Raw genomic sequence first — 226,768 nt, 5'->3', positions numbered from 1 at the left:
TTGGTAATATCCTCATGCTTGTGTTAATTTATAGTTCTGATGACTTTACTTTTATACTAAAATGTGTTGTACAGATTACATATACTTTAGGAATGTCCAAACTTATGGCCGATACACTATATTTTATTTTTTATTTAACCTTTATTTAACCAGGTTAATATAAAATGTTGATATACAGATATACAGATGTTTTCTGTAGGTCATTCCAAGTCGAAGGTGCAACAAACATGAAAGCCTTTTTGAACAACTCTGTCTGGGCTTGAGTTACATTCAACGAATTAATTTTCTGGGACCGTACTAGATTCTGTATATGAAGCTTAAAAGAAAGGTGATCATCAATTAAAAATCCTAAATAAGATGAAACTACCTCTGTTTTACCCTGATCAGTAACAATATTCAGGTCTAACTCAGTTTGAAAAGAACATTACTTTGGTCTTCTCTGCATTAAGTACAAGCTTTAATTGATAAAGCTGTGCTTGCACTCTATCGAAAGCAGTTTGCAAGCATTCATACGCCTTCCTAAAGGTAGCTGCACGACAATAAATAACCGTATCATCTGCATAAAAATGGAAAAATGCATGTTGGACATTTTAAGTGAATAAAAGTGGCCCCAAAATGGAGCCCTGTGGGACCCCTTTACAGATTGATACATATTTTGACGTTAGGCCATCAACTTGCGTAGCTTGAGTCCTATCAGCGAGGTAGTTGATAAACAAGCCTACAGAGTGTTGAGACATACCTATACTGCTCAGTCTCTGAACTAGTATGCTATGGTCAACAGTGTAAAATTCTTTGGACAGATCAATGAACAGAGACACACAGTGTTTCTTATCATCAAGTGCTTTGATTATATCATTAATTACTTTTATAGCAGCAGTGGTAGTGCTGTGTTTTTTCCTGAAACCAGATTGATGCTTTGATGAAATTGACTGAGCATTTAAATACTCTTTCACTTGTTCACTAACCAAAGACTCCAACACTTTGGCCAATGCTGAAAGTTTGGAAATGGGTCTGTAATTATTAGGCAAGGTAGGGTCACCTCCTTTCAAAAGTGGTAAAACATAAGCAGACTTGGGAATTTTGTTTGTGACCAGTGAAAGATTAAAAAGACGAGTCAGAGGTTCAGCTAGTACATAGGTTCTAAGTCATCGGGGCCAGCAAGTTTTCGAGGATTCAATTGTGTCAGGGCTTTAAGAACATCAGCAACAGAGAAGGAGCTAAAACTGAAAGTTTTGTCAGCAGTAATAAATGTGTCATTTACAGGCTCTGACACTATAGGGGCAACAGAATCAAACAAGAAACCAGATGATAAAAAAATTAACATTTCTACTTTGTCAGATAAAGACATAAGATATAGAGATATAGATTCTTAACTAGAGAAAACAGAAAACCTGTTGGTTTAGTCAATGCAGATAATGACTTAATAGTTTTCCAGAATTTTTGTTGAGTCATTTAGATTCTCTGTGATTCCAGATAAGTAAAATTCAGCTTTAGCTTTTCTGAAAAGTGAAGTGAATCTGTTTCACAACCATCTGAAAACAAACCAGTCAGCATCTGGTGTCCCACCCATTAATTCTAAATTTACGAATAGGTGCATGTCTGTTAAGTCAGGTTAAGTCTAATTCCACATCATCAATCAAGGCAATTCTACACCAGTCAAAATAAAATAAATCATATAAAAAACCCTGCTCAACAAACATTTTCATATTTCGGCACCTTAATATCTCTAACAGCAGCAATCACACAGTGATCACTCACATCATTGGTAAAAACACCTACTGCAGAGTGCTTAAAAGGGGCATTGGTCAGGATTAAATCAATGAGTGATGATTTCTCCGGACATTAAAGGAGCTGTATGTAAGAAATGTATTTCAATTAATCATAAAATGGCCCTGATATGTCACTAGAGATTAAGAAATCATGTTTATTTCAAATACTTATATCACTGACAACAGTAGTACAGCCAGGATATTGTCTTTTAAAAAGTGAAGTTGCAGCCCTCAACTGATGTTGATGTTGTCATCTTGTGTTTTGGCCTGAAGCGCCACCCTCCACCTATCTACCAATCACAAAGTCAGTAGTGTTTCAGCATCCGGGTTGCCATCTCTGCTCTAGTTACCACAGCTGCAGCTCCTTGTAGCAGCCTACGTTCCTGCTGGATCCGACCTGCAGCATATCTGGCATACATGCTCTATACAGTAATTTGAAAGTGATTGCGGTACCAGTTTTGGCCACAATCTTACATACGGCTCCTTTAAGGATTTGGTAGAGTAGGAGTGTTAATTAATTGAGTCAAATTTAAGTTGACACACTGCTCTTTAAAAGCATCTGATGTCAGCCTTAGCCAGTCTAAGTTTAGATCACCAACAACAGTAGTGTCATTACAAATAACTTGACTTAACAAATTTGATAGTGTAGTAGATGAAGAGTCATTTGATGCAGACAGAGTTCTATAACAACCAACCAACCTGAAATCAAATTGTTTACACACCGATTTTGAGAGCACTAAACTAGAGTTGAATTTGCATTTGATATAAATAGCAACACCTCCCCCTCTTTTTGGGCAATCTGAACGATACACATTATAACCATCGATGCCAATATCTTTATCAAGGACAGATTTAGTCAGCCTGGTTTCAGATAAAACAACAATGTCAGCATCAGTTGACCTGACCCATAAATGAATCATATCCAATTTGGACATTAAACTCCGAACATTGAGGTGAATAATACCCAGGCCAGACCTTGATTTAAAATCTTCAGGTGTATCACATAGCTTAAGGCTATCAGGGCCCGGATTACGCTGAACATTTCCAGAGATTAGTAATAAAATAATAACAAGGAGTCTGGACTTAAAGTGCCAGATCTAGAATTTAATGATATAAAAAAAGCTGGAAGTGAGTCTGCAGAAACAATAAACCAATCCCTCCAAATGGAGAGGCAGTGAAGGTGGAGTAGATTTGTAGCCTTATGAACAACAGAAATGAGTGACCAGTGACCAATATATGACCAGATTTCTTACAATTCTTTTATAACCAAACCTAACTGGATTGACACACACATTTCAACTATATTCTTCAACTTTACAGTGTATTTGAACTATGCCAGGTTTGTCTTATGAAGTGTAGGTTATGAAGATGTAATGATCACATAGAGCAGGTAAAGTGACCAGTAGAGGGTGATGTGTGTTAATGGGGATTTTGTGAAAGGGCTGATTCTACATTAAAGGAGTTCACAGTCACACATCTGTGCATGTCATTTTTGTGTGATACCTCCTACATGAAGTCAATGCATATATGACTAAATGAGGAAACAGATATGAGCACAGACATTCAGCTGAGTTGGTCACAGACCAAACGAGGTGTTTATCATTATGTGCTGACTGCAGAGGAAGTCTCTAAACCTTCATGTAAGTACGTCAATGACACTTAAAAATATTTTCTTAGATTTTTATATTTCACATTTTGTATTGATTGTAACATTTACCTTACTGGAAATTGGTTGACTTTAAGTTCAGTGTATATATATATGTAATTCTTCAGGGTATTTTTAGATAATAAGGTGTGTATATATATACACACACACACACGCCTTATCACCTAAAAATACCCTGAACATTTTTCTCTCTTGCTATTGATGTGGTTTCAGATAATAATAATGCATGCAGTATTATCATAGATAAGTTTTATATAATATAAATAGATCTTATTTCACATTTTGTATTGATTGTAACATTTACCTTACTGAATATTGGTTGACTTTAAGTTCAGTGTAGATATATATGTAATTCTTCAGGGTATTTTTAGATAATAAGGTGTGTATATACACACACACACACACCTTATCACCTAAAAATACCCTGAACATTTTTCTCTCTTACTATTGATGTGGTTTCAGATAATAATAATGCATGCAGTATTATCATAGATAAGTTTTATATAATATACATAAATCTTTTAATTTCAAAGAAATATTTTAGAAATATGTTTCAATGAAATATGTTATGTTTTAAAAACCATTTACCCACACTGTGTCACTTCCTGTAGTTCTTGAGAAAATAATATTGCTGATTGTGACTAACACCTGACTGTGATACTTATTCTGACTTTTGCCGTTCTGCAAACAGCAGATCAGTCAAGTATAGACGTGCAACATGTCGAATCACTCAGTGGAGGGGATTTACCTCAGCACTCATGAGGAGAACATCCTGTTCGCAACCTTCTACATTGTCATCTTCATCCTCTCAGTCCCGAGCAATGCCTTGGCACTTTGGGTGTTCTGCCACAACAACACCAACAACACCCCATCCAAAGAGTTTCTGAAGCACCTGGCTATAGCGGACATGTCTTACGTCCTGGTGCTCCCCATGCGAGTGATCTACCACATGTCAGACGGTCACTGGCCTCTCGGTGAAGGGTCCTGTCGCGTGGTGGGTTTCCTGTTCTTCGTCAACCTCTACTGCAGCATGTACTTTATGACCTGCATCAGTGTAGACCGTCTGTTGGCATGCGTCTTACCATGCAAAACTCAGAATCTGAGAAAGGCCAAGAATGCCAAAGTGGTCTGTGCGGTCTTGTGGGTCATGGTGACCATTTCCATGGTGCCTGTCCTGTTCTCCAAAAAAGAAGTGATTAGACAATGGCAGAATGTTACAGTGTGCGAACAGCTGTACATAGAGAAGTCCACTAATCCCACCGGCGCGGTGGTGTCCACTGCTGTTGCATTCATGATACCTCTGGTCACCCTGAGTGTCTCTTACATTCTCATATTTTGCAAAGTCAAACAAATGACTTTTCAAGAAAGGACGCCCACTCAGCGCAAGGCAATGAGAATGATCGTACTTACAGTGGTTAACTTCTTGATTGCATTTGTGCCCTATCACATCCACCGATTTTTCTTTATCATACGGCATGAGGAAATGTCAAGGTCAGAATCCGAAAGACAAATGCTGCATTTGGGAAATCGCATCACCTCAGCTTTAACATGCATGAGTGGCGTGTTGGATCCTGTCATGTACTTCTTTCTGGCTAGAAATTACCAAGAAACCCTTCTGCAGCTCTGTGGTAGAAACCTCAACGAGGAGCAATCCACCGTATGATCAGACGAGAAAGGCCATGGTGTCTGTTAACTTGAAGTGAAAGCAGAAGTATAAAAGTATGTCTGATAATGATTGAGGTTCATGACTACATTCATTCAGAAACCTATTACTTGTACATCAAATGTGGAACTCGCATTTCCAGATTTCAAGATGACAAAATCTCATATAACATGATTGTAATTGTAAAACACATGACAATGTGATTATTTAACTTATTTTAGCATTTTCATTTATCAATATTTAATTTATCATATATCATTTTTGTATATGCCACTTTTAGATGTTCAAGATCTGAATAAAATATTCTTTCAAAATCTTACATCTTTCAATGTCCTCACAAACATATTTCAAACACCATTGTTGCATATTGTTTGGTTCTTTGAGGTCATTATTATTTTTTATTTTATTTGAATTTTAAAATGTAACTGTTTTATTTGAATTGCATTGCATGGTTGATTGTTCTGTGTACATTTTCACTATTTTATTTCCCATTTGGAAAGGAATAACCAAAAAGTAAAATATGGCTTGTTTTTCCCCACTTAAAAAAAAAAAAAAAAAAATGGCTCGATTTCCTGGCTTTAATATTTAAAATGCAGGTCACAAAGCCATAAAACTTGCCTGAATTGTGCATATCTTTTGACTGAACTTTGTGGGATACATAAGTGAGCTGTTGCCATTGGATATTTAGAAACTTGGAAACGTATGGTTTTATAAAAATACAGCTGCTTCTAAGCTAATGCTTTAGCTATGACAGAAATGTTTTGTTGTAAAGAACGTGAAAATCTCTTCAAGTAATTTTAAGTCAAGTCAAGTCACCTTCATTTATATAGCGCTTTTAACAATATAGATTGTTTCAAAGCAGCTTTACAGTGAAAATAGGAAATTAAAGTAACAGAGATCGTTTTGGCTTTACAGCAGCTCTAGAATAAAGTTATTGTCGAGCTAAATGATTAATTCACTTCCGTTGCAAAGATCATTAGTCATTAACTTAGAGGCCGCTTACAAGACACCATTCTTACAGAAAACCCTTAATGCGCTCCGGCCCGCTCATTTGCATGACAACAGTATTTGGTGGCTCGAGAACGCAAACCTTGAAATAGGTTTCAAGGTGCAAGCGTTGAAACATTTTGAAAAACGTTATCATCTCCGCGTAAACTTCAAAAACGCGAATCTGTGAAAACGCTGAAATACATATTACATGTTCAATCTATATACAGGGTTCTCAAGTTTTATCAAAAGCTTGGAGTGAGATCACATGCAGTTGGGGGAGGAGCCATAATGGAGCCACGCCCCCATCTGTCCCCGCCCCCCAATTTTACCCAAATTAACCAGCACAAATTGAAATTATAACAATTGGTAAATCTGATAAATGACAGAGCAATTCATCACATCAAATATACTCTTTAATGTTATATTTCAAAACTACAAATAAGTTATACAAAAATTACAAAAATATAACAAATTTCTCCAAACAGTTTTTGAAAAACAAATCTTTTTGCATTTTGAATGTGTCTAGTCGAAATGGTATAATGATTTATTGTGTGGTGGAACATTGTGAACAAATTACATATTAGAGTATTATTAAGGTGTGTGTGTGTGTGTTTGTGTGTGTACACAAGAGTACACACTCCAGCTTATGAAATGTGTTTTGTGTTGCAAGTGTTTGAAAAATACAAATGCAATGCCAATGATAAATGTATGTTTTGACAGGATATAAAATATTACCCAGTGCACTCTGCTTTAATACATGTAGCCTTAATGTAACTAGAAAGATTAATACAGTATAATATATAATTTAAAATAAAATAAATACATTTAAATTTATTTAAAATAAAATGAAGAAATACATCTTCATTCCTTCCCATACCCACTAACATTTCCCCTTAGTTTCAGATAACGTAAGCTAGCCAAACTGAGCCAAAGCTTCTGGCCTGGTTGCAGAGTAGTTGTAGAGTTTTTGACTGCATCAATAATAATGTATACGATGGGTTATATTATATATTAAATGTTCTAGCCTAAAAATGTTAGACGAGCTTTCTTCCAACTTACCTTCTCCATCATTCACGAGTGTTCGCGCGATGTTGTTGGTTACCTAGTAACGAACGTACGGCGGCCGAGAATGTTCCGTCAACTTCCGTGTGCTCGCGCATCTGTGTTGCCTATTAACGAACGCAATCTGGCCGAAATACGTGCTGGCGGCAGAAAACTTAACTTTGTGTGCCCGCGCCTCGTATACAACGTTATATAAGCTTGCAGGACAACTTGGTTGACATTGCCTTTTTAGCGTGAGAAATACACGGTGTGGCGTGTGAGCGTGTGAACTGGTTGAATTGCGTGTGTCTCACGGCCAATGCGTGAGACTTGAGAACCATAGGCGCATAGTTTTTCTTTAAAAAGTGACATCGCCAACTACTGGTTTGGCAGCATAATACAGCGTTTTTAATTGTTTTTGTAGATCTGTGTGAACAGGGATCGTTTTGACTACGTTATTGTCTGTACGCAAAAGACGCAAAAGAAAAACTTTTCAGCTTTTAGTACATTGTTGCTGTGTTGATATTGGCGGATACCGGAATCCACTGCCGTTTCAATATATCCTTTGAGTGGTTGATAATCGAGTTATTACGATTTGAATGACTTCTTCAAGCTTATGAGGTTTACATGTTTGTGAGAGAAGCACCAAACACCTGAAATATATATATATACTCTTCTAGCTGACCATGAGGGCCTGTGACTACTGACTATTCAAGCATTTACTGTACTTTTCATCTTCGGTCACTAGAGAATAATGACGAATATTGCCTGAATCTCTTACTGAGAGAAAGTATATCTAATCAGTATGTTTTGGGAAAGTTTCCTGGTCAGAGCTCCTCCAAATCCAACCTTGAAGAAGCTGTGTATCTGTGTATCACTGTGTGTGTACTCTTGGGAACTGACATTCATAAGATGAACAACAGGCATGCAGGGGAAGTGAAATAACCATCTGTCATCCAAAAAATCAATAGAAATATTCTTCTGACGAACAACCATATGTGGAAATGTAAGTTTATTAATGATTGAATGAATGAATGAATGAGGCATTTATATAGCGCTTTCATATGTACTAGCCTACTGTACACCCAAAGCGCTTTACAATCATATCAGGGGATCTCTCCTCAACCACCACCAGTGTGCAGCATCCATTGATGCAACAGCAGCCACAGTACAACTGCGCCAGTGCGCTCACAACACACCAGCTATAGGTGGAGAGGAGAGAGAGTGATAGAGCCAATTCAATGGATTTATCTGAAAGGGCTGATTCTACATTAAAGGAGTTCACACATCTGTGCATGTCATTTTTGTGTGATACCTCCTACATGAAGTCAATGCATATATGACTAAATGACTAAATATCAGAATCATTAATCATTAACCTTAGTGACTAAAGTATAATTGCTGTGGTTTTGTGAATGTACGGCAGAGCGGCCTACGAACTCCTTGCTGAGTGTTGAAGCTGACTTCTGCTGATGAAACTGTAATCTATTATTCAGTAAAATGTTCTACAATTGACTGCATATATTGACTCCTGGTCTTCATTCATCATATCTGGTCCTTGGGTCTTTAACTGAAAAATACCCTACAGTGTAAATATACCCTTAGATATTTGAGTGACTAATAATCAACATTTAACATGTTAAATTTTTTTTTTTTTATGTTATCCGTGTTATATTTAATCTGCGGTGCTGCAAAAATGTGAACTTTTATTAAGATCCGTTTGGCTGATAACTTAAATGCATTATTATGCAAGAATATGAGGAGAGTTCTCCGCATGAAAAATCCACTACTGGCAGATCAACGTGCTTTTCTCTCTAATGCGGTAGGAAATTTATTTAAATGAAAAGTTGATTGACAGGGTGACAGGATGCATGTAAAGAGAGTAAATACATAATTTTATGACTTGATAGGCCTATGTCCCAAAGCTTTCCTCTGTTCGAAATCACATACTCCCTTGAGTAGGTACTTATTTTGAATATACCACTAAAAAGTATTTTCTATTTATGAGTATGTGTAGTGATGTAATCCGGACGTACTACATTCACCATGCTGCCCTGTCATTATCATGTGACCTATCAGCATCAGTTGTGTTGCTTCACTGCAATTCACAAATCCTCTACCGTGGCCTCATAAGTAAAGTATCCAAACATGCACTTCAGAATATCTCAGAATGAAGTAGGTATTTTTTGCCTTCTCTTTTATGATTACTGTGAATTCAGACATACTTTAGTCACATACTGTTTTTCACCTTCTTTATAGTAGGGAAGTATGCGATTTCAGATGCTGCCTCTTGGTAAAGCGTAAAGTCATGAGTCGAAAGCACATGAAAGCCACCACATTGTCGTTAATATGAGTGGATATAAATTTTTCTTTAAGCCCCGATGTTTACGTGTTGGGGGCGTCTAGAAATATGGCAGAATACAACAATACTTAAAGGTATTTAGCAGTGATATGGTCAGGCTTTTTTATTTTGTTGTATACGAAAATTTGAAATTATGACTTCTTTTGTGGTTATTTCTATGATTAATCTGTTCAAACATCAATCCATTTATGAATGTTCTTTTTGTCTATTGTATCTTATGATATCATCTATTCATTGTTCATACTCATATATTCTATTCAGACCAGACCTTTCATTCACATCCGCTCTGAAAATGTGCATGTCTAAATTCTGCTGTCACTTCTCTAAATTTTTAGACATGTGTCTTTGCATAGTATGGTATCTGGTCTGTGGTTTAACTTGGAATTAAAGTACAGAAAGTAGGAAGTCCACACATGGTAAAAATACTTATTTCAATTTTTCTGCCTATAGTGTTAAAACCACAATGTTTAGCTACGCTTAAAGAATAAAGTATCAAGAGGCCAGAGCTCATTCTATAAGATCCTTAGCCTACGCATGGCTGCCAACTCTCACGCATTGACCGTGAGACACTTTTCACACGCTCTCACGCCACACATCCATTTTCTCACGCACAGAAAAATTACGAAGCAAAGAGGACACGGAGACCGACAGACAAGACAGAGCAGGTTACTTATGATATATAAAAAATCTAAGCTCTCAGATTCTGTCAATTTTATTACGAAATTCAAACAATAAATAGCCTGCCGTTTTGGCGCTTGTAATGTGACGTGACAGATCCCTAGCGGCACGTGAACCGATCATCTAGTAAATAAACACGAATGAACAATTTTGAAAGATACAGTCGCCTACAATTTATCGAAATGTATATTCCTCATACATAGTATCGATCAATCAGCGTTTTTCAACCGCGCAAAGAGGTCAATAAAACAGCTGGAGAACAATTATGTTTTAATTAAAATTAAAAGTTATTTGCAAACCTTTAAGGAGAAATTTAGTGTGATATAGCGATTTCTGAAACCTGGATCAGTGAAGAAAAATACATGTTGGATGGTTTAGATGGATATCAAATGTTTGTTCAGAATAGGTACAATAAAAGGGGAGGTGGTGTTGCATTACTTGTAAGGTCTAATTTAAAATGTAAAGTTATTGTTAATATGACATTTTCTATTGATAATTTGATGGAATGTTTATCTGTTGAAATTGAGGGCAATAGATCTAAAAATATGTCAATTAGTTATGTTTATCGGACTCCAGGTTCCTGTATAGATAAGTTCAGTAAGATAATCAGAGATGCTTGAGAAGCATAATGAAAAGTTTACCTTTGTTTGTGGAGATTTCAATATTGACTTATTAAAATCTAATGAGCATACTAAAACATCAGAATTTGTTAATACTATGTTTAGTTTGGGTTTTTATCCATTAATATTGAAACCAACACGAATAACTAAAGATAGATTGATAATATTTTTATAAACAAATCTAATGTGAAAACTAAAAGTGGACTTCTAGTAACAGATATTACTGATCATTTACCTGTGTTTACTGTGTTGGACATGTTGAATGAGTTACATTTAAGAATGGGACAACAAAATTTAAATTTAGTTAGATTAAAATTATCTGGAGCTATGGAAGCTATGAAAATAGAATTATTAAATCAAAATTGGCAAAATGTTTATGTTGAAGATGATTCATGTAATGCATTTTTGGAAATATTTACCCAAATTTATGATAATCATTGTCCTTTGAAAAAATGTAAACAGAAACAAAAAAATAGGCTGTTACCTTGGATGACAAAGAGTTTAGAAAAGTCATGTAAAAAGAAGAATAAGCTCTACATGGATTTTATTAAGTGTCCAGCCAAGGGAAAAGAGGAACAGTATAAAAAATATAAAAACAAACTAATATCAGTACTAAAAAAGCAAAAAAAGGATTACTACGACCAGCTATTGCAAATGTACAGACATGATATAAAGGGTACTTGGAGGATTATTAATAATGTAATGAAAAATCATAAAGACAGAGATTTTCCATTGTGTTTCAAACATAATAACACAACATTAGAAAATAAAGAGGCTATTGTTGATGCCTTTAACCAGTATTTTGTTAATATTGGTCCAAATTTGGCTAATGAGCTACCAAAGTGTAATAAGGAATATATTAGTCCTACATTTGATAATATTAACTCAATGTTTCTTGGAGGAGTATGTGATAGTGATGTCTTAGAAGTAGTAAGTAAGTTTAAAAATAAAAAGTCTACTGATTGCAATAATATTGATATGGCTTTTATTAAAGAAGTCATCCATTGTATTATTAAACCTTTCACCTATATTTGTAATAGATCTTTTTTATCTGGAACTTTTCCTGATAAAATGAAAATAGCAAAGGTGTTTCCAGTTTATAAAGGTGGCGATAAGCAAACACTAACTATATCACTGTTACCTCAGTTTTCAAAAATACTTGAAAAATTGTTATAAACAGATTGGACTCCTTTCTAAATAAATATGATGTACTAAGTGAGCACCAATATGGATTTAAGAACAACTGCTCTACATCCTTAGCTGTGATGGAGCTTGTTGAACATGTTGCAGCTGCAGTTGACCAAAAACTCAATACAGTCGGTGTGTTTATTGATCTGCGTAAAGCATTTGACACTATTGACCATGCTTTATTGTTGAAAAAATGTGAACAATGTTAGTCCAGGCAAAGCAGCGTTTTACGACAGACTAATTGTAAAAGAATTTTTTTTCAGCATAGATCTTTTCTATGAGGTGTCCAGAACAACATACTAAAAGTCCTAAGAAATCCTAGTTGAGGAAATATGTTAAATTCTCATCAATCAGAGATGTGTACCAATAAGGCCAGGCAACAATACACCCCAATGGGGCTATTTTTTTCCTTTACTCTTATCAAAATGAAACTTTACACAATGAAACTACCCATGGAAAGTAACATTTTTTGTATTACAAGTTTCTTTGAAAATTAATTTTAATATGCAAATGAGCTATAGACTAATCGAATATGCCCAAAATACACCCAAATAGGCTTATTTTTTTTCTTTACTCCTAACACAATAAAACTTTACATAGTAAAAGTATACATGAAAAGTAACTTTTTTTGTATTACAAGTTTCTTTTGAAATGAATTAGAATATGCACATGAGGGCCACACCTATTGAATGTCCTAATTTGCATAGGCAGAAACACCATTCATATGTATGACAAATACATCGGCCCAATCTTCATCCAATCATCCTACTGCCAGTGGGTGATGGCAATGCTGCTTTTAGACTGGCCTCTAACCTGAAAACTGCCTGGCTTGGTAGCGCCTGCCAGGGGTATAACCCCCGGCGGTATAGTCTTCAGGGTCACGGAGGCACACAAGCCTCTCCACCACGACAAGGTAGCAACAACAGGGGAGGTTTCTTTCTGGTGTTTTTTTTTTTAACAACCTCTTCTTCAGCTGTGATCGTGTACAGCCCGTTTAAACACTTCATAGACTTTTGAAACTGCATTGATTTGGACTTAAAAACGATGGTAACCAATGAAGTCCATTGTTAGAAGAAAAATCCAGAAATGTTTTCCTCAAAAAAACATAATTTCTCTCCCACTGAGGAAATAAAGACATGGATATTTTGGACGGCATTGGGGTGCGTAAATTATTAGGAAATTTTCATTTTGGGGTGAACTAATCCTTTAAATTTATCATGTTTATGCATAGGTTAACTTACTGAATGGACATGAATGTGTTAGTTATTTGGCCCCTGTTTTTTCTACTTGTGACTTTATGGTATCTTGGCCATACAGTAAGTCAATTAGGCCTAGCGTTGAGCTCATTTGCACATTTAAAATAGATTTTTCAAAGAAACTTGTAAAACAAAAATGTTACTTTTCATGTATACTTTCACTGTGTGAGGTTTGATTGTGATAGGAGTAAAGGAAAAATTAAGTCCATTAGGGTGTATTCTGGACATATTCGATTAGTATATTGCTCATTTGCATATTCAAAGTCATTTTCAAAGAAACTTCTAATGCAAAATGCTTTACTTTTCATGTATACTTTTACTATGTTAAGTTTTATTGTTTTAGGAGTAAAGGAAAAAACTAAGCCTATGCAGGTGTATTTAGCCTATATTCGATTAGTCTATAGCTCATTTGCATATTAAAATTCATTTTCAAAGAAACTTGTAATACAAAAAAATTTTACTTTTCATGGGTACTTTCATTGTGTAAAGTTTCATTTTGATTGGAGTAAAGGAAAAAAATAGCCCCATTGGGGTGTATTGTTGCCTGGCCTTATTGGTACACATCTCTGATTGATGAGAATTTAACATATTTCCTCAACTTAGGACTTTTAGTATGTTGTTCTGGACACCTCATAGAAAAGATCTATGCTGAAAAAAATTCTTTTACAATTAATTCTATTTTTGGCTGGACTATATGGTTTGCGAGGGGTCACACATCAAAGAGTTATTTAAGTAATAGATCTCAGTATGTACAAATTAATAATACACAGTCTGATTTAGAAACAGTAACATGCGGCCTTCCTCAAGGTTCAGTTTTGGGACCAAAATGATTGATTCTTTATTTAAATGACATCTTTACAGTATCTACAATGTTGAAATTTATAATGTTCGCTGATGACACAAATATTATTTGCTCTGGAAAAAATATGGATGAATTATTGCAACTGGTAGAAAAATAATTAATTGTGTTAAAGAAGTGGTTTGATATAATAAGCTATCTTTAAATGAAAATAAAACAAAATTTATGATATTTTCTGGTAATAGGACTTATAGCAATGCTAAATTACACCTAAATGGAGTTGAAATTGAAAGAGTCTATGAAACAAAATTTGTAGGTGTGATCTTAGACAATAAACTTAGTTGGAAACCACATATTGAATACATTAGAAGGTAGCAAAATCCGTAGGAATATTGTATAAAACAAAAGATCTAATAAATAAAATAGGTTTGAGAATTATATATTCCTCCTTAGTAATGCCTTATTTGTCATATTGTTCAAAAATATGGGGAAATGCAAATATAACTAATATAGCTATATTAATTAAGTTACAAAAAAGAGCTATTAGAATTATTAAAGAGTAGGATATCGTGAACCAACTAACAAACTATTTATTCATAGTAATACCTTAAAATTTACAGATATCGTATATTTATAAAATATTGGAAATAATGTATAGAGCACTTAATAAAAGTCTTCCATCTGGTATTCAGAAATTATTTAAGTTAAGAGAGGGTAGATATAACTTAAGAGGCCTGTTTATGTTTGAATGTGGAAAAGAAAGAATTAATGTAAAATCTAGATGTGTATCAGTTATGGGTGTGAAATTATGGAATTTACTAGAAGATGATTTGAAATTATGTACTTCTCTGTTTAGCTTTAAAAAAAAATTAAAAAGAAAATTGTTAATGATTATTCAGTTAGTATGTACATTTTGTTAATATTATGTTAAAAAAAATGTATGTGCAGTATTGTATTGTATGTATTGTATAATTATGTATACTGTTATTTTTTTTATATATATAATTTATAATGCTGATTCGTCAGGTATGTGGTTAAATAGGGTAGGCAAATATAAGCCTTGGCTTCAGCCTACTCCTTTTTTTTTTTTGGTTATTTCATTGTTACATTTACCAAAAAAAAACAAAAAAATATCAAATCATAAATCGAGCAGACCCTCTCCTTTTTTTTAATAGCGTTTAGCTTATCACAGCTCGGCCAGAGCCGTTGAACTTGAGCTTGGCTGTCGTTGGCTGCGTCCGAAAACTGATAAATGCTGCCTTCGGAGGAAGGAAGGCATCAAGGCACACCCGACTGCAATGTTAGCTTCACTTCCTGTCTCCTGAGATTCCTTCATTTGATACATTTTTGGAGGCAGCATAGATGTATCCTTCGCTGCTTTTGATATCCCACAATCCTGTACTTTCCATTCTGTGACAGAAGTTGCGGCTGACCATCAGTTTGTGTGTAAAAGTAAATTTTTGACGTTCTCCACTTACGATGTCATTTCTAGCGAGAACTTATTATTGTAGTCATTAAATATTCTCTTAGTTTTCACCAAAGCTCGATCTATTTTGCTGTGATCACTAAACTGTTACGCTGCCTCAGAAGTCTGTCTAAAAAGACAAAAAACTTAAATTTTGATTTCAGGGGGAGTCTTGTTTAAACACTTAAAAGGGCAACGTATCCCCTGAGATACAAACATTTACAGACAGATTATGAGAAATGTAAAAATTTAATTCATAAATATCGTCAGAATTTTTCTCCTTCAAGTGCGAAGATCATCTCCTCACTGACTCTGAAGAAGACAAGATAAGAAGCCTTTCTACTCATTGTCAAATCAAGCCCCAGCAGTGGATGATCAAGAGCTTCTCCCCTGCAGCTATCCGACGATAATCTCAGAGCAATAAAAGCAAGGTTGTTTCTCAAACAGAAGGCTGCATCCTTCCAAGTCTGCATGTGTCCTTAGTTCAATCCTTCCTAGTCGGTGTCCTCCTCAGCAATTAACCGCTAGAATGAGACGCTACGTCACACATGTTCCTGCCCCCATGGTCACAGCACAAAAATACTATTAAAACTAAATTCTGGAAAAATACTTTGTATTACAAATCTTTATATTAACTGGCTTTTTATTAATGCAATACAGTGAATGACAGCCGTCTGTGGTCTCTTAGTGGCTAACATTATTGTCAGTTTAGTGTTAGCGATTAATTTACAGCAAAACAAATGATAACATCTATGCATTCATGTCTGAAAATATTATTTTTGTCTTACATTTCATAATAAACTCAGACAAGCTCAGTACCGACTCGATGCATCCTTCAAAACAGGCCAAATGAAGGACGTGAAACAAAGGCTGCCAGAGATACCGCTTTGCTTGTTGTGCAAAAAGAGGATACTCTTCTGCATGCATCTTCCACCAGATTAGTGGGTTTTCAGAGAGTAGGACAGGTTTCACTTCCTTGTACCTTGCTACTTCCTCTTTTACCTTTTCAGTCACAGTTTTCTTTGATGCTGGGGCTGCTGCTTTGTAGACTGGTCCAAGGAGATCCATCAGTACAGATGTCTTTGGCTTCTTGCATATCCCACATCATCAGGAAGAACCAAGGAGTTGTCATTCTGCTGAACAGGCACACTGAAACAATGAAACAATTACAAATTAAATGTAAAATATAATAATAAATATAGCTGCAAGCAGCAATACAGCGCCCAAGCCCTCCAATGGTTCCCTGGGTTTAAAGATGACCCACACAGCTGTGATATATAATATATAATATAAATGATAAATCACGTTTGAGATTTGTGCTGGCTACTGTATACAGGCCACTAGGGCACCATACAGACTTTATCAAAGAATTTGCGGACTTTCTATCAGAATTAATATTGACTGCAGATAAAGTACTAATTGTTGGTGATTTTAATATACACATCGATAATGAAAAAGATGCATTGGGATTGGCATTTAAAGACATTGAAAATTCAATTGGAGTTAGACAACACGTGTCAGGACCTACCTTATCGTCGTAATCATACTCTAGATCTAATATTATCACACGGAATAGATGTGGATGCCGTTGAAATTCTGCAGCAGAGCGATGACATCTCAGATCATTATCTAGTCTCGTGTAATTTGCATTTAGCCAAGGCTGCAAAGCCGACTCCATGTTTCAAATATGTGAGACCTATCACTTCTGCTACTAAAGATTGCTTTATTAATAATCTTCCTAATCAGTTTCATCATCTCAGCATCTCAGATAGCTTAGAAGAACTAGATATTACAACAGAAACTCTCTCTTTAACTCTCTCTTTTCCAGCACTTTAGACACAGTTGCTCCGTTGCGCTTAAAGAAGATTAAAGAAAATAGTCCAACGCCGTGGTACAATGAGCACACTCGGGCCCTTAAGAGAGCAGCCAGAAAAATGGAGCGCAACTGGAAGAAAACAAAACTAGAGGTATTTCGCATTTCATGGAAGGAGAGCTCAATTACTTACAGAGAGGCTTTAAAAGCTGCTAGATCTGCTTATTTTTCAACCCTATTAGAAGAAAATAAACATAATCCTAGGTATTTATTTGAAACGGTGGCTAAACTAACGAAAAATAAAGCTTCAAGCACCGAAGTTTCCAAGCAACACAGCAGTAATGACTTTATGAACTTCTTCACTTATAAGATTGATAATATCAGGGACAAAATTATAACTATGCAACCGTCTACTACAGTATCGCATCAGGCAGTGTATTGTAGTCTCCCTGAGGAAAAATTTGATTCATTCGTTGCTATAGGAGAGGAAGAATTTACTAAACTCATTAAATCATCTAAATCGACAACATGTATGTTAGACCCTATACCGACTAAGCTACTGAAAGAAATACTTCCAGAGGTCATAGATCCTCTTCTTAATATCATTAATTCATCTTTGTCTCTAGGATACGTACCAAAAAACTTTAAGCTGGCTATGATTAAACCGCTTGTTAAAAAAAACGCAACTTGATCCTTCAGAATTAGTCAATTACAGGCCGATCTCGAATCTACCTTTTCTGTCAAAGATATTAGAAAAGGCAGTATCCTCACAACTGTGTTCCTTTCTTGAAAGAAATGATATCTGCGAGGATTTCCAGTCCGGATTTAGACCGTACCATAGTACCGAAACAGCTCTCGTTAGAGTCACAAATGATTTGCTCTTATCATCCGATCGTGGTTGTATCTCTCTATTAGTGTTACTCGATCTTAGCGCTGCATTTGACACCATCGACCACAACGTTCTTTTAAATAGATTAGAACATTATGTTGGCATTACGGGAAATGCACTAGCATGGTTTAAATCATACTTATCTGACCGTTATCAGTTTGTAGCAGTAAATGATGAGATGTCTCATCGATCACAAGTTCAGTATGGAGTACCACAAGGCTCAGTACTAGGACCGCTGCTGTTCACTCTGTACATGCTACCCTTAGGAGATATCATTAGGAAACATGGCATTAGCTTTCACTGTTATGCCGATGATACTCAGCTCTATATTTCTTCAAAACCTAACGAAACTTATCAATTCACAAAATTAACGGAATGCATAGCGGATATAAAATATTGGATGACTTGTAATTTCCTACTTCTAAATTCTGAAAAAACAGAGTTTCTAATTATTGGACAAAAAACTTCCTCACGTAATAACCTAGAATACTGTCTAACACTTGATGGCTGCTCTGTTAAGTCTTCGTCGTCGGTTAGGAACCTGGGTGTGCTCTTTGATACCAATCTTTCATTTGAAAGTCACGTGTCTAGTATCTGTAAAACTGCATTTTTCCATCTTAAAAATATATCTAAATTACGTCATATGCTCTCATTGACAAATGCGGAACAATTAGTTCATGCGTTCATGACATCAAGGCTAGATTATTGTAATGCTCTACTAGGTGGTTGCCCTGCACGCTTAATAAACAAACTACAGCTGGTTCAAAACGCAGCAGCTCGAGTTCTTACCAGAACCAGGAAGTATGACCATATTAGCCCGGTTCTGTCAAAACTGCATTGGCTCCCTATTAAACATTGCATAAATTTTAAAATATTGCTGATTACTTACAAAGCACTGAATGGTTTAGCTCCGCAGTACTTGAGCGAGCTCTTAACGCATTATAGTCCGTCACGTCTATTACGATCTCAAAATTCCGGCCAGTTGATTATACCTAGAATATCAAAGTCGACTGCTGGCGGTAGATCCTTTTCCTATTTAGCACCAAAACTCTGGAACAGTCTTCCTACCATTGTCCGGGAAGCAGACACACTCTGTCAGTTCAAAGCCAGATTAAAGACACATCTCTTTGACCTAGCTTTCACATAATACATTATAGACTTCTATAATTTAATGTTATGCTGCATAGATTAGGTCAGCCGGAACCGGGAACACTTCCCAAAAATCCTGATGTACTCGTTACATCATGAGAAGAATGGCATCTACGCTAATTTTAGTGTCTGTGTTTATCCCAAGGTTTTTCCTGCAGCCTGCCGGATCCAGGCTGTATCCAGATCTGACGAAGGACCTTCACCTGGACCGATGACAACGCAGTGCTGAAGTGCCAACTAGTCTCTCCCTATGGAGGATCCCACTACCACTCTACAGATAAGGCGTTGTCGGGAAAATTCGTCTCGCGGTCCTACCCCAAAGCAACAAATAAAATAAAATTCCTTATCAAAATTTATAAGGAAAGACAAGTATTTTGTTTAGGCTTGGCTTGTAGGGAATTCCAAACCTGCGTATATTCAAACGCACATAAGAACCCATTCTAAATGCGCATGTGAACGCCATCAGCGTTTCTCACAGGTTCGCGTTTAAAGTCTGTGTAGAGAGAATGGTGTCGTCTTAGCGGCCCCTAATTTAATAACAAATGATCATTGCGACGGAACCAAATCAATTAAAACTAACTTTAGATGGAAATAACTTAACTCTGCTGTAAAGCCGAAACAATCTCTGTTACCTTAAATTATACGCTTATCTCTGTAAAGCTGCTTTGAGACAATCTACATTGTTAAAAGCGCTATATAAATGAAGATGACACAGGATTCGAACCCACGACCGGAATGGTTCGGGACTCGTGACATGTGGATTAGCAACTTGCACCACTCAGAGGACATGAATTACACAGCTGCTGAGGATGCTAATGTAGCTTATGGTTATCTTGATAGCTGAAGAGCCACATTAGAAAGAATGGCATCTGGTTAGCATGCTAACCAATTATTATGCTAAGCTAACTAGCATAAGGCAACAAACGTAGGCTAGGTCAACTTTGGAGATGAATATCTCGGGAACGGTAGCGAATATCAAAAATCTAGTCAGTCATTTCTGTGCGGCTTGGTCCAATGATCATCTGAGCAAACTTTGGGCAAAATTGAGCAAGATTTGAAGGAGGAGTAGCGAAAAAACTGTTTACCATTTGCTTCAATATGGCGGACAGTCACATTGTTAGAAAATGACAAATGAGATATTGTCGGAATTGGCATAAGCCAAGGAACATAATGACATAAAGCAATCAAATTTTGAACAATGTTTTCAAAAGTTATAAGCATTTTTGCAAAATACCTTATACCTCTGGAACACTAGGTGGCGCTGTGTTCAAACTTCTCAGGTACCTTCAGGACATGGTGTTGATCATCCCTACCAATTTTTGTGCTGATATGTCAAATACTTTATAAGATATTGCAATTTATGACAAAAATCAAAATGGCGGACAAGTGGTTCTTCCAATCCTGGCAAATCAGTATCCACGGATTCGGCATGACTCAAGGAATCCATAGATACCAAATTTATGATTTTCTGACAAACTGTTCAAAAGTTATTGGCTAAAATAGCCATTTTAAAAATCTCATGGCCCGTAGGTGGCGCTGTTCCCAACTTTGGCATGGACCCTCTGATCATGCTTCTGATGACGTGAATCAATTTTCGTTTCGATTGATCAAACTTTGGCCAAGATACAGCCTCTGAACCAATTTTGGGTCGACCTCGTTAACTTTGCGACATCATAACTTTTTTTTTTTTCCAGTATAGCAAAAAATTCTGTTCAGTTATTTCTGTGCGGCTCAGTCCAAAGATCATTTGAGCAAATGTTTGGACAAAATTGGACCAATTTTGAAGGAGGAGTAACGAAAAAACGGAATACTGTATTTTTCAAAATGGCTACTACTGTAATGGGCGGAGTCTTAATGTAAGATATTGCTTCTGCAGTGTTTCCTTTAGGATTTTTTTTAGTAGTGGGGGCAGGTCTGTCCGAACATCCCCCCCCCCCCCCCCCACACTGAATTGACACTTCGCTGCAACACAAACAAATATATTTATTCACACATAATGAGGCAGATTTTCAGTTGCGATTGAACTGTAACCTTAAAAAACCAAAACCTTAAGTACAAGTTGGCAGCTTGCATTTAATTTTTCGTGTTTTTTGGAAAAATAACTCCAAGGCTCGGTTATAGGGGAATTCGGAAAAAGGTGGCCCATTGATGCTGAGTGGCATACATGCTGCTAAATGGTCCCCCTGTAGCCTGTTCATAGCTATAAAAAAGCAGGGACAAAAAGTAGCATTAAAAAGTTTATTTTAACTAATAGTCTTATTTTCTACTATCTACAATTGAATAGGCTACCATTCAGTTGTAAATGCTGTAGTTTATTAAGGCTAAATCTTGCTAACCATATAGGCTGTACTAAAGGGGGTAAGCACACCTTACGTTCTTATTTTAAGGTGTTCTGTAATTTTTTTAAACACTTTACAATATGGTTTGATTTAACATTAGTTTATTACTAACATGAACCATGAGCAATACATGTTACTGAATGTATTCATCTTTATTAATCTTGATAAAAATACAGCTGTTTATTGTTTGTTCATGTTAGTTCACAGTGCATTAACTAAATGTTAACAAATACAACTTTTGATTTCAATAATGTAGGCTATTAAATGTTGAGGTGAACATTAGCAAAGATTAATACATTCTGTAGAAGTGCAGTTTATTAAAAGTTAATGTTAACTAATGTAGTTATAACTAGAGTTTAATAAATGGAACCTTATTGTAAAGTGTTACCGATCTGTTATACACCGATTCACACGTCTCGTGAGTAGGGCTGGGCGATATGGACCAAAAGTCATATCCCGATATATTTAGGCTGAATATCGATATACGATATATATCGCGATATTTGTTTCCCTTTACTTAACATGAATTGTAAGAATATGACTAATAGTAAAGACTAGTAGCCTACTAATAAATAAACATTAGGCCTATGCTAAATATATTAAATAGCAGTCCCAAACTAGTTTTTGTTAATACAATGTTGGTATGAGCCACTACAGTCATTTAAAAATATAAAAAAATAACACAAAGAAAAATAGTGGCATTTTGGGGTTAATATGGAAACGACAGTTGCCATGGTGAATACACAATATTAACAATAACTGTTAATGAAACATGGAAACTGCTCCTGGTGAATAGAATGAAAATCATACCTGCATTACTTTTATTTCGTGTAATTTACAACGTAACGGCGTTGCATGCTCGTAGTTTCTTTTGCACTTGATCAGTGAGGCAATACACAGCGCGCGCTCCGAGCACAGGATAACGGCTGACAGGACAAGAAAGTCAGTTTTTCTGAGGTGAAAGACTTTATTTCAGCGTACACTTATGTCACTGCCTGGTAGTTCCTATTGTGCTGGGTTTTCTGAAGTAGCCTAGTCATGATTCGCCTCTCGTAACGTAACATGCTCTAAACACGCACGCAAAGTGGAAAAGGAGGAGCGGAGATGCGGGGAGCAGAGCGCAAATTTGAACTATATCGATATGCGATATGGTCTAATTTCATATCGCATTTAAAAATGTATCAATATATTTTTTATATCGATATATCGCCCAGCCCTACTCGTGAGTTCAGTGTTGGAAAGATCAGTCGTTTAACCATTCATTAAAACATGGAACCTTGCTTCGCAAAGAGAGTGCTCGCGCGCACGCGACCAGCTCTCTCTCTCTCGTTCTTTTAAACATGCGCCCAGCTGTCACAAGCGCAGCAGTTTCTACATTACACACCGGTCAAATAAGACTTTGGCGGGACAAAAATTCGCTTTGGCGGCCGCCAAAAAAAAATCTTCGATCGGGTCAGTTGCACAAGTGCGCCTAAATATCTTTTCATGGTCGCACACAGACATATTTAGGCGCAAATGCGAGTGAAATGGTCGCACTGTAGAGCCCTAACGTTACCGTGGCGGCAAAATTTTTGCCGTGGCGGGCCGCCATTAACTAATCAACATAGAGGAAACACTGTTCTGATCAGCATGATGAGATGAATCAGGTGTACTAAGTTTCATTTTTCTAGATCAAAGGGTTCAAAATTAGAACCCTTTGATCTAAAGTGTTGCTGATTGCATTAAATTGATTGTTTTAATCTATATATGGTTGTAAATGTATTTAATGTTTGTAATCTATATTTATTCTACATAGGATCTATAAATCAACACTAATAATAACAAAAATCGGTAAACATACCTAAACTTTAGGTTGTCATGTATAGTGGATTGATTATTGTGGAGTCACTTGGTGCAATTCTCATCTCCTGTAACAGCTGTGCATGCAGAGGACAAATGACTGAAAAATTTGGTGAGCTCTCCTCATGGCTGGTGTGGCAGATTTCATGGGATTCAGAGCCTTCACTACATCTTCTGCTGCCGTGCAGGGTTCTTTCTCACTTCGGCGAACCTCAGGTGAGAGCAGTACTGTGGATATGGCTGGCTGCTGTTCCAGGAACCGCTCTAGCATCTCCAGTGCACTGTTCCACCGAGTTACAATGTCTGTCTTCAGCATATGAGAGATCCAGTAGCTTTTGTTTGACTTTCAAAGTATGGCTGTCGATGCTGCTTCGATGAAAAAAGGTAGTAATTCGTTTGACTTTGCCAAGCAATTGGGTCACTTTTGGGAGTTTGAGTGCTGCTTGAGACGCAAAGTTCAGCATATATGCGTAGCAACTGACATGAAGCCACACGGACCATATAAGAAGCATTGTCGTAACCAGAGCCAGTTCTTTCTGGGTAATGTCCCAATATTGCGATGTTACTTGCTGTGTGGATGGTGTGGACAGCCCGGGTTTGCCAAAACATGCAACACAAGTGTCCAGTCATTTGCGATATAGTGACATACGATTCAGTCGCCCTGGATGTTCAACTGTCACAGGTAAGGGCAACTCTTTCTGCCAACTGGAGAGACGCTGCGACTTTGACCTTAACCTCTGAATACTTTTTTGGTATTGTCATTTCACTGAGGTACTTGCATGTTACCACTAAGCAGTGTGGTTCCAAAACATTAATAAGAATTTGAAAGCCCTCACTCTCAACAACGCTGTAGGGGCGTAAATCCTTGCAAATCAGCATTACTATGGCGTCTGCTATTTTCTTAGCGAGAGGTGAATCAGACTGTAATTTGCAGGCAAATGCAACATCTAGCCATTGCTGACCAAAATCACAAAAATGAAATAGCTTGTCAGCATGTCGTCTGGTAAGGTGGATTTGTAGGTTTGTTGTGTTGTTGCAGAATCTCAGCTCTTGCGGGCACAACTTGCAAACAGCAGTGGTTTTGTCAACCTCATCTTTACCGCCACTGCTTTTGAACATGAAATACTTCCACACATCAGACTTTAACTTCGCCGGCACTGGCTTCAATTGGCTACCGTGACCTTCCACCATGACCTGTCTTTTTTTGTTTTGTTTTAAGTGGAACAACTCTAAAGATGGAGATATCTTCAGGATGAGAGACCAAGTACAGATAATATTCACATCCTCTCAAGTAAAGCACGCACATTAAGAATCGTCTCCGGGGGAGAGGAATGATCACAATCTCTGAGGCTAGGGCACCTTTTACCAGCTGCTTTTACACCCCTTAATGGCCTATTTTTTCTGGCTGGTGCTCAGCTGTGAATGTTGACCCTCTGTCTTGTGAGATTGCTTCTATTCTCTCATTCCTACAGGAGCTGTTATATGGCGGATACACCCTGTCCACGCTCAAGGAATACACTGCAGCTATCATGACATACCACGCTCCTATAGTTAGCCAGAGTCGGTTGGAAAACACGACCTGGTGGTCAGATTTCTCAGGAGGCTAAACCATCCTCGCCTCAACATGGTTCCTTAGACCTGTCTATTGTCCTGAGGTCACTTTGTGGTGCTCCGTTTGGGCCGCTCACGATGTCCGACCTTCGCCCTCTTTCACTAAAGACCGCACTTCTGCTGGCTCTGCCATCGGTCAAGCAAGTTGGTGATCTGCAGGCTCTTTCACTGGACGCTTCCTGCCTTGAGTTTAGGCCATTGACAGTAAAGTCATCATTAGGCTCAGGTGAGGCTATGTGCCCAAGGTGTTTTCCACTCAGAGCACAAGTCATTTCACTATCTGCTCTCCCTTCTGCTAAAGGGTGAGCAGAAGCTTAACCCACTTTGCCCGGATCGGGTCCTTAGGGTGTACATCGAGCGCTCTAGCCAGTTCAGACAGTCAGAGCAGGTGTTTGTGTGCTTCGGCGGCCACTCAAAGGGGCTCTCACAAAGCAGAGACTATTTCACTGGATAGAGGACGCAACAGAATAGCTTGCAAGTCCTTGGACTTGCAGTGCCCTATTGGGATGAGGGCCCAATCCACCAAGGAAATGGCCTCCTCTTTGGCTAGGTCTAGACGAATGTCCATTGGTGATATCGGTGCAGCGGCCAGTTGGTCCTCGACGTCCACCTTTGCCAGGTTCTATAACCTAGACATCCCTGCTCTTCAGGCACGGATTTTGTCTGCCTAGTCGGTTCTCTAAGTAGCATTATGATCCATGGGCTCTGGTCCCCATCTCTTGTAGCCTGCGTCCCAAGGCATTGTCCTCAAGCATTCCCCATAAGTGTCAGAAACTGACGCAATGCATTGTGAACCGTATCGAAAGGGAATGTTTTGGTTACTAACGTAACTTTGGTTCCCTGAGATAACGCAAATTAGCATTGCTTGGCCTGCCATGCTACGGCGCCTATGCGCAAGTTGACGCTGCCGCTCCTCAGTTGAAAAATTTGGACGAAAATGGCTTACAGCACGACTTAAATAGGCAGTCGGCCCCGTCCGTTTTGGCGAGCTGAAAAGCCATTTGTCTGTGCAGGTGCACAGACGTGAACCAAGGTTACGTTTTGTAACTGGAACGCCTCCCACTACAGGTGGCCATGTTGTTTTACGTGAGCTAAACAAAGAATGTATGAACAAAATCACAAGATGTAAATATTCACAACAAACACACTTTCAAAATGAAACCTACACTTTCACTGCCTCTCCCAAAAACCTCTCAAATGTTTGTATCCCCCAGGATACAAAAATCTTTTTAGGGTTAAGGACTTGTTTATTGTTCCTCTGTTCATTACTATTAAAAACTGATTATTAGCAGGGTTGCACATAACTGGTGCTCAGGTGCGCATGCATGGTAAAAATGAACGATGCGCACCAGAAAACGTGGAGAGAGGCACTTTTGAGTACCAACATTTTTGGGGACAGGGACATGGACATGTTTATCTACTGGAGTAGGATATTTCTTCATCTTTGGTAAGATAGCAATCATGATTAGTGCAGCACGATACAACATTTTAGCAATGATATCGCGATGTGTGCATCTGCGATAGTCACATCGAAGGATGTGCAATGTCAAGTATAGGCAGAGGTGTAAAGTCCAGGTTCAGAAAGTAAAAGTCCTCCTCAGTATTTTGTTCCAATCACCTGGATTTGCTAGGAGATCTGCTTGCTGAGTTCATGGGTGGAATAAACATATGGCAGGACTTTTACTTTCTGACCCCTGGACTTTACACCTCTGAGTATAGGGATCTTAGTTGATTGGTTCTGGTTTGGAACGCACGTGATTCACAGATTAATTGCAAAGTTTACCCATCACAGAGTGAAAGTTTATCATTTGCATTTGTTTTTAAGTCCTGTCAGTTTAAACATCAAGCACAAGAACAAGACTGGAACTTGCGTGCTGTTTTAAAGCACGTGAATGCCGAATTCAGGCCTCTTTCTCTTCTTTTGAGCTTAAATGTACAAGTGCATGCAAAATTAAGTCAAAATGCCTGTCTTGGCGAGAATCATCGTAAACACATTTGGTTATGTGTTGTAAACAATTGAGAAAGAAAACGTGTATCATTGGATCTGTGCATTCGTCTTAAAGTGACACACCAGCCTAATATACCTGCAGCTGTTTGTTAACACCAACGTTAATCAAACAACAAAAGAGGAGGAGAAAATCACGTTTGTAGCTTTAACAAAGATAAACTGTAATAATTAATTACATTAATTATATTTAATTTATACAGTGAAAACTATACAGTCTTATTTTACATTTGGTAATTCAATGTCTGTACCTGAATACAGTTAGACTTACCTGAAAAACATGAAGCACTACTTCATGTGATGATGACAGCATCTCCAGGTGCTCCCTTGAGAATCAGACCAAAAAAGTTATGTGCACCCCTTATTATTACTTACAAATTAATTTAACCATTCATTGTTTTATTGTTTTTTGTTCTTTACTTTTAAATAAGATAATTTTGATTCATAACTTCTCCGTCTGACTTGATCACAATGCATCATATTTACAACTAACCTAATTGCCTGCACAAAATATGATAGCATTGCAATAACAATGTGTAACGATAAAGCTTACAATGGCTTCATAAATGAATTAAAAAGATTAAAAAGCAGAACACACGTATTCTTTGTTGTTCATTTTCTAGAAGTATAGTGTTAAAAAACTTGCTGCATTTTTGTGAAGAATGTACACCAACTAACTCCAACGAAAGTGACTTGAACTCACCTGACGTCGTAAACACGACTTCCCACATCGTAAATACGACCTTCCCAGGAAGAACTGAACGCACCATATGTCTACTCTTCAGCTACACACGCAAAAGTTTGTAGTTTTTATTCACACGAGGCTTAGGCTACTTGGTCACCGTGATTTTGCCAAGACAGACATGTTCCTGGATCAACATATTTTGTTGATCCTGGAATAACATTCCTGCCCCAAAATTTAGTCCTAACCCTAAACCTAAACCTAACCCTACCCAAACTTTTCCCTAAAATCAGAGGGAAATGATAGGTGAATAACACTGATGTTGAAGCACCTCACCCTGGTTTTAAGCCTAAACTTGACATCAACTGTAAACTTGTTCCTCAAATCTGATTGGTTGATTGGAAAGTTGTTCCAGGATCAACAAAGATGTTGATCCAGGAACATGTGGTACTTGGTGAAATCACGTTCACCAGGCTGACTTAACGAAAACACTTCGGATTAACTTTTTGGTCACACTGTGGACCCGTAGAAGAAGGCGTGCCTAGTAACGCGGTTGTCAGGAAGACAGTGGGAATAAAACGTGTGCATCGGTATGATTTGTTTACCTTTATGCCTGATATGCCAGCAGAGTTTATGAACACGTTACTTGTCGATATATATTTCGGGTCTTAAGATCGATATCAGTTTTTTCCAGGTTTATCGTCCCTTCATCGTCTCGGTTGGGTGGAGATTTTTTCTTCACTCTGTCGTCTCTAGGATGACCACAGGATTGAAGACCGCAGTTTTAAGGTGATGCTTAAGCTTTATTACTTTAAATATGCAATTATAAAAAAATATGCAGTCAATAAAAGTGTTTGTTTTTGATGACAGTGTAAGGAAAAGTAGAAATCTGCGTGTTAACCTGTCCCGTTGGGATATTCACATCGTAAGATATTGTCTGTTTGCATAACTTCGCCACAACGTCACATAAATGTTTCCATCTTATTATAATCTTTATAAATTATAAAACACACCATAAGTATGTAGCCTATAATGACTTATAGGCTAGAAGTGTGGTTTAGCCTAGGTGTCTTTTTGGAGCCACTGTACTTTGAAAATATTTCCATTACGTTAATTTGGTAAAAGAACAACTATGGACTTTTGCTATGACAGCAAAAGAGTTTTAAAAATGAATGCATAGTGCATTAACCATAGACCAAACATATCCAGTTGCTGTAAATATGATATTTACCCCCAGTTTCGCAGACAAGGCCTAAACCCAGTCCCAGACTAAAATGCATGTTTGAGATGTATTAACTGAAAGCAACTTGCACTGTATCTTAAAATATGTCAGTGTCATTGAAGCTACTTAAATGCCCTTATTATTGAACTAAGGCCCAATCCTGGCTTAATCTAAGCCCTGTCTGTGAAACCGTGCCATGATATCTCCTTAAATAAAACAAAACAAAACCCAGTCATCCCTGCTGCTCTACTCTTTTGGTATACAGTTTCGAAATTATACTTAAAGTTAACAATTAAAAGTGTTTCCTTTTTCAAACAGAAGCAGCAATGCACATTCTGGAAGAGTGATCTAGCTGACTGACGTCTCATCGTTTGCTATGGGTACGGCGTCCTCTCTGGTGAGCCCCGGTGAGGTGATTGAGGATGCGTACGGTGGTGAGGGAGGAGAGGCATGCGAGATACCAGTGGAGGTGAAGCCAAAAGCACGTCTGCTGCGGAGCTCCTTCCGCCGCGGGCCTCGTGTCATCGGCGCCAGCTTCAAATCCACCGGATCGGTGGAACTGGAGTATGCAGCGGAGTATGAGCGCCTCAGGAAAGAATACGAGATCTTCAGGGTCAGCAAGAACAATGAGATCGCCTCCATGCAGAAGAAGGAAGCCAAGCTGGATGAGGAGAACAAGAGGCTGCGTGCTGAGCTGCAGGTTTGAGAGAGAATAGATAATCTGACCTTTTTATGTGGGTCAGTGGCAAGTAAAAGTGGTGGCCGAAGAAATAAAGAAAAATCATTTAAAAATCTAGTTTAAAACAAATGGCAAATTCTTGGACGTGCCGTTTCAATTAATTTTTCTATTCATTCACTGTTTCTATTCGTTTTTTAATATGGCTTTGCAAAACTTTCACACCATCTTCAAGAAAAAATGAATTTCTTGAAATTGAATGGCTTTGAAAATGTAACTATCGAATAAAAATGTATTAACGTTACATTTCCCTACACTATGCATGTGAGTGTACACAGCTTAATCTTTATTTACAACTAGGTTTATATATTCTATAAAACATATTTTTCAAGGTAAAATTTATATGGAATTTATAAAGGTGCGTATACAGCTCTGGTTAAAGTTAAGAGACCACTGCAAAGTTGTCAGTTTCTCTGGATTTACTATTTATGCTTGTGTTTGAGTAAAAGGAACATTTTTGGTTTATTCTATGAAATACTGACAAAATTTCTTCCAAATTTCAAGTAAAAACATTGCCATTTACAGCATTTATTTGCAGAAGATGACAACTGGTCATACTAACATAAATATAACATGTTTTCAGACCTTGAATAAATAAGACAAGTTTATATGCATTTTTTAAACAATTTAATAACCTTAAATTTATTATAAAAAGGTAAAAACATATTTTATTTAATTTTTATTTAATATTTTATTAAGCAGATTTCTGCATGTTGGTTGCACCACATGACTTTGATTTGGTGGACAAAAGTTTTTAAAATATGAAAAAGCAGTGAAGCAGTTTTGTTTTTTCTAATGAATAATTATAACAGATTATGCCAAAATCACTTTTTTTTTCTTTTTTTTTTTTTTTCAAGAATTTAATTCTTTTAATAATATTTTCCCCTTCATTTTGATATCATTTTCTGGTTGTCAGGCTCTTCAGAAGACTTACCAGAAGATTCTTCGAGAGAAGGAAAGTGCCCTGGAGGCAAAGTATCAAGCCATGGAGAGAGCTGCCACTTTTGAGCACGACAGAGACAAGGTCAAACGACAGTTTAAGGTGTGACTCATTCTCTTCTCTCTTACACAGGACGTTTGTACCTTGCACAGTTCTAAATCTGCTCTTTCCTTTTGTTTAGTCTTATCTCTTTAGCCTATAGCTGCTCTAGTTTCAGTCTTCAGTTTTTGACATTTCAGGATTCCCCCATTCAGATAGATAGGACTTGGTCTTGGATGCCCAAAAACAGACTTTCCTTGAAAGGGACTTTTGATTCTTTACCTTACCTTTCCTTCATCTTCATCTCTGCCCTAAATCGCCCGGCAGATATTTAGGGAGACTAAAGAAAAGGAAATTCAGGATTTGCTGCGGGCGAAACGAGATCTGGAGTCAAAACTTCAACAGCTGCAGGCTCAAGGCATTCAGATTTATGATCCAGCAGACTCGGATTCAGACGACAACCACACCACTGTCACTAGTAAGAGTGTGACTGATAACTTAAGTTTCACAAAGGAAACTATATTTTTACACTTTCTGAATAAAATTATGATGAGTCAAGTAGATTTATTGCACTGACAACACTTTTCTTTTGAAAGAGGAAGTTGACTAGGTTATCATATTTTTTTTTATATATTTTTTTTTGAAAAATATCTATCTGTCCATCCATCAATCTCTTTATTAATTAAAAAAGTACAACTTTTCTACTGTACCGCTAAATATCTTTAAGCATAATTTCACAAAACTCTAGAATTGGAGCTTTATTGCAAAACCTAAGTTTTAAATCGAACCATCCAAGCTTTTATTGCAGTGCTATACTCTGTGTGCAGCCGCAGGAACTCAGTGTGAGGACTGGAGTGGTGGTGTGTTGGGCAGCGAGCCGTCTATGGGCAGTATGATGCAGTTACAGCAGACACACAGAGGTCCGGAGTTTGCCCACAGTCTCATCGACGTGGAGGGGCCGTTTGCCAATGTCAGCAGAGGTGAGTTTGCACCTGTGTTTGTGTTTAAGTGTGCTTGTGTATGGGTTGATGTTCGTGCCTGTGTGTTTCAGATGATTGGGATGCAGCCGTGGCTAGTCTGCTGCAGGTTTCTCCTCACGTCTCTCAGGCTCTGTGGAGTAACACAGTCCGCTGCTACCTCATATACACACAGGAGACCAAAGCAGAACTGCAGACCTTTATACAGGTACACGTGCTCCGATAACACCTCTTATTTAAATACACTCATCCTCACGTTTTAGCTGCATCTATTTGTCTCTCTCTTTCAGAATCATTCTTTGAGGCTGCAGAGGTTTTGCGAGGGTTTGGGTCATTTCTGCCTGAACGTGTCATTTCCTGAGGAGAAGGCCGCTCTATATGCTGCTGAACGCAGGCAGGAGATCGAGAGGAGCTCTGTGTGTGTGCTGCTACTCAAGTCTTCAGTATCCAGGTGACACTCTGGGCCCTATCATACACACGGCCCAATGCAGCACTAGGCACGATGCAAGTGTTTTTTTGCTAGTTTCAGCCCGACGCAGTTATTTTAATGTCTTGCTCCACGTTGTTTAAATAGCAAATGCATTTGCGTCTATTTGTGCACCCATGGGCGTGCTGGTCTGTAAATGAGGTGTGTTCTGGCGCATTGTTGGCGCATTGCTATTTTGAGGCAACTGAAATAGACTGCACCATTGACCAACAAAAACTTGGTCTAAAGTCAATGGTGCAGTATATATATTTTTTTGGTTATTTAAAGGACACATTAGTAACATGAGCCTATAGCAGGGGTGGGCAAACTTTTTGGCTCAAGGGCCACACTGGGTTTTAAAATTTGACAGAGGGCCGGCCCAGTAGCAGATTATGAAGCACGATCTTATGAAAGTGCGTACCTATACCACTAATTTTATTTCTAGTGCCATTTATATGCCAAAAATGTTTTTTTTTTTTTGCGTGCATATGCTACGCACTGTAAACCCCTTGGTTAGGTTTAGGGGTGCGGAGTGCGTGCCTATTACACGCCATAAAGTGCGTATCATATGCACGTGAAAACTGCATATCATAAGCACTACAAATACAATTCGTGGTATTCGCACTTTTATGAGATCGGGCTGAGCAAACCTACATTTATGTTGTGGCAATGTCTGCGCAAAATTCAACAACTGAGAGACGATATTCTGACAATACATTTTTATCCCCCATTTAGCATGTTATGTATTGATGTTAATTTTTAATTAGTCAGATATTAGATAATTATAGCCTATACTTTTTAAATATTGTTTATCCTTATTATTATTTAATGGGCCTAACAGTAAATCAGAAACAAAACACCTGCAAGTGTACACTTAGAAGAGTAAAAATGACAGGTTACGCTAATTTAACTTTATTAAAACTGCATGGCAATTTGCACTTCCAAAAGTCATACATTTGTGGAAAAAAACTAAATAAATGAATATACAAATTTATTTTAAGAATAATAAAATAAAACATAAAAGCAAAGGCAGATCAGAACATTTAATGAAAAAAAGGAAAGGAAAAGGAAAAACTAAACAGGTGTGCAAGCAGTTACCAAAAATGTTTTTCTCTGTGAATTTCCAAAAAAGGAAAAAACATTAACGTGCAACAAGTCTATGCGCTTAAGTCGCTGTCTGTTTGGTTTCCATGGTGACGCGTCATTGCTTGTTACGTGACGCACCGCAGCCACAACAGCGCTGAATGAATGATGATCTGCTTTTATGTAATTTTTCCTTTTTTACATTTGTTAGCTATGGCATGCAATATCTGATATTACGATTGTCATATATATGCAACGCAATATATATATATATAACGCAAAGTATTGCAAGAAAAAAGGCAAAATTAATTTGATCTTAAGACAATTTTTTAAATACTCAGCGGGCCGGATTAAACAGCCTAACGGGCCGTAGTTTGCCCACCCCTGGCCTATAGGCAGGTGCACAACGCGCGTACACTGTGCTTATTACACACACACTCTGCTCATTAAACACACAGGGCGCAGCAGCACACAAACTAACCAAATATTAAAAATAAAAGGATTACAATGTAAAAGATTAATTTTGTGTACATAAAGATATGGTGGAATCCGACTTGTGCCGGAGATAGTCTGCTTGCGCACTTTAACCTCGAGCACGAGCAGATTCGTTTCCTCTCTGGATAAACCGGCATTGAGTTCCGTCTTTCCGCATGCAAATTGCGCCATGTAAATAGCAATCCGCCATGTCGCGAGTGCAACTGGCTTTTAAAGGGAATGGGAGCTGAGATTGGTTTATTGCACGTTACGTCATCCTCATTTATATATTTATATGGTTACGCCCAAAACACACCCATTACTCATTAAGAGAATAGGTACAACAATTTAGACCATGCGCCGGGCGCACCGACCATTTTTCCCCTCGTTAAACTAGCAAAAGTGGATTCGGACACACCCTAAGTGCACTTGCGCCGTGCGCTTGTGCTTAGATCGTTAAAATAAAAATCTGTCTTACACTTTTTATGTTATCGTTGACATGAATCTCATGTAACTGTTATGCTGTTTTAGTTGTGTTGTAGAGGATGTGGAGGAGGCGTTTGTGAAGACACCAGACTCTCGTCCTCTCTTGCTGTATTTGCGAACGGGTGACAGAAAAGGAGAAAAGGAGGAGGTGTCCACCCTCAGTCCAGCCACTAGAGACCTGCTGGAGAGAGTTAACAAAGCTGACAAAAGTGCCAAACTCAAGGTTGAGTCAAATGAGCTTAAAATTGCAATTTCTCTTGAAAGTTTTAGAAGTTTTAAGGACAATTCACACTGCACTCACACTGGAGCAGACCAGCTTTGTGATGCTAAGATTTTACCCTCATAAGCTTTTAAGGAAAAAAGAGTACTGAAGTAAAGCACAGTAAGAGTGTAAAGTTGTTTTTTTATTTATTTTTTATGATACAGTATAACACTACTTTCCTGAAGTAGTAGTAACAATAGAATTATCTTTTGGTATTTTAAGTCATTTAGATTTTATTTAGAACTTATTTATCTATAAACTTCTCTATTTCATTATCACACGCGCTGCCTGGCCAAAAAAAGTCACTGTTTGGATTTAAAAAGGCAAATGCTTAAGAGTCTATGAGATATATATATCTATATATATAGACAAGCTTGGTCAAATTGAATATTGATAAGAAAATTTCAGATGGCACTTAGAGGCTTTTGCATCTGAAGTCTTCATACATATATATATTTTATTTTATTTTTTTAGATTGATAGATTAGATTTTGTTTAGATTAGCAAGTCCACACTGCTACTAAAATCTGTTTTGTATCTAACATATACTGGCAACCACCATAATAACATTGGTGGTAAAGAGAAAGCCACACAATACATTTTCACAAGTTGATGAAAATACAAAGATACTGAAGGTGCACACAGTGGCATGCACTCAAATACAAAACACCATCATGGTAACACACATGAGTCTAAAATAATGCTATAACTATTAATTTAACAACATAAGATGTAACATAAACCCCTAATGTACATAACTGATAACAAAAATCTAAGAAGAAACATAATTATTAAAATGAAAAACCATCAAATGTGGTGTCGTAAATAACAAGATGATTTGTTCTTTTTTACTTCCAAAAATGGATATAAGATATTGAGGTGTGCAGTTCACTTTTATTAATTGTTTTTGACGAATTAATTATTCTTTGCTGTGTGTTTTCTGCAGGTAGTGGATCATGCAGGGTCTGTAGAGGAAGGAGCTGATCTTATCTTCTCTCAACTTGAAAGAATTATCAAACAGGTACACACACACACTTACACACAGGAACAACAAGTGGGTCTTGTGGTTAACAATATGTTGAAACTTCGTAAGTACTCACATAAAGTGATAATGCACTATAAATATGTCAACTTAAACTGTTAACTTAAAACTTGGTAAATATTAGGCAACACAGATGTTGGGTTAAACTTATAGCGTTTTACTCATTGCTTATCAGTGTCAGCCAAAATGCTGGGATCATTTTACCTCATAAATGTTTATTATATTACAAATATTTGATATACTGTATGATAATAATATACAGTGAACTTGAATATGTTTTTAGGCCTACACACAATTACAATAGGAGCAGCCTCATTGCACTGGTAAGTGAAAATGACTGCTCACAGTCTGGTTTGGCATTGAAAAACAGGTAGTGGGTAACTTTGAGGTTCTATATCATTTCTACAATATAAAATTGACCCAGCCACCAACACAACAGCTAAGTTATAAAAACCACTTTGAAAATAACCCAACATTGCATAAAAATATAAACATTGTTTAGAGTGTGGTTCACTATTTGAGGGTCTGAAAGAGGAACTTGTGTTCCTTGTAAGATTGCCTGATTTTCAACAAAGATACATTTTTTACAAGATTCTCTCTCTGTCTTCAGGAGTTGTTGGGATTGGAGTTAGAGGAGAGTGGGGCGGAGGAGGAGAGGGAAGAGGAAGACTCTGGTGATGTGCTGTGGGATCTTCATGATGAGCAGGAACAGATCGAGGCATTCCAGCAGGCCTGCAGCGCTGCTGCAAAATACAGCTTCCAGAAGGCATGGCCTCTATCATTTTATTTATTGATCATTATTGACTGAGTTTACATGCACCCTCATAATGCGATTATAATATAATTTTGGTAATATTGTGATTAAACTGTACCTCAAGCAAACATAATACTTTAATCAAATTGAAGTAATTAAGCTCATAATCATATTAAAATATGTGGCATATTTTGATTATAATCACAATAAACAGGCATGTAAACACTGTAATCGAATCGATTCCATTCTGACCAAAGTGTACATGAGTTTGTGACTTTTGTTTTGTGACGTGGTCATGCGCAGATTCGTAAACATAAAGAACACTGAAACTATATAGAACAAGACATGATTGTGACAATGTTATGTTCCGTTTAGTTTCATTCTCATGGATTTTCTTGTCACCGTTTTGCTTGAGTTCTAGTTTATAGTTTGTTTCCATCCTTTCTGATTAGTTCTCACCTGATTACCTGTTTCTTTGATTACCATCCTCTGTGTACAGTATTTAAGCCCTTAGTTCTTTAAGTTCAGTGGTTCCCAACCTTTTTCAACTCACAGCTCACACAACCAAACACATGTTTCCGCGGCCCACTGCAAATATTTTAACTAACCCCGCTATTTGTGTCGGGTCAGTGACTGAGCACTCAGAAGCAAAGATTGACCGTCTTTATTGAATAAACTAGCAGTGAACAGATGTAGATAACTGGTCACCAAGCCTCGATAGACTCGGGCTGGCGCTGCTCAGGAAAATGGGAAAATCAGATCCAGGCTGAGGTTGGCAGCGGGTAGACCGTCAGTGGAGCAATCAGTCAGACAGAACAGGCAGAGCAGGGTCAAGACGAGCAGAGTAATAGAAATATTGATATACTTGCACTGCAGTCCACCTGCTTCTTCTCAAGCAGGGAGATAACTCCCTCGAGGATCACAAGAGGGATATCTGGGATCAGACGTTTCTCACTATCCCGACTGGTCAAGGGCACGCCTGCCCATGGAAGGTCCTCAAGGAAGCTCCACCGCAAATGTGGAGTGGGTGCTGGTTCAGTGTGAATCCCCATAGACTGTCTGGCTCGCTGATGTGGACTACGCCCCATTCTGGACCTAGAGCTCAGCCAGCTGAACTCTACTGGTTCAGCCCGGTCCCAAGTCGTCTTCGTCTCTGCTGGTTCAGCCCGGTCCCAATGTTACACTTAAAGACACACTTCAGAAGTTAATCAATCACCCATTTATTCATGTACACCATATTTCACTCTACATCGTTCGTGCTCAACCAACAACAACCGCACTTCCGGGAACTTCATAATAAGAGTCCCCTTTTTCCTTTCGGTAAACAGTCATGTGTAATCTTAAACAATATTCAGCACAGAGGTATACATGTGCATGAACATTTTTTTTTTCATGTCTTAAACTTAACACCAAGGTGTCTTTGTCTCTGCTGGTTCAACCCAGTCCCAAGTCATCTTTGTCTCTGCTTGTTCAGCCCGGTCCCAAGTCGTCTTTGTCTCTGATGGTACAACCCATTCCCACGTCTTCTTCGTCACTATTGGCTCTGCCTATCTCCAAGTCGCCTTTATCAACATTGGTTCTGTCTAGCTCCAAGTCTCCTTTGTTGAAGATAGTCCTGCCTCGCCAACCAGTTCCTTGGCCTCGCCTCTACTGTCTCCCTTCAGCCCCTTGGCTCCTTCAGTGGTTCTTCCCTGCTGCTCAGATTAAGGTTTGAAACCTCAAACCGTCAGCTCCGCCTTGGTTTGAGGATCCGTCAGCTCCACCTTGAGCCTCTGAGCTGACCCTCGGCTCCACTGTGGTCTGTTATCCCTCAGCCTCCGCCTTGGCCCTCCAGACCTTCCAATGTCACCCTGGTACTCCACTCATTACAGCTTCACCTATGTCGATCAGGCTCCTGACTGAATCTTGGCTTCTCCCTCAATCGGCTCTGCCGTGGGCTTTTGTCCTGGCTCTGCTGCAGGTCATCCTCTGGCTCCTCCCTCAATCGCATCCTACCTGGCTCCTCCCTCCATTGTCATCGCCTTGATGTTTCCCTCTGTCAGCCCCTACTTGGTTACATCTGTCTCTGGTTCCACATACTCCTCTGGAACCCCCTCCATCTCGCTTCCTCCGTGTATAATTTTTGGATTTACACATGCTTCCTGTGAGAAAAGGTATCACATATTTTTGAGTGCTGAAGAAACTGAGTTTAGGCTGACAACATTGCACGACATGCATTTAATACAGTTTACTGATGGTCAAAAACATTGTAATGGAGTCATTTTAGGTCATCACCGGAAAAAATCCAATACGTCCATAAAAATGTGTTTTGCATTTAACATAAGTATATTAAAACAGTGGCCAGTAACACACCTACTGTATGTGAGTTCATCGTTTGTGCTGTGCATTGGAAAATGTCAATAATGTTGTTAAAAACAACCAGAATTCTTAGTGGATAATCAGTATAATGAAAATTGCATGTAAACGGGAGGTTTGCTCATGTCATGTAAACATCTTACTGCGTCCTTACTCTGATTAATGGAAATAATCACATTATCGGTCCATATATATAATTGAGTTATTGATAAAGTATTTTACAGTTTTTCTCAGTCGCTTTGGTGCATTTCTCACATCACTATTTACATTTGCACAACAGTTAGTTCAACCTCCACAACATTTAGTCATTTGTGCACATCATAGTAGCAGTTTCTCATTCCTTCCAACAAATTGCAAATGCTTTTGGACATGCATCAATTGCTTTCATACAACTCTCTGCTGTTTTATAACATTATCATTTGCTTATGTCATGTCAGTCAAAATGAACTATACTTGTGAATGCTGAATAGTCATTCCATATAAAACTAATAGTCCTCATTTCATTGCTTGAGTCATTACATACAAAAATGTTGAACTAGCTGTCAAAATCTGTCATTTAAAAAAAAAAAAAAAAAAAGAAATCCTGAAAAAGTCTCCTAAATTGAACAATTTGCAATTGAGCAAGAGATGATATTCACTGTGATGTAGATTACTGTAAATTATGTGACCAGACAGAGAGGAACGTCTGGATGTGCATGAATGATTACAGCACTATGTATGAGGAGTTTATGTTTGTTGTAAATAATGGTGTATTTTTTCTTTTGCACAATGCTGTGAACAAATTAGAATTGCAAAGAGCATATGCAGTAAAAATGTGAAACATACATATATTCAGTGTCTTGTACTCAGTTACCTCACTAAATACAGTAATGTGTAACTTTACTGTATTTTTCAAATGGCTGTGCAAATAGTATATAGTGCTGTCTTGAGCATTTCAGGTAGTGTCACCAAGATCTGACTTTTATCAATGGAAAACATTTACAGAGTAAACTGTCATAATGAAAACACTACTAAGCCATTTGACTATCTTGTTCATAAACGATGGTGTCAGGACTTTTTATTTTGATGACACTGACACTTTCATTGACATAAATACTTGCTTTTGAGGAATGGGCTATCCATTTTGAGCAAGTGACACGCTTTTGCAGGTTATCAACTAGGTTTTGCAGTTTGTACTATTTGTTTTGAGAACTGCATTAACTGTTGTGCAAATGTAAATAGTGTTATGAGAAATGCACCAAAGCGACTGAGAAAAACTGTAACTAATGAGTAGACATTAAGAAAAAATCTGTGAAAATTTGATGAAAGCTGAAAGTGCTACACTCATATTGATGGGTAAAAGTATTATTAGAGCAACTGAATGTTAAATAAACTGTGCACAAATGGCAGGAAATGTGCAATTCTGTGTGAGTTGAATGCTATATTGGTTCTTTTCACAGTATGTCGACAGACTCAATGACATGGTAGCCGCCCCTCCTCCCACTCCACCGCTGCTGGTGTCTGGTGCACCCGGATCGGGCAAATCTCTTTTGCTGGCTAATTGGTTATTTCATCTTAATTCTAAATATTAGGTATTATTGCACAATTATTTCTGTATGTCAATTATCACACAATAAACAATTTGTCATTTCTATGCAGGATAGAGTTACAGCAGAAACACTCTCCCAATACCCTCATTCTTTATCACTTCACGGGACGTCCGCTTTCTACCAGCACAGACCCTGTGCTCATCATTAAACGCCTCACAGTGAAGGTGAGATCCAGACACACACACGTTTCACTCTGTTAGGCTCTTTAAACTGTAAAAGAACAGAGGCGTTGGTGGTTGATTTACAACATTCTCACTGTACATTTGTAAACCCTGGGTTAACGCTCTTATATGTATACAAGCTTGTCTATCTGTGAAAATATTGCCATGTAAAATGTTCTGTTAATCTTAAAAAATGTCCCACAGGGGCTGAAACTATGCACATTACAATTACACTACCGCTCAGCTAGTGCAGTCTCTTGTGCTCAACAAGGCTGCATTTATTTGATAAAAAAAAAAAACTGAAAAAGTTAAATATTATTAAATATTATTAGTTATAGTTTAATAACTGTTTTCTATTTTAATATATTTTCAATATAATTTATTACTGTGACAAAGCTGAATTTTCAGCAGCCATTGCTCTAAGTCTTCAGTGTCACATGATCTTCCAGAAATCATTTTAATATGCTGATTTGGTGCTCAAGAAGTATCGCTTATTATTATCAATGTTAAAAACCATGATACATTTTTTTCATGATTCTTTAATGAATAGAAGGTTAAAACTAAAAGCATTTATTTGAAATAAAAATCTTTTGTAATATTATAAATGTCTATGAGAAAACAGAAGTTAAAGGAACACTCCACCGTTTTTTGAAATAGGGCTTATTCACCTTCTTTCCTACATTTAGATAGGTGGGCAAATGCATTTTTGTCTCAGTGCATGCATTGTTTTAGTTTGACAGGGTCAGCGCTAGCTTAGCTTAGCTTAGCATAATGAATGGAATCCTTTGTTGCCAGCTAGCATGTCCTGAGTAAAAGTGATATAAAAAAAACCCCACCTAATTACTACTTGTGGCCTGCGTATTCACAACAAGTACAAATAGCAATGCAGATTAACACTAGGCGATTTCCTATGCAGATATTGACTTGGGACTATATTAGGGGGAAGCACAGGCGAAGCACTGCTACTTGGGCGCAGAGATATCACGCCCAAGTAGCAGTGCTTCGCCTGTGCTTCCCCCTTATATAGTCCCTAATATAGAAGTCAATATCTGCCTAGGAAACCGCCTAGTGTTAATCTGCATGGCTATTTGTACTTGTTGTGAATGCGCAGGCCACAAGTAGTAATTAGGTGGTGTTGTTTTTTTAATTATATCACTTTTACTCAGGACATGCTAGCTGGCAACAAAGGATTCCATTCATTATGCTAAGCTAAGCTAGCGCCGACCCTGTCAAACTAAAACAATGCATGCACTGAGACAAAAATGCATTTGCCCACCTATCTAAATGTAGGAAAGAAGGTGAATAAGCCCTATTTCAAAAAACGGTGGAGTGTTCCTTGAAGAAAGCATCTGATCATAGCAAAGTGTTTATGTTTGCACAAGCTCTGCAATTTGTTAGATGGGAAGGTGTAAATAACCACAAGATCCATCCAGTCATGCAAGGAATTCAGAAGAATGAATGGAAGATCAGGAAGCGATGAAATATCTTGATGAAATATTCTTGAAATATACTTGCAGCCCTGTCACAACCTGAAGCCCTGAGAAATCATCATTGTATGCAGAAAGAGGAAGTCTAACATTTAATAAGGTTAACCTGTTTTCGTTGGTGGTGGTTTAGTCTCCTGTAAAGGGTTTGGTTTTAGTGTAGAGGTGAATGTTACATAAAGGGTTTATAGGCACACAATTTAAGCCAAGTTAACTGAACCTAAAACTTTCCTCTGAACCACTTTTTCCACCTATATGATCCCTGTAGCTGCTCCAGCATTTCTGGTCTATCTCCGGCCTCTCGATGGACCCTTCTAAGATCCTCGAGGAGTTCCCACGCTGGCTAGAGAGACTTTCCGCACGCCACCATGGAAACATTATAATCATCATTGACTCCATTGACCAAATACAGGTAACGCTTCCTTACATTAACTTCCTCATTGAGCTGTGGTGTGATCATGTTTAGAGATCTCTGCTACTAAAGAAACACAACTAAACACCTACATGAGTTCAAATTGATTGATTTTACACTGTCACTTTGTCATAACAGTTTACATAATGCTAAAATTGCTTAAATAGATAGATAGATTAATTGATCTTGATCTTATCTATCTGATCTATTTATCTATATATCTAATCTTATTCCCTCCTATTTTTACATTTACATTTGTTAAATTTTTTTAGTTATTGTTTTTTATACTGTACATTATAATGTTGCCTAAATTCACTTTAGCGTTTAAAATGATTTATTTCGTTTTTAGTGATAAATTAGCCATTTATCAGTTGTTGACCATAGCATAAAAATAATTATCTGCATATCGTTATCTGCCCAGATTTTAATATCTAATAATGTTCTTCAGCATGATTCAGTTTGTCATTTTTGCATTTCCCAGAATGCCGAGCGACACATGAAGTGGCTGATCGATCCTCTTCCTGCTAATGTGAGAGTTCTGGTGTCAGTTAATGTGGAGACCTGCCCACAGGCATGGAGGTCTGTGATGCACAAACACGCATAACTAATTTGATTTCAGATATTATGAATGTATACAATAATATACACAGGTAGATAATCACCAAACATACAAAACTATTTAGATTGTGGCCCACACTGCACCTGGACCCACTCAATCCTAGAGAGGTGAAGAGTGTCATCAGCACAGAGTGTGTGAACACCGATCTCAAGCTCACCAAAGATCAGGTAAACATTAATGTCAGCCTGTGTTCGTCTGTGTTTATGTATGTGGCGTTTGAGTATCTGTCTTTACTCCTGTCAAACAGGAAAAAAAGTTGGAGAGACACTGTCGTTCAGCTGGAACATGCAATGCACTCTATATCTCTCTACTGGCCAGACTTATTACACAGTAAGTAGATGTGTGATTGAGTGAATGTCTACTTAAAATATATTTCTTGTTTGGTATTTGTATTTATGGCTCTTTGTGTGCGTGCAGTTCTCTTTATGTATATCAGTTTTTGCATATCTATATAAGTCAGAGTATTTATGGAGTGGTGCGGGAATGAAAAAATAAAGATTTACGTTTAATCTGTCAGCTCCAGATCCTCCTGGACGTTGGACATGACTCTACAACAGTGCGTGTTGTGTCAAGACACAGTATCGCTATACAGACTGGGCCTGAAGTTGGTGCTAGACTCACTCAGCACAGATCAGGAAAAAAACATCATGAAAGAGGTGACCTGAAGCAGAGAATCACTCAAAAACCACTTCAGTGCACAAGTTTTCTGTTCTTAATTTGTATTTCTCCTCATGCAGTTATTGTGCCTGGTATGTGCCAGTCACAACGGCATCAGTGAATCAGAGGCTTTGGAGCTGTTCCCAGACCTCAGTTTTCCCGCTCTCACCTCACTTCTCTACAATCTGGAGAGACTCCTCATCATTACTTACGCCTGTGGACTCATTCGCTTTCAGCACCCACAGGTGTGTGTGTCTCTGACTCTGACCTGACTGTACAAAAATGTCCTTTTTGGGAAAATTTCAGTGTGTGTGAAACTAAATATGGTGCTGTGATCTTTCTTGGGTGAAGAGCTCACTTTCACATCCCATTGACGGAGAAATAACTGAAACAGAAGTAAATTAAAGTGAAACTGCAAGTTCAACCGTGTATCATTTCCAGGCTTGTGAAGCGGTCAACCAAGAGTTTCTGGATGGGGGCAAATGCTGTGGATCCTACAGAGAGAAAATCATCCAGTTCTTTAGTCAACAGCTGGAGTAAGAACATCTCTTACCCCCGCTTTCACAGACAAGGCTTAATCCCAGACTAAAACGCATGTTTGAGCTGTTTTAACTGAAAGCAACTTGCACTGACATATCTCAAATTCATCATTGTATTGTCTCAAGATGCACACCAGTAATGTTTTTTTCTAAGACACATTTATAAAAGCTATTTTATGACCTAACTGAACAAAGGCTTAATCCTGGCTTAATCTAAACCCTGTCTGTGAAACCAGGCCTTATGTGTATTGCAGGGATGTGATTTTTTTTTTTTTTTTTTTTTTTTTTTTTTATAAATGGTACCATTTTTATTTACAAGTGAGCAACCTTAAGTGTTTACAATGTATCAGAGCGTTTTGCTTCATAATATTATTGTACTATAATAATAATAATAATAATACAATAATTATTGCATTTTTATTTTACAGTACAATAGTATTATTGTAAAATTTGTAAAAAAAAATAAAAATAATTATATCATTATAATCGTTGTTGTTTGATATTGTTATTGTCGTTATTATAGTATATAGTCATGTTGAATGGGGGTAAGAAGGTTTTCTGACCTAAGTTGATCACATGCCTGATATTGTCTTGGAACAAAGCATTTATCTAAAAATAGCTGCCATGTTAAATTGTTTTGTCGAATATTTTTTGACGGTTCAGGCAAGACCGAGTGACGTGGAGGGTGGCTGATGAGTTGCCATGGTTACTTCAGCAGCAGGAGGATCGAAGTAAACTCCAGATGAGTCTGCTTAACCTGTTCGTGTCCCAAAACCTTTACAAGAGGTGCATTCTCATGTTCCTGCTCTGTATTTTCTTCTGTATGTCTCTAAATGTGTCTGAAATAACATCTGTCTGATGTGTGTTCTTAGGGGTCATTTCTCAGAGCTGCTGGCGTACTGGCAGTTTGTTGGTAAGGATAAGAGCTCGATGGCGACGGAGTATTTCGACTCATTGAAGGAGTTTGAGAAGACATGTGAGAGTGAGCAGAGCATGAGCCGACTGGCCAACCTGTACGAGACGCTGGGCCGTTTCCTCAAAGACCTGGGACTGCTCAGCCAGGTGATGCAGACAAAAAGACTGATGGTCATCTGTATTTAATTGTAAAGCGTGTATAAATGATGTGAATGTGTTGTTTCAAGGCGGTGGCCCCCTTGCAGCGCTCCTTAGAGATCCGTGAGACGGCTCTGGACCCGGACCACCCAAGTGTGGCTCAGTCCCTGCACCAGCTGGCAGGGGTTTACGTCCACTGGAGGAAATTTGGAAACGCAGAGCAGTTCTACAAACAAGCTATGGAGATTTGTGAAAACGCTTATGGCCCCGAACACAGCACCGTCGCTAGAGAACTAGACTCGCTCTCGCTCCTCTACCAGAAACAAAACAAGTACACAACTTTTTTCTTGTAGGAGTAGTAAGCGATTTCTGAAAATCATAATTGAACACTGTTGATATTTGAAATCAATCCAAACAAACGCACCCCTCCCTTCATTGCTCCGCCCCCAAAATGCACAAACATGCAATGCAAGTGTGGATGTCGCTTTATCATAGCCGAAGCGAAGCGAAATAAAGCTTCGCAAAAATTAAAGCGAAGATGCGAACGACAAGAAGCAACAAAAAATTTACATACAGTACACAAGAGTTCATTGTTATTCATTTTATGCAGCACAGCAGCTGCAGAGATGACACTCAAAAAACCAGTGTTACTCTCATAAGGAACAGAAACAAAGCAACCTCTGCATCTGTTTTCAGGCCTTTCCGCTTGGGTCTCTCCGGGGCTGAAAAGCTTTTCTAACATTAACACAGGTCCTAAAGCTCTTGCCTGATCATAGCCCTTCTTTTTCCAGTGATATTCCTCTGACCATTTCTCTTTTGTAATGTCTCTAAGGCATCTCTCTTTCTACAGTCTTTCTTCAATCTCCCTGTTCTCACTCTCTCTCCTCCCCCATCATGAGTGTATACGCCCCCTACTGCTGATTGGCTACAAGTATGTTTTGGTGCTCCGTCTGATCTACTTTCAACAGCGTTTCTCAGAAATCGCTTACTGCACATTTCATTTCATACTCTGGTATGCATATATATATATATATATATATATATATATATATATATATATATATTACAGACGCTTTGTTCCTAAATCTAGCGAGCTGCCTCTGTCTATGTAGGGAACCATTTTTGAGGCAGCACCCTGTCCGAAATGGGTGACTAAACTGAAACCCTTTACATAGCCAGCAAATAAATTCAAGAACCATGTAAAGCTAGTAAATGTGGACATATCAGGACATTTTTTAATTTTGATTTACAGGCCTGGAAATCTTACAAATAGCTCATATAAATTGTTTTAGTATGTCAAATATTTCATAAACTAGAAATTGTTCTTTGTATATTCTATATTTATAGATAACTGGAAAAGTCATGAAAATTCATTGGTCAAAAGTTGCTAAGATTACAAATTGATAGTCATTTTATAAGATTTTTTTAATGTTTTTGAAAGAAGTCTCTTATGCTCGCCAAGGGCAAAACATTAGTAAAACAGCAATATTGTTAAGTATTACATTTTAAAATGACTAATTTCTATTTTAATATATGTTAAAATTCTCAAATGATCCATCTGAAATCATTCTAAAACATTTGAAACAGTTTTCCTTCTTAATATTTTTGTGTAAAATATTTTGTGTGATGCTTTTTCTTCAGAATTCTGATGAATAGAAAAATCAAGAGAACGGCAATTATTTGAAATAGTTTTTTTTTTTAACATTATGAATATTTTAATGTCACTTTTGATCAATTGAATGCGTCATTGCTGAACAAAAGTATTAATTTCTTTATAAAACAAAATCTTACTGACCCCAAACAGTACATTTTAAAATGTTCTTTAATTTCCTTGCAGTGCATTCTGGGATTGTCTTAAATGCACATTTGACACATGATGCTGCAATCAGTTTTAGCTAAAATAAGGCATTTTAAAGGCAGAATAATTTTACAACATGACAATCTTTTCTGTAAAAAAAAGTAGGCAGCTCTCCATGGTTTGGAATGGATTCCTTTAGACCCTTTGTTCATGAATAAGTAAAACATTGGGTTCAATACATTATATTAACATCATATACATTATACAAAACAAATTCTGTTTAAATTTGATCTAGATATGAGCAGGCTGAGAAGTTGAGAAAGAGATCAGTCAAGATCAGACAGAAGACTGCACGACAGAAGGGCCACATGGTGAGTAATAGCCAGATTTGGTCCTACTCAATGAGTGTGAATTCAGAGAAGTGAAAAACATGTAATTGTCATTCTTATACTGTAATTGTGTGTGTTCTCTCTAGTTTGGTTTCACTCTTTTGAAGCGACGGGCACTGCAGTTGGAGGAACTGACTCTTGGCAAAGACTCAGCAGATTGTGCCAAGACTCTAAATGAGCTTGGAGTGCTTTATTACCTACAGAACAACCTGGAGTGAGTAAATCTTTATATTTTAAGATCTGGGATTTTGCAGTTATTTTTTCCAGTCATGGAAAATAAGAAAAATATCTAAATGCCCTGTAAAATAACTATTTGTCTTGGAAAATATTTTAGTGTTATAAAATGTTTCACTAAAACTATTTGTACACACTTTAGTGTTCACGTTACCAAAATTTCAGTAGCCATTACAAATATCAGTAAAATGCAACTATTCTTGATACAAATTGATTATATATCAATTATATATAGATTAGATTTGAATATCTCCAAAAAATTCTGAACCTCAATGGGATTTTTTGTATCAAGGCAGTGTTCAAAGGTCAAAAAACCATACCCACAAGACCAGTTACTTATTGTATTTCTCGCAAATAACAGATTGGTCCGAATGGCTTACAACCCTTGTTCATTTATATCTGAGTGCAAATTATTCTCAAGCAATGACCCCTGGTCTTTTGGTTGACCATCAGGCCCGGGGTGGGTAATCGGGAGAATCGGGAGAATTCCCGGTGGGCCGCTTCACTTTTGGGCCGGTCGAGGAATTTTTTTTCTCTTTTTTTTTTCACATTTGTCACGTTAGTTACATCAGGCTACACACGTTCCGCATTCCGACACCGCAGCGCACAGCCTCTGCATGGGTTGTACCATGTGAGGGAGTTCTCCCCTCCCCTCCTATAGAGTTGGTTGGGTCCATAGCCCGTCTTTTCCAAAACGTTTTCTCAGGTAGGCTACAGCGGCACCGCCTACCGATAGCCGGCCCTACCACAAAGGTACGCGTCAGGGAGGATGGATGGGAGGAAGAGGCCAGGAGTTATGGAAGCTTGTTTCCGCCACAGAATAAAACATTTTAAAAGATAATTCTGACTTTACAACACGCAATTGCGACTTTATTTCATGCAATTCTGACTTTATATCTCACAATTCTGAGAAATAAAGTCAGAATTGCGAGATATAAAGTCAGAATTGCGAGATATAAAGTCAGAATTGCGAGATATAAAGTCAGAATTGCATGAAATAAAGTCCCAAATGCGTGTTATAAAGTCAGAATTGCATGAAATAAAGTCGCAATTGCTTCTTATAAAGTCTAAGTGAATTATTATTTAACCTTTACATTATTTGTTGAACCATGGTATTTATACAAACTACACAATAGTAAGAGCTGAACTGTTGCTTCATTTATCCAATTTGGAAAAAGTGCTAATTTGGAATTCCACCATGGAAAAAGTCTTGGGCCTGAAACTCCCGGGCTGAAAAGTGGCCCCACTCCGGCCCTGTTGACCATTATCCTCACCTGAAAACCAATTGTAGGACATTGCCATTTTGATTGTTCTTCAAAGAAGATTGTTCACAAAAAGCTCTTTGTACAAAGCACAGTTGCAGTGTAGAACTCACAAAAGCTTTGCACACGTCATCTGATCACGGAATCATCACCGCAGTGACATCATAGCATGACATACCATTCTCTGAGTATTAGGAGGTCATGTGAGTTTCTTTACTCAACACCAAAATGCTCTGATATTAATAATATAGCCTAATACATAATAAATTATCACTCAATTCAGTCTCTGGTGAAGAGATAATAATATAATGTCAAGTAGATCAGTGAGGCTAAAAAGAGGAGCACTAAAACTTTAGTATTGCACTTGTTTGGCACATAAATGTGCCTTGAAGAGAGTTGAAAAGAAGCGTCCTTTTCTGGAAAGGCTTGAGTTTTATTAAATGAGTTTGTAAACCAATAGTAGTTTATTTACAATATGCATTTCCCATTTGCAGTCATATAATAGGCATTTTAACATATTGTTTTTTTTATAACCCAGCGCCGCAAAGATGTTCTTGACCCGATCCCTGGAGATGCGTCAGCGCGTGCTGGGGCCGGATCACCCCGACTGTGCCCAGTCTCTGAACAACCTGGCCTCGCTCCACAGCGAAAGAAAGGAGTATGAGAATGCAGAGGAGCTGTACGAAAAAGCACTAGACATCCGCAAACGAGCGCTCGCCCCAGATCACCCATCTCTCGCCTATACCCTCAAACACTTAGCAATGCTCTACAAACGCAGGGTGAGAAACCACAGGAAAGACAACACACACACCAGCTCTGCAGAACATGTAGCAATCAAGTGGCGATTATGCATTGATTATTATTGCAATGTTTTGTTTTTTTAATATTGTTAATGAATTCCTGACCCTTTTTAATTGGCTGCGTGTGTGTGTGTGTTTGTGCGTGTATGATAGGGGAAGCTGGAAAAGGCAGTTCCTCTGTATGAACTAGCTCTTGAGATCAGAGAGAAGAGCTTCGGGCCCAAACACCCCAGTGTGGCCACCGCTTTGGTTAACCTTGCCGTGCTCTACTGCCAACTAGTGAGAATACATCTCAGATTTCAGCAACCCGTTGATTTGTAAAACTAAGTATCTGGTCTTACTCTGTTATTTGATGATGTGACTCATGGGATGTGTGTTTATGTTGCAGAAGCAGCACAGTGATGCACTGCCTTTGTATGAGCACGCTCTAAAGGTATATGAGGACAGTCTTGGCCGACTGCACCCGCGTGTCGGAGAGACTCTGAAAAACCTGGCTGTACTAAGGTTAGCCATATTTTATTAGCTCAGCTGTGCCAATTCATGGCACAATCATTTTAATTCAATTCAATTTGGGTTTATTTGTATAATGCTTTTTACAATGCATATTGTTTCAAAGCAGCTTTACAGAAAATGCTTTTTTCAGTATAGTTTTATAGAAGTATTCTGTCATCAGACAGATGAACGAATCAAAATAATGTCGAAATGTCAGTAATCCACAGCTATAAATAGTCAAATATGGAGTGCCTCAAGGGTCTGTATTAGGCCCCCTGCTGTTTTCATTATGTTGTCCCTTGGAAATATTGTTTTATATTTTATTTTGTTGTAAATAATATATTTTAATGTAAATAATAGAGGAAAAGTCTTATCTAAACCATATCCATCATGACTTGGACCAGTAAGTGACAACATCCAGAACACCTTAGTGTCCGCAGTACTTGAGTGAGCTCTTAACGCATTATAGTCCTTCACGTCTATTGCGATCTCAAAATTCCGGCCAGTTGATAATACCTAGAATATCCAAATCGACTGCTGGCGGTAGATCTTTCTTCTATTTAGCACAAAAACTTTGGAACAGTCTTCCTACCATTGTCCGGGAAGCAGACACACTCTGTCAGTTCAAAGCTAGATTAAAGACACATCTCTTTGACCTAGCTTTCACATAATACATTATAGACTTCTATAATTCAATGTTAGGCTGCATAGATTAGGTCAGCTGGAACCGGGAACACCTCCCATGAATCCTGATGTACTCGTTACATCATGAGAAGAATGGCATCTACGCTAATTTTAGTGTCTTTGTTTATCCCGAGGTTTTCCTGCAGCCTGCCGGATCCAGGCCATATCCAGATCTGATGAAGGACCTTCGCCTGGACCTGATGTCAACGCAGTGCTGAAGTGCCAACTAGTCTCTCCCTATGGAGGATCCCTTTACCACTCTACAGATAAAGCGTTGTCGGGAAACTCGATTCGCGTACCTACCCCGAATTGATCAAATAAAATAAAATTCTGTATCAAAAATAATAAGGAAACGCCAGTACTTTGTTTAGGCTTGGTTTGTAGGGAATTCCAAACCTGCGTACATGTATTTAAACGCACATAACTATAGAACCAATTCTTAATGCGCATGTGAACGCCATCAGCGTTTCTCACAGGTTCGCGTTTAAAGTCTGTGTAGAGAGAATGGTGTCGTCTTAGCGGCCCCTAATTTAATAACAAATGATCGTTGCGTCGGAAGCGAATCAATCAAAACTAACTTTAGCTGGAATATAACTTTATTAAAGAACTGCTATAAAGCCAAAACAATCTCTGTTACCTTAAATTATACGTTTCTCTCTGTAAAGCTGCTTTGAAACAATCTACATTGTTAAAAGCGCTATATAAATGAAGATGACTTGACTTGACCTTAGTAACAGCACCATTGCAACCACTCTCTTTTTCAGCTATGAAGAGGGAGATTTCGAGAAAGCTGCTGAACTATACAAGCGAGCAATGGAAATAAAGGAGGCAGAGCCGTCTCTGGTTTGTGGTAAGGCCCCCTCACATCACTCATCCAGCGGCGACACCTTGAGCCTGCGAAGCCCTGCCCTTCCTCACACCTCAAGGTGACACCTGAACGGGACCCCTCAACACTTAACTACGGTGTACCTCTATTAATGAATCCATATCGGCTACACTTATGTTCAGGCCTGTGCTTGAATGCCTCAAGCATGTGAAGTCTACATGGAACAATCAAATATGCATTGGGATCCAACACCGTTCCAATTCCTACTGTAATTTACAGCATAAATCATCAGAGTTTCAAATGTATCGCTCACTGCCACTGGGTGCTCTTTCGTCAAAAAGGCAAAACCTAAGAAAGTAAGCGTTTTATACTTGTGATTTTCCTGTTGTATGTGCATCACATACAACACACCCTGTTGAAAGCGATATGTTACTGTTGTGCAATGACTGTGTTAACACATCACTCTATCACATCAGCATACCAGTGACATTTCAAGTGCACTGCTGTTACGCAATGAGGTGTTGAAAAATAGAGTTCAGTGAAATCATCATGAACAGAATGGTGTTTTTTATGGAATGCTACCTCAGAGTAAAAAAAAAAAGGGCAACTGAAAGTTTTGAATTTTAAAATAAAAACATTTAGGAGATATAAAGTCAAGTTAGATGTGAAGTCGCAATTGCGAGAAAAAGCATCACAATTACAGTAAGACAGATGAAGACGCAATTAGGAAAAATTGCATTGCAATTACGGGATGTGAAGTCGCAAATGCCAGAAAAGTCACAGTAATAAAAAAAATGAAGCCGTAGATACAAAATGTGAATGTGTGAGGTGAAAAAATAGCCAATTCCAATATTTCTTCTCTTAGACAGCAACAGGCATCCATAGTTATTGATTGTTCATGCAATGCAAAAATATAATTTATATTTTCTCGCTGTATGTGCTAGATACACAATTTTTTCAATTATCACTGACTATTATAACTTTATGCAGCAGTTGCTTGCAGATTCAAGCAAAACTGAAGTGAAGCAGAATGAAAGTTTCACAGTCTCAACTCCTTCCTCTGGCCTATGACCTGCTTCCTGCAGGGAAATTCTTCACCTTAACCTTAAAAATTGAGAACAGTTGTAAAGTGCAAAGCATTATTCACAGTATTACAAAAGGACAACTGTCATACATAGCCATAGAAGACTAACAGCGTTAGATTATCTTTCAGGTATTCATTAAAATTATCTGATTTTATTATATTTAATATCTTATTTATTATAAAGGTCTCACCCATTTGAGCAACACCACAGAGCACGGCATGTGAAATAATGTTTCTTGTAATGCAGTGCCAGTGGTTTATTTTATACAATGACTGTTCAGCTGAAAAGTGCATCTACATACGTATGATATTATGGCCTATATATTGATATATTATTTAGAAATGGTACTGTTTTTTGTGTGCTTTTTTTAATTCTGCAGATTGTCTCTAATGTGAAATACTTTGTATTGTATTGTAATTGCATGTGCCAAGTTTTGATGGCCAGACCTGTTTACATAGGAGGGATATATGAATGAATGAATACAAATATAAAAGATTGTATGGATGCAAAATCATGGTAGATATACTGTACCAAACTCCAATTTCTCAGTGTCTGCAAATGCTTAAAATGCAATTATTTAAACACTATTTGGAAAGGTGCTAAAGCAGATTCAGTCTACTAATGTGCCTCATTTTGTAGCAAAATCATCTTGTAATTGTTGAATTCTGGGACAAAATGCTAATTATAGAATAGTTTAATCTTCCATAATGTCTTGAATTACATTATATTGTATTGTATTAGATGTGTGCAAGTGCGTAAGTGTTGTTTTTTAACTTCACTGCCAAAAGGTGTTTTATACCCAAATTCTTCTAATGCACATGATCCATGCACAAAAGAATATTATTGTGTATTGAACCAATAAATGTATAATTGAATGAAAATAACAGTTGAAGAGTTTCACAGATTTCACAATCATTGCTAAGGCTCCATGACATGTATCTTCTAGTTGAAATGCAGCAAAAGCAGAATAGAATGTAACAATAAATTTATTTTCTTTTGCATTATAACAATATCATACCATTCAATACAGCAGTCAGAATCAGGCCGATGATAAATTGTCTGAAAACATTTGCGTGATGTTCTTTATAATATCTGGGTGGGTGTCTACAAGCACGTACAGTTTTAGAGATGGCACGATTATATTTAGATGTGTGGCTGAAGTTATATCCATTTCCTCCACAGTTGTTAACGTAGGCATTACAATTAGTTCTGTTAACCATTGCCAACTCTGAAACACTGCACAAACAAAAGATTAACAATGATGGCAATTCAGTATTAAGACTTTCAGTCGAAGTAAACCTGTAAACATCTTGAGTGTTACAGGTTGTTTTGCAAAAACAATAAAAAACTAAATCCAAACTGATTTAGTATGAGACCTCAGATGTTACATGTTTACAAGTACAAAATAATAATGAGTTTGATTTTGAGAGATGTCGGTTCCGTGTTCCTTACATATTTTTCATCTGAGCCATCAGCTCCTCTAAACTCTGTTCTGTTTCCTCCACAGTCTCCCCTGATTCTCCATCCTGGCAAAGAGAAAGAACACATGGAATATTACATGTAAACTAGAAAATAGAGAATCATGCTCACAAAGTCTGCATTTATTTGATCAAAAATACAGTAAAAACAGTAATATTGTGAATAATATTACAATTTAAAAGAACAATTCACTATTTTAATATAACTTAAAATGAAATTTATTCATGTGATGCAAAGCTGAATTTTACTCCAGTCATTAGTGTCACATGACCCTTCAGAAATCATTCTAATATGCTGATTTGCTGCTCAAGAAACATTTCTTATTATTATCAATGATGAAAACAGTTGTGCTGCTTAATATTTTTGTGGAAAGCATGAATACATAGATCAATTTAATGCATCTTTGCTGATTTTTTTTTTTTTTTAAATGTACTGACTCAGCTTTCAAACTGAGTCACAAATTTTCATTATTGATCTGGCCTAAAACATTATTTGCATTTATCTTAATTCATTTTTTAGTTTTTTTTTTTTTTTTAATACAGGAAAAATCCTGAAAAACAAAAGAGTTATTATATTTCAGTGGGTCGTACTTTCTTAGGTATGGTGTAGGCTACATGAATGCCTTCTGGTAGATCTGGTACCGGTCCTGATGCGTCCTGAAGCTCCGCCTCTGACACCTCTGATACCAACTCAATGCCTGTCAGAAAACATATTGGTTCAAGATTACTAACGTTAACACATTCATGTTTTATGATTGAGGAATCTTCTGTGTTTTGCGTGTTGTGTGTGATGCCAACCCCATTCATTGTCCTCATGAACCACTTCCTCTTCTTCCTCCACCACTTCCTGCTTTGGCCGTTCTGCTTCTTTTCTCTGGAAAATAAGCAATGAATAACCATTGATAGACTGCTGATATTGATATTTTACTGTTTTTTGCCCCAGTATGCATTTATTTACATAACTTATTCTATAACTTGCATAGAAACGTTAATATTTTGGAACTGTGTAACTACTCAGCAGTCAGAATCAGGCCAATGATAAATTGTCAGAAATTTTAAAATAAAATTCTACATACAAATTAATGAACACCCTTGAAGTTCAAAAATAAAGAATTCAATGATGTTGTGGTTTAATAATATTTATTTATTAATCAATAAATCACACTTTGACTTGACTATCAAGGTGCAAAAATAAGTCAGGAATACACTACATTTGAACAGATTTGAAAACACTAGGCATCATACACTTGCCAACTTTGTAAATAGTTACAGAGGAAAAACTGGGCATCATACACTTAACGACTGAGGATCATTCACTACTAGACTTTCACGTCGTTTAGAACACAAACATGTGGCTTGTTGCTAGGGGATGCGTCACAAATGAAAACGTGTTCTAAAATCAGCTCTATCAAACATGTTTGATATCATCCGACTGGATGGAATCATAGTCTGAAGTTAGAAAAAAATCAGGAGTATGTGGCCATCATACACTATGCGATTTTATATTAAATCTGTCAACTCAAATCTGCAGACTGGCTCTGACTTTCAGCAACTAGCATCAACAAAAATTTGGGCAAAAGTTGTATAGTGTATTTCAGCAGTAACATAAAAATTGTGTTTATGTTTGCATTTGTAGAAGTGTCACCTTGTACTCTTCCTGTTGTCGTCTGCAGTACGCGTCATCACACTGTGGGTTGGCCTTCATTGCCATGCTTGGGAAGAAATCCTGCATGGCATTATAGCCCAGGTAATAACTCACTGTCCCAAACCCCAACAGATACCTACAATACAGACAAAGTCATTCCAGGCCTTGTGTTTTAAAGTCCTTAGGAACCGTACTGACAGGGCAGGACCTCTAAGGACTTGAAACGACCGTGGGCTAAAGGGTTTGGCTGGGTGGTTTGCATGGTTCATTTAACCCCTGCTAGGACAAAAAATGGCTATATTTTGCCATCTAATGGCATTTATGTGATACTACAGCATTTACTACACATGAAGTAATGGCAATAACTAGTAACTAAACTGAAATAGGATACACCAGTTAGGCCTGTGCTAAACGGTATAATTTTAAGAATTTTAAATGGATGTTTAATGAACTTTTTTCAATATTAAAAATAGATTTTTTTTTGTACGTCTGCATGTTTTTTCAGTATCATATTTGATACATTATGCTTTTATGGCTCATATAGTATGATATTGAAGAATATTGAACTCATTTGCCAAAAATAAGCAATTTGGTGGAGTTGCTGATATTTATATGGCTAAAAATTAAGATGAAATTCTGATTGAAATTCTAATTTAAATCAATGAGATCTTTATAACAGTACATCAGACTACTTAATATAAAATGTCACTCTTATCTCCTAATAATCTTAGTAAGATTATATTTAAATGCTTAGTAAAGCCTTGTAATTTTTATTGTGAGGGGCAAAATGTATAATGTAATGCAATACAATGATGATTGAGAGATGTACAAATAAACATTCCTCAAAAGCCTAAGGTATCATATTTGATACATTTTAAAATGATTTATGGATAATCAAGTAAACCTAAGTTGTTTCGGTCCGGTAAATGTTCATCTTGAAATATTATCAATGTAAAAGTCCTTCTTTCTTTTACTTTCACAGCAACAAGACATGTACCACAACCTGAAAGGGGACGTTTTTATAATTATGCTAAAAGGCCTTTTACATGCTGAGAAGTATAAACTATTAATCAGACGACGTAGCAGATTGTGTAAGTTTTGATCATGTTGATTAATTGAGAGACCTTAAACTTAAGGTCACACTTTAGATAAGGGTCCAATTGTCACTATTTACTAACTATTAATATGAATTTTGCCTCAAACTCCTAATTACTGCTTTTTAATAGTTAGTAAGGTAGTTGTTAAGTTTAGGTATTGGGTAGGATCAAGGGATGTAGAATATGGTCATGCAGAATATGAGTTTTATGAGTACTAATAAACAGCCAATATCCTAGTTTTATGCATGCTAATGAGCAACTAGTTAATAGTGAGAATTGGACCCTAAACTAAAGTGTTACCAAAATTGCATATCAAATTTAATACAGTAGGCTTTATAGGGTTCAAATTAGTGTGGTTAGGCCTGTGTTGAATTCCTTAGGATTGTGATGAGGTCTTACTTCAAGACATTCTGCACAAGGAGCCCGGCGACCACTCCCATTGTGGTGGGCAGGCTGGCGGCACACACCCCGTCCTTCTTCAACGTCTTCTCATCGATATTTGCAGCCACGACGAGGGGAGGTGCACACTGACACACAGACAGAACTGCATCAGACCACTGTTAACTTTCCCACCCATTTGATTTGACAGAATTAACCAATGTTTAGAGGGTACAACCATACAGTATGAGATGGTTTTTAAGATCATTCATTCATGATTCAATTCATATTCAAGGCACATAGGGCCAGATTTATGAAACAGGGCAAATTACCATGAGAGCGCAATCCCATAAAAGTGCAGATGGTAAGTTCTGCTGGTGATTTACTGACAATGAACACGTTAAAGAACAGATAATTTACATAATGACAATTCAGTCTATCAAGAGCAGCATAGGGTCGCAAACAAGCAGAGAAGATGATAATATGGAGTGTATGATCTACTCGCAACACAGGAGCAAAGTGGCTTAAAGGGTTAGTTCATCCAGAAATGAAAATTCTGTCTTTATTACTCACCCTAATGTCGTTCCAAACCTGTGAGACTTTCATTCATCTTCAGAACACAAATGAAGATCTTGTTGCTGAAATCTGAGAGCTTTCTGTCCCTCTATTGACAGCTTCGCAACTACCACTTTGAAGCTTCAAAAGTTCATAAAGAGATCGTAAAACTAATCCATATGAATTGAACGGTTTAGTCCAAATTTTCAGAAGAGACTCAATCGCTTTATCTGATGAACAGATTTAATTTAGGATTTTATTCACATTTAAACATTGATCAGCGAACATAAACAGAAGCTCAACCGAACCTACTTGACGTGTGTGAATGAACCTCATTGGTTCTTGCGTAAGCTCAAACGTGTTGCGTAACACATGCGAATGAACCTCACTGGGTCTTGAGGAAGCTTAGATGTGCTGCATAACACATGAGAATAAACCTCGTTGGTTCTTGCAGAAGCTCAAACGTGCTGCGTAATACAAGAATGAACCTCATTGGTTCTTGCAGAAGCTCAAACGTGCTGCGTAATACAAGAATGAACCTCATTGGTTCTTGCAGAAGCTCAAACGTGCTGCGTAATACAAGAATGAACCTCACTGGTTCTTGCAGAAGCTCAAACGTGCTGCGTAACACGAGAATGAACCTCATTGGTTCTTGCTGAAGCTCAAACGTGCTGCGTAATACAAGAATGAACCTCATTGGTTCTTGCTGAAGCTCAAACGTGCTGCGTAACACGAGAATGAACCTCATTGGTTCTTGCTGAAGCTCAAACGTGCTGCGTAACACGAGAATGAACCTCATTGGTTCTTGCTGAAGCTCAAACGTGCTGCGTAACACGAGAATGAACCTCATTGGTTCTTGCAGAAGCTCAAACGTGCTGCATAACAAGAATGAACCTCATTGGTTCTTGAGGAAGCTCAAACGTGCTGCGTAATACAAGAATGAACCTCATTGGTTCTTGCTGAAGCTCAAACGTGCTGCGTAACACGAGAATGAACCTCATTGGTTCTTGCTGAAGCTCAAACGTGCTGCATAACACGAGAATGAACCTCATTGGTTCTTGAGGAAGCTCAAACGTGCTGCATAACAAGAATGAACCTCATTGGTTCTTGAGGAAGCTCAAACGTGCTGCGTAATACAAGAATGAACCTCATTGGTTCTTGCTGAAGCTCAAACGTGCTGCGTAATACAAGAATGAACCTCATTGGTTCTTGCTGAAGCTCAAACGTGCTGCGTAACACGAGAATGAACCTCATTGGTTCTTGAGGAAGCTCAAACGTGCTGCATAACAAGAATGAACCTCATTGGTTCTTGAGGAAGCTCAAACGTGCTGCGTAATACAAGAATGAACCTCATTGGTTCTTGCTGAAGCTCAAACGTGCTGCGTAATACAAGAATGAACCTCATTGGTTCTTGCTGAAGCTCAAACGTGCTGCGTAACACGAGAATGAACCTCATTGGTTCTTGCTGAAGCTCAAACGTGCTGCGTAATACAAGAATGAACCTCATTGGTTCTTGAGGAAGCTCAAACGTGCTGCGTAACACGAGAATGAACCTCATTGGTTCTTGCTGAAGCTCAAACGTGCTGCATAACAAGAATGAACCTCATTGGTTCTTGCAGAAGCTCAAACGTGCTGCGTAATACAAGAATGAACCTCATTGGTTCTTGCTGAAGCTCAAACGTGCTGCGTAACACGAGAATGAACCTCACTGGTTCATGCAGAAGCTCAAACGTGCTGCATAACAAGAATGAACCTCATTGGTTCTTGCTGAAGCTCAAACGTGCTGCGTAATACAAGAATGAACCTCATTGGTTCTTGCTGAAGCTCAAACATGCTGCGTAACACGAGAATGAACCTCATTGGTTCTTGCTGAAGCTCAAACGTGCTGCGTAACACGAGAATGAACCTCATTGGTTCTTGAGGAAGCTCAAACGTGCTGTGTAACACGAGAATGAACCTCATTGGTTCTTGCTGAAGCTTAAACGTGCTGCGTAACCTGAGAATGAACCTCACTGGTTCTTGAGGAAGCTCAAACGTGCTGTGTAACACGAGAATGAACCTCATTGGTTCTTGAGGAAGCTCAAACGTGCTGTGTAACACGAGAATGAACCTCATTGGTTCTTGCTGAAGCTCAAACATGCTGCGTAACATGAGAATGAACCTCACTGGTTCTTGAGGAAGCTCAAACGTGCTGTGTAACACGAGAATGAACCTCATTGGTTCTTGCTGAAGCTCAAACATGCTGCATAACACAAGAATGAACCTCATTGGTTCTTGCAGAAGCTCAAACATGCTGTGTAACACGAGAATGAACCTCATTGGTTCTTGCTGAAGTTCAAACGTGCTGCGTAACACGAGAATGAACCTCATTGGTTCTTGAGGAAGCTCAAACGTGCTGCGTAACACGAGAATGAACCTCATTGGTTCTTGAGGAAGCTCAAACGTGCTGCGTAAGTCAAGTCAAGTCAACTTTATTTATATAGCGCTTTTCACAATACAGATTGTATCAAAGCAGCTTCACAGTATTAAATAAAATAGTACATCAGTGTTTGTTTCTGGTGTAAAACATCCACGTTTGGTAATGCAGATCAATAGCACTGGTGAATCGATTAATCAATTTAAGTATCCCCAACTGAGCAAGCCAAAGGCAACAGTGGCAAGGAACCGAAAAACTCCATCAGGTGACCTAATGCAGAAAAAAAAAAAACCTTGGGAGAACCCAGGCTCAGTCGGGGGCCAGTTCTCCTCTGGCGTTTATGAAGTAGAGCCTGGTTTTAACTGTAAGATTAAAATATTATATGAATGCCTGGCTGAAGAGATGCGTCTTTAATCTAGTTTTAAACTGGGAGAGCGAATCTGAGCAACGAACAGTATCAGGAAGGCTATTCCAGAGTTTTGGTGCTAAATGTGAAAATGCTCTCCCTCCTTTGGTGGATCTGGATATCCTAGGTATGACCAGAAGCCTCGAATTTAGTGATCTTAAAGAGCGCGATGGATTATAGGGCGATAGAAGATCCGTTAAATAAACCGGAGCTAAGCCGTTTAGGGCTTTATAAGTCAGTAGCAATACCTTGTAATTAATACGGAACTTTATAGGTAACCAATGTAGTGATGATAAAATTGGTGTTATATGGTCAAACTTTCTTGATCTTGTAAGAACTCTAGCGGCGGCATTTTGGACTAACTGTAGCTTGTTTATTGAGGATGCAGGACAACCAGCTAATAAAGCATTACAGTAATCTAGTCTCGAGGTCATGAATGCATGAACTAGCTTTTCTGCATCAGAAACAGATAGCATATTACGTAGCTTAGCAATGTTTCTAAGGTGAAAAAAGGCTGTTTTTGTAACATATGAAATATGATTTTCAAAAGACAAGTTACAATCTAATATAACACCCAGGTCTTTTACTGTAGAGGATAAAGTAACAGGACACCCTACTATGTTAAAGTTGTATTGTAAGAGGTTTTGTGGGCGGTTTTTTGAACCGATAAGTATTACCTCTGTCTTATCTGGATTTAATAAAAGAAAATTGTGCGTCATCCAATCTTTTATATCTTTAACACACTCTGTCAATTTGGATAATTTAGCGTTTTCATCCGGCCGTGATGAAATATATAGTTGAGTGTCATCAGCATAACAATGGAAACTAATTCCATGTTTCCTTATAATATTTCCAAGTGGCAGCATATATATTGAGAATAATAGAGGGCCTAACACAGATCCTTGCGGCACTCCATAGTTTACTGGAGTTATGATCGATTTTTCTCCGTTTAAATAGACAAAATGGTAGCGGTCAGATAGGTATGATCTGAACCAGCTTAATGCTTGTCCTTGAACACCGGTATAGTTTTGTAGCCGATCTAAGAGTATTGTGTGATCTATAGTATCGAACGCAGCACTAAGATCAAGTAAAACTAGTATTGAGATACAGCCTTGGTCAGAAGCTAAGAGTAAATCATTTGTGATTTTAACGAGCGCAGTTTCAGTGCTATGATGCGGCCTGAACCCAGACTGAAACTTTTCATAGGTGTCATTTTCTTGCAAGAAAGAGCCCAGTTGGGCAGACACAACTTTTTCTAATATTTTGGACATAAAAGGAAGATTTGAAATGGGTCTATAATTTGCTAGGTTATTTGGGTCTAATTGTGGTTTCTTAATGAGAGGTTTTATAACTGCCAATTTAAATGTTCTTGGAACATGACCTAAAGATAAAGACGAGTTAATAATATTGAGGAGAGGCTCTTCCACTATAGGTAACACTTCTTTCAATAGTTTAGTTGGTATGGGATCTAATAAACATGTTGTTGTTTTAGAGGAAATGATAAGTTTATTTAACTCTTTTTGTTCTATAGTTGTAAAGCACTGTAATTGTTCTTGCGGGGTGATAATCGAGGCTGAATTATAAGGCGCGATTGAAGATTGAACGTTTACAATTGTGGATCTGATGTTTTCTATTTTCTCAGTGAAAAAATTCATGAAATCATTACTACTAAACTGTAACGGAATATTTTGTTCAGGTGACGCTTGTTTATTTGTTAGTCTAGCCACGGTGTTAAATAAGAACCTAGGATTGTTTTGGTTATTTTCTATTAGTTTGCGGAGATGCTCAGCCCTGGCCGCTTTTAGGGCCTTTTTATAGCGTGACGTACTGTCTTTCCAAGCGATTCTAAAAACCTCTAAATTAGTTTGTTTCCATTTACGCTCTAAATTACGGGAATTAATTTACGTAACACAAGAATGAACACTGCGTAACACAAGAATGAACCTCATTGGTTCTTGCTGAAGCTCAAACATGCTGCGTAACACGAGAATGAACCTCATTGGTTCTTGCAGAAGCTCAAACGTGCTGCATAACACGAGAATGAACCTCATTGGTTCTTGAGGAAGCTCAAACGTGCTGCGTAACACGAGAATGAACCTCATTGGTTCTTGCTGAAGCTCAAACATGCTGCGTAACACGAGAATGAACCTCATTGGTTCTTGCTGAAGCTCAAACGTGCTGCGTAACACGAGAATGAACCTCATTGGTTCTTGCAGAAGCTCAAACGTGCTGCATAACACGAGAATGAACCTCATTGGTTCTTGAGGAAGCTCAAACGTGCAGCGTAACACGAGAATGAACCTCATTGGTTCTTGAGGAAGCTCAAACGTGCTGTGTAACACGAGAATGAACCTCATTGGTTCTTGCTGAAGCTCAAACATGCTGCGTAACACGAGAATGAACCTCATTGGTTCTTGCTGAAGCTCAAACGTGCTGCGTAACACGAGAATGAACCTCATTGGTTCTTGCAGAAGCTCAAACGTGCTGCATAACACGAGAATGAACCTCATTGGTTCTTGAGGAAGCTCAAACGTGCTGCGTAACACGAGAATGAACCTCATTGGTTCTTGCAGAAGCTCAAACGTGCTGCATAACATGAGAATGAACCTCATTGGTTCTTGCAGAAGCTCAAACGTGCTGCGTAACACGAGAATGAACCTCACTGGTTCTTGAGGAAGCTCAAACGTGCTGCGTAACACGAGAATGAACCTCATTGGTTCTTGCAGAAGCTCAAACGTGCTGCATAACATGAGAATGAACCTCATTGGTTCTTGCAGAAGCTCAAACGTGCTGCATAACACAAGAATGAACCTCATTGGTTCTTGAGGAAGCTCAAACGTGCTGCGTAACACGAGAATGAACCTCATTGGTTCTTGCTAAAGTTCAAACATGCTGCGTAACACGAGAATGAACCTCATTGGTTCTTGCTGAAGCTCAAACGTGCTGCATAACACGAGAATGAACCTCATTGGTTCTTGAGGAAGCTCAAACGTGCTGCGTAACACGAGAATGAACCTCATTGGTTCTTGAGGAAGCTCAAACGTGCTGCGTAACCTGAGAATGAACCTCATTGGTTCTTGCTGAAGCTCAAACGTGCTGCGTAACACAAGAATGAACCTCATTGGTTCTTGCTGAAGCTCAAACGTGCTGCGTAACGAGAATGAACCTCATTGGTTCTTGCTGAAGCTCAAACGTGCTGCGTAACACGAGAATGAACCTCATTGGTTCTTGCTGAAGCTCAAACGTGCTGCGTAACACGAGAATGAACCTCATTGGTTCTTGAGGAAGCTCAAACGTGCTGCGTAACACAAGAATGAACCTCATTGGTTCTTGCTGAAGCTCAAACATGCTGCGTAACACGAGAATGAACCTCATTGGTTCTTGCAGAAGCTCAAACGTGCTGCATAACACGAGAATGAACCTCATTGGTTCTTGCAGAAGCTCAAACGTGCTGCATAACACGAGAATGAACCTCATTGGTTCTTGAGGAAGCTCAAACGTGCTGCGTAACACGAGAATGAACCTCATTGGTTCTTGCTGAAGCTCAAACATGCTGCGTAACACGAGAATGAACCTCATTGGTTCTTGCTGAAGCTCAAACGTGCTGCATAACACGAGAATGAACCTCATTGGTTCTTGAGGAAGCTCAAACGTGCTGCGTAACCTGAGAATGAACCTCATTGGTTCTTGAGGAAGCTCAAACGTGCTGCGTAACCTGAGAATGAACCTCATTGGTTCTTGCTGAAGCTCAAACGTGCTGCGTAACACGAGAATGAACCTCATTGGTTCTTGCAGAAGCTCAAACGTGCTGCATAACACGAGAATGAACCTCATTGGTTCTTGCAGAAGCTCAAACGTGCTGCATAACACGAGAATGAACCTCATTGGTTCTTGAGGAAGCTCAAACGTGCTGCGTAACACGAGAATGAACCTCATTGGTTCTTGCTGAAGCTCAAACGTGCTGCGTAACACGAGAATGAACCTCATTGGTTCTTGCTGAAGCTCAAACGTGCTGCGTAACACGAGAATGAACCTCATTGGTTCTTGCTGAAGCTCAAACGTGCTGCGTAACACGAGAATGAACCTCATTGGTTCTTGAGGAAGCTCAAACGTGCTGCGTAACACAAGAATGAACCTCATTGGTTCTTGCTGAAGCTCAAACGTGCTGCGTAACACGAGAATGAACCTCATTGGTTCTTGCTGAAGCTCAAACGTGCTGTGTAACACGAGAATGAACCTCATTGGTTCTTGCTGAAGCTCAAACGTGCTGCGTAACACGAGAATGAACCTCATTGGTTCTTGCAGAAGCTCAAACGTGCTGTGTAACACGAGAATGAACCTCATTGGTTCTTGCTGAAGCTCAAACGTGCTGCGTAACACGAGAATGAACCTCATTGGTTCTTGCTGAAGCTCAAACATGCTGCGTAACACGAGAATGAACCTCATTGGTTCTTGCTGAAGCTCAAACGTGCTGTGTAACACGAGAATGAACCTCATTGGTTCTTGCTGAAGCTCAAACATGCTGCGTAACACGAGAATGAACCTCATTGGTTCTTGCTAAAGCTCAAACGTGCTGTGTAACACGAGAATGAACCTCATTGGTTCTTGCTGAAGCTCAAACATGCTGCGTAACACGAGAATGAACCTCATTGGTTCTTGCAGAAGCTCAAACGTGCTGTGTAACACGAGAATGAACCTCACTGGTTCTTGAGGAAGCTCAAACGTGCTGTGTAACACGAGAATGAACCTCATTGGTTCTTGCTGAAGCTCAAACGTGCTGTGTAACACGAGAATGAACCTCATTGTTCTCGCACGTCAAGCGAACCTGCTTGAGCTTTCATTTACCATATTTGATGTGTGAGTTGAAGAATGTTTATATGTGAATAAAAGCCTAAATTCAATCTGTTCATCATATAAAGCAATCATGTCTTAGTTTTACGATCCCTTTATGAACTTTTTGAAGCGTCAAAGTTTCAGTTGCGTAGCTGTTTATGGGGGGACAGAAACATCTTCATTTGTGTTTCAAAGATGAACAAAAGTCTTATGTGTTTGGAATGTAATTAACGGTGAGAGTAATTAATGACAGAATATACATTTTTGGATGAACTATTCCTTTAAGACAAAAATAATGGTGCAAATACCCATAAATTGACAAGCATAAACCTTAGTCAATCGCATTGCGTGATTCATTTAAATACACTCCTCCCATAAATTTTGGGTCAGAAAGGGAAACTCCTACAAATGCATACGCCATAAGGTCAGCCGCAAGTGTCCACGCATTTTCAGCACTAATTACTAATCACTGCATGTCTTCAGTAAATCTTGACAGTAGTTTTTTAACACCAAGAGGGTTTGCGCTGATGCAAGCTGTTAGTAAATCTGGCCCATTATTTGTTATTTTGGGTGTGAGTGTTTATCATACAGCAAAACAAGCCGTTTCTCCAGGGATAATGAGCTGGATGTGTCCAGAAACTGCGTTCTCACTGACGCCTGACTCCATCCAGGTCTGACCCAACTCATTACATGCCTATGAGAGAGAGAAGCAAACTTAATTGCTGATCATTTGTAGTGTAGTGTAATTGCTGATTTGTAGTGGCTAAATGGCTATAATATATATATATATATATACAGTGAGGAAAATAAGTATTTGAACACCCTGCTATTTTGCAAGTTCTCCCACTTAGAAATCATGGAGGGGTCTGAAATTGTCATCGTAGGTGCATGTCCACTGTGAGAGACATAATAAAAAAAAAAAAAAATCCAGAAATCACAATATATGATTTTTTTAACTATTTATTTGTATGATACAGCTGCAAATAAGTATTTGAACACCTGAGAAAATCAATGTTAATATTTGGTACAGTAGCCTTTGTTTGCAATTACAGAGGTCAAACGTTTCCTGTAGTTTTTCACCAGGTTTGCACACACTGCAGGAGGGATTTTGGCCCACTCCTCCACACAGATCTTCTCTAGATCAGTCAGGTTTCTGGGCTGTCGCTGAGAAACACGGAGTTTGAGCTCCCTCCAAAGATTCTCTATTGGGTTTTAGGTCTGGAGACTGGCTAGGCCACGCCAGAACCTTGATATGCTTCTTACAGAGCCACTCCTTGGTTATCCTGGCTGTGTGCTTCGGGTCATTGTCATGTTGGAAGACCCAGCCTCGACCCACCTGCAATGCTCTAACTGAGGGAAGGAGGTTGTTCCCCAAAATCTCGCAATACATGGCCCCGGTCATCCTCTCCTTAATACAGTGCAGTCGCCCTGTCCCATGTGCAGAAAAACACCCCCAAAGCATGATGCTACCACCCCCATGCTTCACAGTAGGGATGGTGTTCTTGGGATGGTACTCCTCATTCTTCTTCCTCCAAACACGTTTAGTGGAATTATGACCAAAAAGTTCTATTTTGGTCTCATCTGTCCACATGACTTGCTCCCATGACTCCTCTGGATCATCCAAATGGTCATTGGCAAACTTAAGACGGGCCTTGACATGTGCTGGTTTAAGCAGGGGAACCTTCCGTGCCATGCATGATTTCAAACCATGACGTATTAGTGTATTACCAACAGTAACCTTGGAAACGGTGGTCCCAGCTCTTTTCAGGTCATTGACCAGCTCCTCCCGTGTAGTTCTGGGCTGATTTCTCACCTTTCTTAGGATCATTGAGACCCCACGAGGTGAGATCTTGCATGGAGCCCCAGTCCGAGGGAGATTGACAGTCATGTTTAGCTTCTTCCATTTTCTAATGATTGCTCCAACAGTGGACCTTTTTTTTTTTTTCCCGTAGCCCTTTCCAGCCTTGTGTAGGTGTACAATTTTGTCTCTAGTGTCTTTGGACAGCTCTTTGGTCTTGGCCATGTTAGTAGTTGGATTCTTACTGATTGTATGGGGTGGACAGGTGTCTTTATGCAGCTAACGACCTCAAACAGGTGCATCTAATTTAGGATAATAAATGGAGTGGAGGTGGACATTTTAAAGGCAGACTAACAGGTCTTTGAGGGTCAGAATTCTAGCTGATAGACAGGTGTTCAAATACTTATTTGCAGCTGTATCATACAAATAAATAGTTAAAAAATCATATATTGTTATTTCTGAATTTTTTTTTTAGATTATGTCTCTCACAGTGGACATGCACCTACGATGACAATTTCAGACCCCTCCATGATTTCCAAGTGGGAGAACTTGCAAAATAGCAGGGTGTTCAAATACTTATTTTCCTCACTGTATATATATATATATATATATATATATATATATATATATATATATATATATATATATACATATATATATATACATATATATATATACATATATATATACATATATATATATACATATATATATAGAGAGTTTCATATTTTCACAAATTTGCACAAAAAAAAAAGATATAAACAACAAATATAGTTCTTTCAATAGCTAAACGTAGTTTAATGCAAAGAACTCACTGTGTTAATGGCCATCCGAGCCTCAAAGTTATCAACACAACTGAGGACCAAATCTACAGGCTTCCCCTCCTCAAGACCTCCGTGACTGAAAACACAACACCAAGACTATTACAACCAAATCGAAATGAAGGAGAAAACTTTGAGGCAGTAAAAAAAATAATCACCTAATGCGTTCCATGAAATGCGTGAAGTTGTCCATTGTGGTGATGTTGTAATTGTGGGTCTCAAAAGCAACATCTGGATTAATGTTCCTGTGCAGGAAAACACAGTGTTATAATGAGAAATAAAATACATTAAAATGTTGGCAAATTCATCAATGACCCCTCAAATCATAACTTCCAACTTCCAATTTATACAACAACTTTATAGTTGAGGTAGATTTTCATTAATAATAAAATAATACTGTGTGTGTGTGTGTGTGTGTGTGTGTGTGTGTGTGTGTGTGTGTGCGCATGTGTGTATTATTTTTTAGGGGATAAATTTAAACCTGACAAAACCTCCCAAAACCACATAATTAAATAAATAAAGTTTTGTTTTTTTCTATTAGGGTGTAGGATATAGTATTTGTAACTAACTGTAAATAAAAACAATGTCCCAATTAGACAGCTCAGTAAACGTGTGTGTGTGTGTGTGTGTGTGTGTGTGTGTGTGTGTGTGTGTGTGTGTGTGTGTGTGTGTGTGTGTGTGTGTGTGCTATTTAAAAGACAGGGATTGGTAAGATTCAGTCTTGTATGCTCGTATAATTGGAGCAGAAATACAATGAAACAGTAGTTATATTGTGGAAATTTATAAAATAAAAAATAAAAAATAAAAAATGTTTTCTAGTTGAATATATTTTAAATGTAATTTATTCCTGTGATGGCAAAGCTGAATTTTCATCATCATTACTCCAGTCTTCAGTGTCACATGATCCTTCAGAAATCGTTCTAATATCCTGATTTAATGTTCAAGAAACATTTCTTATTATTATCAATGTTGAAAACAGTTATTTATTATTTATTAATATTTTTGTGGAAATGGTGATGCATTTTTTTCAGGATTTGAAATAGAAATTTATATATGAAAATGTATATATAAAATGCCCTTCAATGCAGTGTACCGTTGAATGTGTTTATGTGTAGCTGAAAGGGATAGTTCAGCCAAAAATGAATTATTGAAGAAGATATTTTGAAGAATTTTGGTAACCAGACAGTTAAAGGCAGGGTAGGTAGGATTTTTCTAAAAGAAAAAAACATTCCAAATTTGTTTAAACTGTCTTTATATACCAATACATAATTAAAATGTACTCTGAAAAAGAGAGTATAAAAATCGAGTGTCTGTAGACCTCTCACGACTGTTGTAAACACAGCTCATTATTTCCATTCATTCCACCCCCTCCCTTCTGGGCTGCTTCCAAAGCCACGCCCCCAAAACACATGAACGCGCGACGCCAAACGCTCAGGCTCAGCTGGAAGACGCATTTATTTACCTGAGACGAGTGGAGAGGAAGGAGCGCAGTGCATGCAGTGACATCATGTCAGAATCACATGTAATAAAATACCTAACTTTATAACTATAAATATAAACAAATAAGATTTATTTTAGTACTCACTATCAAGCTAGCATATCGATACTGGTAAAGTTTAAAATATACTTTGTTTGATTCGGTAACAAGCTATATAGGCTATAGGTAACGAGCTATATTTATAAGGCAAAGCTAAAAACAGGTTGCATTGATACGCGTTTTTCCATTACCATCAGTTACACTGTGATGAAGGTGAATTTCATGTAAGATTCATAACATATACGGTTTTTGCGAGTTTCCATGATGAAAACATTGTTGACTCTAATGAGGACTACACTCCGGAGACAAGTACCGCTTCGTCGGTTCGAGGACAGGTCCGGGTCGAGGGCGAAACAGAGGAGGTCGTTCAAGAGTGCGGGCAACCAGGGTCCGAGGAAGTAGTTTTTGCCTTGTTTGCCTTCGCTGACTGCATATGCAGGTGCTTTGAATTTTGAATGCTCTTTCTCTGCCATAATTTTACTCTTCGTAGGTTCCGCGCCTCTCAAATCAAACGGGTGCGCGCGCATATGGGCAGATCTAGCAACAGGGGTGGTAGCCATGGTTGCGAGAGTGAGTGACAGTCGCCCAAACCAATCAATTGTTTCGTCCCGAATGGAAATAATGAGCTGTGTTTATTGCAGATTAAAAGGTCTACAGTCACTCGATTTTTATACTCTCTTTTTCAGAGCACTTACATTTTAATTATGTATTGGTATATAAAGACAGTTTAAACAAATTTGAAAAAAAGTTTTTTATAAAAATCCTACCTACCCTACCTTTAATGGTAGCCATTGACATACATAGTATTACTGCTATGGAAGTCAATGGGTGCCATCAACTGTCTGGTTGCCAACATTCTTCAAATTATCTTCTTTTGTGTTCAACAGAAGAAAGAAACTCAAACAGGTTTGGAACAAATTAAAGTAGTTCACTTTCAAATGAAAATTAGCCCATGATTTACTCACCCTGAAGCCATCCTAGGTGTATATGACTTATTATAAGCCATCCTAGGTGTATATGACACCCATTAAGGGTGAGTAAATGATGACAGAATTTTCATTTTGTGTGAACTCTCCCTTTAAGATAAATTGCCCCTTTACCTAAGAGTGTGTTCTGCAGCCTGAACTTTACTGAGTCCTGCCTGATGTGGCTGGAAGAAGAGGCGGTTCATGTTGGCCAGCTCCACCTTATCATAGTCAAACAGCAGCAACTGCAGGGGAAGAAATCACAGACACAGCAGAAAGAGGCATGACAGTCTGTTACTGCAGAGCCGAGCCATGTCTCCAGGGGTTATGCTATTGGCTTCCCTCCTGTGTTCCACACTAAACACCACAGGAATACAAGGCTTGAGAGGAATGCACCATTTTTAATTGAACAACATTAGGGGTGCACCACGCTACAGACTGGCCAATCAGTGCATCTCTACATTTGATGTATGCCTCCTAATGTCACATGACACTACATATATTAAATCTAAATATTGAGGAATGATGATAAAGGTGCTTTACCTTACCAATGCCACATCTGGTGAGCATTTCTGCAGTGACACTCCCCACCCCTCCAACTCCCACTACTGCCACACTATACGAGCGGATTCTCTGAGAATGACAGCAGGTGAATAGTTGTCATCTGAACAAGAAGTCAACACTATAAAAGTCTCATAAAAGAGTAAATACGCATGTTTACCTCATAGTCTTGTACTATGCCCATCCTTTTGAGTGCCATCAGGCGACTGTAAGACATTTAATGAATGTGAAAATTGCACCGGTAAGCCTTCCATCCATATGTCAGTCAATAAACACAGCAGGATCAAAATGCTCACCTGTATGGATTTGAGTCTACAACTTCAGAGCTCATTTTATCAATCTTTGGTCTGAGATGATGTTCAGCATCACTTTGCTTCTGTTTGGATTTAATAAGTTCATTTTCTAACTCACGGATTCGCAGCCTCAGTTCCTCGACGGTGGTCATTTCTTCTGTAAAGACCCTCTATTCCAATAACCACGGGTTGATGTGATCCGATGAGAGCACAAAGCACATAAACGATTAAAATTACTACTTAATGTACACGTCTGCACTGTTATAAATCAGCTGGCGAAGAGTGTCTCTCGATATTGAGTCCGGAGTGAAACGCAAAGTTCACAGGAACGGAAGTTCCACCAGTTAATGATTCCCACGAATCGGTTCGTCTGAACAGATCTTTTAAATAAACTTGATCAGAAACCTGCGTGGGATAATGTACGCCACATTTAAACTCATGGGGCTGTTTATTACGTTTAGTTCGATACTTTTTTCCCAGGTAAGTGGAGACATAAGTCACAAATATATTGCCATTTGGAAACCTAATGTACATTTCACAAGTGAATTTTTGAGCCGACTCAATCAATTCATTAAAAAGATCCGATTAAGAAGAACAACTCTTACGAATCGGACGTCGTAACTATGGTAACAGCAGTCTCGCGAGCGAGAAAAAAAGGCTGTTCTTTGTATTTAGGAAATGATTGCAGGATTATTCCAACTATATAGAGTAAAACGAACTTGATTATAAAAAAGTTATCTCATTGATTTCTGATATTACGAACCTCCAGTCCGGTGGGTGGCGGTCATAAATTTTAATACTTCTCCTGTCCATACCAAAGAAACAGAAGTGAAGCGGAAGTTGTTTTCAGAGCTAGTGGCGCGAATGACTGGAATACGGCTTTCTCTAAATGAAATACACACAGATTAGTTAATCATTTATTCAGTTGTCTTATACAATAGTTATTTTTATGGGTGCAGTTGCAGAAATGATAATCAAAAATTAAGTTGAAATGAGATCAAAGTCTTTTAGAAATTAGTTTTAATCCTCTGCTCTGTCTCGCGGTAAGTCTTCGTTTGTTATTATAAATTATTGTTTTATTTTAATAACTTAAAAATAAATAAATTACTTGGTTTTTAGAGCTGTGCGATAGTATGACTCGGTTTGATTTGTGTTGTTTGGCCATAACTTATGTATTATGAGGAGATTATCAAAACAACCTGCCATGAGAAGCTGATTGTTCATTGTTATTATCATAAGTAACATCTGTTTTTTGTTTGATTTTGGTATTGATTTCCTATTTAACTTATTACATTACAGACTAGCAGATGTTTACATGTGTCTTGATGACAGTATTAAGTCCTTGTGCATTTGTTTTCCTTCCACCTAATTTAGATTATATGCCACCATGTCAAAAGGCAACAGGGATGTATATATTGTGAAATTTGTTGAGCGCAATGGACAGAAGACTGATCTGGCTCTGCAGGCCTATAAGGTGATAAATGTGAAATTCTTCATAATAGCTATCATTAAATGCCCCCTGGGTTAATATAATGTATAGGCCTTTTATTCATACGGTCATATGCTTGTCTTCAGGCAATAGTGGAGCTTCAGTCAGAGAAGTATGTGCAGACGGTGGACGAGGAAGCCGCACTAGAGCTGGACCACAATGACAAATCCCTGTTTGTGTTCAGTGATTTCACCAGCAATTCCTTTGACCACTGCAGGAGGGTGAGGATTCACTTTCAACAGTGCACAGCATCTGCTTTTTGCAGTGTGTTTTCAGTGCATCGCTAATCTCTGTATTGACCAAGATGCTTAAAGGAACACTCCGACTTTTTGGGACTTTAGCTTATTCACAGTATCCCCCAGAGTTAGATAAGTCCATACATACCTTTTTCATTTCTATGCGTTCTGCAAGTGTTATTTGACGCACCCACCGCTAGCCTAGCTTAGCACAAAGACTGGATGTAAATGGATAAGGTAGCATACTAATCCCAATAAGTGACAAAATAATGCAAACATTTTCCTATTTACATGTTGTGATCTGTATAGTCACAGCGTGTACAAATAACAAGGCTGTATGAGACAGAGACCATTTTAATCGTATAAATACAGGTAACTATATTCTCACTAGGCGTAGGAGCACAGCTACTTGGGCGGAGTGGCTACTTGGGCGGAGTGATTAGCGCAGCACACGAGACGCCCTGTTGATGGTTCCGTAACCAAAACAAACGTGACTAACTAGCTAGTAGCGAACGTGACTCGTGATCATGGCTGACTTTGAGGAATTGTCAGAGGAATTTTACTGGGTATCAAACCAAGATCCAGAACCATATAGTTTTGAGCCAGAATACACAGACGAGGAAGTTACAAACTTTGGAAGCTGTAAGACAAGATACAGCGAACACCCATGATTGTAAACTATAAATTTACTATCTAGTAATTGCTGACTCTATTACTCCAACTCTGAGCGAACTCTCTGCTCCTCACCACAGGGCGTCTCCTGTGCTGCGCTAATCACGCCGCCCAAGTAGCTGTGCTCCTACGCCTAGTGAGAATATAGTTCCCAGTATTTATACGATTAAAAAAGGTCTCTGTCTCATATAGCCTTGTTATTTGTACACGCTGTGACTACACAGATCACAACATGTAAATAGGAAAATGTTTGCATTATTTTGTCACTTATTGGGATTAGTATGCTACCTTATCCATTTACATCCAGTCTTTGTGCTAAGCTAGGCTAGCGGTGGGTGCGTCAAATAACACTTACAGAACGCACAGAAATGAAAAAGGTATGTATGGACTTATCTAACTCTGGGGGATACTGTGAATAAGCTAAAGTCCCAAAAAGTCGGAGTGTTCCTTTAAAATGATGTAGAGCTTCAGTTGTAAAACCTGAACTCTTGTGTTCTGTCCATTTATGTTTCCCTAATTGTCCCCGTATTATTATAAATGTTGATAGTCTTCTAAAACTCTGAATGTTTTTTGATTTTTGCAGCTGGGATGCAGGATCGTGAGTCCTCTGGTAGTGTTGTTCTGTCTGCAGAAGCAGAGATGTGTTCCCAAAGCAGAGCAGCCTGTGTACAACATGGCAATGGCTGATGTCACTATCTCCTGCACCAATCTCGACAAAGAGGCACGGGTACGGAGAAAATATTTATGATTAATGCTAAAATATAATTATTTTTTGTCCACCTTTGCTTACATTAGCTGTAAACTGGGATTGAAATGGCGATACACTTATATGTGCAGTTCTGCATGACAAATAAGCAGCGTTTTTGTTGTTCTTGTAGAGTGAAGTGATGGATCTTGTCCAGCTGATGGGTGGACGGGTTTACCGTGATCTCAACGTGTCTGTTACTCACCTGGTGGCAGGTGAAGTGGGGAGTAAGAAATACCTGGTGGCCGCAAGCCTCGGGAAGCCCATACTATTGCCCAGCTGGGTGAAAGCTTGCTGGGAAAAGTCTCAGGATAGGTAACTCATTAACTTCTACACGGTCAAATTAGTTATTTAAAGTCACTATGAAATCAACATTGATAATTGTTATGTTTTTATCAGAGTATTGCAGTGTTTTTTGTTTTTTTTTATAAATGGTGTATCCATGCAAATAATGTTTTTTTTATTCACATGCCCTCGTAATCTTTAATTAAACTATCCCCTCACAAAATTCCCCCTTGCATTGACAGCTCTTCTCTGATGAATGTGTACCAGGCAAGAGCCGGACAATAAGCAAATCCAATCAATTCTCAATGTTCAAAATCAAGTACCTCCTCGTTTAATAAAATGTTTCAAAATGGATATGTCAGAGTTCGGAAGAAAAGACGATCACAATTTTAATTTCATGCTGACTTGTGATAGTCTAATATAATATAAACAAGTAATAAAAACTCAGTGAGTGTTTTAGCGCAATTTTCTCACCTCATGGGATCACAACACTAAGAGATAGTAAATCTTTTCCTGGATTTTTTTTGTGCGTTCTCGAGATTAGACCTTCCTTAACATAATACCGAAAACCCGAAGTCTTTAGGTGGTCTTGTTGAGGAGTAGATAGAAGTGCAAGATTGGTGCGCACAGAACAGAAATCATGAGTTTACAAGCGCAATTTTGTCCGGTGGAAAATTGCGCTTAAAATATAGCCGAGTCGAGTGAAACAGCTTCTCGAACAAGAAAAAATGTAGGACAGACTTGGTCCATCAGAAATTGATTGGACCGTTGTTGTTTGCTATTGCTGCAATTTCATGTGAGTGACAGGTTGTCTTGCCCTCCCGCCGAAAAATAGAGAGGAAATATTCAAGTTATTTTGATTAAAGATTACGAGGGCACATGCATTTTTATCATTTATAATAAATACAATTTTCCGATAAAAACAATTTGAATTGGCAATTTTGATTTCATGGTGACTTTTAAAGGGATTGTTCACCCAAAAAGTAAAATTCTGTCATCATTTACTCGCCCTCAAGTTGTTCCAAACCTTTATGAATTTCTTTCTTCTGTTGAACACGAAATAAGATATTTTAAAGAAAATGGGTAACCAAACAGTTCATGGACACCATTGACTTCCATAGTATGGGAAAAAAATACAATGGCAGTCAATGGGGTCCATCAACAGTTTGGTTTCTGACCTTCTTCAAAATATCTTCTTTTGTGTTCAGAAAAAAAAATTCATACAGGTTTGGAACAACTTGAGGTTAAGTAAATTATGACAGAATTTTACTTTTTGGGTGACCTTTAAGGTTTAAAAACATATCTCCCCCCCCCCCCCCCAGTGTTTTCCATCACTCTGAGCTGAATACAGAAGACTATCGGTGTCCAGTTCTGAAAGGCTGTACAGTGTGTGTGACGGGACTCTCTACTGTGGAGCGTAAAGAGGTTCAAAGGTTGTGCAGTCAGAATGGGGGAAGCTACACGGGGCAGCTCAAGATGAATGAGTGCACTCACCTCATTGTCAATGAACCCACAGGTGACCCCACAATCTCTGACCCCATCACATTGTTTTGGGTTACAGTCTTAGCATGTACTTCACTTCAATTTGTGTGTTGCATTTCAGGTCAGAAATATGAGTTTGCTCGTAAATGGAACGTATACTGTGTGTCCCTGCACTGGCTGTTTGACAGCATCGAGAAGGGCTTCTGTCAGGATGAGAGCAGGTATGCCATGGAGCGTGGAGAGAAGAAGAGAACCGAGGAGAAGGCGGGCAGACCCAACACTTCCACTCCTACAGGAGCCAGCAGGAGTAAAGAGGGTGCGGAGTAAAACACTTTACTTATGGTTTAAGAATTTTATTTTATTATAGGGGGGATAATTTATATTTATGTTCAGCAAGGATGCATTAAATTGATCAAAAGTGACAGTAAAGACATTAATTAAAGTACTAAACATTTCTATTTTAAATAAATGCTGTTCTTTTGAACTTTATTCATCAAAGAATCCTGAAAAAAAGTATCACGGTTTCCACAAAAATATGAAAGCAGCACCACCGTTTTCAACATAGATAATAATAAGAACTGTTTATTGAGCAACAAATCAGCATATTACACTGATTTCTGAAGGATCATGTGACACTGAAGACTGGAGAAATGATGCTGAAAATTCAGCTTTGACATCATAGGAATAAATTACATTTTAAAATATATTCAAAATAGGAAACTATTATGTGTAAATGTAATAATATTTCACAAATTACTGTTTTAACTATATTTTTTATCAAATAAATGCAGCCTTGTTGAGCATAAGAGACTTCTTTCAAAACCATTAAAAATATCTTACAGACCCTGAACTTTTGAAAGCTAGTATGTAAGTTGACAATGGTTATAATTTTTATTTATTTCATAAAACATAAAAAACATCACCTGAATAAATCAATTTTCTTACTAATTCCTATGTCATTCATTTTGATTCATTGAATTTACTTTGTATTTTTTTTTGTGCAGAAGGTCCCTCACTTCTGGGATTGAGTCATATATCCAATACCAGCATGAATGTAAATGAAACGGCCCTCACCACTGCAGGAATCAGCCACTTAGAGACTCCTGATTCGGTCGACTCATTTGACATCACTGTCTGTCGAGTAGATGACCTATTGGATGGCTGTAAGGTTAGTTTTACTCAAATATGAGTGTTTCCTGTATTTTTATATGTCACACATTTAGGACATTGTTTAGATTAAAAATCTAAATTAAATTATTTTGCATTTGTGTGAATTTAAATGTTGAATCTGAAATTTAAAAGCGAAACATTTCTTCCTGTAGTTGTACCTGTGTGGACTTTCCGGAAAGAAACTGGAGAAACTGAGGCGGATGGTGAACTCTGCTGGAGGTCTGCGCTTTAACCAGCCCAGCCAGGAGCTCACGCACATAGTGATGGGAGAACCGGACCAGAGGGTCAAAGTCTTCCTTGACAAAGCCACTCACAGGTCAGTCAAAATCTAAGTTGGGGTGCAACTAGGCATTGTTTTATTTTATCTAGTTTTTAATTGCTTTTAGGGCTGTCAATCGATTAAAATTTTTAATCGCGATTAATCGCATGATTGTCATGAGTTAACTCGCGATTAATCACATTTAATCGCACGTTTTTTTATTTGTTCTAAATGTTCCTTAAATTAATACTTTTCAAGTTTGTAATACTCTAATCAACGTGGGCATGGATAAATAGATGCTTTATGCAAATGTATGTTTATTATTGAAACCATAGTCAATATAGAGCATAAGGAGGAGACATGTTTCAAAGGTCATAGATGTTTTTCAAAGAACTTGTTCATGTCTATTAGACATGTAGAAAGAACAAAAAAAATGCCAGGTTACCATTACTTCTCTTTCTTTGCACTGAGCAATTTACTAACACAAACGTGTTTAGATTTTTGCATGACAGGGGCAGCTCTTCTAAAAATGCTAAATGTAGGCTACATTAATTATTTATTATTACATTGTAGTTTGTCTCTCTCTGTGCCCATTTTGATGAAGCAAAATTCTCAATAAAAATGTTTTCATTGGTATATTTTACTGTTTCTGTTGTCAACGGAATGGATTTGAAAAGGTGACTGAAACGCGACCCATTAAGACATAACCAGCTCTTCCTTCTAAGATGTTAAGTTAATCTGCACAAAAATTCTGATAATCGAGCCGTCGTCTGGTGAAATCAAATACACATAAGATAAAGACAATATCTATGCTCTGATTTCGGCTATACTTGTAAAATTAGAGAAGCAACATAATATCTGTGAATTAAAGAGCTGCTCCTCCGCGCGAGACGCAGAGAGAGAGAGAGAGAGAGAGAGAGAGCGCGCGCGTGCTGGGAGAGCAGTACCGGCGGTACCGGGAGATTCTCAGAAACTAAATAAGGTTTGGGCGCTTTGTTGAAGGGAAAAAAAATCGCTAAAGGGGTCTGCAATGTCGCTAAGTTAGCAACACTGTGTATCTCCATTTCTCCAACTAGGGGTTGGGCCACGGGTCAAACAGAAAAGACGCGCTGCGTTAATCGCGCGTTAAAAAAATTAGTGCCGTTAATATGATTTTGCGTTAACGCGTTATTAACGCGCTAACTTTGACAGCCCTAATTGCTTTATAAGTCTTTATAGGCCCACCTAACAAAGTTTAGGGTTCAGGACAGGTTGCTATAAAGGACCGATATACTTCAAGCGAAATCGAAGAATGAACTGGTGTGACTTTATTGAAAAAAATCAGGCCAAAACTAGTTTGTTTGGAGTTCGAAACCGCTATCCAAAGAGAATTTTCTGGAAAAGTTTACCATGGCTGGTAAACGCCTTCAAATCACCTTTGGTCCGTGGCGATTACGTAATAGTTAGGTGCGCATGGGTGTATATAGCTGAAAAGCTATTTCGAACTTCTTTTTGCATCTACCTCGCCGTGAGTGTATTGGGGCCTTTATGAGGACTTTAGAGGGAGAACTAGTTGTTGAATATGCAAGTTTCATAGCACATGTCATTCAGATTGACTCTTTCTATCTTCCTAAATTGCCATCCTTAGCCAGAATAAGGTGCAATTATGGGATTCAAATATGGTTCTCAGAGATATTCTTCTCCATAGACCCCATATAGTGACCGTGCAGTGGCTGCTGGACAGTTTCTCCCATGGTACTCTGCTCCCAGAGGATGGCTACTTCCACCCCTCCTTCCTGCCCCCTGCCCCAGCCGCTGTTGATATGCCTGCTGCTCAGAAAGCTGCTCCCCGTGCCTCCAGACCCTCTGTGGCTCCCCCTCCTGCCCCTAGTCCAGCCCGTCAAGCCAGAGCAGAAGAAGACCTGCTCTCGCAGTACATGGAGACTGACCAGACTGTTGGTGAGTTGATAAATGTTTCATTCCTCCTCTGTCTACTCCTGTCTGTCTTCCTCATTCTTCCCTGACTGTCTTTAATGTAGTGGAGCTGCCTCAGGCCACTAATAGTACCAGGAGTCGGCATAGCGTTTTGCTTCCAGAGCCTCCAGCTGCAGGGAAGGACTCAACCTTGGTCGAAACCTCAGAGGGTGGCCTGTTTTCAGGGAAGCGCTTCATCTTGGTTGGTTTTGGAGCTGAGGCTGAAGCCCAGCTCTCAGAGCTAGTCATGGAAAACGCTGGGAAGATTTTGGTGGGCCGCTCGAGAGCAGTGGCGCATTACGCCATCGTGCCACTGCTGGGCTGTGACGTGGAGGCCACAGTAGATGAGGTCGTAACAGATACCTGGCTGGTAAGAAAAACACAGTTTATGCACAGACAGACAAGATACCTTTTGTAATTTGTGTCATTTTCTACTACTGACCTGTTTGTGTGTTTGTGTTCAGGCCATGTGTTTGGAGCAGCAGTGTGTGTTACCGTTAGCCTCTCATCCTCTATTCACTCCAGTGACAGTGAGAGAGGGCTTCTCTCCTCTCAAAGACTGTGTGCTGTCCGTCAGTCAGTTTACTGGAGCTGAGAGAGACTCTCTCATTCAGCTCGCCAAACACCTGGGAGCAAGGTGAGACCTTTTCACTGCTAACTGAGATCTGCTGCTCACCTTCAAGGCAGTTTCAAGTTCATAACAAAACTTCACAAGCCTGAAGTACACACAACTTCCTTCATTGTGAGATGGACATGGTCATTAAGGATTAAGGATTCATCATACTAATTAAAAGTGACAACTTTTTGAATCATTTTAATTGTCAAACTACACTGAAATGTAGGGCTGAACCATTAATCGGAAAAAACAATCTGAATCGCAAAATGGCTAGGTGCGATTATCAAATTTTAAAGCTTATCATTTGATTTAAAAAAATGTTTAGCAAGTTTCAGAAGGGAGCATGGCGTTGTGTTCATTACACGTGAGCAGCTCATCATCTGATGTTTTCAGTGTCACAGAGCTCCTCTGTTTGCAGTAAATGCAATCAGCGTGAGTTTGGGTTGCTTATAACCTGCATTTAACAGCGCAGTGTGTGCCATCCGAACGCACAGAGTAACTTCATAACATCAACACACTCAAAGGTATTTAGTATGCTTGTTTTGATGAAGTAAAACAGTGCTGCGATATCCCACAATTTTAGTTTATCAGATAAAGTGACCTATATGAGTAGTAATTGAGCACTTGTTGCTGTTTTATTAGAATAAAATAAAATAAAATAATATAAATTTAACTGATCAAACGTAAGTGTAACAAAGTTCATGTTCAGGGAAGAGGGAGTTCGGATGTCAAACGTCACTTTAAGCATAAAATAAACAACAAAATGAAAGGAGCGGCACTAGCGGCCAACTGGCATATAGGCAATAATAATACAGCAAAGTAAAATGACCCAGGCTCTCGGCACCGCCCTGCTTCATACCACAATAACGTTAATACAACTTTAATGCATTAGCTCAGCCATGAACATGATTTCTGTCATGAGTCCTGTCAGATTACTGTCCATTGGCTGTGGAGGAAGACAACAACTCCCATGATTCCACATTCATTCACGGCATCAAGCTATGCCTTAGTTATTGTTTTGGGGAAAAAAAAAAAGACGTCTAGAGGCGAAACTTGCATACTGTGCCTTTAATGTTTGAAACGTTGTAATTTTTCATTTGTACTTTGTTACATTTCTTAAACTCTCAAGTGTCTGTTATTTAACAGTGAAAATTGTATTGTTACAAAAGTAATATTTCTCTTTTTTTTTTATGTGTGACTAGGTCTGGCCAAATTGTGCTACAGTACAAAAAAGCATTTTTTTAGTATTCAGATTTGCTGAATTCCTTATAATTCTCAGATATAATCTAATGTTTTCTTATTTCTCTCCCCTACACTTGTATCTGCAGTGCTCAGGATTACTTTGTGCGGACCGCTAATCAAAGGAAGGGAATGCTTGCCAGCACTCATCTGGTACTCCAGACACCTGAGGGCACCAAGTACCAGGCAGCCCAGAAATGGGGTCTCCCTGCAGTCACGATCCGCTGGGTTTTGGAGTCTGCCAGAACAGGGAAGCGTGCCGATGAGGGGCGATACCTAGTTTCCCTGCCACCCTCTCCAGGTTAGTTAGAGGAAGAATCATATCTGATGATCTCAAGTGTTTTCAGCAATTATATGTTGTTACTATATTTGTGAGCTCTCTTTAATAAACATTTTGTGATTGATTTCCTTTTTTTTAATTGAATATACTCAGATAAAGAACGAAAGATCCACACCTGCTTGTGTTTTCTTAACGAATTATTATTTTATAATCATGCAACTAAGCACATATAGATCAAGATCAAATGTTTTGGCAATCAACCTTCTTCAGTAATTCATATAATGTTACTGTCCCCAATAATCTTTAAAAGAGTGCGAGTCCAATGATCACCAGGTGGAGACTCTCATCACAGGTGCTTCTCATCCCAAGAGTTTACAACCTAAATCAACAAATCACAATTAAATTAATCCATACAAACAAGTCAACACTAAAAAACAACCAGCCAAAACATTTACAAAACGTTCAACATACACAACAACCACAAAATATTCAACACATCAATCACAGCATATACAAATCATTAATTTAAAACCTTCAACATCTAAAATGACAAAGCATATACTTAAAAAATCTTCAATTCAGAATAAAAGTAGAGAATGATCAAACACATCAGGCCAAAAGCAGTTCATAAATCCATATCGCCATCCACTTTCACTGAACAAAAAAATCTGATTGCAATCTTGGTACAGCATGATAAGAAAAAATAATACAAACAACAACTAAATTCTAATTAAAGAAAACAAGAGAGGTCAAAGTCTTCATTAAGACCTAGAGGAGGCATGCTGTTTAATCGATACATCGAGCAAGCTTCTCGTAAGTTGTGTTTTTTTTGTGTGTGTGTTTGTTACTTTTTCAATATCTATACAAGTTAAATCCTTAATTTCATGATAATGGTTGTGAAAATGTCTAGCAATTGGCAAATTAACATCACATCACAGATTTATATTCACTAATACGGGTTTTTAATGGACTAATAGTTTTTCCAATGTAAATTAGTGTACAAGGGCATTTTAAAATGTATATCACATTCGATTTTTTTTTTCCTCACGTGACTGATGTTCTGTTTTCGTCATGGCCGTGTGAACAGCACAGACCACATGGAATCCGATCTTTTCGATTCCGATTTGTGCCACTTCCATATGTGGTACTAAATCTGATACAGGTCAGATGTATTGCAGTGCGACCTCAGTCTGAACAATCATAACGGAATTCATGCGACTTTTACAAATCTCTAGATCAACATTCTTCACAATTCTGCACTCAATGGAGTCACTTCAAAGATTTTACATATCCAAAGTTATCAAGACAGTTGCGAAAGGTAGTCAGTGGAAGGACAGTAATCTGTCAGAACCCATAAGTATTCTAGTGACAGTCCTATATACAAGCAAAACATGAGGGCTTGTATCATAAATGTTTAAAAACTCTGTTCTCCTTTTTCACATCCTCCTCTGTTTTTTTCTATTGCCTGCACTTAAATTTGCTGGTTTCTACGGCAGATCACACAATAAATAAACTTGTAATCACTTACTTTTAATGTCCTTTGTGTTTAGTTCCATATGAAAGTGTGCTACGTGGCATCTTTTTATCGTTCTTTTGTGCATGAGCAAGACCATGATGTTTTCGCACTGGAATCTGATATTGGCCACATTTAAAGCAACAATATGAACAGCTATACAAAAATATCGGAATTGAGCACTAAGAGACTCACTTTTATAACCTTCTGAATGTTTTTTATTCATGTATTTTATAACCAACCTTCACAATGTAGCCATATAAATGTATAACGATATAATATAAATAGTCTTATGTTACTGGATCTTTTATGAATGAATAAAGGAAAATCTTTAAAAATATTCCCTAAAGGGGGATCGGTTGAAAGAATATTCCAATTTTTTTTTTTTTTTTTTGATGCCCTTAATTAGATAAGACTGTTTATTAAAAATTAACAGTCATTTGATGTGAACTTGATTAAATAATTGTTTAAATAAATGTAAATTATTTAGCCTGATTGTACACTGATTGAAGCCAAATGATTGAGTGCAGTGATTTATCTTTTCTGATGTGAAAATAGTCAGATTCATCAATTTCTATACATTAAATTAAAAAAATGTCATACACCATCATGAAATGGTCACTTAAACATTATATTATTACTTTCCTCTTTGCGATTTCCCATAGAGAGAAGTGAAGACAGTTTTGTTGGAGCATCTCAGAAAGACCCGCCTCCTCTGCGCCTCCTGCAACGCTCCCCAGAGTTACCCCTACTGGGCCCACAAAACAGCGCTGCCATCACCCCTCTGGACACGACTCGCTTTCAGAGCCGCACTGTCCGTTCAGCAGTCAGGAAGTTGAGAGAAGGAGAGGAGGAGCAGGCGGAGGTGTCAACCCCAGGACAAGAGGATGCCAAAGGAGCCCTGCAAAAAGACTCCTCCCTCCAACTAGACACTCCCTCTCGCTTCCTGAGCAGAGACAGACTCTTCGGACCCTCATTTAACACTAAGGTCAGCTGCAATTTCAAGTTCAGAAAACATCTTTCGCTTTGTTTAGGGTTAAAATGTTGTTAATAGTCTGATATGAAAAGGTACAATAGCTAAACCAGCCTGCTTGATTATAAGGGTCAGTGAGGAGTGGATGATTAAATAAAACTAAATGACAATTGTAATTTTGTTTGTACGTCTGTGTTGCAGGATGTGTTTGACCATTTGCAGACTCCTGGTAATAACCCACATCAAGGTCAAGGGGCGGAGACTCCTCTGTCAGAGGTCATCGAGAGGAACCTTAACGCTGCAGTTGCCAACAGTAACCGCAGTCATGTCACAAACCTCGCAGCCATGACTGCCAGTCCACAACTGGGAAAAGAGCCTGAACCTGAGGTACACACTCATACTGACATATACACTCGCTACGTTTATCTGAATACAGGTATTTACAGGTATGTGTGTTCTGCAGGTGGAGCAGAAAACTGCAGCTCCTCTCAGGGGGGTGGTGGTGTGTGTGAGCAAGAAATTAAGCAAGAAACAGAGTGAGCTCAATGCAGTGGCCGCCTCTCTTGGTGCAGACTTCAGGTATGTAACAAATCGAAATATCTGACTCTCAGTGAATCAAATTAACATTACATAAATCTAAAACAGTGCCAGCTGAGATGTTGGTAAGGCATGTTTTAGGGTGAAGGGGTGGAGTCTAATGCCATGCTGTCTATTTTAGGTGGTCGTGTGACGACTCTGTCACTCATTTCATCTACCAGGGGAAAGTTGGAGACAACAGTAAAGAATACAGAGCTGTCAAAGAGAGAGGACTGCATATAGTGTCACAACACTGGCTACAGGCTGTACGTACATGCAGATACTTCTAAATGCATATTGCGCAAAACAAAGTGTCTATAAATACATTAAGGATGCACCAATTCTGGCCGATACTGATGACTAGATAATAATTTTTATGTTATGGCTAAAAAAAACTAGTGTCAAAACATTATATTGTACAGTATGAAAAGTGCAGTTTCATTTTGAGATCTGCTAAAGATTACAATTAAGTGTTATGAAACTAGTATTGTTTTTAAAGATTAACTTTGAGTGTTAGATGATGGCAAAGATAATCAAAATGTGAAAATTGGGGAAATGAGCATACATGACACGAAGGACAAACAAAATGCATAAATCTTGTTTATTTTGGTTTCTTACCAAAAAAGCTAGACTAGTGGTAGGATCTAGCTTTAATAACATGATCACTTATGGTGTGCAATATGACCAAAATCTTAGAAGCAAACCACATCAAAACTAATACTTCCCTAATATGTTAAAAGTTCTTAAGTAATCAGTCAGTATTAAAATAAGAACAAAGAATCAAATGCCAATTGAACAAATAAACACAACATAACACAGAATACAAAAACAGCAGTGGGTATATTAGGTTGCTTTCACTTTAAGACATACAGTAATGTGTAGATTTAATACTGACACATCCTGAACTGTTTTTTCCCCCAAGCTGTTTGTTCACTTAAGATATAACCTCCAAAACGGACATTTTCACATAATTGTGTGTATTTGACCGGTCAAGCGAATAAGCCTAGAAAGAGAACACAAGTCGGTACTCGCGTGCTGACAGGCGGCAAGCTCACGCACAGAAATCCTTGTAAAAATAATGCATTACAACTTTAAATTGGGGATAATTCATTTAGATAATTATTATTAATTAATTTTTGCGATTATTTTACTGTGAAATGGCGAATTATCTAGGATTGTATTAAAAAAAATTGACATTTTGTTGATTTTGCATTTTATTCAGCAATTGTGGAATTGCGAAAATCTGGAGTGACTAAAGCATTGTGAAAAGTTTGAGATTTCATTGCTCATCCTATTTTCAGTGTGCAGATGAGCAGAAGCATGTGTCGGAGTCGCTCTACCCTTTCACGTTCAACCCCAAAATGAGCCTTACCATGAGTCAGATGGCAGATTGCACTCAGAGGTCACCTCCCCCTACCACCCCCCGCACCAGACTTAGGGCGTTCACTGAGAGTGAGGAGACCGGGGTGAGGAATAATAACTGCATTACCATACTATTCAATCCATGCATATTATTAAGCTTATCAAGCATTTGTTTTATTAAAACAATGTTGTTGTTTTTCAAGCTTGGCCCTAATGATGACATAACGGACATCTCGACTCCTCAGCGAGTCAGTGTGGGAGAGCCTGAGAAAGATCAAACCCTCAGCAATGAGAGAAAAAGTGAGTCATCTTTAAAGATGTGTCTGATTTATGTTATCTCTATCAGTTTTGTCTCAATTCACAGCTTTTTTTTCTCTCCTTTTTTCTTATCCCTCCCTTAGATATTACAGAAGCGCTGGAGATGAGAGAGAATCTTCAAAGGCAGCTTCAGGAGATCATGTCTGCCACTAAACTGGCCAGCGGTCGTCGAGGCTCCTCGCGGTTGGCCAGAACAGGCTCAGGGGGGCAGGGCTCACCCCACACCCCGGACAGCCTGGGGCGAATGGGTAGAAGGAGCCGGAATTTAGAGGCCATACGGTATAAAAGCAAGACTACCCAGAGTACTCTCTCTGATCCCATCGGTGTCTCAAAGCTTGTAGCATCTAAGAGAATACAGCAGAGTTTTCAGGTGTTCACTAGGGAATGTAGACACAGGACATGTTCTTGCTACTGTTTTTTGCTGCATCCTGTTCACCTGCATCAGATGCTGGGCATCAGCAAGGCTCACTTTTTGCTTTGAGAAGTTGCGTTTTTAAGATTGCATGTTATAGGATTGTGTTTTTGGCAGGATGTCACGTCAAGTGGATGTGGACCTGAACACAGAGCCGTCTCAGAGTGAGCAGATCGTGTGGGATGATCCCACAGCACGAGAGGAGAGGGCAAAACTGGCCGATAACCTGCAGTGGCCCGGAAGCCCCTCCCAGCACTCCGAACCTCTAGCCCTCGTCCCGCTGCCCCCCTCTGACCACACGGCCAATGGCAGGGACTCCATGACTGACTCTGAACTGGTGGAAATGGGTATGCAAGGTTTTGCATTTGAAAAAAGTGTTCAAAAGTTAGAAGTTGGTAAGATTTTTTTATGTTTTTGAAGTCTCTTATGTTCACCAAGGCTGAATTTATTTGATAAAAATATTGTGAAATATTACAATTTAAAACGACTGTCTATTTTAGTATATTTTAAAATGTAAATTATTCCTGTGATGGCAAAGCTGAATTTTCAGCATCATTACTCCAGTTTTCAGTGTCACATGATCCTTCAGCAATCATTCTAATATGCTGATTTGGTAGAAAGAAACATTTTCATATTATTATTATCAGTGTTGAAAACGGTTATACTCCTTAATATTTTGTGGAAATCATGATGCGTTTTTTCAGGATACTTTGATGAATAGGAAGTTCAAAAGGAAGTTCAAAATACAGAACTTTTATTATAACATTATTAATGTCTTTACCATCACTTTTGATGAATGTGTCCTTGCTGAAAAACAGTATTATTATTATTAATAATACTGACGTACTGTTTTGAACAGTAGAGTGTGTGAGGAAGTGAAAGTACAATACAAATGTTAATGATTCAACTCTTCTGATCCTTTCTAGCCGCATTTGAAGTCATTGACGCGCAACTGAAGCCAAAGGTGACCCCGCCTCGAGTCGTCACGCTACAAAACCCTGAAACACCTGAAGCTCCTAGTATTGCTTTCCCCATTTCTAAAACTGCAGCCGCTCCCCTTCCACCGGTACACATACACCTATCCATGGACAGCAGTTCTAATTCTTTTTATTTAAATCTGATCTAACTCAATCTGTTCTCACCAGATTGAAGATGAGGACGAGGTGAAGAAGGATCCTCCACGATTCCTGCTGTCTTCATTGAATCCACAGGAACGCATTGACTACAGCCATCTCATAGAGGAGCTAGGTCAGTACACAATACCACTTAGTGTTTCCTGTTTCTTCCACTGGGTGACTTCATATTGTCTCTCAGTTTACCTCACTGCATTGTATGTAATTTAGGGATGTGTAAACAACCATTTTAAATCTTCTAGTCAGCCTGCTTGGTCTTAGGGTGCTTTCACACTGGCAGTTTAGTTCAAAACAGGGCACGGCTCACATGAAAAATTGGTTGTGTGATAGCGGTCATGAGTACCGAACCCGAGACTACCTGTAGGAGGTGTTCTGAGCTCGGTTGCACTGGAGTTGTGTCGTGATTCGCGTGGATGTTAAAGCGACTCGGGTGCTCACTTGTTCAGAAAGAAAATTAACCTGTGCATGCATTTTGGCCAATGACAATGTCAATAGTTCAAAAAAGGGGATTACAGTGATGATGATTTACTTTGGAAGTGAGTGTGCAGTGCAATCGGAGCGGCTAATGAATGGCTAATTACTAAAAAAACACAATATATTGACCCACGTCCTGTTTTCTATCACACGCAGTGCACATTTGTGATGATGTAAGATGAATGCAAATGCACCAGGGTTTGATAGAATCAAGTTGAGTGTGAAACTTGACCAATGCTGTGAGGGGAGCCGGGAACAATCGGACTTGGACTGTAGCAAACATGCCCAGTGTGAAAGCACCCTTAGGGACCCTCAAAACAAGTCACCTTTATTTATATAGTGCTTTATACAATACAGATTGTTTCAAAGCAGCTTTACAGTGACAAACAGGAAACCAATGATTCAATGGTGCCGAACAGAAGCAGCTCTAAAAAGACAATAGTAAACAGTCATTATTCAGCTGAAGTCAGTTCAGTGTTGATTCAGCTCAGTTCATCAATTATGGAATGAGTTCAATTCATCTATAAAGCAGCTCTGGAGAAAACAGTGATGTCATCATTCAGCTCAGTTCAGTTCTCGTCCAATAGTGTCAGTGCATTTAAGTCAATAATATTGTTGAATATTACCCTATGTATAATTGGGCTGTTGTCAGGTTCCGATCAGACCACGTCTTTGGGAGCTTTTAAACTATGTTTGGCAGAGCATAATGGAATGGGACAGAACGCAGGGGTCCTATGATGTTTTCAAAGTTTGACAGGTTTTTTTTGTTTATTTATTGTCAAAATGTGGCATTTGTGGCTGGAAGACGGTACAAGACAGTGTAATGGCCAAAGACATTCATCTCAATTTGAAATGTTTTTTTTAAGAGCATTTTACCATGAAAACTCTAAAAACTAATTACAACAGCATGCTAATTATAGAACTGTCCCAAAGATAAAAAGCAGAAAACGAAAATTCATACTTAATGTTAATATTTTATCCAGTAAATTAATTCATTGAACATTTATGTTACAGAATATTTCTATTTCAAATAAATGCTACTCTTTTGAACTTTATATTCATCAAATGGTCAAAATTCCGAACAAAGATTGTTTCACAGTTTCCACAAAATGAATAAGCACAACAACTGTTTTCAACATTGTTAAAAAAAAAATCTTCTTGAACACATTAGATCAGCATATTAGACTGATTTCTGAAGGATCATGTGACTCAAGACTGGAGTAATGATGCTGAAAATTCAGCTTTGCCATCACAGGAATAAATTACATTTTAAAATATAATAAAATAGAAAACTGTTATTTTAAATGATAATAATATTTCACAATTTTACTGTTTTACTGTATTATAAATGCAGCCTTGGTGAGCATATGAGGCGTCTGTTTACAAAACATGATTACTATGGCTTTTTTATATATTAAAAAAGCAAAAAACAACCTCCCGACTAGTTGGTTGATGGACAGTCCAATTGTTGTATTCTATCCCTAATTGAATTTCTGTTATTTGATGCGTCTTGTATGCGTTTCATGCGCAGGTGGTGTTGTGCTGGAGAAGCAGAGTTTTGACCCCAGCTGCACTCACGTGGTTGTGGGTTATCCTCTGCGCAATGAGAAGTATCTGGCCGCCATGGCAGCGGGCAAGTGGATCCTTCACCGCTCATACCTGGAGGCCTGCCGTGCAGAAGGACACTTCATAAAGGTGTGTGTCTGCGTTTGTGTTCCATGTCTTTCACTCATGATCTCAGATGATTGTTCATGTCCTCTGTGTGTGTTAGGAGGAGCAGTATGAGTGGGGCAGCAGCTCTATACTGGACGCTCTGCCGTCCATCAACTCTCAGCAGAAGAGACTGGCACTGGCAGCCATGCGATGGAGGAAGACTCTACATGGCGGCTCAAACAAGGAGGTACACTTATATACATGTGTATGGATGAACCTCAAGTACATGGTGCAGTGCCTGATGCTGTTGATGTGCAGGGAGCTTTTGGCGGCTGGACTGTAATGCTGAATATTGACCAGGCCAGAGATGCGGGATTCAGACGGCTGCTGCAGTCTGGCGGAGCCAAGGTCTGTTGTCTTTTATCAAATTGTCTCTTTTGATTCCAGATTTAAAATATTGGTTTTATCTGACCTTATGGGCAGTCGTTGCTATTTCCCCCCTCTGTATTGTTTCTTTGTCCTGTGTTAACCCTCTTTTTTTCTGTATAGGTGTTACCAGACCCTTCTCCCTCGCTGTTTCAAGGGACCACACACCTGTTTGTGGATTTTAGTCGGTTAAAACCGGGTGATTTCAGAGTGGACATCAGTGAGGCTGCAGCTCAGGGGGTCAAATGCCTAAAACCAGAGTATATTGCTGATTACCTCATGCAGGTGAGAGGATGATTCATAATAAAAAATATTGATTACACTTTATTTTAAGGTGTCATTGTTACTGAGTAATTATATATTTAAGTACTGAGTAATATTAAGCAACTACATGTACTTACTATAGGGTTAGGATGAGGGTTAGTTGCATGTAATTATGCATAATTTACTGTTATTTCTATGGTAACATAGGTAACAAGGACACTGTAAAATAAAGGTGTTACCAGAGAGTTTACCCAAAAAATTATAATTTTGTCATCATTTACTCAACCTCAAGTTGTTCCAAGCCTGTATGAGTTTCTTTCTTCTGTTGAACACAAAATATATTTTAAAGAATGTTGCTAACCAGAAAGTTGACGGCACCCATTGACATCTATAGTATTTTTTTCCTACTATGGAAGTCAATGGATGCCGTCTACTCTTTTGTTAGCAACATTCTTCAAAATATATTTTGTGTTCTACAGAAGAAACTAACACCTTTTATTTTACAGTAATATTGTTTTTATATCTATTATGATATTACAATTACCAAATTAAAACAAACAAAATAAGAAATGACTATTGTAGCATTTCACAAAAATCTGTAAAAAAAAAAAAAAGTTACTTTTATTTTGCAGTACAACTGTAGAATTTCAATACTAATATATATCATTTATATTCATCACAAACTTCATTTTCAGAAGTTAAACCACTGAGCTTCTCTTTAGTTTCAAGTTTGTGAAGACTGTTGGCCCATGTTGCCTTTACAAATGTATTTTATAAGTGACCCTAACTCGGGCATGAGCGATTTCGGTTTTATTTCGATTAATCATGCAGGCCTATTACACCTGACATTTAATGTACCAGAAGCAATAATGTGGAAATTTTATCACAGTAATTGCTTCTTCTGTTCAGCTCTGAAATGGTTGTTGATGCAAAAAGTTGTATGACTTAATAACTTTGCCCTTTTAATGTTTTTTCATTTTTTTTCAGGAGCCATCTCCTTCAATGGAGGCTTACTATCTTCCTGGTGCAGCTGCAGAAGATCTAGAGAAGGTTCAAGATACATCTTCACGCAAACGGAAAGCATCCGGCGACATGTCCACATTAAAGAAGAGTCGTGTGAGATGAAACCGTCCTATTTCATGCTCAAACGTAATGTGTATTTAATATGTATTTAATTCATTTTATTCATATTACATTGTAAGAATAAGAATGTCTGTTGTGTCAATAAAAAATAAAATCATAATGTAATGGGTTTTTTCAAAGATTTCACCAGAAATCCAATTTAAACAGAATTTCACAGCTTGCATTTTTTTTATGCTAAACTGACTCTGATGTACTACCACTTTCTGCCCTGCAGAGGGAGCAATCTTCACATAATTTGACATTGATCAATTTAGCCGTATATGTTGTGCCTATTACAGAAAAATGTTTACACGCCCTCAAATGCATGGACTAGTACTATATAAATATAGTTAGAAAGTTGCCAATTATCTGGCAGCCAAAAATATATGATAAGACATGATGTACAGGTGGACTAATTGGACAGTAAAAAAATTAAAATGCTGTATGTTCTCAAATCACTATGATGTCTCATATAATACAGTCTGTTGCATGTAATTCTGTTTTAAAAGTGATTTGTAATTCAGTTTATCACTTATGTTCAGTGAATTACATTAGTAATTACATTTACTCACGATGTTGCTTACAGTTCGTGTTTGACCCCTGGTGTAACGCTTTCTTACGAAAGACTTCGGGAATCTTCTGTGTCCACAGCAACCGTTCTGTTACTAATGGCAACAAGTGCAGTTTTTTTTGTTTTTTTTTTAATGGTGCTGTCATTGAACCAATTCATATAGTTATTTCTTGATCAGATACTTATTACTTTATTGATCTTTCAGTTATCTTCCCAACAATAGTGTTAATAATATATATATTTTTAATAATACAATTTTTTTAACCAACCATTTTTAGTGCCACTTCTTCCTACATTAAGCTCATTTTAATGTGTTTAAACCCACTACTAGTCTTTATACCCTGTAAGTAATAGATTACTTATTATTTTTTTACATTGAAGTTTGTGTGGAATCTCATGATGTCTGTCAAAAAACACATTCACTTAATGCCATAACTGGATTTGCTTGAGAAGTCTGGTGGCCTATATGGGCATGTAAATGATTTACCCTGGTCATGGCTAAGCCTGCCACCAGCCGATTACTGAGACCGGGGGGTTTAACCACAGTCTCAAAGCCATCGGATTACGAAGTTGGATCCCCCATTTGTCACAGAGGGTGGTGATAGGGTAGGGGGAAGGGGAAAGGGCTGTTCTGAATGCCTGTTCGTCTTCTGAACACATATCTGCTATCACCTTTTATGTCACTGCACTGCACATGTTTCTGCCTTTGTGTTTCTTGCTTCAGTCCTGAATGAGTAATTAAATGTGCAGTAAATTACTTCTTTCTTTCTTTTTTTCCCGCCCAAGCTCTGTAACTGCTGGTGCAGATAAGACCTCTTTGCTCCTTACCTGTCTACATGACTGATATTGGGACCAGTGACTCTATCTGATAGCAATGCCATTTTGCTGTGGTAATAAGAGGAAACGTAGCATGTTGTGAGGCCTATGACCAATGCAGGCCATGGAAAATGGCCATATTTCCGTAAGATATGAACAGGGATTATGCCACTGAAGTGGAACAGAATGTCCCTTTGTTCCTGTCTAAAATCAGGACACAGTTGTCTATTGTTGCTCAAGACAATGTAATTTTTTTTTTTTTACGCTTTCAATACAAGGGCAAATAGGAAAGGGAGTTTACAGAATTTAGTTTGAAATTAATTAATTTTTTTTTTTTTTTCTGTCATTTTGGTCAATCGGTTCATTTGAACGCTTTGGACCCAGTTCAAACCCACGATTCAGTGATTCATTTACTTATCGTGTTTCCTGACATTGTGGCATGACACGCATTGCTTTTATTATTATAATTTTTTCTATAAGGTTATATTAATAAGGTTGTGTGTATTGTAATTCCATAATTCAGTTTTATGCAGCCATGAATGAGCTCATAAAATATCAAGTAATTTAATGTAGCCTGGCCTTATTGGCATTTACATTTGCTGCCTTCCGTAGCACAGAAAACAAAACAGAAAAAAAAGATTTTTTTTTTAGCATGTTTGAATAATATTTAATAAAAAGCTGATATTTATCAAATAGGTCTTATGATTCTTGGTTCGACGAGTCGTAGCCTACTCGAGTAACCGCTCGGACGATTCACTCCGATTTATGAACCTATCGAACACGAAAGGCTATCATTATAGATCTATATTATAGAGCCCAAAGCTGTCAAGGAGATAGTTGTCAATTTTACTATTTCACTGACATCTGTCGGGTAGTAAGGACATTTTATGCGTTGTATAAATCCATAAATATCACGCAGGGCAGCCTCCCAGACAGCAACCTAATGTCGGCCCAGATCCGGGCCACATCTAGAGCGTACATGGAATCCACATCCACGAGGACCAGATGTGGACCGGATCTAGCCCAACACTGTTGCTGTCTGGTGGTTCACCTATTTGAATTTTCTTTTCCTATTTATACGTTTCTCTTTAGCTACTAATTTCTAATACATCCTATTTCTATTCCCTGATTTGTACTTAAGTTGGTGTGGTCCTCAGGGCGGACCTGTCATCCTATAGCAGGTTAGCCTAATTCAAGTTAAACCACTGGAGAAACAATAACCCTCTCAGCCCAGTTTCCCAGATGCCCGCTTGCTGGTGCAGCAATATGTGCTCATTGTTATTCTGTGGCCGTATACAGTCTACGGAACAGTTTTGGAGCCGGGGTGACCGACACGCACCATCATTAGTCTGAGATCACTCAACTCCACCTGCTGCTTGGTTTCTGATGACCAGTCTATGATCTAAGCAAGCTATCCTATGTTTTTGGGGAGGTGGGCGGTGTTGGACTGGATTCAGATATCTGCTGGAGGGAAGCAGGAGAGGGGCTGACCGCTCCGCTCATGTGACAGTCTGATACCGTGCGGGAAGCATGTGCGCGTTGCGCGTTTCACTTGGACCGGTGACGCGGAGGCTTTGATGAGCCGGTTCGGCTAGAAGGAGGAGGTTTCGGACTAGTCTCCATATAGGTAGACATAAACTCCTTATTCGTTATTCTGCTGTCATTCCATGTATTTTCTTTGCGTACATTATGACAACGTTACGCATTGGTAGCTTACTCGATTTTGGAGCCTCTAAGATGAATGAAAGCTCTTAAAATCAATTGGGAATATTGCATTTATTTATTTATTTATTCATTTGATGATGATGATGATGATGATTTGTGGGTTCTCCTCATTCGGCTTTAGGCTACACTCCCATGAAAGATGTTGTTAATGTTCTTGCTTGGTTAACTGATGTGATTTCTAGAGTCATAGGGATGAGAATCATACGGAATCGATTCTGGTTCCCTAACAGTTCCATGAACGATTCTTTCGTATTTTGGAGGTAGAAATATGTGGGGGGAGGAAATGGAAATCTTATGGGATTTTTGACATCAGAAGTCTCTAATGATGGAATAATTAAAAATTTCAGCATAAAACGATCGGTAGCCTATTGATTAGTTTACAAAAAAAAAAAAACAAACGAAAAATAACTTTTTCTTTTTCTTTTAATGCAATTATTTAAAATAGGCCCTAACGATTATTTAAATAAAATACTAAACAAATTTAATTTTATAATAACAAAACTCAAAATGTGTAGCCTACAACTAGCCTACGTTAAAGGTGCTCTAAGTGATGCAACGCGTTTTTTAGGCCAAAACATTTTTTGTCACATACAGCAAACATCTCCTCACTATCAACTAGCTGTCTGTCCCCTGAACACACTGTAAAAAAACGCGGTCTCTCTAGACACCACAGGCTCCACAAACGGCAACAAAAACAAACTGGGCTCACCCGCACCACGAAACATAATAAACAGAGTTCCAGCCAATAACCGACAAGAAGTATTGGAGGGTGGGGTTTGGGGAGTTAGTGCGCGTGCACGTGAAGGGGGTGTGGAGGAGAGAGAACAGAGAAGCATGAAGAGGGAAGTTTGAATTATGGCGACAGCCGCGACACACGACCAAAGAGACGATGTTCCGATGAACAAATTGCAAAGAAGAGGGACAAGGATAAGGAACGCGTGAAGTCCCGAATTTACATCGGAAAAACCTTCAAAAGGTGGCGAGAACTCCGCCGGCAGAAGGGCTTCCAGTCCGACATTCAGTTGCTGTTTTTGCAGAACAGGTAAATCCGTTTTTCTTTCTAAACTGACGTTCATGTTCGTCAAACCAACACAAGGATGTAATTAGCTAGAACTAAGCAGTCAGCGTTAACTTTGGTGAATACAACATGTATGTTTCTAGCAGCTAGCGATCGATCTCTATTGTAAATGAACAAGCAAATTCACAGTAGGGCGACAATTTGTGTGAATGATTGTTTTCACCCACTGTTTGTTATGAATTTGAATGTTCATTTATAGGCTATTAACAACTTTGACTAAATTTGTTTACGCCGCCGCCGTTGTTTATGCTCACTGAAACGCGAAGCTAACGTTATCTTGCTATTATTGCGTCCTTGTATGGGAGCTATAGTTATAACCTCAGGTGGTGAAACAATTTTAAGATAATGTTTCTCTTTTTCTGCTTTCTGTTCTGCAATATATAAATGCATTTATCTAACTTGGTGACATTACACATTGAATGAAGTATCAGTAAAACTTAACTTTGTTTGTAGTGACTATTTTGACTTTCCTTTACGTCGGAAGGAAGGGAGGGGAGGAAGGAGGAGACGGGATGAGGAGGAGGGAGGGTCTAGCTAGCCTCCGTTTTGTTTGACAACAATTCGAATGTCAACAAGAAGTAACGTCTCCCTGGATCGCTTAGAGCACCTTTAACCAAAAGTTTCTCACAAATTTCACAAGCCTTAAAGGGATAGTTCATGCAAAAATGTTGTCATCACGACACTTACTCTCAAGTTGTTTCTTTCTTCTGTTGAACAAAAAAAGAAGATAGGCTATTTTCAAGAATGTTGGTAGGCTTCTACGGCTGACTAGAAATTAATGTATGGTTACTGACATTCTTTAAAATATCTTCTTTTAATTTAAACAGACGAGAGAAACTTATATAGGTTTGGAACAACATGATGGTGAGTAAATGATGACAAAATTTTATTTTTTGGGGGGGGGGGGGGAGCTATCCTTTTAAGTAGGCTAGGCTTCAGCTCTCCGACGGATTCATAAATGTAATTTCTTTACTGAAAAGAACCGGCTCATAACAGGTATTCGTTCCGAATCATTCGAATTGGACTATTGCTTTTTTCAAAACACTAAAAAGTTCCGACTCAAGAGATTCATTCATTTGAAATTCGGACTACAGTGGCGCTGTGCTGTTCAGTAGCGATGTGCTGAACAGAAGTGTAGGAAACACTGTCAGACTATTTTAGTTCGGTTTTCTGTCCGCAAAACGGACCCGAACGTCACGAGAATCAATTTGTTCCGTTAATTTCTAAATAGAACTGAACAACAATCGATCCCTAACCTTAGTCATAGAGTAACGGCTTGCTAATCATAGTCTCTCTCTCTCTCTCTCTCTCTCTCTCTCTCTCTCTCTCTCTCTCTCTCTCTCTCTCTCTCTCGACACACACACTCACACACACACACTGGGGGTATCAGCCTTTATTTATTGTGAGCTGCCGCTGAAGGAGAGTTAGGGAAGCTTTACGGTATCACCACCCGTGAAAGATCATTGTGTGTTTCATAGTCAGGAGGATTCTGAGGATATAACGCAGATAAACATGTTATTCTACAGGCGTATTTGATCGTTTTCCATCATATTCTTATAAGGTAAGAGACATTAGAGCTTTTCTCACCCTTCCTTTGCCTTAGTAACTCACATGGCTGCACCTGCTCATAGATTGTGATAGATGTAGCCTAGAGATAAATGGTCCCTTAATGACAAACTTACTTAATGTATTGTTTGGATAAATTACTAAAGGAAGCAAGCATTCATTCTCTGCCATTCATTTAATCAACATATATATCGGATATGCTTGTCACTTCAGCCATTTTGCTATCAGTCAAACATCTTCATTTCAGCATCCTCTTCTTTCTTTGTTTCATTTTGTTGGCATGCAAAAGTCCATTTTGGAATCTCAAGTGGTTTAGGATCATAACTAAATGTGTTCATTTGATAGATGCTTTTATCCTAAATAATTTAGATTCAAGATAGAGTATAAATCTTATAGGCCTACTATTTGTTTTCTCCCTGGGAATTCAACCTATTACCTCGGGGCTTTGACTACGTATTACAGGAACGTCTGTAGAAAGGCTAAAGAACAGAGTGAATGTTTCCTTTACCCTGGGGCTCATTCATTAATATTCAGTTCTAAATAATGAGGCAACTCTCTTAAAGCTTGAGGCCGTTAGAAGGGGTCCTCTCCATAAAGATGCTCCATTTGTGTGTGTGTGTGTGTTGCCGTCCCACAGAACAGTAAATGTTTTGAAGTGCAGGGTCATTAAAAGTTGGTCGCCAGAGAGCATTGTGAAAGGAATGTTAGTCAAAGTCCTTAACAGAACACCCCCAACTATATGCTTTGTTCTCCGGGACAATACCTCGCTGGTTTGTCCAATAGGGAGGTAGAGGGAGGGAGTCGGGTCTTGGGTCAAGTGGCAAGACACTGACATATGTAGCTGACAACTTGTTCAGGAAGGTTTCACCTGATACGAGGCTGCAAAGCAGTGAGTGTTTTGTGAAAAGTGGAGGAGGAACTTTGATTCATTGGGGGCAAAGGACATCACCCTTTCCCCTCCGTTGGTTAACTTGCTTCACGGCAGCGTCTTTATCTATGTTCGTTTTTCTCTAAACATGGCATTCTTTAAAAATGACCTAAGTGTCTGTAAAAAACAGAGTCGTGTTTATTTTCATTTAGTTTGCATGGAAAAAAATACCCCCCCCCCCCCCAGTTTTTTTTTTTTCACATTTAAAAAAAAAGTCACAATATTTTATTTCTGTTTTTACTGTATTTTTTTATTAAATAACTGCAGCCTTTATGAGCATAAGCTACTTTTTTCAAAAATACTTACCAATTTCAAACTTTTGAACGGTAAATTATAATATATTTGTTTAAATAGATTTAAATATTATATATTTGTATATTTTTCAAAGTAGCCATTTTAATCTCTTGTTTTTGGGTGTGATTATGGATGATCCTTCATTGTCCTCGTGAATCGAGGTCATTTCAGAGTGGCAGTAACCAGACCAGGACAACAACGTATCAACTGTCCTGTGGTGTCACCTCTGGCCACACCAAACATCACTCATGTGTCAATGGGACGCATATCATCATAGCAACCAGGCTTCCTGCAATCTAATAGAGTTACAGAATAGGAAAACATCCCATATCAATTAAAAACAATCAACATCTGGAAAAAATTCAGGGTCAAGCAGGAAGCCTTATCAAAGACTATACAGAAAGAAAGGCCAATATTTCCATTCTGTTTTCTCTCCGTCTTTCAACCATTTCCAGTCTCAATTACAATCCCATATGACCCAGGAGAGAATGGTACAGCCTGGTATGCAATGTGTCTCATGCCTAAATACTCTAGATCTTGAGGACAGTGAATGAACTCCGCACTTCCATGCTCATAAAACCCAGTAGACAGGAAAAACCCGACACACGGGCGCAACGGAAGAAAAACAACGTGTTCTTTTCCTGAATACTGACATGCACTCCTTTAAATGCCACCCTACATTAGCAGTTTTAGAAATGAGTTTCTTCTAAGGATATTTCTGAGCTTCAGTAAATGAGGTTATACAGGGGCAGTTGAGATGTCCCTCACTGTCTGATAGGACATTTCCTCCCATTTCCTGTAAGACACTGATGATTCTATCAGCCTGAGCTCCTTCCCATATAGAAATTCGGTTTCGGTCAGTCGAGCTGAACATTATCAGGAATAACAAACAGAAGGAGAAAGAAAAGTTCAGTTCAGTTTTTTTTTTTTTTTAAGTTCACCCAAAATGTAAAATTCTGTTATCATTTCAGTATAGGCTACTTTTAAAAAGATGATGTAAATCATACACTTTTAAAGAATATACTTAAGAGCTAACTGAATGTATTGTTTTCGACACTTCATCATTGCATGTTAATTGAGATTAAATGAGAATGTATTATGATTTAAATTAAATACAATTAGCTGATCTTTAGAGTGTTTTTGCCCCACTTACTGTAAGTAGGTGTTAAGTAAATTTTTATTTGTAATTTCATTATTTATACTGCCAAATGTACTGACAAGCATTTATGGTAAACTAAAATATACTTAAATGTCATTTCTGTTGATAAATTTGAACACTTGTAATTACAGATTTGTAATGATGATGTTGAACTTTAATACATTTTAAATATATTAACTTTAAATATGATATTGAATAACAGACTGCAGTTAAAGGGATACTCCACTTTTTTTGGAAATAGGCTCATTTTATAACTCCCCCAGAGTTAAACCGTTGAGTTTTACTGTTTTCGAATCCATTCAGCCGAACTTCGGGTCTGGCGGTACCACTTTTAGCATAGCTTAGCATAGATCATTGAATCGGACAGGACCATTAGCATCTCTCTCAAAAAAATGACCAAAGAGTTTCAATATTTTTCCTATTTAAAACTTGACTCTTCTGTAGTTACATCGTGCACTAAGACCGACGGAAAATGAAAAGTTGCGATTTTCTAGGCTGATATGGCTAGGAACTATACTCTCATTCCTGCGAAATAATAAAGAAACTTTTCTGCCGTACCATGAGTCCAGCAGGCGTAATGATGTGACGCAGCGCCTGAAAATAGGTCTAATAGGTTAGACAAACTTAATCCTGGTCATGTTGGAAGTTACCGAGCTGGGGACTATTTTCAGGCACTGCGTCATATAATTACGCCTGCTGCACTCATGGTACGGCAGCAAAGTTTCTTGATTATTACGCAGGAATGAGAGTATAGTTCCTAGCCATATCAGCCTAGAAAATTGCAATTTTTCATTTTCCGTCGGTTTTAGTACACGATGTAACTACAGAAGAGTCAAGTTTTAAATAGGAAAAATATCGAAACTCTTTTGTCATTTTTGTTGAGAGAGATGCTAATGGTCCTGTCCGATTCAATGATCTATGCTAAGCTATGCTAAAAGTGGTACCGCCAGACCTGGAGTTCGGCTGAATGGATTAGAAAACGGTAAAACTCAACTGTTTAACTCTGGGGGAGGTGTAAAATGAGCCTATTTCCAAAAAAAGTGGAGCATCCCTTTAAAATTATAATAAAGTACTTTATATGTTCTTTAGTATGTTAACAACAAATCAAAATAAGTTTGTTTCTTGAAGTGTGACAAAAGATTATTAAAACATTAATTTAAAATATACTTTAAAGTAAAACTTTTATTTTTACATAACAAAGTGAACTTTTTAAAGTGATGAATTCATCTTTAAGTACACTTAAGTGGTCTTTTATTTCATTAATATAATATATTGTATTATATATTATATGCAAGAGCTTAAAAAAATGATTACACTACAAGTGCACATACAATTTTTCACAAGTGTTTGTTCACCCTCATGTCTTCCGAGTTGTAGTTCTGTATAACTTTTTTTTGTGGAACAGAAAAGAAAACTTCTCGGTTACGTATGTAACCCTCGTTCCCTGAGTTGGGAACGGAGACGTTACGTCAGTGACTGACGAAATTGAGGGTTTCGCTTAGAAGCCCCCAATTTCGTCCAATTTCGTCAGTCACTGACGTAACTCTTACGAAAGGGAATGTTAGAATGTCCAAGCAGCTCTTTCCTTATAACGAAAGTAAATGTTAACCAAGTCTACAAGCAATATTTTTAGTGAATAACGATTTGAATTTCAGTCTGTCTCTCAGACAAAGCTTCACAAAGTTTCACAAGACTTTAAATACAGCACAGATGTAAAGTGGGCTACTTTTATCAGCTTTTGGTCCTTTTGGGAGCTTGGAAGCCATGGCTCCCATCTACTTTCATCATAAAGAAGAGCAGCTTGGACATTCTGCTAAACTTATGACTTTGTGTTCCACAGAAGAAAGAAAGTCATAAAGATTTGAAACAACATGAGGGTGAGTAAAGGATGTCAAAACTTATATTTCTGGGTAAACAATTAATTTAACCTAATTTGTGATAGTGTCTTGAACCGCTGTGCACCTTTAGCATCTCGGGTGAGTTTGATACACTGAAATATTGAACATGCTGTTTAGCATGCACAAAGTACTAGTACTGCCCTGTCTACTTGAATTTCTTGATGCATCGACATAGCAGGTGTCTTAAATTACCCAAAGGGCAATGCTGATAGTGACAACAGGTCTTCCCATGTCCCTGTTGCAAGGAAGGGCAGCGGGCGACAGGACAGCCATTACAACGATTAGAGAGTGCGCTAGGGATGGATGAGGAAGATAAGAGGGAAAGAGAGATGAGGGGAGGACTGATGGAGCGTGAAGTGTGTGTAGGGGGAATTCCTGGAATTCCATGACCGCCACCACTCTTCCTGATCCTGATAAGACACACATCCGCACACACTCATACATTTTCACGTTTGTAATTCTACTAAGATGCCGAAGAAGCCGACCCTATAGAATGTACTGGATTGGCTCTTTTATACAGTCTTGTAGCTTCTGTGTGGCTTCATAGCAAGGGTTTTATCAGTTGATGGCTTCAGGCTGTCAGAGTGAGTTTCTTGGCTTGCCTCTGATCAAAGGTCTTCAGCTTTATTTGGCACTGCTGCTTATTCCAGACCGAACAGTCACTTCAAACAAGGATTTCATAATATAATAATGAGCATGGATGGTGGTTCTATTCATCAGTATGAAATGTACTCAATGCAATAATGTTTGTAGCGGTTCCAAAAAGTATTTGGGCGCATAAAATGTATGAATATCAACTAAATATCAAACTAAGGTGACACTTTATTTTAAGATGACAAAGTTACATGTCACATGTAGTTACTATAGAAATAGTAAGTTATGCAAATTTACAAGCAAATAACCCTAACCCTATAGTAAGTACATGTAGTTAAGTAATATTACTCAGTTCATAATTGTGTAACTACACTGTAACAACATCACCTTAAAATAAAGTGTAACCCAACATTTAACAAAATACGTTTTTTGTTTGTTTGTTCAAAATAGAGATTAAATGGATCTGGTTGTTAGTAGAACAATGTGAACTTGAGGGCATCTCATTTTATAAATCCACAAACTCTAATGCTATTTGCTATTTTTGCTATTTTGTATCTAATGCAACAACATTCATACATTTTTAATTGTGACTTGGCTGCCCAAAATGTCTAAATACCTTTTTTAGAGCCACTAAATAAAGATAGCTGCAAAATGATCATTTCCAATGTCCAATTCAAATGCATTCATAAATATAGTCATATGGAACAGTGTCTGGAACATTTTCAGCATGCTTTTTGGCATTATAGTGGATGCATTTTTTATGACCTGGCTATGATATGCAGTCTTGAGGATGTTCAGCGTAGACTACTTGACAAAATCCACCCTGAAGGGTTTCTTAAGTCTTGATCCCCAGGATTGGCTCTGTTGAGTTTTCTTGCACCCTCACCTAATTTAAGATGATAAAATCCCTCTTAAGGAGATGTAATGCTCTGAAGGAGAGTTCAGTTCACTTATGAAACCTTTAGATTCTCCCCTAATATATCATACAACAAATGCTCCTTAAACATCTCCTTCAAAGTGCTGAAATATGAATTCATTAAACATTAAACTTCATAAAACCCATTAAACTCAATGTAATGTGCATTTTAATAGCAACAAATGAAACCAGACGAATTGATTGATTTTTAAATATTAAAAGAGAATAATCAAAAGATATAGACGGTTAGAGAGAAACGCACAACTCTTTACCCAGAATCCTTTAGCGTTTTAGCTATGTGGGCCAGATGAACAATGCTAATAGGATTTACTTTGACTGGACGGAGGGGCGACGGACGAGAGAGATTGGGAAGGGGGGAAGGCATCCCGCCTTTACCCCCTGTTGCATACTAGCCCACCCAGAGCAGTCATGTGATGCTGGCAGGTGTCTGGCACTGACTAGGCCATTAGTGACCAAACCCAGCAACTTCCACCCAAGCTGCAGGATTATATGGACTTAATGATAAACAGGCCCCCTTGCTAACAAGCCACCTTTGAAATTGCAATTGCCTTACTTAGAAATTGTCTTGTTGCTACTGAGCTTGACGAAACCTCAATGTTGTCATAGTCAGCATGGCAATAACAGCAAGAATAGGCCTTATTCAGAGCAGCGCCATGACAGGTATGAAAGCGAGGCTGTGAGGGATAGACTTGCTGTGTTTTCAATGGCATCCGCTGTAGAAAGCTGTATAAAGCTCCTAGATCACTTTAAGTTTCCACAGCTCATATTGCCTGGAGATTTTGTCTACTGAAATTTCTCGGAAAGATATTTTTGCAGCGTTTCGTCTGCAGAACAATCCAAAAAAACAATAACAGTACAACCCACTGAAGAGATGTATGACTATCCCTCACAGCCTCGCTTTCATTCACGATAAAAATCAAAGATGGCGCTGCTGTGAATAAGGTCTATTGGTCGTTTTGCAGATTTTGGTTATTTGTAATGGTTGCGAAGATTTCTTGTGAAGTATATCAGTGATGTTGATGTTCACTAAAATGGTTTTTCTTCATGGCTGAATCTCACAAAATGTCCAAGCCATATTTCGCTCCAAAATCAAAAGAAATAAATATAAATGAAAGAGTTAATGAAATAATAAATTGTTTTTATATGAAGAAAATTGTGCAATGTGACATTATTTTCAAGCACATATCCCCCTAAAAAAAAATAAAAAATATGACCATGATGTATAATGTTCAATTAACATTTTTTTTTTTTTTTTTTGATTTTTGGAATTGATTTAGGACACAGATTTATTCTTGAGTCTTGTTGAGTTCCATAAAATGCGATTGCATAAAAATGTTTTGTACCAAAAGCGAAATCTTTAAAAGCCAAAATTATATGTGGGCCCCTTCCCTGGGGAGTATAATAGAACCTTTTTCATTTTGAGTTGATTATGTCATTTTCAGCTGTGAGCTCCTTTTGTGATACAGAGTGCCTTGGATATGTTCTTACTGTTAGGACTCCACCTACACTTCACAAATGATATTTTAATCATATTCCCTGCTGAGGTTTTAGCAAAGAATCATTCCTTTCAATACAGTAATACAGTTAAGTCATTATAAATGACTAACATGGTGTAAAAAAACAAACAGTCTCTTTAGATTCTTTAAACAGATCCTCTCTTACGAGCTTTGTATTAAGACTTTATCAACTCTAACTTGATCACTAACTTAAGCCTATTAAGACAAAATGTCATTAAATTGGACGCGCACATTAAGTACTTTAAGAAAATGACAAACTCCATCTCTGCGAATTATGCTTCCTCCAAATAACAAGCTTCATAGATCATATTAGACTTTTTGATCATTTTGTCTTGTTAAACCTAGTTGAATGTCAAAGACGGAAAAGCTAATAGTCGTGATGTACCTCTGATTAAATTAATCTCATCTGTCGAGCAGTGGGGGGTTTGCTTATACAGAAATGCTCTGCTACATCAAGCCAGATTAATGTGATCTTATGTTATTATGTCAATGTATAAAGGGGTGGTTAATTATGATTTCACTTTTTTAAGTTTAGTTCGTGTGTAATGTTGCTGTTTGAGCATAAACAACATCTGCAAAGTTACGATGCTCAAAGTTCAAAGCAAAGGGAGATATTTTCTTTTAAAGAAATCACTTTTTAAGGACTACAACAAACGGCTGGTAGGGACTACACGACATTCCTCCCGGGTTAGTGACATCACCAACCCTAAAATTTACATAAACCCCGCCCCTGGAACACGATTTATAGATTATCAAGACAGAATATGCTAATCATTGACTAGAGGATAACTACACATAAGCTACATAAATTCATCAGCTAACCATTCAGAGATGTTGTCTACTTGTTGTCACTTCTTCTTGAGTCACTCCATCATTGTCTGACTCCGGTTTGAACATAAAAGGCTAAAAGGTTTTGAAATTTTCAGTGCATGTCTATGTGAGGTAAAAGGACACAAGCTGTTGAAGCTCCGCCCTCTGTGCCGGAAGCAGCGGCTCATTTGCATTTAAAGGGACAGACACAAAAACTGTGCGTTTTTGCACACCCTCAAAAAGTGACAACTTTAACATGCTGTATAAAAATATCTGTAGGGTATTTTGAGCTAAAACTTCACATACACACTCTGGGGACATCTTGTGAAAAGGGGATTATACCACCCCTTTAATTAGTCTCGTAGAGTGAGATATACATATTTAACGATCAGCATCAAATGTAAATATGTCAAGTGACCAAGCGCAGTTTGTTTTCTTTTTACGTGATATTTAAGGGTGATTAAATTAGATCACATAAATGTCGGACATGGACATGAACATCTTGATCTTGTGAATGTTTGTTTTATCAAGCAGACAGGAAGGAAAAGACTAGTAAAGAGACTGAATCCTGCTAAGGTTTCAGGTAAATAGTCTGGACAAGGTTCAAATTACAGGTCATCACAGGTCTCCTTTCAAGCTGTCTTCCTGCTTTTGTGTTTTTAAATCTCTTTTCTTTGTGCCACAAAGGCTTTGTCGTTTTAAACAGGGTGAAGGGTCAGATCTTTCTGACATTTGCCAAATACCATAACGAAGTCTAAATTTGTTTTTGTGCTGCCTGGTGCATCTTAATTATGTTTAAGCCTTTCAGAATGTAACATCAGGTAGGTGACCTCAATCAATGTTTCTCTTATATAATAAATCACATGCAATTTTTGTTTAATAGTACATGACCTATAAAACTCATATCCAGACACACTCATTTTAGTAAAGGCGTTGTTTTTATTCGAACAGTCTACAATAAATCTGTGGTTTTGTCTCAGTGCAGGTATTTTTGTCTTGAGATTTAGTTTTGACACCTTTAGGTTTGTGTCTCAAAATCTCGTATAGTGCAATAACACTGCAGACTGTGATTTATTCCTTATCTGACTCCTGCAGTAAATGAGAGCTTGCTGGAGATAAAAGCTTTATGTTTTATGCCGGTGTGCTTGTGTGTGTTTTTTTTTTTTTAGTTTGTGCAAAGAGAAGATCTAATCAATTCATACAACCTCTCTGCAACCTCTCTGACTTGTGGCTTATTTTTTAGTCATGTCAAAAGCATATGTCGTTGTTGTTTATGTCTGAGATCTAAGTGAAGGCTCTGTTTTGTGTGCTCATCCACTATTATTCTTCTATTCTTGTCATAAGTGGTGCTTGCCAAGACATCACTATTACTTTTGCGCATACTATGGGTTTAGTCCTCAATATAAAATTGTAATGTGTTACTCATTCTGCTCCAAATGAGCATCTGACATGAATAATACTTCAGTATTATCATAAAAAGTATATGACGCCCTAGGATGAGAATGCGTTGCTATTTTACTGTTTAAGCGCAATAAGCAGTCAAAAAGATATTTAATTTAGTACTGAGAGGCAGCTTTATGTGGGCTCACTTTGGGTGTGAGCACAAAATCTGCGAGAATGAGTAAAATAATGGACAATATGTAACCCCTCTCACCCCCCGCTCCGTGTGGGTCTCGAACCTGGGTCTCCGGCATGAGAGTCAGGCGCTCTAACAAGGAGGCTAAAGACTGCAGGCTGCGGTTTACTCGCACAGCAACTACTAGCTGGCCTCCGTTACAAATACGCACAATGCCGAAATTCAAGCCATTTAACACCAACAATATTCATCCGGAGCAAATGAAACGAGTGAGGGGAGGCGGGTTTGTGTGTCACTCGCTGTCAGAGAGAGATGAGAGAGCGAGAAAGCACAGCTGGTATTGTGTATCTATTCTGTGGAAAATTAGTATTGGAAGCGTTTCAGATATTTCAGAATCGATATGTATCAAAATATCAATATTTTTGACAACACTACATTGCATTTAGTTTATTATTTCAGATGCATTTTTAAAAAACTACAATTGAAAACTGTAAATATTATATATAAAATTCAGTAGTGACTGCGTTACACGCCACTGCTGAAATGAACCCGCATTTGGTGGGTGTTAATGTCAAGCCTTGGAGGGGTGTGTAATTAAAGTCTTTTTTGAATGATTGAACATGCCAGAAAATGGCTAAACATGCTAAAACCCACTCAGAACACCTTAGCAACACTCTAGCACCCACAATAGCTTGGTACTTCCGTTTTAGGCTGGCTTTATTAAGTGTCTTGCGCAATGGCACCATGGTGATAGTTGATGAATCAACACTTGAAAGGATTTGAACCTACAACCTTTCAGTAACCAGCCCAGATTTTTGCTAGGTTACACAACCCTGTTTTCCCCCTAAAAGCTTTTACTTTTACTCTATAACTTTTTTTCTTTTTTTCTTTGCTTGTTCTCTTTTCCTTTCTTCTCACAGTTTTTTATTCCATTTGTGAGGATGCAGGTCCATGATTATGGGTGTATGCATCTAAGAAAGCCTTCTATTTAACGGATGTGGTAAACCTGGCTGGTAATGTGAGATGACATTAATATTGAATAAGACAGAAAGAGGAACGTCAGGTGAGAAAATGAATTTCCATATCCAGGGCTGCTGACTATAATAAATAACACTTCCACACCGGAATTGGGGAACTGTGTACATTCATGTGTGAGCAGATCTGTCTGTACTAACTGCATCACCATGGATGCAGTGAAACACTTATGATGTGCTTTAAACAGTGCTGGATTTCCAGTGGTTTGAAATACAGCTGTTTCGATTCAGTACACACATGGATTTTGTCACAGAGTGATACATCAAAATCTGGAGGTATGACATACAGTGACATAGATGACTGCATTCATATGTGCTAAACTATTTGTCACCTACAGTGATGTCTCATTGTAAAGCTTTGGTTGGGAAGACACATCGATTCACACTGATTCATGACAGGCACACAAATCTCTGATGTTTTTTTCACCGTTTCACGACCTTAAACAAGTATGCAACTAATGATTTCTGAGCCTTTGGCTCCATGTTCAAAGATCCTGTTTGAAATGCCTTTGAAAATGTCATATAAATATGAGTTTAGGCTACATTTCTCTTGTTACGTTCCCATCAGTTCATACATTTCAAGATGTCAGGCGTTTTGGAGCTCAGCCTGTGCTAATGCCTCAGCTCTTCTGAACGGTGAGTACCCGAAAGAAAAGAGATGACTTAGCATTTCCTTTTGGTTTGGGAAGAGTCATAAAACAGCTTAAAACATTTGCAGAATTTGCCTTGTCAGTGCCAACCCACTGCAGATAAGGGACTCAATAAGAGCCACAAACTGCTGAATCGATGTTTATTTTAGGTGAAATTGAGATAGTTGTTGCTAAATGTGCTGAATTTGATTTTAAAGACATTTTCGATTCAAGTTTGCATTTAGTTATGAGCTCTCTGTCTGTATCTCTCAAAGCCATTTCTGTATTTGTCCGTGATAAAGCTCTCAACAACTTTAGCTAGTCAAATAAATGTAAATTTAAGGCTGGATTTTTTTAATAAACTTTAAAAGTCTAAAATGTCTTACATTTTAATTCCTGTAGCCGCACAAGTAACTGAAAAAGAAGAAGGAAAATGTATATGAGACTTAAGAAAAGAATGACAAAAAATGAATATGGCTGCCTGGCCATGACTGTTTGTAACTTACTTGAAAATGAAGCACATAAGACTACGGGTAGATATACTGAGAAATTGGATGGGATGTGATACATCGGTTATAAAAGACAGACAGAGAGAAGAGAAGTGAGGTGCCTACAAATTCAGTACCAGTCTGGAATGAGGACGGACTCTCTTGGGTAAAGCTTTTGACATTTAACTAGACCAGCCATAAACAGAGCAGAGCAAAGCCATTGACATTCATTCTGTCTGGCTGGAGTTTTTCTCTGGCTGATTTCATTCTGCTTGTACTTTTTGCCTACTCTTTTATGAGTACTGTGAATTCGGACATACTTCTTTTGTCACATGATTTTTTTTTTTCACCTATTGTAGGGAAGTAGTATCCAATTTCAGATGCAGCCTTAATTTCCAAACTGTCTCTATATATAACAACTAGATAAAACTAAACAAGCTTTTAGCGCTACTGACTAGACATTTAATTTTGAAAGTGTTGTGAAACATGCAAGACGCAATGTAATGTAATTTGGCAGAAATGTTGCCACAGGCACATTTTTCCAGTGAGCCAGGGTTGGTTTTATATATTTTAGAAATGTACATGTTTATACATATTTGTATTTATTACACAACTCTCTGGAATACTTGATTCTGATTGGTCTATCGCAGCATTTTGAAATTAAGTAATTTGTATAATGGCCAATTAAACCATTGTCACACCAGATTTCATGACTTTAATTTCTCTTCACAGCCTTTTTTATTACATTACTGTTATATATGTAACACTTTATTGTGATGGTCCCTTTTGAACATTCTGTTGACTATAAGTAACTTTGCAACTACATGTCAACTAACTCTCATTAGAGTATTAGTAGACTGTCTGCTTAATATCTGCTAACTCTTTATTGTGATGCTCTCCCAACAGACATTCTACTGACTATAAGTAACTTGGCAACTACGTCAACTTATTCTAACCCTACCAGTCTACCAGGCTAATACTCTACTAACACTATAATGAGAGTTAGTAGACATGTAGGGTCAACGTTCCTTGTAGTCAACAACAGAATGTGTTAAAAGGACCATCAAAAATAAAGTGAAACCTCTCTCTCTCTCTCTCTCTCTCTCTCTCTCTCTCTCTCTCTCTCTCTCTCTCTCTCTCTCTCTCTCTCTCTCTCTCTCTCTCTCTCTCTCTCTCTCTCTCTCTCTCTCTCTCTCTCTCTCTCTCTCTCTCTCTCTCTCTCTTTCTCCTCTCTCTCTCTCTCTCTCTCTCTCTCTCTCTCTATATATATATATATATATACACATATAAACTACGGTTGAATGCTTGAATCTGATTGGTTGATTGGTTCCAGGCAGGTCTAGGCTGCATTGCATGTCCATATCGCTTCGCCAAATGATTTCTGTTATTTCAAAGGTCCTTTACAGTCTACAACAGCAAAATAACCAAAACCCACATCAACAATGACCAAGCAAATAAATATAGTAAACAATAATATAAAAACAACAAATTATTTCCGTTTTTTGTAACAAAATTACGTTTTATTGTGTACAGAAAGCACATTACTCTTTCTCCCGCTCTCTCTCCCACTCAAACGCACACACATACAGTACTAACAATCTCTTTTACCTTAAATTATACGTTTATCTCTGTAAAGCTGCTTTGAAACAATCTACATTGTTAAAAGCGCTATATAAATGAAGATGACTTGACTTGACTTGACTTGACAGACACACACTCACTCACACAGAAACGTGTGTATATGTGTATATAGAGTCAAATAATTCAGGCAATTATAATAGCCAACTATCTCATGAGGCTATTAAGTGTCTTTAGCCTGATGCTGCATTGTTGATGTTATAATCCCTGTGGCTTCAGCACTGTTAGTATCTTTGGTTAGCTATTAATAAACTGAATCTATGGTGTGATCACAGATGAGCTAAAGCTACGTTAGCATTAGCTCTGTCACTGTTTACCTATTCATTAATTCAGCTGTGACTGATGAGGGCTTGCCAGAGCCCTCCATCTTTTGTGTAATTAAACTTCTGTCTTCGTTAAAGCATGTATGAATACACATGGAAATACATAAACATAGCACCTCCCCCACCATACATTTTGGCTATAGAGCATCCCCGGTGACCGGCTAGCATCGAATAATTAACGACCTGAGCGGTCGTGTTGATTGCTTCATTATTCGTGCGGTAAGCATCTGGTGGAGGTGCCAGATTGATGTGGTGGATTTGACATTAATCTACGCTAAAGCTGTTTAATAACAGCAGTCGGGACTGAAGACACAAATCAGAGCCCACACAGTCTTTAAAGTGTTGCTTTGTTTTAGGACCCAGATGTGATGTCATAATGAGGGTTTGGGCCCTGGGTTTTAATTGTTGTTGGGTGTTTTTGCATTATTTAGCCAAATTACAAAGGATTATAGGATCATTAAGGGTTCACTTTGGGGTTTTAAGGGATAACAGACACTACGCTCATGATTTATGTTTTGTTAAGATTGGCAATTTGTGTTATGTTGGGGTTAATGTTGTTAACCAGCAAGGATTGCAACAAACAAAACTGAAAGTTATTCTTTTGAAAAGAGTGCACTGACTGAACCTTTATCTGTTAATTAGAATCCCTGAGCTGCAGCTCTGAGGAAGTTTCAGTTAATTACTGAATCTGTTTTTTAATTTAACTTCATTTGACTTCAAATCTGAAATTAACTAATTTGCTTTGCATTCAACAACGTCTTCTGCTGTTGGAACCTCAATTTAATATAGTTGAGAAATGTCTCACTACTTCTTTGCAGTCAATCACAAACCATTCCTTCTGGCTATTGTTAAAATATTCTCATTCATGTTAATCATTGCAGAATATAATATTTGTGGAGGAAACACATGGGCTGCCTGATAGACATGTGTTGGGTTTGGTCTTTAGACATCACAATTTAATAATATAACATTCAAAAGTTTGGGGGCAGTAGGATTAGGCCTATACCTAAAAATTTGAATTGATATTTCATTATTCCGAAAGATGAATTAAATTGATAAAAAGTGACAGTATGTAACAGTGTTACAAAATATTTATATTTCAAATAAATGTTGTTCTTTTGGATTTTCTATTCATCAAATAATCTCGAAAAAAGTAGGCCTATTACACTTTCCACAGAAATATTAAGCAGTGCAACTGTTTTCAACAGTGATAATAATAAGAAATGCACCAAATAGCATAATAGAATGATTTCTAAAGGTTCATGTTTTAATGTATTTTTGATCAAATTCTTCAAAAATATTTTGCACAAATTATCCTTTAGATAACCAGCTTTGCTCATTTATGTCTGACCCTCAAAAATGATTTAAACCCCTTTCTAAATACTCTGTTATAGCCGACTAAATAACACAAAGAACAGTTGCAAAGCTGAAACTCCACACGGATCCGACCTTAGCTTTAATCATCCCTCTGACAACAACTGTTCATAAACCTCTTAGAAGCAGAGTTATCAGTCTCTATATACACATACACTCAGTAATAAGCACTGATATGAATCACATGTGCCCTTTTATTACGTCTCGCAGGAGTAAATTTTACCCCAACCCCAGAGGACCTGATTCAGCAGCTGCTGTGGCTGTAGTGTCCAGTGCTGTTATCTAATAAAGTTGCTCAGCCAGCTCTACATTGAAATGTCATGGCCATAATGTATCTTCAACTGTTTGTACAGGGAAAGGTCATGGCTGGCGTCAAGGACAGTGACACACACTCATATATTGCGATGTTTTACAGTATTGAATTTTGCTTTGGGTTACATGAAGATAGAATTATAGATGATAGAGCAAAATGCATTTGGTTTTCTAATCTTTCGACAGCTTTCTCCTCTACAGTACTCTTTTACCTTTCTCTAGCCTGTTTGTTTTATCGATCTTCAGTGGTTATTCCTCAGTTCCCCCCTCTCTTTTTCAGCACATTTTTCTGCAGCTGCGTCCTTCGTCTCCTTAGCGTAGAGTGTTAGGAAGCCCCTCACAATGCACGAAATACACCACAACACATCCTTCCTTCTGCAGCCTCCGTTCCTGCCATTGTCAGCGTGTCAAGAGTGTGCGTCAAGAGGTAAAATTAGCAAGCTGTAATGATTGCGGCCTTTCCTGCGATACACTCGCTTGGAACTTCTCCGTCTGTTCTTGAGTGATACTGTTGCTCTGAAGATTCAGAAGTACTTATTGGCAAATTGGGTAACACTTTATTTTACAGTGGCATTGTTATACATTTTCCAGTAGTAACAGTAAATGGGAGCCCTGACCCTTTAGTAAGTGCATATTTTGAATTAGTATTACTTATTTGTGTAATTACACTGTAATTACTGTCATTTTTTGTAATAAATTTTTTGTAAAAACAATAATACTTTAAAACTCTTCTCTCTTCATGTGATTAGTAGCAATGACTGATTTGTGGATTGCTCTTTTGAGGGTACGTTTACAATTTCGAAAAATTCTTTCCTTTGCATTGTTCGCGTATAGACGACACCAGTGTCAAAAACGATCCCGTTCACACAGATCCGTGAAAATGATTAAAAACGCTGTATTATGCTGCCAGGCCAGTAGTTGGCGATGTCACTTTGTAAAGAAACACTATACACGCCTATAGACTGAACGCGTAATACGCATAACGTCACAGTTTTCACAAATTCGCATTTTTGTAGTTTATAAGACGATAACATTATGGTTTTCAAAACTTTCACTTTGAATCCCATTTTCAAAAGTTTGCATTTTCAGGCCCCCAAAATGTTGTTGTCTTATAAATAAATGGCCAGAGCGCATAGAATTTTTCCGTTTTCAGTTGAAAATGGTGTTGTGTAAATGCCCCCTGAGTTTGATTTTTGTCACAACTGGGAATTAAAAGTCCAAAAAAATTGTTTTATGATACTTTTATAGTGCTTTTGTGCCCTTTTTGAGGCTGGACTTCAGTACTCATTCATTGAAATTTCATGGACTACAGCAACCTGTTCAACATTCAAAATGTCTTCTTTTATAGAAAGAACATTGTTCAGGTTTGGAATTTGAGAGCGAGTAAATGATGACAAAATGTTATCTTTGTGTGGACTATTTCTTTGAGATCTTTTGTGTTTTGTATTCATAATGGATTAAAACCAGTCAGCAACTTACTTGGATCAGTAGAGGTTTTCTTTACACATTCTTTTCATTCTTTCTTGTCATGTCACGATTGGTGGCCTCTTCACAGCTCGGGTGAATTATTTTTCTCCAATTCTTTACATATAATAATGGAAACATTAATATTAATGTACACAAAATTAAAGCATCCACTGATGTAAAAACCTGGCAGGGGTACAGTAAACTATTAAAAACTGTCAAGCCTCAACAACGTATTAAATACACACATATTTAAACATTTATTTGAATGTAATTTTATTAAAGCTGATAATACTGTATTTCTTGTTCTTAAATAGTTTGAAAATGTGAAATAATGTAGCAATGACACATTTTCCTTTTATCAAAACAACAACAAAAAACACATGTACATTTGTATTTGAACTAACTTCGGACATACTATATCCGCCATGTTTTTACTGTCACGTGACCTACCAGCATCAGTTGCGTTGCGTCACTTCCATTCATAAATCCTCTCCCTTGGCCCCATGGGATTGTAAAGTATCCATCGAATGCACACTTCAGAATCTCGCCGGAAGTAGTAGGTTATCCGGGTACTTTTCGCCTACTGTTTTTCGAATACTATGAATTCAGACACTACTCTGTTGGCATACTGTTTTTTTTCACATACGATGTAGTAGAGAAGTATTCGATTTCGGACACAGTGATGGATCCATTTTGCCATTATGAACGTTGCCATAAAAACCAATGATGAGAATGTGAACAGTTCTTCCCTTAATTATAATTCAGACAAGTTGAGAGACATTATTTGGTGTCTCTTATTTGCAAAGCGCTAGCTGATTGTATATATTTATTAATTCTTTTTTATTCGTTTTTACAGTATAAAGTGGGCCATTTTTATTGAATCTAACATACAATTATGTTTCAGCTGATATTCTGTTTTTGTTCCATGGCTAAAGAGATTATGTAAGTAAATATTGGATAAAGATTATATTAAGTCATTAGTAAAAGAAGCCAAATTATAAAAAACAGCTAATTTCAGGAAAGGAAATAGTATCTTTCACTGGGTTGGAAACCAATGGTGGACACTATTTCTTAAAGCCATAGAAATGTAGTTGCCAGTGTTCAAATGATTCCTTCTTAACTGTTCTCATCCAGAAACAAACACATTTTTCCCTTCCCTTCTTCCCTTCAGTTTCTTTAATAGTCCGAAATCGGCTCCTGGACTAACATATTTCATCCCGCTGGGGACAAGATATCATTGATAATCTGCTGCATATATTTATATGCCCTAAGAGCAACACCAAATGCTTTCAGTTTTTCTATTTATGGCTCATTATCATAAAATGTGAATCATTCATAAGAGGGGGTAAACTCGCATAATCAGATTCACCCTTGGGATTTTAACCCTTTAAATGTCTGTTATTGGGGTGGGCTTGTAAACGGCAACGGATCATTAAGGGTTTATTGCAATCTGTAGGACCAATTAACCTTTTTTTGACAGAGGACAGCAATACCAGACACATGCTTTCCCTGGAGACATTTATGATCAGACATTTGTCTAGTAAACAGTAATGTTCAGCCAAATGTTGAAATGCTTACTTTAGCTTTTCCACAGGACTAAAAATCTATGTATTTCATTTTATACATAATCAGGTAAAATAAGTGGGTTTAATTAAAGAGTGCTAATTGCAATTGCTCAAGTGGACCATTTTGCCAATTAAAGTACATTTTTGAGTGGTCTGGTTCATGTAAATCTCGCCACCACAAGGGATGGTTGCCAGGTTGTTGCTATGTGGTTGATAAGGTGTTCTGAGTGGGTCTTAACACATTAAGTTGTTGCTAGTGTGTTCTGGGTGGTTTCTAGGGTGTTATGGGTGGTTTGAAGGTGGTTGCTAGTAGGGGTTGAACAACTTCAGATTTTAAGTCGACATTTATGTGATTGAAGTCGAGTTAACTTAGATTAGTCTCTGATGATGTCATTAATGAACAAATAAGCCTGAACCTCGAGCTGAGACTCGAACGCGGGTTGCCTTGTGCACAGCTATGGCATATGACAGTGCTACCCACATATTTCTCCTGCATAACAGCTTATTTTTATCAGTTCTTTAACTTCTTTTGTCTTTGGGTTGTTAAACTTCTCATATATTTCTGCTTGTTCTAAATCAGATACAGATAATGTAGCACAGTAAAGATTACATTTATATGAATGCATTAGTGATAGAGCGATTGCATGTGAATTCATTGCACCTGCGTCTCTTTAATAATAGTGAAGCTATGGGTTTTAGTTACTAAAAAAATATATGCTAGAACTTTTCAGTTTCAAAGCTATTTCATTAATAAATCACAGGACAGTGTTGACAATACATTTCTGCGCTACTGAATGTTTCTATGTGCGCGCGATCTCCACGTGATATGCAAGCTACTGTGTGTGTGTTTGTTACAATGCAGCAGCGTATTAGTTTTGAACGGCGATTAACTTATGTGTACAATAAGCTGTTCAAAAAGTGCATTTACCCGATGAGCATCCAAATGGTGTAATCAAACATATCTTGTGGAGAGCTCTCGAAGTATGCAGTTATAAGTGTAAAAGTGGACTTCACAGATTTATTATCCTGTTGCGCCCTCTATAGGCCATGAACAGCGACTAGTCAATGTCAGGCTTAAAGCGTCATGGCAGAGCATTAAAGTCGACTAGTCTGTGTGAAACCCCTCGTTGCTAGGGTGTTCTGGGTGGTTGCTTGGTGTTTTTGGTTTCTAGGTAGTTGCGAGGGTGTTTCCTGTGTTTTCTAGGTGGTTGTTACAGGGTATTCTGGGTTGTTGTTTGCATGTTCTGGTTGGTTACTAGGTGGTTACATGATTTTCTAGGTGGTTGTTATAGGGTATTTTCGGTTGTTGCTAGGGTGTTTTGGGTGGTTTCTAGGTGGTTGCTCAGGTGTTAACTGGCCCAAGTCAAACTAATCTTTCCTATTCTGTTCTTAGACTTGGCTTGGATCTACAGGGTCTTTTCACATATTTGAAACTTTAATATTAGATCTTTTTAATGATGTATAGTTTGTCAAGGTAATTACATTACATGTAACTGTAATTTTGAGCTAAATAAACAAAGAACGCTTCAGTGTGCCGGCATCATCGTGAAGGTTAACAGGTTAAGCAAGAACCCTTACTTTGATTTCACAGTAAATGATGTAAATGAACACCTCTTTTCATTAAGCTGGATGATTTGAGGTATCACTCAAGTCCCTGTCACAAGCATAGGACAAGTCATGTGGTGAAGTTTAATATTTAGTGTCAGGGATTTGAAAACCCCAACTGTGCAGTAGAAAGAGGGGGGCTTACCATGGTAAATCATAATAAACCAAAAAATGCTAACTAAACATGCCTGGCATTGTGTTTGTGTATATTTGACTATCTGGCAGGTAGAAGTGCGCTCAGAGGGATGTTTCTCTGTGTTGCTGTGTTGCTTGCTGCGACGTGGGAGGACTAATATGTTGACAGCTCCCCTGCTGTTAGCTTCAGAGTGCTGTGTCAGGCCACCACATCAGACATCACCACGCTGTTTATCTCCATTTACCCAGAATGCCATGGAACCTAGCTTCTGTGTGTATCTGGGGCTGCGAGTACATCTGCTTTGGTCTAACAGCCAATTGTGACAGAGCTCAGGCCAGATGCTGAACTATTATTGGATGAACCTCCTTGCTGAATTGTGCCTCACACTTCTAGGGACGCTGGTGCTGATTTTCAATTTGGATTTAGTTCTGTGTTTGCTCAGCTCAATTAGACGGTGTAATTGTAAAATATATCCGTACAACACAAGGAATGGCATATGCAGAGTATGTGTTTTTGTTTGTGATAGAAATACCTCCAGTTCTTTAATGTTGTTTCTGACCTTCGGTGTGAATCACAATTAAAACTGCGGCTGTCAATTTAACACATGCATTTAGTGTGATTCATAAGTCCTAGTTGAAACCAAAGAGCTATGAAAGTTGTTTAAGACAGTCAATCAGTCGGTAGACAGAAAAACAGTAAATGCCGTCTAGCAGTGCCAATTCCCATTGGGATCCTGTGATAGACAGAGGAAAAAGTGGGCAAAGTGTGACAGCCGTCTTTGTTGTGAAAGGATGTCTGCACTGAATTTCAGTCTGCAAGAAAGTCTTATTTAATCCAATCTACTGTACCAACTCAGTAGACCATCAAGAGTATCTGTATCAAAGTTTATTTGTGCCTATAGTTTTGACAGTGTTGTTCATATTGACTCATTATTATTAGTATTAATACGTATATATTGTTTTACACAAATCGTTTAAAATCTAACGTTAGATTCTTTTGAGATCACAACCTTCATGATGGTCTCAGAGGGAATATCTTATGTTATGTTTAATTCCAGGATCATCATTATAGTGTAGGTTGTTTGTCATTTATTACTTTTGGGTCTTCTTCATTCTTCAGAGAAGGTATAAAGCTGAGGATTTTGATTATTTTGATAAAAGGCAACAGCAATTCAAGAGGGAGTGGTGGATAAGCACTACAAAAACATCATGTTGAAAGTGAGAAAGTTTTTAAAAAACTGTTTTGAGAAGCTTTGAGAGCACACATCAAGTCCCAAGAGGCGATTTATGGATGCTCAATTCAGCAGATATCAACAAAATATGCCTCAGGCATCAGGCTAGAGTGCAATATTTATTATAGCAAAAAGCCCAAAATGGATATCCAGCCACCAATGTCAAATTGCAAACAAGACAATGATCCTAGCAGAGCACTATTGAACATGTGCTGATTTAACAAACATCACAAACAGGTCAAAGGCCCTCATGAGTGTTAGTGAGCTTTAGTTACAGTACTCAATAATCAATGTGACGCATTGGTTAAGCATGCCATTCAGGGCCACAACTAGCAGATATACGGTGGCCGAGAGAGCTCAACGCGTTGCAACTGAAGAAAACACATGCAAATAGAAAAAGCCCGCAAATTATTAAAACATCTTTATCAGTTTCACAACACATGTGTGCTCCAAATTCTCACAACACAACCAAGTACAGAAACGCACTGCAAAAGTTCACAACACAACCAAATACAGAAACGCGGGGGACCCCAATAAGTGACGAACCCGGCTGGGACGTCCTTACAGCTCAAAGTCTGCTTAATTTTTTTTTTTTTTTGCAAAACATATAGAGATGACATGTTTATGACATACAACTTTGTGTACAATATACTAAATGTATTAACAATATGTTCAATGTCATCAGAATACTAAGGAGAAAAGAACAAAGAGCTGAAAACTCAAATAAATAAATAAATAAGATAGGGGAAAAGAACATGAGGGAAAGATGTTAATCTATACATCAGTTACATTGTACAAAGGTTGTCATGTTATGTTTAAATACGTTTCATAAGAAATGTTAGGTAATGCATGGTCCAAAGATGAGATGGCAAGTTTTAAAGTTGAGACACTCACACACAGATATATAACGCATATTTAAAAAACTTTTTTGTATGAAAGGTATATTTATTTTGGACAGTTATGATGTTAACAGCAATAATAAGATATTTCTGGTAATAACAGCTATTCAGTTGATGGACACCGTGCTGCGTTGTCATGGGAACATCCTAGGTGAAAATAATGAGGAAATTACGTTGTTTTTCTTTGCTCTCTTCATCAAGTGCGTTCCAAACGGTGCCATGCTCACTCCAAATTCCCCACTTCAAGGGCTTTGCCGTCTGCCCTTCGAAGGGAGTAGGGCATAGGGATGCTCACGAGCAATAAGCATGTCCCAGCCGGGTTCGTCACTTATTGGGGTCACCTGGAAACATTTTCATTGTGGTCTGTGCTATTTGCTGCGCGTTTCTGTATTTGGTTGTGTTTGAACTTTTGCAGCGCGTTTCTGTACTTGGTTGTGTTGTGAACTTTTGCAACACGGTTCTGTATTTGGTTGTGTTGTGAGTATTTGGAGCACACGTGTGTTGTGAAACTGATGAAGATGTTTTCTTAATTTGCGGGTGTTTTTCTATTTGCATGTGTTTTCTTCAGTTGCAGCGCATTGAGCTCTCTCGGCCACCGTACAGATACATTTGTGTAGGATTAAGAAAGAACAAAGACATTTGCTTTTCTGTTCCAACCCCTTCTTTCTTACCAAAAAATTCCTAAAAGCACAAGATGTGCTAATAGTAATGAAGGCCTTCTTGGATGAGTTCTTGGATCAACATATTTTTAATAAAATTTAGTCCTAATCGTATTCCTACCCCTAAACCTAATCCTACCCGTATCTTTTCCCTAAAATCAGATGGAAGTGATAGGTGAATAACACTTATGTTGAAGCACTTAACCCTGGTTGTAAGTCTAAACTTTACAGAAACTGTAAACTTGTCCCTCAAATCTCATTGATTGATTGGAATATTGTTCCAGGATCAACAATGATGTGTATCCAGGAACATGTTGTACTTTGTGAAATCTATGTATGTTCTATGTAGGCATTTTAAGGGCGAGTTGTAAGGGTAGCGCCACGGGGGAGTACTGGCCCGACAGTGGAAACACAGCTTGATTTTGGCCTTGCGGCTCGAAGTACGAGGCTATTGGCCCCACCCGGCACATTGTTAGCCCTGGTGCACACTGGCCAAACAGTTGAAAACAGTGTGACGTGTGTACATCTGGGGTATGCTAAATGTAACCTTTAGAATGTGGGGAAAGCTGTAATCTGCTGATTGGTCAGTTTGAATATCTTACATTTGGGTTTTAGTCACATGGTCAAGCAAGGTATAAAAGAAGATTATAACTATTGCTCTGGCTCTGTTTCTTTACCTATCCTTCTTAGGGGTGTTTTACTCTTTTTCTCTATCTGAGCTCTGCCTTCTCCCTTTCCTTTCTCTACACTTTCTACATTCTCTCTCTCTCTCTCTCTCTCTCTCTCTCTCTCTCTCTCTCTCTCTCTCTCTCTCTCTCTCTCTCTCTCTCTCTCTCTCTCTCTCTCTCTCTCTCTCTCTCTCTCTCTCATTCAGTATTAAAGTGCTATCTTTGCAATACAATATAGTCAGACCATAGCAATGCTCTCCCACATATTTTGCTAATTCTAACTGTGCTTATTTCCGTCGTTGGTAAGTAGCAGTGGGTGGTAATAGACAAGAAATATACAGTTTTACGCTATCATGCTGACAATGTTTCTTTAGGCATTCAGCAATCCTGCAGCCTGAACCACTGTAGGGAAACCACCCTTACATGTGTAAGAACAACTAGATTATAGATTCATAATTCCGTGTATAATATAATAGTAGAATACATAACATGTTGAAAGACTTTTTTGATAGAACACTGGCTAATTTCCTTGTCTTGGATTGTAACTTCTGGGCTTGGGATGCATTTGTTCTGTTTAAATGTGGTCATAAACATACTACAAATAGGAATTGATCTATTGAGTTCTCTGCACCCAAAACACTGACCACAGATCGATCTCAGTAGAGCTAAACAAGACAGAATCTACACAGCCTTATGGATTTCTTAGTTTATATCTTGATCTTTTACACGTTCTGGTCTTAACTATATTCTTTTACCTAGAAGAAGATGTGATTTCTCAGAGGTTGTTCATTAAGTTCTAAGATAAGTTATAGAAGCAAAAAAGACTAGAGCTATACAATTATTGTACAGAATAACATTGACGATTTGGTCTTGGAAAATTTGATAAGAAAGACTTTAATTAACTTCTGATTGCAGACTTTGATATCGTAGCAAATCTAAGCACTTTTTGTAACATTGTTGAGATCTCAGAACCTCTACTGTATATGAGACGCGTGAGCTTACTAGGGTTTGAGAAACACAAGCTGGTGACAAAAATGTTGCTCTCCATTTTATTGTTTAGGAGAAACTGAAATATTAAAGGGCTCTCATTTGTGATGTTTCTTTCCTTTGAGTACTTTCTCTTTTCAGCATACAAATTAGTATTTGAATAGTTGCATCTTGGGTATTTAAATGAGATTCTGCAAGTTTTGACACAGAGGACTGGAAAACCGCTCTGCATTGTAAACGATTTTCCTCTGTCCCACTTGGGGTGTTTGGTTCATCTTTCCAAAGCATCCCTTTATCTTATCTTCCTTTATTGTACTTGTTTATTTTTAATGTGCCCATGGGCTCTTTAGAGGCTTCTATAAGAAACCCCTTTTGCGATTAAAGTGGATCATGAATAACACCACTGTTAGCCACTCTGTAGATTTTACAAGAAGTCTCTCATATGATCCAAAGGGACTTTCCATACAGTATGTATTTATTGGTGGTATTTTTATATAATAATTCAAGTATTATGCCTAGAAGGATGATAAATGGATGGTGCAAAATCTTTTGTTAGTGTAACACATTCAGATGACTACTACATTTTGTCTTTTTCTTTCTTAAAGGGATAGTTCACTAAAAATGTTTTAATATTCTGTCATCATTTACTCACCCTCATGTTGCTCCAAACCCATAAGGCTTTCGTTCACCTTCGAAAAGCAAATCAAGATATTTGAATGAAATCTGAAAAATTTCTGTCCCTCCATTGACAGTCCACACAACTACCAATTTGTCATTTCAAAAAGTTAATGAAGAGATCGTAAAACTAATCCATATGAATAGAGCGATTTTGTCCAAAAATCGATTTAGTCAGAAATCTCTCAGATTTCATTACAAATATCTTAATTTGTGTTTCGAAGATGAATGAAATTCTTACAGGTTTGGAACAACATGAGGGTGAGTAATTCAGTTTTTTTTTTTTTTCATTTTTGGGTGAACTATCCCAATCACATTAGCAAAATTTCAACTGAATTTTGTGGGCAAAAAGGTCTACTGTCTAATTTCAATTGCATTGAACACAGTGAATGTGCATGACCAACTTTAACCTGTTAAAATTTGCATTGGAGAAATCCTTTGCCCTCACATGACATTCCTGATCATGTGGATTCCAACTGAAATGACTGGATTTCGGCTGTGAAAATTTATTTGAATAACTATACATTTACTGTTTATTTTGCATTTGACTGCACTTTTAGCTATGGATAATGAGCCTGAAAAGCATGTCTGTGCCCAGTTATGGTGATAATCTGTGCACCCTCTATACTGTACACGCATTAAACACAAGCATAGTCCTATATGCATGGCCGCTCATGATGAAAGAGGGAGGATGTCTGTAGTTTCCTCTCATTTATTGTACCTTTACTCCTACATTACTCCAGACTACTAGACCCTTTACCTATGATCTCAATTGAGGAATGTGCAGAATGTGTCAGTATGTTCGTTGTGTTTGTATTTTAATCATGGTTGTTTCCCGTTGGTTCTGCTTTATGGTTTTTGCCCAGCACTGAGCCAAAAGCAACTACGGTCTCTGAAATTAATTTGATGGTCACTTGGTGGCACTTGGTAGTTTTGTGGCTTGTTTCTTTTAATCAGATAATAAAATAATTGATATTGACAATTGATATAAATATATAAACTATTTGGTTCTTGTTCTTAAAGGTTTGACTGTACATGAATTGCTCCAAGATAATTCATATTTATAAAAAAAATCAAATTGGCACTCAACATAAAAAAAAAAGAAGTAAAATTGTATCGTCGACCAATATAGGTTTGTCAATGGCTCGTATCTAAAGAGCAGGGTGGCTGATATAATATAGAAATTTATATGATAAAATTTAATGATAGAAAATGATGCACTTGTTTGTTTGTTTTTTCATCTAAGATTGTTTCGAAATCTACAATAAGACTGGAACCTGGTTTTCCTTTCCTACAGTTACAGCAACTTGTGCAGCAAGATAATGCGAAATGTCAGTCCAAAGTTAACATATGCTAGAAGAGGTTTAGATGTTGTATGTGATAGGTGGCACATGAGAATTCACCAAATTGCCGTCTTAATATCCAGACTCAGTTTCACAGTTGCCCTGTCAGATACAGCCACTCACCAGCTCATCTTGTAAAAGGCTATGTAGAGTAGGTGACAGTCTGTCAGTGTGTATCCTCTCACACCGTCAGCCTCTCACTGAATCTGTTTATGGCTACATCCACTGAGTCTCTCTACTGCTCACACCATACTCCATTACAGCTAGAGCGTAAAAAATCCCAACAAATGCTAACTGAAATAAGTTTGTTCAAAGACTATAGATAGATATAGAAAGACGGTTCACTCCTACTTCTTATGAATGGGAGAAACTGCAATGCGCAATATGGTGAAATACGTCCCGCCTCCTAAATAAAAGAGCCAATCGCTGATCGGTAAAGTCACTGCAGCTGTCGTTAGAAGCTCTGGTTCCGATAAAAGCTTAGGACTGGAAATGCATATTGGCTGGTCTAGCCTAAAAGAAATGTTTTTTTTAACGCTATTTGACCATAAAAAAACTTATAATTTATGGGGCAGTTCATGTCAAATTTTGTTGCTGATTTGAAATATGTTATTTAATTTTGAGTTTGGCAAGCAGTTTTTGAGATTTCAGGATTGCCCCATTCAGATAGATAGGACTTGGGCTTGGATGACCGAAACAGCTGCCCGGAGGCGTTGCAAATATGGCCGCCGAGTGAACAGACATTTCTTGAAAGGGACTTTGGTTTGTTCAATGTGTGTCTGTGTAGAATGGCACATGTAGTTATGTACATTAAAGTTGTTACATACTGGAAGTAACAACAGATCTTTTCTTCTATATTGTGACGTAGCCTTTGAGTGTAACGGATTATCAGAAAAGAAAAATCTGTCCATCATTGCACTCAAAAATTAATACAAGCTTGCAGTTTAAATAAACAATATGTTGTCAGAGAGAAGTCTGTTTCATTGGAAGATTGAGTTGACATTTTTATAAAATATATATATATATATTTAAAGATTAATTTAATTTAATTAACACAAGCATAACAGTTTCTGCAATTAAATGAATGGGTTCTGCCATTCTGCAATCAAATGTTATGTAAAATAAATATTTTAGATATTAACCAGTAATCTGGTTAATCTGTATGGATTGGGAATAATTTTCTCAAAGACCAAGTAATGCTAATTTTGAATACAGTCCACCATAAATATGACATAAATATAACATAAACAAGGATTTAAAGTTGCTCGCTTGTGCGTGTCCAGTGACAGCTGAACTCTCAAATCCGTATCCAATTCACACGGCTCGGATCCTTCGCATGGATGAACCGTCACACACAGAATACACATTTTATAAAGGCTATGCACACACACAACAAGAACTAACAGCTGGATTTGCAGAAGTTTGCAAGATTTTAGGCATTGAGTGTTTCTTAAGGCCAATTCACACCACACAGACAAACACCAACAAACGAGTTGGCCGTTGGATTTAGAATTTTATGAAAAATAACTGTCATGTTCACACTGCCCCAACAAACACACTGTAAAAAATTTGCTGTAGTTTTGCAGCTGTTTGCCAGTAACTTACTGTAGATTTAAATTTATGTTATTTACTGGCAACAGTTTGTTCAAAGTTAAATGAACATTAAACATTAACAAGTCTTTGTCTTTAAAGAATAAAATTATAAAATAACAATCTAATGCAAAGCATTCTGGGAACCAGAAATCTTCATCAACCTTTTTCTGTTTTTTTCCTTCAGATTTTGGTTCCCAGAATGCTTTGCATGAGGATGTTATTTTAGTTTTATTCTGTAAAGATAAAGACTTGTTAATGTTTAATGTTCATTTAATTTTGAACAAATTGTTGCCAGTAAATAACATCAATTTAAATCTACAGTAAGTTACTGGCAAGTAGCTGCCAGTAATACTGTAATTTCTACAGATTTTTCTAACAGTGCACTGACAAACGCTGATTGAACATGTTCATTCGGGTGAAAACAAACACCAACCAACACCAACAGACGCCGAAAGGGGTAACACACTGATCTGACAAAACCCAACAAATGTGTTTGTTGGCATATCTGTCTGTGCAGTGTGAATTGGCCTTTAGATATTCAAAGGCTTGTTTAAAATGCAGATTTGCTGAATGCATACAATATTAATGAAGTATAGCATGTGCCTTTCAATTATTAGTCAGAACTTTTAAACAAAGAATTAATGATGGGAAATGGGAGTTCACGTGTGTCTGCGCTGGGTTCTCAGCATTGCCAAAATAAAAGTCCGACCAACAACACTGAGGTGAAAAACTTGTTAGCCAATGGCGATAATTAAAAATGACAAATATTGGCCTTGGTGATATATCGGTTTTGTAATATAATATATTACGGTTATGTAATTATGCATAATTTACAGTTACTACTACAATAATTACATGTAACACGTGTAACAAGGACACCTGTAACAAAGTGTTACCGAATTTTCTATTAAACATTTTTTTTATTTGACTCTATTCTTTATATAAGTGTAGTATTTTGAGTGAATGTTTTGCCATTTGAAACTCATTCGACCCATTTCCCTCTTAGTGAAGCGTCTGAGCTGATTCACCCACACATTATCAAACCCACGAGTTCTCTGAGAATCAATGACTTTTGTGTTAATCTTTGATGGCACATCCATCATCTACACACACACTCATTCATACACCTACACATGTACCTTTTTATGTGCCATGCATCGTGACACACAGCTCAAACCCTCCATTTCTGAGCAGTTTCTAATGCCTCCATTCTAATACCTTGAATTTTTGATGCAAATTATTTACCCAAGAGCTCTCATCTTGCTAATAATAGCGGATTCAATATTCCTGACCTAGGCTAGATGGTTAGTTGTTTACATTTGTCGAGCAACAGAGCTGATGTCTGAACACAGCTATGTGTAGATTGCTTAGATGTCCGTTTTAGTTTTAGCACCAATATTAAAATTTTGGGTGATACTGATACGTGTTATGGACGACAATTATTCTATTATTCTTTATAAATTTGTCTAAATTAATGAATAATAGCACGCTAAATACTAAAATGAATCATTCAAATGTTAATGAATTTAGGCATCACAACATAATAATGTACAGTATAAAAATGTATTTTAATTTAAAGACATTTCAATTTTGTTATTTTGTTCTACAAGATTAACCTTGAGCATACAATTAAATATCAAATACTGGGCTGATAAAAAAAAAAAAAAAAAAAAATATATATATATATATATATATATATATATATATATATATATATATATATATATATATATATATTGACAGATAATTGATAAGGTACAGATAATTTGTGCATCTCTATAATTTTACTGTTTTAAGTTTGTTTTGAACTGTTTAAAAGCTGTTTGCGCCAGTAGAGAATTTTTTTAATTTGTCAAATATTTACTTCACTAAATTATTCAAAAGCTAAAAATCCTTATTTAAATAATATATCAAACTTGTTTATTAAAACATTTTTAAATACATTTTCTTTTAATAAAATCCCCCACAATGATCAAAGACCTTCATGAGCATTTAAAAAAATGAAGTTTTGCAAGCTACGATAATATGATAAATACTTTTTTTCTTAAAGTGAAATCTCTGGCAAAAACAACTATTGCAATATATTGTGATATAAAATGATTCATTTAGTAATACCGCCCCCACCCAGCTAGATTGAAAGTTTGTTTTTCAAAAGTGAACTGACATTGCTAAGACAACATCTTTTACGATTCATTTAGCGCTTAATCGCTGAGCTAAATGCGCTGTTGTGCTGTGTGTCTTATGAAGGGACATCATTTTAAGAGGCCCTTTGGCTTTTTTGGTGTTAGAGACTCTGACGGGTTTTGTCGCCTTCCTCGTGGGAGACGTGAAAGGCATGCTGGGAAGGTAATGCACTTTTAATGGGCTGGTGCAGAGCCCTGCAGCTGTGACGGCCCATGTCTGATTGATTACACGTCTCCCGGGGGCCGGCGGAGTGACGCAGCAGCTGCAATTCATCGCTGAACAACCAGTCGTGATTCAGCAGAACCCCGCACTGGTATCCAGGCAGTGCTGCTCATAGGGGAGGTGTTATTGTCTAGCCTTGTGATTCATTTTTACATAGATTATTTTTTCTATCATAGATAATTTTTAATCTCGGGACATGGATAGGAACATGGCGCTTTTATTGAATCAGGTAGTGAACACTGATGATGATTTTCTGATCATTTGTGGTGTCGGACCTGATACTCATGAAACATCAATACTGTATATATACAATATTACTGGGTTTACTGTATTTATTACTGTATGTGATCAAATAAATGCTGCCTTGGAGAGACTTTTTTTAATTAAAAAATCGTATTGACCCCTTTTGTTTTGAATGGTATGTACTGTATATATTATTCTGTTTTTGCACTAAAATTTTTCTGTTTAATTACCATTTACCACTTGTTGGCTGCTGTTGTATATTTAATTGTTCATGCTCATTTCCACTATTTTAACATTTAAATTATCTTTGCTGGCATCTAACACTCATTTAATGTTAATTTGTACTAATAATTTAAAATAACTGCTAAATGTAACATTGTGCAAATTTAAAAATGAATGTCCATTTTTCATTCTTCACATTGTAGTGTTCTGAAAAGTTTTTTTTTTTTTTTTTTTGATTAACTTATCATATCTGTGTCACGGGTTGGTTCCACACAGAAGCAAGTAGAGGATTTATTTGCAGCAGTCTTTATTAAAATAATATGGGGCCGTTTACACAACACCGTTTTTCAACTAAAAACGGAAAACTTTTTATGCATTTTGGCCGTTTATTTACACAACCGCTTTTGAAAACTATACCGTTATCGTCTCTGTGTAAACTACAGAGAAACTGTGAAGTCATGCATATTACGTGTTCAGTCTACAGGCACGTAGTGTTTCTTTACAAAGTGACATTGCCAACTACTGGCCTGGCAGCATAATACAGTGTTTTTAATCATTTTTGCGCATCCGAGTGAACACACGTACATCTGCAAGATACCTGTTAAAGATCACCTCATCTGGAAAGCCTCTGCTGCTTACTAACATCTGATAGACGTCTTTAAGATGTAAGTTTTACATACACTCTAAATCATAAACATCTTAAAGGCATTTTCTAAACGTCAATCTGACTGGAAACGTCCTTTAGACGTATTGCAGATGAGCAACCAATCTATATTAGTATAATATTAGTAAACACGCACATCGAAAAAACGTCTATGAGATGTACAGGGCGGGGATCTGACAATGTTGCCGTCCGTACGTGAAAAACAGAATCAGCCCTTTTAAGGGTTGTTAATGATCTTTTTTTAATTACAGATGTAGGTAATCATGCAGCATTAATTTTATTGGATTTGTCAGCAGCCTTCGACACCATTGATCACCGGATTCTTCTGACTCGTTTAAAGCAGTTTGTTGGTATTCAGGGGACTGTCCTAAATTGGTTTGCCTCTTATTTGGACTGTAGATCCTTTTTAGTGAAGGTTGGTAACAACTACTCTGCACCGTCACCTATTTGCTGTGGGGTCCCACAAGGGTCCATCTTAGGTCCCACTTTGTTTTCACTGTATATGCTCCCGCTGGGAATGATTTTTAAGAAGTATGGCATCTCTTACCATCTGTATGCAGATGACACTCAAGTCTATGTGCCTTTGAGATCCGGTGGTAAGGATTCAAATGCCATTCTCCTTAAATGTCTGGAGGAAGTAAAGCTGTGGATGGCTGAAAATCTCGTCCAACTGAACGAAAACAAAACAGAAATTATCATTTTTGGTCGCACAGCTGATAGCCAAATGTTAATCGATCAATTGGGCCTATGGAAGGGATACTTGCAGGATCAAGTAAAGAATTTGGGAGTCATTTTTGATTCTTCCTTAATTTTTGATCGACAGATAAAGACAGTAGTACGCAATTGCTTCTTTTATTTAAGAGCAATAGCAAAACTGAAACCAATTCTCTCAGCCAGCGACTTGGAAAAAGTTGTTCACGCATATTTTTTCACGTCTAGATTACTGTAGTGCACTGTATGTTGGAACCAGTCAAACGCACATTACCCGCCTGCAGCTAGTACAAAATGCTGCTGCAAGGCTGTTGATGAATGCTGGGAAAACAGACCATGTTACTCCCCTTCTATCTGTGTTAGGTTGGCTACCAATACAATTTAGGATACAGTATAAGATCCTGATATATGTTTTTAAAGCACTACACGGAATGGCGCCAGAATACTTGGCTGAGCTCATCAAGCCCTATAGCGCAGGTGCAAGACTAAGATCAGTAAACAAGTTTCTCTTAACGATTCCCCGTACACGTCTTAAAACGAAAGGTGATCGTGCTTTCGCTGTTGCTGGACCTAGATTGTGGAACAATCTACCATTGGACGTTAGATCTTCCTTGAATCTTAATGTTTTTAAGGGTCGTTTAAAACTGTATCTGTATTCTCTGGCTTTTTAGCACTTTGTACATGGATGTTGTATGTCTTTTTCCTGTCCTGTTGATTTTATTGCAATGTACAGCACCTTGGAACTACGGTGGTAGTCTGTAAGGTGCTATATAAATAAATAAACGAACGAACGAACGAACGAAAAACGCAAAGGAAAAACGTTTCTGTTTTTACTACATCGTTGTCAGGTAGACGTACCCTCAATAAAACAAAAACAAAACACTCTGAGGGAACAAAGCAAACAGGAAAAGATGAAACTAAAATTCCATAAAACATAATACACACTGACAATCTTCCAAAACTTTAATATCAGTGAAACATATATAATTATTTTATTTTATTTCTTTATTTTTACGGAAAAAAAGAGTATGAAAAGATCAAGTAAAATAATTTTCATTCATAATATGAGCCTTTTAAAGAATATGAAGATTTTGCCTCCTTTTTCATGACCTTTACTGACACAAGAGCTAGGGTGTAGGAGCTGTGTAATCTTTGACGCCTCTCGCGGTTCAAACAAACAGGGCTGGGCAACTGCGTTCGTCATTACGTTGTGTGTCAGGTAAAGGGTCACTCTTTCACCGTAAATCGTTGCATAGGCCGTCTGCCGGAAGCTAGTTATTTTAGTCGATACAGTTTTAAATATGGATATTTTCCTTACACGAACGCATCGCTTCACTTCAGAATTAAGCCCCTTTATTAAGCCCCGCAGAGCCGTGAATCATGAATAGATGCACTTTGATGGACTTCCAAAGACATACACCCATTCACTCCCATTATAAAGCTTGGAAGAGCCAGGACATTTTTTTTTATATAACTCCGATTGTATTCGTATGAAAGAAGAATATCACATACACCTAGGATGGCTTCAGGGTGAGTAAATCATGGGCTAATTTTCATTTTTGGGTGAACTATCCCTTTGACACACAGGAAGACATCTTGACATGAAATGCCAGACATCTGTCTGGATATGAGAGGTCACTGCTGTGTTATCAGCGATACTGGGGCTTGTGTGGCATTCCACATGCTTTTGCTACCATGATGAGACTCTCAAACACACAGAAACACATGTGCAGCGGCTAATCAGTGCTGCATGCTAATCACCATCAGAGAAGCAAACATCAAAACTAACACACCAAAGGACTAATTCTCCCTCGTCAGACCTGCTTCTAAACCTCTTTGAATACATTAAACCCCATTCCCAAACTTTTAACTCCTTCCTTTTAAAAGTATCGGATTTAACAGAATGTTTTTAATCAGATTTTGCTCAGTTCGATTAGCTAGAAGCATTAGCATTCACATACTTGGGTAAAGTAGGCTATGTGCTAAACTGGTATATTTAGCCTTTATACACTATTTCAATTAAGTTTCAAACAGGTTCTAATATAAATCTTTAACAGACAAAAAAATATATATATATATATTTGGTAGTGCATATAATATGCAAATAGCATTTTCAGGAGCTCAGATAAAACTGGATTGCTCCTCTTTCTTCTCTTAAAGTAGCAACACATGTCAAACAATCTTATCTTAGACTTACAAGACCTTGTTAGCTTCTGCAGAAGCCCAGAGGAAATTATGTCATGTAATACATAGTGAATGTGAGAGTGGCCCAGGTTTAATTGGATTAATGAGTCCTTGTAAACGAATTAGTGAGTGAGTGCAGTCAATATTCAAAGTCAATCACCTTGACTATAGTGAACAAGATACCATGAGAGACTCACTCTGACCTCACAGAGAACAAGCACATAATTGAGTTTGCAAATGCTCTCATGACTTCATGTACTGTGTTGTGTAAATTAGTCAACATGAAATCATACTTGGCCCTCTTTATATTCTCAATTATGTCATACACATAATTCACTGGTGCATGTTATTATAAAGAAAATTATTTATTGGAAATGTAATAACTTTTTTGCCCCTAAAACAACTTTGCTTTTTTTTACTGTTGCAAAGGCAAGGAAATATAACATTAACTTCTTTCAACATCTAATTTTCCTGATTCAATTAAATCAGCATCGATAAGGATTAATTGTAGTGAATGCTGTATCATGTTGTCTTTAAAGACCTAATTTGTAGCAAATTATGTTTTTACATTTACATTTATGCATTTGGCAGATACTTATATCCAAATATATTGCATTGAAGGTACATGTTTCATCAGTCCTGGTAATCGAACATGTGACGTTGGTTTTACTCGTGCCATGCTCTACTGTTCTACTGCTCTACTGGTGTCGGTTACATTGATGCTATAAGTTGGCATGAAGTGATGAATTTTTGTTACTCATTTTTTTGTTTCGATTAATTAATGCACAGAATATTCCACTTACCTGTATATGTTTCACCTCGCCAGATTGAGTTATGAAAAAAAGCTTATGTATGTTCAAGTGTTCGTGTTTCCAGTAAGTTGGGGTTTTAGTTAGTTATTTGATGCTACAAAAACGGGGTGTAACATCATGATTGTGTTTGTGATTGAGTCTGCGAGAGCGGGAGTATGGCCTGGATCTTGATGCCACGGCTCCATCTGGATTACTGTTGCCCAGACTCATTTCTGGGATATTTTGGCTTCATTTTTCATTAGCGGCTATTTCTATGAGCCACTCTACGTAAGCTGTCCGCCATAATGGGACGGTCAAATATAAAAGTACAGATAATGTTTTAAAATGTAATAAAGGAGAGCAGGGCACAACCTAACACTTTTTGACTTTCTCAGTTTGTGTAAATTCACTTGGGGTTCAGTGAATACATTTTTTCCCACAATCATTTTCCACGTCTAGTACAATTATGTTTCATTCATGTGGGGTACAAGACCAACTAAAATATTTTTGTCAATAAAATACAATTATTAACTTCTTCATATAAAATAATGGCATTTTTTAATAACCCGGCTACTGTCTTCTGGTTAGATCAGCATTAAAGAACTATCTCAACTGTTAAATAGCAGATATAAGATTAAAATAATATCAGATTTTTCTCGCTTTAAATAAACACAAAAAACAGAGATCAAAAATTAACTAAAGAAATAAAATAATTTCTCTATATTGTGTTGATTTGACAACATTACACTAAGTTTCATAATGCTGGCATGTGTGGAAAGTTTTAAACCATGTGTGTTACAACTACTTCAGCGTTAGTTTGTGTCCTGCTCACCATTATTTTTGCAGCAAATGCGGTTTCACAAACCTCTATTCAAGCTTCAAAACTGATGAGTTACCCTGAAGCAAACGTGACAATTTCTCCGCCTTTGGGAGTCTAACTGTGAAATACAGACAAACATAAAGGCAGAAGCTTTCTTAATCCTGTCGGGAGCGATCTGAGGGGATCCATTGACAGCTTTTATTTCACGACACCATCTCAGCTGACCTTGGCTCATCTCAAAGCCCTTGTCCTTCCAGACAGACAATTTAGAGGTGCTGTCTCAAAAACTGACCCGGGACGTCTGCAAACCGTCATCATTAACGTAAACCAAACATCGCCTTGGGAAAGCAAGGGCTGTTTTTTCAGTCTGTTGGCTCAAGGGCTTAAAGCACACGTGGCTAATATCTCCATGTCAAGTTTGATTTTCTCTGTATTGTTCTCACAGTTGTGACGAGATTTGAATATCATTTTCAGTTCAGGTTGCCATGGTGACTGAAGCAGGGTCTCTGTATGTGCCAGTTGCCATGCAGTGGTTTGTTAGAAAAGAAGTACAAATGCCACTGCATGCTGTCTAACAGCGAGTTGTACCTCCTATTTTCAGGCTTTACTCGTTTTGTGGCCTCACAATTTGTCTTGTACTTGTAGTTTTTACTCTATTGACCTCGCCTCTGTTGTCTGAGAAAATGTGCTTGCGTCTGTTTCCCTCCTGGCGCAGGTGAGCATGACTCACAAATGGACTTACTTCCTACACAAACTCACACACACGGTTGCTTTTACTGAATGTGTCGTGAATCACAGACATTCTCACAGGTGCCGTGATGACGTTGCAGTGACTACTGCACACACACATAAAAGCGGTGTGTTCACTGATTGAGACATCATGATCTGTATTGATTGAGAAGTCAGAAAGCTCAGCGGTTGAATTTTCTCGACTGGCTGTGTTGAACAATAATGAGATGAAGATTACGGGAACAGGTTTATAACCTCTCGCCTGTTGAACAGGCTGCAGACATAATGAACCAAATGGAAATTATTTGCGAAAAATATTCATTAACCGATTGTCGAAATCAAGTCTTATAATAGATAATAATTGAATTACATTGAGAAGTGAGGCAGTTTGATATGATAAATAATAAGAGCTGGTGGTGAGCTGATCGTTCAGGTAAGTGTGTGTGTGTGTGTGTGTGTGTGTGTGTGTGTGTGTGTGTGTGTGTGTGAGAGAGAGAGAGAGAGAGAGAGTTTTTTTGTGTGTGTGAATAAGGCATATTCTTTAAAGAGCAAATTAAAGGTATAGTTCACCCAAAATGAAAATTCTGTAATCATTTTCTCACCCTGAATGAATTTTTGGTAGCACTTTATTTTACAGTCCTGTTCCTCATGTACATACTATGTACTTATTATAGTTAGTACAATAACTGGGTGATAACTAGGTAATAACCCTGAATCTACACCTAAACTTATCCTTAACCTATGTTTTTACCTTATATATTAACCAGTACTTTCTTAGGTAAGAAGACTGTAAGTACATGTAAGTGCACATTCTGTAAAATAAAGTGAAATCTGAAAAATCTGAATTTTTCTTTTTCTGCTGAACACAAAAGATATTTTGAACAATGTCGGAAGAGAAACAGTTGATGAGCCCTATTGTCTTCCATAGTATGGAGAAAAAAAAAATCCTATGGAAGTCAATGGGGCCCATCAACTGATTGGTTACCCACATTCTTCAGAATATCTTCTTTTGTATTCAACAGAAGAAAGAAATTCATACATGTTTGGAATAACTTGAGTGTGAGTAAATGATGACAGAATTTTCATTTTTGTTGAACTATCCCTTTAAGTATATTCTTTTAGCTTGTATTTTTCCATAATACGTAGGCTACTCACAGGACAGTCCAAGTATGCTGAAGCACATCGTTATTTTACCACACAGAAAGGTGTCAACTGTTTAATGAATTCAACCCTTTTGCTATGATGTGTTTTGTTTACAAAAATAATTGATTTTTTTTTTTTAGGAAAACATTTTAGCCATCTTTTAAAATCCTGTGAATCTATTTGAGCCTTGTATTAGGCAGAAGTGTTGTATTAGAGCTGTTTTACTTAGCTGCTCACTTTGTGATATAAATTTAGATTTACTTAGACTTGTAGCCTTCAAAATCAGTGCTGTTTGGTTAAATAGCATTGATCAAAAGCTATTTAGATGTGGTTTGGTTTCTACTTGAGAAAAGGCTGGATTTGATCCCATGCTTATGAAAGACAGACAGCTCTTAATGAAAAGATTATGAAAAGGGATCAATGATGCGCTGTATCATGGTCAATGTGGTTGAGTTGGTGAGACGTTTAGATTAGCATGTGATTCAGACTTCCTCTCACCCAAGGGGGCTTAAATCTCATTTCAGATACTTTATCGACTCAATTTCTTGTGCGGTGGGATGAGGTTCAGTCGCAGTACCCCAAGGACAAGATGAGAGAGTGACAATTTTGACACCTTGACAATCACACACACAAAAGCACACACACACACACACACACACATTCATAGGCGCTTATCTCTTGAGAGAAAATGTGTCCGTGTCCATTTGCATTTAGCACTGTGACAGTTTCCTGACACTGAAAGTGTCGGCTCATGTCAAATGCCTGAACAATGGGGAATAACTCTGGAATTTTAATGACAGGTCAAATAAATTTCAGCTTGTGCTAGTTATTATTTTCAGAGCTAAACCATTTATGCTATTTTGTCTTTCATTGTTTGGACAAACAGATACTCACCAAATTATTGTTTGAGCTAATGTTGCTCTTTTGGGCTGGTTGCCTCACATGTAATAATTACAACCCTTTTTAACGATAGCAAAGTTCATTATGTCCTTTAAGTTCATTAAAAGTTCAGGAATGCACTGGCATGATAATCAGATTATGATTAATTCCCGTCTATCCTTTGTCCTGCAGAGAACCATGAGCACTGTGGAGGAGGAGCCGGACCACATGATACCATGAAGAGAAGCCTGCAGGTCCTGCCCCACCAGCTGCTGAGTAAGTCTCACGTTAATAAAGCCTTTTAATACTGATAAGCCATTTATAGTGTTTTTAAAAACTCTGTTCCTTCATGGTGGTTGATAAAGGACCCTAATGTCCCATACTGTATGTGGAATACTCATATAAATCTAGAGTTAATTTCAAAATATATTTATTGACATTTTGTGCAGAGACAACAACTTGTATATAAAAATGAGGTAAACCACAGTTCAGTATTTTTCCCTCACTCCCAACCCCCATTTCCTCCACCCCTAGTATCCCAAGGACAACCACCCAACAAATACAAGTGCAAATAACCATGAAAACAATACTATATATAAATATAGCTGCAAGCAGCAATTATCGGGGCCAAGCGCAAGAAGACGATAAGAGATGGCAACATTGCTGGGAGTGTCAGACCAAAAAATCATATATACAGTAACTAAGATGATTTAATGGTTTATCACTTTCAACCAATAGGTGGCACAGTTACGAAATCGATGTGATGTGGTCAGAGTTAAGTGACAATGACACATACAAAGTTTGGTGTCAATGTGTCAAGACATTGCAGATATAAAGCCTGAATAGTCATTTTGGCATCATGCCTCAAATTTGCTGCTGTGGTATACAAAAACAATTTCGTCTATCGAAATGATACGGTCTGGAGATGATATGATTCGATTTTGGTGAAAATCGGAGGAACGGTCTAGGAGAAATTCGAAAAAATACCAAAATTGGTATCTATGTTTTCGGCATGACCCAAGGAATCTATTAAGACCAGTTTCATTACAAATAAAAAAAAATTCAAAAGTTATTAGCATTTTTGGAAACTTAATTATAACTTTTGACCAAAAGGTGACTGAGTTTCGTAACGTTACAGCAATGCATTTGTTAAGTATAGCCTTTTACATCACAATACTTTATTGAAGTCATTGGCAATTTCATGTTTTGTTCTATTATAGCGCCAACAAGTGGCACAATCACACAATTTTTTTTATGTGTCTTCAGAGTGTGTGTACATGTGTGTATCAAATTTGGTAAAAATATCTCATTTAGTTTTGGAGTTATAGACATTTATATGCATAAACACATAAAAAATGACCCACACCTGACTTTGTTTGAATTTTCTTGCTTCTTACTATTAATATTTTGACATTTGGGCAGTGACGTATGACCAACAACCTATGTTTCTAAACTTCTGACGGTGGTTTCGTCTCGATCAGTTTAACAGTTTCAAAGATATTGGCAAATGTTTTTTAAGCGCAAAATCACAACGCTACACAAACCGTAGGGCAAAACCTAACATGTTTGGTATCGTTGGACTCGGAAAGTATTTAGGAACCTAAGGAAATGACTCTCGTGAAAATAAGTGAACCACACGCAGAGTTATAAGCATTTGAAATTTTTATTTTACCATTAGGTGGCGCTGTTTCGAAACTTCTCAGGTTCCTTCAGGGCATCGTACTTGATGGCCCATACCGAGTTTTGTAACGATATGTTTATGCGTTCATAAAATACAGCATTTAGGTAAAAAAAAAAAAATGGTCGACATGGAAAAATTGGAAATCAGTCGACTCAGCATGACGCCCTGAATCTAACGAGACCACTTTTATGATTTTTTGGACAAATCGCTCAGAAGTTATAATCAAAAATAGCCATTTATCGTATCTCCGGAACAGTAGGTGGCGCTGCGCCGAAACGCAGCATGTCGCCTCAGGTCATGCTTGTGATGACATGTACCATGTTTAGTCTAAATACGATAAAGCATGCCGGAGATACAGCCTTAAGTCTGTTTTTGCAAGCGCTACGTAAAATTAGTTTGCGCAGTATTTGAGAACGGTTTGACAAATCAACTTGAATTGCAAAACATTTTGTTGGCATGGTCTGAAGAAGATCTGGTTAAATTTTCGTGAAAATCGGAGCAACCGTCTAGGAGGAGTTCGAAACAGTAGTTTTTTCAGAGAATTCAAAACGTCAAACGTGTATTCAAATCAGCTTGAGCCAAATAATCAGAGGAAACAAGATTTTGTTTCTAGCTTTTATGGTTACTTTGGACAGTTGGTGGCGCTAGAGAGATTGAGTTAGAGACTCCAAATTTGCTATGGTGACTGTCCTCTATCAGTGTGCCAAATTTCATAACTTTCCCACAAGCGATACGGAAGAAGAATAAGAACGCCAACAATTTCAAGAGTTGCCTTCGCAGTTTCAGTACTGTAAGTATAATATAATAGTAAATAATACAATAAATGTCTGAGAGAGAAAAAAAGTTAATCCTCTTCTGCATTTTCAAGTGACAGATTAATGGTATCAATATAATTTAACAAAGGCTAACATGTTTTATGAAGGGTTTTAGAGATCCTTTTAAAGAGAAACTGATTTGTTCCAGCTTTAAACACAAGAGAATTTCTTTTATCCATATGAAGCAGGAGATGCATGTTTACACTTAAAGAGAATAAGCCTCCTGGTCAATAGTGTGGTGAAAGCAACAACCTCTTGTATGTATGAGGCCATAATTAGTCTTAAAAGGAATTTCAAACTAAGCTGTAGAAGGGTTTGGAGTGACTAATAGATTATAGTTTTTTTCAAGAGTGTCAAATGTTTCGAACCAAATCTCTGTGAGTATGATTGGCTGAGTACTGTCCACATCTATTGCAAGTGCTGCTTCTGTCTGGGTATATTTTGGCTAGTATGGCATTGGTGTATAATTGTATATACTTCTAACATTACTTATTTTTTAACACAGGTATTAATGAGTATTTATACACAAGTGGTCTTTATCATTTCCGTGGATCTGTCAGCAGAAAAAAATCTTGCTAATTAAACCATTTTAAAATCCCATCAGCACATCCCATCTATGTTATCTTGGTCTGTTATTTTGGCTCTTGACTCAGAACACTTGCAGAATATTAGTATTGGAGACACGCACTTGATATCAGTCTGGCTGAGATCCAACACAAAAGTGTGAAATGTATCAGGAACATGAGGTCGTACAGAGAAGACTTTCTCTCTGTAGAACAACTTTAAAAAGAGATTTCATCACAGAAAATTCTGTTAGACTCCATGCTCACAAAAATCCAACATGAGCATTAACAAAAGGTCTGATATCAGTCAAAAAGTTTCAATGAAACATACTTTTCAGGCTCAGGTGTGTTTTAGCCATTCGTTCAAAATGATCTCGATAGAGTTTGTCTAGGGAAAACATGTTTTCGGTGCTTGGAGAGATTCAGGTCATTTTTCTATTTGAATTCAGAGTGTTTCTGAGTCTGATCTGAGACTGACCACGGTGGTTCTGGTGCTCTGCGGGTGCTTTGAAATCTCCAAATATGTGAACTGTTTAGTAATCGTACATCTGCACAGATGCCAAATTATACAGTAAATGTATCGGCAGCATCTAAAACATGAGCATGTTGAATATGAAGCACTTTAGAAACATACAAATGATTGGAATAATTATTGATTATAGATTATTGTCAAAACTATCACATTTAAAGCATTTACCTAATTTAACATGCTCTCTCTCTCTCTCTCTCTCTCTCTCTCTCTCTATATATATATATATATATATATATATATAAGGTTTTTTTTTTTTTTACACGCACACGCACAAAGTTCTGTCATGAAACTCTAGATAGCACCAGGGGGGCAGGGTTTCATATTATTTTGAAGTTTCCCCGGGCGCCGCCATTGGCTAGCGGACCCCCACCAGCTGTTAGCATTCCATTGACTCCCATTCATTTTGGCGTCACTTTGACAGCGAATAACTTTACATCTGAGGCGTTTAAAGACTCCATTTGTCCATTATTGTATAAATGTAAAAAAATGTATAAAAGGCTCCATTACCTTGTGGCTTGCGTTATGGCCCCGTAGAAGCAGTTTTTGTAAAAATTGGCTAACGATTGCATCATAACCACGCGACTCTCTGTCGCACAGTAGAGAATTACCGTATGGACAGGAGGAGAAGCTCGCGCGCAATCGGGGGGACGTGGAGGCAAAGTGACAAAATAAGTAATCAGAATACATAGCAAAAGTTTCTCCTGCTCCTAGCTCATGGACAGCTCCTACTCACACTCTCCGTCTCTGTAAGATTCGGAAGGGAATGATTCAGATTTCTCTTGGCACAGCTACTAGAAGACAGACGGGTCGCTCACGTCACATCTACGTCGTCAAGCTCAGTTTGAGTCTGCGCAGTACGCTCGACCCCCAGGAAGTAAGAGCTTCTAATTGACTTCACTTGTCTCCGTTGAATCCAATGGGGTCGCTGTGTCCAGTTTATATACTGTCTATGGATAGCACAGGCTGATAGGTCATTAACTCAATCTGCTTGCAATCACATCATTCTCTATAGGGCACAGCTGATTGGTTCCTGCCGTATCAGTAGCCAATGAGCTCGCTGCTCCACCTTCAAATACTTGGTCAGCATTTGCTAGTTATATAACGAGTACAGTCCATGAGTCATAGTTAGTGTTGAAACTAAATAGTAGGGTACAACGGGGTTAAAGGCTCTGCAGGGTAAAAGGTGCCTTTGATTTTATGTTCCTCTAAATGGCACAAAAACTTGCCACAGCACTTTCCAAAACATCCACTTTTCAAGATGCACGTGGAAATTTGTCTGATCCTTGACGTGATCGCGGGCAGCAGCGCAATGTTGGTTCTGCGCTAATTTGATCTGATGTTTTTAGTAGCAAATGAGAATCGCTTAAATTATTGAATATTTTTTTGAGACAAAGGTCTTCTTAATGTTTTTCAGTTTTGTTCAAGGTAATTAAACTAACAATTTTTCAATAACGGAAGAATATGTAAAAGTATGTTTTTTTTTGGTGTAAAAGGCGCCCCTGCTGTCAAGGCTAAAGGTACAATAATTAACATGATAATACATATCTGGCTGTCTTTTCCATTTGTTGACATGACATGGTTAGATTCAGATGGTAAATATCATATATTAAGTTGGGTGTCCATCTTAGAGATAATCACCATATTTATAATGAAACCATATTTAAAAATATGATATCATAAAAATATCATATCATATACTAAAATATGATTTAATGTTACTACTCTAAATCTATTACATTTTATTTTTTAATTATTATGGGATGTCATTCATAAAAAGCCAGCTTCACCACCTCACACATTTATTAGATTTTTAAACAAAATAAACCCCTTTTGTGATTTATTTTCACACAAAATCTGTTGCTCCATAAATGTTCAATACAAACATATATATTTTTTCTGCAATAATACACAATGGGAATAGTGAAAAGCAAATTTTTTCTTAAGGTGTACCTTTAGCCCCATTGTGCCCTACTGATAACACGCAATCTTCTTTGTCTCACTGTCAGTTTGTTTGTGTCTTCCGTGTCTGTTCATCTGCACGCTCATCATAGGGATGGCACCATTTGTTTAAAGTAAACTAAATTTAGCGGATGGCTTTCTCATGCGGTTATGGCGGGATTGCTGTTCTCCCTGAAGACTGTGGGGCTATTCAGATAAAATGGCTTTTGCCAAATAACATCCTAAATTGGAATACAAAAGAAATGCTCCTTCAAAAGTCCCAAAGCACTGTTTCACTGCCTGGCCATTATTTCATTGTCACAACTATTTTGAACAGGAATAGCCCAGTGACATTACTAATGTGTTAGGAATTTCCTGTTTAAAATGTTTACTTCCTGTGCAGCCAAAATAAACTGTTAGTGCCCCTTTAAATGACAGACTTGATGTATTCGGTAAACAAATTGATTATTCCGTTGCCCAAGGCACCTCGTTCGTCCGCCCTCCTGATTGGATAAACATCCGAAAGTTCAGAGGCATTGCAGAGGACCAACGCAACTTAAATCACAAAACAGGAAGCCATTATCAGAGGGTGTTATGGTTCCCTCCTTATCTATGAGCTCACATCTGCACCACCCTGCCCCTCCCTCAACACAGGAAGTGCTCAAAGCGACCCACAATCCTCTGGGGTAACTAGCCCTAGCTTTAAAAGACTGCCAACTCCCAAAGAGACACCAGTGGAATTTTATTTGTTGGTTGGATTCATTGTTTTGGTTTTGCTTTAAATAATCCTTTGTGCGACTGTCAAAGAGAGATTTTATTTAGATTTTATTTTCACTCTGTTAGCATGTCAACAGCTAAAATTTGGAACTATATTTTAGATCATTGTCTCTTTGTTTAAACCCGGTATTCCAGTAAAAACGTTGTGTGGTCTGATCACAAGTGTTCAAATGAGACATATTGCCGTTTACTGTACATCTGATATTGACTTGCATCTCTAATGTGTCTTCTGTCAAATATGGTAAAGCGTCAAGATCAGTAAATCTCTTAAAATATCAGTTAATTTGGCAAGGCACGGTTCGTTCAGGATGTAAAATTTTGTGATAGCAACCTCTCAAAAACTAATTTTATTGATATTGATATAGTGGTATTTATGAATTCAAAATCTGGCAACAAAAACTGCCAAAATACCATACAAATTGGTTAGATTTATTTATTTCAATAAGTCTCTTAATATGTTCTCTTATTTAGTTAATCAGGGGTGCATTTTCTAATCAAAAATACAGTAAAAAAATAATTGATTACATTTTTGTGGAAACTGTGATAAAAAATGTTCACGATTCTTTGATGAATACAAAAGAACAAATCCTTTTTTACTGTTACTTTTGATCAATTAAAAAATAATCTTAACGAGCCCATTTTTTAAGCGTGTATTTTAAAACTGTATTTTGTTGTACATTATATATTTAAGGTGCAGAGAAAAAAAGTTATGTCTCTTCCCAGATACAGATGTTAACACCTGGTGTAAACGTGTCTCAGAAGGTTTCTGCATCTTATTCTGTAACTTGTTAGACTTTTATCTCAAGGTTAAAGGCATAAGCTGCTTCAGAATACTAATTTCAGCTGGTTTCCCAGACCAATTAATGTGACAGAGATTAAATGCCATTTATAAAAGAGCGAGGGGGTCATGTGAGGATATAAAGGTTCATTACCAAAAGAACAGTGTTTACATCTGTTCTTTTGGGAAACCGCCAGACTTGCTAGTTATTGAGTGTCTCTGCAAAGCACTGTGCTAATCAATGCTTTGGCTAAACACCTAGAATAGGCCTTCTCCCTGCACCTTCATTTTGCATTTTCTGCTTGACTCAGTGCCTGGTTTATCACTGTGAACCAGTGTGGTTCTCGCTACAGGGAAGCTTGTTCAATTTTCCACTGGGTGCTCATCATGTAGAGTGGACATGTCGCCGTCCGCTGCATGTGTGCACCAAGCAAAGCATTAATGCTGATGTGTGTGATTGTGTCCTATTTTCGGATGTTCCTTAGATTGGAATGGTTCTTGTGTGCAATCGTGAACTAGAAATCATTTAAAGCTTCTGCCACACATGCAGATTTGCCTTATTCTCTGTGTACTATCGAGCATCACACTGTTGTGTAAGGAACTGCAAAAGATGAGTAAAGAGTGTTTCAGTAGGATTGATTCCCTTTGCCATCCTGACGGACTTTCACAAATCTGAACTCCACCAAGAGATTGGTGTATATCCTGGTTTGACTTACTTTTGGAAGCTTATTTTTGGAATTTAATACAAATACACAAAAATCTAATATTTAATAAAGTATTTTGGTTACACTTTATTTCGATACTCAACTTAAGACACCACTAAAGTTAAAGTAACTTTACATGCGACTACATGTCAACTAACTCTCATTAAGGCCGTGTGTCCACCAAAGCGTTTTTTCACGCGGCTGGCGTGTTTTTTCAATTGTTTTCAATGGGAGCGCCGCATTTTTAAAATGCCGTGAGCGTAAGGCGCTGAGCGTCTTTTTCACGCTGAAGCGCTGAGCGTTCTGCGTTTTTTACAGGTCGCCGAGAGTTGAAGAATGTTCAACTTTTGGTAAAACGCAGCGCTCATCACTGTCACTTTTTACCTAACCGTCCAATCACAGTGGATGAGGGGCGGGACAAATACCATACCGACCAACTGTCACAACATTCTTTCTGTACAACGACATCAACCGGCAGAGCTAACCGAACAAAATGGATGAAAAATATATTTTTAGTATGAAACAAATTATCTGCGTACAAGTAAACTGTGCTGCGTTTATTCTGTATTTTAGCAACGAAGCTTCTCAACTGAAAAAAAACAAAACGCTCTCAAGCGCCCACAGCTAGGCGTTTTCAGCTGAGCGTCTAGCGTTTTCAGCTGGCTAAAATCAAGGTCGCCGAGAGTTGAAGAATGTTCAACTTTGGGTAAAACGCTGCGCTCATCACTGTCACGTTTTACCCAACCGACCAATCACAGTGGAGGAGGGGCGGGACTAATACCACACCGACCAACCGCCACATTCATGCTTGTACAACATCAACAGATGACAACAACAAGCATAATAACGGAACAAAATCATTTAAAACAAGAGCCAGAGAAAATACATTACATTGTATCGACATTTTAATATAGAATCAAGACAGAAACAAAGTGTGAAATGAGATACTAGTAACACTTTCGCGGATTTTCCGTTTCATAACAAGCAAAATGTCTCAACTGAAAAAAAAACGCAACGCTACCAAAACGCTCTCAAGCGCCCACAGCTACGCGTTTTCAGCAGAGCGCCTAGCGTTTTCAGCTGGTTAAAAACGCTTTGGTGGACACACGGCCTTAGAGTATTAGTAGACTGTTAGGGTTAGGTGTTAGGGTTTGGGTTAGTAGAATAAGTTGACATGTATCAACCCGAATTGCTTCCGAACCCGAACATAAACAGCATTGACGTGTGCACAGCCTGCAGACCCGGTGTCCTGCTGACTGATTTGGCCGCTGCTCCATTACTTTCATTAATTTATACTACTTATTTATTATTACTTTATATTATTGCCTCCCTGATGGAAACAACTTATTTCTGGGTTCGGCTTTCAATTGTAACCAGTTGAGTGGAAAAATAAATGTGATAGCTCGATAAAAATTAAATCGATAGCTTAATAAATGATGAATTCGCTAGTGTTGTCTTCAACGCTATTTACCTCATCTCTGATGAATGGCTTCTGCCCAGAAAAAAAGAAAAGCAATCCAACACAATGGGCAGCACATTGTACACATTTTATAAGTGGTCAGAAACTTGTAAATAACTCATGAACAAATAAAGTTACGTTGAAACCAAGCACACCATTGTTTTTCTTGTGACATTACCAATAAGTTTGATGTGTCACATGGCCCTCTTCCTATTGAAAAAACAAAAGTTGTATCCAAGATGGCCGACTTCTAAATGGCCACCATGGTCACCACCCATCTTGAGGAGTTTGCCCCCTCACATATACTAATGTGCCACAAACAGGACTTTAATATCACCAACCATTCCCATGTTATTACGGTGTATCCATATAAATGGCCCACCCTGTAGATCATGTCACAATATATCACAATACAAAAACAATATTTAACAATATTTATCATGGATAGTGACAAATTATGTATTGTGTATAGTTCACCTAAAATAAAAATTACTGTGTGAGTCTGAGTTTTAGTGTCAGTACTACATTAAAGGGATAGTTCACCCAAAAATGAAAATTCTGTCATCATTTACTCTCCCTCAAGTTGTTCCAAACCTGTATGACTCTCTTTCTTCTGCTGAACACAAAAGAAGATATTTTGAAGAAAGTCGGTAACCAAACGACTGATGGACCCCATTGACTTCCATAGTAGGACAAAAAAAATACTATTGATGTCAATGGGGACCAGCAACTGTTTAATTACCAACCTTTCTTTAGCAGAAGAAAGGAAATCATACAGGTTTGGAAGAACTTAAGGGTGAGTAAATGATGACAGAATTTAAATTTTTGGGTGAACTATCCCTTTAAACTACTATATATAATGTTAAATATATTGTATAATAATGCAATGGGGGTCCTGATAATGCCAAATGTCTTATGTTACCAGTAAAAAGTGGCCTACACTATTTTAAATATATTTAGTCAGTGAAAGAGTGCAAGCATATTCGTCTAAAATAATTATTTTCAGCTTCAGAATCATGAATATTTATATTCTGGTGTCACCATTGTCCTGTGCATTTGGTTACCAGCACAAGTCAAAGCCTATTCATTTACACCTACAATGTAATATCAAATTTAGCATTTTAATCAACAGTACATTTTTTGTTAACCTTTTATCATGTCTTGGAGTATATCGCAATAATACCGTATCGTGAGTTCAGTATCGTGACATGAGGGTATCGTTACACCCCTAGTCTCATCACTAACCACATACGTCCTATAACTTTTGTCGTAATGTTATTTGCCTGATGATAAGAGATGACATAATTATTTTTCAAATATTCACTGTAATTATCTAAATAATTAAATATTATTTCATTTTATTAAATGCAAGGCCGACATAGTTAAAAGAATTCGGGTCTTCTCGGGTCCATTCGGAAAAAGCACATTTATTTTAAATTACCTGAGACCCAAGGCCACTAATAATCAAACCCAACCCGTGTCTTTCGGATCCAAGTGGACCATTGTGTCAGTCAACACTGTTCAGCCTCAGACTGCAGATGCCATCTTGGCTCGTTGTCTCCGGAGGTGAGGTTAGTGTGTAATATTGAATGATGGATGGGAAGATAAGCTGTAAACCCATACAATCTGTCGAGGCCATTTGAGATCTCAGTATCTACAGCTCTAATGTGAGAGACTTGCAGACAGTTCAAGGATCACAGTGTGCAGGATGGTGCTTTCATGTGATTTATTAATGTCTATGTATGACATTAGGAATGTCACAGACTACATAAACATTCCAAAGACGTTTAATTTCAGTTCATTTCCCCCTTTCCGTGACCTTGCTCACATACGCTTGAAGCATGTCAGATGGAAATTATCACCAAGATTGTGGTTCAGGGTCACTGGAGCAATGCATACTAATACCTAACTGGCTTTTGACCCGGCACTTAGGGTTAAACCGCCGCTCACTGGCGCTTAATCATAGTATAAATATCACCAAGGTTTTTAAATTTATTTTTTCATTCAAAACAAAATTTGAAGATTGTTTACAAATATACCATGGGCTGTCAAGCTTGAAATGACAAGAAATTGCCATAAAGTACCATAAAAGAAGTCCACATGAGATTTAAGATGCTGAAGTTTTTACAATTTTGACACATGCTGTACAACATGAATATGCATATATTTTCAGTGAATAATGACTTAAATTATAATCATGTGGTATGCACTCTTTTGTTGCATGAGTAAAAGCAACGTGAACATTTTTCAAAATTTCTTCTGGAGAAACAACATGACAGAATGATGACAACATCTTCTTTACTATTTTTTAAGAAAGTTCCAAAATATAAAAGACCTGAAACAAAAACTGTGATAAACTTCTGTGTCAGAAAATGTCTCCAGCACCCATCCATCTGTGAACGTTATATTTTAAATCAGCAGATGGCAGCGCGTGTAATTTTGTAATGAAAGTAATTTTTTAGCAGAGAAACAGAGGAAGCAATTATTGCAAGGTTAATCATTCCATGTGCAAGCTCTAGCTTGTCAAACTAATTTATCTACTGAACAATAACAAAGAACCTTTGCATATGCATATGCCTTTTCCATTATATTCCAAGTTTTATTCGGGTTCCCAGCCGTTTTGTGGAGTTCTAGTGTCTTGTCACTCTCTTTTCATTCACACCTCTCCTCTCTTTACAGCACCATTCACTCCGTTACATAATGAATGTTTTTGCTGGACTTTTCATCAATTTGGTTTTCCAATTTGCTTTCATTGCAAACACCTCTCCTGTTTCTGTGTGAAAGAGGAGGTCATACCTTTCTGTCTGCGTTAGACATGTACTCTATCAGCATAGTGCTGCTCCTCTGGCTAATTACACATCTCTGACCATGACATTGCTTGTACACACACACATATGCTGTATGTGACATTGATTAATACACGCACACACACACCCCTTCATTCTGTGAATGGGAACTTCTTTCTAGGCTAGGCTCATTTGACTTGTTAAGGCTAATTTCATTTTATGCATCCTAAATGCACACGAATACATGATTTGATTTGATTTTTAGATCATGAAATAATACAAATTATGTCAAATTATTGGTAGTGATGGAAGTGTCATCAAAAGGACAATTGTATTTTTGTAAAAATTGATAATATAAAATATTTTTAACAATACAAAAATGAAATGGTGTATGATTATTTGAGTCTGAGTTGATATGTAATAATTAATATTTTAAGATGGAAAGTCAGAGACAAGGCTAAAACAATAAAATATTTCTACCATTCAAAATTTGGTGTCAGAACATTTTTTAAAGAAATAAATACTGTTGTTTTAAACTTTCTACTCATCAGAGAATCCTGGGGGAAATGCATCACAGTTTCCATAAAAAAAAATTGGTAATAATAATAAATGTTTTTTGAGAATATTAGTGTCAGGTAGTCAGTTATTTGCTCGTTTAGTTGAATTATAATGGACTTTTAGTTTGCTTCTCATTATTTCCTGTTGTCTTTGTTCATGTTTCCCGCCATTGTTAGTTACTATGGCAATTCATCTGATCATCACACCTGTTAGTCTTTTAGTTTGTTATCAGTTACCCCTTTTCCACCAAGGGAGTGCTGGTGCCGGTTCGGAGCCGGTGCCTACTCGCGAACCAGTTCTTTGTGTTTCGACAGCCAAAGAACCGGTTCTCGGCCAAGAAAATTGGTTCCAAAGCGGCACCAACTCTTTGCTGGACTAGAACCGTTCTTTTACCACGTCATGCTTACGTCGGGGGCTGGGGGCGGGGTTATTGTCGAACTTCTTCTCGAACGTAACCTCCGTCTATAGTAATCCAGACGAGCAGCACAAATGTGTTCTAAACGTCTTCTTCTGACCCCAATATAGGATCGCAAAGCCAGGAGAAACATTTGCAGAAAGACGATGTAGTCCGCCATTGTAATTGTTATGCTTGAAGTTGGCGCAAGCATTTCTAGGAAAGCTAAGACGTAGCCTACGGCAACGTACACAGTGATGTACCGACGTCGTTCGCTGGGCTCTCTAGTCAGTGGAAAAACAAACAGGTTCTGAGAAGGTTCGCAAGTTGAACCAACTTTGAACCAGCACCAGCACCAGTGTATTAAAATAGAAACCAGTTCTTTTGAATTGTTATAATATTTTAAAATATTACTGCATTTTTTCATTAAATAAAGGCAACCTTAGTGAACATAAGAGACTTCTTTCAACAAATACAAAAAAAAAAAAAAAAGAAAAACATTACCACCCTAAAATCTGGTATAGTTTTAATAAAAATCAAGCACTGGGGCATTAGAAGTGCCTGTAGTTGATTTAACACCCACATGCCTCTTATGGTCCAGTGCTCATCTTGCAAAGTATCCAGTGTGTGTTTTCGCCCAGTGCTGTGATTGTATTATGTGCTGTCCTCCTCTGCCTCCCCCTCACTATTACACCGTGAGTCAGACAAGTGTAAGAGTGTGTGTGTGCATAAATGTCACTAGAGAGTGAGTCATTCATTGATGGATGGGAGATAACCTTGGTAATGCCAGTGTTTTTAAAAGAAAAAAATAATGATATTTATCTTGCCTTCTTTATAACTTCCATTCATTCACACGTACAACCACACACATACAGTATGTCACTCGTGGATTAACGTGATTTGTTAAATTGGATATGTTCCTGGATCATCCTTTGTTGTTTCTGGAACAACATCTCAATTAAACAATCATACCCCTAATCTGAGACTCAGACAGACCACCCACAGTCTGTTCACTGATGGTCCTACATGCAGAAAATGCAAAAACAGCCTGAAATAATCAAAATGACTATTGATAAAGTGACAATCTCGCCTTATCACCTTAGTAGTACCAAATCTTTTAAAGATACTCATTACATTTTAATGGACAAACATTCTACACAATTCCGTAATTTTCTGTACATCCTAGTATATATGCTAGTATGCATTTTCCATGTGGCAGTTAGAAACAGTAAAGGTACTTATGCACTATATTCTATGCCATTTTGTAGTATAAAGTGCGAGTAGTGTTCACAATAAAAGTTCCAAAAAGAAAAATACTTCAAATACCTGGATGATGTACTTAATTAACCAAAAAATCTGGTGTGGAAAAGTGTGGAATGTTGGACACTTCATGCATAGTATGCTATTATATATTATCCTGTACTGTATATGCATACTATTCCATATGGCAGAAATAGTAAGCTTAAATCAAGACAAGTCACCTTCATTTATATAGCGCATTTTACAATACAGATTGTTTCAAAACAGTTTTACAGCGATAACAGGAAATTAATGCAACAAAGATTGTTTTGGCTGTACAGCAGATTAGCATGCTAGCACAGACTAGATTAGCATGCTAGAATGATGTCTTTAATGATGTGATCTCGGTGTTTGTTGGCTTCTGATTTTCTCATTTGCTAATCTTTGATATAAAACATCATTCATATCAACAGAACACAATCCAGAGGGAGCTGATCAAAAAACCAAGATAAAAACTCAGTCCAAACTGAGTAATCACTGATTTTTTTTATGCTAACAGACTTGAAAACCATTTTCAAACTTTAAAAAAAAATTAATTATAAATTATAAAACATAACTTGGTAATAGGACAGTGGTGTGTTTACATGGGACCAGGGAGCTCATGATCAGATGATTTCAGTGGCTGTGTGAACCTTCAGATCCACGGCTTGTTAAACGCTCTGGGATGTGTGCAGAGCGGAGCAAGCTTGAGAGCTTGTGCCTGATCTAAACGCGCCACTTTGTTGTGAAATAAGCAGTGATTCATGTTTTATTTACAGGGTGATGTTTTATTAATGCTGCGTTGGATTGGAATGGCTGAATGGGAGATGTAATACCTTTTGATTAAAAAAAAAAAAAAAAAAAAAAGTACATGGCAAATACCTTCGATTCTAATGTACTGTGGTAGTGAACTTTGAAATCAGCATGGTCATGTTGTCATCATAGCCATGTCATTTTCTAGCATGGGCATGCTTGTGTTTGATATGGTAATTATGAGTTAGCATTAGCACTTGAAAGAGAAACTGTCTGTTTATCTCTCTTCTTCACTGCTTGTTCAGCAAGGGCAGCTTATGATTGGTAGGAAACTCCTGATTCACTAAACATTTACACAATCAACTTGCTGTCTTGTTGTTGATCAATGCAACAGGATAATTGTAGAAAAGAAGTTTGTTCCAATGAAGTCAGTTATTTATGATAGTCACTAGTGAAGGGTTTGGGACTGTGTTTGTTTTTGTGTTGCATTCAGCCAATCAGTAGTGTCATGATGTCATTTTCCTTTACATCATGCTTTGGTCGGGTCATTAAGCTTTGTTCTGATTATTGGATAAAATTGAGTCTTAGAAGGGTTCTTTGTGTATAGCATGAAACACATATCTTATAAAGAATGTCACATTTGAAACACCTACAGGTCAGCAATGACGTCAACAATGACGATTGCTTAGTAGCTGGTGTTGAACTGGCTCAGACTCAGATGTCTTCTTGATATTGTTTGTGATGTTGTTCTCTCATCTCTCACTGCCTTCCATCTTCTAAGAGCTGAATCTTGGTTTCTATAGCAACTAAAATAGCATGCAGATGAAACAATGTCCTTACTCTGATCATCAGGTGTCATCTATATGTTTTTAAGTATGGAGTGGTGACATAAAACACCATTTTGAACCATAAAGCAGGGTCCCGCCCATTTGTGGTGATGTCATCAAGACACTTAGTAACCATACCAGCATTCAGACTGTTCAAAACTGTTCCTTGACTCATCTCTGAATGGGCCTGTAAGAACCTCATTGTGGACTAATAATGCTTAAACTAAATGTTTCCTTGGTGCAGTGAGATTTGGTATTTGCATAAAAGATTTTTGTCAAAAATTCCTCTTACGGTCTGTTTTCCTTTCTCAGGTGTCCTACTGATTCTGTTTGTGCCAGTTGGGCTGGTGTTCTCTGCAGAAGAGCTTCACCCCAGCCAAACCCTTCGGGACCCTGTCTCCATGTCAACGAGGACAAGAACCCTCTCCACCCTCTCATCGGGGCCCTTGAGCTGGCAGGAGGGCTCCAGAACTGGGGATCTGCACAACCAGGCACTGGCCTCTCTAGAAGCCATCCGTAGACGCACTACTGTCAACCCATTCCAGACACCGAAGACCACTGTACCTTCTGCCATAGTTCAGACATCAATCGTAGGGGTCCATCCAGTTGATCCCAGGGATCAGGAGCCACCTCATATCCCTATTTCAAAAGCAGAAGCGCCCCAAATGACCTCTGGAAGTATGTTCAATAGAACCCCCAGAACCCAAGAGCAGAACTTTAGCACTAATACCAATAAGCCGAGTACAATCAGTAGAAAGCCAGTGAACCGGTTTGAGCCCTCAGGTTTGGACCATAGGAATCAGAGCAGTGCTATTGCATTGGACAGTGGAAACCAAACCACAAATTCTGGCTCGGGTCATTCTTTTTTCTCAGGGACTCAAAGTGATGTGACCCCTAGTGCCAAGGGCCTTTTGATGGGAGTAGAGGACCCCATTGATCCTATACAACATCAGTCATCACCATTCTATTCACCCTTAAAAACCCACAAAGGGCAGAATGCGGACAAGTCGGCTCCACATCACACCATTACATCGCGCGACGTGTCTTCAACAGAGAATCCCACTCTCACTTTGGAAACACAAACTGACATCCAGTCTCCTTCTCCAGCTCTAGCCCCATCTTCCAACCACATTACCACATCCAATCCCACTTCTTTAGGAGAGAGTAGAAGCTCTATGGAAGTCCAAGGTGGTAGGGATGGAACCACCAACATGACCAATGATTCTCTTGTCTCCCTGACTAATGTCACAGACGTTATCAACAGCACTGGAGCCTCATTGCCTGCAGCGAATGATCCGGACACATCAGAGGCACCCTCCACAGCTAGCGGGAGCTTCATGAACCGGCAGGTCCCAGCCACCACACAAGGCCCATGGGGGTCTGGAAACCAGTCGGGCCCTGCGTTGGATCCTCCTCACAAAGAGTACACCATCTGCCTGGAAAAAATGGACATTGTGTGGTTGGTTCTTGCCATTAGCGTGCCTGTCTCCTCATGCTGTGAGTAACCAATATCACACTTCCTCCAGCTTTGAAAACTTGTGCTTTCTGTCATCATTTTTTGACAGGAACTTTCCCAAAGAAGCAGGATAACATAATATTCCCTTTGTGGCTTGGTATTTTTTGCTTACAACTTTTCTGAAACACATCATACAAAGTGGTCTAAAAGCTAAAATAGAGTTAGATATAGAATTTGAATCTTTTAATTCATGTCTTCTTCTCTTCAGCCGTGCTACTTACCGTATGCTGTATGAGGAAAAAGAAGAAGTCATCTACTCAGGAGAACAACTTGAGCTACTGGAATGATGCCATCACCATGGACTACTTCACCCGCCATGCTGTGGAGCTCCCACGCGAGATACAATCACTAGAGACTGAGGTACTGATTGCCACTGCTTTTTGTGCTTAAAGCTGTGATGTAACGGAAGTAGCAACAGATCTTTTCTTCCGTATTGTGATGTACAAGTGAAAAAAAGAACTTAACTGGCACAAGCAACTGTAGAGAAGTCATTGTTTCAGTGGAAGATCACGTTATGATATTTTAAAGGTGCTCTAAGCGATGTCACGCGTTTTTTAGGCCGAAACATTTTTTGGCACATACAGCAAACATCTCCTCACTATCCGTTAGCTGCCTATCCCCTGAACACACTGTAAAAAAGGCGGTCTCTGTAGACAGAACCCAGGCTCCACAAACGGCAACAAAAACGAACTGGCCCAGCCTGGAGCCTGGGTCGAGCTAGTCTCCGTTTTGTTTGACAATACTTAGAACGTCAACAAGAAGTGACGTCACTCAACATCTGAGCTGTGGTGCTCATGTGGTTGATTTTGGTTCAATTCCTGCTCGCAACATTTCATGATCCTGTCCCCCCCCCCTTTTTTATCCATCATTTGGCTTCTCCACACTACTTCACTACCCTTCATTTCACTATACTATCCTTTTAAAAGTGCAGAGAAGGCCAACAAAAAGTGAAGAATGTTTTTAGCATATGGTTTTTGGCATTTACAGCAATTAACCTTTCATTTAACTTTATGCTTTTATGAACAGAAAATGTTTTGCTGTTAATATAATTTACTCTATGAATAATATACTGTATCTGGCTGATTGGCATGAATGAATAAGGTCTGTCGATTTAACGCGTTCATTTAACTAATTAGTTATGGAACCCAGACCCATGTAGGCCATCTTACATTTCATAGAGTTGATTGGTGATGAACATGATGTAGCCTATAAAATGTGGTTATAATACTTCTTATATTCAAGATATCAGGGCAAAATGCCTCTGTGTGAGTTTTTGTCTCATATTTATATCATATGATATGATATAGTTAAACAATATCACACAAGTCCTGTTTTTGTTCCCAATAGCATGAGTGCAAATGATTTTATACAACAGTTTTCAATTTTGCTAACGAAAAGTGTTTCGTTTTTCAATGATTTTGCGTTTTGAGCAAATCAATCAGGTGAAACAATGATTCAGTGGCCCATTCATAAACCATTTACTTAATTCCTGAATGAATCAGCCGTTTGAACGAATCGAATGAATGAATGGCTCAATTACTTACTTATTTAGACAGTTAACGCCACCTACTGGTAGGTTGGTTGTTAACCAAACTGCTTTGGTCTGTAAATGTGTATATATATATATATGAGACATTTTATGTTGAATCGAATAAAATATAAAATTTTCTATAGCTACTTTTTGTGATGTCTATTTGATGCTTTTCTCATTTAGCACAGTACATACTTTAAATGATAATTTTTTTGCTGGCGTATCATTATGAAATGAACAGTAATCATTGCAATCAAGACAAAGTGTCCTTGAAAAACTCACTTAATGGTAACTGAGAGTGTTTTAACATGATTTCCCATTCATGTTACATATCGCCACCTGGTGTCCAGTGACCAGATTTCTAAATTAAAAACTCACTAGTTTAAAGTTGTTGTTTTTCCCTGAACCTTTTGTCAGATTGTTACCATCCCTTCATTGACATTTTCCATTTCAACCTCTCTATGCTTCTTGTTTTCCACCTTTTCATTCCTGCTTGCTGGCATTTTCTGACAGGAGTGTGATGATGATGGTGATGATGATGATGATGAATCATGTTTTGGATGCCGGTGACCCAGGTGTTCATATCTTCCTTTACCTCTCTTAGAGAACCAACAGAGACATCCACTCCCTTCCTTTATCCTTTGTCCTCAGTATTCCACTATATCAGTGTTTTTTAGTTGACTATTGTATCTTATGCTATTCACAATTTTTCATAATCCCTCAGTTTAGATCAGGGGTGTCCAAACTCAGTCCTGGAGGGCCACTGTCCTGCAGAGTTTAGCTCTAGCCTGCCTCAACACACCTACCTGGAAGTTTCTAGAATGCCCCTAGTAAGACCTTGATTATCTGGTTCAGGTGTGTTTAATTGGGGTTGGAGCTAAACTCTGCAGGACAGTGGCCCTCCAGGAGCAGGATTGGACATCCCTGGTTTAGATAGATAGATAGATAGATAGATTTGAGAATTGTTGGATGGATGTATTCATTTTGATGTCTGAATAAGAATAATATGTATTTGGTCCCAATATGTGTGACCAATATGTGTGACCAAATACGAATGAATGACGAAATACATCGTCTTAGAATCTAGAGCCTCGTAATAAGTTGTCTTTTCCCACAGGTGCAATTTAACCTGCTTCTTCCTTCATTTCCTCCCATTATTTCACACACGCCGTCTCCATGGCAATAGAGCTCAATCACTACACCATAGAAATGCACATTTGTGTCTAAAGAAGCAAAGAACATAGATCCTACGAAGAATACCTGTTCCTTTCACCTTAACTGCATTTAGCTTTGTAGCAGCTGCTCTTAAGTGATTAGCTTTTTAGTTAGCCTGAAAGCAAGTGCTAATGTTGTTCTTTGTGTTTCAGGATCAGGAGACGTGTCTGCCCCCTAATGGTGACTACAGCGACAGCGGCGTGGTTCTGGTTAACCCCTTTTGCCAAGAGACTCTCTTTATCAACAGAGACAAGGCCTCTGATATCTAAACACACTATATTAAAAGGAGACAGAATCCCTGAGGATTTTCCAGTCTCTTTTCTTTGCTTGCATTTTTTAAGAGTATATATAAATAACTATATACATATATGTGGTGAACCTTCAAAGACTGCGGTTTATATATGAAACTGGTTTCAAGGAGCTGAAAGAATATTACAAAAAAGAACAAATGTTATTTACTATGAGGGGGAGCCCTTGCATATTTTTCTGATGTGGATTTTCTACCAATGCTTCATTGTGATAAGGGTTTTTATGTCTTTTTTGAATAAAAACAGTAAGTGTTGTTGCTCATATGTTCCAGTGGCTTTGGTTGTGCAGAGTTCTGAGAAACATGGCGCGTGGTGTAAGGATGCTTGTGTGACGTTACCCAAAATACTTAATATGATTACTTAAAAAAAGCCTGCCGCACTTGAATTCCGTATGTAAGGGGATGCAGGGGTAAAGGGCGTTGATTCTGGAACGTTCTGGGATGGGTCCAGTGGGTACTGCAGCAACCCTCGCTTCCCTCACGGAGGAACTAGAGGTGATTGCCTGTTCGCATTTGATGGATGCCGAATCATGACTTTCTGAGATGTTTGTCCCCAGTTGAGTCACCAGCCAAAAGACAAAACGACAATTGTCCCATTCCTTAGATGTCTGAGATGTTTTCATGAGTGTTTATGTCTTGTTGCATGCATCTGAGGTGTATGTGTGTCTTTAGACTATATGAAACACGATTTTGTTTCTATCGAGATTTCGTTACACCCTAAAATTCACGTCGACAGTTGCACAAGCAAACCATAGAAAAAATGATTAAATGCCAATGAAATGTCTCATATAAAGGCCTTTGTATGGTAATATTACTGTGCACCACATTTCACATCATATCTGTTCATATTGTATGTGTTTGTGTTCAACTTAGCAGGGCTAAGCATTATACTGTATAACTGTAGTGGAAATGCATTTTTTTAATAAACCCATTTGTTTATTTGCTATGTCATGCTCTGATGAAAACGGCACTATATTGCTTCACAGGTTGGCGCTCTATATATATATATATGTATAAACATATATATTGTTAGAAGACACATTTTTCTTAGTGAAGGGTGAATGAGTGTGTTTCTTCTGTCTGTCTATCTCTGTCCCTTGTGTGAACATTGACGAGAATAAATGAGACCAAAATTAATTCCTTATATTTCTCTTTGATTCTCAGTGCTTACTGCTCTATTGTACAGTTTTTTTGTTTTGTTTTTAGATGAATGTCAATGATGTCACTGGATGTAATAGAGTGTAATTGTTAGATATAAAGACATGCAGAGAAACTATTTTATTTTGTACTTTCTTTGAACATGTGTCACTGAGGTTGGTAACATGTTTTAAGACCATATCATCATCTTTTCTCAATACATATCTAATTTTTTTGCTGTGTGCTTAGCAGATTTTTATATATATATATATATATATATTGTTTAAATTTTTTTTTTGTTGTTGTTTCCATCCTTTTTGTGTGCTGGCATGAGTTTTAAATATGTAAGCAGAGGTAGCGATAACTGCTCAGCTGACAAGAAAAAACTGCTCTCACATATTATGAATCATGTCTAATCTTTTGTAGCACATGAACTGTACTTTTTACTGCTAAGCGATACAAATAAAAAGGCTTTTAAAGCTGCTTCAGTTTGTTGCTGATTCTTATCTATATTGGGGTTTTGTATCAGTTAAAAGTGTCAATATTTAAAGCAAAATGGAGCACAATGCCAATGTTTTCCCCCTGATTTAAATGGGTTACATGGTTTCTGGAATTTTCCCTGTTCACACTATATGCTGAATGGAGCTTTTCTATTCACAAGCTGTTCAGTGTGTCACAACTGGGACGTTCACTGGATCACCTATTCATTCACGGTCTCTCAAAAGGCGACAGATGTTTGTAGCCCTTTTATAAACCCTCTCGATCACATTCTAGTATGCAGTTAGGTGTTATAGTCTTTGTTTTGCAAATTCTGGATTGAGTTATTTGAGAAATTTACCTATAAAGAAAAATAGGCCTATATGCAGCTTTATGCTGTCTGTGTGTTCCATCTAAAAAAAAAAAAAAAAAGATTCCAGTTCAAGAGGGATGCTTAAAGGCACAATATGTAAGACTTTTGCATTAAAATATCCTAAAGTTTCTGCATCAGAAAAGCTGCCCTTGATATCCCACAATCCCATGCGTTCCATTTGGTGACAGGTGAGCTAGAAAAAGCAAGATGGCGTCTGAAAGGTTGCTGGTCAGTTTGTGACTTCTGATTACTGTACTACTACTGTAGTTATAACATTTTTGGGTAACACTTTACAATAAGGTTAATTAGTTAACATTAGTTAATAAAATGAACTAACAATGAGCAATACATTTGTTAACTGTATTAGTTAATCTTTGTTAATTTTAGTTAATAAAAATACAGCTGTTCAGCATGAGGCCATGGGAGAGGATTTATGAATGCAATGAAGCGACGTAACTGATGCTAGTAAGTCGCATGATAATGACACCATGACGAATGTAATACGTCCAGATTACATTCATACTACACACACTCATACTAAATAGAATGCACTTTTTTAGTGGTGTGAAGTAATTGCTACAGTAGGTCTATGTTTTATAAATAGTAAGTCAGCCTTTTTGCAAATGCTGGGCAAAATGTACTTTCCCTGCCTTATCCCACCATGTAATTAGACAAATAAAGTGTCATGTATGGGTAATAATTTAGCATTAAACATTACGTTACTTGCGGAAAATGTATTAGAATAAAAGGTCAGGATCAAACGTAACGGTTATAGATCCAATCCCATCAGATTGATTTCCATTGGCAGTGGAGGTAAAGACGACAACTCCCATCATTCCATGCTCCTTTACAGTGTCATCAAGCTATACCTTTGTTTTTGTTTTGAAAATGCAACCTTTAGATAGTGGCCAAAATTACATACTATGCCTCTAAATTTACCATGAAATCAAAATGGGCAATTCTTGCTTGATTTTTTTTTATTATTATTTTATTATTTTGTTTTTTTAATTAAATATTGCAGTGTTTTTTTTATTTTTTAAATGATTCATCTTTTTTTATTCATGTGTACTCATAACCTTTAATCAAAATAACTTCCCCTCCTTCTTGCAACAACATCTCTTCTCTTCTATGATGACGTGTTTGGCGGGATCAACCTGCCACTCACATAAGATCACAGCAGTAGCAAACCACAACAATCCAATGATCCAATCAATTCCTGATGGACAAAATCAAAGTTTCTTGTTCTGATAAATGGCCCAAAGCAAGGCAATAACACTTAAAGGCATTGAGGGGCCTTTAATATTCACGTCAGGTTTTTTTAAAGAACAGATTCTTACAAATTATTTTAAATACTTCTTAAAATATAATTGCTTTGTATTAATAACCAACTGAATTCTTTATATTATTTTTTATTCATAAATAATATTTCTATACATTTCTATATTCACAGTGTCATCTTTAAAAAAAATGTTTTAAATATATTTATCTGCAGTTGTATGGTTGCCATTCAAGATATGGCCCTCCAGTGGTTTACTTCCTATATGAAAGAAAGGATGTTTTCTGTTAATATAAAGTGTGATTGTGTCTCGAATGGGGATGGTAATATAGCAAGAGAGTTCAAATGTTAATTTCCTATGTTTTCTCAGAGAGTAGCCCTCTCTTCCAGTTCTTCCAGTTTCTCCAGTCTTGCAGTTTTCCCTCCTTGATGCCGTGGGTCAAATTCAGATGAGTAACTGTTCGACGTTTGTTGACGTATGTGGCTTGAGTTCAGCTGAATGAATGCGTTCAGGTTTTCTTCCTGTGGTCAAGCGTAGAATGTAAGCAAAGTTCATAGAGTCAATCTGGACCTTTGTGACTTGTTCAGTTGACGTTTCATTCCTTCATGGAGAAACTTCTGCTTCTGTGGCACCTTCTCCATGACGATAATCTGTCCCCTCTTGACCAATCCTGTCACCTTCAGCGGTGCGATTGTCTGGGCAGACCTCAATGGATGAAGGGGTTCTCCTTGTTTCCACACTGTTTTGTGTGAGACACCTGAAAAGCATCTTAAATGTCCACTTCATGATTGAGCACTGGGGGACGGGGGGTTATACTGGCTAAGTCGTTGGCATGGTTAAATTGTAATTTTTGTAATTGATTGAAGAGCTTACACTTCAGATCCATCTGTTTTTGATAATGTTTCTTTTATTAGTGGTATGTTGAGAAATCAAGGACCCTCTGATTTTCCAACCACCACAATAACAATCAGAAAGTTTAAACCTTTTTAATTTTAATAGCAGGTCTGTCTCTGCTTTAGAATTTCCACCATTGATTTGTGACTGTAGCCATTTGTATGTATATAGTGTTGTGAATAGAGTTTGCTATATGTGTGTCTTTGTTAGACTGTCATTATGGGATCAGCTTTACCATCCTATGTGTGTGAAGCTATCTGGATCTGTTAGTGTGAAAAGATGGACAATAGATCTTTAGTGAAGTAACACTTTTGAACTCTATGCCATCTTTGTCTTCTTATGATGTGTAGTGTTCAGCCTGGATAGACTTGATCTATTCCAGGTGATGATGCTGTGAGGGTGTAGTGATGGAGGTGTATGTTCAGTGTTCATGTCTAGGAGATGGGTGGAATCTAATCTATAACATCTGTGTTGCAACTTTAGTCCCAGTTCTATACTGGGAGGGCATACTTATGCAGTGATGTGCTACTGTGTGGTGTGAATGGCCTCTTGAAATGTCTTTTCACCCATCTCCCAAATCTCAGGTTATGTTCTAACAGTCCCGCTGTCTTGGCTTTGATGCAGGTGGGGTCAAGCCCATCCTGGCATCCATCCTCCAAGGAATTGCAGTGGTAAACCTAAGACATAAACAAATGCAGAGAGAACCACAGTTAATTCTGATGTTTTCAACAGCTTCAAATTCAGACATATGGAATTATTTGACTTGCTCCATTATCATGTCCATTGCCATTTAAATTCCAGTTGTCACATGAAACCGAGTTTCAATTGACCAGGTCTGAATTATTGCTGTTGTTTCAGTGCAGTGTGTGACACCTAAAGCTGCTCTTGCAGTTGAGCCTTCACAGTCTGCTGTGTCATGAGCATTAGCAAAACGGGTTTTTATCACTCATAGTGTCATGAGTTCCAATGGGTTGATGTCCATGGCTTTACTTCAAGTTGCTCTCATTACAGCCAGATCTGTGGGGAGAAATTTTCGGTGTTGCCTGCTTAGTATTTGCTGTTTTATAGTGTCGTTCACACATTTAGTTAGTGCAGATCTCTTTTGACCTGCAAAAGGCTGTGGTACTTCTGTCTGATGTTTAGCATTTCACACCCTCCTTGTAAATTCACTTCTCTGATCAGATTAAATGTTAGTTGGTGCACCCCAGTCAAGGATGATTTGGTTTGCTATTACCTGTGCCACACTTCTAGTCGTGTTTTTGGCACTGGGTAGCAGGCCAATGAAAATCGAATTGTAAGGATTAATGTCACACTCCTCCAATTAATGCCCTGCTTGGCGATTATAGCATAATGTATATTATAATTTGAGTTATAATACAATTATGTTATATTTAAAAGAATATGAATTAAATAATATTATTTCTGGTCTCTGAAGAGTCTGGAACAACTTAGTTGTCAAAGTGTTCGTTTTGCAAAAGACGATTCTTTTGATTTGGCCCTGCAGTCGTATGCTGTACTGGTGCATTGTACAACCACAACATTCTTTTGAATAGACTTCAAATCATACTCAGCCTACCGTTACCAATTTGTAGCAGTAAATGAAGAGGAGTCATATCGATCACAAGTTCAGTATGGTGTACCACAAGGCTCAGTACTTGGACTGTTTCTTTTCATCCTGTACATACTACCCTTGGGAGATATCATTAGGAGGCATGGCATTAGTTTTCAGTTACGCTGATACGCAGCTTCATATTTCTTCGCGCCCTGACGAACCGGAACTGGGAACACTTCCTATAACACCTAATGTATATTAGTGATTATCGTTATTTGACTGGCATCTACGCTAATATTAGACTGTCTGTCTCATCCTTATCCCGAGGTTAATGTAGTCAGCCGGATCCGGCCCATATCTAGATCAAACGGTGGACCTGCACCTAGACATGACCAAATATGCAAAAACCTGAACGTTAATCAGTAATCAATAATCGCAGCATGTTTGTTCGTTAGCCAGAGGAGAACTGGCCCCCCAAACTGAGCCTGGTTTCTCCCAAGGTTTTTTTCTCCATTCGGTAACCAGATGGAGTTTGGGTTCCTTGCCACGGTCTTGCTTAGTTGGGGTGGTATAAGTCTTTGATGTCCCCAGAGTGTGTATGTGAAGTTTTAGCTCAAAATACCCCACAGCTATTTTTATATAGCATGTTAAAATTGTCACTTTTTGAGGGTGAGCAAAAATGCTCAATTTCGTGCTCAACACTAAGCTTTATAAGTTTCAACGCTATAAGTTTCAAGCTCAACGCTCACAACGTTTTTGTGTCAGTCCCTTTAAATGCAAATGAGCTGCTGCTCCCGGCACAGAGGACGGAGCTTCAACAGCTTGTGTCCTTTGACCTCACACAGACATGCACTGACCATTTTAAAAACTTTTAGCCTTGTGTCAGACAATGATGGAGAGACTCAAGAAGAAGTGACAACATGTAGAATGTAACAAGACATTTCTGAATGGTTAGTTGATTCATTTATGTAGCTTATGTGTAGTTATCTTCTAGTCATTGATTAGCATATTCTGTCCTGATAATCTATAAATGCTTTCCCGGGGGTGGGGTTTATGTAAATTTTAAGGGTTGGTGATGCCACTAACCCGGGAGGAATGTTGTGTAGTCCCTACCAGACGTTTGTTGTAGTCCTTAAAAAGCAATTTCTTTAATATCTCCCTTTGTTTTAAACTTTGAGCGTTGTAACTTTGCAGATGTTGTTTATGCTCAAACATCAACATTACACACTAACTAAAGTTAGAAAAGTTAAATCATAATCAACCACCCCATTAATAGGCTATTCAACAATATTATTGATTTGACTCTACTAATGCTGTGGTATGAGAACTGAACTGAGCTGGACGATGACATCATTTTTTTTGCAGAACTATTTATAGATTTAATAATTGATGCTCTTTATTTACAACAGAACTGAATCCTTCAGCTGAAAAGCAGCCGATATGCATCGTTTTCCTGTTTTCACTGTAAAGCTGACTTGAACTGTTGTGCGTTTCCAAGCAACATGTTTCGTTATTGAACGAATCTATGGTTTTGAATTAATCGGGAGAGTCAATGATTAAATTATCTATTCATAAATACACTTCACTTGCTTTGTTTTTGAGTGAGTGAGTGAATGAATGAATGAATGAATGAATTACTCACTCATGAAGACAGTGACTTGTCGCCACCTACTGACGATTTTAGTTACATCATTTCATATTTTTTTCTATTGAACATTTAAAAAAAAAATATATCTCATATTATTTATGCCATTGTAATTGCATTCTTACCACCTCTGAGCAGTATTGAACAGTGTGTAAATAAATACATCTAGATGCAGCTTGTGCCACTGCAGTTTTGTTTCATTTGGTGATTTAGTTAAATGTATTGCTTTATTTATAATATTAATAATTTAATTAATGGAATTTTAAGAATTTGACATAAAATATGAAAAATGTATTAATGAAAAAAAAAAATCGTTGATGGAAAGACTGCAGTCTAAGTGGAAGAGGAGGTTACACAGAAGGATGTTTAATGCCCCCACTTTAAAAAAGTTTAGGAACCACTCTGGAACAAGCTTCCACTTCATGTCAGAACAGCCTTGTCGCTCAACGTTTTTAAATCTGTTTTAAAAACATTTTTATCCTTTATCTTTTGACTACATTTTAAATATAAATAGGCAGGTTTTGTGGTTAAGTATTGGTAGCTATTATAAAGAGTGTATTATGTGTATTGTAAAGCACTTTGGTTCAACTCCTGTTGTTTTTAAACGTGCTCTATAAATAAAGGTTAAGTTGAGTAATATTGAGAAAAGTTGAGTAAATTCTTTTATGCAGTCGTGTTTTTTTATTCAGTATAAAACGGCACTACATATGTAAATGTATCAGTAGAAATGTTTTCTTTAATGTGTTAACTAAATTACTCAACAAGTCTTGTATAACTACTACAACAAAACAGTTGCACAATCTGGCAAAATCACTGTGCAGAATCTTCACCCTGCGATGTGATTGGTCGAAAACTAACATAGTGCTCAGCGATTGGACAGCAGACCTGTCAAACACAAATCTGCTTTCCCATCCGGGTCAGATCGGAAGCAACCCTATCCGGTGCATTGGGCGAGTGTGTGTCACACTTTCAGCTGGTGAGTGCTAGGTTGCTCTCAGCACACCGTTAACCTGCGGATACGCATGAAACACGGATTATCGGGCAGACACACACGCAAAGGCTCGTTTGCTGTCGTTTCAGACGCTGATCTGATTATTTCTGAGCTTTTTTAGTGTCAAGTGAAGGAAATTTGGGGATAAGATGGCGGATGTGGCTCCGGCCGGCGTGGAGAAGAGTCTGGATGACTTCTTCGCCAAGCGCGACAAGAAGAAAAAGAAGGAGAAGGTCAAGGGAAAGGAGCAGGCGACCGGAGGAACCGTAATGGTGTTGAAAAAGACGAAAAGGGAGAAGGAGAAGTCGACGAAGAGTGAGAATCAGGACGCGCAGATGGAGAAGGTAGTCAAAAAACACACCGGCTGCGTCACAAACCCGTGAGCTGCCTTGCCTAGGCTAGCGAACATTCAAACGCGCTTGAAACGTTGAGCAATGTGGGCTAAGCACGCAGTTCACTCGGCTTTGTGACAGCTAAATAACAATAACAAAAGGTTATACGTTTAATTTGTCTATAAGAGAAAGTTAATGTGATGTTGTGTTGTAGCCATCATGTGTTTGTGATTCTGAAAGCTATTATTAGGCTGCTTACATTTACAATTAACTTTAAAATCAATTTCGGTCATGATTTACTCACCCTGCACGACTTTTCCTCTTAAAAAATAAAATAGAAAAACAACAAAATTAGGGTTTTAGCAGAACAGTAAAATATTGACAGAATTAGTCATTTACTTCAGTTTCAAAAACATTTCTTACAATTAAAGTCAATAGTGAATAGTTCCGTTATTCTGTTTAACATTTCAAATGGGAATGGAGCAACACGAGGGTGTGTAAATGGCGACAGAATTGTCATTTTTTGGGTGAACCATGCCTTTAAATGTGCATTTAAATAGAAGTCGTGTCTGAAGTGACGTATCTTGGGTGATATGACATCATACTTTTCCATGGGGAATCAATCCCAAGTCTTGCAGGGGTCTTATAACTGATCCTGTAACTGTCCTCCGACGCCACCATATGCTCGTTTCTCATGTCATTACAGAATAGCTACGTGCTTATAAGCGATGCTTGTGTATGATTGTACTTTTACAATGACATCAGATCGCTTTAATTAAATCCTACACTTTTCAAATTGTGATGCACATCGAGAAATATTGTAAGTCAGTTGTGCTGCATCCCATTTTGCCCACTGTGCCCTAAAAGTACGTTCTCTTTTGAGAAGAAAACCTAGCTAGTATAGTCTAGTTTTGAATGTGTAACAGAAGAGCAGGGACATTTTGAGACATCCTAGTACCACGTCATAATTGTGTCTATGAAGTCGGAGTGAAATGGAAATTCACCCTATCTATTTTCTAAATGCTTGTTATATATCTTATGTGATCAATCAATGTATGCATGGTTAATTTTTCGGATTTTTTGACCTCTTAGTGTTTAATCAAAGCTGGACCTTTCTGTGAAAATGACAGACTGGTGTCATATGCAGGTCTTAGCCAATTGTTTCGTCTGTTTAAAGTCACCATAAAAATAAAAATGTTTTTTTTTTTTTTTTTTTTTTTTAATGGAATATTGCAGTATTTATTATTAGTGATTTATTTGTGCACACAGGGGTGGGAGATGTGACCGAAATCTTATATCATGATATGAGTAATTTTATTTCACGGTAACGATATATATCCCTATATTGTTATTTTTGCTTTAAATAAGGGTTTTATGATATTAATATTTGAAACCATTGAAGTTTCATAATTCTTGTTACCATTTTCAATATTTCAAGCTTAAGAGCTCAAGCTTATTGAAGACAAACAGTGATAATGAAAGAACAGAGAAACTAATTACAAGCAAATAGGAAAACAAACTACAATAGATCAAAGACAAATAAAATTGACCTACCTCAAAAACTTCAAGCAATAGAAATAAAAAAAATACATAAATTGTATAAAGTAATCAAATGTATAAAAAAACTGCATAGTCTTCACTGTGCAAATTAAATATACATTTATACTAAAAAAAATAAAAATAATTTTAACATTACGACAGCAGGTAAATTTGGATGCTGTCACTTTAAGACCGACTGCACGCATCCAATAGACTCGTGCGCTTTCTTTCTTGAAGGGGTCATACAATGCCATTTTTGTACAAGCTAATATGCTTCTTTATGGTCTAAATTAAAAGTTTGTAATATACTTTAATTAAAAATTCTCATTTGTATTGTAAGAAAACACTAATTTTACCTGGTCAAAAACAGCTCTGTTTTCAGCACGCCGTTTCAGTGCCTGTGTCTTTAAATGATAATGAGCTTTGCTCACCCCGCCCCTCTGTTCTGTGCGTACACCGTTTTTAATAACAACACAAAAACCATAATGCGTTGCTCATTATAAACGTGGGATTATGAATTATATTGAGAACGTCATACATAGAAAACATGCCATAATGTACCTGAGTGTAAAAATAGCCACATTCATCGTGAAGCTTGCAAGCTATTTGCAAAGATTAATATAAAGGTTAATACAACGTTTCACTCACTTCAGTTCCAACACGAATAGTTGGTACTGATCCTTTTTCCAGAAGCAGCTTTTAGCAAAACCAGCTTCATACTGACCTCGTTTGTAAAGCAGTCTGGTGTGTGAAATGATTTGCGCACACATGAGAGCATTGACGTTGATCGTGGGGAATTCCCTTTGAAAACAAAACTCAGCCACTGCGTCTTCAGCGGTTCGGATTTAGGAACATCAACATGACTGCTGTGATCGTTTTTACACCCAAGAACAGAACACCACAATCGCTTAGACGCCATTCTGCTCACAGACAGTCAGAGACAGTGCTCCAGCGAGACGCGCGGACTATGATTGACAGCTCGCTCACGAGCGAGGGCGGAGTCTGTGTTTGAACTGCGGCTGTCAATCGACCATCGTGGGAGGGGCGTCCGACCGTGTGACGTCACACGGTCGAACGGCTTGATTAGAGAGAGGGGAAAACATATAAGAAGATTAAAAAAAAACACTGGATGAATTTTTATCATTTTATGATGGTACAGGCACTGCCAACACACATTTCAGTACAATCAACTTGTAAAAGTGCATGTACCATATGACCCCTTTAACCGTTTATGTTCACTTAGGACATGACTTTTCTTGCAAAGAGACACATAAGTGTGTATTTAACCGTTCAAGCCCAGTTAGTCAGCGAAAAGCCCTCCGTTCAGTTCTCACGCGCTTTGAGCTTTCATGTGCGTGCATCTTTCAGGCAGCGCTGAGAAAATCTTTGACAGCACACTAGAGGTGGGAATCTTCAGTCACCTCACGATCCGATCCGATTCCGATTCTGGGAGTCACGATCCGATTCCAGAACGATTCTTTATCTACCCCCCCCCCCCATTAATTCATTAGTTTACATAAGTAATTAAGTAGTTTATTTTTTTATAATTACAAATAAAATAAATAAAACATTAAAACAGTTTTATTTTAAGAATTTTAAAGTAATATAACTTCAAACCATATAAATAGCAAATAATAAAGAGAAGCATAGAAACAAATGACAAAGAAACAGAAGAGTGCTTTCAGTATTTAAGATTATATGAACATTTTCCATTCAAGAACTGTGAGTGATTTATTTTCATCATACTTTTGTTTTTTACTTTGACATCTTATTAGACTGAGATATCTTAGATATCTATTTAGCTGCATTCACGCTCGGATCTCTTTTTAAATACAAGTAGTAATGTGGTTTGTCCTCACCGTTTAATCCCTTAAGACAGTGGTTCCCAAACTTTTAACAGGCATGTACCCCCTGAGACATTATAGATCTTCCGGAGTACCCCCAACACCACCAATTGTTAACAACAAGTTTTTTTTTATTATTATTATATTTATTTTTTTATCAATTTTGTCGAGAACAGTGAATAGAATCATAAACATATGATACAAATCTAATCAAAAGTCAACATATGATAGGGCTGTGACGGTGGCAGTTTTTTACCACCGCGGTATGGACCCAAATACCGGCGGTGTTGCGGTGGTCGCAGGACGTTGTTTTGAAATAAAAAAAAATAAATAAAAAAAAAACGAAGAAACAACACACTAAAGCCTGTAAAGCATTGAAATACATATCAGTAAATACTGGTAACTTACATAATATAATAAAGTTGAATCTATTTTAAAAAATATATATAAATAAATAAAAACTTTCGTTAAAATTTCCACACAAAGACGCGTGATACAGCCTAACGCTCAGCTCTTTGAGAGGGATGTGGGACACGAGCAGGAAAGAGACCATCGATCTATTTTCTGATATCTTCATGTTTTCTACTTGTAAAAGGTATGAAGAGCGAATCCTATCTTCCACAAGGGCAAGGCATTTAGGCTATGTTTGCGCGCTGCCAGAGAAAGCCAAACTAAAATCACCCGCGCGTGTGAAACGCGCTTTACAAATGAACTTGACGCGCCTTACCAATTAAACTGAGTTAAAAAGAATTTGACGTACAAGTAAAAATGTAGGCTATCTGTCCTACAGCGTTTTTCTACTTTAACACAGTAAAGAATACGAAAATAATTGACCTAAAAGCGAACAAAGGAAGAAACTTTATGCCTCATCCCCTTTGGAAATGGGTGAGACGCGAGTGAAGATATGGGAAAAGAAACAAGAGATTCCATGCAGGGTTGAGTCACGATTTTTGAATATTCGATTAGTTGATTTAATTATAGAATATCTAATGTTCTAATGTCTGTTGTGCGATCATTCTCTAAAATAAAATCTCCATGTTCTGGTGCTGATGCGGTGGAGATGCGTTCATGTAACCAGAGGGTGACGCTGCCAATAACGCACATAACAGCTCTCACAAAGAGCCGGCAAAAGTAATGATTATGAATGTGTCAAATATAGGAATGAGACATTTGAATAGTTATTAATAAAGTGTTTATTTTTTTGTGTCAGTGTCGGGCTGCAAAGATGAAGTTGACGATGCTGACTCGTTATCTTCGCAGTGAACGCGCCTATAGAGAGAAATGCACTTCATACGGATATGTAGTCGGTTTATTTTCGTTTTGAATTGTTTTGTTTAAAAGTAGACAATTCAAGCTTTCTATAAGGAATAACTAATGGAATATTTTGAAATTCACTAATAATCGGGTGACCAGATCGCAAACCAGAATTCAAAGCCGAAAAAGCTTAAGTTTATGGGCTCACGCACAACTCTCTCATTCGTCATGAATTCAAACTTTTCCATGGCTGCGATATAACATTTAATTGCTAATGCTAACCTATTATTTCTTTTGTAAACAAAGCTTTGTGTGTCATAATATTAATGTAAAACAGCATTCATATTTTTGGCAAACCACCGCCGGTAGTATTTTTTTTTAAATTGCATTTATATTTGCATTTTTGTCAAACCCCAGACACTTTCAAACATCAACATGACATTTATTAATATGTATTCGTGTCAAAATGTTCCTTTTCCTATTCAATTTTGCTTGGAAACGCTTCCAAGACGCTTGCGTGTCGCGTGAAAAATAGGCGTCGGTTCTATTTCTACTTAATACTCAGCCACCGCGGTGGCGCGTTTGTCAAGATTACCGGCACAGCCCTATATCGCGTACCCCCTGAAATCAGTCCACGTACCCCTGGGGGTACGCGTACCCCAGTTTGACAACCGTGGCCTTAAGACATAACTTGCTGTGTTTACGTTCATTTTGCATAAGTATATTAAACCACTTACACGGAGTCGCACAGCTGCATGCGCGAGCAGTCAACACAAACAAAGCGCGCATCAGCATTTGAAACTGAAAGCAGCCTTCTGTTAGCGAGGTTCATATTTTAAATATATAAGTCCACTGCATTCCAAACCACATAAACGATGACTTCGTAGAGCATTTTTAACGAGAATATCGACGCGCGAGACAGCACACTTCAAGTGTAACATCAAACAGAGCGCGCGCGCGTCTCTCACAGCGCATCCTGTACAATGAAGCCTGTGAATGTCCTTATAATTCGTTTCAACCTTTCCGAACTTTATTAAATATTATTTTACTGAAGGTACGTGTGTGGGGAATTGTTGGCAAGCAGAAGACGGGTGTTTCTAAAGCAAACTCTGCGTCATCATGATCGCACATCTGGTTATAATTCTCAGAATCGATCCAGAATCGTTGGAGAGAGAATCGCGATGCATCGATGGATCGATTTTTTTCTCCCACCACTACAGCACACGCATATAGCGAAATGAGTTGTATTTCGCTGCTTACTGCGCTTCAACGGTTAAAAATCGCTTGTTTTTAAACGCAATACTAAAGGGATACTTCACCGATATTTCATATTAAACTGTTATTCCCTTAACTAAGACGAGTTGATACATACCTCTCTCATCTCAATGTGTGCACTCAATCGCTCTGGCGCGCGGCGACACTTTGATAGCACTTAGCTTACGCCATATATTATAGTTATCCTTTTTACCTGCTTAGAAAAGCACCACGTTTTTTTTTTTGTCACCATACTTGGTCGTGTAACCACTCGTGTAACTGTATTTAAATAGTGAAAACATGGAGGTGTTTGGTCACTTCTAGCTTCATCTCTGTCTGGATCCTAATGAATGAACTGGGCTAAGCTAAGTGCTATAAAAGTGTCGACGCATGCCAGAGCGATTGAGTGCACGCACTGAGACGAGAGAGGTATGTATGAACTCGTCTCAGTTAAGGGAATAACATAGTTTAATATGAAAAATCGGTGCAGTATCCCTTTAAAAACGCATGCAAACGATAAGCTTTTGTGACACCGTAGCACAGCGACGTTATGTGAGCGTAACCACAATAGAGACGATAGTCCAAAATCTCTACCGGTTGACAAATTTCTACCGGTTAATCGCAGCAATTGCAAATTATCCAACTTTCCAATCAATTCCTGATGGACAAAGCCCCACCCTACTTTTGTTTTATTGTTTATGCCATTTCACTTAGATATACATCAGAGAAGAAAGCACTATAGCAACTTCCGTCAACTTTAAACCCCACCCCTGCAAGGGTTCCCACTTCTCAAAATCCAATAGGCTCTATGCACGTTTTGTCTCAGCCCGCCCAGTTACATCCGGTGCTGCGTCGGAAGCCGTTTTTGCTTTCGGTGGAGATAATGGCAAATTACACTCGCTGTTTACAAGAACTTCCAGCGGTTAACGTGAATGATGTTAACAATATTGTGTGGCAGTTAACTGTCACACCTAAGAGTAAGAAAGAAAAGGGCTTTAAATTATATATTTCGAGCTACATCGACAACTTTGAGGGTGAGTATTCTCTCATATCATGTGAAATCCGTCTAGCAAATCGGTTTCTAAAATCGTTGTCTCCGTTTCTGAGAAAATTAATTTTATGAAAGTTTTGCCGCTAGTACACTTCACTTTAGAGCACGCTATGCGGAAGTAAAGACTCTGGCTGAGATTCTACCGGAAATACGTCAGCAGCGCCCATGCATAGAGCCAGAGAATGTCTAATAGGAAGAGAATTGGCACTCTCTGCTTCCTTCCGGTTTCTGGACTGGCTGCAGTAACACGTCTCTGTCCATATGAGGGCGCTCGCAGGCGAGTGCAGAATGAATGGAGGTCTATGGCGAAAAACCCTCAAAATCCACTTTTCTCAGGATATAATTTTTTGTCTAGTAATTTGAATGTTGTATTCGAAAGGAGATGCAAAGAAATTACACATTGCTGGGTGTTAGATTTTTTAGAGTCATTTATTTGGTTTAAAAAGTCTTTTAAAATGTCAAGCAGAATGCTAGCGTGTTATGGGCAACAACAACTCAACCTGTAAGAAATCGAAAAGAAATAAGTACTCGTTCATTCAACTTTCGACCTATAACCCATGTTGAACTTGCAAAACCTACAATAAAATCTGAGATTTCTCAACGGCAATCGGGTGAAAGAGACACATTTAGCCGTCTAGCCCCATAGACTCCCATTCAGTCTGCACTCGCCCGCGATCACCTCCAGTGGAATTCTAATGGAACTGCAACCAAGATCGATACAATGGGGCTAATAGGAAGTGCCAAGGCTCTCCGTAGACGGGCTCTGATGGAGCGTATTGACAACAGATAGAGAGAAACAAAGACCACGCCCTTTTTCATTGTGACGTTAAGACCATGCTCCCACATAGACAGCCAGCATCCTGTCACTGGAAACTGGCTGTTCAATCATCTTGTCACTGATAACGTCTTCATATACACATTTTAGTTTGTTTAATTGATCCTACTCAAAAGTTCATTTTAATCTGCGTCGTGGGTCTTTTTTTAGTTTTAAAGTTAATGGCCAAAGCTGTTTTTAAAAGTTCACAATGTTGTTGCTGATGAAATTGCTTCACACAACTTTTTCCAGCACTTCTCTATTGTGAATAATTGCGTTGCAACTTGGAGGTTGATTAAAAGTTTCATGAAACCCCCCTGTTTTAGCCTGTTCGTTCTCCTCCGAGTTGGAAAAAGTCTCTCAAATGGGCGTCTGAAGCTGTGGAAAAGTGGGAGTGTAGTAGAGGGTGAAAAGGGGGGAGAAAACAACCAATAAAACACAGACCTGCAACACACTCATTATACAGACACAGGAATATTAAAATATGACCTTGGAGAGAGAAAAAACAGAGTTAAGGGTTAAAAATCTAACCCTATATAACAAACTGCCAAAACCAGGGAGAAACGCGGAAGATAGAGCAGTAGAGTATAAGAAATATGTCCATAAATTGAAACGTGCTTGCTCCGGTCCGTAAATGAACGATATGATGAGCGTTGTTGAACTCATAGCTGTGTTCCGCGCAGAAACCGCTCTCATGCAAATGTGTTTTGGGGTTTCATGACCCTTTAAGGTGCGTCCCTAAATTTTCAGCTTGTGCTCCTAAAAGTTTCAGTAAGGGGCTGCAGTGCTCCTAGTAAAAAAAGTTAGTCTGGAGCCCTGAGTTAATAGAAGTTGAGTTTTCACTCCTGTTATAAGTGTGCCCTTTAATTTTTTTAGGCAGTTTTTTTCTCCTTAGGGTTAGGTCTGTTTAAATCCTCCAGTGTGGGAATATATTTGATATACATTTACAAATAAGAGTACGTTTACACAACAATGATGTACTTTGCTAGCATGGCAAGCCAGACCTACATCAAGATGTTAGGTCTGGCAACTCACCATAGACACGGCTCAATCCGAGGGGCGGGATAAACGGCTGTCTTTCAAATTCCCTCTGCATGCAATAGGACAGCGCTTCAACCAACCAGAGCGTTTTCCCAACAGCGGAGCTTAGTTGATAGATTCAACTTTTGCCATATCTGGCCGGCAAAACGACGAACACATCGGCTCTTCCTTTTTTAAGAATGACTTAAGTGCCGTTCTTTGCTCTTTTCTCAAAGAAAAACTTAACTCCAAGTCCTCCAGAGTCGCGGCCAAAGCCGATTCGAAAGACTGTTCTCCAGCAGCAGCTCTTCTTTGTTTTCAAGTAACGTTAGCAGGTAACTGCACTCTGTCGTCATCATGTTAAGCCCGCCCCGCCTACTCTATACACGACGTGATTGGCCTGACCCAATTTAGGTTTTTCCAGCATGAAAGTCAACGGAGAGTTGCTAGACTACCCTGGCTGCAAAATAATTTTTGCTGCCGCTAGGGTGCGTCTAGATTTCTAGGCTAGTACTTTGCATTTTTTACGTACAGAGAACAACATTGTCAAAACTATCTCTGTTCACATGGATCCGCAAAAAACGACTAAAAACACTGTATTCTGCTGTAGTTGCCAATGTTACTTTGTAAAGAAACACTATGCGCATGTAGACCTTATGCACCAGAGAAACAAGCGCAGGCGGCGCAGCCATCTTTAGAATATTGTCTTTGAACTTCCGTTTTTGCAGTTGCTCTGTTTATCTCTATGGCATCGCTGTCGAGGAGTAATTAGCTGGTAAAGTGGATTTACTTATTGTAAAGTTAACGAAAGTTATCATGAGGATTGTAATGTTTAGAGCAGATGTCTTAACAAATGTCAGTGGACCGGGAAGATTTTAAAACAAGCCGTTCATTCATAAATCCCCAAGATCACTGTGAAAATACAGACCGGAAGACAAAAGACAACGAGTGCAGCGCTGAAAAGGGGCGGGGCTACATAAGAGCTATAGACTGAACACTTGTGCATGACGTTACCGTTTTTACAAATTCATGAGATGATAGCGGTATTGTTTTCAAAAACCTGCGCTTTGAAACTTGTTTCAGGCCCCCAAAATGCCATTTTGTGTAATTAAACGGGCAAAACGCATAAAAAGTTTTCAGTTTTTTGTTGAAAACTTTGTCGTGTAAATGGCTCCTAAGTCGAAATTGAGATGCTCTCAGCTTCCCTCCTTTCTCCAAAATAAGTTTGTGGTTACCAGCACAATAAAACATTGTTACATAGACTTCAATAAAGTAGTTTTACAACTTAAGTTTCACCCCTCTCTTTCTCTTTCTCCCCAGGAGGACGAGGAATGGAAGGAATTTGAGCAGAAGGAGGTGGACTACACTGGACTCAGACTCCAGGCCCTGCAGATGAGGTGTGAAGAGAAAACTGTTGACATTATCTAATGAATTTCATGCTACTGATCATAAATATTATGCTGTTTGCATGGCCATTTCTTATTCAAAATGTTCTCAGTTGTTTTATTTAGAGCCCGACCGATATGGATTTTTGGGCGCCGATACCGATTAAAAAAAAGCCAGATACCGATATATCGGCCGATATTATTTATGTGTATATTATAATACAGTAGCAATATTATTTATGTGTATTATAGTACAGTAAGTTTGGACACACTTTACAATTGGTGTGTACAAACTTTTGATGGGTACTAGAGCCCGACCGATAAAGGATTTTGAAGGCCGATACCGGTACAAATATTTGTTGGTTTTAAAATCTGATATTCCGATATATCGGACGATATATATATATTTTTTTTCAGAAACGCGCAACAAAACATTAACAAATTTCCCTAACATTAGTTATTTGTAGTTATTTATGAGTTTTAACTAAAATAATATGATAATGCATTTTAAAAAGAAACTTGTTTCTTTTATTGTCACAACAGAACAGAGGAACATCAAAATATATTAAAGTTCTGATAAATAAAATGTATAAAAATACAAACTTAAGATTTTTTTTTAAGACTAAACGTTTAGTCCTTTGAACAAAAACAACAATTTCACATTAAAATTGACAACAAATTCAAATTGTCATAATTTACTCTCTCAAGTTGTTTTTTTATTCTGTTGAAAATAAGTTATTTGGATGAATGTGGGTAACCAAACAGTTGATGTACCCCAGTGACTTCCATAGTATATTTTTCTCCTTTGGAAGTCAATGGGGACCAGCTACTGTTTGGTTACCCACATTCTTCAAACTATTAATATTAGAAAAATATTAGAAGGAAATTAATACAGTTGGAACAACATTAGAGTGCCTGTAAATAATGAGATCATTTTTATTATTGGGTGAACTATCCCTTTAAGGACAAGCGGCAATGTGTTTACAATTGCTACTGTCTCTTTAAGAGCTGAGCACGACACGTCTAATGTACACGCATTTGACAAGCAGATTTTCTCTCAATTTTGCCTTCACTTTAGACAACCGACTTTGTTTATGTAAATATTGTGTGTATTTAACAGTATTAGCACAATAATACTCGAAAGATAACTTAGTCCAGTATCCAGGCGCTGGTAGAAAGGCTTTTAGTGCATGTGAGCTTCACATGTACGCGCTGAGAAACACACATCGTTTGAACAGCGCATCAGCATTTAAAATTAAATGTTTAACCGACAAAGCATTAAAGCACATGCACATTATGAACTTTTGTGAACTGCAGTGTTAACATTTTATGTGAATATAGCCTACGTCGCGTTGTTCCGCTTCACTCTCGGCTTATTTAACCGCAGCAAAACTGGACATGAGTCACGAATTTTGTCATCCTTATTTGAGTTAAGAGAACTGATAGGGAGGTTCTTTTAATTGTTATTTAAGCAATGTATGTCTCGTGAGTCGTTACCAACTCACCATGAACACACTTTACCGATGATCTCACTCGCGGTTCTCTCTGCCCGACTCTGGCTGGATCAGCAGGTTGCAGAATGTGTGGCGCGTTATACACGAGTGTTGCCAACAGGGACGGTGTAGAGTGCCCTCTGGTGGACTAACTATACAACGCCAACACTCATAACATGGTTGAAGGGTGTTTCGTCCGTTTTTATTTTATTTTTGAAATATTTATTTATCGGCCGTTATAAATGCCGATACCGATAGTTTTGAAAATGCCTAATATCGGCCGATAATATCGGCCTGCCGATATATCGGTCGGGCTCTAGTTTTATTATTGGAGTTGAGGTAAACACTACAAATTTCTATGGTTGCTCTGATGTTTGTTTTTTTCTACTAGCAACTTCAGAAAGCGCATTTCAGCAACTACACTTTGACATTGGTTTTCAGCTAACACAAATGTCTCAAAGCACTCTAAATGAATTTAAACATTGACTCATCTCTGTTGTATTACACATTTTTATGTTTGTCTGTCTGACAGCGATGAGAAGGAGGAGGAAGAGTATGAGAAGGAGGAAGTGGGCGAGGATGGTGAGATCATCCTGGTCAGTGGTGATAAAGTCTCTGGACCCTGGAATAAATCCGGCGCCCCCCCTTCAGCTGCACCGGGTGAGTCTGCTGCATTGGTATAAATAGCCAACTAATGGAAGTATTAGTTGAGATCAGTTCTTAACAATCTGTCTTTTTTCTGTTAGTCGAGGAGGTTGAGGTTCCTGAGCCCAAGGCACCTGGCGTGTATCGTCCCCCAGGGGCCCGGTTAACCTCTGCGAAAAGAGGCCCAACTCAAGGGCCTCCAGAGATCTTCAACGACGCCCAGTTCCCCTCTCTCCTCTCCACCGCCAGACACGTGGAGACTCGCAAGTAAGCAGTCAATGAGCTCCTCTAAAAAGCCTGTGTGCTGATCGTTGCTTAATCAGTACCTTTAACTTCCTTCCTTCCTTCCTCGTTTTCCAGAGTATGATAGGAATGGCATCTAGGCCTATCTGTATCAGAATGAATTGTGGTTGTTAAATGCAGTTTTTGATCATGAAAAGTTTGAAAGCAGCTTTGCTTTTTTATAATTACGGCAGAAATGCCGTAAGAAGTATTTTATCCTGAATGGGGGGGGTCTTGGATAGTGTTGGACAGTTGATTCATGGTAAATAAAAAACTGAACCTAACTGATAATGCATAATGATGCTGAGAAACTGTTTTCTTGTTGTAGGGACAGAGAGATGGAGAAGACTTTTGAGGTGGTCAAGCACAAGAGCCGGGTCAGAGAAGGGGAAGGCCAGGCGTCCATGCAGCAGTTACAGTTAGATAATCAGTACGCCATCCTGGGGGACAAATAAAAGCCATCTCCCCCTCCCCCCCCCAAGCCTACCACCAGTGGTACAGTAAGACTCGCAGGGGGAACATGACCTGCAGCTGTCTGATGCAGTCCTGACTGAGCTGGAGACGCCTGTGCCCTTCCACACACACACACACACACACGCACACCTACACCTAAAATCCTTATCAAGCAACATCCACAAATGAACGCATTTTGACACATTTAGCCATTGAAATCCTCTCATACACACACAGGGCTGATAAAGGCCCTCCCTTATCAACTGCATTCAGATGGGCTGCAGCAACAGGAACTGACTGAAATTTCAAATTCTGCTTTATATGACACCAAGTTCACCAAGACGTATGATACTGCATCAAACGAACAAGGCACCAAATGTTTATTTCGGTGGATTTCCTCATGGGGTTGGTTGGCCGGCAGAGCCACTGGACATCGGCCAACCCTGAGAAAATGAGAAAAGCCACTCTGAGGATAGAGTTCAAGACATTGTGTGAGAATTAAAAAAAAAAAAAAAATGCTGAGGTTTTTTTTTTTTCTTTTTTTTTCCGTCTTCTTTGCTACATCAGTATAGCTCCTGAACCATTTGATATATATTTTTTCTTGCATTGTGATGACAAAGCTGGGAGTTTTCGGTTTGGACACTAGAGAGGGGAGACTACCTCAGTTGCATATCTGTGGTTACCATGTCGACCAGGTCCTGGGGTCTGATTGGCTGCAGGAATTAACACCAGTCCAGCCAAAGAGGAGCTATTCAACGTTTCAAACTTAAACTTGAAAATGATATTTTTCCCTCCCCTTGTCAGGTCTTCAAATTAATTTTTAAAGTGGCCTTAATGTTTTGAATTTAAATACAAAAGTGTTGGGGGAGATATTTACATATAAATATATTTAGAGAATGCGCTCTGAAAGGCACTTCCTTGTCGTGTTGCAGGTAAAGCCTGCTTGATTTGATTCTTACCACTCTTGAGGAGTAAAAAAAAATGCCACCGTAACCCTCTGAGAATGTAGTTCTGCGCTAGTTTGTCGACATATTGCGAATAATGGATGTTCTCTAACAATGTCCCTTTAACCTTTTCATCCATGTTCCTCTCCTCATTTTATTTGATTCCATGATGATTGACAAAACATTATTAAAGTTTAACCTTTCTAATCTCACATCATGTTTCTGGTTTGATGTGTATTTTTGTGATTTTTCTTGCTGTGGCCTGTAGAGGGCGCTGCAGTCATTGCTATGAAATACTCTGCAGTGTCAAATGCGTTCCTGTTTATGTGTGGAGCTGTTTTTTGCCATGTTAAACTGTAAATGTACGCGTATAGTAAGTATCTGAATCCCGGCCATTCTGTATATGCATTAAAACCCCTCAGACTCGCCATGTTATGTTCTTCTGACTGGACAAAAACTGCTGGGCTGTTTCGTTATCTGAACAACTATGTGAAAAAATGTCTCTGAATTTTAAGTATACGACTAGTAAAAATTACTAGCGCTAATAAACATTTTGAATCTTATTAAAAGAAAGTAACAATTACTAATACGTTTTCTTAGTGGACCTTGAGATTTGATGAAAAAGGATATTTCATTGGAAAATTGTTGCAACAGACTTCTGAGGTGAATTATGGGAGTGCTTTATTGGCGCTGTTTTTGTCAAACAATCTAACATGAAGACCACATTCTGGATTAATAAATACTGTTACTAAAGGGAAGCTCATTTAATGATTGCATTTGTAACAGTTTCTAATGAGTGTGTGGTAAATGTTTAACTGTAATTCTAGTAGTAGGAATGATTATTTCTTCATTTCCAGTATGCCACTGCCCGGGCCTCTTCGCTTTGCACTGCAGATGTTGCAATACTGTGTTCCTAGAACCTGCCAGAGAGGACACAGAATTGACTTTTATGGTCCTTTTATGGTATTATCACTTGTCAGGATGCTCTTACATACAGAGTAAAGTTGGAAATCCAACTGATAGTGCCACATGTTAAAGGAATAGTTCACTCAAAATATTTGTCATTCCAAACCTGTATGAGTTTGTTTCTTCTGTTGGACACAAAAGAAGATATTTTGAAAAATGTTGGTAATTGATGGTAGCCATTGACCCTCCACCACCTACACCACCACCTATGAAGTCAATGGCTACCATCTGGTTACCAACATTCTTCAAACTGAATAAACTCATAGACGTTTGGAACGACATGAGGGGGTGAGTAAATGACAAAATTTAAATTTTGGGGTGAACTATCCCTTTAAGGTGGATTATAAAAATGCTAACATCAAAAAAATGACATAAGACTTACGGTTCCTGGGGACGGCAGACACTCCTTGTGGAACATGTGTCTGCAGTGAAACACCACCACACCAAATGCTTGAGCCGTGTCTGAAACAAATAGAGTGTTTCAGTCAAGCAATGAGAAAAAAAAACCTTCCAATGCAGTGAAACATAAGTACATTGTCAGCATCATCGCATGATTTGTGAGGTGGAAAGATGCCCAAAATTTGGGAATTAAAGTGATAATTGGGCAAACTATATTGCACTTTTATATACTGTGCACATCATCAGTTTAAAAATATTTTCAACTTGAACAATTACACACATTAAATGAAACATATATATATATATATATATACACTCACCTAAAGGATTATTAGGAACACCATACTAATACTGTGTTTGACCCCCTTTCGCCTTCAGAACTGCCTTAATTCTACGTGGCATTGATTCAACAAGGTGCTGAAAGCATTCTTTAGAAATGTTGGCCCATATTGATAGGATAGCATCTTGCAGTTGATGGAGATTTGTGGGATGCACATCCAGGGCACGAAGCTCCCGTTCCACCACATCCCAAAGATGCTCTATTGGGTTGAGATCTGGTGACTGTGGGGGCCATTTTAGTACAGTGAACTCATTGTCATGTTCAAGAAACCAATTTGAAATGATTCGAGCTTTGTGACATGGTGAATTATCCTGCTGGAAGTAGCCATCAGAGGATGGGTACATGGTGGTCATAAAGGGATGGACATGGTCAGAAACAATGCTCAGGTAGGCCGTGGCATTTAAACGATGCCCAATTGGCACTAAGGGGCCTAAAGTGTGCCAAGAAAACATCCCCCACACCATTACACCACCACCACCAGCCTGCACAGTGGTAACAAGGCATGATGGATCCATGTTCTCGTTCTGTTTACGCCAAATTCTGACTCTACCATCTGAATGTCTCAACAGAAATCGAGACTCATCAGACCAGGCAACATTTTTCCAGTCTTCAACTGTCCAATTTTGGTGAGCTCGTGCAAATTGTAGCCTCTTTTTCCTATTTGTAGTGGAGATGAGTGGTACCCGGTGGGGTCTTCTGCTGTTGTAGTCCATCCGCCTCAAGGTTGTGCGTGTTGTAGCTTCACAAATGCTTTGCTGCATACCTCGGTTGTAACGAGTGGTTATTTCAGTCAAAGTTGCTCTTCTATCAGCTTGAATCAGTCGGCCCATTCTCCTCTGACCTCTAGCATCAACAAGGCATTTTCGCCCACAGGACTGCCGCATACTGGATGTTTTTCCCTTTTCACACCATTCTTTGTAAACCCTAGAAAAGGTTGTGCATGAAAATTCCAGTAACTGAGCAGATTGTGAAATACTCAGACCGGCCCGTCTGGCACCAACAACCATGCCACGCTCAAAATTGCTTAAATCACCTTTCATTCCCATTCTGACATTCAGTTTGGAGTTCAGGAGATTGTCTTGACCAGGACCACACCCCTAAATGCATTGAAGCAACTGCCATGTGATTGGTTGATTAGATAATTGCATTAATGAGAAATTGAACAGGTGTTCCTAATAATCCTTTAGGTGAGTGTGTATATATATATATATATATATATATATATATATATATATATATATAAAATAAAATAGTAAAAGTCAATTGCTTTAGAGATAAAATGTGCTACTAATGTAATTTGAATTCAAATATGACAATTACAAACTGACTGGCTACTGTTTCCAAGATATTTAAGTTTGTACATTGTACGTCTATGTACATTGTGTAGATAGAACCTGTCACCTGTCCTGTTTATGTAACACTGACAAAAATCAGCAAAAGGGTTATATACATCCACACAGCCCTCAAGTTTAGGCAATGCCACTTGAAGGCAAGCCTGCAACCTTAGCCGAAAAAGTGTAATGCCTGCTAACGCTTAGGTAAGCAGGGAAGGAGACAAGAGGCTGGATGTCAATGGAGGAGAGGCTTCAGGCTAATCTTCAACATGTTTAATCTTAAACATTCATTTTGGATTGATCTATTTTTAGAGTTTACTTAAAAAAAAAAAATAGCTGTTTTATAAGAGAAGTCACAAACAATTGCGCGACAGATGTGATTCAGTTTATGGCACTTCTCATTCATTTCTATGGTATCCGCAAACAGTGATTGACTGTCGCACAACTCTGAACGAAATTCAATGACGTCAAGGATCTAATGTGATTGGTTAGCTACACCAAGGTACACATGATCCAAGTTAGATGTTACGCTTATTCCAATGGTAGAGCCACGGACCCTCGTATCTCCCAATAATAAGACCATCTCTGGTTTAGCTTCAACTATAATTAAACACATCAAGTCCTTCAGGTTTATCTGAAAACTACAGGTATGTGTGTTGGAACTGAACTTTGCAGGGCTGTGGCCTTCCAGGAACTGACTTTTGACCCCCTGCTGTATGATTTCTGATATTTGTATAGAGTTATGTAAGCTTTGTTAAGACTGCATCATCCATGACTTCTAGGAATAACATGATGCAATTCTTTTTTTTTTTTGATGCTTATTGCACTTACACAGTCAAATACACACAAAATAATGTCAAAATGTCAGTCTTGTCTTGGCGAGAATTCACGTTAATTCAGTCAGTTATGATTTAAGTGAACAGTTAAGAAAGAAAACGCACGTGTAACAGTATAATGGATCTGAGCATCAGGTCTGAAAGTGACAGCAGCCTATATACCTGCAGCCAAATTATGATATAATATTAAAATATCTATATGGCACTGATTGTCAATGATTGATTGATATGTCAAAATTGCGGCCAGTGAAAATGCTGAGTGTCTAGTACCTTAGGAAAAACCACTAGCCACAGTGGCTGGTGAGCAAAAAAGTTAATGTCAAGCCCTGTACATAAGTATATGCGAGTAAATAAAAGAAAAAGAAATAAATATAATAGTCTTATACATGTATTTTTTTTAACTGCATTTATGTATACAAACAGACACATAAAAAGTAATCAAGGCGTACCTGGTGGTAGAATAGGAGTGTGGCAGGATTCACAGATATTTTCCTCTATGAGAAATGAAAGAAAGAGATTTTTTTGTAGCATTTCTAGCGAAAATTTCTTATTTGAATGATTTTGTCCTAGTTGATTGGAAGACAAAACGTTTGGTTACCATCCACCCGCACTCCTCTCTTCTGTGTCCTGTGCATCCTCTGTAGAAGAGACAGCGAATCGGCCACCAGGATCTTCTTGCAGCCCTCTCTCAGTAAGATCTACAGGACAAATCCCATGAACACAAACCGATTAAGCAAATGTATCTAGTTATATTTGCACTCTAGCCTGAACGACACGTTGGTTTCAGCACACCTGTAGATTGTAGTCCTGTAGGATTTTGACCAGAGAGTCTCTGAGGTTAGGAATCTCCATCCCTTCTTTAATGCGGTGAATGAGCAGGATGGGGTCCACATGGGTTCCGATGTTATTCAAGAGGCCTGTGATAAACGCTAGAGGGAACAACACATAAGAGAACAATCATTACTAGTGTAGTCTCAAACATGCATCAGGAAGCAGAGAGAGCTAGTGTAGATTGGGTTCTCGTACGTGGTTTGTCTATAGAGTAAGAGATGAGATCCTCCCAGAGTTCTCGGTCATCCTGCTCTTTGGCAAACTCGATGGCCTTGTCCACATCCGCCAGCTCCTCCATGATCATCTGTAGGGCACGTCTGCAGTTTCCCATGCGACCTGAGAGGAGAAACCATCAAACGCATGAAGCACTACAGCCAGTTGAAAATGTTTTATTCAAACTTACTGAAATTTTACACTTAGTGACTTCTCTGTTGCACTGGATCACACTTGCAGTGTAAAAAACTATAACATGCGTTCAAGTGATTCAGAACTCACTGAGCAGGAAGACCGTCTCTTCTACAAAGTGCCTCTGCTGACAGATTTCCAAAGCCTGAAACAGACGACACAGAGCAACTGTTTAAAGAATGTGATGTTGGACTTCACCTGAACAAATCTAATGGGACAATGGCAGTGTTGCATTCAAAAGAACAGCATTTATTATAAACAAAACTTTTTGTAATATTTATTAATTCCATAAATGTCTTTTTTTATCAATTTAATATGACTTTGCTAAATAAAAGTATTAATTTATTTAGCTTTTTTGCATCTATCTTACCCCAAACTTTTGAATGGCATTGTATAATGATTTCCAAAAAAAAAGGAAAAGGAAAAAAAGAAACTAAAACTGTTTTCAACATTGATAATAAGAAATTATCTTATAATGATTTCTGAAAGTTCAAGTGACATTGAAGACTGGAGTAATGGCTGAAATTCAGCTTTGCATCACAGGAATAAATTACCTTTTAAAATATATTACAACAGAAAACAATTAATAGAAATTGTAATTCTATGTTTTTTTGTTGTTGTTTTTTTTAAATGTAGCCTTGGTGAGATTAAGAGACTACTTTTAAAAACATTAAAAAACATTAATGTTTCCAAACTTTTGACCGGTAGACTTACATTCATACTATGAATTTTTAATAAAATGTTATTAATTTCTCAAAACTTTGTTAAAGTGTCTTATAACTAAAACATATGTTAATTGAACCTAAAATATGTTATTTTAACCTTTTATTTGATGGTTAAATAAATTAATTTCAACATTTAATTCAAGTAATTTTTTTTTTTTTTTTATGAATGTTGTATAAAAGTTTTTCAGAAACATACACTACAGGAACTACAGTAGGGGGGGCGGTAAGATTTGTATTGTTAATGTTAAAAATACAGTAAAAAACAATAATATTGTGAAATATTACAATATTATTCCTGTGATGATTACTCCAGTCTTCAGTCCACATGTTTTCATCCAAAGCTGCAAATTTAACTTAGCTCAAAATGGGATTATTGCATAAAACATTTGCGAATAAAACAGTGGATTTCCATCCAGTGAGTCGAAGAGAATCAAATAGTCACTTCCTGATAAACTGGCACTAAATACCACTTAGAAAAGTAGGAGAAGCCACTGTAGATAATCATTTTCGTATATAATAAATGACCTTCTCCAGCGGGCAGTGCATGCTTTCTCTGAGGAAGGGCAGTAGGTTGGGTCGGTCAAACTCAGCATACAAACTGATCTGCCTCTCATGGTACTTCTGCCCCTTATGGTGGTCTCGCTTAAACAGCTTGTGCAAATACTGGAAGAGAACCAGGCGTAAAGGAAGTTAAGCATCCAAAGTTGACTACTGCAAATACTGTATTGTATTCTGGATCCTTCATATTCAGCGTACCACATGTAACAGCTCAGGTCTGTCTTTTAATTCCTCCACCACTTTGTCGATCTGAGGGAGAGAAACACACAGATGTTCGTCTGTACAGAGAGTTTGAGAGGGTTTAATCAGAAGAGAGAAGCCACTGCACTGAACTCACCGATATTTTATCTTCATTATCCAGCAGCATGTCAACAGCTTTCTGAAAAAAAAGGAAAAGAAAAAGAAATAGAGAGAACAAAGAGGCGGATGTATCCTTCAGACACATCACTGTGACTATAAATCACATTCTTCCAAAGTCATCTATAATATATATATCAGCAAAACAATCCATAACTTCCTGAACTTATGCACTTGACATTTCATTTCAAGTTTCTTGTATTAAATTCTAAAACAAAGGTCCTCAATAAGGTCAAAAGCAAAAAAAATTGATGTTTTGCCTCTTTGTCAAAATCCATGAGCAGGACAATCTTGTCCTTGATGGAGGAGAAGAGGTTGTGTTTGTGAATGAGCTGGTAAACATCTTTATGTCTCAGTTTCAGGTAGATCTCCAGAGCACGATCGTAACGCTGATCATATGTGTACCTGCACACACACACACACACACACACACACACATATAAGACCAGTCTGACTTTGTGCAGAGCTGCTTCAAAATTGTTACAAGCTTTTATTACACGATGATAAATTGTCAGCATTCACTCACAGCTCAGCCAGTGTGGTGAGGAGAACACTGTTGGTTTGGTCCTTCTTCAGGTGTTCATTCACTGCCTGAACTATAGCCATGTTGTTATACAGCTCTCCTGGCCACTCACGAATCAGTGTGGCAAAACCCTGTGTGAGAAACAACAAAAGTAAAGGAATTTCCTTGCTTCCGTAAAGGATGCATTCACATTTTGAAACCTTAATCTTATGGTCCATCTAACAGGTTACAATGTCATGTTTATGCAAATGAAAGAAATGTAATGGAAAACACATACCTCATAATCCGTCTTGAGGAACTCATGAAGGATCATCTCATAAATCGCTGGTCGAAGACGCAGGTCTCCTCTTGGTAAGTACTGACTGATGGCCTGAGAGAAAGAAGAATGGAGTAAGTAGGTAGTTGATGTGTAAATGCTGAAAAGAAGCATTTTAGGTTAAGATTATTATTATTTTAATATTTGTATATCTTAAAATGTTATTAATTTCTCAGACATTTGTCAAAATCAGTATAGTATGTAACTGTTAAGTGATAATTAATAATAATTATTATTATTTTTATAATACCACACGTATTACTATTTTAACAACAAAATAGTCATAATAAAGACCACACTGCAAGTCTTAAAAAAAGTATGTCTACTTTTTTATACAGTTAATTTCTCAGAACTGTCAAAGTCAGTGTGGTAAATAATAATAATAATATAATCAACCTATTTATTATTATTTCTATTATTCATAATAATTGCAATAACAATAATTATAATAATTATTATATTATAACAATAACATAATCATAATAAAGACAACACTAAAAGTCTTTAAAAAAAGTAAAAAAATAAAAATAAATGGCATAATATTACACAATAGTCTAAAAATAAGTTCTGTTTTAATCTATTATTCAATATTTTTTTATATAAATTGTTCATTTCTCAGAACTTTGTCAGTCTATTAGGACTACCTCTAATAATAATATCATCAACCTGATTTTTGTATTATTGTTTATTATTTCTATTATTAATAATAATTGCAATAATAATCATTATTATTACTATTATTGTAATAATAATAATAATAATTATTATTATTACAACATGATCATAATAAAGACCACACTAAAAGTCTTGAAAAAAAAGGCATATGTTATTGCTTAAAATTGAAGTTCTGTTTTAATATTTAATAATATTCATATACTTTTCATAATAGTTAATTTCTCTTGGCATTAACTTTGTTAAAGTCATTGTGGTACATAACTAATAATCACAATAATAATAATTATTATTATTACTGTTTTTATTATATTCATTTTATTAATTATTATCCAGACTGATATTATATTACTATTTACTATACGGTCAGCAGGGTGGCACTCACTTTCAGCTGTCCAATGGTTTTGAACCTGTACACTTCATTCTCCCAGAGATCCATGTTCTTTCCTAGCACTTTTTGACACTTTCTGTCAATGAGGAACATCGAGAGAGAAAGGGGCATACATCAAAGCTTCTTCTTATTTTAAATGGGTAACGGGTTATTAAATCAGAGTCTTGATGTCCTGTACCTGGCAGCCGTGTCATAATCTCCTCTCTCCACCAGATGATTGATGTACGCCATTCCAATTTTCTATTCTCAAAGCACAGACAGGAAGCACACATATTGTGATTTCAGGTTATCATCTGACAGTGTTATACAAAAAAAAAAAAAAGACAAGGCATCAAATCAGGTTTATTTGTTTTCACCTGTACGTCATGACGTTTAATGTTTTTGAAGCTGATCTCTGCAGCCATCAGTGCTTCCTGTCACAAAGACCCAAATCAAAGTACAACTCAGATGTTTTTTAAATGTTACGATACAAATGCTTCCTTAGACTCCTGAACTCGTACCTCATATTTCTTCTTCTCCAGAAGCCAGTCGATGTGGTCATCCTGGTCTCTTTCTTTAGCCACTACAATGTCTTTAGGACTGATGATATAGAATAGAGACTCTCCCTCTGAGTGTTCTGGAAACGATTATATCAAAATGGGAATTGAATTGATTAAACTGTGGATTGAATGCGATTTGTATGCCTCTGCATCATTATGGTATTCCAGTTGTTTATTCGTTGTCTTCATCGTACCGAGCCTGTAGTCCCTGCACTGGTTCTCCTGGAAGTTGCGTACAGTGAGAGCATCAGATGAGATCTCCTCACAGCCCTCGGGTAACGGCTGGATGATGTCTAAACGAGGCCGTGTTCTGAACTCTTCCTCCTGTCACAAACACAATTACATTTATTAATATATTAATAATCGTGATAACTGGGATTTTTGAAAAAAATATTCACAAATAGTCATTTCTACCCAATGATTTCAAGCTTAACATAACCTAATAGATAAATGCATATTTTAATTTCAGTTCATATTTATTATAAAACATTCCATGACTTAAAATTTGAATAACTTCCATACTTTTTCATATATTTTCATATATCCAGGTTTTCCAAGACTGTGAGAATCCCGGTTCTTTAATAAACTGGCAAGTGTTTAGGGAACGACTTATAATAAAAATGTTGTAAGCCTACATCTTGAATTTTAGCTTGAATTAAAACTAGTTTTGTCTTATTTTAAATCATTTTAAGTCATCTTGCTCAATGCAGAGCCAAATGATGTCCATCTCTTCCTCTGTGTACTTAATAGGTGGAGCTTGACGTAGTCGTATTGAGAGGCTACTCTCTGAGGAGCCAATAGAGTGGTGCAGCTATGACATCACTTTGTAGGCCAAAACGCGGAAGCGAGTGAGCATTCCAGTTCCATCGTCCCGAAGTCAATGGGTTTTTTGAACAGGGTTTGGGTTAAATGGCTGAAATAAGGTCTGTGGTGAACACAAGCTCAAGACACAGACAGTATTACCCCACTCTGGATTTTTTTAAGCTGTAACGTGTCTTGAAAAAAGCGGTTGCTAACAAGTGGCTGAATGGGCTGTCGAGATTAAACGTCATCATGCCGAAAAGGTAAACTCAGTCCGCTTTTACAGCATCGTTGCTTATAATTGTGCTCTTATAAACTATTCTAACTCAAACGTTCTGGGGAAATGTTTTTAGATAAAAAAAAAACTGAAAGAGTTGTCGGAAGCTTAGTGATGGTGACGTTGAAGTCGTGGGACTGTGGTGTAGTTCGTTTATAGCCTACCTTTAGCTTTTTACTTCTGGTGACTGCATTTAGGCTTCAAAATTCATAAAAGTTGTGTTTATCTGTGATAATTATCTTGATGGACAAAACGTGCAAGTATTGTACACTTTTGTTAAACACAGCTTGTTTTTTGCGATAATCCAAAACCCTATGGGAAGATTCTGTTGGGTTTTTCTCAAGGGAACCAGTGTGATGCTAACTGACAGTTGGCCAAAAAAGTCATACCACTCTATACTGTAGGCAGAGCATGACATCAAGCTCCCCCTTGCTGGACACCCAACCAAACCCAAACCCTACCCATAACCCTATCTCTAAACGTAACTCCACCCATTACATCCAGAGAGGACATCATTTGGCTCTGCAGTGTGCACCACTTGATTATGTTTAGGCATAATGTTATAGTTAGGGTTAGGGTGTGGCTCAACTTTCAAGCTCCACCCATTAGGTCCACTGATTGGTTCTGCAATTAGCAGCCTCTCCATCTTCGGGCCCCCTTGGACATTTGATGAAGCCCCCTAATGGGATTCAGCCCCAAAGTTGAGAATCACTGATCTAAAGGATATTCTGGAACAGTTTGGATACTACATCTAAAAAGCAGACTTTATGAGGTAGCACTGGTGAGAGTGGGTAAAATTACCATGTCCTCAGTGTTTTCTTTGACATAGTACAGAGTGACCAGCTGATCTGCTAAAGGCGCCAGTCCACTAATGAAGAACTCGGTGTCAAATGCTGACACTGAAAGAAATCAGAGAAACCAAAAAATAAATAAAAAATGTCATAACGTTATGCTATTGTACAACTTGAGAGTGAGTTAACTGATGACAGAATTTTAAGTTTGGGATAAACTGTCACTTTAAAGGGATCATATGATGCCATTTTAAAAGTTCACTATTTTGTTTATTAGGTGAAATAGGTTAACATGCTTTAATGTTTAAAAAAAAATCTTTTTTTCACATACTGTACATTACTGCAGCTCATCTATTCCCAGTCTGTCTGAAACACACTGATTTCTACAAAGCCCCTCCTTCCAAAAAGCTCAGTGTTCTGATTGGTCAAACACTTCATGTAACGCCTCATACCATAATCACGAGCTTCAGCTTTCGAGGCTTTAAAGGAATAGTTCACTTAAAAATGAAAATTCTGTCATCTTTTAACCGGACAGTTGATGGACCCCATTGACTTCCACAGTAGGAAGAAAAAAATACTATGGAAGTCAATGGGGTCCATCAACAGTTTGGTTACCGACATTCTTCAAAATAACTTCTTTTGTGTTCAGCAGAAGAAAGAAATTCATACAGGTTTGAAACAACTTGAGGTTGAGTAAATGATGACAGAATTTTCCTTTTTAAGTGGACTATTCCTTTAAGCAATTGTAAACACACAGGTAATCAGTAAAATGCACTAACTTTTGGGTTGTATTGCTCCGGAACAGCTTTATAAATAAATCTTAACCTCTAATTCCTAATTTCATCCGTTTTCCTTTGTGGGAGACTATGAGCTTTGCACCTTTGCAGATCGTATAGATGCACAAACAGATATATTACACACTAAAGGAAAAGGAAAACATTAAAAAGCATCATATGACCCCTTTAAACTTAATGATGATGTTACGTGTTCTCATTATGTGTATGCCTGTTGCTTCAGTACCAATCTCAACGTAGCGACTGGGTAGATCTCTCATTTCTGTTGGGTCACGCTCTTTAACAGCACATATCTGAGAAAAACAAATGAACCAAACAACATTATCAAATTTACTGTTATTAAAATACTTGCTCTGTAGTTGCTCTGAACACACACCTTAACAGAAGAGCCCCAGCCGATGATCAGTGTGGTGTTGTCTTTCCAGCAAAGACTGCAGGGATACATATCCGGCCTTAGATTGGTGTTGTCCCGCAACACATTAGTGATGCGCTGTTTACTGCCGATGTCATAGATTTTCACACCCTGACACACATCAAGTACGTTTTAGATAAAATCATGACTAGTAAGGCATCTTAAATAATATTTATAATGTGTCTAAATTTGATCGTACCACATTGTTTGCCCAGGCAATGAGGTTGCCTCTCCATTTCACATTGGTTATGTTTCCCTCTCCTTCATGAAGAATAGAGGTCTTCCAACGGTTCAGCCAGTTCTTCTCATAAAGCAAAAGCTGTGGGACATATTTAATTAACGTTAGTGAGCATTTGCTCACAGAGATTCACCAACAATGAACAAAATTCACTGTATTGCTTGCGTTAAACACCAGAGGGCAATAGAACATAGAGCACAAATATGAACCAAACAACAGTCAAAGTCATTGTGACTGCAAGCGCACTTAATTCTGATCAGAATCCATTTTTATTGTTTATCCTACACTCTCTGGGAAATAAATGCAGATTAGCTGTCACTGGGGCTGTACCCTTTTAAAAGCCAGTAATATTTACAATACCATTCAAACTTTGGGGTCAGTAAGATTTGTTTATGTTTTTGAAAGAAGTCTCTTATGCTCACCAAGGCTCCAAAAGTATTTGAGCAAAAAAGTAAAACTGTAAAACAGTAAAATTATAAATATTATTACAGAACCCTTTTCTATTTTAATATATGTAAATTGTATTCGATTCCTGTGATGGAAAGCTGAATTTTCAGCAGCCATTACTCCAGTCTTCAGTGTCACATGATCATTCAGAAGTCATGCTGATTTGAGGAAACATTTCATATTACCGGTATATTCAATATAAGTCGATATATTCAAAAACATTGGGCTGCTTAATATTTTTGTGGAAACTGTCAGTCGTATTTTTTTACTTGATGATTAGACAATTCAAAAGAACAGCATTTATTTGAAACATTGACTTTAATGTTACTTTCGATTAATTTAATCCATCCTTGGTGAATAAAAGTATTAATTTCTTTTTCTTTTTTAAAGAAAAACAAAAAAAAAACACCTTTGAACGGTAGTGTACATTTAAGGTACTAATATGCAAATATTTGAAAGAATATCACCTCAGTGACAGTTGTAGTACAATATTTTTTCCAGTGTAGTACAATTTCTTCGCTTTATTATATATTATTATTATATTTTTCTAAAGTATTGGATTGGATCAGTGTATTAGGCAGATTCATTGGCCTTATCATGCTGTTAAGGTCATATCAGGAAGTAGATTCAATAAAAATCCTAATACAAGATCCATTTCAAAATCAAATTCCATTTTACGAAAAGGCAACATTTGGTTCAACCTTTAGATAATGGGATATTCATAAAGTCACTTAAGTAAGCAGTATGACACAATCAAACCTCAGAAACAATAAAAGCAAAAAAAGATACTGTGTATTGACATCACATGAACTAACTAGAGAAGAGACTCAATTGAATTTCTATTAAAAGGTGTTTAACGTTTTGGTTTACTTTGATAAGTCTGCGATTCTCTGACATTATTGGTGCAAAAACGAAATTTCCTGAAGGATTGTGTGATTATAATCCCACGCAGAAAGCGACAATGCACTTGGCGGATAACCTTGAGTCGGAAAGTGTCAAAAACGCCACGCGCAATCACACGCAGCCAACCTGACCTGACTGCGGAGAAAGTGACTGAAAAGGAAAGACGGTTCAATGTCGCTTCAGTTCTACACTTTTGGCCATGTTAACAGATCACAGTGCAGCAATAGGAGATGACACTCCAAGAGCCGAGCAGACGGAATTGAATTGCCTTTGACAAGATGCGTCTTCAGTGGAAGCCGTATTGATTTTCATGGCAGGGCTGCATTATGGAGACCTTAAGCCAGGGAGAGAGAAGGAAACAAGAAGAAGTGGGAGGAAAATGCAGAGGACTTGGCCACCGTGGCGCACAATGGACGCCGTTAATTGCTTCTGATAAGCACAATGCAGTGACGGTGGTGGAGCCATTTTATGTGAATCAATCGTGGCACGGAGGATAAAAATCTATGATTTACAGAAATTGAGAAGACTCTATTTGAGTGGTCCAAGATTTGTACATCTCAACAAAATCTCTAACAGTCCACTTTACAAAGAACCAGTGGAATTTATTCAAATTCACTTTTTCAACAATTGAAGTTTTTTTCCAGCCACAAGACGTCTGATCACTGCATGCAAACAGATCAACAACTTCTAAGAGCTTTTACGACAGACCCAAACCCTGTTTTCATTTCTATAGATGTATGGGCGTCTGGAATGTATCAGACTATGGCATCTTGGGTTGGTAGCATTGTGTCCTTTGAAAAACGAGCGTATTTGTTTAGTCCATAAGCCAAAGAGTGTTCTACATGTTGCGAAGACTATGGCACTCTACGTAATGACAGTTATTTATTGCGCAAGAAGAGACAACATCTCTCTTGTGAACAACACTTTGGAGAAAATGGACCACTCTCTCCCTCTCTCTCCCCCTGATGTTGACCTCGATGTAAGGCCGAGATGGTAAGAGCGTTTCATGCCGAACAGTTTCAGTTTGAGTAACCACTATACACGGCACTCAACGTGACAAAAATGATTTCATTCTAATAATTTAGCTTAACCCTCGTGTTGAAACCTCAAGAGCATCAAATGATGGAGACCACAAAATATATGTTTAGACTTCAGGCATGAATGTGGCTTTTGTTTTTATTTTTTAAGGCAATCAAATTTCCTTTCAAAATTCAGAATAGTGGTTAAATAATGTGTCGTCTTCAATAAACGATTTTTATATTTTATATACAATAACCCTGCACCCAATCTTTAATATTTACATTACCGTTCAAAAGTTTGGGGTTGGTTTTTTAAAAAGGTTCTTTACCTTTGTTAGATCACATTTAAGAATAGCAACCTTGTGCGGGAACGGCAGGGGTAGAAACAAAACTCACTTTTGCACTCACACTCTCTCACACTTACACACAACACATACACACACACTTGGATATGTGGTTTACGGGGACTCTCCATAGCTGTAATGGTTTTACTAATGCACAAACTATATAATCTATCCCCCTACACTAACCCTACCCCTAAACCTACCAATCACAGAAAACTTTTGGCCTTTTTTGAATTTCAAAAAACACCATTTAGTATGTCTTTTAAGCCGTTTGGTTTTATAGGACACAGATGTCCTCATAAACCATGTTTACGTTGTAATACCCATGTCATTGTGTCCTCATAAACCATATACAAGAACACACACACACACACACACACACAATAACAGCAAGCCCTGACAGGAGGAGGACAGAGTAAAGGTACACAGGACCTAAAATTTCCACACTTTTATTAGCCCCGGGTCCAGTGGACCCGAACATCCTTTGTGTAATATAAATGTGTAGGGGGGGTGTACAGTGTGTGGTCATTGAAAATGTGTTCTGATATATGTCTTTCACAGAAAATGAGCCAAGGCCAATGAGTCTGAGTTTGAAAAAATAATTAATCGTATCATTTTTCTTTTGATAAAAAGTTAAAACGGGTCCTACAGACCCGACCACCATACAAGGGTTAATAAATATTTTTTTTAAATAACTATTTCAAAATTTCTATTTCAAATAAATGCTGTTCAAAATAACAGCATTTATTTGAAATAGAAAATTTTGGTGTGATTTTAAAGAGTTTACTTTCACTTTTAAACAATTTAATGTGCCCTTTCTGAATAAAAGTATTAACAGTATTGAAAACTTTTGAAAGATAGTGATCCTGGTTCAAACCCTCAATGACGTGCGTGAGTCAGAAAATTTAGTGGAGATGGGAAAATGGAAAATGACTTAGACTGGATTCGAACCTGCATCTCCCATTTGAGCACCAAGGATCAAAATTTCTAGAGCATCTGCACTAACCACTAAACGTTTGTGATTGGGACAAGATGAAGACCAGATACCAACCAAAATTTCCCACGAGCACCAGGGCTCAAGGTTCTGGATCATGTGCATTTGAAAGTTTGAGCAGCTTCTGAGTGATTGTAGTCCTATAAAAGTTTATTTATATAAAGATTTGGAAAATAAATGTGTTTTTTTTGTAAATGTAGAGAGGGAGGAACTTCTTGTGGATAGTGAGGGGAATAGAATCCAGGCATAGAAGCTGTGCCTCCAAACACAGGTGATTCTGAAACTGGACTCACCTTATTTCCTCCAGTCACAAACTGTTTGTTGTTGGACTTGATGAACTGAGGGTGTAGCGCCATAACCTAGAATTGAACAAGGGATTTCATTTTAGTTTACGGCAATACCTGAGTTAATATCAATGTCCACTCCAGTATTTCTAAAGCCATATAGTGCCTCAGAGGGGGTTAGACTGCATCCAGTCAGAAAACATGCTCAATAAAATCCCTTTTAGCCCAGGAAAAGTTAAAGGATTGATCCTCACAGTCCAATACACAAAAGTATCGATATAAAAAAAATGACAGCAAAGGCTCTCTTTATGTGTGCCATAGGTGACATCACTCATGCTCAACAAACAGGCGGCTCATGCATGATATGAAACACCCTGGAGAAATCAATTAAGACAGGTAGCAGGCTGAAATTACATTGTTTTCGAGAATTATCAATGCTTGCTGTGACAGGAAATCGAAATCAAAGGGCTATTTCCCATCAGGCAGCAAATACATTGCCGGGGGACCGACGACTCACATTAACAGCAATAAGTTACCTTGATCGGACAGTCAAAGTTTTCGTGGAAGCCCTCCCTGGTGTACAGGCCGAACACTTGCACCTGAAAAAGATGAGAGAGAAATTGAGAAAGAGAGACAGATATGTCTTTTTAAAGTAAAACCGCTGTGGTCCAGAGATGCGTTCTGAGCTAACAGTTGACTTGGGCAAAGCATCAAACCATGTAGCGGGCTAGTTAACCATCTGCCAGACTCCCAATTAGTGGAAAGGTCAACTCTTTCTGCCCTCGCACGCTTTTATGCTACCGACTTATTCGCTAGCTGTTCTGCAGTCCCCGACGGCTACAAACAAGCCTTAACACAACATTTCACCTACACCTGTCTGTATGAAACAAGCGGGGAAAAAATTGTTGTGAGCTCTCAAAAAAAAACACTATTGAAAAGTAAAGTATCCTCTCACATTTAAGATGATGGTTTGGAAACGAAACTACTGACTTTGAACTGTTCATGTTCCCTTTTCTGGTCAGGCAACTGCTAATCTTAAAATCATAAATTTCAAAGTGGAGTTTCTACGTTTTGGAAAAACCCCATTCAAAGACTCTTTCTCTTAAAGGAGAACTCCGGTCAATTTTAACATTGAGCTCATTTTTTTGTACATTTAGAGTGCTGTCAATACAGAGAACAACGACAAAAATCGGTGTTGCCTACACCGAGTTATTCTATTTTTAAAAATTGCACCCTGTTGACTTCAATAGGGCAAGTAGTAAGCCTGCTTTTTAGCCTCTTAACATCCTTTAAGTGTCATTACAAGTGCACAGAAAATGTGAGTGATTCCTTCCGAGTGAACACGGGTGGATCTGACTGCAGTAGATGTTAGAGATATTAATAAAAACGAAGTTAATTCAGCCAGCGCTCATACCTTTGTTTACATCCTGTTTTCGGTGGAACGCCATAGTAATCGATTGTCGAGTTCACGCGCATAGGTTTAGTTACCAATGATCACGCGCGTGAACTCGACAATCGATTACTATGGCGTTCCACCGAAAACAGGATGTAAACAAAGGTATGAGCGCTGGCTGAATTAACTTCGTTTTTATTAATATCTCTAACATCTACTGCAGTCAGATCCACCCGTGTTCACTCGGAAGGAATCACTCACATTTTCTGTGCACTTGTAATGACACTTAAAGGATGTTAAGAGGCTAAAAAGCAGGCTTACTACTTGCCCTATTGAAGTCAACAGGGTGCAAATTTTAAAAATAGAATAACTCGGTGTAGGCAACACCGATTTTTGTCGTTGTTCTCTGTATTGACAGCACTCCAAATGTACAAAAAAATGAGCTCAATGTTAAAATTGACCGGAGTTCTCCTTTAAGAAATTTGTCATATTTTGCATAACAATGGTTATGTTCATTTCCTGCCGCTCCTAAAGCAGTCGGTAAGTGCAGTTTGGATTAACAGTGCAGAGAAGAGAACAATGGCCTCCAGTTTAAGGTACAAAAACATTCACCATTCACCACTAATCACTTCAACATTTATGTCATTAAGAAAACAGAATTAATTAGATAAATTTAATTTCAAGCTACACTGTGTAGGATTTTCTCCCATCTAGCGGTGAAATTGTTTATGACTACCAACTGAATATTACTGTCTAGCCCCTCCCATTCCGAGGGCGCTTTAACTCCTACGGTGGCTGTATTATTTCAAATCTGCAGGTAGTCGCGAGTAATCTCCCCCTCGCATTCGTCACAGTGCCACTGAGTGTAAAAACGCGAAAGGCAAAGCTTGAATTTCCAGGTAGGTCCCTCTTTGGCACATGTATTTTCAAGATGGAGGCGCAACATGGCTGCCGCCATTCGAGCGGCTCGCTCGTATGTATTCTAAATGGCAGATTCTATGCTTACGAGAATACTTGATTAGTTGGTAGAAGTGATTACACATTAATGAGCACATATCATTTTGAAAGAACAAAGTGTTTTTTGCCAAGAATCAACTTAAAAAATTACACAGTGTAGCTATAAGTTCTAGTTTTACAGTTTGGACAGTCTAGGAGCAAATGATGAACTATATTTTAAAGCTAACACACCATCTTTATCACAAGTTTGTTCATGAAACATTGGTTGCATCCTATTTTACTTCGGAAACTACTGAATTTGAATTTTTCTTTCAGGTCAGACAACATAATAAGACTAATTAGTCTGAAAATCATAATTTTCAAAGCGCAGTTTCTATTTCTTGGGGGCGGGAGGCGAATAATGAAAAAAAATGATGCTTCAAACACTCATCCTCTTAAAAAAAGGTGTCATATTTTGTGTACCAATGGTAGCAAAGCAGTCGGTAAGCTGGGCTCAACAGTGCAGAGGAGCGAACAATGGCCTCCATATCGATTTTAATTGGTGTATGTGCGACAAGATCTCACTTTGCCATAGGAACAGGGATAGACGTGGTCTATCACGTCACAGATCAGCCTGAGAAAGCCACACAAGGTGCTGATGATTAGCCTCCGTGGACTGATAACAGCCAGCTCATGATCAATGAGCAGATAGATGGAGGATCGTGGAGGAAAGGTGTTCTTTTTTTAACCACACATTTTAAGATGGACCAAATGCACACACGCTGTTTCTGCAGGTGTCAGAGTTGACGGAGCTGGTATTGAGTAGGAAGACAGGCACTGCATCATCTCTTGCAAACAGAGAAAGATATGAAAACTCAAGTAAACAAGCTCCTAGATTCTCATGGGGAAATTCACTGAGAATTGCGCATGCTGTCCATTTAGCACCCAATTCACTAAATAAACCTGCAAATCATGTAATGGCATAAACACACAAGAATTAGTGCTGAATGTGATTTGTATGATTCAACTGCAATCTTGCACACTTTGCTGAAAGTGTACAAACTCATTCCACACTGTAAAAAGTGTTCAGTTGACAAATCTTGACATTCCACATTGCTTTTTTTTTCCGATTAAGCATGAAGTTCATTTACTTAAAAAAAAAAAAAATTAAGAAACCCTTTGCCTTAAAATTATAAAGTTAAGTCAACTGATCACTTTTACAGACTTCTGAACAGTCTGTTTAAAATGCCAATAGTTCAGTAGTCTTTTTATATACTGCATGTCTATTATTCATTTTCCTTTTAATGTATAACTTTATTTCATTTTAATTAATTCATCCAATTCTTCCATTTTTATTTCTTACTTGTTTTATAATTATTAATTTTTTTTCTTTATTTTAATGACTAATCATCTTTGCGTAAAGCACTCTGAATTACCATTGTGCATGAAAAATAAATACTTAAATTAAAAATTAAAAATTAAAAATATGAATAAATAAACCTTGCCTTGCCTAGTGTATGGTATGGTGACCGTCTGTCTGGATATATGTGTGTTCATTATTATTCTTTTCCATCATCAATAACTTTCTGCTACCATAATATAACATATACAAAAATATTTAAATCAATTCATTGCCTAATTTCCGTGATTATGATTTCAGACCAATCTGACCTAGCTTCCTATTTTGACAAGCGACCTAACTAGGTAGCTTAGTTCTGATAAGTAATGTGTAATATGATTTACAGAAGCAGAACTTGTTTCTGGATCAAAATTGTTTGTCCTGGTCTGGAGCAACATTCTTATCAACAAATCATTGCCCTTTGATTTTAGGAGAAGGGTTCAGGAATTAAGCCTGGAAGTACTGATTGATACATCACTGCCCTCTGATTTTTTTTATGAATAGACTGAGGGTTAGGGTTTGGATTAGATTGGGCTATGATTGATGGGATTCAGCAATGGGAGCTGTAGTGAATGAAGGAAATTCTCACCTTTCCATCCTCAGAGCAGACGCCAACATGATCACCGCTCTCATCCAAACTAATCTGGTTTATTTTCACTAGACTCTATAAGGATAAAAGAAAACAGAGGATGGAAAAACAGTTACATCATGTAATCAGACATAACATTTCATCTATAACATCTAAATGATCTATAACAATCAATCACACGAGATAATTTCAGACTTACAATTTCAAACTTCTGTGTAACATTTCCTTGGATATCCAGAAGGTAAACCTTCCCAAAGTGTGTCCCAAGAGCCAGGAACTGAAGGCAACAGAGGACACAAACACACAAGACACACAAGTGAAAACCACGGGACATCCTGCACTTATACAGAGTTAAAAGCTGTGGAGGAGGTATTAAAAATGAGCTTTACCAGGCATGGCTGCGAGGCCTCAGTGTTTGTGCGTGCATGTGAGAGTGTGTGTGGTTTCGGCTGGACCCTTCGGGGGCAAAAAGTGTGAAATTGCTGGAGGACAGGAAAGCCTATTTATCAGAGCGGCCCAGTGTGAAATAGCGTTTTTTCCCTCGACATATCAAAACGCTTCAACATAATATATGCACCACAGGTCACACATCTCTGCCCTCTACACCAACACTCTGCCTGTCAGACTAATGCAATTACATTTCAGAGTTTAACATATGAAAACTTTTCCTATTTTCTCTTGTGAATTGCCAGTATCACCACAAACCAATTCAGCATTTACGGTTTGGACAGTCAAGGAGCAAATTATAAATTATGTTATAATTATAAATCTTACACACCAATCGTTATTACAAGTTTGTTGAAAGCTACTTACTCCAAATCCTAAATATTGCATGCATTTCCATTTATTCACTGAAGACAATTGCAATCTGATCAATTTTCTAACCGAAGCTAGATATACAAACAATTTAAAAAAACTTTAATTTTATCAATCAGCAATTAATATGATAGTGTATAGTGACAGGTGGTTTGAGGGGCGGGGCTTATAAAGAGCTCTAGGTGATGTCAGCAGAAAAGGAAAGTCATTTTAAGAGTCAGATCAAGTTAGAGTATTATGCCTTCATTAAAGATTACAAACAAACACATTAATGAATCATTTGAAGTGAGAACAGGAACGTGTTTTAAGAAATAAGATACATTTTTGTTTCATGGTGACTTTAGAGAGTCACTCTTTAGTACAGAAGTATCAAACAAACACCCTGTGTTTCCTCACTTCTTCAAGCAGCAGAACATTACTTTTAATAATACATGCTGACAGGGCATTCGGCAGATTAAAGTTCGGGTGAACCAGTAGGCGAACCTATGGCAATATTGCAACGTATTTTCTGAATGAAACCGAAAATTTAATGAGGAAGAATAGAGGGTGTGACTTGTTTTTTGTTGTTGTTGTTTTTTTTTTTTTTTTTTTTTGGGGGGGGGGGGGGGGTAGATTTATTAGGTCTAGAAACATTGTTCCATTCAGCTTGTTTATCAATTTTCAGATTTTGATTAAAGATTATAAAGACAAATGGATGAATTGTTTAATGTGCGGTAACAAATTAAATAGGGTCAATTTTTACTTCACGCTAACTTTAATACTTTTTCAGCTGAATATGGATTAGTGGATGAAACAACTGTCCAACAGCAAAAAATCACTAGGACAAGTATAAGTAAAAAATACAAGAATCAGTATTAATATTAAATATTTAAATGTATGTGTTGTGTTTCAAAGTCTTCACTGATTATTAGATGTCACACGTTAATACTGATTCCCCTAAGTTTGACTAAAAATCAGGCCTAGGGATGTAATTAAAATGAGTTGCAGTTTTTTAAGGCCTAACTTTTTGCTAATGTTCCATTTCATTTACCTTATTAGGTGAGTTCTTGTTTTCTTGTTATTGTTTGATTATGTGATTGTGTTATATTTCCTAGTTACCAATTTCATATGTAGGCTAGTTCCTATCTAAATGCCCCTTGTGACTGAAATTGGTCAATTTAATGTTCCCCCTTTTGTTACAGAAATACTGGTTATTAGAGCAGCATACATTTGATTTAGGATTTGATTAGCTCCAGAAGAGAATGTATTGTGCATGTGCTCTGCATAGTGTCACTAAGGTTAAACGAATAAAATGAAATCAGGCCACATAAGGTGATGTTCAGTCCAGTCCGACCAGCAATTTAAAATTGGTTTGACATCCATGCATATTTGGGTCTACTGCTCTGCCAGCTGAAAAGTGGACCTAGCTTTACAGAAGCATCCATAAAACACACACAGAATGAGTTCATCTCTGAAACTGAGGCTACCCTGTGTCCAAACACATATACACACACACACACACCTGCTTACACATGCACAGACCTTTCCTTGTCGCAGCACACCGAGCCGCCCCATGCTTCACTGCAGTCTATAATGAAATGCTTATATTTACAGGCACAGCCGAGCATGTCCAACAAAACCCCCCGCAATCTCCCCAAATAAAATCAGACAAAAATAAATAAATAAAAGCGGTGGCCTCACCAGCCTCAGTAGCTCTTAAAGGGATTTATCAAAATGGAATTGCTGAAATGAAATTCAGAATCCTGGCACTTAAAATATGAGGCAACATTAGGCAGGTGGTGCTCTTGTGTGTCTAGCTGCCGGAATGCACATTGGAGCGCACGCATAAAAGACTACAAGGGAAGAGACGGAAGGAGAGAACGATAGAGATGTGAAAGAAGGTGAAAGAGTGAAAAAAGGGGGGACTCTCATTTGAAATTCAGCTTTTCAACGTCTCCTCTTCTTGCAAGCTTGCCTTTTTTTTTGGAGAGATGGAAGAGGAGGAAAAGGAGGAGGAAGTCCCCAGGGAAAAGCAGGAAAAGAGGGGAGGGATTTAAAATCAATAGCGGTTAATAAAACATCAGGTGAGGAGACATAACTAGGTATGACTATTCCTCCACAGCGTCCGTGCATGAGTGAACCGGCTGCCATGACGATTAACCAGCCCGCGTAGAATGCTCCACCAACAAAAATATCAAACCCAGGAAAAAAACTGAAAGAAGACGGGCAAAAAAAGAAAGAGAAATCTAAAAGCAGAGGAAATAAACAGGAAAATTAGCGAAAGGGTGGTGACCCGTGAGCGTTTGTGCGCAAGTGCTTCTCTGAGAAAATGATGGTGTGGAGTCAAAAATGCTATATTCAGTATTATACAAGAGTGTAATAAAAAATAAATAATAATAATAACACGCTGTAAAAATTAGATGACCAATAAGTTATGACAATATATATTTTATATATATTTTTTTAAAATTAAATTGCTTTAATTTTCTACTTTTTTTATAAGCTATACAAGATTCAACTCATTTTTTTTAAGTCAGTTTAATTTAAGTTGAAATTACTTCAACATTCAATTTGATTAATACAGTGATTTTTACAGTGATTAATAATAATTAAAAGCTCCCAGATTTCTCTGCAGGATATTTTATAATAAAAAAAACAGTCTACAATTCGATTTTAAACACTGAATTCAAGTTGCAATTAAGTTTAGAATTTAAATCAGTTCAATTTATTTTAGATTCTTTATCTGTGCTATCTGAAATACATTAAAACAAACATCATGTCTTGCTAAAAAGTTTCTGAGGACCTTGTCATGCACCGTCATGCAGCTGGCCGCATCCTTCTGCAAGACCTCTGTCACGCCATTGGTCAGCCTCTCGTACTTCAGCTTAGGCTCCTCCTCGGTGTCCTCCTCCTGAACAAACACAATCCTTCATTAGTTTGGAATCTTCCACAGTATACACAATTGATTCACACATTCATACATGTGTTCAAAAATATTATCCATTTAGCATTTTATTCTCTTACATCTATTATGGTGCAATTCATTAGCCTTACCAGATATCCAGTAATAATTAAGCATGAATGTTAATGGGAACCTGATTCATAGTACAAGGATGTCTAAACTTTTTTGTCAACCGAACCCTTTTGACCTAAAATATTTCCTTAAAGGACCGCTTGAGACTTAAGTCATGTCAAGTCACCTTTATTTATATAGTGCTTTATACAATATATAGGACACATTTCTCAATACTTAGGTCACTTATTCAAAACGCTTCACACAGTTCTCCAAACCAAATTTCATCTTGGCACAGCAGTCCATTTCACATTCAAATTGCATTAAAACTACCAAAACTTCATACATGTCTCAAATCAACCAATTCCTTTATAAAAATAGCAAAGGTGGTCACTCATCAAACACACTTTGTCACTCATAAAACAACAACCTAAAAAACACTGGTAGCGTTATACAATGTTTTCTTCTTTACAGAACAAGAATGACAGTTCTAAATTGTTCATAATTCCCTGCAGTATACAGTATGTTACACGGTCCATGTTGACCATCTTTTGTATATAGTAATGAAATAGAAAGAAATTGTAGTTCAGCAACATCTCATTGTTTTGATAGTGTTTCAGTTTTTAGATTCAGAATATATATATCAGTAGTATTACTGTATTAATGTAGCAAATTGCTGTCTTATTAATTTTTGTATTAATGTTAAGTTTAAAAGTTTTGAAAAGTATATTCAAACTAAATATTAAAAAAAAAATCTTAGTCTTATCGATTGTACAAAACTGTAATGGTAACATGACAGAGGTAAATATGTTTTTAGAACATTTTGTTATTTTGATTATTATTATTTTAAAACTATTTAGTTATTTTATTTGTGCATTTTGATGATTTAATTAATTATTAGCTTCCCACCAACTATTTCAAATTGAGTGCTACATTTCAAGCCTGGCCAATAACATGTGTATTAATGTATTTATTAATTTATGGTGATTACACTGCAAATACTTTATAATGCAGGATAAACTATGAAACATTTAGCTGAACTTTAGCTTCTTTGGCTTTAGTTAGTTATCTTATTTCTGTTTGATGAATTATTAATTATAAATAATAGTTTTACTCAGCAAGGATGCATTCAATTAAGTGATCAAAAGTGACAGTAAAGAAATATTGTTTTGAACTTTCAATTCATCAAGGAAAAAATTGATCACGGTTTCCACAAAATAATTATTAGCAGCACAACTGTTTTCAACATTGAAAATAATAAGAAATGTTTCAGTCAGTGCCAAATCAGCATATTAGAATGATTTCTGAAGGATCATGTGAGACTGAAGACTGGAGTAATGATGCTGAAAATTCAGCTTTGCATCAAATTACTAAATTATTTGAAATTATAGTCAAATAGAAATAGTTATTTGTTATAAAATGCATTACATTATAATTAATCTTACTGACACCAAACTTTTGAACAGTCGAAATATACACACATATATTTACACATACAGAGTACATATTTTTATATATTCTTTTTATTTTTGGACAACTATGACTTCGATCACAGGCAGATTGACAGATTGGGTAGTTTCATTTTATCAAATATTTTTTTCTCCTCATCACAAACACCTCCATTGTCCATTTCCTGTTGTGTCCAGATGTGAAATTTCTAATGCCTGAGCATTTGTCATGGTCCACAAAGCCATTACAGACAGGGACGGAGAGACGGAGAGAGAGGAGGGAAAAATCCTGACAAACTTTCTACGGTGGGGAGGGGTGGATAATATCTCTCCTGTTTCGTATCCCATAATTTCTTCCTCTTGTTAGTGTTTGCCATCGCCACGCCGATGTGGTGGATGAGTGTTGTGCCTCATTCCCTGCCGCTCCTAATTGGTGCCCTTGGGAGCAGGGGATGAAGGGAAGTCTGTCTTTAATTGCCCCTTTTCTGGAGTGGTGTGACCATCCACACTCTCCTCTTTTGCTCATCCCTCATTCTGTCTCTGTCTTTAGTTACAAACTTTGTTGGAACGCTATACTGAAGAATCGGGCCTCAAAACAACAGATTAATGTCAAACCCCACAAGCATCTTTCCTCATTTTGCTGCATGGCATCACATTTGGAAGCTGTGGTGTGTTTTATTTAAGCCATGAGAGGTGCGCTCTTCTTTCATGAGGCTGGACGGGCTTTGTATGGGGTGTCATGAATACTGTCAAGCTCCAGAATTGTCATTCAGTATGAGTTTGGAAGAATCGGAACACTGTAAACCCTAACGCTCAAAATAATTCATTGGTTTGAGTAGGACAAACTTAAATTAAAGGTGCATAGCGCAAGATTCTGAGTCTTTGCAGAACTATGCCACCTCTGGCGGCAAGCAAAACTGCAGCCAGAGATGTGCAAGCTCACTAGACAAAAGTTTTCTTTTTTTTATCTTACGTGGAGTTTGCGTTGGTGTTTGAAATGAACTACAAGCAGGTCTCTTACAATCCATCTTCAACGGAGAATGCCGGCGAATACACAAACCTGCCAGACATAGCTATGTGAGCGTGCCGTGAACGCGCATGACGTCACGCCCAGTCTAAAATTCCAGCCTGAATCCCTCTTATTTATTTTACTTTACAGGATTATAGAGACAATCTCAGTGATCAGAGAAGGGCTCATTCAGCCCATCAGGCAATTGTTTAAGCATGAAACATTTAAGCATTAGAAAACGGGTATTTTTAACATGAAAAGTTGCTTAATGCACCTTTAAACTAATTAGTTCAGTCAAATTAATCTTTATGAGTATTTAGCACTTTCTTTTTCTTTCAAGTTCACAGAACTGATATATTTTAAGTAAACTGAACTTTTTCATTGTTTTGAGTTTTATGAAATTATTTCTTTTAATTTAGACGAACTTAAGTTTAACTGAAACGTCTGGGATGTCTATTTCCCAGCATGCTTTGCTGATAGCACTCAAAAAGGAGAGTAAATGCTAAAATTATGTGTAATATAATGGGGTTTTTTTGTGCAAGATTAATGTTAAGTGGGAAATTTAGTAGTGATTAATGTTTTGTTATGCTAATTTAGAAGAATTTCTCTTAATGTTGGTTTTAGGATAGTTACCATCATGGTGACAAGTGGTGCATGCAGCTTGATTTGAGAGCAAATAAAACATTTATATTGCTGCACTCATACAACAAGTGCTACTGTATGACATTCTGTTGTTAACAACTTATTATGTTAGCAAACTAGCTTGTTAAAGGTAGCTTTTACTAATAAAATAAAATAAAAAGTTAAAGTAAAATAAAATAAAAGTTTTTACTAATAAAAGGGTTCACATTGAGATTACATGAAAGTTTTAAGTTAAATGTATGAATTAGTGTACTCAAACATTTCAAGTTAAGAACCATTAAAATGTATAATCTGCCAGTTCTGCTTACTTAAACTTTGAATTTCTTAACTTAAAAAATTTGAGGCAACTGATTGCCTTAAATTTTTTGAGTTTTGCCAACTTATTCGGGTTTACAGTGAGGCTGTGGTCCATATGAGATCACATTTACACAAAGCCTTCAAGACATCCATGGTCACATCAGGAAGTGTTGAGGAGAGATATATCAGGAGATAGAGACAGAGCTCTACAATTATGAACAAAACAAACTGTGCTTTAAAGTTATTCCAAGGAAAATACAATCATGTTCTCCGAGGTGCATGCAGAAGACAGTTTGTGGACAGGAGATAGGACAGATTGCTCCACGGACTGAGATTTCATTTACGAAGAGGGCAAGGCTGTTGTTTCTTTCTTCCTGTTCTCATTTTGAATTGAGGACTAGAATGTCTACTTGACATTTCATTCACTGTCTCACTTAAAAGCAAACTCTATCCTTCAAAAGTATTCTTAAAGCTGCACTCAAGAAAATGGCCACAATGTTATATGACCTTTTACAGTAGCTCTCATTGTACATGGAATATATGTTACGGGCTACAAGTTGTTATTTTATATATAGGATAAAGGATTCATCTTTAAGCATGTTAAATAACAATTACATGACTGCACACTCCCAAAAAAAGCATTTGAGTTGAGACACACTTAAAGGCTAAGTTGGCTATTCTTATTTTCTATGGAATATTGCAGTATTTACTCTATTTATAAATGATTTATCCATGCACACCATTATTTTTTTATTCATGTACCTTTGAAATCTTTAATCAAAATATCTTCCCCTTCCTCTTGCAATGACATCTCTTCTCAGATGACATATTTAGTGGCGTGAGGGCGGAACAACCTGTCACTCACATGACATGAGTTCGCAGCAATAACAATCCAACGTTCCAATCAATTCCTGATGGACAAAAGCCCTAGCCTACATTTTTTCTTGTTCAAGAAGCCATTTCACTCGGATGTACGTTACAATAGGGAAGAAAATCTTCAATTTTGTGCTTTTTAATAAATTTAAAAAAAACTATTTGTGCATATGTGCACAATAAAAATAAATAAAACCAAAAAAGTGGCATGTGCAAGGTTTTCACAAACTAACTTTACTTTTTTCTACTTTTTAATTTTAACCAAATGAGAGTAACCACGGATGTACAGTAGTTTAAATCATAATTTAAATCATTATATCTATAGTTTTAGAATGCAAATATATGCAAAAACATTTTTGCAATCATTCTTTAAATGAAATACCATTTGGTTGCATGTGTTGTTATTTAATCCATTTCAAAACTAGATAGATTATTCAGATAAATTGCACAGTCAATGATTTTACCTCTGATTCATCTGTTGATTCTTCACTTAGTTTTCTTCCCTGAAAAAAAAAATAGATAAAAGATGTTTCAGAAAGATGTGTTAATTTGAGAAAAAGTAATGCATTGCTGCTGAAAATATTATTAACAAGGCACCTTATTTCCTACACTCCTTTTAAAATATTTAGTATTAAAGGGAAATGCTGCACCAAAACATACGAAAGAGTAATTATCTTAAAGTCCTAGGCTATATTTAAAGTATTCTTTCATTTTGTCAGTAAACTTGCTGAAAAACCCTCAGCTGATTTTAGACGGTCCCCCAGACTGCCCAGTGCACAAGCGTCGAAAAGTGTCCAGTCTAGGAGAGCACCTAAACCAGGACACGAGTTTAAGCTAGTTTTAAATGTTATTTTTCAACAGTGATATTATCATTAGCAGAGTAGGCAGTGATGTTGTCTAGTCAAGTGTCAAACTATCGTGTTAGCCTGACAGTCTTAAAAATACTTCCTTTAAAATATCCTGTACACAGCACACACAGTGTACCTCGAATAGCCCACATGCCTTAAAAATGAAACATACAGAAACAATAGACTAATATTCACAGGCTTCTGTCATTTGACAACAGATTCTTCCTAGAGAAACCTACCTGCTCTTCCACTTCCGCCATGATACAGCCTCCAGATGTGCTATAATAAGGCAGATTTAGTCTTCGTCTATCAATATATAGTGGGTCGACAACGTAAATAAATTTTATTTCGCACTCAAATCAGTTATTTGGCACAATATAAACCAGCGTAGCTAGTCATGCGATGTTCATTATTATGTACACTGGGTCACATGACAAAAACAGGAAGCGTCGCTAGTGCATCATGGGATTTGTAGTTTAAGGGCAAGGGGATGAACTGGCTTACAACGGATCTTTTTTTCCTTCGATAGATGCGATTTAATACAGTTTTTTTAGTAGGAAACTCATTTTAGCCGACCTTCATATTTTATTAAATAAAATTGTAATTCAACAACATCTGCATGCGAGCAGTTTTTGAATGTCACGTCCATACGTCTTGTCTATATAAAGAATCACTGTCGTCTACCTTCATCCTTTTGTTTATTCTAATAAATCAGCTAGGATGAAGTGTGATGTGATGTAATTTGACATTGTTACGTTTGTAACAGATAGACCTCCATAGGACAGGATCATTTGAGACAGGCTGTCAATGTGTCTCATATGTTTATGCTGATAGTGGATGGCAGGGCGAGCTTTGCTCTTACCATTATACAGGTAATGAGCTAGAATATCAGCTCAATTGACTTAAATTTGGAGCTTACTCAGCAATTATTATAATTCATTGGGCAAAGATTATGCAAATTAGCGTAGCCTACACATCAAATACCCATATTTAATGTTTGCATAATAAATGTTGATCATATCACTGTAAAACATTTGCTGTAGGTTTGCCAGTAACTTACTGTAGATTTAAATTTATGTTATTTACTGGCAACAGTTTGTTCAAAGTTAAATGAACATTAAACATTAACAAGTCTTTGTCTTTAAAGAATAAAATTATAAAATAACAATCTAATGCAAAGCATTCTGGGAACCAGAAATCTTCAACAACCTTTTTCTGTGTTTTTTCCTTCAGATTTTGGTTCCCAGAATGCTTTGCATGAGGATGTTACTTTAGTTTTATTCTGTAAAGATAAAGACTTGTTAATGTTTAATGTTCATTTAATTTTGAACAAATTGTTGCCAGTAAATAACATCAATTTAAATCTACAGTAAGTTACTGGCAAGTAGCTGCCAGTAATACTGTAATTTCTACAGATTTTTCTAACAGTGAAAAATTAGACTAAAACCAATACTGCATTAATAATAAATTCTAAAATCAGCTCAAATGAGAATGTGGAACAGATATTTAACATATTGCAGCTTTCAATGTATTTTTGTGACCTATATTGCACACATAAATGCATAAGTTAAATATGATCTAATTTCATTGTGCAATTTATCTTTAATGCCTTCTGCAGTGAGTAAAAGCTCTTTAAATAGTTGAACAGCTGGGGTCATTGCATCTCTGCCACATGTGTAGGTTCACTGTCTAATAATTTATGAGAAATGACCCACTGCGCCTCTGCTTATTGCTTTATTGGCTCAAGCCTTATAATGCTTCGGGCTGTTTTTAAATTATTCACTGATAATGTCCTATCTATTTTTATTTATTTTTTACTACATGGTTTTTACACATCTTAGAGTGGGGCTGATATTTTTTCATAAACAAGTTATGTTGCAGATATTTTTTGTTTGTCTTTAACAAAACAGTTATATTGTTATTCTTAATTTTTTTTTTTTTAATGATCTGATATCCATACCTGTAAACAAATAATAAAATAAAAGAGTACATTTAATGATTAATTTTTGGATACTGAAACTGTACAAAATAAACAGAAGTTTGGAAAATAATTATTTTTGGGGAACAGAAATTGTATAACACAATTAGTAAAACAAAATAAAATAAAATAAAATAAAAAGAATAATTATTAATTAAATAATTATTTTGGGTGAACAGAAATTTTACAAAATAAACTGAAATTTGAACAGAAATAAATAAAAGTTCATCTTTATTCTTTATTTTGGGGGGAACAAAAATGTACAAAATAAACAGATTTTTGAAGAAATTATGATTAGGAGTAACCCAGGCTATACTGTACATCACACATCTTCTGTATGTGTCTAAAATGATGTGTGGCCAATCTCCTCCTATATTACTGCACTCATTTCTCCTGAGGGAAAAAGTCTCGTCCTCAAGTTGAGACCGAGAGCCGTTCTCTTAGGAAATGACCTTTAAGTTCCATTTGGTGCGGAGGTCATTGTGGCGTCTCGACACACTCAAATCCACACACACCTATCTCAGCCTTCACCCCCGGCTTGAGTGTTTCAGCCTCCTGAAGCTTTGACACATCACAGCGCATTATTTATTAATATCTCTGTTGTCTTATGTCTGATTTTGACCTGTCTTTTGAGTGGCTTTGGTTTCTACTAATGTTTTACAGCACAAACGTATACTTTTTTTAAAAAGCAGACAAAGAAAAGTCATATGTTGCTATTGTCTTTTTACTAAAAGTATTGACATCTCTGTTGAATTTGATTACAAGACCTGCACTAAAGGCAATGTGGGGCAAGTCATTATATGTTTTTTGCTTGAAGTGATTCTTCTGCAAAAAGACTAAAGGTCTTCCTCCGGCTTTGATTCTGCCACGTCTTCCACGGACTGTGAGATTCACTTTCTCCAGACCTTTGGTCAGCGAGGGGACATGAGGTGAGAAAGAGATCACAACTGGACAAGTGTAGTCCTGTCTTTCTCACTCTGTCTTGTCTTGCCCTCTGTAAACCACTTCCCTTAATTCTCTCTCTTAATATCTCTCTCTCTTTCTACACAATTTCTAAACCTTCCCCTCATCTCCTCTCCTCTCCCCCCAGATCGATCTTGGCATGCTGGTGCAGCCTGACGTGGGCAGGGGGGCGAGTGGGGAGCGCTGGCCCTTCTTCTCACCCTCATCACCCTCGCTCTCCCCCACCGCGGCCAGAGAAGAAAGACCTGCTGGGGATACAAACAACAAATTCTACCTTAGATCTCAGCCAATGCAACTGACCAATCCATAATTTTTGTTGTTTGAGAATCAAGATACTGTTCTGCAGTTCTCACTTACACAACCCCAGCATGATAAATAGGCCTACATTAAAATTTTAATTCATACATACAATAACTTGAATTCACCTGTTCTGTGATAAGCATGTTGTAATTTCATAAGTCAAATTAGTTACTTTTTATGTTTTTTTGAGGGACATAAATTCAAATATGTTAGGTAATATAATAAAGAGAAAAAAATCGAATTAAACAATGCTTGAAAAGAAACCTTTAAAGTAGTTTGGCGTGATGTTATTCTTTCTTAGAAATTAGAATATTTCAACAAAACTGCTTCACTGTTTATTAGCGTTATTACCCTTATTAGCGACACCGGTGGCCGTTAAGTGAACTGCAGCCAGCAACTTTACTGCTCGTGATCGCACCCCAACAGACTGAACGTGATTCTTTTCCCGTTTTTTGCTTAGAAAAGAAGTTGGAAATATAGCCATATACTGTTAACGAACATCTATACACGTCTACGCTGCAGACAGCGACATTTAGATGAATATGAAAATATGTGCTGGCGGTTTCCTCTGGGTATCATTACAAAATAAACACATCAAAATGACAGCGGTGAGAAAACGTGGATGTGGATATGTTTATACAAGCTCTGCAATTCAACGGAATCATGTCGACAGATCAGGTAATTAAAATTACTCTGTTATTATGATAGTTTGATTATAAAGTGTAGGCCCATTTCATTTGAGATGTAGTCTAACCTACTATATAGATCTGACTATGTGAGACTCTAGTTTGAATTAAGCCCTTTTCTTTGCATGAAACATTGACATTATTGTACAGAATAGCTCTTTCGCTATTATCCCCAACATTGGAAAGGCAAGCATTCGTTTCACGTGTCATAGAACGGAAGAGACAAGAGAGGTTCTCTGAAGCGCGCATAAACGTCACTTTTGATTTTCCCGGCAAAAACGTCCCGAGTCTTTCACTTAAAAATCAGTCTACAGGCTTTCATTGACAATCTAAGTCGGGGAAGGTCTCGTTTTTTAAGTTTTGTTACAAGCTGTTTACACATGGGCAATAATAATAAAAACGATTAATACATGAAAACTCTTATATATAGCACCTTTAATATTTGAAACACTTTTGTCTGCAACAGCAAAAAATTGCAGACAAACATAAAACTGGAAATTAAATGAGTAATATATCTCAATAAGTTACCTGAAACATCATATAATCTGACCTTTTTATGAAAAGACAAAATTAGTTGTCATGAAAAAAATGTATATTTATGAATGAATTATACAAATTCATGATATTAGAAAAAAAAACAAAAAAAAAACAAAAAACGTTTTAATCTAAACTTAAATTGAACTTTTTTTTAATGTGTACTCTCCTCTCATATAGCCTATATTTAAGTTTTAAGGAAGTGATAATGGCATTTACATTAAATATTTAAGGCATTCAAAATGAAAGTTTTCTGGGAAAATTGAATGTGAATTCTGGGGAAAAAAATGTGAAACCAACATTAATTTATTTCAAAGAGTTCATTTCTAAGAACTTGATACATTTTTTCCCCTTTGGACCCATTAATAAGATTTGAGTACTTTTGTGGAAGAGAGTTTTCCTAAAAAAAAAAAAAAAAAAAACCCTCATTATTTAGTATTCTGTACTCAGTGATGAATAGGACACCGAGAGTAAACAAATTGCCATTCTTTGCTAGTCCATTTCATTTTGATAGTTTAAATAATTAGGCCTATTTAGTTCAATCTCATATTTTCCTATTAATTGGACATACTATATTTCTTAATCGAGTTCACAAAGTGCTTGCCTCATAAGTAATAAATACCCTTTATCTGATGCCTCACATTAAGCTGCATTCTTACTTGATTAAGTGAGCTATTTTATATTCATGACCAAAGAATAAATCACAAACACCGAAGGGATAGCTACTAATTTTTCCCGAAAAGAGGACTAATATGCTACATAATTCTTATTTAATGTGGGAATTGGGCTTGAACCACACAATTATCTCCCACCGGAGAAAGACAATGTCTTATTTCACTTACCGAGCTATTCCCTATAATTAGGATGCACCCCTGCATCAGAGCTGGCCCGATGCCCTCAGTGGCAATTAGTATTTATTACACAGTTAATGACCATGACATGTAAAACCCAGTGAAGTGGTAAATTTAGAGCAGTCAGCGGTACTCAGTGGCTTGCTGCTAGATGTCGGGGAGTAGCTATTTGCCAAAGTGTCCACCTGTGTCGCGACTGAATTAATGTCCAAGCATCTCATGAATGCACAAAGCAAAAAACATCAAATCAAATGGGCTAATTTGAACAATCTCACTTTGTTTTGTTCTCACTGTCCTTCTCTCTTTTATTAGCAAATACATTCTTTCTTATTCATTTTGAATCTAAACTGATGGCACTATGTTTAGGCAAACACATAAACTTAAAATGGTACAAATGAGATGTTTATTTATATAGGTGTTAAAGGGGTTTTTATTTATTGAAATTGAACCCTTTTCTGTCTTCTTTTTCTATGATTCACTAATGCACTGTCACCAAGCTTAGGGTATTTTTTTTTCTCTTTACAATCTACTTAGCAATGATTTATTGATTGTGGCCTCTTCCTTCATACTGAATTAGCAGGCCTTTTGGAAAATCACATTTTCTCACCTCTTGTGTGTGTGAACCTGGATGGGGGTTGACTTTGTGAGTAGAAATTCACTGGGTGCCTTTGTTTGAGAGCCAGTCAAATTTTACCGTTTTAATCAGTACTGTTGTGCAGCATATCATATAAAGTTACTTGTTATATGCTATAGGCTACAACCAAAGACTTGTTTATATGACAGTAGTAGGTCCTCAAGAACACAAGTTTAGTACACTTTCAGAAAAAACTGTGAAATTGTAAAATACTTTTAGTGGCATATACAATAATTAAGCTATTATTTCACAAATCATAGCCTATTTGAACAATAATTTGTTTTTCACACTCACATATACATTAAATACGTTTTTCACATTCACATATACATTGACAGACACTAGTCTATGTGAGAACATGGTCCCAAAACAATGCAAAAGTTAATTTTTGTACATTAGGCTAAATCTTTTTTTATTCACATTCACAAATTGGCCAACATGGTACAGTAATATACAAACAGCATGAGCAACAGCCCTTCAAACTATACAATATACAGTATGAACTTTTTTAACAAATTAACTTGACCAACACTGTAGGCTACAGTGATAACATAAAATACCGTGCAATACATGTCACGTTTATGTTTTTATACTCTTTTCGTCGTAAAATGTCTTTACCTGCAGTAGAGTCGTTCACACGCTGCATGTGAAGGTATTTGTTAATAAAGACATTTTTCATCGCTGGCAAATAATAGGATGCATTTGAACATTGTTTCAATTGTTTATAGGCAAATATTCACATAATCTAGCGCTTTTTGTTCCATAGTATCGTGTTACTGTTTCAATGAGCTGCCTCGATGAATCAGACAAATCGAAAAGACACTACAGAGTCAGTTATTCACGAATCAGTCATCATCACCAGCTCTGATTCAAAACAAAAGACAAAAAATGATTGCTGAAATATTGTGAGAGAAAAATGTGTCTCAAGTTGATATCTCCCTCACCAGACAAGGTTTCATCTGTGAAGTTTGCATCGTGGCAGGATAGCACAACGTGAGTTTGTAGATCCATACTGAAATTGGCTTTGTAAATTGACGGCCCCCTAAGAGATGATGCCTTAGGCGGCTATGGTTGCTACTGTGTTCTGAGTGTTTTTAGTGTCTTGCTATGCTGTTGTTGGAATTTTTCGGGTGGTTGCTAAAGTTAATGCTACTAACCCAAATCAAAAGGGCCCACTCTCCAAGAAATTTTGGTTCCTAGATATGGCTTTCATGGTTTTCAAACTCCTGTTTTATTTAACCATAAGAAGATCTAATTAATGTTGATAAGATTATTGTTTAGAGAAGTAGTTGCACATATACCACATGGTTTGAGGTATCATGTCAATAATACAAATGATTTATGTGCCAAAAATGTAATAATAATAATAAAAAGTTTATGTATGAGCAATAGACCTTATTCACAACAGCGTTTCGCGACCTTCATTCAGCTCATTTGAAGGATGCATCAAGTGTATCCTTCACGGCATTCAGTCACCCACAATCCTTTGCATACATTCCATTTAACGAAAAATAACTGACAGAAAAGGAGTCAGCACTGAGCTTGTCTGACTTCATTATGAAATGTAAGATGAAAGTAATGTTTTTGGAGTTAAAGAATTTGACTTTATTCTCTTTTAATCCACAAGATGGCACAAAAAATCAACTCAGCACTTTTCTCAACAACCGCTTTTAATGATGCAGTAACGCAAAGTTGATTTTGCGCTAATTTTATCTAATATTTAATGATTTTTAAAATAGTAGATTGTAAATTAAGTAGCAAATGAGAATCAATAAAATGATTGTCTATATTTTGAGAAAAATGTCGTATTAGGCTAATGTTTTTTAGCTTTGTTAGAGGTAATTAAAGCAACAATTTTTCAATAATGGAAGAATATGTAAAAGTATGGTATTTGGGGCAAAAGGCGCCCCTGCTGTTGGGGCGAAAGGCACAATAATTATTAACATGATAATAAATATCTGGTGGACTTTTCCATTTGTTGCCATGACATAGTTAGATTCACTTAGTTGGGTAATAGAGATAATCACCATATTTATAACGAAACCATCATATTTTAAAATATGATAATAATCATATCATATAATAAAACATCATATTTATTTGTTACTACTGTAAAGCTGTATTAAATTATTATGGTGTCTCATTCAGTGCTTTCAGAATCTTTACTTTAAAAACATTTTTTTTTCTGTATTTTTAAAAATGAACATATTTTGATGACAGTATATTTATTGAACAAAAAGGAATTCTTTTATTTATCAAAATAACCATAAATAGTACAAACTTTTTTAAAGTGATTGTTTTGAACAAGTATTAACTTAAAAAAATATATAATTTAAGCCAAAGTATTTGTAACAATACTTTGTTTGTGCCTTTTGCCCCATGCTGATGAGCCTTTTAACCCGTATGTGGGGTAAAAGGCCCAACTTGCCACCTCATACATTCATAAGATTTTTAAACCAAATTAACCACTTTTATGATTTATTTTTACACAAAATATGTTGCTCCATCAATGTTCAAAACAAACATATGTATGTTTTCTGCAATCACACACTATGGGAGTAGTGAAAAGCACATTTTTCTTAAGGTGTTTTTTCTTAAGGTGTTTTTTCTTCCTTTAGCTCCGTTGTACCCAACATGTTTTCTTTTGTTTTGGTGTAAATAAATCACTTAACACTAAATATTTTATAAAACATATTTTTCCAGAAATAAGTTTTAATAGTAGCTGCAGACTGAAGATGTCCAAAGATGCTCCTAAGAAAAGAGATCATTTGCGTATAGCATCATCACCCGACCATTATAATGAGCTGAATTCATCAATTAACTTCTTTCTCCTTTATTTAATTCTGACAATTTTGACCACGATTGTTTCTCATGACTTTTTAGCTCTGTAAAATTAGGTACTGGCAACAACTAGGTAAAGACATCGATAGGTTACTCATCATTTCAAGATAATGTCATCGCTAAATTTTACTAATTTGGACAGTCACGCTAAAGGTGTTTTGTTTTAGTAAAGGGAATTTAAGTCTTTGAGTCTGCAAAAATTATACATTTAGTGTAGGGGTTTCCAAACTCTGTCCTGGAGGGCCACTGTCCTGCAAAGTTTAGCTTCAACTTGCCTCAACACACCTGCCTAGATGTTTCTATGCCTAGTAAGACCTTGATTAGCTGGTTCAGGTGTGTTTAATTGGGGTTGGAGCTGAACTCTGCAGGACATTGGCCTTCCAGGAGCAGGATTGGATTAGAGTCCAGTGTTAGTTGGAAGTCGTGAGTTGGGAGTCAGAGGCGACTCAGAAAAAAGTGGAATCGAACACCCCTAGGGATGACAGATTGCCACCTCAGTTCAATCTGTAGTGCGGCTGGCACATTAACTGATCATCTCTTCCTCTTTACTGCTAGTTATAGCACGAAATAAACATGAATGAACATCAGAAGGTATGTTGAAAGAAACGGTACAAGTTGAAATGTATCATGTCTCTTGTAATCCCTTAAACAGTGTTTCAACCGTGGAAAGACGTAAATAAAACAGCTTGTAAACCATGTTACTTTGATGAAACAGGAGAGGAGACACGGAGGTAAACATAAAAGTTCTTTTTTAATTATTTGTTGGTAGCAATCTGGAGGATTGTCAGACAGGTGAGTGATGAGCATAAGTAGTTCAAATATAGTCTTTCTTCTTGCAGTTTTGCAGAAAACCATGATGAGGATAACTGGTTCGAAGGAACAAGTCTCTGGAAGAGGACGATGAAGGAAGGTGAGTAGTCTGGTAAGGTACTCTCATGTAGAGACTGACGAGACCGGACAATGAGTGAGTGTTAGGCTGGGCATACACTGTGCAATTTTTGTCTGATTTTGAGCTGAATTCTGACTCGTGCGACTCTTTTTCTGGTCGTGCCGATTTTCAGCTTTGTCTTGTGTCGTTTGTCGTGCAGTTTTCGTGCAGTGTACAGGGGGAAACAATAGGCAATAAACCTCTTCCGACTGGCAATCGTATGGTCGGATGAATTTCTGGCTTGTCAGAAATTTTGGTCGCTCCTCGTGACTATATCACACAGTTGAATCAGAGCTACGAACTGATGGGCCTAAAATCAGTGTTTTTCCCTCACTGCGTCTGCGCGAAAACCGAAGTTTAACCATTTCATCTTTAATGCAGCAAGAAAGAAAACGAAAAGAGGGAGATCTTTAAGTTCTGCACTGTAACTATCAAACTAGCTACAAATTACTGTTGCTTACCTCCAGTTAGTATTGCAAAATGGATAAAACATATTACCCACGTCTTCCAAGCCACCTGCAATGTAGCTACACAGTGCCTCTTTTATTCATTTGTTAAACAATGTTCATGTTAAACAAGCTGTTTTTGAAATAAAGCTGTTTTTATTGATAATTAATATCATTGAAATAAAGCTGTTTGATAGTTGATGCTTGTTTTGACAGTATATCTGGATACACAATATCACAATATGGTCTATTGGCGCAACCCGGCATGGGGGTTTATCGCACATATTTCACACGTGTAGTGTGAGCTGTCAAGTCGCAGCTCGACATTCAGAACGTATAGTGTGAGCACATTAGGGGTTGCACGACTACTGATTTCTGCTAGTCGATTTCTTATCAAAACAATACTCGAGTTACTCGACTACTCGTCGTTCATGCTACTGTAAATGAAAAGACATGAAATAGCTAAATCTTATCAATAAACATTTATTAATTCATAGCCTAATGCAACAATTACATAAGTAAACTCTCAAAACATTATAATTATGACATTTCATTTTTAAATTTTCATGTAACAGTCTAAAGCCAAATAAATGGCCGTTCTTGCCTTTCATTTCAGACGTCTGCTTCTAGGGGCCGTCACATATCGCGTCTTTTCCGCTCTCAAGGTCGTTATTTCAAATGTAGGCGCGCGCTCATAATGAAAGCAACATGGTGTGCTAGTTTTTCCAGGCGGGTTTTTCCTTCTCATCTCCAGAAATATATCTAGTAGTAAAGCTAATGCGAGGGCTGGAAATCAATTAATCCTTTGCTGAATGATACTTCTTCGTCGTCATCATGGAGAGCGCAGTTTGGTTGCATAGCAACGACAGACGCCACGGGAGCGCGAGCGCTTGTAGGAGACACTTTCCACACGTTTTTAGACACAATATGTGAACGGCCTCTTGCAGAGTTGGCCAATTACAATATTTTTGTCATCCTTGATGAAATACTTCCACACATCTGACGTGTGGTGTCTGTTGGTTGATGTTCGCCATTTTTAATTCATTTATGGTTAATGGACGCTCGAGTAGTCGATTTTTTCCGACAGCGTCGACTAGTGGTTGAAGTAGTCGATTTATTGACTACTCGACTAGTCTATGCAAGCCCTAGAGCACATAAAACGCGAGCTTTGGCTTTACATCGCATTAGATCTATATGTCAGTGAAAGTAGGTAACCTTGCTGAAATCGCACAGAAATCGCACAGCGTATGTCTCCCTTAAGCTGTGTGCTAATGATAATGGGTGCTCGATGAGAATGTGACAAGTGTGGCAGGTTAGTATTCTGCTGATTGGGAAAGGGTAGGTGGAGCTAAAGGACCTGGTGCTGCTGAATCAATGGCAGCCACGTAATGTTACTTTTACCTCAGAAAACCCTTCAATGTCTATAGCTTATTAGTTAGCTAGAAGAAATAACTATAGAGATATACAAAAAAACAAAACACTGGCAGCTGTGGTTGCCAGAATAACAATTAGTACCATGCTGCAACAGTAATGGACAATGACTGAAAAGGTGGACGTCCAGAGCACAGGTGGTACAAAGGCCCATGGCGGAATCGATGGTGGGAGGAGCCAAGGCAGAGTAAGCGGTCCGACGACCAACGATGTAGCCAAGAGGTCTGGAGACGCTGGTGGAGCTGGGAGACTGAAGGGACCGGTTGACAACGGAGGTCCTGGAGGGCAGCGTGGAGCCGCAGTGACGAGCTGCCGAGGCGTATCCTGGGCGCCAGAGGATCGAGGCGGAGGCGGTGCGACCGAGGACCCTGGTGAAGCCACAGGGAAGTCAGAGCCAGACGGAGCTGTATGGGTGGAAAGCCGAAGTGCAGCGGAAGGCTCGAAAGTCCCCGGCGCAGACAGGGTGAGTCAAACCAAGGTGGAAACGGCGGGATGAGGAAGCATGGCGAAGCAGAGGGGACGACGATCCAGGGTGGCGCAGAGGGAGGGAGGAGCCAAGGCGAAGTCGACTGCTTGACGGACCGAATTGGAGCTACGGGCCTGGAGGTCTGAGGTGGAGCAGAGGAGTCAACACACCTTGGCTGAGCTAGCGAACTAGAAGTCCATGGCGGATCAGAGCAGGTAAGAGCCAGTAAAGGATTCGAGGAACTGAAGGGCACCAGTAAAGGTGGGGCAGAGTGACTAAATAGCCTGGGCAGAGGAGGTGGGAGAGGGAGGTAGGTTGGGTGTATTATCCATAGCACTGAAGTGTTTAAGCTGGACAAGACCAGCGGTGAAAAAGTCTCTGAGGTGGGTAGGACTAGCAGTGATGAAAGCTCAGTACTGGGTGGAATCAATGGAGGGAGGTGCCTCAGGGTCCGTGGCGGGCATCAGCTTGGTCTCCAGCTCTGCGTTGGTCTCAGGCTCCTTTCCTGCCGTGGGCGAATTCTCTGGCTCTGCAGTGGCCATTAAAGCTGACATCAGCTGAGGGTAAGCGCACTGCAGACATCGGAGGATCGCCTCTCTCCAGGTTCCTCCTTCCATGTCTGGTAGATTTAGGGGACTATAATAAAATAGAGTCTAAGTCCAATAATTAGACTTTAGTGTCTCATTGTTTAAGTTTGTTCTTGCAGCCAGTTGACAGAATCTGGCGGAGTACTCCAAGATAGAGCGGTTCTCTCAGGCGAGTTCAATAAACTGGGCAGTAATATCCATTTTCTTACTCAATTTGAGGGTCCGTTATTCTGTCACCTTTTAGTCCAATGATGATGAAGAAGATTCAGGTAGAACCGTGTTTATTAAAACAAAGGAAACTCAGTTAATCCACATAGATGTGAAACAGCGTGCCATGCACAAACAATAACAGACTATGACTGAAAGGAACAGAGGAACTTAAATACACAAAGTGACAAGCTCAAATACAAACAGTTGTGCTCTAATTAGGAACATAATGAATCACCATGACAACTGATTAATGACGTGCAAACAGGAACATAGACATACAGCAACAAAGAGGAACATAATAAGAGTCCATGAAAATGAAACTAAAGCTAAAATGAACATAAGGGGCTTTTGCACCAGAGGAACCTTTTCATAGTTCCTAGAACTATTGGTGGAAGTACCCGGGTTTTGGCGTGTTCGCACCGCAGGAACTAGGAATGATTTTAGTTCTAGGTACTCCTTTTGGAGGAACTAATTTAGCTCCTTATTTCAGAGTAGGGTCTAAACAAGCACTTTTGGAACTATCCATGACGTTAGTATGCTGATTGGCCGAACGCACACGAAACACCATCACCAGCCATTTTTAAAAAGCTGTTTAAACACAGATTATAGCCTATATATTTACTCCAGAAACTAACTATGAACATGGAAAAGAGTGATAGATGGGCCTCTTAACCTTTACGCTGAGGAGAAAATCCAACGCAACTTTGAGGGGACCAAGCGAAACATGAGTTTTTATTTAAGTGTTTATTATTTCGCAAAAATAATAGCATTAGAAATGGAATTTGGACTTGTTAATTTTGTTCACCTTTAATATTACAGTAATGCAGTACCTATCAGGGTTCATATTTATATGATATACCTGTATATCCAAAACAAATAGATATCGAATCGATACATGAAATCTGTTAATACCCAGCCCTAATAGTGTCTTGCAGTCATGCATAGATCCCAAGACAGCAAACCTTACCATGAAGTGATAATGTCCATGCAACTGTAAGTATTCATACACTCTGATATCTGTTGTCCACTATACATGCTGGGCAGAAGATGCTGGAAATTCAAGGTATTAAAAACTATTTGTCAGTGTCAGACAACAGACAGGCCCTGAAACCTGCCCTGCCCGTCAGCCAATGAGAATCCAGACAATGTTACCACCAGTGACCGACCAAGGAAGCATGCTGATGAAGACCTTTGAGTAGATGCTTCTTATGTGAGTATTTGGACTTTCTCTTTTTAATCTCTCTCACTAACACATGTGAATTCCTCTTCCTCCCGCTAGCTTCTCTGTATTCTCTGTCTCTTTCACCCCCTTGAACGCTATCTTTCTGTGCTCAGGTCATAATACAGAGGGCAGATTAGCTCCTGTAGGCTTTGATGCACCATAAGGTCAGCTCTGAGATCGATGTAGCAAAAGAAAAAAAAAACAACTGAAAAAAACCCTGCATGCACACAAAACTCACCCTTGTGAACAATCAATGACTCTTTATATTTATCTGAGGGGGGCCTCATAGTGTCTGAAGCATCAGAGCTTTCTCCAGCACTCATCTTTGATAGGCTGTGACACATTTTCTCACTGTTCTCTGATCCTAGTCAATTAAGTAGTTTCATCACAAAGACACCGACTGTTGCTTTGACTAACGCACCATAAATTCAGCCATGCATACATTTTCTTGGAAGTAAAAATCAATTAGGGGTCATTCTACATAAATATTACAATTGTATGAATGTAACAAGATTGAGTGCACTTATGTAAATTAATTGATTTTAAATGTTATGTAAGATATAGATGGAGGAATACAATGACTTCATCATCTTTGTCATTATAGGCATATCTGCATTACTAGAAAAAACAGCATTAAGTTGAAAATGTGGTTGCTGTCGAAAAAAAAAATTGTGAGGATTTTTAGAGATTATAGTATGGTAGTTTTATATTTGTTTGATGACATTTTTTTTTTTTTAACATCAACCTTCCTACTACGTCTAAAAATTAGCCAATCAGTTAAATACAAATAAAAAATGCATGTATTATTATGTGTATTCTCCCTGAATAAATCAATAAAAAGTTAATCATTTAAGTATGAAAGCAATGGAATAATGTACTAATGATAAAGATTATTAATCTTAAGAGTCCCACTTTTTTATTATGAAAGTCAGAAAAGTAGCTTTATTCTAAATTAATTATTTAATATTAATTAATGGCTGCAACTAGGGTTGCGCGATATGCTCCATTTTCGTATCGTCCTATCGTCAGCCTGTGAGATCGGCGATACACGATATTATCGTGAAGGGGCGGGGCTTACTCATCAATTTGCTTGTTTTATTACTTCGTTTTAAATGAGAATCTTTTTCTTTTGTACTAGCAAAGGTGGAGTGTTTATTAATAGGCTAAATCAGGTTATTTCCTGGTACAGTGAGGTAAAAAAGATCCTAATCATTCTTGTATCTGACTCGGAGTATTTCAACATGTCAGCAGGAAATTTACGGACACACTATCCTCTCATGCCGTTACAGATCTGCAGTATTTTGACTGTAGGCTTCTGCACGAGATGTGAACACGTTTTAATTTCTTGGGTCAAGAAAGAGTCGGAGTCTGCGATATATGTCCTCCTACCAGTGTTCTCTCTGTCTGGATGCACTTCACTTATGCGCACCGCACTTCAATAACACAGGTTAGGCCTATTGTGTTTTAAATGGCAGGAGAAATCAGAGGCAAAAATCTAAAAGTCGATCGGTTATACGCCTACTTAAACTTATGACTTGACTCTGTTTAAGGAAAACGGGTTAATCCGTTTACATGACCACATGCATTGTCAGTTTATTCAGCATAATCGAGTTAATAACGTGCATGTAAACGCAATCATTCCCTGAAAGTGAAAGCAGAAACGGACTGCGCTTTCGCTGCACTAACGGCGCGTTCTCTCAGAGACGACGGTGGATAACGGTAGGCTACAGCAACTATATTAATTTACTGGCTTAATATTTCTCTTGTGGACTTACATAATTGACAGCGAAAAAATTAGAAGAATATTTCTTGTTAAACAAGTTTGAAGTTGCTTGTGATTTTCACAGATGGCAGAGTTTCACAGATGCTTTGTGAACTAAAGACTTTTATTAGGCCTAGGCGGCCTATATCATTTTATTGATATTATTATTATAATTAATATTTTGTAATTGTATTGTTTTTAGTGTTATTAGTGTCATTAAATATTTTGTTAAAGTGCTATGGAAACAAAATACTGACGAACAACGATGCCGCGTCTTCATCTTTGCTCTGTATAAGAATGATGCGTCTGTTAAAACAAGTACTCTTGACAATTTGTGAATGGATCACCTTGCAATGAAATTTCGTTGTGGGATGTAGTTTTTTTTTTTTGTCTGTTTTAAAAACATTTTCTTTGAGGAGTCCTCATACGCGCGTGATGTCGCAAGTGTGGTTATGTGGTGATGTCGTTATGAATTTAGGCAAGGCAAATATAATTGTAGTTCCTAATTAATTTAATAACTATACTAGCTTCATAATAATAATAATGATTTAATACATTAATGGAAAAACGAGCCAATTATCGTATTGATATCGTCAAAGGCATCTGCCATCGGCGATATCTCTGTCTATCGTCGATACACGATACTATCGTCTATCGGCACAACCCTAGCTGCAACTAATGATTATTTTTTTAAACTGATTAATCTCTCGGTTATTTCTTTGATTAAAGAAATTAATAAAAAATGTAAAAAAAAAATATTTGAATTGATTTAAAATAAAGTATTCCTCCAAACAATGTGCAATTTAATAGTAAAATATAGCTGCGAGCAGCGATTACGGGCCCAAGCCGGTGGCACCGCAACCCCGGTGCCTTTAGGGTGGCGGTGCCGCCGGCTTTGGCCCTTCATCGCTGCTCGCAGCTATATATATATATATATATATATATATATATATATATATATATATATATATATATATATATACATACATATATATATATATATATATATTTATTTATTTATTCATTCATTCATTCATTCAGTCATTCTTTTTTTTTTT

General features: G+C 37.7%; 7 protein-coding genes across 12 annotated transcripts; 5 read left to right on the top strand and 2 right to left on the bottom strand.

The window, feature by feature from the left end:
- Positions 1 to 3,306: 3,306 nt before the first annotated feature.
- On the top strand, positions 3,307 to 5,639 carry LOC308682749 (uracil nucleotide/cysteinyl leukotriene receptor). Its single transcript, XM_081352640.1, has 2 exons — positions 3,307 to 3,409; positions 4,127 to 5,639. The coding sequence occupies exon 2, from the start codon at positions 4,154 to 4,156 to the stop codon at positions 5,096 to 5,098; it is 945 nt and encodes a 314-aa protein (XP_081208766.1). The 5' UTR covers positions 3,307 to 3,409; positions 4,127 to 4,153; the 3' UTR covers positions 5,099 to 5,639.
- Positions 5,640 to 28,361: 22,722 nt separating this feature from the next.
- nphp3 (nephronophthisis 3) lies at positions 28,362 to 53,632 on the top strand. The gene is made up of 28 exons (XM_081352427.1): positions 28,362 to 28,613; positions 29,365 to 29,746; positions 30,699 to 30,824; positions 31,089 to 31,239; positions 31,589 to 31,741; positions 31,813 to 31,946; positions 32,029 to 32,189; positions 34,293 to 34,470; positions 35,455 to 35,529; positions 36,161 to 36,316; positions 40,099 to 40,202; positions 40,298 to 40,412; positions 42,162 to 42,305; positions 42,787 to 42,884; positions 42,989 to 43,091; positions 43,172 to 43,254; positions 43,442 to 43,580; positions 43,662 to 43,826; positions 44,023 to 44,117; positions 44,784 to 44,906; positions 44,993 to 45,182; positions 45,263 to 45,504; positions 47,267 to 47,342; positions 47,447 to 47,574; positions 49,395 to 49,635; positions 49,810 to 49,935; positions 50,045 to 50,160; positions 51,597 to 53,632. Exons 2-28 carry the CDS (start codon positions 29,423 to 29,425, stop codon positions 51,760 to 51,762), a joined length of 3,912 nt encoding a protein of 1,303 aa, XP_081208553.1. The 5' UTR covers positions 28,362 to 28,613; positions 29,365 to 29,422; the 3' UTR covers positions 51,763 to 53,632.
- A 79-nt stretch (positions 53,633 to 53,711) lies between these two features.
- Positions 53,712 to 71,856, bottom strand: uba5 (ubiquitin-like modifier activating enzyme 5). The gene is made up of 12 exons (XM_081352279.1): positions 71,530 to 71,856; positions 71,394 to 71,439; positions 71,216 to 71,305; positions 70,808 to 70,917; positions 68,329 to 68,415; positions 68,165 to 68,249; positions 66,141 to 66,245; positions 57,363 to 57,490; positions 55,867 to 56,002; positions 55,020 to 55,095; positions 54,813 to 54,919; positions 53,712 to 54,269 (listed from the first exon to the last, which is right to left on the bottom strand). Exons 1-12 carry the CDS (start codon positions 71,676 to 71,678, stop codon positions 54,192 to 54,194), a joined length of 1,197 nt encoding a protein of 398 aa, XP_081208405.1. The 5' UTR covers positions 71,679 to 71,856; the 3' UTR covers positions 53,712 to 54,191.
- A 316-nt stretch (positions 71,857 to 72,172) lies between these two features.
- On the top strand, positions 72,173 to 92,762 carry topbp1 (DNA topoisomerase II binding protein 1). Of its 2 annotated transcripts, none has more exons than XM_081352413.1 (28): positions 72,173 to 72,569; positions 72,901 to 73,000; positions 73,102 to 73,236; positions 74,507 to 74,650; positions 74,802 to 74,983; positions 76,276 to 76,469; positions 76,557 to 76,751; positions 77,440 to 77,603; positions 77,758 to 77,921; positions 79,552 to 79,802; positions 79,883 to 80,187; positions 80,282 to 80,454; positions 81,762 to 81,973; positions 84,131 to 84,453; positions 84,640 to 84,825; positions 84,902 to 85,017; positions 85,157 to 85,280; positions 86,316 to 86,480; positions 86,580 to 86,676; positions 86,778 to 86,973; positions 87,224 to 87,453; positions 88,033 to 88,172; positions 88,252 to 88,354; positions 90,245 to 90,408; positions 90,485 to 90,613; positions 90,685 to 90,774; positions 90,916 to 91,077; positions 92,044 to 92,762. In XM_081352413.1, exons 2-28 carry the CDS (start codon positions 72,914 to 72,916, stop codon positions 92,179 to 92,181), a joined length of 4,569 nt encoding a protein of 1,522 aa, XP_081208539.1. In that variant the 5' UTR covers positions 72,173 to 72,569; positions 72,901 to 72,913; the 3' UTR covers positions 92,182 to 92,762. The 2 variants fall into 2 exon arrangements, with proteins under 2 accessions (XP_081208539.1, XP_081208538.1); XM_081352412.1 differs by having other exon boundaries at positions 72,349 to 72,569; positions 87,224 to 87,501.
- Positions 92,763 to 95,004: 2,242 nt separating this feature from the next.
- Positions 95,005 to 159,097, top strand: tmem108 (transmembrane protein 108). Of its 4 annotated transcripts, none has more exons than XM_081352541.1 (5): positions 95,005 to 95,192; positions 137,258 to 137,341; positions 153,221 to 154,405; positions 154,633 to 154,784; positions 157,323 to 159,097. In XM_081352541.1, exons 2-5 carry the CDS (start codon positions 137,302 to 137,304, stop codon positions 157,437 to 157,439), a joined length of 1,494 nt encoding a protein of 497 aa, XP_081208667.1. In that variant the 5' UTR covers positions 95,005 to 95,192; positions 137,258 to 137,301; the 3' UTR covers positions 157,440 to 159,097. The 4 variants fall into 4 exon arrangements, with proteins under 4 accessions (XP_081208667.1, XP_081208668.1, XP_081208666.1 ...); XM_081352542.1 differs by lacking the exon at positions 95,005 to 95,192 and adding an exon at positions 96,008 to 96,332; XM_081352540.1 differs by lacking the exon at positions 95,005 to 95,192 and adding an exon at positions 97,735 to 97,929.
- A 6,622-nt stretch (positions 159,098 to 165,719) lies between these two features.
- On the top strand, positions 165,720 to 180,561 carry cdv3 (carnitine deficiency-associated gene expressed in ventricle 3). Of its 2 annotated transcripts, none has more exons than XM_081353446.1 (5): positions 165,720 to 166,167; positions 176,252 to 176,328; positions 178,342 to 178,469; positions 178,556 to 178,721; positions 179,065 to 180,561. In XM_081353446.1, the coding sequence occupies exons 1-5, from the start codon at positions 165,973 to 165,975 to the stop codon at positions 179,189 to 179,191; spliced, it is 693 nt and encodes a 230-aa protein (XP_081209572.1). In that variant the 5' UTR covers positions 165,720 to 165,972; the 3' UTR covers positions 179,192 to 180,561. The 2 variants fall into 2 exon arrangements, with proteins under 2 accessions (XP_081209572.1, XP_081209573.1); XM_081353447.1 differs by having other exon boundaries at positions 165,830 to 166,170; positions 176,255 to 176,328.
- A 149-nt stretch (positions 180,562 to 180,710) lies between these two features.
- vps41 (VPS41 subunit of HOPS complex) lies at positions 180,711 to 210,319 on the bottom strand. Its single transcript, XM_081353445.1, has 29 exons — positions 210,111 to 210,319; positions 209,488 to 209,526; positions 204,545 to 204,652; positions 201,146 to 201,223; positions 200,947 to 201,021; positions 197,166 to 197,228; positions 196,639 to 196,704; positions 192,600 to 192,719; positions 192,365 to 192,511; positions 192,215 to 192,281; positions 191,205 to 191,302; positions 189,520 to 189,649; positions 189,287 to 189,402; positions 189,143 to 189,199; positions 188,965 to 189,026; positions 188,781 to 188,862; positions 187,685 to 187,777; positions 187,411 to 187,538; positions 187,145 to 187,289; positions 186,865 to 186,906; positions 186,726 to 186,776; positions 186,495 to 186,632; positions 185,335 to 185,389; positions 185,035 to 185,175; positions 184,801 to 184,937; positions 184,607 to 184,706; positions 184,458 to 184,502; positions 181,482 to 181,561; positions 180,711 to 181,053 (listed from the first exon to the last, which is right to left on the bottom strand). The coding sequence occupies exons 1-29, from the start codon at positions 210,129 to 210,131 to the stop codon at positions 180,973 to 180,975; spliced, it is 2,565 nt and encodes an 854-aa protein (XP_081209571.1). The 5' UTR covers positions 210,132 to 210,319; the 3' UTR covers positions 180,711 to 180,972.
- Positions 210,320 to 226,768: the final 16,449 nt, after the last annotated feature.

Source organism: Scardinius erythrophthalmus (assembly GCF_964197995.2).
Source record: "Scardinius erythrophthalmus genome assembly, chromosome: 22".
NCBI classification, from domain to species: Eukaryota; Metazoa; Chordata; class Actinopteri; order Cypriniformes; family Leuciscidae; genus Scardinius; species Scardinius erythrophthalmus.
Note: the sequence above shows the minus strand (reverse complement) of the source record. Positions and strands in the feature narration are given on the sequence as shown.

Coding starts and splice junctions, on each gene's coding strand:
- LOC308682749 (XM_081352640.1), top strand. CDS start 4,154: ATGTCGAATCACTCAGTGGAGGGGATTTACCTCAGCACTCATGAGGAG.
- nphp3 (XM_081352427.1), top strand. CDS start 29,423: ATGGGTACGGCGTCCTCTCTGGTGAGCCCCGGTGAGGTGATTGAGGAT. Junction 40,413..42,161: donor TTAAACGCCTCACAGTGAAG/GTGAGATCCAGA, acceptor TGATCCCTGTAG/CTGCTCCAGCATTTCTGGTC. Junction 44,907..44,992: donor TCCCAAAACCTTTACAAGAG/GTGCATTCTCAT, acceptor GTGTGTTCTTAG/GGGTCATTTCTCAGAGCTGC.
- uba5 (XM_081352279.1), bottom strand. CDS start 71,678: ATGACCACCGTCGAGGAACTGAGGCTGCGAATCCGTGAGTTAGAAAAT. Junction 71,440..71,529: donor GTAGACTCAAATCCATACAG/GTGAGCATTTTG, acceptor AATGTCTTACAG/TCGCCTGATGGCACTCAAAA. Junction 68,250..68,328: donor CATTTCATGGAACGCATTAG/GTGATTATTTTT, acceptor TTGTGTTTTCAG/TCACGGAGGTCTTGAGGAGG.
- topbp1 (XM_081352412.1), top strand. CDS start 72,914: ATGTCAAAAGGCAACAGGGATGTATATATTGTGAAATTTGTTGAGCGC. Junction 73,237..74,506: donor CCTTTGACCACTGCAGGAGG/GTGAGGATTCAC, acceptor TGATTTTTGCAG/CTGGGATGCAGGATCGTGAG. Junction 81,974..84,130: donor TTCCCTGCCACCCTCTCCAG/GTTAGTTAGAGG, acceptor GATTTCCCATAG/AGAGAAGTGAAGACAGTTTT.
- tmem108 (XM_081352541.1), top strand. CDS start 137,302: ATGAAGAGAAGCCTGCAGGTCCTGCCCCACCAGCTGCTGA. Junction 137,342..153,220: donor CCTGCCCCACCAGCTGCTGA/GTAAGTCTCACG, acceptor TTCCTTTCTCAG/GTGTCCTACTGATTCTGTTT. Junction 154,406..154,632: donor CGTGCCTGTCTCCTCATGCT/GTGAGTAACCAA, acceptor TCTTCTCTTCAG/CCGTGCTACTTACCGTATGC.
- cdv3 (XM_081353446.1), top strand. CDS start 165,973: ATGGCGGATGTGGCTCCGGCCGGCGTGGAGAAGAGTCTGGATGACTTC. Junction 176,329..178,341: donor CTCCAGGCCCTGCAGATGAG/GTGTGAAGAGAA, acceptor TCTGTCTGACAG/CGATGAGAAGGAGGAGGAAG. Junction 178,470..178,555: donor CCCCCCTTCAGCTGCACCGG/GTGAGTCTGCTG, acceptor TTTTTCTGTTAG/TCGAGGAGGTTGAGGTTCCT.
- vps41 (XM_081353445.1), bottom strand. CDS start 210,131: ATGGCGGAAGTGGAAGAGCAG. Junction 186,633..186,725: donor GACCTGAGCTGTTACATGTG/GTACGCTGAATA, acceptor GTTCTCTTCCAG/TATTTGCACAAGCTGTTTAA. Junction 185,390..186,494: donor TGCACTGCCCGCTGGAGAAG/GTCATTTATTAT, acceptor CGTCTGTTTCAG/GCTTTGGAAATCTGTCAGCA.